The sequence below is a fragment of the Schistocerca serialis genome, chromosome 3, assembly GCF_023864345.2.
Source record: "Schistocerca serialis cubense isolate TAMUIC-IGC-003099 chromosome 3, iqSchSeri2.2, whole genome shotgun sequence".
Lineage (NCBI taxonomy): Eukaryota > Metazoa > Arthropoda > Insecta > Orthoptera > Acrididae > Schistocerca > Schistocerca serialis.
The window spans coordinates 804,739,136-805,027,493 of record NC_064640.1 but is presented as its reverse complement, the minus strand read 5'-3'; the positions used below and the strand labels follow the sequence as shown (position 1 = coordinate 805,027,493).

Here is a 288,358-nt window from a genome sequence, read left to right as displayed (position 1 = left end):
TGTGCAGTAGAAGAGATGTGTTTCTCTGTATCGTAGATGAACAAGTGCTCACAGCTCTTAAAGTGTGCATTTTAGAGGCCATGTTTACTAGCAATTTTTTCTTGTCTTGGCACCTACCGTATAACATTAGCAACAATAATATCGGTACATGTATTCCACTGTCAGAGATATCAGAACCATTTTCGCTTATAAATTTTGACTCGGTCGTTTCCGGACCAGGTTCCTTTCTCAAACTGATGCACACAGCCTTTTCAGTCATCCCTGAAAGTTAGTATCATCACAGAATCACTGTATATACACACTTACTCAGTCCTCATCAATGAAGTGCGCATATGTCTAGACGGCACATCACTAACGGACAACTCACTCTATCTTGATATAATGTGGGAAGTATACCAAAAATGGTTGGACTTTCAGCGTGTATATAGCGATAGCTCGAAAGACGCGGAAAATGTGAGATGTGCCTCTCTCTGCTACAAATATACGTCTCAAAAATGCTGAAAGAAACCTCAATTTTTCCGCCGAAGCTGTAGCTATATTAGGAGCCTTAAAATCTGCCAGTTCCCACCAGGTTTCCAAGATCCTCATTCTGTCCGAGTCTATGTCGCATCTACAATCTCTAAGGCGTAATAAGTGGAATACAAAAGCAGCGATCTCATCTTGACACTCATTTGGCAGTGTGTCACGTGTGAAATTATAGGCAGACGGTAGAATTTCTTTTGGTTAACTTTCACTGCGGGTTCGTTCACAATGAAGAAATCGGCATTCTTACTAAAGAAGCCACAAAATCTGGAACTTTAAACGACCTCAAATTTACACCTTCAGAACTGTACCCTCTGGCCACACAGCGCCTCTCAACAATGGCGACAGGAGTGGAAAACGTCTCAGTTCTTCAGGGGAAGGTATATATCCTGTGTTCAGTCTGTTAGTCCACATAGACTCACATTTCGTGATGTTCGTGCACCCAGATGGCTGATATCCAGTGTCTGCTGCCTGAGAATCAACTACGGAAGTTCTCCGATGCACCTTCTCAGCACTAGAATTACTCCAACTTTGTTCTGCGACTGCACTAAAGACACAGAAGGTGACGCCAATCACACTTTCTTTGCAGGTGCAAAATGTAAGAGGCACAGACAATCGTTTTTGCATCAGTTACGTCGTCTGAAAGCAGAGTTTCCTACGATTGTCACCATTTTACTTATTTTGAGTAATGCGCATATAATACAGAACTAGTCAAATTTTTCCAAGCTTCCAAGATATCTTTGTAGTAATAACGCAGTAATAACTGTCGTTTCATGTTAACACGTACTTTATATATGTAATTATTTTACTTTAAGCACAGAACATTTTTATCTCTACTTTTACTGTCTTGTTGTTTTCTGTCCGAAATCTGTCTTGGCAGAACAAATAACTCTATTAAACTAGTACTGTAAAATTTTACACAGTACGTCAAACACCTTTGTTAAAGGCGCACTTTTATCATTATTTATATTTTTGCCAGAACAGCATCGTCAATCAATATTATTAAATAGTTTTTCCATTTGTTTTCAAGTTCCAAAACCTATCGTTCAATATTACATGTGCATGTGAGTCAATATCAGACTTTTCAGTCCCTTTGATAAACTTGTATCTGTATGTTCTCATATTATACGATGAATTTATGTTTTGTACTGTATATCAATAATTTATCTTCTATTTGTCAAAATGACCATTAGCTACCGAAAACCAAATAAAAAATGGAAGCAGTCGTCCTCTGTGGGCAGGTTACGGTCGTTTGGAAGGACGTCTCCCGATCCCTTGAAAATTCCAGATTTTGTTTCTGGTGGGAAAGAGCTCGAAGTAAGCCAAGAAACAGACAAGGGAATCTACTGGATAACGATCTGCTGCAGATCATCATACAGGACGATGTGTGTCAGAAAGCAAGAAATAAAACCTACTGGAGCAGGATCATTGTAACTACATGTGGTTTCCTGGATCAGAAGGCAGTAAAATATGACTTTTTTAGCGATCGCTGATAAGCTTTCTATAGATAAGGTCATATATTACCATTTTTCAGTCTCCTATTCCCAGTCTAAACAGCTCATAACCGTAAAGCTTGTGAATTCTATAAGAAATGTTGGATGAGTAAAGTATCTGTTAATTAATTGTATCGATAAAAGATTTATTAGCGGCTGAAGGCTGAGATTCGAACTAACAGCATAAGTGGTCGCTCTTGCTTTGTTAAAGAATTATGAATTTGGTGTGACACACATTACAGCTGTCAACAATGATGCGTGAGGAGTTAGTACGACTCGAAGAAGTACATTAATTCAGGAAAAAAAAATGATAAAGACTGTGTCATCACGCTAAGAGAAATGAAGTGTTTATTGCATCAAGTGGCTCACTATTTCGGTGGTTCAAAGCTGCCACTACCAGTTTCACTGCAGTACCGGACGCATAATGTCTCTCCATGTGACACCTTCTCTTCTGCAGTTAGACTGTCTTGCAGGGTAGTGCACGGTAATTGACGTGAGCACAACCAATATGTATGGTGTGTATGGATGAGAAACTGATGGGAAGCGCGTCAGAGAAACGTGTTAAGAAAAGGAGCTGCTTCAGAGTCACTACACAGCATCACCAGCCTGAATCACTCAGTCAGCTTATCTGTTGACCCTTAAAAATTCCTGAAACTACATACGAGTAAACATTTACCCCAAGCAGAGCTTGGCACGTAAGGAGTATAGACGTCGTACCTCAATTTTCTCACGCTAGCTTATGATTCCTGAATCAGTTGTGCTGAATTTTTCTGCCAATGTGCCACCATTAACCCACCTTTCAGCTCACATGAACTTCTGAGCTGTGGCGTTTTTTTGGCATGTGTCGACACACTGCTGTTTGAAGCATCACCGACTCCTAGGTGACGTCACAGGACGCCACGCTTTTGCACCCTTACAAAGGAAAGTCATAGGCACCTTTGAGCCAAATTTCACACGTCGCAGTGGGAGGCGATTGGATTTGGAAAAAACGATCCCTAAATTCTGTTGCAAAGTGTACTACTTGAATCTGTAATAGCCACTGATGATGTCTCCATCATTAGGAAACGAAGTGTTAGGCACAGAAACATACCTTAGATCACGACCGAATTCCCGTGTAACAAAAATCAACAAGAATGAATGTAGCTGTATCTGAAGTTACCATTGATTTTCTTAAGATAAGTGTGTTAACGCCAAAAACGTTTCTATATCATATTTTAAAATACGTAAGAATTACTTTCATTCTTTTCCTTTTAATTTGTCCGTGATACGGCTTCGAGACCAGAAGTACGTTTATGATTCATCGTTAGAGAGACTTTTTTTCCGCAGTAAGCTCCACTGCGGTTACACTTAAGCAGTTTGCGTTGTCAGTAGTTCTAGCCCGAACGTTTTGAGTCTTTTTATCGGGTTATCGTGGAACTTACTGAAATTATTCTCTCCTTCTCTGCGAAGGCAGAGCAATGTTTATGATTACTTACGCTGGTGGTAACGTGGAGAAGGGCGGAACGAAACAGGCGGTTCCGGAGGAAGATGACAACGGAATCCAGGAAGCGAACGGTCTAGAACAAGTCCAGAACTTAGAAAACTCGATGTAAGTGTATATAACAATCCAGAGAGCAATCTACATCACAAAGTAAATCAGGCAAGCTCAAGACTCTGTTATTCAATAGAGCGTAACTAAGGGCTTTAGAGTGGCTGTCCAGAGCCGGACCGCGGTTTTGTGCGTTAAACACTCGTCAAAGGGCAGCGTCACCTGGCGTGCTTGCCACGGCTGTTGCGCCTCGAGCGGGCGCAAGCTGTGGCTGTAGTCGATAGCCCGAGTATCTCCGACGTCTCCCTATTAATACTTAGGCTAGGCGGGGAATACGAATCTCCGTCAGATACTAAACAAATGTTGTTGTTAAAGCACGATACTTTATTGTTCAGTCGGAAAGTTTTGGACCCAAACCTCCAGTTGACAATTCTGATTTCGGTTTTATGTCGTTCCCCTAGATTATTTAAGGCGAGTTTTGGATTGGTATCTGAAATGCACCACTACGGATGACATCCCGGGTCATCATCAAATTGAAAATGGCTCTGAGCACTATGCGACTTAACTTCTGAGGTCATTAGTCGCCTAGAACTTAGTACTAATTAAACCTAACTAACCTAAGGACATCACACACACGCATGCCCGAGTGAGAATTCGAACCTGCGACCGTAGCTGTCGCTCGGTTCCAGAGTGTAGCGCCTAGAACCGCTCGGACACACCGGCCGGCTATCAGGCATGACTTCAGGTCAGCCATTATGACAACAAATCAATTGCGACCTAAGGAATAAAATAATGCTAAATCTAGAGAAAGTAACTCCTCATCTCGAAAGCGGAAAGTGATCCTGTAGTTTATGACTAGTAGTACTACAGGAATTGAGAAGCAATGACAAAAAAATGGTTCGAATGGCTCTGAGCACTATGGGACTTAACTTCTGAGGTCATCAGTCCCCTAGAACTTAGCACTACTTAAACCTAACTAACCTAAGGACATCACACACATCCATGCCCGAGACAGGATTCGAACCTGCGACCGTAGCGGTCGCTCGGTTCCAGACTGTAGAGCCTAGAACCGCACGGCCACTCCGGCCGGCCATCAAATTGACCAACCGGTTTGCCTATAATGATTGGACTTCGACCGGATGTCAAAGTCCAGTCTTCCTTCACCCATATAGCAGAGTATTTATAGCATCCTGGTGAACAGCACACTGGCGATTATAAGCAGGTAGCAGAACTCTGTTGACAACGTTGTTTGTTGCTCTATGAGCGAAGGGAATTTTTTGCCAAGCACAAGACGAGGAATCAGCAATGAATAGCTGGGAAACCACGGAGGGCAGCTTCAGCCGCTTAATTGGAAAGGTTTTCGCTACCCTACGCTCCCACTGACTCTTTGTCTTTGCGAAATATTATAGTGGTGCATGTGAGTGTATCTGCTAAGTGTAGATAGGTGTAATGCTATGTGCGTAGTGTAGTGTTGCATTATTGTTGAATATGATGAGAGAAGGAAGATGGTGGAACTTGGTGTCAGCACATAGCTTACCCCTCACGAAGAACACCTCCAGGGTCAGCCACCTTAGCGCCCCATCCGATGGAAGGATCACAAACAAGAGTCGCATGGCGTCACTTCATGAGACACTGCGGAGAGATTTGAAAATTAATCCAGGACATTGGCGCAAAGACTTGCAATCAGGGACTTTATGCCGCGACTCCTCCTTTCCCCTCTGCCATGAAGGCAAAGGTAAAATTGTCAACAGGTTGCGGAGTACCTGGACGGTCACTCATCCAAGTACTGGTCACACCTGACAGTGCGTGATCTGACGGGAACCGGTGTAATGACCTCGCCATTCCCGTTAACCGTGTATTATTGAACAGCGTTAATTTATCGTATGTAATTAAAGTTGCAAGCATCCCGGCAGTGCAACCTTTGGTAATCCATGCCAGTCGAAACAGACGGTGATTTACCACAACGTTTAACACGATCGCATAAGAAACTGTAACAACCTACTGAAAAGGGCACATGGAGATCATATTGACATGCCAGAGGACAGAAAAGAGAGGAGGACAGCATGCATACCTCTTAAAAGTGGTGCAGGAAATGGAACCAAGTAACATGTAAAAATGTATGGTGAACTGTGAATGGTGAAACAGTTCTTTGCTGATTAAGACGCCGTGTTAGGCATGATAAGCACTCTGTCTTCAGGCACAAGTGGCCCATCGGGGCCATCCGACCGCCATGTCATCCTCAATTGAGGATGCGGATAGGAGGGGTGTGTGGTCAGCACACCGCTCTCCCGGTCGTTGTGATGGTTTTCTGTGACGGGAGCCGCTGGTATTCGGTCGAGTAGCTCCTCAATTGGCATCACGAGGCTGAGTGCACACCGAAAAATATCAACACCGCATGGCCGCCCGGACAGTCACCCATCCAAGTGCTGGCACGCCCAACAGCGCTTGACTTCGGTGATCTGACGGGAACCGGTGTATCCACTGCGGCAAGGTCGTTGCCCAGGCATGACAAGGATCATACGTAAAGCTTACTTTCATCGCTATGACTGTATACGTTTCCCAAACATACGTATACGAGCATCCATATGCATTTCACGGGAAACTTCCAAACGATCAGTGGTTGGTGACTGGTGCTAACATTTCGATTGAACCTTATAATTATTGTTCCAAAATTTCTCGACGTGACAGCGTCAGAGTACGGATACCAGGTAACTGTCGAAGCATTCATCACCCAGCAGGACGATCACGAACATTCGGAGGGATTTCCCAGTGAAACAGAGCAGCCTTTTTTTTCGACGACACATATTTTTTTGTGGATCTACAGTCGCCTCACTTCCCTGACCTGGCACCATTAGACCTTGTACCATGGGGTATACAGGAAAAATGTGCCTTGAGGGAACGTCGATACTTCGAAACATGGATATCGCAAGTTCGACTCCCTCCTCTGGCCTGGGTAGACAAAAGACAAATGCAAAAAAAAAGTGCATGTGAATGTGTCCCGCACAGTTGAACACCTGAGGCTGAGTACTGAGGAGGAGAAGGCTTTGACACGTGGAAAGATGCTATCAATATATCTCATAAGATGCGATGTCGATTTGCTTTAGCTCAGGGGCGTCCAAACCGCGTCCCGCATGCGGCCAAAAGCAAGAATCAATGCGACCCAAGAAGTGAGCATCTATCAAAAGAAAAAAGAAAAATAATTCCATAAAATTCCGTTTATTTAAAGTTACCATACATTGAAAATGATTAGATGGGTAGATCACATAACTAATGAGGAGGTATTGAATAGGACTGGGGAGAAGAGAAGTTTGTGGCACAACTTGACTAGAAGAAGGGATCGGTTGGTAGGACATGTTCTGAGGCATCAAGGGATCACCAATTTAGTATTGGAGGGCAGCGTGGAGGGTAAAAATCGCAGAGGGAGACCAAGAGATGAATACACTAAGTAGATTCAGAAGGATGTAGGCTGCAGTACGTACTAGGAGATGAAGCAACTTGCACAGGATAGAGTAGCACGGAGAGCTGCATCAAACCAGTCTCAGGACTGAAGACCACAACAACAACAATAATATTGAAAATATCCTGTCTGAAACTCCAGCCACACGATAATGTATTCTCTTTCTCTCTCTCACTCTCTCTCACTTCCTCTCCCTCTCTTTTTACACTACTGTATCTCCTTGTTTTTGTATTCGCAAATGTTTGGGACCTCCAAAGAGAAATCATCCTAAGGAAGGGTTCACGTGTGGCTGGGCTGCCCTGGTTAACTAAGGTCAGACCTCCGACAAGAAAGAAAAATGGAAAAGGGAAGCCTGTGAGCGAAAGCTATAAGAGTAGTTAGGAAGCAAGCAGATATGCCGCTGGCGCTTCCGGCTTTCCTACCGTGTTACTATCAGTGAGGATATCTATTGTTGTTTTGAGGTTTACAGCGCAAGACAGCTGGGTCGTTAGCACGCGTCCGAGATGAATCAGCTTTCACAACTAAACGACTGCAGCGCCGAGCGCTGTCTCACCACATCACAGCGCGCCGGCACTGTCGATCTGCCGACGCTGGAAGGGACGCTGACTGTAAAAAAGTGTGTGCTGAATTTGATATTCAATTGATATTTATATGTTCTTCTTTGTACAAGACAGGTTAAAAAATATCTGCAATTTTCTTTATTATTCAATGCAGCTGGGAAAGACCCTATAAGGAACCAGAGTGCACATGTTCACATATGGGTGAATTCCTAAGGGACCAAACTGCTGAGGGCATCGGTCCCTAGACACACACTACCTAAACTAACTTATGCTAAGAGCAACACATACAGACCCATGCCCGAGGGTGGACTAGAACCTCCGGTGGGAGGGACCACGCGATCCGTGACATGGCGCCTGAAACCGCGCGGCCACTCCGCGAGGCGAACCAAAGACCAAAGTCGAAGGTATATACAGGAAGTTGTATTTCAAAGCGCTACGAGATAGTCGCTCGTGAGCTCCTGTATGCTGATGATGCTGCAATTGTTGCGAACTCCGCAGAAGAGCTACAAGATCTAGTATCAAGATTTAGTCACGCATGCCACCTATTCTCGATGAGTGTAAACAGCAGTAAGACCGTAATTATGGTTCAGGGTGCTAACACAAAGCCGAATATCACACTAGATGGCACTACTCTGCAAGTCGTAGATAACTTCTGCTATCTTGTATCTACTATAGAATCAAACATGTCTGTTGACAAGGAAATTGATGCACCCACTGGAAGAGCTGCGACAACTTTTGGCAGACTCTCTACACGTGTTTGGAAAAACAACAAACTCTCTTTGACCACCAAAATTCTTGTACATCAAACTTGCGTCCTCAGCATCCTTTTATATGCATCGGAAACATGGACTACCTATGCCAAACAAGAACGTCGCCTTAACGCTTAATGCCTGAGATCCATCCTCGGAGTAACGTGGAAGGACCGAGTGACCAATGAAGCAGTGCTATCTAAAACTAACTGCAACAGTATTTCAGCTATCTTGAAGCAGAGACGACTCTGCTAGCTGGGACACGTCCACCGTATGGAACCTGACAGATTACCACGTGAGGTTATGCTCGGAGATATCTCTATAGCCAAAAGACCTGTAGGACGTCCTGTATTGAGGTTCAAGGACGCCTGTAAACGAGATATGGAGAGCTTAGGAATCGACACAAACAGATGGTAGGCACGGGCTAGCATGAGACTAGAGTGGCGTGATGATATATCATCTGGAATGTCGAAGCATGATGAAGGCTTGTTAGACAGATTAAGGCAGAAAAAGCTTCGCAATGCTACCGCTGCTCCTGCCTCAGCAGCCAGATGCACTTGTGACAATTGCGGCAAGAGATGCCGTGCTGCCATTGGCTTGACAAGTCATATGAAAAAATGCAACACATAAACACACAGGCACTGCTACAATCATCTACCAAGATGTCGTGGCCAATATATATATTTCAATTACTTCCGCGGTAGCAAAATAACACTTGACGGAGAAAGCAAGGAGAGCACAAAAAGCAGACTAGCACATGAAAGAGAGGGTATTCCTTACGAAAAGCTGTCTATTAGTATCAAACATTTGCTTTGCTTTTGCTTTTGGGCGCTAATGACCATAGAAGTTTTGCGCCCTAAAACCACAAACAAAAAAAAAAAAAAAAAAAAAAACATTTGCTTTAATTTGAGGAAAAAAAATCTGAATATATATGTTTGGAACATCGCATTGTATAGAACTGAATCGTGGATTGTGGAAAAATCGAGAAGGAAGAGATTCGAAGCGTTTCAGATGTGATAATGTAGAAGGATGTTGAAAATTATGTGGAACGATAAGATGAGAAACGAGGAGTTTCTCTGCAGAATCGGCAAAGTTGTGGGAAAACATTGAAAGAAGAAGGGACGGGATGATGAGACGTCTGTTAAGACATCAGGTAATAACATCCGTGGTACTACAGGAAGGTGTAGAGGGTAAAAACTGTAGGGGAAGACAGAGACTGGAATATATCCAACAAATAACAGAGAAAGTTGAGTGCAAGTGCTGCTCTGAGATTAAGACGTTGCCACTGGAGAGAAAATTGTGTCATGCTGCATCAAATAACTCAGAAGATATGGCTAAAAAAATACTGTGAATATCCATCTCTCTAGTTTATTTTTAGAGTAATCTCCGTCACTGTTTAAATATTTACCAAATTTGAAAGTGCAAATACTCAGCATGCCAATAGAGTTGATAAGACTGTCATTCTGTTAATCGACTCAAAAGACCTCAACGTCGACGCGACGTTACAGTCTCTACTTTCTTCTTTCCTTTCTACTTTTGCATTTAATGTTGCATGCGGTATGACATTATTTGGTTGTTTCTGCAGACTAAGAACGCCAGTGGGGCGACAAGAGTTTGGCCTGCTACCGTGTAGCTGACACTGAATTTTGTGTGAGTTTATAAAAGGTGGGGAATTGCTGAAACGTCTTTGAGTAAATTGGCTAATTTCTTTGGAGTGTCGCTAGCTACTGTGTCCAAAATCACCACAGAAGTCTCGAATAACACCGCCATTTAAAGGAGAGGGTTATCGAAATACTTCATCTGTCTTCTTCCGTAGTTCTCGAGGTATGAGGACGTCTTAGAGTGGGTCAAGGGCACAAATATTTTTACTGAAAATGCGATGAAATGACAAAAAATTATGCAATACTATTATATTACAGTGCTAATTTCAATCATGAAGTAACCAAAACCATTAACATTAAGACTTGCGTGTGTGTGTGTGTGTGTGTGTGTGTGTGTGTGTGTGTGTGTGTGTGTGTGTGTGTGTGTGAGGATACTCTTCTACTGAGTAGAAGGAATTGAGAGGGAAAATTCTTCAATTCAGCCTAATACTTTATCACATTAGTCATTAGACATTTAATATGCTCTGTCAGGTTGTTCAATAAATGTACACCCTTGTATACCACTTATTACTTTGCTAATATTAAGACATTGAAGTTCTTGTAGACGGTGTTTCTAGTGTTAAAATTTTATTCATGCACTGGACTACTTTTCGAGAAAAGAAAAATATCGTCAACAACAAACAACACTAATGAATAAATATGCTGTGAAACCGTTGTCAAACTATCTAGTTTTTGTAAGAAGTCTCCGCTGGATGTTTTAGATCTAACTCCAGGTATAACACAACACGCTTCAATATTCTGAAAACATTGTTCATATAAAAAAATATCACCACGAAGAAATTATTCAATTCATCACTCCTGCCTGTCGGACTGCATGGCGGCAACAGTCAGGTTAGTATCCTACCGATGACACTGGCGTCTTCAGTGATGTACGTGTACAAACAAACAAATGATTACAGTTTCAGAATAATGGATGATTTATTCAAGAGAAAGAGCTTCACAAATTGTGCAAGTCAATAACGCGTTGGTCCACCTCCGACCCTTACGCAGACAGTTACTAGGCTTGGTATTGATTGATAGAGTTGTTGGATGTCCTCCCGAGGGATATCGTGCCAAACTCTGTCCAACTGGCACGTTAGATCGTCAGAATCCCGAGATAATTGGAGGGCCCTGCCCATAACACTCCAAACATTCTCAACTGGGGAGAGATCTGGTGACCTTGCTGGCCAAGGTAGGGTTTGGCAAGCACGAAGACAAGCATTAGAAATTCTCTTCATGTGGGACGGGCCTTGTCTTGCTGGAATATAATCCTAGGATGGCTTGCCGTGAAGGGCAAGAAAACGGGGCGTAGAATGTCGTCAACGTACCGCTGTGCTGTAACGGTATTGCGGATGACAACCAAAGGGATCCTGGTCTGAAAAGAAACGGCATCCCAGATCATCACTCCTGCCTGTCGGACTGCATGGCGGCAACAGTCAGGTTAGTATCCTACCGATGACACTGGCGTCTTCAGTGACGTCTTCGGCCTGAAATCTCTTTGAATGGAGTAGAATTGTTTTCAGTGATGAGTTCAGCTTCGAACTGAGCCTCGATGACCAGCGATAACGTCTCTGGAGACACCCAAGACAAGCCGAATAACTGCATGCGTAAAGGCCAGATGTGGACAAACATTTTAATGATTTTCTCAGTTTGTGAAACACTTCCTCTTGAATAAATCATTCAGTTTTTCTGATTGTAATGATTTGTTTATCTATACATGTAAATCACATCTACCAATTTACGTCCCATTTGGATAAATCCTTCTTGGTGCGTTGGCTGTTTGTCTTAGAGTGTATTTCTAGGATGTGGGTTTGGTTTCCAATTAAGATGGTGATCTATCTGTAGTAAGAGTTTTCGACTGTCTACTTCTTGCATTTCATTGTTTGAATAGACTATTTTTAGAGCTTGTGTTGTTTCATGAGTAATTTTGAATTGTATGTACTGATTCGTGTCAAAATTTTATGATAATGTACCTTCAACAATCTGCTGATACTTTCAAATTATTAGTGGCCCTTTCAGCAAGATAACTGGTACTATATGCTTGCATTATCCGCATAAGGATCAAATTTGTGTCGTCTGTCACTGCAAACAGTAGATCATTGATGAGCTGCATACACAACAGTGACCCTATATAGGACCAGGTGACACACCATGTTTTTGCTATATAAAAGCTGATTTCTCTCTTGTAGATAAGATAAAAACCAGAAAACTGCTGTGTCTACTATTCCGTAATGTACTACCTGACAAAAAAAGTGAAACATTCAGAAGGAGAGGAGGAAATAACATAAAACATCACAGGTTTGGAGGGTATGTCAGGTTATTTCAGCGATTACGAAATCGAATCAAATTTACAAAGAACTTGGCAGTGTAAGTCCACTTATCAGCCCCTCTGGTCTGGATGTGTGCAGTGATTCGGTTGGGAAGGGTATCATAAAACCGTTGTATCATCTCCCGAAGCAAAGTGGCCCAGAACTGTTGCAACCGGCCCTTGATATACTGGATACTGTCACGGGGACGGAGTTGACGCCTGAGCTGGTCGCACATGTGGTCTGTAGGGGGAAGAACTGGGGATCTCACTGGCCACGGAAGTACCTCAACATCACACAGACTGTTCATAGAGACAGAGCTACGTGTAGACGAGCGTTATCCTGTTGAAAAATGTCACCGCTATACTGTTGCGTGAGAGGTAACACCCGAGGACACAGGATGCTCGTGATGTACCGTTGTGCTGTCAGAATTCTCTCAGTAACTACCGGCCATGATCTGAAGTCATGCCTGATGGCTCCACGCACCATGACGCTACGAGTAATACCGGAGTGTCTCCCTAAAATCTTCGATAAAGGGAACCTCTCCTCAGGTCGCTGTCATGTTCGCAGACAACGGTAATTCTGGGTAGTACATAACCGTGATTCATCGCTGAACGCATTTCGACTCCATTCATCAACAGTCCAAGTCTCCCGCTCACAGCATCATTCAGGACGCAGCCGTTTGTGTTGTGGAGTTGACGGCAGCCTACGCATGGGACGGTAATTCATAACTCCTTTTGCTTCTAGTCTCCAACCAATGGTGTGGGATGAGACAAAGTGTTGCAGGGAGTACATTAGTTGTCACTGGATGGCAGATGCCGATGTGAAGGGGTCACGATGTGTTTGGTGCACGATATGGGGATTCTTCGTTGTGGGGGGTCAGACATGGTCGACCGGTACCTTGAAGACGAGTATGCCTGTCTTCACGTTAACATGCAGTCTATCGTCGAGACACTGTCATACCCGAATGCCCCACAAATCTCGATACCGTGCGATTCGATCAGCCGCTCAAATGGAGGGCCACAATGAGGCACCTTCCAACCTCAGTTAGGTGCTCAAAATGTTCAAATGTGTGTGAATTCCTAACGGACCAAACTACTGGGGTCATCGGTCCCTAGACTTACACACTACTTAAACTAACTTATGCTAAGAACGACACACACGCCCATGCCCGACGGAGGACTCGAATCTCCGGCAGGAGGGGCCGCACAATCCGTGACATAGCGCCCTAGACGGCGCGACCACTTCCGTGCGACTTTAGGTTCTGCTAACGTTTTCTCACAGCAGTATGCGGCACCTCCGTATCCTGTACACTTATCGCTCAACATCTGATGCTATTCATGCTCCTTATATATGTTCAAACGTGTGTGAAACCTTATGGGACTTACCTGCTAAGGTCATTAGTCCCTAAGCTTACGCACTACATAACCTAAATTATCCTAAGGACAAACACACACACCCATGTCCGAGGGAGGACTCGAACCTCCGCCGGGACCAGCCGCACAGTCCATGACTGCAGCGCCTTATATATTCTGCCAGGCCTGGCAACAGAATTAAACAAGTACGACACTGATGCATTCTTTTGGCCGTTTTACCTATCACAGAGCATTGCAACTCCAATCATTTACATTCACGGCCGTGGTGTGCACAAGCACACAGAAACATTGACGTTCGAGTGTGTCTTCTGGGTGTCTCTCTTCTCTTTTTAGACTAGGGACTGCTACGGCCGCAGGTTCGAATCCTACCTCGGGCATGGATGAGTGTGATGTCCTTAGGTTAGTTAGGTTTAAGTAGTTCTAAGTTCTAGGGGACTGATGACCTAAGATGTTAAGTCCCATAGTGCTCAGAGCCATTTTTTTCTTTTTAGACTGCGTACTTCAATTTTAGCATGAGGGCTCGTGGTTGACGAATTCAAAAGTCTTAATCATGTTACAAATTATTCGCAATAATAATAATTTCTAATTGACTGATTCTCTTAGATGATCTGTAAGAGTAAATATAAGCTGTTCGCCGGCCGTTGTGGCCGAGCGGTTCTAGGCGCTTCAGTCTGGAACCACGAGACGGCTACGGTCACAGGTTCAAATCCTGCCTCGGGCATGGATGTGTGTGGTGTCCTTAGGTTAGTTAGGTTTAAGTAGTTCTAAGTACTATGGGCCTGATGACCTCAGATGTTAAGTCCCATAGTGCTCAGAGCCATTTGAACCAAAACCTGTTCAATTGACAGTATTTTGTGATATCCAACCTGTGTGCAACTGGAAATTTTTTTTCTGTACTAAGTATTTATGAAGTATATTGTTCATCAAAGTGAAAACTGTGTGACACATGTAGGTTATTCAAAAGAAACCTTCCAAGAACTTTTTGAAAAAAGTAATGAACATTACAGGCTGTGCGACGCTACAGAACAGAGAAGACGGAGCTTTAAAGAATATCATACAGGACTTGCATTTATCAAATCAGTGGTCAACTTGTTGAATGCCAAGAGGAAGAAAATATGCAAATCACTGAGTGCTTACCAACGGAATATTGCCTTCCGGTCTGACGGAACGTCCTTTGTTCTAGCTGCGTCAATAGGTTGAGTTTACGTAGGGACATCACTGACTCATAGTTTGTAGCTTTTCAGGTGCGTCACGACATTCCTAATGTCGGGTCGTGGTTAAACGTTATGAGGACTTTTGAGCAAATAGATTAGCCCCATACTTCATAATATGTTCCCTACTAGAGGTGCCTATCTCCAAGAAGATAATGTCCAATTCAAACAGTAGCATGCTCTGCTGAAAATTTACATACATTTAAAAGGAAATAATGTATCTAAGCCTGAGTAATCGTTTAACGTCATTCTGGAGATACTGACGACAGTTTGCAATTGATGGTCATCCCGTGAATGTTTCAACAAGTAATGACGTCACGTTTTCACGAAGCAGGCAAAGCAGTGAAGTAAATACACGTTTTCAGCGCCTATCGACATGTCCTTTACGGGCATATGTTTGGCTTAGCGTATTAGATGTAGAAAAACCAAATTTCCAAGTACTGACCAAATTTCTGTATGCTACGAGTTATCAAAGATTAAAACGTTCTGAAAACTGACATCTGCGGCGTCAGCACAATCAATAACAATGGACAAAAACTGCCTACTGTATTAGATTCTTATTCTGTGTTTAAGTTTGGAGAATTTTTTCTGTAAGTTTTTAACATATTTTTGACGCCTACACCATAGGAACCCGACAATATTTTAAATGTCACTCATGTTCTTGAGGACAATATTATAGAAATGGAAGAGAATGTAGATGAAGATGAAATAGGAGATATGATACTGCGTGAAGAGTTTGACAGAGCACTGAAAGACCTAAGTCGAAACAAGACCCCGGGAGTAGACGACATTCCATTAGAACTACTGACAGCCTTGGGAGAGCCAGCCCTGACAAAACTCTACCATCTGGTGAGTAAGATGTATGAGACAGGCGAAATACCCTCAGACTTCAAGAAGAATATAATAATTCCAATCCCAAAGAAAGCAGGTGTTGACAGATATGAAAATTACAGAACTATCAGTTTAATAAGTCACGGCTGCAAAATACTAACGCGAATTCTTTACAGACGAATGGAAAAACTGGTAGAAGCCGACCTCGGGGAAGATCATTTTGGATTCCGTAGAAATATTGGAACACGTGAGGCAATACTGACCCTACAACTTATCCTAGAAAGTAGATTAAGGATAGAAAAACCTACGTTTCTAGCATTTGTAGACTTAGAGAAAGCTTTTGACAATGTTGAGTGGAATACTCTCTTTCAAACTCTGAAGGTGGCAGGGGTAAAATACAGGGAGCGAAAGGCTATTTACAATTTGAACAGAAACCAGATGGCAGTTATAAGAGTCGAGGGTGTTGCTATTTGAGGAGCAAAATAACTGATAAAATGTAGACTGGCGATGGCAAGGAAAGCGTTTCTGAAGAAGAGAAATTTGTTAACATCGATCATAGATTTAAGTGTGAGGAAGTCGTTTCTAAAAGTATTTGTATGGAGTGTAGCCATGTATGGAAGTGAAACGTGAACGATAAATAGTTTAGACAAGAAGAGAATAGAAGCTTTCGAAATGTGGTGCTACAGAAGAATGTTGAGGATTAGATGGGTAGATCACATAACTACTGAGGAGGTATTGAATAGAATTGGAGAGAAGAGAAATTTGTGGCACAACTTGACTAGAAGAAGGGATCGGTTGGTAGGGCATATTCTGATGCATTAATGGATCACCAATTTAGTATTGAAGGGCAGCGCGAATGGTAAAAATTGTAGAGGGAGACCAAGTGATGAATACACTAAACAGATTCAGAAGGATGTAGGTTGCGGTAGGTACTGGGAGATGAAGAACCTTGCATGGGATAGAGTAGCATGGAGAGCTGCATCAAACCAGTCTCTGGACTGAAGACCACAACAACAACATTTGCTTCAAGAAGTTTTAGAGAATATACTGAGGGAATCATGCTGGCATTTAGTTTCCGTGAATTATACAAACAAGTACCTATGAACAGAAAACATATCTCCTCGTTATAAGCATAGATGTACACTCATGGATAAAAGTATTCATACACCGTTTCTCAAGTAGAATAATTTTATTTATTTAACTAAAGATCGTATCCAGAGATCTTATTTGGTAAATTAACATTATGACGTTTCCTTCCTAATCTGTACATATAAAAGGATTAACTAAATTAGCCATCTATAGAAAGCTGGCTTCACATGCTATGGAAAAATGTATTCATACATACAAAGAAAATTACTAGGTACATAAATATGATGACAATGCTAATACTTTGTAGGCATTCATCTTCTATTTACCACTTATGTTAACCTCTTTGGCATTGAATTAACCAGCTTTTTGGTAATCTCTGGGGTAGCATTTTGCCGTTCTTGTTGTAGACATTGTTTCAGAGCAGTCTTACTTCGTATTTTCGTGTTTACCGGTCATTCTTCCAAGCATAGTCCAAAGATGTTCAACTGGATTAAGATCTGCGCTTTGTGCTGGGAACTTGAGAACATGGGGAGTATGGTACAACAACTACAGACGAAAGATTTCAGCTGTATGCTTAGGGTCATTACCTTTTTGAAGGTAGCAATCTGTCCCTAAGCCCAAGCTATCAACACTTTTTTGTAGATTTTCCTTTAGGGTATTTTAGTATTGAAGTCTGTCCATGGTACCTACAACAGAAACAAGTTGCTCAACACCAGAGTAGCCATGCAGCCACACATCCCCATACTATAACTCTTCCTACACCGTGCTTTACTTCTGTTCGAATACGTTCGGAATCCAGCTCAGTATTTGGTAGTCTCCACATCAAAATTCTGCCAGCATTTACAAATATGTTAAATTTACTTTCATCTGTGAACGGTACCTTGTCCCAAAACTTGGGCTCTTGCCTATATGCTCTCAAACAAATTTAAGTCTCAATTTCTTATTCTTCTAGCTGATGTATGGTTTTCTTCTAGGTACACTAGCTCCCTAACCTGTACTGCTTAAAATATAGCGAACAGCCCTTGGTGTGATTTCTTCCAGAACTCATCATTAACATGCGCAGACAAGGCAGGAGCTGTCAGTCAAGGATCTTTTTTGACCATCCTTATTAACGTATTTTGTCTTCCTTGCGGTCCCATAGTGCTCAGAGCCATTTGAACCATTTCTTCCTTGCGTTAGTTTCTGTACTCGACCTCTCCTTTCACTATTAATGAGAGTATTTCTTTCTGGATGTTATGGACTGCACAGTTACTCAGCTTCTTCCAGTAACATCAGCTTTTTCTGAAAATGATTTTCCCTTTTCATACTGGGAGACAACTATTTGCCTTTCCTCTACGACTGTTTCCTTCGCTTTGCGACACATGTTGATGTTGTACGGCATTTATCGTGTATCATAACCAACATGCACGAGGTGCAGCTTGCCACTGGAGGCATTTCTTGCTGCAAGCGGTTCATTAGTCGTTTCTATGTTTATATGTATAGTAGTGTATGAACACTTTTTTCCTCACTGTGTGAACGCAGCTGGTACAGGATTTTTATTTACTTTTTGCGAAAGGCTAATTTAGTTAATCCTTTCAAATATACAGTTTAGGAAGGAAACACCATATTGTTTACCGGTTTACCAAATAACATCTCTGGTCGTGAGCTTTAGTTCTAATAAATAAAGTTATTGTACATAAAAGCAGTGTATGAATACTTTTTTCCATGGCTGTAAGTACTATAGCTACTTGTTTGTTGTGTAAGGGTGCCACCTCACATTACCCTGGTGAAATATGTTACCCCTTTTGCAAGCAGAAAGATGTTCTGTTACAGCGCCATTTTAAAAATGTCTGCACGACACTATATCCGAGGCCAACAGCTTGTGGGAGGCTACAAACGCGGACAGTTCAGATGGGCGTCACGGATTCTAGGTCAAGGGAAGCAGAGAGGAACGACAGCAAAAACACGGAACCCGTTGCGCAGCAGCGTCTGCAAACAATGGCATTCTCTGCTCAGCGGGATTCTGCAGGGCTATTACTTGTGCAGGTCCGTCATTTCTGTCAGAGTCGGGTCACACGTAAATCTGTCATTGAAGTAGGGAATTCACGGAACTGCCATCGTGATTTAACGATAAGAGAAAACCATAACCACTGTGCTTACGATTATGTTATTCCTCGCTATTACCAAAATCACAGACAACAGCTTTAACAACCAGTGGAGTTTATGAAAGAAAGGCCTTAGTGTAATGAATCGTCTCATTATGTTGACTAGAGTCAACAGCTGGCTTCATCCCTCCACAGCAACATCAAAAATTATTTTTTTGTGTAGCGCCTGAACAAGTGCAGGCAAACGGTGCTTCAGTTACGTACCCGAGCTCTTTATTATTTTACTTGTAAATGTCCACCGGACCGTCGAGGGATCAAGTGGACAGGAGTGTGAGGGACAGTCGACTGTGGCCTAGTTGAAGAAACCATTTGAGAATTCGCCTGAAGTGATTTAGAGACATTGCAGAAAATCTTAATTAAGACGACAGGATGTGAATTTAACACCCGCGTCCCTTACATACGGATCCCTTGTCTCAGATACTTCGATCATAATGCTTAGTCTCTCTGTATCTGTTAATTCCTGTCCTTACCAGATTACCCGCATTAGGGAATGACCCCCGACGTGGAATAACCATAAGGGCCAGGCCCACGAATAATCGTTACTAAATATTAGTGCCTGTGGTTAAAGCATTCTCTCCCAAAACCTTGTAAAATACACTACACTTCAGGAAAAGCACTCATCGTGACATCAGAGAAGTTTAAAAAGTAGGCCTGTGATAAAATATTAAAATCGATTTAGTAGTCACATCCAAACGATACCTCTCATTTCAAAAATTGACATATTTGACACGGAACACGAAAGTTTCTCGCGAAAAAAAAGTGCACTCCGAATCGAGTTCAGTCAGCAGCTGCTTTACTTTGGGCCACAGTGTTCCACGTTTCAATACTAAAGCAAACATTACCTTCCTTTCAAAATCGCACGGTGAAATACAAGAGCGGCAGTGGTGACAATATTAAAATCTACTTAGTTTAGCTATGGTATTTATACTTGAGGAAAGGATGTTAGTTTATTTTACAAACTTAGTAAAGAAGATTTGCGTTCGAAGTCCCATTGATGACGTGTTCGTTAGAGGCGTAGTAGAAACTCGGATTGGGAATGAATTGGAATAGAAATCAGCTGTGTCCCTTCACAGAATAACCATCCCTGCATTTGTGTTAAGCGATTTAAGGAAACCACGGAAACATTAATCTGGATGGCCGGTCGAGGATTTGAAAAGGCACTCCCTAAATTTTTACAAATAAACGAGGAATCATAGTAAAATGTATCCAATTACGCCAAGCGCTTTCGGAGAACATTTTGATCTATGTTTGAAAGAAGCGTCGTTATTACCTTTTTCTTCGACGAGATCGTAGTAATTGAAGTATTTGAAAAGTTCATGAAAAAGTTGTCAACGTGTGCCTTTTGGCCCATCTCAGACACAGGCATCGAAAAAAAAGTTAGAGGGGATGTTTTGAGACACTTATCAGGGGCACTAAAATGAAATCGAGATAGAAAAAAAGAACTCTTCATTATTTCAAGAGTTAATACATTTAATACACTTATCCCTGTGTGAGACGAGACAGTCAGTGCCCCCATGAAAAAATGTTTACGGTTGTCTACGAAACATTTGTTCTGCCCAGGCGTGCTCCTCTTGGTCGAGGATACATTTCTAGCGGTTTTTCCACAATTTTGTTCAATCAAAACATGACAAATAGTTTGCTGACTACAGTTGCACTACTTAAAACATTACTCCTGTATTTCTGTACCTATATTATGGCAAATGAAACGTTGTGCCTCAGTAACAAAAATTTTCTTATTGACACCTGGAACCAGTCAAAAAAATGGTTCAAATGGCTCTGAGCACTATGGGACTCAACTGCTGAGGTCATTAGTCCCCTAGAACTTAGAACTAGTTAAACCTAACTAACCTAAGGACATCACAAACATCCATGCCCGAGGCAGGATTCGAACCTGCGACTGTAGCGGTCTTGCGGTTCCAGACTGCAGCGCCTTTAACCGCAAGGCCACTTCGGCCGGCGGAACCAGTCATTTCCCTGCTATGATTCGTAGAACGTTCTTAATAAATTACTTATTTTCTGATTAGTCTCATAATTTTTTCAGTGTTGAGGTGAGCAGCGTAATTCTTTGGTGTCAGATTACTCGTCAGTTTTTTGGATACCGATACGCGGATTATTCTGAAAGTAAGGAACGACCGGTGGCGAAATGGAAACCACAGTGAAAATTCGATGAAGTTTTGCACCGGTGTGTTGGGCAGTGTCTCTAGTATGCTCGTCGATTGCGTTACGTCGTTATTTTTAGTTCTGAGCATAAAGGGAGCACATAACGATACCTAGAACAATAGTGTCTCCCCCCAAGTACGAGGGCCTGGTGAGAAATTTCGCCTGAAACTATGCAGCCAATATTACGTAACTGTCGTGCGCTTTCTTCTTCAAGACTTTTCTCAGCGGCATTCTGCAGGGGCAATGAAGATGCTCCTGCATAGTTTTCAATTGGAAATGTTTGATTACCCACAATACAGCCCGTAATTGTCTCCCTCTCAGTTTCATCTCTGCTCACATGAACCGCTGGCTATGAAGACAACATTTTGGCACAGACAACGAGCTGTAGGCCAGCGTAGAGCAATGGCGGAAAGCACGGGCGGCTGCCTTCTACAACGAGAGTATTGGAAAGTTGGTACAACGCTACAACAAACGTCTAAGTCGGATCGGCGACTATGGAGATAAATAGCTGGTAGTTGTAGCTAGCTGTTGCAAATAAAACAGTTTTGATTTTCACTGTTGTTCCCATTTCGCGACCTATCGTTCCTTACTTTCCGAATAGCCCTCGTAAATTGTGTATAAAAAGAGATTGTGTTTTGATTCGCCTGGCAAATGTGAGATTTAGCTCTTAGAACATTTAACATTTCCACTCGTCATACGTCGTTGAGATAAGAGATCCGCAATCGTATGTAAGTGCCCTTCAGACGATTTGGCTGGAGTATACTGGAATGGTTGTCTACCAACATCAGTTTTGGCGACGTCAATTTATAGTATACTCTCATTGTGATGCATGGATTTTAACGTGTTTGGGGGCTGTAGACGTTTACCTACAACCAAACAAAAAATAATTACTTTACTTCATTTTTAGAGATGATACACTACTGGCCATTAAAATTGCTACACCACGAAGATGACGTGCTATAGACGCGAAATTTAACCGACGGGAAGAAGATGCTGTGATAAGCAAATGATTAGTTTTTCAGGGCATTCACACAACGTTGGCACCAGTGATGACACCTACAACGTGCTGTCATAAGGAAAGTTTCCAACTGATTTCTCACACACAAACAGCAGTTGACCAGCGTTGCCTGGTGAAACGTTGTTGTGATGCCTCGTGTAAAAAGGAGAAATGCGTACCATCACGTTTCCGACTTTGATAAAGGTCGGATTGTAGCCTATCGCGATTGCGGTTTATCGTATCGTGACATTGCTATTCGCGTTGGTCGAGATCCAATGACTGTTAGCAGAATATAGAATCTGTGGGTTCAGGAGGGTAATACGGAACGCCGTGATGGCTCCCAACGGCCTCGTATCACTAGCAGTCGAGATGACAGGCATCTTATCCGCATGGCTGTAACGGATCGTGCAGCCACGTCTCGATCCCTGAGTCAACAAATGGGGACGTTTGCAAGACAACAACCATCTGCACGAACAGTTCGACAACGTTTGCAGTAGCATGGACTATCAGCTCGGAGACCATGAGTGGGTTACCCTTGTTGCTGCGTCACAGACAGGAGCTCCTGCGATGGTGTACTCAACGACGAACCTGGGTGCACGAATGGCACAACGTCATTTTTTCGGATGAATCCAGGTTCTGTTTACAGCAACATGATGGTCGCATCCGTGTTTGGTGACATCGCGGTGAACGCATATTGGAAGCGTATCACCCAGCATCATGGTACGGAGTGCCATTGGTTACACGTCTCGGTCACCTCTCGCTCGCATTGACGGCACGTTGAACAGTGGACGTTACATTTCAGATGTGTTACGATTCGTGGTTCTACCCTTCATTCGATCCCTGCGAAACCCTACATTTCAGCAGGATAATGCACGACCGCATGTTGCAAGTCCTGTACGGGCCTTTCTGGACACAGAAAATGTTCGACTGCTGCCCTGGCCAGCACATTCTCCAGATCTCTCACCAACTGAAAGTGTCTGGTCAATGGTGGCAGAGCAACTGGCTCGTCTCAATACGCCAGTCATTACTCTTAATGAACTGTGGTATCGTGTTGAAGCAGCATGAGCAGCTGTACCTGTACACGCCATCCAAGCTCTGTTTGACTCAATGCCCAGGCGTATCAAGGCCGTTATTACGGCCAGAGGTGGTTGTTCTGGGTAGTGATTTCTCAGGATCTATGCACCCAAATTGCGTGAAAATGTAATCGTATGTCAGTTCTAGTATAATGTATTTGTCCAATGAATACCCGTTTATCATCTGCATTTTTTCTTGGTGTAGCAATTTTAATGGCCAGCAGTGTAATTAAAGTTTAATGACTGTCATTCGTATTCTTCCTGAAACATATACAGTGGCGAATCGTTATTTATTCAGATTTTTTTGCTGAATAAGATTTTCGCAGAAGAATGTTTTAAGAGGAAATTATTGTTAGGAGCAGCAGGACTATTATTAATGTAGCAGAAATTGCTGTGTGTCTTGTAACTAACGTAAAATAATTCAAATAAAAACTGGAATTAGTGAAAGAAGTGCTCTATGTATCGTTCACAGACCTAAATACCATTTCCACATCTCATTATATTTGGTGTTAAACGAAAGTGACAGCGTTTTCGAAAACGTTATTAGCATAAAGATTGTGAAAACGCTCATACAAAGATCGAAATTTCACATTGGATTTACGGGGGTAGTTCAATAAACAAGCCGAACGTAACCCATCTGCCCTTAGAAGGATACCGTGACAGAAAGGTTTCTAACCACGGAAATGTCTTAATTGTTAAACCCATATAAATTTAAATGACTTATGACATTATTGGCCGCGGTAACTCACGGGGTGGGTTCATCTGCCTGCCAGAATGGGAGTTCTTCCTCCATTCCATGCGGATATGTGAAAGTTCTGTTGTATGTGTATTTGTTGAGTATAGGTAAGTGTAATGGATGCACGTATAGTGTGGTGTTAGATTTCTTTTGTATGATGGTGATGATGATGAGAAAAGGGAGAAGTTGAAGTGGGGAGATATGGAATTCAATTCAAGATATTGGTGAAAAGATTGGTGATCAGGGACCTTACACCACAACCTCTCCTCCCCTTGCCGGCAAAATATTGGCAGTGAAACTTCCATCTTCCACTAGAATTTGGACAGGCTTACCTCCGAGCCCAGTGGCAACGTACAAACATGCGTTCTCATTTAACAATACGTTAAACTTATAGAACACGTCTGCTCGAAATGGAAATGACGTAAAAGGCACCTCATCGAAGGCCCTGGAACGAGCTAGTGACGTCACAGTAGTCGGCTCGAGGCCCATGAGAAAAACAGGCCGCAGCACGTACGTCACGAACGTAGGCCTGATCTCGCTCACTCGCTCAACTCAGCAGACAAACTACGTTTCTGCACTTGTTAATTCGCAACTACGTATGTACGTACAAACGAGAATTGCATCTTCTGCAGGAATACGCTATTATGGAGTCTTATTGTTATTAGTCCTACAATGATCGGAAGTCCCTAGACCTACTTATAACTTGTCACGGCTGTGCTGGGACACAATAAAATTAAAATCATGCCAAAATAATTATCAGTTGCATAATGCATTACTTCGCCCGCCCGGTTAGCCGTGCGGTCTAACGCACGACTTTATGGAGTAGGAAGGAGCGCCTGGTCCCTGGTACGAATCCGTCCGGCCGACTTGTGTAGAGCTCGGGTGAGCCGGCCAGCCTGTGGGTGGTTTTTAGGCGGTTTTCCATCTGCCTCGGCGAATGCGGGCTGGTTCCCCTTGTTCCGCCTCAGCTATACTATGTCGGCGAATGCTGCGCAAACAAGTTCTCCACGTACGCGTTCACCACCATTACTCAACCACGCAAACGTAAAGATTAAACTCGTCTGGTGTGAGGCGTTTCCTTGGAGGGAGGGTGGGGGGTGGGGGGTCCCCACGGGGGCCGAACCGCACAGTAACGCTGAAAGAGTCGTTCAGTGTGGGGCGGCGGAGGGGTGAAGTGGACTGCGGTAGTCATTGTGGGGTTGTGGAACACTGCGACTGCGACAGTGACGGAGCCTCTCCGTCGTTTCTAGGACCCCGGTTAACATACAGTACAATACAATACAATACAAGACATTACTTCTTGTACGAAATGAGGACTGTTAAGCAGACTAGACTAAATGTTATAAACAAGCCATGCTGCCATTTATGCCGAGTATCGATCTTAAATTAAACTTTGTTATACTGCAGTTAATCAGTAAGACTTCATAATATCAGAATCCAGAAGAAGATGCAATATTCCCTAGTATGTACACGCCCAGCTTTGAGTTAACGGGACCAGAAACGTAGTTAGTCTGCTGAGCTGAGTGATCGAGCGAGTTCAGCCCTACCTTCGTGACGTACTCGGCTCTGCCTGTCTTTCTCGTAGGCCTCGAGTCCGCTTGTCCGCCACACTTCACGAACGCACGGCTCCATGCAGGACACACGGGAAATCAGTATGTAATTGAAAAGGTACCCACTAAAGGTCTTAATTTCGTCGTGTGGCATCGAGAGCTCGTACACATATAAACGCACAGTCGAGAATTACTAAACTCGTCTGAAATACGTACTCGCTCCCCGCTGAAGGTGGTTGCTGGTACTCGAAAGACCTACAGTATCACGAGCTGTGTGGCACGCCCCATGGCAAGTCTTTCGCGTGGGCCTCGCACCCCCCTTGTGCATGCGTTGAGCCTGTTCTCCCTTCGTCTTATCAAACAGCTAAATATTTGTGACAACGAAGAATACACATTTACGCTGTCCTCTTAGGTTGCTGCCTAACCACACACCCGGAAATCGCCACATATTCGGAAATAAACAGCCAAATATTTATTTTATTCTTCGTTTTCTAATCAGACGGAAGTATAAATAACATCGGATATTGCAGAACATAGTTATATTACATTCATAAAAAAAGTCCCAGAACGTATTAACTACGCTAAGATGGAAAAAAAATATTAGCACATGGCAGGACGCAAACCTACGAACCGACTTCCATCACTGCTGCAATCCACTACGTTATTCGTTAATCAAGTCATGTGATTTCAGCCTTTTGTCTTGAGTATCATAGTGTCACTTGAACGCTTATATTGTAGATACGTTATTAACTGACACTTAATGATAAAGATGCCATGTTGTCAATAAATCTTCAATGCGCCAATATCTTGAAACCGCACACTGTAAGTTATAACAGAAAACAGCTAAATATGGCAAAATAAATATGAAGTCCGCCACATCGAGTCACTTCCGTTTGGAGCAGATGCGTGTTGTAGGTCTAAAGCCTTCATCTCGGCTACTAGGGCGGGTGAAAGCGCTAATCCTGTGATTAGTGACTACTCATCACACGTGGGCAGAAGAGAGACAGTCTGTTCAAGCCGTTTTCGCTGATAACAGCATCAGAACTTGTTGCAACTTTCATCGTTAGCCGGACGAAAATCTGCAGGACGCTGTTGAGACATATCTGCGTCGATTTCTCTGGTAGTATAATGCATGTTATAATGAACAGTCAGTCATCTAGACCTGTTGCTTTGCCGTTGCCCCTGACAAGAATTATCACAGAACACATTCAGCGAAATTAAGTCTCGCTGTTGGACCCACTGCTTTGATTAGACCTGCACATCAGTCGTCACGTAACATTAGCCTTCAGGTTGGCAGCGCCGAATTCAGAGAATTTCGAGACATATCCACGTAAAAAATTGCTTTGTTGACGAAGGTGCGTCAGATCTCATTTAAAAATCGATCTTTCGAAGGATGAACCAGAGAATGTTATATAAATAACATAGTGATTGCTGTTATATTCACCGCCTACCAAAGTCTTCCAAGTTTTGCTTTTGGAGACCGCCAGAAATAGTAACGATACCCACAAGACACCAGCAGGTTGCTTGCTTTGAGGACATTCATCTTCTTTCAGTTGTCGGCTGTACAGGGTGGCCGTAAACAGTCTGAAAAGCTTGTAAATGTGTTGCAGAGTGAGCTTGAAACGTCCCCTTAGAGAAATTAATGAATTACTGTGCTGGTAAACCCCTTACGTTATCTGATTTTCAAACAGCTGAGCAAAACTGAACGTATTCAGACATTTCTCTCTTTACTTATTCTGATCAACACTAAACTGACACACAAGATTTTTAGCGCAACACAATCTGACTTTCAATAATCCCTACAAAAGAATGGCCCTGACTAACAATAACCTATACCTTTCATGAAGCACTTACCTCACAAAAATCTTCTTTACTCGAACTACTGCAATACAGCGAGCGCCAATACTGCCAGCTAAATAAAAGATTCAAACTACTGAAGGCACTAACTACTGATAGGCATAGTTAGCAAATGAAAGATTTTGATAGAGAACAGACAATGTATTTACCTTAATAATGTTCAAAAGTCATCATATATATATATATATATATATATATATATATATATATATATATATATATATATATATATCAGTTCATGATATCCAATATTACAAATTTACTCTTTATGATGGACAAACGTCCAGATCGTCCGCTCTCAAAATTCTGCCATCTCTCCTCCCACATCCACCACTGCTGGCGGCTCACCTCCAACTACGCAACGCTACGCGCTGTTTGCCTCCAACTGCCCAACACTACAATAGCGAATATTCCAACAATGCCAACCAGCCACAGACTTCACACAGCACAGCCAGTGATTTTCATACAGAGCGCTACGTGACGTTACCAACATAAAAACCTAAACAGCCTACTTACAGGCTGAGCTAAGAAATAACTATTAAGAAAAAATTCGATACGTTGCGCCGTTTTCAAAGTTAATTAGTATTGAAGTCAGCCAATCGGGCCTTTGCAAGTACTAATTCAAGCGGCCCGCCAGATAGAATTAGTGTCCGTTGTTCTCGTGCGTACGAGACTGCTCAGTCTTTGGCTCAGTTTCATCCGTACTACAGCTCCACGTCCAACTTTCGTATCGCTCTCTTGTTTGGTTTTAGGAAACCAAACGAATAACACTTTTGGCGACGCAGTCTCTAGCGGGTCGTTTGAATTTGCGCGCTCAACGGCGTGACTGTCTAACTTCAACGCTAATTGACTTGGAAACGGCGCAACATACCGAATTTTTTTCTGAACAATTATTTCTCAGCATGACCTATCCTGCAACACAATTACAAGCTTTTTCTTCTGACCGCCCTACATTGGCATCTTACAATATATAACAATCTTTTCTGTCTATTGATATTTCAGCCTATATAACCTGCAGCCCTCTCTCAATATAGTATGCCGTGAGCTCCCATCCCAATGCCTTGTTGGTCCATCAGTTCGCATTCTGCCTTGCGACAAAGACTGCACGTTACTACTTGATTATGGCAATGATTGGAATATCTCTGTTACAATGTGTCGTTTATGGATATACACTCTGAGCACTATGGGACTCAACTGCTGAGGTCATTAGTCCCCTAGAACTTAGAACTAGTTAAACCTAACTAACCTAAGGACATCACAAACATCCATGCCCGAGGCAGGATTCGAACCTGCGACCGTAGTGGTCTTGCGGTTCCAGACTGCAGCGCCTTTAACCGCACGGCCACTTCGGCCGGCTATGGATATACATATTGGATATTCTGTCCTGAAGCGAGACAAGCTCCGTTAGTCGTCCTTTTTAGGATATTGAGAGTATGCATGCATTGAATACCTTAATTTAATCGTTTATACTTGAGAACATCACTACTGTCTTCAAATACCAGCCGGTATGGAACCGCGCGACCGCTACGGTCGCAGGTTCGAATCCTGCCTCGGGCATGGATGTGAGTGATGTCCTTAGGTTAGGTAGGTTTAAGTAGTTCTAAGTTCTAGGGGACTGATGACCCTAGAAGTTAAGTCCCAAAGTGCTCAGAGCCATTTGAACCGTTTTTCAAGTACCACCACCAGCTTCACCAGCACCACCACTGCCACGTCAACTGGCAATCAGATGCATTTGATACTTCGAAGATCGTTGAAAAGTGTACTGAAGTCGATGGTTAGGTATTTGTAAATTTAATTTAAATTACTGAAACTGTGATTTCTTCCAAGTACCTGAATGGAGAAAGCTGTGAAACCGTCTCTTATGATACATCTAGTGTAGTTTTTCTGCTACACTGAAATATATTTTCTGTGTAATGAATTTTTTCGGATCTGGAGGCTTGTTTCAGATTCTATGTTGTGCAGTTTTTCTGCGGCAAAACTAGCTTTTTCTTTAATTTCAGTAATGATTTCTAGACCATCAACGAAGACTGAGGACTTCACCATGATTTAACATCCAAATTTTGTACAGTTTGACATTTGATATCTCTTTCTACGTGTACAGCTACATACATATCGCGCAGACCACTGTATAATACAGGTCACATAACACTTCTTAGGACTATCTTATTCCCTGGCTTACCCTATTCGAGAATGGAGCGAAAGAAATGTTTATTTGCCTGTCTGCATGCGTATCTTAACTTACTCTTCAATTTTTACGTGAGACATATTGTAATGGCAGATGAACTTTGCATACACTATCGACAATAAACCCAATAGGGTTTTTCCACCAGTTGCTATTTTAATTCCTTGATAATCTCTCTGTTACACCTACGTATGCGCCACACCGATTTGTTAAGATCCTAGCTGCGTGTCTGAGGACTACTTAATAAGCGCCCGGATATAGAAGCTGTAGACGGAAAAAAGTCGTACTAGTCTCTTGTGTTAAGGTTCTTTGAGGGAAGTACTACACTTTTTAACAGTTGTCGCAAAAAGTAACCATTCTAATCACCTTCCGGTTCTCTGATAGCCCTGTGCCTGTTTAATAAGCTTTGTATGATTTATTTCATACGTAACGTTCAAATAGCTGCAGTTCTGTTTTTACTGAAAGTCGGAAGATGCACATTTGACTCACTGTAGTAGAAATTACTTACGCTAGAGCCTGCTAAAATGTTTTGTCTCCTGAAACAAGAGGTATATACGTATATTGCCGAATGCCTACTTTTTTACTGACGAAAAGGAAAAAAGGAAGGTTAGAGCTTAACGTCACGTCGATGTCGAGGTCATTGGAGCCGAGTCTCTTGTTCGCAATGGCGCAACAAGGGAAATCCAAATTGCAGCTACGCACAAGGTCGCAGTGCACCTGGTCCAATGTTCCCTTTCTTCTTCTTTCATGTGCTATGAATAACGTGTAACTTCATAGTGGATCTCTCTGTGAAGAAAAAGTGTGCTGTTATTTCAGTATTCCGTCTGAGATTTAAGGCAAGACATAAACTTATTGAGTACGAGGATAAAACACACACACACACACACACACACACACACACACACACACACATACATTCACACACACGCACGCACAGAGCGTGTACTAAATTTTGGCACTTGAGTCATTACAATAATTTCGATGAAATTCACGATTCTTTCATTGCTTAAGGATTCAAAATACACAATGTGATCGAAAGTATCCGGACAACTATTAGTCGATATTAATCCACCCTTCGCATTTATGACGACGTGAACTCTGCTGGTGAGGTGTCTGAATGTCCGTGGAGGAATGGCAGCCCATTCTTTCTCAAGAGCTGAACCAGAGAAGGTGGTGATTTATTTGTTGATTTATTTGGTTCAAATGGCTCTGAGCACTATGGGACTTAACATCTGTGGTCATCAGTCCCCTAGAACTTAGAACTACTTAAACCTAACTAACCTAAGGACATCACACACATCCATGCCCGAGGCAGGATTCGAACCTGCGACCGTAGCAGTCGTGCGGTTGCGGACTGAAGCGCCTAGAACCGCTTGGCCACCGCGGCCGGCTGTTGATTTATTTCATTATTTCATTAACAGTACAGAGTAACCCATCGCCTTGAAATGTAAGGTGGGTCGGATGCTTCTGAATTTAATAGCAAATGTTTCTCAGTGTTAGAATCTTATTGGAATACAGTTGTTAATGCTTTTTTTAATAATATAAAGAACGTAATATACAGGGTGTCCCAGCTAGCTTGTCCACCCAAAATATCTCTCGAATAATAACAGCTATTGGAAAACGACTTTCACCGGTATCAATGTAGGGCTGGGGGCCATGAATGTACATATTTGGAAACATTCTAAAACGAAAGCATATGTGCTTTTTAACACAAACTTATGTTTTTTTAAATGGACCTCCTATATTTTTTCTTCAGCAATCCATAGCATGACAAAGCACATACACAATGGCGTTGATTGCATCGCAATATTCCCATTACAGTCCGAGATATTGAGACGCGACGTTGACGCTTGAAACACCCGACATGCGCTGCTAGCGCACGTCCTGAGGCTCAGGCGTGAACCCCATGCTGCCCGTAATCGCGATGTGATTGACATGTGTAATCACACCTCCATACTTATCAAGAGGTCCGAAACGAATAATACGGTCTGCTGCCATCAACTCTCATAAGCACATAATGGTTTCCCTCTGCACGTTTTACGTATCTACGTACACAATATGAACCAGTACCGATCGGTGTACACCCGTCAGGTTGTCTTATTTATCCTGCACACCCAAAATAAGGTTTATCTAATGCGTTGTATGACCCATTGTGCCTGTCACGCAGGGCCTGGCTCCACCTAGTCAAGGGTCCAACGTAGTTCCCACTACTGCCACAGTTACCACTTCGCCTTGTTTATGATTTGCGACCCATGCAAACTCCTGTACTCCACCACCATCCGAGCACCCCATTTGTTGTTGCTTTGGCGTGCAGTACAACGCTTGCCAGTGTAGTCGTGCATCAGAGTAATCTAGTGACGGCAGGCAGGTAGTACACATTGTGAATGAACGTAGTGTTGTGGAACTCATACTGTACAGTATAATGTTCACACATGAAGATATGGTAGAAATGCTGCTGATCTATGGAGAATGTACGTTGGCGGGAAATACGTTATGAGAATGCTTGTTTGTTGATAGTACTGTTAGCGAACATTATGATTATTAAGTTAATATGTCTGTTTTCTACCCTACCCTACCCTACCCTGTTGTAGGTGGACGAAATGCTGTTCAGGCAGAACGACTGTACAGAAGACGATTCCCTGACAAGCCATCGCCTTCGCGCCGGATGTTTGGTCGTCTCACATCTCGTCTACGTGAAACGGTAAGCTTAAATCCAAGACCTCGACATCGTCCTAGAACACGCACGGATGAACGTGCTGAAGTTGCTGTGCTCGCTACCATAGCTGTGAATCCTCAAATCAGCACACGTCAAATTGAACGTGAAGTTGGTGTGTCGAAATCAAGTGCACAGCGTATTCTTAAACGTCATAAATTTCATCCTTACCATGTTCATTTACACCAGGATCTTCATGGAAATGACTTCCGCAATAGGGTAACATTTTGTCGGTGGGGCCAGCAAAAATTTCTGACTAATCCAAACTTTTTGCAGATGTTCTCTTTACCGACGAGGCATCATTCTCCAACAAAGGAATTGTCGATATGAGGAATATGCATTATTGGTCCGCAGACAATCCAAAATGGCTCCGTCAGGTAGAGCATCAACGTCCGTGGAAAGTTAATGTTTGGTGTGGGATTATTGGAGATACCATTATCGGACCTCTCTTTATAAATGGTATCCAAAATGGCAGACAATACTCCAGATTTATACGACACAATCTTCCTGTTCTGTTGGACACCGTACCTCTGAACCGGAGAATGGTCATGTGGTATCAGCATGACGGATGCCCTGCACAAACGCCTTACGAGCACGACGACTTCTGAACCGTAAGTTCCCTGGTAGGTGGATTGGACGAGGTGACCCAGTTAGGTGGCCTGCCCGATCTCCGGACGTTACACCGCTGGATTATTTTCTTTGGGGAGCAGTGAAGGATGCTGTTTACCAACATGAACCAACAACACCAGAGGACATGAAGCAACGCATTATTGATGCTTGTGCAGCCATCAAAGAGGAAACAGTAGCACGAAGTAAGGCATCCTTCATCCGCAGAGTGACCCTATGTATGCAAGCCAATGGGCAACACGTTGAGCATGAGATGTGAACGCTATGTTTAGTATGTAGTGCTGGTATCACAGTGGAAGTTTCTACAAAGGGCCATTTTACCCAGTGATGTTAAGAAACATTTGTTTGCAACAATTTGTCATTTAACGCATTAGATAAACATAACATTGATAATTATGTGATAATAAAACTAATTGGTTAAACATGTTTACATACTCTCTTTCAAATTCTGAAGGTGGCAGGGGTAAAATACAAGGAGCGAAAGGCTATTTACAATTTCTACAGAAACGAGATTGCAGTTATAAGAGTCGAGGGGCATGAAAGGGAAGCAGTGGTTGTGAAGGGAGTGAGACAGGGTTGTATCCTCTCCCCGATGTTATTCAATCTGTATATTGAGCAATCAGTAAAGGAAACAAAAGAAAAATTTGGAGTAGGGATTAAAATCCATGGAGAAGAAATAAAAACGTTGAGGTTCGCCGATGACATTGTAATTCTGTCAGAGACAGCAAAGGACTTGGAAGAGCAGTTGAACGGAATGGACAGTGTCTTTGAAAGGAGGATATAAGATGAACATCAACAAAAGCAAAACGAGGATAATGGAATGAAGTCGAATTAATTCGGGTGAAGGTGTGGGAATTAGATTAGGAACTGAGACACTTAAAGTAGTGAAGGCGTTTTGCTATTTGGGGAGCAAAATAACTGATGATGGTCGAAGTAGAGAGGATATAAAATGTAGACTGGCAATAGCAAGGAAAGCATTTCTGAAGAAGAGAAATTTGTTAACATCGAGTATAGATTTAAGTTCAGGAAGTCTGAAAGTATTTGTATGGAGGGTAGCCATGTATGGAGGTGAAACATGGATGATAAATAGTTTAGACAAGAAGAGAATAGAAGCTTTCGAAATGTGGTGCTACAGAAGAATGCTGATGATTAGATGGGTGGATCACATAACTAATGAGGAGGTATTGAATAGAATTGGAGAGAAGAGAAATTTGTGGCACAACTTGACAAGAAGAAGGGATCGGTTGGTAGGGCATATTCTGAGGCATCAAGGTATCACCAATTTAGTATTGGAGGGCAGCGTGGAGGGTAAAAATCGCAGAGGGAAACCAAGAGATGAATACACTAAACAGATTCAGAAGGGTGTAGGTTGCAGTACGTACTGGGAGATGAAGAACCTTGCACAGGATAGAGTAGCATGGAGAGCTGCATCGAACCTGTCTCTGGACTGAAGACCACAACAACAACAACAACAATTGTTAATATGGTTCCATATAATTTGTTACTACCTAGCTGATGAGAATATAATTTATATAATGCAAATATGAAGGAAAAATAAAAAAAGAAAATGTAACGCAATGAGCGCGGTGAAAATAATTTGTAGTATTTACATGGAAGTGACATGCTGTATTTGGATGTGTAATACAGTCTAAGTAGCATGTTGGGTAATAATAGCCTAATTCTACCTATTTCAGTTGAGACGGCCTCGGTACAACCTCGAGGTATTCTCATCCGAAATGGTTTGTGCTAATATATGTTTACACAGATTATACAGATTAAATGCTGATTGAGCTCTTAATACACGGAATACATGAATTTTAGCTTTACATGAGAAATACATTTATGTTTGTAACTTGTTAGTAGAAATATAGTTCACTGCTACTTGAATGCATTATTCCTTAAATAACTTAATACATTTCTGATATATAAACTTCATTGATTGTAGATGTGAATAGAGAAGAGAATATACTTCCGTCAGCACCTGCCGGCCGGAGTGGCCGAGCGGTTCTAGGCGCTTCAGTCTGGAACCGCGCGACCGCTACGGTCGCAGGTTCGAATCCTGCCTCGCCCATGAATGTGTGTGATGTCCTTAGGTTAGTTAGGTTTAAGTAGTTCTAAGTTCTAGGGGACTGATGACCTCAGAAGTTATGTCCCATAGTGCTCAGAGCCATTTGAACCATTTTGAACCTTCAGCACCTAACGTCTTCTTGAGTTCAAGAAAAGGATCACAGCTTCACCACGAAAGAACCCCTATACCGTAACATCACTTCCTCTGTACATCACTGTTAGCTCTAAGCATGGTGGCGGGTAACATTCTCCAGACGTTCGCCAAACCCAAATCCTTCCATCGGATTGCCACAGAGTACAGGGTTCTTCATCACTCCAAATTACTTGTCATCGACTGTCCACTGTCGTCGCTCTTTAAATTACCTCAAGCGCTGCCAGCCGTGTCTACAGAAATGTGTGGGATGTGAGGAGGTGCTTAACCATTGTACCCCGTTTCTTATTGATTCTCTATGCAGTCGTCGTGCTAGCTGCACTGCTCGTAGCACTTTAAAACTCACGAGAGATTCCTTCCACTTATTTCATTCGACTTTTACAACCATCTTCCACAATCCTTGACGGTCCACGTTCTAAGTCACTGGACACTCCTGACCGACGCATTCTGCTAGTTCTATTTCTTTACTGGCAACACAGTACTCTCCGTCTCCTTTTATGCTGGCGGGTCCGCCTCTAGTGACATCTAGGGACAATATCCACAGTACATAAGAGTGTCCGAAGACTTCTGATTGGATCATGCACATCTGTTATAACGGTAGATACAGATTTCCACGACCATATAATTGCTGGATACCTCACTGTAGATCGTGATTTGTATTCGTTAAAGCTGCATGATCTACAACTGCAAGTCACCGTGTAGTGTGTGGCGGAGGACATATTTAGTACCTGATTTATTATTTTTTTTCTTGTTGCGTACTCGAATGGGAAGGGGGAAGAAAGTCGAAACTCCTAGCATTTCTCTATTACAATGTCACAAATTTCCAACCAACCGGTTGCCAATAGAATCTACAATTCTTTAACTAGTTTTCAACGCCAACTAGGGGCGCCTTCTTCAAAAGAAATTGTTACATTACCTAACAATAGCACAGGAAGGTACATTAACAGCAGGTAGGCATTAGAACAAACACTTAATTTTTACAAATTAAATTGCATAAAAATACTCACATGTGGTTAAAAGGAAATTTCAGCGACATCGCTCTAGTCAAAACATAAAAACCACAATTAAAACATTTTCCACCTGAATACATAACAGGTATAGTCAAAGTTTTAAAACATCTACATCTACATCTACATCTATACTCCGCGAGCCACCTTACGGTGTGTGGCGGAGGGTACTTATTGTACCACTATCTGATCCCCCCTTCCCTGTTCCATTCACGAATTGTGCGTGGAAAGAACGACTGCTTGTAAGTCTCCGTATTTGCTCTAATTTCTCGGATCTTTTCGTTGTGATCATTACGCGAGATATATGTGGGCGGTAGTAATATGTTGCCCATCTCTTCCCGGAATGTGCTCTCTCGTAATTTCGATAATAAACCTCTCCGTATTGCGTAACGCCTTTCTTGAAGTGTCCGCCACTGGAGCTTGTTCAGCATCTCCGTAACGCTCTCGCGCTGACTAAATGTCCCCATGACGAATCGCGCTGCTTTTCGCTGGATCATGTCTATCTCTTCTATTAATCCAACCTGGTAAGGGTCCCATACTGATGAGCAATACTCAAGAATCGGACGAACAAGCGTTTTGTAAGCTACTTCTTTCGTCGATGAGTCACATTTTCTTAGAATTCTTCCTATGAATCTCAACCTGGCGCCTGCTTTTCCCACTATTTGTTTTATGTGATCATTCCACTTCAGATCGCTCCGGATAGTAACTCCTAAGTATTTTACGGTCGTTACCGCTTCCAATGATTTACCACCTATGGCATAATCGTACTGGAATGGATTTCTGCCCCTATGTATGCGCATTATATTACATTTATCTACGTTTAGGGAAAGCTGCCAGCTGTCGCACCATGCATTAATCCTCTGCAGGTCCTCCTGGAGTACGTACGAGTCTTCTGATGTTGCTACTTTCTTGTAGACAACCGTGTCATCTGCAAATAGCCTCACGGAGCTACCGATGTTGTCAACTAAGTCATTTATGTATATTGTAAACAATAAAGGTCCTATCACGCTTCCCTGCGGTACTCCCGAAATTACCTCTACATCTGCAGATTTTGAACCGTTAAGAATGACATGTTGTGTTCTTTATTCTAGGAAATCCTGAATCCAATCACAAACCTGGTCCGATATTCCGTAAGCTCGTATTTTTTTCACTAAACGTAAGTGCGGAACCGTATCAAATGCCTTCCTGAAGTCCAGGAATACGGCATCAATCTGCTCGCCAGTGTCTACGGCACTGTGAATTTCTTGGGCAAATAGGGCGAGCTGAGTTTCACATGATCTCTGTTTGCGGAATCCATGTTGGTTATGATGAAGGAGATTTGTATTATCTAAGAACGTCATAATACGAGAACACAAAACATGTTCCATTATTCTACAACAGATTGACGTAAGCGAAATAGGCCTATAATTATGCGCATCTGATTTATGACCCTTCTTGAAAATGGGAACGACCTGCGCTTTCTTCCAGTCGCTAGGTACTTTACGTTCTTCCAGCGATCTACGATAAATTGCTGATAGAAAGGGGGCAAGTTCTTTAGCATAATCACTGTAGAATCTTAAGGGTATCTCGTCTGGTCCGGATGCTTTTCCGCTACTAAGTGATAGCAGTTGTTTTTCAATTCCGATATCGTTTATTTCAATATTTTCCATTTTGGCGTCCGTGCGACGGCTGAAGTCAGGGACCGTGTTACGATTTTCCGCAGTGAAACAGTTTCGGAACACTGAATTCAGTATTTCTGCCTTTCTTCGGTCGTCCTCTGTTTCGGTGCCATCGTGGTCAACGAGTGACTGAATAGGGGATTTAGATCCGCTTACCGATTTTACATATGACCAAAACTTTTTAGGGTTCTTGTTTAGATTGTTTGCCAATGTTTTATGTTCGAATTCGTTGAATGCTTCTCTCATTGCTCTCTTTACGCTCTTTTTCGCTTCGTTCAGCTTTTCCTTATCAGCTATGATTCGACTACTCTTAAACCTATGATGAAGCTTTCTTTGTTTCCGTAGTACCTTTCGTACATGATTGTTATACCACGGTGGATCTTTCCCCTCGCTTTGGACCTTAGTCGGTACGAACTTATCTAAGGCGTACTGGACGATGTTTCTGAATTTTTTCCATTTTTGTTCCACATCCTCTTCCTCAGAAATGAACGTTTGATGGTGGTCACTCAGATATTCTGCGATTTGTGCCCTATCACTCTTGTTAAGCAAATATATTTTCCTTCCTTTCTTGGCATTTCTTATTACACTTGTAGTCATTGATGCAACCACTGACTTATGATCACTGATACCCTCTTCTACATTCACGGAGTCGAAAAGTTCTGGTCTATTTGTTGCTATGAGGTCTAAAACGTTAGCTTCACGAGTTGGTTCTCTAACTATCTGCTCGAAGTAATTCTCGGACAAGGCAGTCAGGATAATGTCACAAGAGTCTCTGTCCCTGGCTCCAGTTCTGATTGTGTGACTATCCCATTCTATACCTGGTAGATTAAAGTCTCCCCCTATTACAATAGTATGATCACGAAACTTCTTCACGACGTTCTGCAGGTTCTCTCTGAGGCGCTCAACTACTACGGTTGCTGATGCAGGTGGTCTATAGAAGCATCCGACTATCATATCTGACCCACCTTTGATACTTAACTTAACCCAGATTATTTCACATTCGCATTCGCTAATAACTTCACTGGATATTATTGAATTCTTTACTGCTATAAATACTCCTCCACCATTGGCGTTTATCCTATCCTTGCGGTATATATTCCATTCTGTGTCTAGGATTTCGTTACTGTTCACTTCCGGTTTTAACCAACTTTCCGTTCCTAATACTATATGCGCACTATTTCCTTCAATAAGAGATACTAATTCAGGAACCTTGCCCTGGATACTCCTGCAGTTTACCAATATTACGTTAACTTTTCCTGTTTTTGGTCTCTGAGGACGGACATTCTTTATCAACGATGATAATGTCCTCTCTGGTAAGCCGTCAGGTATTTTATCGTTTCGCCCGAGGGGGGGTCCCTCTAACCTAAAAAACCCCCGTGTGCACGCCACACGTACTCTGCTACCCTAGTAGCTGCTTCCGGTGTGTAGTGCACGCCTGACCTATCTAGGGGGGCCCTACAGTTCTCCACCCAATAACGGAGGTCGATGAATTTGCAACCATTATAGTCGCAGAGTCGTCTGAGCCTCTGGTTTAGACCCTCCACACGGCTCCAAACCAGAGGACCGCGATCGACTCTGGGCACTATGCTGCAGATATTAAGCTCAGCTTGCACTCCGCGTGCGATGCTGGTTGTCTTCACCAAATCAGCCAGCCGCCGGAAGGAACCAAGGATGGCCTCAGAACCCAAGCGGCAGGCGTCATTCGTTCCGACATGTGCTACTATCTGCAGCCGGTCACACCCAGTGCGTTCAATAGCTGCCGGAAGGGCCTCCTCCACATTACGGACGAGACCCCCCGGCAAGCACACCGAGTGCACACTGGCATTCTTCCCCGACCTACCCGCTATTTTCCTGAGGGGCTCCATAACCCGCCTAACGTTGGAGCTCCCTATAACTAATAGGCCCGCCCTCTGTGACTGTCGGGACCTTGCCGGAGAATCGGCCACTGGCCCAACAGGCGAGACACCCTGTGGTGGCTCGGAAACGATGTCATCACCACTAGGAAGCACCCCGTACCTGTTGGAAAGGGGTAAGGCAGCTGCCACGCGGCCAGATCCCACCTTCGCCTTTCGGCCAGGCACGCGCGAGCCCACCACTGTCCGCCATTCACCCTGGAGTGATGGCTGACCGGTAAGATGCTCACTGCCGGAAGACGCAGCGACATCAGGGGTTCCATGTGATTCCAAGGCCACCGAAGTAGGCATAGGTCTCACCACAGTTGCCCCAACGCCACTACGAGCCGACGCCTGCGCCTCGAGCTCGATGAGCCTAACAGACAAAGCCTCCACCTGCCCCCGAAGAGTGGCCAATTCTCCTTGCGTCCGCTCACAACAACCACAGCCCCTACACATGACTATGTTTACCCTACTCTATACGGTGACAAATTCCCAAGATAATCTTCTGATGAGCTACTCTGATAATCAAGAAACACTCACTGAAATACGAGACGCGAAAACTACGCTAGGTTTTCCCAGAAAAACTATTTAAAAGCTAAGCGCAGCAAATAAGTACAAAAACGCTTTATACAAACAGTACTCGCTGCTGCTGGTGCTCTCGCTCTGGCTGTCACAAGACAACTGCTGATTCAAGTGACTAGTGGCTAACGGCCGCGAAACAAACAAAAGACGGTTTTAGGGCGCTTTCTGTTCTAAACGATCAAGAAAACACTAAGAAATCTAACACGAAAACTACGTAAAGTTTTATCAAGAACTGTTAGTTACTATGCAGAGCAGATAAACACAAATAGAACCCCTTCCTTAGTGGAAGGTCGTAAACAAAATGCAAAATAAACGCTTTATACAAACAGTACTCGCTGCTGCTGTCGCTCTGGCTGTCACAAGACAACTGCTGATTCAGCACTATATATAAATATGCCACTAAGGGCACTACAGTGGTATAGGACACGAGTGCGTAACAGCGACTGCGCGAGCGGGCCGTAGCAAATGACGACGTGAACATGATACAGCTCTCGCCATCTAGTAGCAGAATTTACGAAGGTTTTACAACATCTATACGAAATTAATATACTAGTGACTGACAAATTAGCAAGATGTAAATCATAAAAGCAAGGGAGAGGAAAACAGTATTTAAGGGCCTAACAGGGAAGGGGATAACCAAAATTAGCTATCAGACATCTTTACGTAACGGCTTTAAGCCACTGAAAAAATTTTCATTACGCGACTGCAGTTGTTCATTTAATATGAGGCTATCGTTCAGAGAAAGATGTTTCAAGTCTGTATCTCTTTCAAAATGTTTAGTCTAAATCCTTTTCTTCTATCAACAGCTTGCATACCAACCTTATACATAATTTAAAATCAGAACCGCCTCCCCTCCAGAACTCAGGAATCTATAAAATCAGTTGTGACACATGTAAAGCCTATTACATAGGCCAAACAGGTCGTGCTTTCTCTGCTAGATACAAGCAGCATCTTTTAGGGAAAAATGGTTCTAACATTCATAACTCAACCTTTGCCGACCACCTGATGATCACAGGGCACAAACCTATGGAAATTCAGGATATCGGAATTTTGCGCTGGGAAAGAAAAGGTTTTAGACTAAACATTTTGGAAGAGTTACAGATCTTCAAACATCTTTCTCTGAACGATGGCCTCATATTAAATGAACAACTGCAGTCGCGTAATGAAAATTTTTTCAGTGGCTTAAAGCCGTTACGTAAAGATGTCTGATAGCTAATGTTAGTTATCCGCTTCCCTGTTAGGCCCTTAAATACTGTTTTCCTCTCCCTTGCTTTTATGATTTACATCTTGCTAATTTGTCAGTCACTATTATATTAATTTCGTATAGATGTTGTAAAACCTTTGTAAATTCTGCTACTAGATGGCGAGAGCTGTATCATGTTCACGTCGTCATTTGCTACAGCCCGCTCGCGCAGTCGCTGTTACTCACTCGTGTCCTATACCACTGTAGTGCCCTTAGTGACATATTTATATATTGTTTTAAAACTTTAACTATACGTGTTATGTGTTCAGGTGTAAAATATTTTAATTGTGGTTTTTATGTTTTGACTAGAGCGATGTCGCTGAAATTTCCTTTTAACCACATGTGAGTGTTTTTATGCAATTTAATTTGTAAAAATTAGGTGTTGTTCTAATGCCCACCTGCTATTAATGTACCTTCCTGTGATATTGTTAGGTAATGTAACAATTTCTTTTGAAGAAGGCGCCCCTAGTTGGCGTCGAAAACTAGTTAAAGAATTTTAGATTCTATTTGCAACCGGTTGGCTGGAAATTTGTGACATTGTAATTAATTACGGTTGCTGATCACAGCCATGTTCTAAATATTATCGTTTATCTATTATTACCGTCTTGGTCATTACACGAGACACGTGTTGGAGGATGCCTAAAACAATGCCAAATATTCAAGGAATAAAGATACATATTTCAATTAAGACTCCACTGTTAATCGTTCATCAACTATGTGAGTAAGAGAGCACTCTTCGTTGCCAGTTAGAGGCGCTTTTTGTTTGTGATGAAGAATTTGGTGATGAGTATCTCCAGATACTAAAAAAAAAAAAAAATAGAAAGACTTGTTTGCAAAAGAACTATAAAATAAATTAGACGTATTAGATCTAGCAGGTATAGTAACCAGTCATAACGAGTTTAATTAGATTTACCGTAGTCGCTAAATGCAGTTAATCTGATTGCGCGCTCTCTTTTCTGGAGATTCATAAAATCAATCACGCTCTACCATCCAGCAACGTTCCGAGTAATATAGGCTATCATACTTTCTTTACAAATGTTACGACAGGAAACCAGTGTTTCCAGCAACGCAGAATTAAGATCCTTTGAACTCACTGTTACCCCTTTCGAGGTGTAACCTCTGTCATACTGATTGCTTTATCAACTGGATCAATATAATGTCGGTGCAGTTTTGAAATCAGTGCACTGTTCTGAAATTATGTAGTAGTTAAATACCTAATTAAGTTGCTGACTGATTTATTGCCATGGCCGCTTCCAGTTAGTGACTAGTCATAATCAGTTTCCATGAAAAATTGTAATTTTGGTAATGTAATGAGCATCTGCGGAACTAGTGTCCCGTTAGGATAACTGTTTACCGGGTAAAACCTGCTAGTGGGTGATGCAGCAGGTGCGCCTGCCGCAGTGGCCGTGCGGTTCTAGGCGCTGCAGTCTGGAGCCCAGCGACCGCTACGGTCGCAGGTTCGAATCCTGCCTTGGGCATGGATGTATGTGATGTCCTTTGGTTAGTTAGGTTTAATTAGTTCTAAGTTCTAGGCGACTGACGACCTCAGAAGTTAAGTCGCATAGTGCTCAGAGCCATTTTTTGCAGCAGGTGCTGCGAGCCTGTAGAGCACACTTCTTTCTCCACAACTAGACGCAAAGGGCCTGATGCAAACAGCTTCTCCAGAGGTAACCACTATCGTCCTACGCATTTTTTTTATATTTTGCCATTTTAGAGATGGAAAGTGATTCCATCCTTCCGTCTGTGGAGCAGCCCTCCCTGCTAATTTTTGGGCGAATTCATCCAAATTAAAATTTGAATGCGATTTGGTAGTTTTTAGAAGCACAGAATACTACTAAAGGGATTATTCTTTCCAGCTGTTAGATATATCTGGACATTACATTACAGTAACAGAAATTTTACAAAGTGAGATACAGAGACACAATTGTGATTCTTACTGTTGTAACCAATCCGAGCGGATCTTAATCCAGCTAGAAAAGACCACTGCTGATAGCGAATATGAAGTGTAATCAACCACCATCTTTGTCAGCTAGCAGATGCAGATAGCGATTTCCACTCTACTTTTGATTCACTTTTAACAGACGGTAGAAATCATGGCTTGAAGAGATGTCGTGTAGTGGTTTTTTTTTTTTTTTTTTTTTTTTTTTTTTTTTTTTTTTTTTTTTTTTTGACAAACGAGATCCTTGCCTGCGTAATGCTAACGCCGCACACGAAATTCAGGATAAGCTGCAAAATCTTGGCTATTCGGATCAACCTACCTTTATTGTCACCTAGGATCCAGTGATCCTGCTCGCATACTGATTATTAGTTACTACATACTTGTAATAGAGGCACTCTTCTGATTGATGCACACTACATGAAGTGGCGCAGTGATCAACGCATAGGACTCATGTTCAGGAAGAGCAGAGTTCAAACACTCGGCCAGCATACAGATATAGGTTATCCATGGTTTCATGAAATCGACGCAGAACTAGCGCCGTTCACGTCCTTCCTTCGACCTTGGCCAACTTTAGAACACATCGGTCGATAATGACTTCGGTATTGACGGAGAGGTAAGATACATAACCTTGCTTTAGTCTGTATTTTGTTCTTTAGCTCGTTTTCAGCTTTCTTAAGCTAATGCAATTACATCTTCGTCACTATAAATGCTCACTATACTATGCATCTGCCTTATGGATGTGTATAATATTAAGTCAGTCACTACTTCATTAAATGCATAACCATTTCTGTCGATTGCTGTTATGGTTATCCTAAAAATGTTCAAATGTGTGTGAAACCTTATGGAACTTAACTGCTAAGGTCATCAGTCCCTAAACTTACACACTACTTAACCTAAATTTTCCTAAGGACAAACACACACACCCATGCCCTAGGGAGGACTCGAATCTCCACCGGGTTATCCTACATTTCAAAAAATGTGCGACTGATTAAAATACAATACTGAGCAACATTTTTATCATACAGATGCAATTACCGAGTTTTAAGGGCTGCAATACTGTCTATAAACATAACTGACTTCAGAAGTAGTTCTGGAATGTGTGAGTAAGTTGTAACTTATCTTCAGATGTGACTTTCGATAGCAAAAAACGCATTAGTTGGGCCTTCACTGCAATGGAACTTCAGTGAAGATAAAGGTGTTTTTACCGCCAATATAAAGGTCAAAAAGGAGACAAAAATTACAGATCGAATTGTTATATTCGAATTGTTATATTCTAAATGCTGTCGATGAAAACCTGTTTACTGCATTTCAAAGCAATGGGGCTGCAACAGCAGTAAAATGCATAAGTGCAAAGGATGTACGCAAGGAACCTTTCCAATTCTAATTTGAATATCTTCTGTTAGTTGCTTTTTTCTTTTTCGTTCTACTAGGAGCCTGTTGAAAATGGAACTTGTTGAAAAGAGCCCGCAGCTTGTGGTCGTGCGGTAGCGTTCTCGCTTCCCGCGCCCGGGTTGCCGGGTTCGATTCCCGGCCGGGTCAGGGATTTTCTCTGCCTCGTGATGACTGGGTGTTGTGTGCTGTCCTTAGGTTAGTTAGGTTTAAGTAGTTCTAAGTTCTAGGGGACTGATGACCATAGATGTTACGTTCCATAGTGATCAGAGCCATTTTTTTTGTTGAAAAGAATCCAAAAACCATGAGGGAGTATACACTGATCAGCCACAACATTATGATCACCGATCTACTATCGATATAGACCCGTCCAGGCGATAGCAGAGTCACAAGCGTGCTGTCCGTGTGTGGAATGGGGAAGGCGCGATCTATCTGAGTATGATCGAGGGCAGATTGTGATGGCCTGGAGCCTCAGAACGAGCATTTCGGAAACTACACGGTTTTTCAGGTGTTCGAGGAGTGCTGTGGTGAGTGTCTGCACGACGTGGTGAAACCAAGGTGAAACCACGTCTAGACGTCGTGGGTTTGGGCGGCCACCTCTCATTACAGACGTCGGATTTCGTAGGCTGGGCGGACTGGTAAAACAATAGATGCGACGAACTGTAGCGGAACTAACATTAGACTTTAATGTTGGGCAGATTACAAGTGTGTCTCAACACAATGCACCGAACACTCATAACGATGGGCCTCTGCAGCCGACGACCCATGCATGTGCCAAAGTTAACTCCACGACATCGAAAACTACGACTAAAATTGACACGTGACCATCGGCACTGGACGGTGGCGCAGTGGCAGAGAGTTGAATCGTCTGATCAGTCCCGATACCTTCTTCACCATGCCGACGGGACGGCGCGAATCCATCATCTTCCGGGGAAACAGCTCCTTGACACCTGCACTGCGGGACGGAGACAAGCTGGCGACGGCATCATTAAACTCTGTGGAATATTCACTTGGGCATTCATGGGTCCAGCGGAGTACGTGCAACGCACCATGACAACCGAAGAGTATCGTGCACTGCATGCAGACCACTTACAGCCCTTCATGAAGATCATGTTTCCCGACGGCAACGGCATTTTTCAACAAGATAATGCGCCATGTCACAAGGCCAGGAGTGCGATGGAGTGGTTCTCGGAACACAGTGGAGAGTTCAAGTTGATGTGCTGGCCCCCAATTCGCCAGTTCTGAACCCGATTGAACACGCCTGGCATGTGACTGAACGTGACGTCAGAGCTCATGGTCTCCTTCCCAGGAATTTAAGGGAACTAGGTGACTTGTGTATGCAGATGTGGTGCTGACTCCCTCCTGTGACCTACCAAGGCCTCACTGCTTCTGCGACACGACGCGTAATCGCTGTTACTGTGCCAATGGTGGACATACCGGCTATTACTTAGGTGGTCATAATGTTCTGGCTGATAGGTGTATCGACAGAGATATAAGCGTTAGAATTCGAAGATATTTGACCAACAATGTGCACAGAGCTTGCAAATCGACTCCACAGGTTATTAGCTTTATTGTAGAAAAATTGTAAAGAAAAAAATAGAAAAGGAAACGTAGGCTGTAGGAGGTACTAAATAGTGTCTGTTACTAAGTACTAGATAAACAAATAGATTTTTATACAAAGTTACCTATGTTAGCGACTAAATCTACAAACTGGTATCAACGAGTTGTAATATGTGGATAAGAGCCCTATTTTGTACGTTGAAAACATTTTAAAACAATGATGAAATGTTTCAATATTTCATTTCAACACACACAGAATCCATTTTGAAGCGGCTAAGGTTATCATGAGTAAAAAAAATAGTGAGGTCTATTAATAGTAGATGTTCATTTATTTTGAAAGACCTAGAGGAAATTTTATATTAGTGATAAAAAAAGCCAGAGGCGATTGAAGATGGGGTTGCAAAACGACAAATACTAAAAATTAATTGCAGCTTTAAATGGCCGAGCTGTTCTAGGCGCTACAGTCTGGAACCGTGCGACCGCTACGGTCGCAGGTTCGAATCCTGCCTCGGGCATGGATGTGTGAGATGTCCTTAGGTTAGTTAGGTTTAAGTAGTTCTAAGTTCTAGGGGACTGATGACCTCAGACGTTAAGTCCCATAGTGCTCAGAGCCATTTGAACCATTTTTTTTCGGCTTTAAATAATAAATAGAGATTAAGACACAAAGGAATTACAGAAATTGGTTGCAAGCGGGCATTGATTGAAACCAATGGGGAAAATTGAAAATTGTGCCAGATCGAGATTCGAACCGTGGTCACCTGCTTACTAAGGCAAATGTTCTGACCATTTCTTTTCTTATTTTGTTCGTTATATTTTGTCCGGGCGGACTTCACGTGTTACTCGTTCAAGTTCGCCGTTAATTCCTCTATTCACCTTTCTGTTACAGAGGGCAGCTAGCCCTCTGACCGAAGACGCTGAGTTACCGTGCTGGCGACCGCTAAGCCATCGGGATACAGTGGTCAGCTACACGAACTATCCTAGCACCCCTCCCGACAGACCCAAATTCTCAACTTATCCACACAAAGCTAATGCAGTGCCCCTTGCCCATTACTCTCATCACTCGCTGCATTTCGCCGACTCCCGTAAGAGAGCGGGCCTCATGTGTAGCTGCAATTAAGAGATCAATGGCTGTACACGCCTTAATAAATCATGTACAATTTAGTAAAACGCCTGTTAAATCGTTTTATGCAGAAGTTTCCTCTTCAGCTACGAGGACGTCGCCGGCCGAAGTGGCCGTGCGGTTTTAGGCGCTGCAGTCTGGAACCGCGAGACCGCTACGGTCGCAGGTTCGAATCCTGCCTCGGGCATGGATGTGTGTGCTGTCCTTAGGTTAGTTAGGTTTAACTAGTTCTAAGTTCTAGGGGACTAATGACCTCAGAAGTTGATTCCCATAGTGCTCAGAGCCATTTGAACCATTTTTACGAGGACGTCATATGTGGGGACAGATAATATTTGCGACTTTGGCGGAATGATTTATTTTCTCCAAATATGCGAATGCACGAAGATTCTTAACTTTCATTTCCTTTCCTTTAGAATTTTGTTTTTAAGATAATAATCGAAACCATTTCATTGTAGGAATACGCAACTCAACTTACTCGACTAGCTGAGGTTCTAAGAAAGCTGTATAAATAAACAAGTAAATTTGGAGGTTGAGTGACGTTAAAAGACAACTCAACAATACTATCTCCACCTATTCCACGCCCATAATAGGTTTTTCCGATCCACAATAATGTAGGTCATGCATTAAACAGTTTCTTTTCCTGATTAATTTTTTTTTGCCGGCTGGAGTGGCCGAGCGGTTCTAGGCACTACAGTCTGGAAACGAGCAACCGCTACGGTCGCAGGTTCGAATCCTGCCTCGGGCATGGATGTGTGTGATGTCCTTAGGTTAGTTAGGTTTAATTAGTTCTAAGTTCTAGGGGACTGATGACCTCAGCTGTTGAGTCCCATAGTGCTCAGAGCCATTTGAACCATTTGAACCTGATTAATTTTTCTTGGGTGGCATTCACTGTTAATGTAACATTCTAAATACATAACTACGAAAGTTGAAATTATTTATTTATAAAATTAAATTTCGGTGTTTAGCCATTTTTGAGTGAAACACAGCGTAACTGCTAAACCCGGTGTACACATACGGAATCACATAATTTCGCTAACATAAAGCCACGTGAATTGTAGTTAAATTATAAAACGCCATACTATTCGTGTTTGGTGCTTTAGTGCATAGCAGAATTTAAAAATATATCAGATATGAATACATATCATCAACAAACATCATCACACTTGAACAGGACTGAAAGCACAAACTGTAATAGCGGATTTTATAAATAAGTTACACTCCTGGAAATTGAAATGAGAACACCGTGAATTCATTGTCCCAGGAAGGGGAAACTTTATTGACACATTGCTGGGGTCAGAAACATCACATGATCACACTGACAGAACCACAGGCACATAGACACAGACAACAGAGCATGCACAATGTCGGCACTAGTACAGTGTATATCCACCTTTCGCAGCAATGCAGGCTGCTATTCTCCCATGGAGACGATCGTAGAGATGCTGGATGTAATCCTGTGGAACGGCTTGCCATGCCATTTCCACCTGGCGCCTCAGTTGGACCAGCGTTCGTGCTGGACGTGCAGACCGCGTGAGACGACGCTTCATCCAGTCCCAAACATGCTCAATGGGGGACAGATCCGGAGATCTTGCTGGCCAGGGTAGTTGACTTACACCTTCTAGAGCACGTTGGGTGGCACGGGATACATGCGGACGTGCATTGTCCTGTTGGAACAGCAAGTTCCCTTGCCGGTCTAGGAATGGTAGAACGATGGGTTCGATGACGGTTTGGATGTACCGTGCACTATTCAGTGTCCCCTCGACGATCACCAGTGGTGTACGGCCAGTGTAGGAGATCGCTCCCCACACCATGATGCCGGGTGTTGGCCCTGTGTGCCTCAGTCGTATGCAGTCCTGATTGTGGCGCTCACCTGCACGGCGCCAAACACGCATACGACCATCATTGGCACCAAGGCAGAAGCGACTCTCATCGCTGAAGACGACACGTCTCCATTTGCCCCTCCATTCACGCCTGTCGCGACACCACTGGAGGCGGGCTGCACGATGTTGGGGCGTGAGCGGAAGACGGCCTAACGGTATGCGGGACCGTAGCCCAGCTTCATGGAGACGGTTGCGAATGGTCCTCGCCGATACCCCAGGAGCAACAGTGTCCCTAATTTGCTGGGAAGTGGCGGTGCGGTCCCCTACGGCACTGCGTAGGATCCTACGGTCTTGGCGTGCATCCGTGCGTCGCTGCGGTCCGGTCCCAGGTCGACGGGCACGTGCACCTTCCGCCGACCACTGGCGACAACATCGATGTACTGTGGAGACCTCACGCCCCACGTGCTGAGCAATTCGGCGGTACGTCCACCCGGCCTCCCGCATGCCCACTATACGCCCTCGCTCAAAGTCCGTCAACTGCACATACGGTTCACGTCCACGCTGTCGCGGCATGCTACCAGTGTTAAAGACTGCGATGGAGCTCCGTATGCCACGGTAAACTGGCTGACACTGACGGCGGCGGTGCACAAATGCTGCGCAGCTAGCGCCATTCGACGGCCAACACCGCGGTTCCTGGTGTGTCCGCTGTGCCGTGCGTGTGATCATTGCTTGTACAGCCCTCTCGCAGTGTCCGGAGCAAGTATGGTGGGTCTGACACACCGGTGTCAATGTGTTCTTTTTTCCATTTCCAGGAGTGTATTTTAACTGTCGAAGGTGACAATGAACCAAAGAACATATGATTCTTCTTGGTCGATTTTTAGTCTAATAACCGGTTACAGAATCACAAGAAGGGACCACCATAACCATTTTCCGGTATTTTCTATTTTTCTTTTTTTTTTTGTTGTTCCGAGAGATGAGGTTGTTTTTTGTGCAGCATATGCAAATATTCTTATTCCCACATATTAAAATGCGGTAAAATATATTAAACCTTTTAGAAGATATTGTTAGTTCTTCAGTTACAGAATTTTATAGTGAGTATATTTTCAAAACTTGTTATACACTGAAGCGCGAAGGAAACTGGTAAAGGCATGCGTCTTCAGATACGGAGATATGTAAACAGGCAGAATACGGCGCTGCGGCCGACAACGCTTATATAAGACAGCAAGTATCTGGCGCAGTTGTTAGATCGCTTACTGCTGCTACAATAGCAGGTTATCAAGATTTAGGTGAGTTTGAACGTGGTGTTATAGTCGGCGCATTAGCCTTGAGACACAGCATCTCCGAGGTAGCGGTGAAGTGGGGATTTTTCCGTACGGCAATTTCACGAGCGTACCGCGAATATCAGGAATCCGATAAAACATCAAATCCCAACACGGCCAGAGAAAGATTCCGCAACAACGGGACCAACGACGACTGAAGAGAATCCTTCAAATTGACAGGAGTGGGACCCTTTCGCAAACTGTTGCAGTTTTTAATGCTGGGCCGTCAACAAGTGTCAGCGTGCGAACCATCCAAGGAAACATCATCGTCATGGGCTTTCGGAGCCGAAGGTTCTCTCGTGTAGCCTTGATGACTGCACGACACAAAGCTTTACGCCTCATCTGGGCCCGTCAACAGCGACATTGGATTGTTGATGACTGGAGACATGTTGCCTGGTTGGACGAGTCTCGTTTCAGATTGTATCGAGCGGATGGACGTGTGCGGGTGTGAAGACAACCTCATGAATCTATGGACCCTGCGTGTCAGCAGGGGAGTGTGCAAGCTGGTGGAGGCTCTGTAGTGGTGTGGGGGCTCTGACAGGTGACACGTACGTGAGCATTCTGTCTTATTCGTCCATTGTGCATTCCGACTGACTTGGGAAATTCCAGCAGGACAATGCGACACCCCACAGGTTCAGAATTGCTACAGAGTGGCTCTTCTGAGTTTAAACACTACCGCTGGCCACCAAACTCCCAAGACATGAACTTTCCCTCCAGCACTACTTCAGACATTAGTCGAGTCCATGCCACGTCGTGTTGCGGCAATTCTGCGTGTTCGCGAGTGCCCTACACGAGATTATGCAGGTGTACCAGTTTCTTAGGCATTCTAATGTATAACGTGTGGACGATTCAGCAGTACTTCATCGGTCGCGCACCATCTTGCGCCTTGAAACTGAAGATATTCGCCCGCATCTCGTGGTCGTGCGGTAGCGTTCTCGCTTCCCACGCTCGGGTTCCCGGGTTCGATTCTCGGCGGGGTCAGGGATTTTCTCTGCCTCGTGATGGCTGGGTGTTGTGTGCTGTCCTTAGGTTAGTTAGGTTTAAGTAGTTCTAAGTTGTAGGGGACTGATGACCATAGATGTTAAGTCCCATAGTGCTCAGAGCCATTTGAACCATTTTGAAGATCTTCTGCCATGGTACATGTGGCATTGGCAAATGAAATGAGTTTCTTTAATGTCTTAACAGTTTCACCTGGCTTTAAGAAAAGGAAATTTGTGTCGGTTTTCAATAGGTTCTGTTTCAAATGGTTTTTGACTTCTAACGCATCCGATCACCATCTAACATTAATAATGCCAAATTCAGTAAGAATCATGGCGCGTAGGTACGGGATAAAGGCTAAAGGTGAACAGGAAGAGTAGACAACGCTTTCCAAATAAAACACTTTCGCGATGATATTGTCTGGAGTTATTAAGTTCAAAATTTGTAATCGCTGTTGAGCTGTAGTGTATTCATAGAAAACTAGCTGTAGACTGTACAGACACCACATATCACTTCGTTACTCATTTCTGAGGCCGGTACGTTCTTTGAAACTGACGATGTGGTCAGTGTAGGAGGTGGGAGCGTGGCTTCCCAGGTTGTCAGCAGGATTTCCTGCTAGAGACGGCGCCGCCGCAGCTGCCGGCGCCTGGCCCGACACGCGCCGGGATGCGACAGCTGTCCGCAAACTTTGATCCCGTCTGTTCTCTGAATACGCTTACCTCACGCTTAACCATCCGTATGGACATTTACACGTCATGTTATTTAGCCGTACTCCATTGCTAGATACTTAAGTCCACATTATATTTACCAGCATACGTAAATGTGTAAAAGTCACACTCTTTTCGTCACCATCTAGGAAATTCTTAAAAGAAGTACTACAAGATGTCGCTAAATTTCTCTCACACTCTTTGATAACTTTTAGTGTTGATTGATTCGATACAATTTTGAATAGAAACTTACGCGCGAAAACGTGCTGTTATCTAGCTATGGATGGCTGCTGTGGCCGAACGGTTCTAGGCGCTTCAGTCCGGAACGGCGCTACTGCTACGGTCGCAGGATCGAATCCTGCTTCGTGCATCGATGTGTGTGATGTCCTTAGGTTAGTTAGGTTTAAGTAGTTCTAAGTTCTAGGGGACTGATGACCTCAGATGTTTAGTCCGATAGTGCTTAGAGCCATTTGAACCATCTAGCTACGTGCGAAACACCTCTAAGCCCTCTGGGTGGAGGGACCGATGACCGTCGCAGTCTGGTCCCTTTAATCCCACAAACCAACCAACCAACCCTCTGGGTGAATTGCGTCTGAGACGTCAAAAGGCGGAGAATCTTTCTGTTTCTGTGCTCACTGACAAGAATGGCTTGAAGTGGCGCCCACATATTTCTACATCAGCACTGTAGTTGTGCGTAAGATTTAGTACACATATTTAATAACATGAGACGGTCTATATATTTTTGTTCTCACTGAAAATAGTGATTGTTGGGTAATAGCCCGTATAGACAACTTGCGCTAATGTTACATTTACTTAATACAATCGATTTCTTGTTATTTCAAATACCATAACAGACACACGTACAAACACAATATGCTTCCAGAGCTTAGAGTGCATAGCGCTACGTTGTATCCAGAGAACTGAGACACCCAGATCAAATCCGCGTGCCAGTACATAGAGCGTAGTTCGATACGGTCCAGCCTCATTAACGTGCCCACCGACTATGTTCGACTTCAGCGTGCAGTAACCACTAACAGACGGTAGCACTAACAGTGAAGGGTATATAAAGCGTGTCGGGGGATGCAGAAATCAGTTCAGTCACTGTCGTTACGTGGAAACGGAGCAAAAAGGGGCATGATGGTTGGCATTCGGGCCAAAGGAGGAAGCATAACCGAAACGGCTAACTTGGTTCAAAATGGTTCAAATGGTTCTGAGCACCATGAGACTTAACATCTGAGGTCATCAATCCCCCAGAAGTTAGAACTACTTAAACCTAACTAACCTAAGGACATCACACACATCCATGCCCGAGGCAGGATTCGAACCTGCGACCGTAGCGGTCGCGCGGTTCCAGACTGAAGCGCCTAGAACTGTTCGGCCACACCGGCCGGCGGCTAACTTGGTAAACTGTTCGCGTGACACCGTAGTTAGAGTATACTGTGCATGCCAAAATGGCGCTATCCAAAACCGGTGCTGAGGCAACTGTGGTGCACCTAGATCACGTGGGTGAACCATGGGTGCGGTGATGTGTATGGGTCAACCCACTTGCAGTTGTTGAGCTACTGGTGACCCAGATGGACTAAAGTGTCTCATCATCGACCGTCCAGCGGACATTGGTGAGTATGGGACTCCGTAGCAGGCGGCTGGTTCATGCACTCATGCTCACTGCTTTTCGTCGGCAACGAAGGCTGGAATTTGCACGCGGATACTGCAACTGGACGTCCACTGAATGGGAGCAGGTGGCCTCTTCAGATGAATCACGTTTTATGCTCCATCGAACCGACGGCCGTTGGTGTGTGCGGCCCTGCAGTCGTCGGAAGGGTCTAGGCCGATGGAGTGAGCGTTACGGTCTTAGGAATGTTTTTGTGGCACTTCCTGGGTGATCTCGCCATTATGGAGGGGACATCGGGTCTACACAAGTATGCATCTATCCCTGGGCACCATGTCCGTCACTATATGCAGTTCGTTTTTTTATCGACAGGATGGCATCTACCAGCAGGAAAATGCAACGTGTCACACAACTCACAGTGTACGTGTGTAATACGAACAGCACCAGGCTAAGTTAACCGTACTCCCTTGGCGACCAAACTCACCGGATTTAAACCCAGCCGGCCGCTGTGGTCGAGCAGTTCTAGGCGATTCAGTCCGGAACCGCGCTGCTGCTACAGTCGCAGGTTCGAATCCTGCCTCGGGCATGGATTTGTGTGATGTCCTTAGGTTAGTTAGGTTTAAGTAGTTCTAAGTTCAAGGGGACTGATGACCTCAGAAGTTAAGTCCCATAGTGCTTAGAGCCATTTTTTGATTTATGACCTCAGATGTTAAGTCCCATAGTGCTTAGAGCCATTTGAACCATTTTGAACCATTTAAACCCAGTCGAGAATCCGTGGGACCACCTTGATCGGGCTCTTCGTGCAATGGGTCCTCAGCCGAAAACGTAGCGCAGCTGACCATGCCACTGGAGTGGGCATGGCTCCACATCCCTGTTGATACCCTTCAGAACCTCAGTGACTCTCTTCCTGCACGTCCGAGCAGTAAAAGATGGTCATTCAGGTTCTTTATAGGTGGTCATATTAATGTGACTGCATCATGTAGTGTACGAGCCTGCCCAAGAGCGCTTCTAACGCGATTATCCATACTCGTGTAGATAGATGCGAGCCTGGGTCTCTAATCTACTTTAAAAACACAAGACTCAAGCAATTCAAATACGGATACATAGCCAGACATTTTAGGCACACCACACATACTTGGTGCAAACGAGTTTCTCTCCTTGCGGCAACACAACTGCGGTGACGGTAAGGGGATCACGTCTCAGAATTAAACTTAAAGAAAAATATATTTGCAAATAATTGACGGACGACTGTACATTATTAACGGATCCTGTGACTGTGGAACAAACGCTGAAGAATAAGAAGGAAGGAAGATTAGGGCTTAACGTCCTGCTGACGACTAGGTCATTTAAGACGGAGGACAATGTCGTTTTGGGGAAAGAACAGGAAGGAAAACGGCTGTATCACATTCAAATGAATTATCTTGGCATTTAGCTTAAGCGATAAGGGGAAGCAACGAAAACCATAAATATGGGTGGTCAGACGATGCTCTGCATGCTGATGTACCCAATCTAGTCCAATATTAACCACTGGGCTACCTTGCTCATTGGGAGAAGAATGATTAGCATCACACATAAAAACAGGAGTACATACGCATTCTACGAGGGACGTTCAGTAAATAATACAACGTATTTTTTCTCAGCCAGTTTCCGTTGAAAAATGCAGAATTTGTTATGCAGCATAGGGGAATGTTTCCGCTTCAGCCTCTATAGTTAGATGGATTTCCGATATGTAGCAGTGCTAATGTAGCCTTCAAAATGGCGCCTGTAACGAAAATGCGTTCCAAGCAGAGAGTTGTAATTGAGTTTCTTTTGGCGGTAAAGCAGAGCATTGCAGATATTCATAGGCTGGTTCAAGTGGCTCTAAGCACTATGGGACTTAACATCTGAGGTCCTCAGTCCCCTAGAATAAGAACTGCTTAACTAACCTAAGGAGAGCACACACATCCATGCCCGAGGCAGGATTCGAACCTGCGACCGTAGCAGCAGCGCGGGTCCAGACTGAAGCGCCTAGAACCGCTCGGCCACAGCGGCCAGCTATTCATAGGCGCTTGGAGAATGTTTACGGGGACCTGACGGTGAACAAAATCACGGTGAGCTGTTGGCCGAGGCGTCTGTCATCCCAATGAAGGATGCACTCCACGTGAAGCAGTACCTGGACGATTGGGAGGTTATTGATACAGTAAGATGTTGGCTCCGATGTCGACCAGTAGAGCGGTACCACGCGCACATACAAGCCCTCCCAGTAGGGTGGCGTTAGGCCATCGCACTGAACGGAGATCATGTTGAAAAATAGGGTTTTGTAGCCAGGGGATTGGGGAATAATACTGTGTATTGGAATTCTGAATGAAGCCAACCTGCTTTCAGAAAAAAGTGTGTTACATTACTTACTGAACGTCTCTCATACAACAATGTATAACACACACTGTGTCGGCAAAATTGAAACCTATACCAGTGCCAGAATTGGGGCTCGAAGTCACGACTTCTATTTTGAGGCAGCGACGGTATCTGGACCAAGAAGGTAACCTGTTAACCCACCTACTGATGCCACAATCCGCGTAGGCTAATCTGCCACTGACTCCATCGTGGTCTTCTAGATGCGACACTTGTTTTGCTCCACGATCAATGCCCGAAAGCAGTCGAATCCGACGCACGTGCCCATACAACTGGACCGTCTCGACCTCAGTTAACACATACAGATATATGCGTATAGCAGTTTGTGGCAATATGAAGTAGGTAGCAGAATTCGGTTCCTACACAGGATACTGAGAGAATGCAATCCATCAACAGAGGAGACTGTTTACAGAACACTCACAAGACCCATTCTAGAATACTGCTCAAGTATGTGGGACGCGCATAAAATAGGACTAAGAAGGAATAGTGAACACGTACAAAGAAGGACAGGGAGAATAGTTACAGGTTTGTTTCATCCATTGGAGAGTGTCATCGGAAATGCTGAAAAACTTGAACTGGCAATCGCTTCAATAAAGAGACCAAATATCCCACGTAAGCGTATTTACAAAATTACAAGAAACACAGTTAAGTGAGGAATCTAGGGATGTTTTACAAACCCCTACGTAGCGTTCCCGCAAGGCCCTGAAAACATGAATGGAAAAATTATAGCGCGCACAGAGGTATTTTAGCTGTCATTCTTCCCGCAGGGATTAGGGAGAAACCCGGTCACATAATACTATGGGAAGTAACCTCTGCCATACACATCAAATTGTTTTGTGCACGATGACTGTAATATAGATTCAGATGTAGATCCACCTCTGACCACACCAGCCGTCCAGGAGATCGTGGAGCTCACACAGAAAATGAAATTGTGTGCCATCAGTCGAAAACCACAGGCCCAGCAGAATGTTTAGTGGTTGATCTCCCAAGAAGCAGAGAAGTCATGTACGCGCCACTTTTGAAGTTATGTGACGTTCAGCCTCATACCACCGGCCGATAACTTATTTTTCTTGAAAGCATTAGGTGTAAGTAGCTTACGGACCCTCTTCATGCCATAAACTGCCTTTGCTCGAGGCGTAGTTGTGTTTCGCTCGAATCGGGGAATGAAATTAAGTGTGCGTGTGGCTAGGGCCTGCCGTCGGGTGCAACAGTCGCCTGGCAATACCTACACTTCGACTTCTCTTATAACATATATCAAGGAAAGGCGAACCTACGTTTATAGCATTTGTAGACTGAGTGAGAAAGGTTTTGATAATATTGACTGGAATACACTCTTTCAAATTCTGAAGGTAGCAAGGCCAAAATACGCGGAGCGAAGGTTATTTACAATTTATACGGAAACGAGACGGCAGTTACAGAGTTGAGGGGGGTAGGACGTCAAACCGGCCGACTTGGAGCAGGAGAGGCACCACGGGACATTCTAATTTCCACTATCTATACTTTTACAAATAAATTCATAACACTTTGTCAGCATGACCAGGAAGGATTCAGAATTCACACTCATAGCAGTGGAAGTTCGAAAACATAACGAAGTAATTTTTTTTACATTTGAAATTTCACCATTTTTTTCACTTACTAGTGGCAGCATTTGTTGCTATAGGTACACTTTTCTTCATAACTAAGAGAGATGGTTCCATGAATTTTGCACAGCATACAAACGATACTTAAAGGTGTATGAAACTCTAGAATTTTCCAAATCTATTAAAAACTGTAGTAAAAATTGAGGTAATTAACTACAAAATTCGTGTTTTATCTGAACATGAAGTTTAAAATACAACAGATCATTCGTTTTTTCATAAATTAAATAAATTATAGAGTTTCATACACCTGTAAGTATGGTATGTATGCTGTGCAAAATTCACCGAAGAATCTCTTTAACTTATGAAGAAAAGTGTACCTATAGCAACAAATGCAGCCATTAGTTAGTGAAAAAATGATGAAATTTCACACGTAAAAAAATTATTTTGTTATGTTTTCGAACTACCACTGCAATGAGTGTGAATCCTGAATCGCCAGCAGGAGTGGCCGTGCGGTTCTAGGAACCGGGCGACCGCTACGGTCGCAGGTTCGAATCCTGTCTCGGGCATGGATGTGTGTGATGTCCTTAGGTTATTTTCTCTACCTCGTGATGACTGGGTGTTGTGTGCTGTCCTTAGGTTAGTTAGGTTTAAGTAGTTCTAAGTTCTAGGGGACTGATGACCTCAGAAGTTAAGTCGCATAGTGCTCAGAGCCATTTGAACCATTTTTGGAATCCTGAATCCTTCCTGGTGGCCATTTTTTTGAATCCTGAATCCTTCCTGGTGATGCTGACAAAGTTTTATGAGTTTATTTGTAAAAGTATAGACAATGGAAATTAAAATGTCCCGTGATGCCTCTCCTGCTCCAAGCCGGCCCGTTTGACGTCCTATCCCCCTTAAAGGGCATGAAAGATAAGTACTTATTGAGAAGGGAGATAGGGTTGTAGCCTATCCCCGACGTTAATCAAACTGTACATTGAGCAAGCGGTAAAGGAAACCAAAGAAACCTTTCTCTTCAAAGTAGACCACAGGCTCATTGATGCTGAGATCTGGTGACTGTGGTGGCCAGGGGAGGTTCATCCTCGTACTCAGACGCCACCACTGGACGATGCGAGCTGCGTGAACAGTCGCCCTGTCGCCTTGGAACACAGCATCACCATTTGGAACCAAACGTTGTATCTTGAGAAGGACCTGATCAGCCAAAATGGCCGCATAATCCTTGGCAGTAATACGACCCTGCAGAGTAGCTATGGGGCCCATGAAATACCACGATATGGCTGCCCAAATCATCATCGAACCCCAGCCATGTTTCACTGTTGGGAAGTGAACTAGGCCAGAAATTGGAAGCCGTGTGAAACAAGACTTATCCAAGTAAATACAAGGGCTATCCACAAAGTACATTACGTTTTCGTTTGTGTCCGTTAGGGGCGGGGGTAGCGCGGCCATCTTGGTCTCATGGCATTCCGCCGCTCAGTCGGCATCCTGCCGTGCTAGTGAGAAGTTCGTGCTGTACTCCGTTGAGTTACTGTGACAGTTTGAAATGTCAGCGTTAATTGAAAATGCCGCGAAGTGTGAAGTGCGTGCTGTAATAAGGTTTCTGACTGCAAAAAACTGTACACCGATAGAAATCTATCGGCAGCTTTGTGAAGTGTATGGGGACAACATAATCACTGATGGTGGAGTGCGTCAATGGGTCATAAAATTTAAAAATGGCCCGAAGAGCGAAGTGGAATACCCAGCATAGTGACTGCCGAACTTGTCGAAAAAGTCGATGCCGCGGTCCGTGAAAAGCGTAATTTCACAATAACGGAACTCTCTATGAGTTTTCCACAAATTTCACGAAGATTGTTGCACGAAATCATTACCGAAAAGCTTGGTTACCACAAGTTTTGTGCAAGATGGATACCAAAAATCTTCACAGAGATTCACAAAAATCAGCGAATGGCTGCAGCGTTAACGTTTTTGGACGCTTACGAGAAAGATGGCGACTCATTACTCGATCGCATCGTTACTGGTGACGAAACATGGGTTAAGCATGTGAACTGCGAGACAAAATTGCAGTCAATGCAGTGGGGGCACACAAATTCCCCCCCAAAACCCAAGAAATGCATGTAGACAATGTCGACAAGGAAGGTGATGGCGACTGTCTTTTGGGACAGAAAAGGTGTGATTTTTGTGGATTTCCTGGAAAGAGGCACTACAATAAACTCTCAAAGGTATTGCCAAACTCTGCACAACCTCAGAAGAGGAATACAAAACAAGCGCAGGGGACAGTTGGGCTCAAAGATCTTGCTGATTCACGACAACGCCCGGCCCCACACAGCAAATGCCACTCGTGAAGTTCTCGAATCTTTTAAGTGGGAGTTGTTTCCTCATCCGCCGTACAGTCCCGACCTGGCACCGAGCGACTTCCACTTATTCCCAGCAATGAAGAAGTGGTTGGCTATGCAGCGTTTTGATGACGACGCACAGCTTCAAGAAGAGGTAACCACGTGGTTGAAGGCGCAGGCGGCCGAATTTTACGACGAAGGAATTTCCAAGCTCGTCCATCGCTACGATAACTGCCTTAATTTAAATGGCAACTATGTAGAAAAGTAGTATTTAAGTGTGGCTTTCATCTGTATTTAATAATAAATTTTGCAGTACTTTATTTATTTTTAATTCCAAAACGTAATGTACTTTGTGGATAGCCCTCGTAACTTTCTTCCATTGCTTAATAGCTCCGGGTTTCAAGTGGCTCTGAGCACTATGGGACTTAACATCTCTGGTCATCAGTCCCCTGGAACTCAGAACTACTTAAACCTAACTAACATAAGCACATCACACACATCCATGCCCGAGGCAAGATTCGAACCTGCGACCGTAACAGTCGCGCGGTTCCGGACTGAAGCGCCAAGAACCGCTCAGCCACCGCGGCTGGTGCTTCGGGTTTATGGCTTCGGTTTACTGTTACGGGCATTTGCATCACTGAGGAGTAGGTTTGGAATTCCAGGTCACCCTGTAATTCCTCGCTTATGGAGTTCCTTTCCTGTTGTTTTGGTGATGAAACCGTTCATCAGTCCAACATTCAGTTGTACAGTAAAGTTTGCAGCTGTCGTCGCCTTATTTTTCGTCACAGTCCTCTTGAATGACAGTCTGTCACGGCCACTTAACATACAATTTCGCCCAGCCTAGTGATATAGGGAAGGATGTTTTTTTGCTTTACCCGTATGAGTAGTAAATCTTCGATACGTTGCGTCTTGAAACACCAAGAGCTTCGGCTCCCTTGGTTGCGGAGGAGGAGGAGGAGATTAGTGTTTAATGTCCCGTCGACAATGAGGTCATTAGAGTCGGAACATAAGCTCGGGCCGGCCGGGGTGGCCGAGCGGCTCTAGGCACTGTAGTCTGGAACCGCACGACCGCTACGGTCGCAGTTTCGAATCCTGCCTCAGGCATGGATGGGTGTGCTGTCCTTAGGTTAGTTAGGTTTCAGTAATTCTAAGTTCTAGGGGACTGATGAACTTAGAAGTTAAGTCCCATAGCGCTCAGAGCCCTTTGAACCATAAGCTCGGTTTCGGGAAGGATAGGTTCACGTCGTCCTCCAGAATGCGAGTCCAGTGTGCTAATCATTGCCCTACCTCGCTTGTTTTGGTTGCGGAAACACGCACCATACGACTATCAGCAATCTGCACACGTTCGAATCCACTTAGCTCCGACACAATGCACTCACAACTACACAGGACTCTGTTCTGACCACGACTGACACTCGCTACGTATTGAGGACATTGCAATGGTGCCGTTCGTTGTCAGCTGCTACAGCGCAACTTGCAGGCGTGACTAGCATCTGCATTTACATTCAAGCATGCAGTTCCCGCGGTGCTTCCATATTTTTGTCCGAACCCTTTATCACGGGATTTTGTTAGTTCGTATCAGAAGATTAGTTTTAATTTCACTAGTTCGTGACTGACTGATAGTTTTTGTATCATGGTAACTTTAAAAGTGTATATAGTTCGTAAATCGGTATAGAATAGCGTTATTGGCTGACGAATTGAAAGAGGATAGTTCTTCACGTAGTGTAGGCACTAACACAGCATCAAAGTTAGTTTAGTTTAGAGTACAAAAAACCGTAGTAGTTTTAACATGTTTAAATGCTTTGCTGTTAAGCCACTACGTTAACGTAGAATAATTACATATGCTGCAAGACATAAAAGAACTAAGCGTTCCATACTAGAGGTTCCATACAGCATGGAGGAGAACAGAATGAATCAACATAGATATCGATTACTTGCAGACAGTTTGCCGTCTTGCACTGTCAGTTTCGAGGTAAAATTCAAGGTTTTCAACCCCTGACGATAATGGCTGCGTAATGTTTCTATAACAAATTTATCCCATCTTCTACGCATTTCTTCTTAAAACATCGCTTTCGTTATGTGAACTACATATTCCTGCTATTTAAATTTTATTTACCTGAGGTTTGTATAGCTGCAATTTGCTTATTACTATGATTGTGTCTCCACATGTCACTTTTTAATTGTGTTACCATTAAACTGCTGTATGCTGCGTAGTGCTTCTATAACAGGTCATACAGACTCTATAATTTGATATCAGTCTGACGACCTTCGACATAGTGGTATCGACCTTTCCATATATCTATCACTTTGTCATAAGTCGTCAAACTGATGTAACATTGTTATGTGGATTGAGGCACTAGTGGTAGTTTGTGGTCGGATACGGTACCTGACGCCATCACACTGCTCTCGGATGGACTCTGAGAACTCCATCTCTCTACGTCTAAGGTAAGTCTACGTCAGGTGTGAGAACTTTTCCTAAATGTTTGCGTAACATGTATCTGAGGCGGGACATGCGTACCTGAACGATATTTACCTAGCAGAAAGTGGGTGTTGTGACGGCTACTGTGGGAGTCAGTTGGTCGGTGGCAGGAACCCAAAGTGATCTGTACATAAGACTTTCATATTAATAGAACACGGTAAGAAACATACAGTAACTTAACTTCTCATTATGAGGTGGCTTGTTGTGCTTCCTGTGCCTCCTACATACAATGACATTTACTCTCTATTACTACTCGCAGAACAGAGCTAAGTATCATCTTCATACACTACTGGCCATTAAAATTGCTGCACCAAGAAGAAATGTAGATGATATACGGGTATTCATTGGACAAATATATTATACTAGAACTGACATGTGATTACATTTTCACGCAATTTGGGTGCATAGATCCTGAGACATCAATACCCAGAACAACCACCTCTGGCCGTAACAACGGCCTTGATACGCCTGGGCATTGAGTCAAACACAGCTTAGATGGAGTGTACAGGTACAGATGCCCATGCAGCTTCAACACGATACCACAGTTCATCGAGAGTAGTGACTGGCGTATTGTGACGAGCCAGTTGCTGGGCCACGATTTACCAGACGTTTTCAATTGGTGAGAGATCTGGAGAATGTGCTGGCCAGGGCAGCAGTCGAACATTTTTTGTATCCAGAAACGCCCGTACAGGACCTGCAACATGCGGTAGTGCATTATCCTGCTTAAATGTAGGGTTTCGCAGGGATCGAATGAAGAGTAGAGCCACGGGTCGTAACACATCTGAAATGTAACGTCCACGGTTCAAAGTGCCGTCAATGCGAACAAGAGGTGGCCGAGACGGGTAACCAATGGCACCCCATACCATCACGCCGGGTGATACGCCAGTATGGCGATGACGAATACACGCTTCCAATGTGCGTTCACCGCGATGTTGCCAAACACGGATGCGACCATCATGATGCTGTAAACAGAACCTGGATTCATCTGAAAAAAAAAGACGTTTTGCCAGTCGTGCACCCAGGTTCGTCGTCGAGTACACCATCACAGGCGCTCCCGTCTGTGATGCAGCGTCAAGGGTAACCGCAGCCATGGTCTCCGAGCTGATAGTCCATGCTGCTGCAAACGTCGTCAAACTGTTCGTGCAGATGGTTGTTGTCTTGCAAACGTCCCCATCTGTTGCCTCAGGGATCGAGACGTGGCTGCACAACCCGTTACAGCCATGCGGATATGCCTGTCATCTCGAGTGCTAGTGATACGAGGGCGTTGGGATTCAGCACGGCGTTCCGTATTACCCTCCTGAACCCACTGATTGCATATTCTGCTAACAGTCGTTGGATCTCGACCAATGCGAGCAGCAATGTCGCGATACGATAAACCGCAATCGCGATAGGCTACAATCCGACCTTTATCTTAGTCGGAAACGTGATGGAGTGCATTTCTCCTCCTTACACGAGGCATCACAACAACGTTTCACCAGGCAACGCCGGTCAACTGCCGTTTGTATATGAGAAATCCTTTAGAAACTTTCCTCATGTCAGCACGTTGCAGGTGTCGCCACCGGCGCCAACCTTGTGTGAATGCTCTGAAAAGCTAATCATTTGCACATCACAGCACCTTCTTCCTGTCAATTAAATTTCGCGTCTGTAGCACTTCATCTCCGTGGTGTAGCAATTTTAATGGCCAGTAGTGTATTACTCAGTACGGATGCTCTCGAAGTTTGCTACCGAACTGGAACCGACCATCGATGGGCGGCTGGTCAAGTCAGCGTTGGCAGGGGCGCTGGACTCTGTCTCCCCAGAGGTGTGGCGCTGCCCAATCTTTCCATTGGCCTTCGGGTCAGCCATTTCGCGACGCTGCTCTGGTCGGTGTACAGTCGATGCTTTAGGACTACGCAGTGGGAAACCGCCTAACAGTCACATCCAATATGGCTGGCTCACCAGCCGCCGTCGTTAATCCGTAAGGCGAACTCGATTTACGACAGGCTCACCTCCCCTTAACCCAGAAGCGGTGCTTTAACGCGCTCGACCATCCGGACGGAGTGGCATGATTTAAGTATCTTGATAGAAACTTATATTGATTTGAAAAACAAAATATCATGGAACAAAGGGTCAATTTCTAAATACTTTAACATGAGGAGACAGCTGGAACAGAGCAGTAAACAGTATTTCTCTTCTCCTATCTTTCTGAAGTGGCGTTAACAATACTTTGTTTCGAAACAGTGCCATGAATTAAAACAAATTATAGGTTCCAGTAAGTTCATGCAAATTAAACATGTAACGCAATGGAATTAGCACATTAATGAAAACACGTTCGTTTGTGAAAACTGTTGTTTTCTTAATATCAGAAACGGAAAGAAATACAAGGGCTAGATTGATTAGTAGAATACTTTATTTAGTTAATTCTTCATTAGCCTAGTTTTAGGTTGGTACATAAGTTCGTAGTAATTTTGTTTTGCATGCTGGAATTCCTGTTGCTATGGGATTATTTATCGATTGGCACTTTTTATTTGTTGCTACTTCAGTTTACATATTATCATTAGGAGACAATCAATGGAGATATGGACGCTAGAAAATGGAGTGCCAATTGGAGATATCGGAACATTTCCGATATTTTCCTGTGTCTGAATTCAATAGAAGAATGACAGCATCATAGGCAGTCAAAAACATTGGCGCCGTATATGGGGATAATGCCATTGGACCGAGTACGACAAGAAAATGGTTATCTCAGTTTATAGAAGAACGTTTTGAGCCGGCCGGATTGGCCGTGCGGTTGTAGGCGCTTCAGTCTGGAACTGCGCGACCGCTACGGTCGCAGGTTCGAATCCTGCCTCGGGCATGGATGTGTTTGATATCCTTAGGTTAGGTAGGTTTAAGTAGTTTTGAGTTCTAGGGGACTGATGACCTCAGAAGTTAAGTCCCATAGTGCTCAGAGCCATTTGAACCATTTTGAACGTTTTGATGTTAGTGACTCTCCACGTTCAGGAAGACCTTCGAGGCTTCATGAAGATCGTTTAAACGCATTAAATCACAATTATACACGTCACTTGTACACTACAACTGGCAAATGTGATGAACTGTGATCATTCCACTGTCGTGCGACATTTACATGCATGGTGAAGGTTCAAAATACGAAAGTATTGGTACCGCATGCTCTTGGCCAAAATCACAAAAATCAGTGGGTGGCCAAATGTGCATCTCTGATTGCTCGTCATCAGTTGACTCGTGAACAACACCGACCATTCCTATCCTGTAGCGTTACTGGTGACGAGAAATGGCGTCTTTATGCTAACATAAGGAAAAGAAAGGAGTGGTTGAGTCGAAACAAAGCAGCAACTCCCTTTACAGAGGCCTGCCCGCATCCACAAAAGATGATATTACGCATCTGGTGGAATACTGATGGTGTGGCGTACAGGAATATATTTGACAGTAAAAGTTGGAGATTTATTGCTCACAAAAAACAGCATAAAATGATTTTAATCTTTACAGCTGCTACTGAACGTGAAATGTGAAGACTCTCCAGAACAAGTTAAATCATTGGCGCCAGACCCATATAGCTGTCCGAGCAATTAAAGCAATAAGATGATTGCTTCACGGTAGTGGCTTTGGCTAACACGGATGATATTTCGTCACAGCTCATGAACAACCTTGCGAAGCACATTGGAATTCTACGAATTCTGTTCGGTATTTACAGTTGATTGATGAAATGGACACAATTTCATCTCGAAAGCAAAAGGAGCCGTGACGTCGACAGTCACTGTAGATGTCTTCAAATTTATCCATTAAATGCATCTATCTGTCCGCAAGGAGAGCGTACTGGATGTTTCATGTAAAAGCGATGTCCCACATATTTCATGAGAAACTCAACACTTCGAAATAAATTTGGACAGGTCATAGAAAGCAAAGGAATGAGTATACTGCTGTGCTATCAATATTCGTAACTCCTTCACATCAAATATGCTGAAGCAAATATGGTTTTCCTTGAAGGAATTATATATTTTGAGTTTCTTGAAGTTTTCGCGATGGATCGAATGTTCCATCACTTTTCGGGAGTGCATCGAAGATATTATTAATCTATGTACCGACATTTTTTGCCGACAACTTTTCAGCCACTCTCAAGGTGAACTGCCTGCAAGATTTTTAACGGAATTTACACCGAATACACACGGAAACCGCAAAGATAATATTGCTGGTGTCAAGAGCATCATTCATAGATAAAAATTTACGCCTCCAAGAGTGAAACAAACTCAGACTCAGGGATACCACAGTGATTACAAAATATTTGGTTAATTATTTTAGATGGCATAGTTTGTAAGGACAGGCAGTGAAAACGTAGACTAATACTTCCTTTGAGAGTACATGCGTGAAATGAGGCGTTTCCTTGTGAATGTGGTAAAAAGTATGTAGGATAAACAGTACGCATTGTAAAAGAACGTTGCATTGAACACCAGAGATACACTCGCCTTCTACAGCTCAATAGATCTGCAATAGGTGAAAACTGTATTTCCACTGGCCGTTCCATGGATAACGGGATAGTTAAGATGCTGGCCACAGTCCCATCCTGCTGGAATTCAGTGGTCAAGGAAGCCGTGGAAATACAATTAGCAGACACTACGCATTTGCTTTCTTTTACTCTTGAAGGCGTAAACATGTATACAGTCAGATGCTTTTGTTACCAACAACTCACGTTGAGAATGGATGAAAAGTTGTCGGTCGAAGGCTTGGACTACGAGTTAGTAATATCCCGGATGCACTCCCGAAAAATGATGGAATACAACAATACACTTTTCCTGAAGGAAATAGAAACCTCTTGGAAAGGGCAATACAGTAACGTAATGGATGGCAATGTTTGGAGTGAAAAATCATTCAGAAAGTGGACTAAAGTTAGAGACCACACGCACAGCTGCTCTGACCTATTTCGCCGCGTGAAGTCAGACGCATTATGGGTCGAGAGTTCCCCAAATATTTTTATGAAAAGTAACATCTCAAAGAATGAAAGGTATTTTATACCTGTACTACTCATTTTAAACGCTACTGCATGTGGATAAGAAATAGCAGGTAGAATGGGTAGGTTATGGCACCAAAGTACATCTCCTTTGACTTCATCGATAACGTCAACATATTTCTTCCCCTTCCTCTAATCTGACAAAGGCCAATTTCCCTATGTATATAATGACGGGAAATTAAACAAATCGCGGAGGATTCCAAATTTGGTGGGATATTGAAAATAGTCCAACTCCTGAGACATGCAGGGCTGGATCGGCCCGCGAGCTCTTGAGTCCCACACTCCCTAGTGTTGCGCCACAATTTGCCGGTGACAGCTCCGTGACAAGAGACGCCACACGCATATTGTCGATTTAACTGCCTAACGTGAAGTGGAATATAGAGGGTCTGATCTCCGCCAGTGGTACACTGTTTGTGATAGCGCTGTAGCCACAGCCCGCATGACCCACGTTTAAGTGATGGGAAACATGTAAAATGCAGGAAACATACTTGTAGTTTAATATATATTGAAAAATGACAGGGATTCAAAATTAAACTAAGTTGGAAACAATCCGCAATCCGCAGATACATTCTGCTGGGAAACTCAACATCAAGAGTTGCAAATTTGTTGTTCTCAGGGGGTAAACTTTTGTGGCGGCTCTGAAAATAAAAAGGTTCAGGAACTATGCTTGTGAAATTCATCACAAACAACTAATGCTCTGTAACATAGCTGTATGCAGCATTTTAACATGTAAAATGGTCACCAGTGTCAGATCACAGTGCACTCTGTCTGCATGGTCCAGAGACTACAGGCGAATAGAGCCTCCATGCGTCTGTGTAACGGAGGATAACACCGTCAGCATAGTGAAGCTATGAACTACGTGATATGGCCCAGAGTAACCACGGATTCTCAGCCAGCTGTTCCACAGTGGCTACACACTCTTTTCATAGGTGACAGTTTTTTCTTCTTTTTTGTCTAAAGTAACACTGATTTCGCTGTAGGTACAGCTTGGACTGATGGAAACTTGATATCGATGTAGACGATATGTTAAGTTCTCACCATCATTCGTGTAAACAGAATAAGATCTACTGTCCAGACTAGCACTGCACCTTAAGTGATTCCTCAGATAAGATGTAAATGTTTTATGTTATTCGTAAGACATCTAATATTTCTAGTGTATTTCTGTGATGACAGATGAGACATCTCAAGATGTGAACAACATATGAAACATGCTCGTAATTGACTGCTGGGATAGTGGGACATCTATTAGCAATAAATCATTTTTTGATGAATTACGTATGATTCCACGATCAAAGGTGCTCGTGCAGGAGTTCTTTTTGCTTGTCATGATAGCAGATATCATAAGATGAGATGTAAAACGACAGTGTGTGTGGTCTTTGGCAAATTCTACATGCCTAGGGTTATAGGACATGGAAGTATTTTTGACTGTAGTGAAATGCTTAAGACAGTCGTTGAACTTCACAGCTATTCGGGATCATAAGTAGTCTGATTTTATGATGGCTACTCTGAAACAAACGAAGTTTGGACTTTGGGTACTACAAATGTTCAAATGTGTGTGAATTCCTAAGGGACCAAACTGCTGAAGTCATCGATCCCTATATTTACACACTACTTAAACTAACTTATGCCAACAACAATACATACACCCATGCTCGAAGGAGGACTCGAACATCCGGCGGGAGGGGTCGCGCAATCCGTGACATGGCGCCTCCAACCACGCGGCCACTCCGCACGGCTTGAGTATTTTTCATATGAAGGGGCAGTATGATGGGCAATTGAAAAGTTTGTACAATGCACAGTAAAGATTGCAAAACACTTCACCCTATACGTCATGTGTATTGAGATACAGAGGTATGTAAACAGGCAGAAGTCAGCGCTGCGGTCAGGAACGCCTATATAAGACAACAAGTGTCTGGCGCAGTTGTTAGATTGGTATGGAGACAACCTCACGAATACATGGACCCTGCATGACGGCAGGGGACTTTTCAAGCTTGCGGCGGCTTTGTAATGGTGTGGGGCGTGCGCAGTTGGAGTGATATGGGACCCCTGATACGTCTAGATACGATTCTGACAGGTGACACGTATGTAAGCATCCTGTCTGGTCACCTGCATCCATTCATGCCCATTGTGCATTCTGGAGTTCCAGCAGGATAATGCCAACCCCACACATCCAGAATTGCAGCAGAGTGGCTCCAGCAACACTCTTCTGACTCTAAACACTCCCGCTGGCCACCAAACTCCCCAGACATGAACATTACTGAGCATATCTGAGATGTCTTGCAACGTGCTGTTCACAAGAGATCTCCACCCCCTTTTGCTCTTACGGATTTAGGGACAGCCCTGCAGGATTCATGATGTCAGTTCCCTCCAGTACTACTTCAGACATTAGCCGAGTACATGCCACGTCGTGTTGTGGCACATCGGTGTGCTCGCGGAGGCCCTATACGATATTAGGCAGATGTACCAGTTGCTTCGGCTCTTTTAACAAAATGCCCTCCAAGACTGTAAACAAAACTACTAATGTTAATGCAGTATGCTGGATAATGATCCTGTAGGAACTGAGATGGTCTGCATCGTCTTAATTCACAATTCAAGATGGCGATCCAAGATGGTGGACCTGGGGATATGGGTGCTGCTTGCAACATTGTCAGTCAAAAACAGGGCTTCCTTTTTGTGTGGCAGTGCAGTTGCTTACCCTCCATCACTCATCCTCATTATGTAGGATTACTAACCATCAAATGGACATGCCATGTGTGTGCTTGGTACACCATAGTGAAAGTTTGATCATAATCTTGAAGCGTCATCAGGGATATACCGCCTCCAGACAAAAAAATAACTCGTACCATCGATTCTGAGTATTAAACCATTCATCTCTCTCAATTTTTATTATTCATTACGTGTGTGCACGTGTATGTGTGTGTTTCTCATGGTTTTCTTTTACTTCACCCTCAGCACAATATCTCTCTGACATATGCGATGAAGTGCATGATATATCTGAGCAGCAACATCAGAAATCAAGCCATGCACACAGACAGACTCCATCATGCAGCTCCTGACATATCTGCACAGGACACAGAATTGGTTGCATAATTCAAGTTTCCAGTACGTTTAACACAAGCACCAATCATCAAGCTACCAGCATTGCATGATGCACCTGATACATCGGAGCAGAAATCATTTCAGCATGCAGAACCCTTCCCATACTTTGCGTTTCCAATATCACCAATGTCTGAACCACTAATTAAGCCACTACCACAGTTTAATGCAGCTATTGAGGTAGCGATATTCGCTGAAATGTACAAGTTGAATGCCAGTGATAGAAAGCACATAGTTATAGGCATCTCCTCAGATCATGAGTTAAACGTAATGACAATTTTTAAAATCCACTATTTAGTGACATAAAAGTAGTGCTTTTAGAGTGGTATCAATTGTCAGAATTCGATACATAACCGCTATGTTCAACTCTTAAACACATACAGTGTAACAAGACTATCACAAAGTATGTGTTGGGGACTATCAAAAAACTGTGGAAATATGAAACAATGAGAATACTACACAGTGTATTCTCTTTCAGGAATCTACATTCAGATAAGTGATGTGTGGCAGTTCAGCCATCCAGAATACAGCCAGTGTATGAGTGTGTCGAATGGTGCCCATATATGTAGGAATTTTTTGAAAATGTATGGCATGTGCTTACATGGCTTACATGTCAGAACACTTCAGAGGAACTCTTTGATACAAATTTAGATGTGCACTGCGGTTCAGTACTCTGCATATACGATGCCTCTGCATCATCACTCCCTGAAGTTGCTAGTGAATTACGCACATATTTATATTTATTTGTGTATCCTACTGTGTTAAACCATATTTTAAGAACTGAAAATAAATGAGTATTTATCTCTTGAAACTGTGTTTAATTTCACCAAAAATCTCAAACATTTTGAATAAAGTATACAGATCATATTACTAAAGTATAAATGACAACTAAAATTCTTTACATGTTCAGTAACCTAGATAAAGTGCCAGTAAAGACATATCTCACAAGGTTGAACTGAGAACATTAACCTATGGGAGTAAGCATGCAGAACAACTGGAGCTCAAGTTTAAGTGAACAGTTGTCCTTTCGTAGTATACATATATATCTAGTAAAATACTCCTTGACATGAGGGGACTACAAATTTACATCGCAGTTACTGCCATGACGAGAAGACTTAGCACATTTTTTTCATGAGATGAAATTTAATAGTTCAGATATTGCAATATCAGATAGTGAGACGGAGACTTTACAGTTTTGCAAAAAGTTACCCTCTTTTACTGTAAAGCTTTAGCAAAATGCTCCATGTCACAGCACAAACTGTAACAAAACACCTCTCACTATACACAAATGCTATACGGTTTTACGCAGAGGACACTCAAAATTGACAACTTCAGACATCCACTCGGTAATAGGTGTAAGAGCATTGGACTACACCTAGAAAGGGACTTTACAGTTCAAGTTGTTGCTATGTTGATGAAACTGAGCACATTTTACATGAGATGAAATTTAACAGTTCAACTGCTGCAATGTCAGAAAGAGACTTCATGGTTCATACAGTTTCATTTATTGTCTCTATGTTACAAAGAAACTTAGCAGTTCATGCATTTTCAGCTGCGATTGGATTTAGTAATTCATTACTAGAAGAGAAAAATGTGTGTGTAATGCAGCTGCTCAAAAATTAAAATATGTACAGGTGAACCATGCAAGATGTCTGTGGGAGGAAGGCAGGATAGCCGCCCCTCTCGAGAATTTCCTCACGATCACACACACGGTCTTTTCACGTCACATCTTATGACACCCACTATCGTTACTAGCAGAAAGACCTCCTTGATGGAGGAATTATGCAAGCATTCACTGGCAAATAATTTATAAGTCCTCTGGGAGCATGTATGCTTACTAATAGAAATCCAACTACCCCAACAGTCAATTACAAGCATATTTAACATATCGCTCACATCTTCAGATACCCCATCTGACACTATTTAGAAATACATCGGAAATGTTGGATGTCTTATGTATAACGTAAAACACAATTTATATAAGGCATTAATTAAAAGTTCAGTGCTAATCGGCACAATAGATCGAATTCTGTTCATACGAATGATGGTTTCGTAGACATCGATATCAAAGTGTCATCACACCAAGGCATACCTACAGGGAAAATCTGTGTTAATTAGAAAATAATACCATCACTCATCGAAATAGTGGGTGGGAATTGTGGTACAGCTGGCTGAAAATCCATGGCTATGAAACTACTAGTTCAGGTAGTTGGGAACCTTTCGCAGTCTATAGCGTGAATCTGTTGCTACCACCTTACTGTACTCGTCATCGGGCCTACTGTTCGAATCTACGGAATCTTCTACTCCTAATAGTGCTACTACCACTAGTACTCAGCCAACTGAGCTACGTCGACCCACATGTCTGTATGAACTATTACCGCACATCTTGCTGTAGAAATGATTTAGATACCCTTGGAAATGCTTGATACATATGTCAGTCGTTTATGTATATTCAGATGTATGATATTCATAGTCCACATAAAAAGGGCTACTCTGCCGTCTCTAGAACTATTTGTAACACTTGTAAGTACAAACCTTCCCTACTGTTTCTGCTAAGCTACAAAGTGAAACCTTAGAAAAACGGCTATATGGACTGGAACTACCTTATGTTAGATATAAACCACCGGAAAGCCATTTTCAATGTAAAATTCATTATTTATGATGCAACGTTGAATACTCAGGTAGGAAGATGTGAAGCACGTCATTTCCCTGTCACACCTTGCATATAAATTGAGTAGTTCAGTTTTATAACTGTAGTGATTGAAGTCAGTGACAGCAAGTGATGATGTTCCGTCCGCTCTATGCATACCTTTCTCTACCATTTGCTTGGCGGTTATTATGCGAGAGAGAGAGAGAGAGAGAGAGAGAGAGAGAGAGAGAGAGAGGGAGGGAGGGAGAGAGAGAGATCGTGGTGATCCAGTGTTCTGTTCTGTTCTCGTTCACGATGTTAGTACGCCATAATACTGAAATTCGGACGTCAAACGCTGATGCCTTGCTTTTGCTTATTTCCAGAACGGAGCTCCCTTTCATTTTATTGGTTAGTGAGATGTGTATTGATAGCAGTAGGTTTTTTTGTAAGTATAACTGGTAACTAACTGTGAAAAGCTGACCGTAGACAATCGTTAAAATCACGGCATGCTCGAAAAACCTATGCAGTTGTGATGAGGTATCATTCTTGAGACTTTCAGAGTTATGAATGGTACATAATAAACGAATATAGTGCTATTTGTCGAGAAAACGCAGTTATTTTCTTCGACAGTGAAATTTATCTTTCTGTGAAGTCAGGCAGGAGACAATACCACAGATCTATTCCGAAGAGATCTATCAGTAAAGTACATATTTTTATCTTGCTTACGATGACACTGAGCTCAATTGCTCACAGGTCCACATGATGTTAAACAACAGGAGACAGCGCCATAAGAAAGCCGCTGGGGATGTTGGATTTCCTATGTACAACGTAAAACACGTATAATTTGTGTGAGTAGTAGCTAAAATCGCCTGAATTCTAGATCGCTTTCTGTTTATGGGAGAGATGACCGGAATTTGAAGTATGGCTAAACATGTGAAATTATCGTATTATTTCAAGTTAAAGACAATACTGATACTTTTGCTAAGCTATAGGCTTTAGGAAAGCGACAACGTATAGTCTACAAGCCTTCGTACGACAAATTGTGGAGTATATCTTATATCACTGCTCGTCGTTACCTTTCCTATTCCACTCGCAAGAGGATGGATGGAAGAACGATTATGAAATTACAATGAAATGAGTATCCCTGGCTGCATACAGGCGTTGATAGAAGTCAACGGGGATAGTTGAAAATGTGTGCCCCGACCGGGACTCGAAGCCGGGATCTCCTGCTTATATGGCAGACGCTCTATCCATCTGAGACAACGAGGACACAGAGGACGGTGCGACTGCAGGGACTTATCTCTGGCACGCCTCCCGTGAGGCCCACATTCCCAACTTATTGTCCCGCACTGTATTCGTAGTGCCCCTTCCCACTGTACTCATTACTCACTGCTTTTTGCCGATTCCCGTAAGAGTTCGGTCACTGTTTGTGCATGAGAGAGAGAGAGAGAGAGAGATGAAGATGGTACCTGTTCTTCATCTATATATATTGAACGATTATGTGCCTTTGTGTATCAAATGTTCTCTGTCAAATAAATTATAATAGTGGTTGACTCTTACTCAGATGTCAATGCAGTGAAGACAAGAGAATGACTATTTATAGTGTACATGGTATGTATAATAGCTGTGCTCCAAGAGTAACTTCCGCAGCTCGTGGTTTAGTGGCTAGCGTTGCTGCCTATGGATCACGGGGCCCCGGGTTCGATTCCCGGCCGAATTGGGGATTTTCTCTGCCCGGAGACTAGGTGTTTGTGTTGTTCTCATCATTTCATCATCATCATTCGTGACAATTGCTAGACTGGACTGAGTTTTAAAAAACTGGACTATGTAAAAATTGGGACTTCGTACGTCCGCTGATGACCGCGCAGTTGAGCGCCCTACAAACCAAACATCATCATTATCCATGAGTAACCACTGAAATAAAATAGACGAGAAATAATGTGCAAACGATATTAGTTCGTTTTTGTGACATGATTTTGTAATCCATGGCAGCCCTGTTAATTAGCATTACTAATCTTCTGGTGCGAAGAAAATTGCGTGGGTCACAGCAGAAAAAAGGAATTGCATTGTGCCAACCAAAGGACTGGCTCCTCCACAGTGATAACGTTATGGGTCAGCTTAGGGTGTAGGGCAGCTTTTGCCCAAACGCAGTACGACAAAAGTTTTGCAGATATCATACTCAACGAATTTAGCCTCCAATGATCCATAGAATGGAAAGTGATATAAAAGGAAACTGAGTTCAGAACTAAAATAGGTGAAATAAAAAGGGCACAAAACGCGTAACAAAGTTTACAGAAAACAGTACTTTGACCTAAGTAACGCTTTCTCGCCCTTGGAAATTGTTCAGCTTACGCAAAATACTGCGTAGTGGAGGCAACTAGTAGGAGATCAAGTCACCACCTCCACGTCGTCAATTTTGTGCCAGCTGTTGTAGGGACTATGTTAAGAACATAAAAAATGCTTTTTCTCGTATTATCACTGCTTAACTTGCTAAGAAATGTCTTGTTGTGGTTTGCATATTGCCATCTGGCAAAACATATTCAGTCTGCGTATCTCGCATTGGACTGAGTGAGCGGGAACAGGGTGTCCTAGATTTTGATTAGATAATGACACCACTTGTGTCGATTTACGTCTAGGGGTCTCTGTGACTGCCATCTTGTACGGGTGGCCATTTCAGTCACTCAGCCAGTGTTACTGTCCGGCGATAAAGTCTAACCACGTGACGTTACACGGGACACAATTGCTCTCAAGAAACATAATACATTTACTTCGACGAAACACCTCCGTATGGTTTAATTCAGACAGTTCTCATGCTGTGGATCACCATCACCTGGAACACTGCACGGACGAAAAGGTCACAAGACATACAGTGTACGGCATTCGCACTTCCTTCGATGCTAAAATACAGGGACAGTCACAACACACGGATGATCAGTGGTAAAACTTTACGATGTTGATAAAATAAAGATCTACTAGTTTTTTGATAGCCTTCATTACTAAGAGATCCTAAAATTGCTGTAATGTAATAAAAAGAACTAAATTTCGAGACTCTAATGGGGAGTGCGTTACACGCTATTCGGCACTTCCCGAGGCCAGTCTCGGTGCTGCCATCCTGATTTGGCTCTTCACGCTTTACCTGAGCCACAAAGGAAGTTACTTTCATGCATAGGCTGTACCTTTGCTTTTAAATAAATACTTCATTTCATTATTTAGCAATTACCTACTTTCATCCATTTGAGAATAATAAAGCTATATCACAATAAATAGTTATGATCCACAGAACACTTTGGATAAAAGCAACTTTCGATGTCGTACCTAATAAGAGTTTAGCACAAATATAGTAGGTACGGGTACAGCTATTCTAGATGGGAAGTCCATATGCAGAATGGAAAAAATGCATCCCTTATTCAGGTTTGCATCAGCATACATAACACATTAAAATCCGTTAATATAACTGCTGGAGCGTAAATATAACAAGTGTAGCCAGTGTGTTTTGTATGCATTGGTCGAATTTGCTTTTTTTCTGGATGCTAGTAAATCGAAATACTCTTGAACCTACGGCATCAAAACAAGAACGAATTATGGTTATAAGATCACATCTGCTTAAATATTTTTGAGAATCAGTTCGTAAGTTCTCATGCACTGAGATACTGAAGCCAATATGGCCTTTTTAAAGGAAAACTGTACTTTTCAGCAGTATTAGAAAACCGTTTAAAAGAGGAATAGAGTAATATTTTGTTTGTAGAAATACGTTTTGCGAAACGGAGCGTGGAATATGGTAAGTACAAGTTAACAATTATTGAACTATGTAAAAAAAACCTTAAATTAGCTACAAACTACGGCGTGCACACACCTTATTCAGCATGTAAACGTCACTACAGATATTCGGATTTAGGTTATGACATGTTCGATCTGCTTGGCATCATTGGAAATGATATGACGCAGGCGAATAACGAAATTCTGCATGACCCACTGAAGTGTCGAAACATCGGTGGTGTCGATGACCTCCTGAATGGCTGTTTTCAGCTCAGAAATGGTTTTGGGTTTATTTCTGTACACCTTGTCCGTAATATAACACCTCAAAAAGGAGTCACATGTGTTCAGATCCGGAGAATATGGCGGCTAATCGAGACCCATGCCAATGGCCTCTGTGTACCTCAGAGCCAGAATGTGGTCCCCAAAGTGCTCCTACAGGACATCAAACACTCTCCTGCTTCGATGAGGTCGAGCTCCGTTTTGCATGAACCACATCTTGTCGAAATCTGGGTCACTTGGATAATGGGGATGAAATCATCTTCTAAAACCTTCATACCGTTCAGTAGTCACGGTGCCATCAAGGAATATCGCACCGATTATTCTGTGACTGGACACTGCACATCACACAGTCACCGATTGACGGTGAAGAGATTTCTCGATCGCGAAATGCGGATTCTCTGTCCCCAAAATGCGCCAATTTTGCTTATTGACGAACCCATCCAAATAAAAGTGGGCTTCGTCGCTAAAACGAACCATACATGCACATACTAATTCCCATCATGCCCTGCGACAAGCCGTGAAGTTCGAATGTCCTAATGCAAACCGTACAGAAGTTATGACGATTTTATTTCGTATGGTTCAACAGTTGTCACCCTGTATGAAGCCGCATATACCACAGAAAGCGCTAATTCCATCCCGTAACATAACATTTATGTGATGTTTTCCCAGTAGTTTTAGCTATCATATTTAACAACTTCCTATCTCCATTCTTGAAACATTTTGTTGTAAATCAGAACTTGAAGGATAAAACAACAGAAACATACGACGCTGTCCTTTAAACATACAGTTTTAAGATACAAACACCAAGAGTAGCTGCATACGTTGTCGAAACAGATGATCTCAGGAAACCGTTTGAAGGGATAATCAATGGAAAAATAAGGAGAACGAAAGATTATTCTTTATGGATGAGCTCACCGGACGCACTGAGCACTGTGGAGCGCTGCAGGTGGCTCAAATAGTTCAAATGGCTCTAAGCACTATGGGACTTAACATCTGAGGTCATCAGTCCCCTACACTTTGAACGACTTAGCTCTGACTAACCTAAGAACATCACACACATCCATGCCCGAGGCAGGATTCGAACCTGCAACCGCAGCAGCATTGCGGTTCCGGGCTGAAGCGCCGAGAACCGCTCGACCACAACGGCCGGCGCTACAGGTGGCAGGAGATCACGTCACCCTACGCTGATGACGTAATACACGATAGTGAAGTGGTATACAGGAGTTTAAAACTCGACGGCAAAAATTCAGGAAGAGCTACGGACACTTGTTCAATAGAAGAGATGTGTTTCACCATAGCGAAGATGGACAAGTGCTCATAGCTCTCAAATTATTCACTTTAGAGGCAATGTTCACTGGACATTCTGTTGTTTTGGTCCACACTACCTCATCCCACAATACAGAAAGCCAAGAGCCTGCGGTAGAAGAGATTTCTTTCACAGTATCGAAGTTGAAGAAGTTGTGACAGCTGTTAAGGTACGCATTTTAGAGCATTTTAAGCTTTCTTTTTTTTTCTTGTTATATAAACAATGCATTCCTGACGTATTGTCGTCGACTTTTGAAACATCCTGTGTGTGTACCAGTCGGTTGTATGGAGTCAAAAAAAATGGCTCTGAGCACTATGGGACTTAACATCTATGGTCATCAGTCCCCTAGAACTTAGAACTACTTAAACCTAGCTAACCTAAGGACATCACACGACACCTAGTCATCACGAGGCAGAGAAAATCCCTGACCCCGCCGGGAATCGAACCCGGGAACCCGGGCGCAGGAAGCGAGAACGCTACCGCACGACCACGAGCTGCCGACTGTATGGAGTCATCATCTTAGTAAGATAGGTAAGGAGGTCGTGAAAGAATGGCAGAATGGAGCTGTCGTGTTTGTACGCGCTCCTGATCACGTGAATGAAGCTTCCCAATTCGTTGGTGTATCAACGCCGACCCTCGAAATTGCCTACGAGGAATCGTGAATCACTCGCAGCCATGTAGAGTCGTGTAAGAACAGTGGCTGTAAAGCGATATTAACCGTCGGGGAGAGGAGCGTCACACGTTGTCAATGGGGATCGGTTTCAAACCCGCCAAGAATCGCTGCTTTCAGTAAATGCAGGTCCATCTCAACCGGTTTCCGAAGGGAAATATGAATGGAAAGCCATTGCTATCGGGGCCATATAACGCTGCACGTTTTCCGTGAGCCAACATAGCTACTGGGTAGTAACTCACCGCAAGCATGTGGTGTTGTCCGATGAGTCGAAATTTTGTCTCTTTTCAAATGATGCCAGGGGTCGAGTTCGTTGACGGACCACTGAGGTGTTTAAACACAGTGTGTGGAGATAGTGGTTCAGGCTGCCGGTGGTTATATGCTGTTTTGGGGGTGTTTTTCATCCCACCAATTGAGCACAATCATTCAAGTTACCTTGCACATGAATCAGTACGTTGTGGATAAATGGTTCAACTGGCTCTAAGTACTATAAGACTTAACATCTGCCGGTCGATGCGGCCGAGCGGTTCTAGCCGCTTCAGTCTGGAACAGCGCGACTGCTACGGTCGCAGGTTCGAATCCTGCCTCGGGCGTCGATGTGTGTGATGTCCTTAGGTTAGTAAGGCTTAAGTAGTTCTAAGTTCTAGGGGACTGATGACATCAGATGTTAAGTCCCATAGTGCTCATTTTTGAACTTAACATCTGAGGTCCTCAGTCCCCTAGACTTAGAACTACCTAAACTTAACTAACCTAAGGACATTACGCACATCCATTCCCGAGGCAGGATTTGAACCTGCGACCGTAGCAGCAGCGCGGTTCCAGACTGAAGCGCTTAGAACCGCTCGTCCACAGAGGCCGACCGCTGTGGATAGTTCCGTCTTCAAAGATGTCAGCAGCCGCGCTCACAGGACAGCACGCATTCGCTCCTGGTCTAACGAACATTGTGACATGCTATCGGACGTCCAGTAACCCACTAAATCATGCGAACTTAATCTCATATAAAATTGGAGGTATTTGAAGTGGCAAGTGAAACCTAACGATCAACATCCAAGCATTTTTGTTGCTCTGTGGGACCTAGTCGTGAATGACTGGCTTTAGCTGAATTTGGCATATCTGAAGAAAATTGTCGACTCCCTTCCTTAGCAAGCTGAGACAGTTATCAAACCTAGAGGTGATGTAACACGGTATTCGCGTGATGTATCCCGGCAGTGACTAATTTTTTGTCCAGTGTGACCAATATTAGGTTGGTGCATAAGTTCATAGCGTATTTGTTTTAATGTTGATATTCCAGTTGCTATGGGTTCATTTATCGATTCTAATTTTTATTTGTAGTTCACTGTTGCTGTTTGAATTTAGGTATTGTCATTTTGTCACTTAGAGATAGCGAGTGGGGCCGTAGACGCCAGGAAAACTAGTGCCAAGAGGAGAAATCGGAGCATTTCCGACATATTCATCTGTTTGAGTTCAATAGAGAGATGGCAGCCAGAAACATTTGCCCCGTGTATAGGAATAACACAATTGGAAAGAGCAAGGAAAGAAAATGATTTTCTCGTTTTAAGGAGGATCGTTTTGACATTAGTGACTCTCCATGTTCAGAAAGACTTTCGGTGTTTGACGATGAGCGTTTAAACTCATTAATCCACAATGATTCATGCCAGTGTACTCGGGAAGTGGCAAATGTGATGAACTATAATCAATTCGCTATCGTGTAACATTTGCACGCAATAGGAAAGCTTCAAAAATAGGGGCCGGCCAGTGTGGCCTAGCGGTTCTAGGCGCTTCGGTCTGGTACCGCGCGACCGCTACGGTCGCAGGTTCGAATTCAGCCTCGAGCATGGATGTGTGTGATGTCCTTAGGCTAGTTAGGTTTAAGTAGTTCTAAGTTCTAGGGGACTGATGACCTCAGATGTTAAGTCCCATTGTGCTCAGAGCCATTTGAATTTCAAAAATAGGGTGTAAGAATTCCGCACGCTCTAAGCCAAAATCACAAAAATCAGGGGGTGGCTTGAGCAACTCCCCGTACAAAGACCTACGCGCATCCACAAAAGAAAATGTTATTCATCTGGCGGAACAACGACGGTGTGGTGTACTACGAATTGCTTCCCTGACGTGTAACCATCACTGTTGATATTCATTGTCAGCAACTGAGACTTCTTGTGGGGCTAGTTCGAGGACAACGGCCATGAAGACTGTGTGAAGTGATGCTACTATAAAGCTAACACCCTCCCGCATTTTTCTAGATTGACGGAAAACACCATACAGGACCTGTGTTGGGAAGTCATTCCGCACCCGCCGTATTCAGCTGATCTTGCGCCGCTCTCTATCGAACAACGTTCAAGGAACTTCCTTCAGATGAAAATGCGCTCCGAACACGGCTCGACGAGTTCTTCGCCTCAAAATCACGTGATTTCTACAGTCACGGAATCGAAAAGTTACCCCAGCGTTGGCAGGCTGTTGGAAATAGTGAAGGAGAATACATTATTGATGACTAAAGTGTGTTTATTGAACTTATGGAAAAACGCAACGAATTAATGCAGCAACCCTATACAGGGTGTTTTCGTAAGAGCGTGCAAAAATTTAACAGGACATAGAGGATGTTCCACTGAACAGTTTGAGGCAGGGAACCTGGGGTCGCAATAGCCAACTTAATGAGGTAGTAGGAATAAAACAAGTTACTGTGTACTTTTTTAAACTGACGGCCACCAACCTCAATGCAAGCATGACGTCGGAGAACAAGATACTGGGCCAGCCGCTGTGGCCGAGCTGTTCTAGGCGCTTCAGTCCGGAACCGCGCTGCTGCTACGGTTGCAGGTTCGAAACCTGCTTCGGGCATGGATGTGTGTGATGTCTTTTTCTTAATTAGGTTTAAGTAGTTCTAAGTCTAGCGGACTGATGACCTCAGATGTTAAGTCTCATAGCGCTTAGCGCCATTTGAACCATTTCAACAAGTTACTGGCACACCGTGACAAATATCCCTGGTGTGCTTCGAATCACATCACAGGCAACTACAAGTCTGACAACTAATTTCATCCCCGTATCACTGGGGTCTCATACACAAGTGACTTTAGATAGCATCATAGGAAATATGCAAGGAGATTCAGGTCAGGTGACCTCTCAGGACATGGAATAGGACCACCCCTTCCCGTCCAGCGATCAGCAAATACAGCGTTGAGATGGTTGCGGACATCCACAATGAAGTGAGGCGGAGCACCGTCATGTTGTATCCACATCCTCTCACTAACAGCGAAGGTACGTTCTCCAACAACTCAGGTAGAACACTTTGCACGAACCCCGAGTACCTATAGATAGTCATTCAGATGGTCAGGTAGAAGACATGACCCAATGAGATTGTCGCCTGCAATGCCGGCCCAGATGTTCACAGCAAAACGTACTTTATAGTGTGACTTTACTACAGCGTGAGGGTTTTCCTCAGACCGCACATGGCTATCCCTGCTGTTCGAAATACCACCAAAATCAAATGAGGCCTCGTCAGTAAACAGCACGATTTGGAGGAAATCAGCATGGATTCGTTGTTGGTGATGTGGGTGTAATTGTTAGTGGAGTACTCGCCACACGGTAGTATGTAGAGCGCCCATTTCACGTGCAATACGACGAGTACTTGTAGTCGGGTCTGCTGCAGCACGTTACAGCACCTCCTCTTAAAAATCTGGTGTGCGAGTGATTCCCGTGTTGCCAGGTCCCTCGTTTCTTCTTTCCAATGAACCAGTGTGCCGCATTCGTCGATCGAGAGAAATAAACACTCGTCGAGACGGATAATGCCTGACAGGAAGTCGTTCCCTGTAGAGCCATTCAGCAGCGGGAGCAGTGCAACTTACTTCCCCATATACAAGGTGCATGTCAGTGAGTTCTGTGAAAATGTACAGGTACTGCTCCATTGTACTGTACAGTGAGTCCAAAAAGTATTCGTCTAGTAGTAATTTAAAAAAAAATTAAGTATATGTCACGCGAAAGGAAGGTAACATAAAATGTGAACAGTCACATGCACGAACCTTAGTAAGTTATTTTTATTGATGGACAAGGAAATAAATACCTCCATAGCGATAACAAATTTGACAAAATGGAGAATTAATTCAAGGGCTACTTCAAAAAGTATTCGTCCACTCATATTTTTTTAAAAATTTACAATCTGAAAATATGGTTTCAATTACAAAAATTAATATTTAGTGGGGTTTCCCTTTGCAGCTATTATTGTTGTAGTCGTCTGGGCATTGACTTGACCGAGTCTGCCGTCAGAGAGTCTGGAATTTTGTCCCATTCGTCTTGAAGTGCTTCTTTTAGGTCTCTCGTGTTAGAAATGTGTCTTCTCCTGATGCTATCTTCCAGTACTTTCCAAAGGTGTTCAATAGGATTAATATCTGGGCTCTGAGGAGGGGTGTTAAGTTGTTTAGGGTATTGTACAGGCGCCATAGCCTTGTATTTAGAGCCGTATGCTTTGCGTCGTTACCTTGTTGAAAAATGTAATTTGGTTGCAGACCTAATTTTTCGGCGCTAGGATTCAAATTTTCCTCTAAAAAGGTTGATATACATATGGTGATCCATTGCACCTTCTATGAAATGTAATTTTCCAACACCTTCACTCGCTCATACAGCCCCACACCGTCAGGGAGTCACCACTTTGTGTTACCGTTGGCACAAGATTGCGTGGCAACATCTCCGCATTCTTCTTACGCCACATCATTCGCCTGCCATCGTTATATTTACTCTCATCAGAAAATACACTCCTGGAAATGGAAAAAAGAACACATTGACACCGGTGTGTCAGACCCACCATACTTGCTCCGGACACTGCGAGAGGGCTGTACAAGCAATGATCACACGCACGGCACAGCGGGCACACCAGGAACCGCGGTGTTGGCCGTCGAATGGCACTAGCTGCGCAGCATTTGTGCACCGCCGCCGTCAGTGTCAGCCAGTTTGCCGTGGCATATGGAGCTTCATCGCAGTCTTTAACACTGGTAGCATGCCGCGACAGCGTGGACGTGAACCCTATGTGCAGTTGACGGACTTTGAGCGAGGGCGTATAGTGGGCATGCGGGAGGCCGGGTGGACGTACCGCCGAATTGCTCAACACGTGGGGCGTGAGGTCTCCACAGTACATCGATGTTGTCGCCAGTGGTCGGCGGAAGGTGCACGTGCCCGTCGACCTGGGACCGGACCGCAGCGACGCACGGATGCACGCCAAGACCGTAGGATCCTACGCAGTGCCGTAGGGGACCGCACCGCCACTTCCCAGCAAATTAGGGACACTGTTGCTCCTGGGGTATCGGCGAGGACCATTCGCAACCGTCTCCATGAAGCTGGGCTACGGTCCCGCACACCGTTAGGCCGTCTTCCGCTCACGCCCCAACTTCGTGCAGCCCGCCTCCAGTGGTGTCGCGACAGGCGTTAATGGAGGGACGAATGGAGACGTGTCGTCTTCAGCGATGAGAGTCGCTTCTGCCTTGGTGCCAATGATGGTCGAATGCGTGTTTGGCGCCGTGCAGGTGAGCGCCACAATCAGGACTGCATACGACCGAGGCACACAGGGCCAACACCCGGCATCATGGTGTGGGGAGCGATCTCCTACACTGGCCGTACACCACTGGTGATCGTCGAGGGGACACTGAATAGTGCACGGTACATCCAAACCGTCATCGAACCCATCGTTCTATCATTCCTAGACCGGCAAGGGAACTTGCTGTTCCAACAGGACAATGCACGTCCGCATGTATCCTGTGCCACCCAACGTGCTCTAGAAGATGTAAGTCAACTACCCTGGCCAGCAAGATCTCCGGATCTGTCCCCCATTGAGCATGTTTGGGACTGGATGAAGCGTCGTCTCACGCGGTCTGCACGTCCAGCACGAACGCTGGTCCAACTGAGGCGCCAGGTGGAAATGGCATGGCAAGCCGTTCCACAGGACTACATCCAGCATCTCTACGATCGTCTCCATGGGAGAACAGCAGCCTGCATTGCTGCGAAAGGTGGATATACACTGTACTAGTGCCGACATTGTGCATGCTCTGTTGCCTGTGTCTATGGGCCTGTGGTTCTGTCAGTGTGATCATGTGATGTATCTGACCCCAGGAATGTGTCAATAAAGTATCCCCTTCCTGGGACAATGAATTCACGGTGTTCTTATTTCAATTTCCAGGAGTGTATTACTCTATTGCAGAAGTCTTCCTTTTTGAATCTATGTTCCGTCGCAAAATGAAGACGTTTTTTCAATTCTTTTCACTGATCCAAAATGTCTTGCATGCTACCCGGCCGTGATACCCATACACTTTGAAGGTATTTCTGATTGTGTTGGCACATGCCTTCTTTCCACTAGATTCTAAATACCCAGCTAACTTAGGAGCACTGATTTTAGGTTTCTTCATCATTTCCATCATGATAAATCTCACGTCTGCATCAGTCAAAGTGTGATGGCGTCCGGTACGTGGCTGGTTTCATAATGATTTTGTTGCTCAAAATCGATCTATTATCAACTGAACCGTCGATCTAAGTCTATCGACTGCTTCAGCAATCTCGTAAGAAGGTTTTCACTCCTTATGTAAGCGCACAATAAGTTTCCTTTCGATCAGCGTCGTCTCACTGCCCTTACGGCCCATGGCGCTAATTACACTGTATTGGTGCGATAGACTGGGGCCGCGCACGGTTGACTCTAGTGTGTGCCGTGGGTCAGCGTTATGGTTTAATCAATGCGAGCAGATTTTCGGCGTGTTCAGATGGTGGAAGATTACTTTATGAACTAGGTTTTGTATTAAATTTTCTATTTTGTTAACCTTGGTGTCGATTTGGATGTATTTCTTTCCTTGCTTTTCAACAAAAATGACTTACCGAGCTACTTTTTACATGACTGGCTCTTTAGATTTTGCATACATTTCTTTTCATGTTATACAGACTTTGTTTTCTAAAAGATATACAGCTAGACGAATACTTTTTGGACTCATTGTACGTACGTCTCCGTATAGCAATGAGTAATAAATGGGTCTGTCGTTGATCGTTCCGTCGTGAGACAATGTAAATACGATGCAACAGAGCCACCTTATGGGCAAGTAAAGTAAACATAACCTGTTTCATGATTTCCTAGCAATCAGGCTCGTCCTCTATGCTTCCTTGCAGGAAATTAAGTATGTACATGTAAATAAAGAGCACAGTACGTGTAAACTTGTACACACGTTAGTTGTAAATGAGCTGGGAAACAGAAATACTATACAAGGTGGTAGACAAGTTTGCTTCTGTACCTCCTTAAGCTGGCTTCTCCGACCCCAGATTTCCTTCCTCAAATTGTTCAGTGGAGCATTCTCTATGTCCTATTACATTTTTGCACTCTCTTAAGGAAACATCCAGCAGAATTTCACTTCGGCTTACTCTCGTTTCGGCAGCAGCTGCAGGCCACGAATAAAATATAAGAGAATCCTGCTGAGACAGGTCAGCGCTTGCTAGTGCGCGGTCAGATTGTGTTGCTTTCATTGTGTGATGCCGAGTGCCAGCGAGTAGTTTTCCAAGCTGCTGCTGTAGTGGCCGGGGGTTCGAGGAAGGCGCACTCTGGGTTCTCCCGCAGCCGTGTCTTACTCACTCGCTAACTGTAAACCTCATTCGGTATTACGTAACTCTGCTGTCTGGGTCGCGTCACCCCTCTGCACTCGAACCGCAACAGGCGCCGGCAGAACAACCATTCTACAAGGATGATGCGTAGCTGAGGCCTGTATGACGCAGACTGACGCCGCGTCCCGTAAAACGACAAGCAGCAAATCTGTATTTCGAAGAGAATGGTAAAGCTGACCTCAGCAAATTCTTACTTCTTACGATACATATCGTATAGTTACAACGCATACAGAAATACTTGTTGGCACATTTTCGTATGTCATTCTTTTATGGAATACTTGCAAACACACTCGGCATTGCCCAGGTAATCATTTTACCAATTTCCCATTAGAAATGAAAACAAATGTGAACTGTTTTCATAATGAAATATTGTCCGCAGCTCGTGGTCTTGCGGTAGCGTTCCTGCGCACGGGGTTCCGGGTTCGATTCCCGGCGGGGTCAGGGATTTTCTCTACGTCGTGATGTTTGTGTGTTCTTCATCATCATTGACTCGCAAGTCGCCGAAGTGGCGTCAACCAAAAAAAAGGACTTGCAATACGGCGGCCAAACTTCCCCGCATGGGGCCTCCCGGCCAATAATGCCATACGGTCATTTCATTTCATAGTGTAACATTGAAAGAATTTCATTTCAGTATATTTGTGAAAACACATTTCAAATTATGAAACGCTCGTACAAAAAAATACGAATGATGTACAAATGTATAAGTACAGCTGCTTCGCGTGTCTACAACGCGATTTTGTAAACATCTCTATGTCTGCATAACTCTATCATTGTTCCTGATTTACATTAACGACATGGGAGACAATCTGAGCAGCCGTCTTAGATTGTTTGCAGATGATGCTGTCATTTACCATCTTGTAAAGTCATCAGATGATCAAAACGACTTGCAAAATGATTTAGATAAGATATCTGTATGGTGCGAAAAGTGGCAATTGACCCTGAATAAGGAAAAGTGTGAAGTTACTCACATGAGTACTAAAAGAAATCAGCTAAATTTCGATTACGCGGTAAGTCACACAAATCTGAAGGCTGTAAATTCAACTAAATACTTAGGGATTACAATCATAAACGCCCTAAATTGGAACGATTACATAGATAAAGTTGTGGGTAGAGCCAACCAAAGACTGCGATTCATTGGCAGAATATATAGAAGTGCAACAGGTCTACTAAAGAGACTGCTTACACCACGCTTGTCCGCCCTATTCTCGAGTATTGCTGTGCGGTGTGGGATCCGCATCAGGTGCGACTGAGGGATGACATCGAAAAAGTACAAAGAAGGGCAGCTCGTTTTGTATTATTGCGAAATAGAGGAGATAGTGTCACAGACATGATACCTGAAATGGAGTGGCAATCATTAAAACAATGGCGTTTTTCGTTGCGACGGGAACTTCTCGTGAAATTTCAATCACCAGATTTCCCCTCCGATTGCGAAAACATTCTGTTGGCACCCATCTACATAGGGAGAAACGATCATCGAGAAATCAGGGCTCGCACAGAAAAATTTAGGTGCTCGTTTTTCCCGCGTGCCGTTCGAGAGTGGAACGGTGGAGAGACTTGAAGGTGGTTCATTGAACACTCTGCCAAGCACTTTATTGTGAATAGCAGAGTAATCACGTAGATCTAGATGTAGATTATAGCTCTATAAGCGGCTCCTTCAAATGGTTCAAATGGCTCTGAGCACTATGAGACTTAACTTCTGAGTTCATCAGTTCCCTAGAACTTAGAACTACTGAAACCTAACTAATCCAAGGACATCACACACATCCATGCCCGAGGCAGGATTCGAACCTGCGACCGTAGCGGTCGCGCGGTTCCAGACTTAAGCGCCTAGAACCGCTCGGCCACAGCGGCTGACGTAAAATCTCAAATCCACAATAGCTGTTCATTTTATTTTCTCTGTATGACGACCGCTGTCATACCCTGGAGGTATATGTACAGGACATGTGGCGCCTAGAACCGCTCGGCCACTCCGGCCGGCAAAAGGCTCCTGGTTTCGCCTACAGCCGTTTGCGCTACGCGGTTGAAAGCTGTCAACATGGCTGCCAGGTGTCAGGGCTTTCCGTAAGTTGACTCGGCTGTAGGACTGTCTTAACAGTCAAGAATAAATGTATTAATACTTCATGCATGATGTAGCATTTTTCATGCAACTCAGTATTTATGACGACACATAGCCTGAACTATGGCAGGCAGGTGGTTTTTACACCGCAGCGGCTCTTGCCTGAAGGCAAGGGAAACGTACCAAGTTTGGTTTGGTTGAAATTGGCTCAGTGGTTTAGGAGGAGATGTGAAACACACGAACACACAAACACACACACACACACGCACATCCATTTTTATAATATGAATGGTTTTTTCGTTTTTCAATAATGTGGATTTTTTTCTCCGAACTGAGACTTCAGCATGAGCTAATGGACATTTCATGTACTGAGTAGTTATGGATTTTTGAGCTTCTTCTTAAATATTATCGTCCCATTCTGGGTTTCCTGAAGGTATGCCACTGTTTGTCACCAGAGTCTGCCAGAATCTGCTGCGTTATGTATTGTTTGCACGTGTTCCTTTTCGTTAGATACTACTGATGTCAAAGTAAAGTCACCTCTAGCTGCAATGACACTTAAAGTAGTTTTTATTTGATGCCACGAAATGTAGAGTCCTTAATCACCGCTCGTAGTAGCCTTTTTTATTTATGAAATGTTATTGTATTGCTCTCTGAGGTTAACCAGTCATTTGTGGCATTGTAGGTCTTCTATGGGCTATATTTAATTCTTAGAGATGTTTTCCATCAATAAAACTAAATGAAATTGCTTGGGGCTTTCCCGACGGACTACTTGTAAAAATTGTACGAGGGCGAGACGTCGGATGTCATTGTGAAATGTGCGACGAACCTGAAGATGCCGGTCAGTTGCGCCGATGAAATATTGTGTTCATTTCACAACATCTATCACAAGTGGCAAAGTACCAGTGGTTACAGATGACAGAGCAGCAGTTTGTAATGGTTGGGAGGGCAGAAACAAATGATGTTCAGAGGCTGAAACCAACATTCACATTGATAAAACAGGCAGCCAGACAGCAAATTATAATGTAAACAGTTCATGCAAATAGCCCCTATTTGAAACAGGATCTATTCAAAAATTGACAGAAACGTTAGGTTCATCCAGCTGTAATTCAGACAGTGCGCAAAATCAGTTATCCTCATAGTATCAGAATATCCGAGGACTAAGAGGTAAGCTTATGAGTTGCTTACTTGTGTCGAAGAATTAGAGTTGTGCAAACCAGTTGATATAATCTCTGAGCTTCATGTGACCACTGGTATAGATATATTGTGTTACAAGATTCAAGTTACCTTTCTACTACTGTAGAGAAAATACGGAGAAAGGAGGAGTTGCCACATTTGTCAGAAACTGTTTTGAATTAACAAATTTTGCTAAGAGCAGCACTTAGAAGCTTGTGCAACAGAAGTGGTATTGCATAATAAGGCCTTTATAATAGCATATATAGAGAACCTTCAGGAAACTTTAACCTATTCATAAAAATCTGCCGTCTGGAGTGGCCGTGCGGTTCTAGGCGCTACAGTCTGGAGCCGAGCGACCGCTACGGTCGCAGGTTCGAATCCTGCCTCGGGCATGGATGTGTGTGATGTCCTTAGGTTAGTTAGGTTTAATTAGTTCTAAGTTCTAGGCGACTGATGACCTCAGACGTTAAGTCGCATAGTGCTCAGAGCCATAAAAATCTCGCAGTAAAAAACAAAGAATTAGTGGTTGCTGGTGATTTTAATGTGGATTTTTTGAAAAGCTCTGTCAGTGATCAATTGTTGCAATCAGTAACACTGTCATTCAATTTAATTCCTACTGGGAGCTTTGCAACTTGGCTATGTAAATGCTCTGAGAGTGCTACTTGATAATTGCAGCATCTTATGTTAAATTTTGAAACTTTTCAGGACAAAAAATTTAATTAATCTGAGTACAGGAGAGTAATAAATCAGTTAAAAGTTGAGAATGTTAGGAGATTGCTCAAAGACGTGAACTGGATAGATGTTTACAGTATTTCTGACTCAAAAGCTTAATACAAACTATTCATTAATAAAGTTCCTTCCGCTTTTGAAAATTGTTTTCCCATAAATGTACTGGTAACTCAAAACAAACAGAAATCTAAAAATAAACCATGGATTACACAAAGACTAAAGATATTATGTGGGACAAAAAGGAGACTGTATCTACTATCTACGAACAGCTCTGATGTTAGCATTGTAATGCATTAAAAAGAATACTGCAAAATATTGAAGCAAGTAATCCATAAATCTAAGCATCTTAAGCATGAGAGAAAGATAATCACATCAGGCAACCAAATAAAAACTATATGGAGTATAGTGAAAACAGAGCCAGATGGGGCAAAACGGAAGAGGAACAGGTAACTATAAAAATAAGACATTAGAAACAAGCACATGTAGTGTGGCTAACCTCCTAAACAAACGCTTTGTTTCTGTTATCGAAAGCTTGGGGTTATCAGGTTCAGTAAACAGTGCAATGGAGTACCTGAGACCAGTCGTTACAAATACCTTCAGTAAAACGGAAATAACACTCACGTCTCCCAAAGAAGTACCATCCATCATAAAATCCTTAAAATCTAAGTATCTAGTTGTTATGGTAACATATCAACGAACTTAATCAAAAAGTGCTCATGCGAGTTGAGTTCTATCTTAAGTTATTTGTGTAATCAATCTCTTATCAGCGGAACATTTCAAGACCGGCTAAAATATGGTGGAGTTAAGCCTCTTTACTAGAAGGGGGATAAAGAGATACCATTAAACTATGGACCAATTTTACTTTTGGCAAATTTTTCATAAATATTTGAAAAGTTTGTGTTCAAGCGTCTTCTTAAACATCTGACTGCAGATAACATATTGTCCAAGCCACAGTTTGGGTTCGTCAAGGGTTCTGATATAGTGAAAGCTATTTACATGTACAGTGAGTATGTACTTATTTCATTACATAACAAAATAGAGGGTAACGAAATTTTTAGTGACCCGCAAGTGAATCACAGCATTCTCTTAAATAAATTAGAACATTATGGTGTTACCGGCAGTGCTGCGAAATGGTTCGAGCCTTACCTGACTAACAGGAAACAAAGGCTGTTGTTGCCGAAATACCTGTGAAGCAGCAGTCAGTCTTCATCTGACTGGGAATTAATAACCCACGATATTCCTCAAGGTTCCATCTTCGGTCCACTGCTTTTTCTTGTGTACATTAATGAGCTCTCGTCTGTTGCATTGCCAGTTGCTAAGTTTGTTTTGTTTGCAGTTGACACAAACATTGCAATAAGTAGCAAGTGAAGTACAGCTTTAAAAATACGATATTTCAGTGCCTGTGCTGCACTGATCACGATGCAAAGTTCTGCAAGCATATCCAAAGGACGCATAGTTGACGACACATGGAAGTTTCTGTCTGGCCGTGTGTCGTGCACGGATAGCCAATTAGTAAGGCAGCAACTCGCTATATGTGGGAAATCCGGGTTAGAGTCCCGTTCGACACAAATGTTCTTTGCCGTCATTCCATTCTTCAACTGGTGGTTGTCCTACTTCGCAATTGCGAATACATTTAATGTAGATTTAGAAATGGCTGCTAATCAGATTTTCACTGACATTAATAAATGGTTTGAAACTAATTCAGTGTCAGTAAACTTTGAAAAACACACTATGCGTTTCAGAACCTGTAAGAGATTTCCTTCCATCATGTGAATAACATTTGAAGGCATCCACATTGAAGAGGTTGTCATTGTTAAATTTCTGGGATTACAATTCGATAATAAATTCGGTTGGGAAGTGCGTACCACAAAACTTCTGAAGCGCCTAAACAAGTCTGTATTTCCACAGACAATGATGTCAGATGTAGGAGATATAAATATAAAAACACTTGCATATTTTACTTGCTTTCATTCTATTATTTCATATGACATCATATACTGGAGTAGCTCGTCAAACCAAGCAAAAGTTTTTAGCGTGCCAAACCATGTAATACGACTCCTTTGTCGTGTAGATTCAAGAACATCATATAAAAACCTGTTCAAGGATCTATGTATTCTAACCACTGCTTCTCAATACATTTATTTCTTAATAAAATTTGTTGCACGCAATATATCTCTATTTCCAACCAATAGCTCAGTAGATAGTATCAATACTAGGAGTAAGAACAATCTACATAAACACCTAAAATCACTAACGTTGGTCCAAAAGGGGTCCAATATTCAGGAACGCACATTTTCAATAAATTGCCAGCAACCATTAAAACTTGGTTTCAGGTAGCACAGTTTAAACAGAGTCTGAAAGACTTTTTGATAGGCAATTTCTTCTACTCTATAAATGAATATCTTAACAGGGATTGTTAGACCAGCTAAAGTAAAAATGTCCCTTAAGATCTCGGTTTTGACAGCAGTTGGCCGCAACTGTCAAGATTTGGTACTTTGTGTAAGATAAATTTATTAAAAGTGCGTAACTATGTTTCATTCTGACAATGTATTAATTCTTTAAATACTAACAGTTCCAGTTTACTGTAATGTATTCACCTATCTTGACAATTTCCTAATAGATGATCTCGGTAGTAAGTATTATTTTCAGTGGTTTATGTTTTCTATATTATACTTTGACTTGTTCCACATTGTCACACCCACGAGAATCATCTCATTTTTCGGTCTATGAAACGAAAACTGAATCGAATACAAAAACTTCCGACGTCTCAGCGGAGAACCATTTCCACGTAAATGGAAGACTGCTCGTGTTTTACCATGTGGGTTTCAGTTATTTTTATTTATGAAGCATATTCAGTGGTCTGTAATAGGGTTTCAGTTATGAGTATAATCAGAATTCAAAAAAAGAAGGCCAATATGTCCTGGCACCATTAGGGATATAAAAGAAGGGAACTAGCTTTTCGACTTATCTGGCAGCTACAAGGACATTTAAATCAAAACAATTTGACATATTCGCTCTTTTTTACTTGTTAGTATTAAAACCATTTACTTGTCAAGTAAAGGAACATAATACATGTCATCCCCCCAGGAACAAATCCATCCTCATAAATTTTATCCCTCCAGAAAACTTCCTAGTTATTACATGTATACTATTCAGCCAATTATATTAAATATTGTTTGCCATTGCTGGAAAATCTTCAGGATTTTGTGCACAGGATTAGGGACATTAGCCTATAAATTTTAAGATACAGGTGAGCCAAAACCTTGCAGCTAAGGGAGCTCAGTGCACTGTGGAAGTAAGGTTAACTCGGAGAAAAACTCGAATATATTAAAATGTTTTGATTTAAATGCCTTTGAAGCTGCCAGGTAAGTCGTAAAGCTAGTTCTCTTTTTTGACATACCCAATTCTGCTCAGGAAATATTAACTTTTTTGTGACATGCTAGAAACATTCTTCATTCTGGTTCCCAACTTTTACTCTGCCATAACTTTGACCGCCATAGCTTGGCAACCTATGTAGATTGTTGTCGATACGGGCAACGACCGATCCGGTGTAGGTTTTTCTCATTATCTTTCGAACCACTTTGCTTATATCGTGGCAACGAATAAAGCTTACACAAAATAACAGGACGACCGATAATTACATGTAGTCATCTGCCTTCTTACAAAACGTGTACTGATTCGCACAGGTTCGAAACATAGAAGTCCCACGCGTAAAAAAATTCACAAAAAAGCGTTTTTTTAGACGCAAAGTCAGAATGAAGCTAGATTTATGATCGTGAGCTTTCGATTTTATCGTAAGAATGCAGATTTTATTTATCTGAATCACTTTAAACGGTTTTCGTGCATTCAGTTCACGTAAGAATAAATTTTACGTACTGCCTTCTGCAGGACTTGAAACCATCGTATCTCGACAGCTGATAAAGATTAAGAGATAAAAAATTTCATTTTGAGTTTATCCATTCATCTACCTCAGTGCAAAGTTTGAACCATCAGACCGATGCACATCAAAATGGTGCCATTAGCTGATCATAAATTTCAGTCCAGTTAACATATTTTGCAAAAGGAGTTAATCGTTTCGCACAGTTCCCCTTGGCGCCTCCATATTCAAAAATATGACTGGGACCATCATTGGAAGCAAAAAGGTCTAGTAACTATGAGCACTTATATATCTTCGGTACTGTGTAACAAATCTCTTCTAATGCAAGCTCCTTGCTTTCTATATTTTACAAGGATTAATATGGACCAAAATAAGACAAAAATGTCCATTAAACATGGGCTGTAACGTGCATACGTTAACAGCTATGAGCACTTATTCATATTCGCTACGGTGAAACACACTTCTTCTACTGCGCAAGTGTCCGTAGCTCTTAAGGTATGTAGTTTAAAGCCCATCTTTAGTAGACAGTTTTTCTTGTTTTAGTACATATTATTTTCTCACAAAATATGGAAAGCAATAGGCTTGCAGTAGAAGAGATCTGTTTCACAGTGTCGAAGCTGAAGAAGTGGACTTTGGAATCCATGTTTACAAGTAGTTTTTGCTTCGAATTATCCTTCCTGTCATTTTCCTGAGTAGTGTACATTCCTCCTGGACGACACTGTATAATGATTACAGATATGTTACTATATTACAGCTTTTCTTGTTATTCTCTTACTGGAAGGCAAGAAACAACTTTTTGGAGCGCATATTTCGTAAGATTAAAATATTGCTTGATTCTACTTATGATTTTATGGCCGTATTTTTCCGTATGTGTTGACCTGGAGTTGTACTCAGTTGGGCTGCGTAGATCAGTTTGTCCGACTGTCGGCGTTTTTTGAAATATGTTCGTAAACGCCGAAAATCGGACATACTGGTGTACGCAGGCTAAACAGCACAACTTCAGGACGACACCTACGGAATAATACGATCACAAAATCGTAAGTACAATCAAATAGCTACTTAACCTTACGAAACTTGCGCTCCTAAAAATGGTCTTACCTTCCAATAACTGAATAACGAAAAAACCTGTAATACAATAACACATTTGTAGGCACTACGTGATTCGGTTATTTTATACATATATACTAAAGATGCTTCATAAATAAATAGAAGCGAAACGCATATGGCACAAAACAAACAGCCTTTCATTCAGTTGCGTACACGGACCACATCTACAAGAACATACAAGCAACTATGGAACGATGGAAAACGTAAAAAAGACGATAGATTTAATTCATTTGTCGATTATTTTATGATTTAGCTATTTTTATAAGCAGAAGGATATAATTCTGAAAATGAGATCATTTAATTTACAATTTACAGTTCATATATTCATTTAGTATGTTACTGCTACAATGATGAAGAGATTACTAAGTGACTGGTTTCGGAATGAGGTCATCTACTGAGATCATCAGCATCGGCCATATAACGTCCGTAGCTGGATAAAGTCATCGTCCAGAGTTTCCCACGCTTTACAGTCTTCAGCTACACTCGTCCGTTTCGCTCACGCATGTTCTGTAATGTCATGTACCCACCTTCAATCAGGGCGTCATCTCGGAGTTTTGTTATCTCTTGAAATTCAGCCTCCATTGCCCATCCACCCTCCATCACCTGCTTACATGTCTTACTCAGCCAAATTCCATTTTCATTACAGTCAAAGATATGCTGTCGCCTGTCGGGTGTTCCCTGACGCATTTGCTTCTTTTCCTTCCTCTTTTAGTGATTCCCAACATGGTTCTCTGCATTCATCTTTGAACAACCCTCAGGTTTTGAGTATTTTCTGAGTTTAAAGCCTACATTTCTCTGACATACACCAAAATTGTTAATATATATATATCGTAAACATATCTGCTCAGATCCAAAGCTAATATAGATAGCTCTCAGAAGACAGCTATGCTGAATACTTTAGTACACAGAGCCAGGACTATTTCCGACAAGGCCCACCTTGGTCCCGAGATTAACCATTTGACGACTGTTTTCAAGAGGAATGGTTATTCTGCCGGTGAAATTAAATGAGTATTGACCAAGAAAGTAAGACACGATGCCGGCCATATACAAGAAGAGGACCAACACATAGCGCGGCTTCCTTTTTGCGGTGCTACAACAAGCAAGATAGGCAGAGTCCTAAAGAGGCAAGGAATAAAACCAGTTTTCTGAACACCCAGGAAAATTAAGGAAATGTTGAGACCAGTCAAAGATAGTCTCGTCTTAAGAGTGCCGGGAATTTGTACTATTCCTTGCGAATGCGGCAAGAATTACGTGGGCCAGTCTGTAAGAACCGTTGCCGATCGCTGCATCAGGTTCAGCGACACCTGAAATACAGGTATTTGGAAAAATCAGCGGTGGCTGAGCATAGCCTGCTTAACAAGCATAAGATTTTATTTGAAGAAACCAGAGTAATAGCCCACGCATCGAATTACTGGGACTCTGTGATCCGGTAAGCAGTCGAAATTAGAATTAGCGATAATTACTTTAACAGAGACAACGGCTATGCACTTAGCAACACTTGGAAGAGTGCACTGGATAAAGAAAAATCGCAGAGAAAAACTTCCCGCACTTTACCTCCTGATTCAAGGGATGGCGCTGCAAGCAACGCGGGATAGAAACTACATCTATGGAAGTAGAGGGCACCACTTCACTACGCGCCATATCGCTGTTGCTATGACGTATTCCAGCCAATCAGAAGCCGTCCTTTGCATATAAAAGTAGTAGCCTCGGTAGTTCACGACAGTCAGTTTTAGCCCCGACGACGACTATGGAGGTAGTGGTCGAAACCTTGGAGTTTTTTCCTGAATTGACGCGGCATGTACACCGAGAGATTTTTATTCAAGAAATACCTCGCGAAAGACTTCATAGCCATAATATAGAAATGGTCCAAAAAGATCAGAGAGTGTCTAAGATCGACAAAGGACACAAAGGAGCCCCTCGTAATGTCTGCAGTTTACCGCTCACTGCGTACATGTGGGGAAGTCTATTCTGGAATGACCGGAGAACCCATCAGTACTAGGATCATCGAACAAAAAAATGGCTCTGAGCACTATGGGACTTAACTTCTAAGTCATCAGTCTTCTAGAACTTAGAACTACTTAAACCTAAGTAACCTAAGGACATCACACACATCCATGCCCGAGGCAGGATTCAAACCTGCGACCGTAGCGGTCGCGCGGATCCAGACTGTAGCGCCTATTACTGCTCGGCCATCCCGGCCGGCGATCGTCGAACAAACCGGTACTGCAGCTTGGGACAGGTGGAGAAATGGACCCCGGCGGAGCACGTGCAGTGAGAGACGGACCACGTAATAAAATTCTCCTACACACAGGTTCTTGCTGTGGAGAAGAGCTACCACGCCCCTTTGTTTAGAAAAGCCATTGAAATTCAGGGACACGGCAGTTTTTTTAACAGGAAAGAATAAAGCCCCAAGATAAATGGATTCTCGATTCCTGTGCTGCAGCGAACGACTTTTGTGGGTAGCGAGGTGAAAATCACAGCGGTAATGAGCAAGGAAAGGCCCTCAGATGTCGGTGCGACAAGCAAATATGTATAATCTCTTATGTGTAAGGGTCGTTTGGGTAAAATGGCTCGCACACTTCGTATTAGGTTTAGGTGCTCCGAGGTGGACGGATGAATTGTGATAGTTCAGACAAATTGCTGACAAATAAATATACACTTAACTGCTCTGAGATACTTAAGTTGTGCAGCGACTCGCTGGATGTTCAAATGGCTCCAAGCATTATGAGACTTAACATCTGAGGTCATCAGTCCCCTAGACTTAGAACTACTTAAACCTAACTAACCTAAGGACATCACACCCATCCATGCCCGAGGCAGGATTCGAACCTGCAACCGTAGCAGCAACGCGGTTCCAGACTGAAGCGCCTAGAACCGGTCGGCCACAACGACCGGCTCGTTGGGTGTGCTTGCGGACAGATATAACTGAGCGTACGTTACTGATTATAATTTCAACAAGACTATGTCCATCCTGGACGCCACGCTGTCACTCACTGTCGTAAACACTTGTCCCTGGGAAGGCTATAATGACTGTACTTGTAGACTAAGTCTCTCAGGCTGATCTCCACTGCGAACTGTAGCTACGAGCTGCAACCCTGGAACTCCGTACTCGAAATGTCGTACGCCAACGCCGAACATGAACGGTCCGTTGCTGCCCGTGGCCACCGCTTATCACAACGCAGAAGTCGATCTCATTGGAGGCGGCGCGGAGGCTGCTGATTGGACTGTGATTGTAGTTGGCGGCGAACTTCAAAGACAGTCGAAAATGGTGTCAGCGTGCCATCTACGGTTGCGTCCATTGGCTAGGACACAACGGACTCAAGTCCGCCAGCAATATAGGGCGAATCTCGGACAATGTCAGTTACTCGCGGTGGTGGAACGCCAGAAAAATCACTGAACAAACCCGGCCGAAGATTCCGAGACGAAAACCAGCAGTCAATACGGAAACAAAGATGATTCGGTTATGTTCTTCCAATATATATTACTTCTTATTATTTCCCAGGTCAGTGATCTGAAAACTTTCCTTCAGACTGCTGAGAATAGCTTTAGAGACATGGAATTTCATTGCGTGATTTATCTTTCAAATCTGAATTTCTCAGTATCCTAATGAAGTGCATGGGAAGCTGTAGCACTGGTCTATATATTTTGCAATGTAGTCACTCAGTTGGGATCCATAACCTGTCTCTCAAGGTCTGCAAATGCACATTTAGCTGAAACCGACTAAAAAAGCTTCCTTAGAACATACATATGAATCCCAAAGCAAGTGGTAATTCATCCTAATTGTCTCGTTCTATTATTTCACTAACGTTTGCAAATGATCCACTTGTAAAGCTTCACCCAGCTAAAATTCAACTCTTTTTCTACCCTAACGATGACTGTCTTGTATATTACAGTTGTCTGTTGCTTATCTGTTTCCTTTCTTCAGAATAAAGCTATTACAGCATTGTTCCAGATTGGGGAGTTGAATTCCCCGCAGTCATTCTGCAAATAATTTTGCAAGTTCTTTTCCTATTACTGTGCCTCCCTTTAAGCACTTCCAGCGAAACAACGTCATATCGGAGCACCTTTCGTTTCCTCATACTTCATATTGATTTATACTCCTCATACGACCACAGTGTCATTATTTTCGATATCAAATGTCCGTGTTTCTGCTTAATCTCTTCTACTATACAAAGTTTTAAAGAAGTATTTTGTGAAAATAGTACTGAACACCTTGAATATTTTTAAAAAGTCACCTAATCTGCTGTAATGCGTGTTTATTCACGGACAACCAGTTTCTGTCAAGCAGCCACCTTCAGGTCGTGGATGGACATTACGTCAGGTTAAAGGGCTGTACCTCAGTGACATTAATAATTACGTATCTGACGCCATGAAACCTTCCTTTAACCTGATGCCATGTTCATCCACTACCGGAAGGTGCTTGCTTGATCGAAACTGGTTGTCCGTGCATAGATGCACATTACAGCAGTCTTTACTGGTTTCCTGACGCCATTATTTAAATTTAGACAAGTATTCGAATGCTACACAGTATTCCCTCTTTCCTTAATTAATGTATCGACATCGATCTTAGCTGATGACATTTCGTGTCTACTAAAATTAAGCTTCTGTATTGCCTCTTCATACTCTTATGTTTTTCAGTTTTTTCACAAATTAATTTTTCGTTGTATCTTGTCACAGTCTCTCAAACTCATTTCCGAATAGTTTTGTTTAATGTAGCGTATATCACGTCATTATTGTAATTTATTTCAATCTTTCTCACCTTCTCTTGAACAGAGAACTCGCTTCATTAGATTTTTTTCTTTGTTGTGTTCGTACTAGTTTGCTGTTTGCATAAATATCTTTGCATAGTAACTGTCCTTCTCTTCAAAATCTGTATAATCTTCCTTTTCTAATTTGTTGAACTTTATGCTTAATTTAATCTGGTATACCTCCATACAGTTCTTACAGCCTGCGTTTCTGAATTACTGCATGGTAAGTATGTTTCTTTCTAACAGTGAATCTATTTCTGTTTTTCATCTTGGGCGTCTACTTAATCATATCTCTCTATAGTAGCTAGTACGAGTGGAAGTGTTATCGGATTAGTCGATGTACGTACGACCATATGTTCACCTTCCAAACGTTTTTCCACTAAATACCAGTTACAGACCGGTTATATTTTGTGAGAGTTTTATGGATTGCGTCGAGAAAGAATGTGTTAAGATACTGCACGCTCACACTGACTTTGGTTCCTCTTTCCGCATTCGTGATTTAGGCTTTTACTGTCTTTCCTTTTTAGTCCAGTCTAGTGATCATATCTGCAGGTGGTCGCTCATGTCGGCACCAATGATGTGTGTCGCTATGGATCCGAGGAAATCCTCTCTGGCTTCCGGCGGCTATCTGATTTGGTGAAGACTGCCAGTCTCGCTAGCGGGATGAAAGCAGAGCTCACCATCTGCAGCATCGTCGACAGGACTGACTGCGGACCTTTGGTACAGAGCCGAGTGGGGGGTCTGAATCAGAGGCTGAGACGGTTCTGCGACCGTGTGGGCTGCAGATTCCTCGACTTGCGCCATAGGGTGGTGGGGTTTCGGGTTCCGCTGGATAGGTCAGGAGTCCACTACACGCAACAAGCGGCTACACGGGTAGCAGGGGTTGTGTGGCGTGGGCTGGGCGGTTTTTTTAGGTTAGATGGCCTTGGGCAAGTACAGAAAGGGCAACAGCCTCAACGGGTGCGGGGCAAAGTCAGGACATGCGGGGACCAAGCAGCAATCGGTATTGTAATTGTAAACTGTCGAAGCTGCGTTGGTAAAGTACCGGAACTTCAAGCGATGATAGAAAGCACCGAAGCTGAAATCGTTATAGGTACAGAAAGCTGGCTGAAGCCAGAGATAAATTCTGCCGAAATTTTTACAAAGGTACAGACGGTGTTTAGAAAGGATAGAGTGCATGCAACCGGTGGTGGAATGTTCGTCGCTGTTAGTAGTAGCTTATCCTGTAGTGAAGTAGAAGTGGATAGTTCCTGTGATTTATTATGGGTGGAGGTTACACTCAACAACCGAGCTAGGTTAATAATTGGCTCCTTTTACCGACCTCCCGACTCAGCAGCATTAGTGGCAGAACAACTGAGAGAAAATTTGGAATACATTTCACATAAATTTTCTCAGCATGTTATAGTCTTAGGTGGAGATTTCAATTTACCAGATATAGACTGGGACACTCAGATGTTTAGGACGGGTGGTAGGGACAGAGCATCGAGTGACATTATACTGAGTGCACTATCCGAAAATTACCTCGAGCAATTAAACAGAGAACCGACTAGTGGAGATAACATCTTGGACCTACTGATAACAAACAGACCCGAACTTTTCGAGTCTGTATGTACAGAACAGGGAATCAGTGATCATAAGGACGTTGCAGCATCCCTGAATATAGAAGTTAGTAGGAATATAAAAAAAGGGAGGAAGGTTTATCTGTTTAGCAAGAGTAATAGAAGGCTGATTTCAGACTACCTAACAGATCAAAACGAAAATTTCTGTTCCGACACTGACAATGTTGAGTGTTTATGGAAAAAGTTCAAGGCAATCGTAAAATGCGTTTTAGACAGGTACGTGCCGAGTAAAACTGTGAGGGACGGGAAAATCCCACCGTGGTACAACAACAAAGTTAGGAAACTACTGCGAAAGCAAAAAGAGCTTCACTCTAAGTTTAATCGCAGCCAAAACCTCTCAGACAAACAGAAGCTAAAGGATGTCAAAGTTAGCGTAAGGAGGGCTATGCGTGAAGCGTTCAGTGAATTCGAAAGTAAAATTCTATGTACCGACTTGACAGAAAATCCTAGGAAGTTCTGGTCTTACGTTAAATCAGTAAGTGGCTCGAAACAGCATATCCAGACACTCCGGGATGATGATGGCATTGAAACAGAGGATGACACGCGTAAAGCTGAAATACTAAACACCTTTTTCCAAAGCTGTTTCACAAAGAAAGACCGCACTGCAGTTCCTTCTCTAAATCCTCGCACAAACGAAAAAATGGCTGACATCGAAATAAGTGTCCAAGGAATAGAAAAGCAACTGTAATCACTCAACAGAGGAAAGTCCACTGGACCTGACGGGATACCAATTCGATTCTACACAGAGTACGCGAAAGAACTTGCCCCCCTTCTAACAGCCGTGTACCGCAAGTCTCTAGAGGAACGGAAGGTTCCAAATGATTGGAAAAGAGCACAGGTAGTCCCAGTCTTCAAGAAGGGTCGTCGAGCAGATGCGCAAAACTATAGACCGATATCTCTGGCGTCGATCGGTTGTAGAATTTTAGAACATGTTTTTTGCTCGAGTATCATGTCGTTTTTGGAAACCCAGAATCTACTATGTAGGAATCAACATGGATTCCGGAAACAGCGATCGTGTGAGACCCAACTCGCTTTATTTGTTCATGAGACCCAGAAAATATTAGATACAGGCTCCCACGTAGATGCTATTTTTCTTGACTTCCGGAAGGCGTTCGATACAGTTCCGCACTGTCGCCTGATAAACAAAGTAAGAGCCTACGGAATATCAGACCAGCTATGTGGCTGTATTGAAGAGTTTTTAGCAAACAGAACACAGCATGTTGGTGTCAATGGAGAGACGTCTACAGATGTTAAAGTAACCTCTGGCGTGCCACAGGGGAGTGTTATGGGACCATTGCTTTTCACAATATACACTACTGGAAATGGAAAAAAGAACACATTGACACCGGTGTGTCAGACCCACCATACTTGCTCCGGACACTGCGAGAGGGCTGTACAAGCAATGATCACACGCACGGCACAGCGGACACACCAGGAACCGCGGTGTTGGCCGTCGAATGGCGCTAGCTGCGCAGCATTTGTGCACCGCCGCCGTCAGTGTCAGCCAGTTTGCCGTGGCATACGGAGCTCCATCGCAGTCTTTAACACTGGTAGCATGTCGCGACAGCGTGGACGTGAACCGTATGTGCAGTTGACGGACTTTGAGCGAGGCCGTGTAGTGGGCATGCGGGAGGCCGGGTGGACGTACCGCCGAATTGCTCAACACGTGGGGCGTAAGGTCTCCACAGTACATCGATGTTGTCGCCAGTGGTCGGCGGTAGGTGCACGTGCCCGTCGACCTGGGACCGGACCGCAGCGACGCACGGATGCACGCCAAGACCGTAGGATCCTACGCAGTGCCGTAGGGGACCGCACCGCCACTTCCCAGCAAATTAGGGACACTGTTGCTCCTGGGGTATCGGCGAGGACCATTCGCAACCGTCTCCATGAAGCTGGGCTACGGTCCCGCACACCGTTAGGCCGTCTTCCGCTCACGCCCCAACATCGTGCAGCCCGCCTCCAGTGGTGTCGCGACAGGCGTGAATGGAGGGACGAATGGAGACGTGTCGTCTTCAGCGATGAGAGTCGCTTCTGCCTTGGTGCCAATGATGGTCGTATGCGTGTTTGGCGTCGTGCAGATGAGCGCCACAATCAGGACTGCATACGACCGAGGCACACAGGGCCAACACCCGGCATCATGGTGTGGGGAGCGATCTCCTACACTGGCCGTACACCACCGATGATCGTCGAGGGGACACTGAATAGTGCACGGTACATCCAAACCGTCATCGAACCCATCGTTCTACCATTCCTAGACCGGCAAGGGAACTTGCTGTTCCAACAGGACAATGCACGTCCGCATGTATCCCGTGCCACCCAACGTGCTCTAGAAGGTGTAAGTCAACTACCCTGGCCAGCAAGATCTCCGGATCTGTCCCCCATTGAGCATGTTTGGGACTGGATGAAGCGTCGTCTCACGCGGTCTGCACGTCCAGCACGAACGCTGGTCCAACTGAGGCGCCAGGTGGAAATGGCATGGCAAGCCGTTCCACAGGACTACATCCAGCATCTCTACGATCGTCTCCATGGGAGAATAGCAGCCTGCATTGTTGCGAAAGGTGGATATACACTGTACTAGTGCCGACATTGTGCATGCTCTGTTGCCTGTGTCTATGTGCCTGTGGTTCTGTCAGTGTGATCATGTGATGTATCTGACCCCAGGAATGTGTCAATAAAGTTTCCCCTTCCTGGGACAATGAATTCACGGTGTTCTTATTTCAATTTCCAGGAGCGTATATAAATGACCTAGTAGATAGTGTCGGAAGTCCCATGCGGCTTTTCGCGGATGATGCTGTAGTATACAGAGAAGTTGCAGCATTAGAAAATTGTAGCGAAATGTAGGAAGATCTGCAGCGGATAGGCACTTGGTGCAGGGAGTGGCAACTGGCCCTTAGCATAGACAAATGTAATGTATTGCGAATACATAGAAAGAAGGATCCTTTGTTGTATGAGTATATGATAGCGGAACAAACACTGGTAGCAGTAACTTCTGTAAAATATCTGGGAGTATGCGTGCGGAACGATTTGAAGTGGAATGATCATATAAAATTAATTGTTGGTAAGGCGGGTACCAGGTTGAGATTCATTGGGAGACTGCTTAGAAAATGTAGTCCATCAACAAAGGAGGTGGCTTACAAAACACTCGTTCGACCTATACTTGAGTATTGCTCATCAGTGTGGGATCCGTACCAGATCCGGTTGACGGAGGAGATAGAGAAGATACAAAGAAGAGCGGCGCGTTTCGTCACAGGGTTATTTGGTAACCGTGATAGCGTTACGGAGATGTTTAACAAACTCAATTGGCAGACTCTGCAAGAGAGGCGCTCTGCATCGCGGTGTAGCTTGCTCGCCAGGTTTCGAGAGGGTGCGTTTCTGGATGAGGTATCGAATATATTGCTTCCCCCTAGTTATTCCTCCCGAGGAGATCACGAATGTAAAATTAGAGAGATTCGAGTGCGCACGGAGGCTTTCAGACAGTCGTTCTTCCCGCGAACCATACGCGACTGGAACAGGAAAGGGAGGTAATGACAGTGGCACGTAAAGTGCACTCCGCCACACACCGTTGGGTGGCTTGCGGAGAATAAATGTAGATGTAGATGTAGATGTAGAAGCATCTCGATGTAAATGGAGCATTTAGCAGTCCTTTATTACTTTTTCTTCGAGTTTTTTGCTGATTCTTAATTTTTAATTAGAGAAACTAACTAGTTATCTTGAAACAAAAGAGCGTATTTTTTACCTTGTATAAATCAAGGTGTTCATGTACGCTTGATGTGATTAAAAGATCTATGGTACCTAATTTAAATACCAAGAACGCTACAGCAAAGTTTGTCATAAGGTCGTATTATCCATTAATGGACTTCGGAGGATTCGGTACTGCGATGCTTAGTTTTTGACATGAATCCAACAGTGAGACGTCCTGAAGACTAACACAATTGTTAACATGCAGAGTCTACCGGGTTTGAGTACCATGTTACTGACAAATTCGTAAACTGAAAATTACTATCTGGAGTCTGAGGGAGCCTGAAGTCATAAAGAACGAGTATGTATTTTGCTGTACTGATCGATATTCTGCTGTTCTTTTTTGTGGCAGATACGTGGGAACCGTAAATGAACTGAAAAAACGATTCTTTATCAAACACATGCACAAAAGAAATTCAAATACTACTCAAATGTTAAAGATACACCCTAGATCGAAATATCTAGATACAGTGATAGTATGAAAAATGGGTAGTGCTCATTGTTTTCTCGTCCGGAAAACGGTGCATGATGGCAGCTTAGAAGACGCTAATAATGCGGAGAGGACTGAACAAAAATATAGGCAGTATACAAATAGAATGGCATTGGATTAAGTAGGATAAACGGCGAAGAATACCAGCGAAGTGTAATTTTACCATACGGAAGAGAGTATATAGGAAGCTGAACACAGGGTAAGTAAGAGCAAAAGTCGCAACGAACTACGTATATGAGATTTTAATCAATATTATGAAAGTATTTGTTATGCTATAAAGATATTAATGTAGTTAAAATTCTAGACTATTTCTGAGCTCGTTTTAGTACTGCAGATATTCGAGCTTGGTTGTTCTGTTGTGTGTCCCAGAGAGGAGATTTGAGACACATGTTTCATAGGTAATCCGGTGATATGCGAAAATGAGATGATGAAGGAACAGTAAAAGCAGTTCGATGAATATGGAAGGAAGGTGCAAAATAAATGAATGAAATTAATCTCGGAACGAAGAACAATCAACGAAAAATTTTAAAAAAGTTAACAGAGGGCTGAATGATTTTCGGAAATGAGACGTCGCAAAAAGAAAGTGGAATTGTGCTATAACGAAACCATTTCATGCGGTACTGATTCATACGGAGCAGGCGTAAGCAATAAGAGCTGAAATTTAAAAAAAAAAAATTACAAACGAGTAAAACGAAAATTGTGATGAGCAATAGGTTCCACAAGTAAGGAAAGAGACTAGAATGACAATCAGGATACTCTGGTTGAAACATATTGAAGTAACGGATTTGATATAATCACTGGCACAAACATCTCCAAAGCAATTCCGAAAAAATATGAGTCCCACAACAAGGTCTCGTTTTTGTGGAACCTGAGAATGCAGATACGATATCCTCAACGACCTTGATCCTCCGAACTCGATATTCCCCTGCTGATGCTAATAACTTGTTCCCACGCGTCTTATGCAACTGGCGTCTTTACTATCTTTACGTCACGAAACAGAATAGTTACTATACGAGACACGCGCAAGTTTATTCTTTCCCTGGTATCCAGTAGCTACAAAACTCTGAATGGCTAACGAGCTAGATATTCATCTTTTACAGAGGTGGAGACTGCCGTACTTAATTCACCGCTCTTTCATATCAAAGCTATCTAAAGAAAAGAAAATGTGGAAATTCCTTCTAGAGCTTTACATGTGACGTATTCCGTATTGCCTCTTCGGTGTTCAGATGTCTTCAGAGTATGGTTAGGTGTAAGATTTGCACCACTATCTAAGTCTAAGAGCGCGAATTGGAGGACGCTATATAAACAGGTAGCAGGTGGACATTTATACCTATGCCTGAAATGCGACATGCGTTCACAGTACCTTAAAGAGTGAAGACGATGTCACTGGTTACTCTCGACGCGCTAAGACGAATGTGGTCGATCAAAAATATCTTATTTTATTGGAGTTAATGGTACTTCAAGTTAATGAATCATTATCTCAGTGTGATGGAAGTACTGTTCTCGTAATTTTTCGCGAAAATAATTATTATTTGAATGACTCCTTCCATCCCCAGAGTTCTGCATTTTCCTCAGTATTCTCTCTTCCAAAACAGCCATTAAATATCAAGAATTATTTTTCATTAATCCCACGAACAAAAATTACAGTATGCAGAAAGAAGTCAAACATATATAGTTCAGTAAACTTGAACGACTTAGACCTGTGACATATTGTAATATACGATTGCTAATACGGATTGTATTACATTTGGAAGCATTCGTTTTAAAAATTTCTGTGAATATTATCTTAGGTGGGCTAGTTCCGTGATTTGGGTTGGACCTACTTGCTGGACTGCAGCCCAGTTACTTCCTACAATTAACAAGTTGCCAGATATTTGTTTACTAAGTACTACAGAATTACTAGGAATGGCTTCGGTTGCAAATCTCGCTTATGGTAAAATGTAACAGACCGACTGGACTGTTTCTTATTATAAATGTGTACTAACTTCGTAAGACTGATGTCGACAGTGCTCTGGTACTATTTATTATGTTGCTTATGGCAAACCTGCATCATTACGTCGTCAGTTCCTTTAACGATGTGTCCGTGCTGAACGTACGCTGAGGTACAAAAGTCATGGGATATCTCCTAATGAGTCGGCCGTTGTGGCCGAGCCGTTCTAAGCGCTTCAGTCCGGAACCGCGCTGCTGCGGTCGCAGGTTCGAATCCTGCCTCGAGCATGGATGTGTGTGATGCCCTTAGGTTAGTTAGGTTTAAGTAGTTCTAAGTCTAGGGGGCTGATGACCTCAGATGTTAAGTCCCATAGTGCTTAGAGCCATTTGAACCCATATTGTTTCGGACCTCCTCTTGGACGACGCAGTGCAGCAACTCGACGTTGCATGGACTCAACAAGTCGTTGGAAGTCGCCTGTAGAAATATTGAGCCATGCTGCTAGCCGTCCATAATTGCGGAAGTGTTACCGGTGCACGATTTTGTGCACAAACACAGCTTTCAATCCCAAAGAAAGCAGGTTTTGACAGATGTGAAAATCACCGAATTATCAGTTTAATAAGTCATGGCTGCAAAATACTAATGCGAATTCTTTACAGACGAATGGAAAAACTGGTAGTAGCCGACCTCGGGGAAGGTCAGTTTGGATTCTTTAGAAATACTGGAACACGTGAGGCAATACTGACCGTATGACTTATCTTAGAAGAAAGATCAAGGAAAGGCAAACCTACGTTTCTAGCATTTCTAGACTTAGAGAAAGCTTTTGACAATGTTGACTGGAATACTCTCTTTCAAATTCTAAAGGTGGCAGGGGTAAAATACACGGAGCGAAAGTCTATTTACAATTTGAACAGAAAGCAGATGGCAGTTATAAGAGTCGAGGGACATGAAAGGGAAGCAGTGGTTGGGAAGGGAGTGAGTCAGGGTTGTAGCCTCTCCCCGATGGTATTCAATCTGTATATTGAGCAAGCAGTAAAGGAAACAAGAGAAAAATTCGGAGTAGGAATTAAAATCCATGGAGAAGAAATAAAAACTTTGAGGTTCGCCGATGACATCGTAATTCTGTCAGAGACAGCAAAGGACTTGGAAGAGCAGTAGGACGGAATGGACAGTGTCTTGAAAGAAGGATATAAGATGAACATCAACAAAAGCAAAACGAGGATAATGGAATCTAGTCGAATTAAGTCGGGTGATGCTGAGGGAATTAGATTAGGAAATGAGACACTCAAAATAGTAAAGGAGTTTTGTTATTTGGGGAGCAAAATAACTGATGATGGTCGAAGTAGAGAGGATATAAAATGTAGACTGGCAATGGCAAGGAAAGCGTTTCTGAAGAAGAGAAATTTGTTAACATCGAGTATAGATTAAAGTGTCAGGAAGTTATTTCTGAAAGTATTTGTGTGGAGTGTAGCCATGTATGGAAGTGAAACATGGACGATAAATAGTTTGGACAAGAAGAGAATAGAAGCTTTCGAAATGTGGTGCTACAGAACAATGCTGCAGAATAGATGGGTAGATCACATAACTAATGAGGAGTTATTGAATAGAATTGGGGAGACGAGAAATTTGTGGCACAACTTAACCAGAAGAAGGGACCGGTTGGTAGGACATGTTCTGAGGCGTCAAGGGATCACAAATTTAGCATTGGAAGGCAGAGTGGACGGTAAAAATCGTAGAGGGAGACCAAGAAATGAATACACTAACCAGATTCAGAAGGATTAGGTTGCAGTAAGTAATGGGAGATGAAGAAGCTTGCACAGGATAGAGTAGCATGGAGAGCTGCATCAAACCAGTCTCAGGACTGAAGACCACAACAACAACAACCTATATATGTTCGATGGAATTCATATCGGCCGATCTGGGTGGTCAAGTCATTCGCTCGAATTTTCCAGAATGTTCTTCAAACCAATCGCGAATATCTGTGGCGCGGTGAGATGATGCGTTGTCACCCATAAAAATTTCATCGTTATTTGGGAGCATGAAGCTCGTGAGTGGCTCCAAGTAACCGAACACAAACATTTCCGCTCAATGATCGGTTAAGCTAGACCAGAGGACCCAGTCCATTCCACGTAAACACGGCCTGCACCATTATGGAGCCACCAGCAGCTTGGGCAGTGCCTTGCTCACAACCTGGGTCCATGGCTTCGTGCGGTCTGCGCCACACTCGAACACTACCATCAGCTCTTATCAACTGAAATCGGGACTCATCTGACCAGGCAACGGTTTTCCAATCGTCTGGGGTTCAACCGATATGGTCACGAGCCCAGGAGAGGCGCGGCAGGCGCTATCGTGCTGTTAGCAAAGGTGTCGATCGTCTGCTGTCATAGCGCATTAACACCAAAATTTCTCCGCATTGCCCTAATGGATGTGTTCGTTGTACGTCCCATACTGATTTCTGCACTTATTTCAAGCAGTGTTGTTTGTCTGTTAGCAATGACAACTCTACGCATACGCCACTGCTTGAAGTCGTTAAGTGAAGGCCGTCGGTCACTGCGCTGTCAGTGGTGGGAGGTAATGGCTGAAATTTGGTATTCCCGACACTCTCTTGACACTTTGGCTCTTGAATCCTCTAATGATTTCCGAAATTGAATGCCCCGTGCATCTAGCTCCAACTAGCATTCTGCGTTAGGGACCGATGACCGTTGCAGTCTGGTCCCTTTAATCCCACAAACCAACCAACCATTCTGCGTTAAAAGTCTGTTAATTTCCGTCGTGCTTCCATAATTACGTTGGAGACGTTTTAACATAAATCATCGGAGCAAAAACGTCAATACCCTTGTATACCTTGTGTACACGATACTACCGCCATTTGTCTCTGTGCGTATAGCTATCCCATGACTTTCGTCACCTCAGTGTATATTTAAGCTGGGATGAAATAAATATCTATCTACACTGACACAAAATAATTGACCCCTTTCTATATTAATGTTGAAGCCTTAAAGTCTTTGGTTCTAGTATTGCAATTATGATGTTTTAAAAATATTTTTAATGACAATGTGCAGCAGTAATAAAAATGCCGCCCGCCCGGTTAGCCGTGTGGTCTAACGCACGGCTTTCCGAGCGGGAAGGAGCGCCTGGTCCCCGGCACGAATCCACCCGGCGGACTAGTGTCAAAGTCCTGGGAGCCGGCCAGTCTGTGGATGGTTTTTAGGCGGTTTTCCATCTGCCACGCCGAATGCAGGCTGGTTCCTCTTATTCCGCTCAGCTACACTATGTCGGCGATTGCTGCGCAAACAAGTTCTCTACGTACGCGTACACCACAATTACTCTACCACGCAAACATAGGGGTTACACTCGTCTGGTGTGAGACGTTCCCTGGGGGGGTCCACCGGGGGCCGAACCGCACAATAACCCTGGGTTCGGTGTGGGGCGACGGAGGGGTTAAGTGGATTGCGATAGTCGTCGTGGGGTTGTGGACCACTGCCACTGCGGCGGGGACGGAGCCTCTCCGTCGTTTCTAGGCCCCTGGTAACATACAATACAATACATACAATAAAAATACCAACAATCCTAATGAGGTTGCTGGAGGTAGTTACAAGACCAATACCAGGTGTAATTCTTATAACAGAGTTCTGTATTCTGAGACTATTATGTTTGGAAATCGAGTTTTACCACACTGAAAATAAAAATTCGTAAAGTGATTCTGAATTGAAATATGCAGAAGAAATGAGCATTTTCATTTATATTTCGCCTATGTACTAACCGTAGCTGAACTAAGAAGCTACAGAAAATCCAGGCTGTCGGTTTTCAGCTCAGATTGTGTTCCGTTTTTGGTTTCAAAAACGGAATGCTCTCTATTGCTTGGATTTCATTGATTGCCTAGACTGAAATTACAGCTTTCGGGCGCTTTATAAGAAGTACTGAACTGTAGGTAACAAGTGCTGCCAAAATTTAACGAAAATCCTTCTCATTTGAACCAATATTTTTGTAATATATCATTAGCTGTCTTTCAGGAAAAGGACTAGAGCTCTTTTATATTCCCATATCTATACAGGGTGGTCATAAACAAACTGAAAAGCTTGCAAGGGTGTTGCAGGGTAGATTGTGCTGAGAAATAATTCTTAAAAAAAAATCGATTCGTCGCTCCGTTTCCGAGTTAAGTAGTATTGATGTTAGCCCATCAGGCCCTTGTGCGCGCAAATTCAAGCGGCCCGTCAGAGATGGTGTCGCCAAACGTGTACTTCGTTAGATTTCCTAAAAGCGAACAAGAGAGCGACACAAAAATTGGACATGGGACTGTAGTTAAGCTCGAAACCGGGTGAAAGGTTGCTCAGTCTCGTGAGCTGTCATCTTCACTATGAGAACAACTGACACTTTGTATCTGGCGGGCCGCTTGAACTTGCGCACAAGGTCTGGTTGGCTAACTCCAATGCTAATTAACTTGTTAATTACGCAAGGTATCGAATTTTTTTGTTAGTAGTTATTTCTCAGCAAAACCTGCCCTACAACGTCCTTACAAATTTTTCATACTGTTTCTGACCACCGTGTATAATCTGGAAACAGAAGGGATTTGTGACTTCACTCATCTTTACGACTCTGATCCTGCAGCTGTGAATACTTATCCACATCCAAATAATGGGATTATGATGGAAGTTTTCAGTTAAAGCTACTGTATTTCCTTTGTTCACTGCGCAGAAATGTTGCTGTGGATTACACCATCTACATTCCTTAAGAATTTATTGTATGATTAAGGTGATACAAATTTACTCTCACTACTTTAGGAACCATAACGGTACCAGGCTACTGCGTCAACGTTTTTCAACAGGACAAATTCTTAAAGGATACAAATAAACCTACATGAAGTGTAACTGTGTTTTTCACATCGTACGAATTGCATTCTGATGTCCGATCTGCAACCAAAAGAATGTCCAGCATGTGCATGTATGAAGTAGAACTATACGAGGAGACAGGTGGTGTATGTACCTGTGACCTCACGTCACAGACTGGAACGTTCTAAATAAAACAGAATGGCGAAACGAGCACAATATCCGAATAAGGGAGTAACCATTGGAGTCTTAATCTTATTCCGCGTATATATGGAGATAGTAACTGTTCTCGAAAGAACAGATACCACTGATGACCCTGCAGTTTCTCTAGAATAAATGATAATTAATTGAAACCCTCAGATGCCGACAAGTGTTGTTGATACCTCGATGAGTACAGCTAAAAATCTGTGTTCCAACCGGGACTCGAACCCAGTATCTCCTGTTTACAAGGCAGACGTCCTGTCCATCTGAGCCACCAAGGACACAGATGAATATCGCGACTGCAGGGACTTATCCCGTACACGCTTCCCGTGAGACCCACAAGGCTACCCAGCCATTGACCTTCGTCTGTGCGAATGCGCACAGGTTGCCCGAATTCTTACGGGAATCGTCACCTTAGAGTGCGCTAGTAATGAGTGGATGGGCAAATATCTATTAGGTACATTACGTATGTAGATTGTGCACAGTTAGGAATGTGGGTTTCACGGGAAGCGTGCAAGGGATAAGTCCCTGCAGTCGCGCTGTTCGTCTGTGTCCTCGTTGGCGCAGACGGACAGAGCGTCTGCCATGTAAGCAGGAGATCCCGGGTTCGAGTCGCGATCGGGGCACACGTTTTAAGGGGTCCACATAGAGGTATATCAACAACACCTACCGGCAGCTGAGGATTTCAATTAATTATCATTTACTCCGCATATGTAGGATGTCCTCAGTTCTAGACAAATATTTCGTCCATGATGCACTATTTAGATGCAAACAACTATAGATGTACTGCTTCAGTTACTTTTCAGTTGTAGGTTGACGGATCTTGTCCGTCCTTTGCACACTTTAAAACAATTGAGGTACCTTCTCAGAATAAAATGGACACAGATATCACTCGATGACATAAATAAACTTATCAACAACATCGAGCGTAGTTGTCTTCACTGTATTGCTGCACGGATAATTAGGTTGCTTATAACAGCTTGATTGCATCCTTACTTATTAATTTTCCTGTTATTCTCTCGAAGGTCGAATTTATAGTTCACCCCGTTCTCTGCAAAATATTATTCAATTTGAAAGAAAGGAAGGTTGAGATTCGTTGTCTCATTGAGGGAGACCGTTATGTGCTACGCGTTAGCTCAGCTCAGTATAGGTGATGAAGATAATCAACCCTAGCCTTGTCGAAGCTGTAGCTCTTATATGCTTCAGGAAAACTCGAAAACCTGTATCATAATGTTCAGGAGATGAGTTAAACAACTCTCCACTGGTATACGACTCTTGAGTCTCAGAAACGTCCGGTGTTATTCAATTTAGCTATATTAATAAATGTACAGTATGTTACTGTGTCCTTTCACTTATATGAAAAGCAGTTGCTCTCTAATTTGTGCCTTATTTATGACGGGCTATGTATGCCATTCATCACTGCTTCTTTTATGTGAGTATTTATGTATGTATGTGTGTATAGGACGCCCAACATCGAGGTCATCAGCAACTGCTGCTTCTGAAACTAGCATTTATAGCTAGGATGGTGTTATTTTGCCACGACGTCAACGAACTGTTACTCAAGAAGAAAATTCTAACAGCATATAAATGTACGTCCGAACAAGTTCAGAAATTCTTCATCGCCTGCATCCCATGGTACATGTTCAGTCTACGTGCAGTAAACGCCTATAAGGAATATAGGCCAAATTCCAAGCTAGAAATGGAGCCTCAGTGACAGTGATAGAACAGAAAAGGGGTTGAAAATTGAACTCGGCAGAGGGTCACCTGTGTTCATCTAGCGTTTTTGTGCGTATTTTTATATGAGCAAACTGACTATGAAACTTACTGCTGTGACATTATTACTATTACATAACTCTGTGCTGCAGTTATATCTGACGTTTTCACTTTTGATAGTAACGCATTTGATGATAATAGAAGAATTCCTAACTTTCTCTCTGGTTCTGGCGCTGGATAAACTGACCAAGTGGTAAGCCTTCTTCCATTCTAAGTCTTGCCTCATTCGTATTGAATTATACCAGTTCTACCAGTTCGGGAGCCCACAAGTGTATTCTGAGGGACTCGTGTAATCACATGGCTTAGGAAACTGGCACCTCAGGTATGTTGCAACTTTCTTCTTTGTCTCTGTTTGGCAGTAAAAAACCCAGTCTGGCTCTGGAACTAGCAGACGAACTACTTCTACTATAACCTCATACTCAATAAATTGTCGTTTATTAAGCTAAAAGGGAAAGATTTTGTTCGTTTTCTTTCTACGATAAGGGCTTGCGGCTACCGGGAAAATTTTTATTTGTGTTTCTATCTCCCATCCAGTATTACAGCATATATAGTAAATAATCTCTCCTGATTGTGATTATATTTTTTCAATATGAGAACAGTCTGTGCTATTCAAATTTGGCAATAATCATCAACGTAGTCAATAAAATTATTCTGTGTTTGGGACCACATTGTCAACTATAAAATTCCGATGTTTAGGAGACTATTGCCATTGGCGGAAACAGGAGTTTTCCATTGGAGTTTCCTTTATTGCTTGGCATTAGAGGAAATCGGCGAATAGGAAAACGAATAGCAAAACTCTGCATGACCCGCTGAAGTGTCGGAACATCGATGCTGTCGATGGTCTCCTGAATGGCTGCTTTCAGCTCAGCAGTGGTTTTGGGGTTAATGCTGCACACGTTGTCTTTAAAATAGCCCCACAAAAAGGAGTCGCATGTGTTCAGATCCGAAGAATATGGCGGCCAATCGCGGCCCATACCAGCGACCTCTGGGTACCCCAGAGCTAGAATGCCGTCCCCAAAGTACTCCTCCAGGACATCAAATACTCTCTTGCTCCGATTTTTTTAAATCTCATTTTCCTCGTTTTCGTTCGTTGTATTTGCTCGGAACGGACGTCGGAAGACACCCGTTTCGGTTCGTCGTTGATCCATTAACTCGTTTTTTTAGTTACAGAGAGCAGCTAACCCTCTGACCGAACACTATGAGTTACCGTGCCGGTGATAGGGTCGAGATCCGTCTTGCATGAACCACATCTTGTCAAAATCAGGGTCACTTTGGATAAAGGGGATGAATCATCTTCCAAAAACTTCACCTACCGTTCAGTAGTCACCATGCCACCAAGGAATATCGCACCGATTTTTCCGTCACTGGACATTGCACACCACCCCGTCACCCGTTGGGGGTGAAGAGAATTCTAGATCGCGAAATGCGCATTCTCAGCCCCCAAATGCCCCAGATTTGCTTATTGACGAACACATCCAAATAAAAGTGGGCTTCGTCGTTAAACAAAACCATAAAAAAATGGTTCAAATGGCTCTGAGCACTATGGGACTTAACTTCTGAGGTCATCAGTCCCCTAGAACTTAGAACTACTTAAAACTAACTAACCTAAGGACATCGCACTCATCCATGCCCGAGGCAGGATTCGAACCTGCGACCGTAGCGGTCACGCGGTTCCAGACTGTAGCGCCTAGAACCGCTCGGCTACTTCGGCCGGCACAAAACCATACATGCACATACTAATTCCTATAATGCTCCGCTGCCAACTGCGCAGTTTGAATGTCCTAACGCAAACCGTTCAGAAGTTATGGCTATTTTATTTCACATAGTTCGATAATTATCACCATGTGCCTGTTTGTGCACAACACCCAGAACGCTGTAGATACCGGCACCTGTGTTGATGCTGTGTTCATTGGCTTCCGGAAAGCGTTCTATACGGTTCCGCACTATCACCTAATGAACGGAACACATGTATACGGAACATAGGATCAGCTTTGTGATTGCACTGAAGAGCTCCTGCAACCAGAACGTAGAATGTCATTCATAATGAACATAATTCCTAGAAGTGACTTCTGGTATAGCCCGAAGAAGTGTTATAGGACCACTGTTGTAGCATAGAACGTCCTAAGCTCTATTCAGATGTTCATGGATGAAGCTGTTGTACACAGAGTGGTCAGAAACAGTCTGACAAGCTTGTAAGGGTGTTGTGGGGTAGGGTATGCTGAGAAATAACTGTCAAGATAAATACGATATGTTGCACCATACCCGACTTAATTAATACTGAATTTAGCTTATCCGGCAGTTCTACGAGTAAATTCAAGCGGCCCGCAAGAGACGGTGTCGCCAACCGTGTGCTTCGTTTGGTTTCCTAAAACTGAAGAAGAGAGCGATACAAAAATTGGACATGCGACGGTAGTAAGGACTGAACCAGAGCCAGAGGTATTTGTGATCTATCGTCTACGCTATGAGAACAACTAACACTAACTGTATCTGGCGGGCCGCTTGAATTTGAGCGTGCAACGGCCTGATTAGCTAACTTCGACGCTAATTAACTCTGAAACAGCGCAACGTACCGGGTTATTTCTCAGCACAAACCTACCGGCAACACCCTTACAATCTTTTGTACTGTTTGTGACCACCTTGTATGGAGAAGTTGCAACGATAGAAAATTGTAGCGGTAAGCAAGAAGACATGCTGGGGATAGAAGCTTGTTGTGGGGATTGGCAGTTGACACTCAACATAAACGAATGTTAAGTACTGTGCGCAAATGGGCAGAGAAGACCAGTAATTGTGTGACTAAACAACTGCTGAACATTCACTGGAAGCAGTTACATCCGTTAAATATCTTTGAGTATGCGTAGGAGCGATTTGAAGTGGAACGACCACATAAAACCAATGGTAAGAAAATCAGATGTCAAACTGAGGTTCACTGGAAGAATTGTCAGGAAGTGCAGTTAACAATGAAGGGGCTATGTTACGAAACACCCGTTCAAGCAATACTTGAATATTGGTCATCAGTATGAGTTCCTTACCAGAGGAGTGATAGATGAAATAGAAAAGATCCAGGTTTGTTTAAAAGGCGCGAAAGCGTAGAAGAAATGATGATTTAACTTCAGAGGCAGACGCTACGAGACAGATTTTGTGCATACGAAATGGTTCACTGTCAAAGTTCCGAGAGGGTTACTTTTAAAAGAATCAACCAATATATTGCTTCCTCCTACGCATAACTCACGAAATGGCTATTAAGGTAAGAGATGTGAGCTTGCAAGGAAGTTAACGAACAATCATTCTTCTTGCGCGCCTTCCTTGACTAGGTCAGGATAGAGGCGTGACTGTGTCACCTAAGTACAGTCCACTGCGCACCATAAAGGGGCATGTGGAATATACGTATAGATGTAGACGTGAATTTTGAAGATTAAATGGGAAGCTACGGAATAATATCTTACTGATGTCCGACTGCGGGACTGGAGCCGCATCGTCTTCCACCGACAACCATAAGTCATATGTGTAACAGTGTATTCTAAACGAAAACACTCGTTCTAGTTATGACAGAATACTTCAGGCTTCGTCTTTTATTTTTTCAAATGCCACCAAACAACGCACGGATAATACGCAAACCCGGTAATCGGGAGTTTGCTGTACTGGACGAAGACGATATGGGCACGCTGCGCTAAAAATGATCCCAAGATACGGCACTATACTCCTAGGCATACACTTCTACTGCAGGAGATTAACTGTGGTGGTTTATCACTGTGTACCTCTGCCATTGTGCGCACACAATGTGCAGATTCTGAAGCTAGCGATCCGTGGCCACGGGCAGGGCCTCTCACCTGGTAAGTGTGTCAGATTGCGGGCTTCGCTAGCGGTCGCCAGCGGCGGGGTTGTTCACCCGCGATGACCTCCAAAACGGCGGCGGCACCGGCTCTGCACACCAGATCGCCGCCATTCTCGCCTCAGCGTGCTGGCCCGGACTTACTTCCATTATGCATTACTGCTCAGGTACCCGGATAACCTGAATTACACTACTGGCCATTAAAATTGCTACACCAAGAAGAAATGCAAATGATAAACGGGTATTCATTGGACAAATATATTATACTAGAACTGACATGTGATTACATTTTCACGCAATTTGGGTGCATAGATCCTGAGAAACAGGTACCCAGAACAACCACCTCTGGTCGTAATAACGGCCTTGATACGCCTGGGCATTGAGTCAAACAGAGCTTGGATGGCGTGTACAGGTACAGCTGCCCAAGCAGCTTCAACACGATACCACAGTTCATCAAGAGTAGTGACTGCCGTATTGTGACGAGCCAGTTGCTCGGCCACCATTGACCAGACGTTTTCAGTTGGTGAGAGATCTGGAGAATGTGCCGGCCAGGGCAGGAGTCGAACATTCTCTGTGTCCAGAATTGCCCGTACAGGACCTGCAACATGCGGTCGTGCATTATCCTGCTGAAATGTAGGGTTTCGAAGGGATCGAATGGAGGGTAGAGCCACGGGTCGTAACACATCTGAAATGTTACGTTCACTGTTCAAAGTGCTGTCAATGCGAACAAGAGGTGACCGAGACGTGTAACCAATAGCACCCCATACCATCACGCCGGGTGATACGCCAGTATGGCGATGACGAATACACGCTTCCAATGTGCGTTCACCGCGATGTCGCCAAACACGGATGCGACCATCATGATGCTGTAAACAGAACCTGGATTCATCCGAAAAAATGACGTTTTGCCATTCGTGCACCCAGGTTCGTCGTTGAGTACACCATCGCAGGTGCTCCTGTCTATGATGCAACGTCAAGGGTAACCGCAGCCATGGTCTCCGAGCTGATAGTCCATGCTGCTGCAAACGTCGTCGAACTGTCCGTGCAGATGGTTGTTGTCTTGCAAACGTTCCCATCTGCTGACTCAGGGATCGAGACGTTGCTGCACGATCCGTTACAGCCATGCGGATAAGATGCCTATCATCTCGACTGCTAGTGATGCGAGGCCGTTGGGATCCAGCACGGCGTTCCGTATTATCCTCCTGAACCCACCGATTCCATATTCTGCTAACAGTCATTGGATCTCGACCAACGCGAGCAGCAATGTCGCGATACGATAAACCGCAATCGCGATAGGCTACACTCCGACCTTTATCAAAGTCGGGAACGTGATGGTACGCGTTTCTCCTCCTTACACGAGGCATCACAACAACGTTTCAGCAGGCAACGCCGGTCAACTGCTGTTTGTGCATGAGAAATCGGTTGGAAACTTTCCTCATGTCAGCACGTTGTAGGTGTCGCCACCGGCGCCAACCTTGTGTGAACGCTCTGAAAAGCTAATCGTTTGCATATCACAGAATCCTCTTCCTGTCGGCTAAATTTCGCGTCTGTAGCACATCTTCGTGGTGTAGCAATTTTAATGGGGAGTAGTGTATATTATACAAAAAAAAAGACACTCCACGAAAGAATTATCCGAATGGAACAGAAATCGGTAGATGTGTCGTACATGTACAGAGATACAAACTATTACAATTTCAGAAAAATAGAATAATTTATTCAAGAGAAAGAGCTTCACAAATTGAGCAAGTCAATAAAGCTTTGGTTCGCTTCTGGCCGTTACGCAAGCAGTTAATAGGCTTGGCACTGGTTGACAGAATTGTTGGATATCCTCCTGAGGGATATTGTGCCAAATACTATCCAGCTGACGCGTTAGATTGTCAGAAGCCCGAGGTGATTGAAGGGCACTACCCATAACACTCCAACCGCTCAGCTGGGGAGAGGTTCAGCGACTCTACTGGCCAGGGCGGGGTTTGGCAAGCGTGAGGACAAGCAGTAGAAACTCTCACTGTATGTGGGTGGGCATTATCTTGCTGAAATATAAGCCCAGGATGGCTCGCCATGAAGGACAGCAAAAGGGGGCGTAGAATATCGTCGAGGTACCGCTGTGCTGTAAGGAAGCAGCGAATGACAACCAAAGTGGTCCTGCTATGAAATGAAACCCAGACCATCATTTTTGGTTGTTCGGCTGTATGGTCGGTGACAGACAAGTTGGTATCTGGGACGTCTCTAGACATGTATTCTCTTGTCACCGGGGAAATGCAAGCGGGACTCATCACTGAAGACCATTCTACTGCAGTCAGTGAGATTCCAGTCCCCGATGACCAGCGAGACATGTCTGGAGACGCCCCAGACAGTGCTGGGAACCAACCAACTAGTCTCCAACCATATGGCCCAACAACAAGGAGTGATGATTTGGGGCGCAATTTCGTTTCGTAGCAGGACCCCTTTCGTCGTCGTCCGCTGCTCCCATAGAGCACAACGGTACGTCGACGAATTCTACTCCCTGTTTTGTTGTCCTTCCTGGCAAGCGATCCTGAGTTTACATTTCAGCAATATAATGCTCGCTCGCATACGGCAAAAGTTTCTGCTGTTGGTTTCGTGCTTGCCAAACCCTACCTTGGTCAGCAAGGTCACAGGATCTCTCCGCAATTGAGAATGTTTGGAACATTATAGGGAGCGCGCTCCAACCAACTCGAGATCTGGCGATCTAACCGCCAATTTCAGGGAATGTGGCACGATATCCCTCAGGGAGGCATCCAACAACTCTATTAATAATCAGTGCCAATGCGAATAATTGCTTCATAAGCACCAGTTGTGGACCAAAGCGTTATTAACTTGCTGAACTTGTAGCGCTCTTTTTCTTCAATAAATCATCCAATTTTTCCGAAATGTAATCATTGTTTTTGTCTGTATATGTACGCCATATTTACCGATTTCCGACCCATTCGGTTAAGTCCTTTGTGGCGCTTCGCTATTTTTTTTATCTTACAGTATATTTACAGAAGGACAAAAAAATGATAACTCGGGGATAACAACTTTGGGTTCTGGGGAAACTTAGCATCACCCAACGCCTTATGTTTAAGATAAACTGAAGTAAGGCAAAGCTACGTTGACTGGGATGCACTCCGTAAAATTTTGAAGATAGTTGGGATACAATATAGGGAGTTTAAGTTTATTTACAACCTTTACGGAAACCAGGCTGCAGTTATAAGAGTTGGAAGACATGAAGAGTAGGAGTTGAGAAGAGAGTGAGGCAGCGTTGTAGCCTCTCGCCGATGTTGTTGAATCTGCACATTCATCAAGCAGTGAGGGAAACAAAGGAGAAATTTGGTAAAGGATTTTAAAATCAGGGAGAAGAAATAAGAAGTTTGAAGTTAGCTGATGACATTGTGAGTCTGTCACGGGCGACAATGGATTTAGAAAATTAGTTGAATGGAATCAATAGCGTCTTGAAAAGTGGTTATAAGATGAACTGTCATTACAGCTGCTGTGAAAGGTCATTATGAAATAAACTTTAATAATTCGACAGCTACATAAATAATTGCTCCAACATAAAATTTAACATCTACTATAGCTCCAACAACATCAAAGGAGCAAACTTATACAATGGTGTGGCAGCAACTGAGACAAAGGTGTCATATGGATGTACGTAGCAAATCATAATTCTATAATAGGTCAATCAATTTTCTTAAAATTTCGAAATATTTTACCAAATTATGTACTTTTCACAGCTAACCTGAAGATGGAAATCACGTTGAAATAAGAGTAAACAATATAATCAAAAACAGCAGCGTCTTAGGTCTCAGAAAATAATATATTAATGTCCTTATATGACGTATACGACGCAGCGGGCTCAGATGAGTACAGATTCTGAGAGTATTAGATTAGGAGATGAGACACTGAAAGTAATGGATCTGTTTTGCCTTATGGGCAGTAAGGTGGCGACGACCGAGGTGGAGAGAAGAAATGCGTTTCTGAGAAAGAGAAATTTGTTAACATCGAATATACATTTAACTGGTAGGAAGTCCTTTATGAAGGTATTTATCTGGAATGTAGCTTTGTACGGAAGTGAAAATTGGACGATAAAAATACCACACAAGAAGAAAATAGATGCTTTTGCAATGTAGTACCACTGGAGAATGCTGAAGATTAGACGGGTAGATCGAATACCTAATGAGGAGGTACTGAACAGCTATGGAGAGAAATAAATTTATAGAACAACTGTGGCATCAGGGAATCATGAGTCTGGCAATGGAAGGCGTGTGTTTAGGGGGTCGGGAGGGGGGTGAGGGTGGGAGGAGGGAGTAAGAATTGTAAAGAGGTTCAAAGGACTGACTATAGTAAACAAGTTCAAGTGGGTGCAGGTTGTACCAGTTAGGCAGAGATGAAGGGGCTTACGCAAGACGGGCTAGCATGAACCGCTGTATCAACAAGTCTTCGGACTGAAAACAACAACAGGGTATTGATTCACAACGAAGCCTAAGCCATAGCAACAGTAATTCCGAAATAGAAAGACATAGATAGAAGTCACGGAAACATTATTACAAATGCTTTGTACAGTGTTCGGAGGCTGTCAATGTAAAGGGTATAAAAGGACTAAACTGTACGTCAAAAATAATGTACCTAATTTCCGTTAAAGACTTGCATGTTTGTACAGAGCCATAAGCTATGCTAGTTACCATTAAACTTAGTAAAAATGTCAAAATACCCCTCTCCCTAAAACCCAGTAAGAAACGTAAGCAGAACTTCTTCAGCGGGCTTGTTCGCCTTATCACAGTTTTCTGTAATATCTTCAAAACGGTCACTCCACAACAACTACAAGTTCCCCTCAAAGTGCATAACGTGGTTCTCGTACTCAGTTTCTGATCCAAAGCCAACTTCCATATTTTATCATTTTTTCTATCAACTCATTGATATTGAAACAGTAGTAATTTTTCTTTCTTCCCCACGTTTGCCATAAAGGCCTCAGCTGAAATGCCATTCAGGTCTCTTTTGAGGGCTTCAAATGTTGCGTCCGGTACTTTTCCTTAGCTGTGAATTGTAAACTTTTCGTCCGACGGCTAGAGTACCGTAAAAACTCTCCTCCTTTACACAGTGTACTTGGTCAACAAATCCAGACTGCCTCCCTTCTCCTACATTCTGCGTCAGGCTTCTAACGGAGTCTACCTATCCGCTTGTCTTATCTTCCAGCTTTTCCTTCCACGTCATCTTGGCAATACTTCAAATCTTCACAAAATTATTAATTCGAACTGGAGTAAACTGTAGGAATTCTCCTTCTGAGTGTTGTTTCCTGTTGCTCTCACGTAGCTCTTTCTACGTTCCTGACGTGCTTAGGTTCTTCTGGTCTTCGCACACAGCTTGATGACCTCTTGAGCGGTTCCAGACTGAAGCGCTTAGATCCGTGTGAGATACCACTTTTGTGAGATTGGGAGGGGGGCGGGGGGGCACATTTCTACCCAACAGAAAGTCGAGCTGCTGATTACATACATATTTTTTGTGAAGAGTTCTTTAAAAGACAATTTTTTGTCTTCTAATTTATATTCATCATGGCAGTAATGTTACGTTAGCATGTATATTACCCCGCTTGAGAGAGATTTGGTGTCGGCAGAGTCATTTGTCTACTAGAACATGGACCACAGATGCTGTCGAACATCAACGCCGAACTGTCCGCTAAGCATGAAGGCTGTTATCACTACAACTGGTGTAAAGTATCAGAATACTGTTCCTTTGTCCGTTTCAGGGTTTATGTAAGATTTCTGGAGAGAGTTAAGTTTGAACCAGCTCATCGACCACGGTGATGTATTGTACTCTGGGCTTACATGTTAAAACACGGAAAGATAGGAGAAGGAGCATGTTTTTATTCTCAGACGTTCGCGTGGTTCTCTCAGCGTAATGTACGAAGTATGACGTAAATTGGTAGTGGGAGAGTTGAATGCACATGAGAAGACAACGGCTGAAAAGGGAGAAACCCTATTTCCTCTTTCTTCTGCTAAAAGTGGAGGAGCTGTGTATGATTAGTTCCGATTTCTGTGTGGGTTTATTTATTTATTTATTTATTTTTGCGTAAAAAGCATAGGTTGGAAATGCTAAGGGATTAGTGGTATTATTAGATCTTTTTTACGACTCAGCGCCACCGCCGACTGGTGTATTAATTGTGACGAATACATCGCCAGCGGTCCAATATCCTGTGTTAAATATTGTTTATTGCCATTTAGTATTATACATTTGTAGTCAGAGATGGTAATCTATTCGCCTTCACAGACAGAATTCAGAGCTTGTGACAGTGTAGTGATTTTAATTAGCACTAGAAAGCGTTGCTCTCGGTGTATCTCGTTAAAGAGGAAGTAGACAAAAATCAGAGTGATTTCTCACAGTATCATTTAGTAATTCACTCGATGATTCCCAGGAAAGAATCACTTCTCACCGGCTATGACTACATTAGAACGACAAGGAGTATCATGTGCCACTTTTTTCAAACCGTACAGGGCTAAGAATGTTACAGAGACAAATGCGATTTATTTAACAATAGTCTTCATTATCACGTAGCGGACTACAAAAACAAAAATAATGCTGTCTAATGTTAGTCATTTGATGATTATTAAACAGTCTTTTAATAATTTCTGTTTTGTTGCGTAGTAAAATGACTTTTTGTTTCCTCCACCTGGCTCAGCTCCTCGAAATTGACAGGAAGCGCCCCTTGGCTCAGACCGTTGGTGCGCTCTTGCTTAGGGCTTTATTTATAGAGCGGTGCAGTAAAGCCACTCAGTTAGAATCCATTAATCAGAACAGCTGATGGTCATTTCACCAACACACTAAAACTTAAGTAAACAGAACAGTTTACGTGGCCCATAAACAAACGGCAACACAATGTTTCCAGTACCTAACGTAAATTCTGTGTTGAGAACACAAATCACGTTCGGTCCGTGAAGGATGTGGCAAGAGCAGAGTAAGGGACAAGGTATTTTCTCCACCTCGGCTGCAAAAGTGGTTCTGCTTCTGGGAGGCTTTAAATGCTCTGACAAAAAAGTTACTCTCGTATTTCTGTACAATTATTAAGATCCATGCATGTAGAAGAAGGTGGATGGCAAGAATGTTAGAATGAAAACTGCTGTAACAAGAATTTCTACCACAAATTACATATTATTAGTATATTTCGTTGCTTTTACACAGTTAGTTTTCTTGTTTTATTTCTTTACTTACATACAGCTAAATGAGCGTAAAAATGTCATGCGTTTAAAGTGATTTATGGATATTATAAAATATTTCGCGCAGTATAGCCTTTCACAGATTTCGAACTTGCCTCCCCCAGACACTAATATCTCATTATCTTCCCGACCATCTACGTACTTGTCGTACCGTGCCACGTGTCTCCACGTGACTTCGGTGTACTGATTCCCACAATGTAGAGTAGCTCCAATCATCCCATTACTAAGTACACTCCCACTGCAGGCTGTTAACGAAGGTACCAGCATATGGAGTAAGTTTGTCTATATGTCAGTGGCCCTAAGACCTCTTAAATAATAGAACCCAGTATGTTGTCCTCGACGGGGATGTTCATCAGAGACAAGGGTATCGTCAGTAGTGCCCAAGGAAGTGTGATAGGATTGCTGTTGTTCTCTATATCCATAAATGATTTGGCGGACAGGGTGGGCAGCAATTAGCTATTGTTTGCTGATGATGCAGTGGTGTACAGATGAATGACTGCATGAAGATACAGGACGACTTAGACGAAATTTGCATTTGGTTTGATGAATGGCAGCTAGCCCTAAATCTGGAAAAATGTAAGTTAATGCGGATGAGTAGGAAGATCAAACCTGTAATGTTCGGACACAATATTAGTAATGTCTTGCTTGACACACTTAAGTCGTTGAAATATGTAGGCGTAACATTGCAAAGCCATATGAGATGGCACGAGCATGTGAGAACTGTGGTAGGAAAGGCGAATGATCGACTTCGGTTTATTGGGTACTGCTCGAGTGTTTGCGATCCGTACCAGGTCGGATTGAAACAAGACATCGAAGCGGTTCAGAGGGGGCCTGCTACTCGTAGATTTCTTAACAGCAGGTTCGAACAACATGTATGGTAGATGTTACGGAGATGCTTCGACAACTCAAGTGGGAATCCCTAGAGAGAAGGCGACGTTCTTTTTGAGAAACACTACTGAGAAAATTTAGAGAACCGTCATTTGAAGCTGACTGCCGAACTATTCTATTGCCGCCAACATACATTGCGCGTAAGGGCTGCGAAGACAAGTTTCGAGAAATTAGGGCTCTTACGGAGCATATAGATGGTCGTTTTTCCCTCGCTCTATTTGCGATTGGAACAGGAAAGGAAATGAGAAGTAGTGGTACAGGGTGCCCGCCGGCCGGTGTGGCCGAGCGGTTCTAGGCGCTTCAGTCTGGAGCCGCGCGACCGCTACGGTCGCAGGTTCGAATCCTGCCACGGGCATGGATGTGTGTGATGTCTTTAGGTTAGTTAGGTTTAAGTAGTTCTAAGTTCTATGGTACTGATGACCTCCCATGTTAAGTCTCATAGTGCTTAGAGCCATTTGAACCATTTTACAGGGTGCCCTCCACCACCCACCGTCCGGTGGCTTGCGGAATATCTGTGTAGATGTTAATGTAGATGTAGTCACCTTGTAATGCATGAAATGAAGCGTTCCATGGGAGAAATCTCTTAACAACAAGAAACCCGAACCATAAGTGCACGTAGATATCAATATTCTGGTGTTGAAATATGCAACATAACTTCGACGAGCATCTCATGTTTTGGTGTAATAAGAGATTATGGAAATGAACGATCCGAACCAGCTGCAATAAGGTAATATTGTAGCTGGTTTGGAGCATTCATTTCCAGAACAGAACCTTAAATTGTGGTGTAATGTTTGTAATCATCAAGAATTTCTGCTGGAGAAGACTGAGAAATTTAGTCAACATCATTACTACTGCAACGAGTAAGCTTATATCAATGAAATGTCTTTTATTTTGTGTTTTTGTACAGATGTGAAAAAAGAAGCGAGATGACCTTGTGCATAAGAAACTAACCTTGAGGTCAAATCTCAGTCCGACTATCGTGACCTAAGGACTCCCGTTTCTCGGATCCATAATCAAGAAGACTGATTTTTGGCAAGGAAGACTACTTTTTAATATCACGGGGGCATTAGAGATTGAGCTAATTATACACTGGGCAACAATGGGATAAAAAATGCGCACGATATTTTTCAAAGGAAACAGCGTGGCATTCGTCTCAAGTGATTTAAGGAAATCTAATTCATAATGTCCGGACAGTGATTTCTTTCCTACTCCTCTAGATCACAGATCATGTATCTTGACAACTCCGCCAAATCACTCAATTTGCAGTCTCTCTCATTTGTGTTTCCCAGGACGTATTAAATCGCTGCATGTATGTGCCAAGAGTCTTTTTCGAAAAACCAAGCCCGATTGTTCCCATTGAATCTGAGAAAGAGTCTTATATTATCACAAGATAGCTATGGTGGGGTCTATCCAAGTCGAAATCAGGGGAATATCCATAATGCATAACCGAGATTTGTATCCATTCTGTTCATTATGTCACTGTGGAGAAGCTTTCTCTTATATTTTTCTTTCCTTCACCTTCCTTTTCCTTTGATTTCCTTTCCTTCCAGTTCTTTTCTGTTCTTTTCTTTTCTCTTCTTGAAGTACGCTATGTATTCAGAAAGTATTTACAGACACACAAATTTAGCGCCTTATGACAAAAAAATTGTCTATTGGAAATGGGACGTTATAAGAAACTTGTACTTCTTTGATCATTTTCGAGAAGAAAACAAATTTATTGCGGAACGTAGCAGATAAACCATTACCACGACTATCATCTTTAAAATGATGAGCCTCTAATTCCATCCCCTCTCTAGACAAGCAGTCTGTTTCAAGTTTGAACAAATTTAATGGCAAAGACAAAGAAATCGGCACATAAACACTTGATAGAAATAGCCAGGTATAAATTATTATGGTATCTACTGCATGAAGCAATTGAAGGAAGATCGTATACTGTAAGTATGAGACTACAATGACTCAGGATCTGTTGACCTATGTCATTAAAGATTTGTGGAATGTAGATTTTTACTGTAGTTAACATTGTGCCCAATTTAAGGAGGAGAGGGGGAAGTGTGGTGGGGGAAGGGGGGAGAGGGGAACTACAGAAGAAACATGTGAAACAAGTTCCACTACTGCAACACCGCATGCTTCAGGAGTTCAAAAGCTGAAGTGAAACGTGTTTTTAATATTTTATGACATACCGCATGCGTTATAACGTTTGACGAAACACATTTTCGATGATGAATTCATACTATCTGATGAAAATATGAAAATAATAGTAATCAATAAATCAGAGTTTGGTTGTTTCTCTGATCTAAAGAACATTATCAATTTAAAATACAGTAAAAGCCCAATAGACAGCTGTCCGATATACCGCTGTTTCGGATATAACGCAGTATAAAGTATGTCTCCAAAACAAAATGTCATTTTTCAATGATTTTTGCACTCTCAGTATATTTCATAAACTAGAAACAAATCTTATTACAGTCTGCATGTAGCCTTTTGGCAGTATAATTTGCTACTATAACCACTAAGCCTTCTAAACAATAACCAAAACAGCTGGACGTAATTAAACTCAACCTTTGGTTTGTCTTAGCAACATATCAGGATTGTTGCTGTACAGTAGATTTGAATACACATCTCACGCTTAACATTGTTATGCGGTCGGAAAGGTGACTATGCAACAGTACTTGGCAGTAATCGAAATGAGCACAATTATCATGTGGATCATTAATTATGCATTCACAGTCTAGATTTCTGTGTGTTTGTTTCGATGTCACAGAAACGGAAAGCGTATTCTGTAAGTAATAAACAATAATTATTTATCGTGTGAAGAATGTTGAAACCAAAGCAAGTTTATTACACGAGTGTGGTGCACATGAAGGAACAATCACGAGATTGGTGAAAGAAGAGAATAAGAAAACTAAGAAGTTTTGTAAACACAGATGAAAGTAATATGAGAATGGACAGTAAAATGACTAAACTAGGAAAAGACAGTGAGCATGACGAGTGCCTTTATAGGTGGTTCTTAATTAAGAGAACTGGACTCGCATTCACGAGGACGGCGGCTCAAACCCGCTTCCGTTCACCCTGATTTGGGTTTTCCGTGGTATCCTTAAATCGCTTCAGGCAAATGCCGGGATGGCTCCTTTGAAAGTGCACAGCCGGTTTCGTTCCCCGTCCTTCCCTAACCCGAGTTTGAACTCTCTCTCTAAAGACCTCGTTGTCGACGGAAGTTAATCAAAAGAAGTGAAGCTGTGCCATTTTCCGGGCCAATTATTAAAGCCCAAGGTGAAAAATTTTGCTTTGATTTATATGGAAACAGAGATCTTATGACTTATAGCTTCCAACGGATGGTTTTCAAGATGGAAATGTCGATGGAACTCGCCAACTCGCCGGACTATCTTTTAAGGAGAGGTAAGGTCTTGCGACAATAAATCTGCTTCACAGTTTCCTGAAATTGTACACAAAGTAATGGTAGATGAAAATTTAAATGATCATCAAGTGCGTAATGGTGATGAACCTGCGCTTTATTATCGATAGCTTCCAACCAGAACCCACAAAAAAATCAGAAAATAAGACGGATTTGAAAACGAATAAATGTAGGATAACCCTCCTCTTTGCCACAAATAAATTAGGCACCCGTAAACTGAAGCCTCTTTGTATGTTGTTGTTGTGGTCTTCAGTCCTGAGACAAGTTTGATGCAGCTCTCCATGCTACTCTATCCTGTGCAAGCTTCTTCATCTCCCAGTACCTACTGCAGCCTACATCTTTCTGAATCTGCTTAGTGTATTCATCTCTTGGTCTCCCTCTACGATTTTTACCCTCCACGCTGCCCTCCAATACTAAACTGGTGATCCCTCGATGTCTCAGAACATGTCCTACCAAGCAATCCCTTCTTCTGGTCAAGTTGTGCCACAAACTCCTCTTCTCTCCAATTCTATTCAATACCTCCTCATTAGTTATGTGATCTATCCATCTAATCTTCAGCATTGTTCTGTAGCATCACATTTCGAAAGCTTCTATTCTCTTCTTGTCCAAACTATTTATTGTCCATGTCTCACTTCCATACATGGCTACACTCCATACAAATACTTTCAGAAACAACTTCCTGACAGTTAAATCTATACTCGATGTTAACAAATTTCTCTTCTCTTCTCCTCTTTGTATAGGTAAAGTAAAAGCCCGAGATGTTTCAAGCATGTATACATGACGTCATTACAGTTCACTTACAGGCATTCAAAGACTGCTTGGATAACATTTGACATTTTCACCAATTGGTTTCGTGAAGAGTCTGTTCCGTCAGTGAGAAAGCATCTACGGTCACTTAAGCTGAGAAACAAGCTCTGTTAATGTTAATGTGTGTGAAATCTTACGGGACTTAACTGTTAAGGTCATCAGTCCCTAAGCTTACACACTACCTAACCTAAATTATCCTAGGGCATGGATGTGTGTGATGTCCTTAGGTTAGTTAGGTTTAAGTAGTTCTAAGCCTAGGGGACTGATGACCTCAGATGTTAAGAGCCATAGTGCTCAGAGCCATTTGAACCATTTTTGGTATCTTACAGTTACACCTTTACTACTAATTACTATGTACATAACTGAGGTAATGTAGTTTGTATGAGATTTGTACATACTATTTTGCTCTCATGCATGTAACGTTTAGATACACACGAATACTTTCTTTATTCATAGTTTAGTAGTTTCTGACAGTGGCTAGCAAAACGGGAAAAATCACGGGCTGAACGTACAACGCTCTTGGAAGCGTTAGAATCCAGTGTTAATTGGAATTTTCGGTTTCAAGGAGATTAGCGTCGAGCAGCAGAATTGTTTTTGAGATGCCACGACAAATGATTATGGGTATACTTTCTACTAGTCAGTATTTGTTACATGATGCGGCTTGCTTCACGCCGGCACTGAATTGAAGTTTCTGGGTTTGCAGTGGTGCTGGATGCGAATTTCGTTCACAAATATAATTTCTTTCTATTGTCGGATAAGTTCACTTCCCTATCACTTGTTTAGTACGTCCGTAACCTTAAACAACGTTTCACAAGGATGCAATGTGTAGCAGCGACTGGAAGGAAGGTAATTTTTACAACACAATTAGTACTGTGACACAGTGGCTTGACATCCCCTGACTCCCGTCAGTACTTCTTGAGGTTATAGATAAAATGGATAACCCACAAGCGATTCATCCCTTGCGGGTCCAAAACTAATCTGCTTTACTTTTTCGCTCCATGTAGAAAACAATATTATTTTCTATACTACACCACGAATTAAAATTGCTACACCACGAAGATGACGTGTTACAGACGCGAAATTTAACCGACATGAAGAAGATGCTGTGATATGCAAATGATTAGCTTTTCAGAGCATTCACACAAGGTTGGCGCCGGTGGCGACACCTACAACGTGCTGACATGAGGAAAGTTTCCAACCGATTTCTCATACACAAACAGCAGTTGACCGGCGTTGCCTGCTGAAACGTTGCTGTGATGCCTCGTGTAAGGAGGAGAAATGCGTGCCATAAGGTTTCCGACTTTGATAAAGGTCCGATTGTAGCCTATCGCGATTGCGGTTTATCGTATCGTGACATTGCTGCTCGCGTTGGTCGAGATCCAATGACTGTTAGCAGAATATGGAATCAGTGGGTACAGGAGGGTAATACGGAACGCCGTTGTGGATCCCAACGGCCTCGTATCACTAGCAGTCGAGATGTCAGGCGTCTTATCCGCATGGCTGTAACGGATCGTGCAGCCACGTCTTGAATCCTGAGTCACCAGATGGGGACGATTGCAAGACAACAACCATCTGCACGGACAGTTTGACGACGTTTGCAGCAGCATGGACTATCAGCTCGGAGACCATGGCTGCGGTTACCCTTGACGCTGCATCACAGACAGGAGCGCCTGCGATGGTTTTCTCAACGACGAACCTGGGTGCACGAATGGCAAAACGTAATTTTTTCGGATGAATCCGGGTTCTGTTTACAGCATCATGATTGTAGCACCCGTGTTTGGCGACATCACGGTGAACGCACATTGGAAGCGTGTATTCATCATCGCCATACTGGCGTATCACCCGGCGTGATGGTATGGGGTGCCATTGGTTACACGTCTCGGTCACCTCTTGTTCGCATTGACAGCACTTTGAACAGTGGACGTTACATTTCAGATGTGTTACGACCCGTGGCTCCACCCTTCATTCGATCCCTGCGAAACCCTACAATTCAGCAGGATAATGCACGACCGCATGTTGCAGGTCCTGTACGGGCCTTTCTGGATACAGAGAATGTTGGACTGCTGCCCTGGCCAGCACATTCTCCAGATCTCTCACCAATTGAAAACGTCTGGTCAATGGTGGCCGAGCAACTGGCTAGTAACAATACACCAGTCACTACTCTTGATGAACTGTGGTATCGTGTTGAAGCTGCTTGGGCAGCTGCACCTGTACACGCCATCCAAGCTCTGTTTGACTCAATGGCCAGGCGTATCAAGGCCGTTATTACGGCCAGAGGTGGTTGTCCTGGGTACTGATTTCTCAGGATCTATGCACCCAAATTGCGTGAAAATGTAATCACATGTCAGTTATAGTATAATATATTTGTCCAATAAATACCCGTTTATCATCTGAATTTCTTCTTGGTGTAGCTATTTTAATGGCCAGTAGTGTAAAATGTTTTCAGCGTGTGGAGAAACGTTATTTATAACACACTACTGCTGCTTTCATACACTTTTTTACATCGATTGCTGTGTCTTACAAAATCAGTTGTGTATTTTAGCGAAGATTCAGCGGGTATCACCAGAATTCTTAACTAAACAGTGATCTTCAGAAGACTACCGCCATTCAATGAGCATTAGTATTTCTATGAAATTGTTTGTTGACTGAATCGTTCAGTGGAGCCAACAGAATGTTTTACAGATACCGTATGTAAATGAGTCACTAAATTTAACCCAAAATCACCCTTAAGAAATGAAGGTAGTTCTAAATGTAATTCTAATTTTGATTGACAGAGTACCGGTATGTCACTAGTTAAAGTATATACGAATGAAATTCATCCAGGTGTTCAGAAAATTCAGCAAGGGTTACAGTGAAATTTTCTACATTGACGTACCATTATTTGGTAAACCACTTACTAATGAACCAAAGTAGTTCATACTTTCCGTATAATTAAAAAAATTATAGATTATAGTTACATTTCATACACAGCAATACATGAGCTAAAGCAAAGCCACATAAAGCGTTCGACCACATTTTGCGAAGCGAAATGCAAGAATTACGGGGGGGCCTTCAAAAAGTAAGATACACATTATTGTGGCAGATTTGTATTGAATGGTGCATTTCGCTTCAGAGTGACGCAGATAAATGAAACTATCTTGCAACAGTCACCATGTTTCTGCAGACAATGGTCAGAATATTCTACCAGTAGTTCAGTTCCTCGACGTTAGAAATCTGCTCGTTTATGACAAAGCCATTCGAGAACCACTGTGTGAATTTTCTCATGTTTTGGAAACCTCTTTGCCCCAGATGTTCTTTCAGCTTTCCAAATCGATTGCCTGGGAAATGTCTTCTATGGTCGATGTCAGTGGCCTACCTTCCCTATCAGCGTCACCTACATCGGTGCGGCTTTGGTGAAACTATTGGCACCGTTTCACTACAGCTGGACGCGACATCGCGTTTGGCCCATATAACGCCAGAATTTAACGGTGAATCTGTGTAGAATTTTGATGCTTTTCCCACAAGAATCCTACGGTCCACCGTACTTAAAGTACGGAGCACATTTCTAGTTGCCGCCCAATTTCTCTCGCACTCTTCGGCGCACCTGCTACCGGTAACAGAGCAGGCATGCGTCTACACCATACCAGGAACATGTAATCTTTTCTGACAACATGCCGCGCTTGTTGCACAATAGTTTTAGTGTGGGATGGCATGGGTAATTTATTTCCCGAAGCCCATACGTATGTGCTATTGGTCAAACAATTTCTGAACATCACAATATAATATCTAGCTGTGATATCGCCAGCAGCGAGGTCGAAGTAAATAGCAACTAGGCCGTCTGCTGTGTTACACGAAGTGTGACACCACGCCTCCCAGTACGGTGTTTCCATGGGCCCATCCAGTCATCTACAGGGCGTGGCAAAGACCCGTTTTAATGCTACAACGGTCGCCGCGCGGTCTTGCCGCATCAGCCTGGAGAATGTCTTCACTTGTGCTGGTAGACTTACTTCAACTACACTGAAGGGAAAACGAATCGCAGCACCAAAAAATAACTAATGTAGACTAAGCCATTACAAATTTTAAATGCTGATACGTTAATACCGGTGTAACTGCCAGAAAGTAGAATGCAAGCATGCAGACGTGCATGCATTGTGTTGTACGGGTGCTGGATGTCAGTTCGTGGGATGCAGTTCCATGCCTGTTGCATTTGGTCGGTCAATACAGGGACGGTTAACGCTTTGTGGATGACGCTGGAGTTGTCGTCCGATGATGTCCCATATGTGCTCCACTGGAGACAGATTTGGTGATTGAGCAGACCAAGGCAACATGTCGACACTCGGTAGAGTATGTTGGGTTACAACAGCGGTATGTGGGCGAGCATTATCCTGATGGAGAACACCCGCTAGAATGCTGTTCATGAATGGCATTGCAACAGTTCGAATGACCAGAATTATGTACAAATTTTCAGTCAGGGTGCGTGGGATAACTACGAGAGTGGTCCTGTTGTCATACGAAATCGCTCCCCAGACCGTCACTCCAGGTGTAGGTCCAGCGTGTCTAGCACGCACACAGGTTGGTTGCAGGCCGTCAACTGGTCTGCTTCTAACAACCACACGGCCATCACTGACACCGATGTAGAACCGGCTTTCATCAGAAAGAACGCAACAGGTCTCCACTCCACCCTCTCACTTGAGACTACTGAAGCCACAAACGGCGGTGGTTTGGGGTCAGTGGAATGCACACCACAGGGCGTCTGGCTCGGAGCTGTCCTTGAATTAACCAATTTGAAATAGTTTTTTGTGTCACTGTGTCGCCAACGACTGCTTGAATTGTTGCTGCAGACGCAGTTATGATGCGCCACACCCATACGCCAAACACGATGGTCTTCCCTCTCGGTAGTGCCATGTGGCAGTCCGGAGCCCGGTCGTCTTGCGACCGTACGTTCTTGTGACCACCGATCTCAGCAGTAATTTACAGTGGCTACATTCATGCCAATTCTCTCGGCAGTATCGCAGAAGGAACATCCAGCTGCCCGTAGCCCTGCCACACGGTCTCGTTCAAACTCAGTGAGCTGTTGATAATGGCGTCTTTGTCGCCTTAAAGGCTTTCTTGCCTAGAATCAGCTCACCACATCCAACCTAAAAGGTAAGTAGCGCTCACAACCGTTACGACGTGTATTTAAAGCAAACCTAATTTGCATCTCCATAGTGGCGCTACCAGCGGCAATCTTATGCGACTGGCGCCAAGTTTGAATAGACATAATCACTCAGATATGGAAAAACGCCAACCAACTTTCGTTTATGTCGCACTACTCCTTGGCTCTGTGATTTTTTTCCATCAGTGTATTTTGGTTGTGGACTTTTGTTTGCTGTGTGATTTGGCTGTGCATGCTACTGCGTTATCAACGATTGTTTAAGAACGGGTTTTGTAAGGCATTCATTGTGATTGTGTTGTACTTTGTACAGTACAATACCTACAGTAGCTAGACAGAAACATACACTGAGAGAAATATATGCTTCAACATAAGTGCAGATGTTAGCCAAGCCTGCAGGTAGCGCTGTTGTATTTGACCACGGGCGACCAGAACAACTGCGCAATGTTCTCAGTGTCAGTCGTTGTCAGAACATTGTCCAATTGTGAGTGCTTGTGAGTGCATTACGTCGGAGCTAATTGCAACTGAACGTGGGAAAATTGTCGGTGTTCGTATGCTGCATGCTTCCGTAAGCAACGGAGAAGTATTCAGAAGCACCGGATCGAAGATTTATACCCATATATAGCTAAAGCGGGAAAATATCATCCACTGAGTCACGAAACTGGATGTTGTGTGATCGTGACAGCTGATCATTGAGGAGGATTGTAACGAAAATAAGGAGATGACAGCTGCAAAAGTAGCTACAGTACTGCATGCCGCACGCGCGGATACTGCTAGTACAAAATCGATACGAAGGGAGTTCCATAAGTAGGGAATTTCAGGGCGAGCAGCGATTCCGAAACGACCTATCAGCGATCCAAGTGCCCATAACAGGAAAATGTGGGGCAGAAGCCATAAAACCGCAACTGTGGAGCGATGGATGACTGTCGTTTGGTCGGATGAGTATTGGTTCACACAGTTTCCAACTACTGGCCGAGTTTACGTCCCAAGAGTGAAACATGGCTAGGGTTCAGTGATGGTTTGATCAGCCATATCGTGGTGCTGCATGTGACCCATTATGAATCTGCAAGGTCACATTACTACCATCTCATTCACACAGCTCGCATCGTCCAGGTCTGATTTTCTGGGCACGAGGATGAATTGTCGCTTCTCCCCTGCCCACTAGAGTCATCAGATCTTTATATTATGGAGCAGATTGTGATCTGCTTTGGAGACAAGCGTCCGTGATCGCTGTCCACATCCGTAATTGTTACCTGAACTTTCCACTGTTTTGCAAGAAGAATGGTAAAAGATCCCTTTGAAAACCATTAAGGACCTGTATTCATCCATTTCGAGATGATGGGATGCTGTTTTGAATGCCAACAGTTTTCCTGGACCGTGTTAGCTATTGCAGTGTGTTGAGTTGTGCTTTTTCCACATATTTGTCCAACCTTAGCATGTATCGTGATAATTTACGACAGTAATGGATTTGACGAATAATGAAACGACAGACGATAAATCACGAAGTAATAATGTGAGGCTGCAAGATATAAGGGGCAATGAAATGAAAACGGGGCAGACGCAAAAAAGTAAACTGATTATTATTTCAAAAGTATTCGCCATATCTATTAATACGTTTAACTCACTGCGAGACAAGCCGTTCAGAGCCTGCTGTCTGATGTTGCCTACAAACCGTGGTTGTATCCAGGCGTGCACCTTTTCGTCCGAAGCTAATCGACGGACACGAATGTCATTTTTCAGGCATCCACAAATACGGAAATTGGATGAGGAGAGATCTGGACTGTTTTGAGGATGTGTAAGGGCTTCCCAGCTAAATTTCTGCAGCATAGTCGAAACAACCTCGGCAACGTATGGGACCAGCCACTGCAGTGCAACGCGGTCGTCGTTACATCTACATCTACATCTACGTGATTACTCTGCTATTCACAAAAAAGTGACCGACAGAGGGTTCAATGGACCACCTTCAAGCCGTCTCTCTACCGTTCCACGCGGGAAAAACCAGCACTTAAATTTTTCTGTGTGAGCCCTGATTTCTCTTATTTTATCGTGATGATCATTTTCCATATGTAGGTGGGTGCCAACAGAATGTTTTCGCAGTCGGAGGAGAAAACTGGTGATTGAAATTTCATGAGAAGATCCCGTAGCAACGAAAAACGTCTTTGTTTCAATGATTGCCACTCCAATTCACGAATCATGTCTGTGACAATATCCCCCCTATTTCGCTATAATACAAAACGAGCTGCCCTTCTTTGTACTTTTTCGATGTCATCCGTCAGTCCCACCTGATGCGGATCCGACACCGCACAGCATTACTCCAGAATAGGGCGGAGAAGCGGGGTGTAAGCAGTCTTTTTAGTAGACCTGTTGCACCTTCTAAGTGTTCTGCCAATAAATCGCAGTCTTTGGTTTGCTCTACCCACAATATTATCTATGTGATCGTTCCCATTTAGGTTATTTGTATTTGTAATCCCTAAGTATTTAGTTGAATTTACGGTCATCAGATTTGTGTGACTTACCGCGTAATCGAAATTTAGCTGATTTCTTTTAGTACTCATGTGAATAACTTCACACTTTTCCTTATTCAGGGTCAATTGCCACTTTTCGCACCATACAGGTATCTTATCTAAATCATTTTTCGTTTTGATGATCTGATGACTTTACAAGACGGTAGATGACAGCATCATCTGCAAACAATCTAAGACGGCTACTCATATTGTCTCCTATGTCCTTAATATAGATCAGGAACAATAGAGGGCCTATAACACTTCCTTGGGGAACGCCTGATATTACTCCTGTTTTACTCGATGACTTTCCGTCTATTACTACGAACTGTGACCTTTCTGACAGGAAATCACGAATCCAGTCGCACAACTGAGGCGATACTCCGTAGGCACGCAGTTTGGTAAGAAGACGCTTGTGAGGAACGGTATCGAATGCCTTCTGGAAATCTTAAAATATGCAATCAGTTTGACATCCCCTGTCGATAGCACTTATTACTTCACGAGTATAAAGAACTAGTTGTGTTTCACAAGAACGATATTTTCTGAAACCATGCTGACTACGTGTCAATAAACCGTTTTCTTCGAGGTACTTCATAATGTTCGAATATAGTATATTGTAAGTAGGCTGTTTATGTTTTCTTATTGGCAACGTTACGTAGCGCTCTGTATGAAAATCACTGGCTGTGCTGTGTGCAGTCTGTGGCTAGTTTGCATTGTTGTCTGCCATTGTAGTGTTGGGCAGCGGCAGCTGGATGTTAACAGCGCGTAGCGTTGCGCAGTTGGAGGTGAGCCGCCAGCAGTGATGGATGTGGGGAGAGAGATGGCGGAGTTTTGAAATTTGTAAGACTCTCATGAACTGCTATATATAATATGACTATTAAGGTAAATACAGTGTTTGTTCTCTATTAAAATCTTTCATTTGCTAACTATGCCTATCAGTAGTTAGTGCCTCCCTTAGTTTGAATCTTTTATTTAGCTGGCAGTAGTGGCGCTCGCTGTATTGCAGTAGTTCGAGTAACGAAGATTTTTGTGAGGTAAGTGATTTGTGAAACGTATAGGTTAATATTAGACAGGGCCATTCTTTTGTAGGGATTATTGAAAGTCAGATTGCGTTCCGCTACAAAATATTGTGTGTCAGTTACAGCACAGTCTTGTATAATTCTTCAAAAAGGGGACGTTTCATATGTCGATCCTTAGCGGAGGGTACCTCACTGGAATCTTCTGATTTTTTTCCTTGTAGTTTGTGTAATTAGCGTAGATTTTGTTTATTGCTAGCGCGTAATTGTAGAGAGAATCTCCTTTGTAGTTGCAGTCTTTCTTGTTGTACAGTAAAACAGTTGTGACATGCATGTAGATTTGCACCAAGTATTTAAGTAGACATTATTTTTATTTCTATGTTAATGTGTTGTCCTATTTTGCTCTTCAAATTGTGCTTTTCTGTGTTATCGTGTGAAATATTGTGACAATAATGGCGTGTGAAAAACGTAACACTAGGCTCCAAAGTAAACTGGGAAATGACAGTGAAGACGAAAGCAGTGTGTTAGCGCCACCATGTAATGAATTAACTAATGTTCAAAGTAGTAATTTGGTAACTGTGCATAGGGAAATGGAGCGGGCGTCAAATAATGGTATAGGCAGTGAAACAGGTAGTGAACAGGCAAGCATTATCGATCGATCGGTAGGCAACAGCTCGCCTCAGGAATCGGGAATGACAGAACACAATATTGCAAATACTGAGGACTCAGGTTTTGGGTTCTCACCGTTTCCTCAAATGAGTCAAGACACATTTTCCGCTTGTCAAAATGTGAATGTTGCCGGTGCAAATTCACTGCCGAAAAGCACTGAGGAACATGTTTCAGACACCAATGCATTGTTATTACAATTAATACAACAAATGGGACAAACACAGCAAAAGCTTCAAAAGTTAGACACGATGGACCAAAATCAGAGACAAACACAGCAACAGCTTCAAAAGTTAGACTCGTTGGAACAAACTCTTGAACAAACACGTGAAGATTTAACTACTGAGTTACATAACATTGAATCGAAATGTCAAAAAGTCTGTAATGACGTAAAAACACAAATTTGTGAGCATTTTCAACCTATTTTTTCGCGGCATGAAAATGCATTACAGAATCACGAAACAGCCATAAAAGAACTGCAAACTATTGTTCATGAAAATCATGAGACCTTGCAAGCTAAATTTGACTCAGTTGCATCTACCGATTCGGTTACGCAACTTGCAAAAACTCAGGAAAACTTAAAGGACACAGTAGATACTCTGAAACTTGGTTCAGAAAAACACACTGAGGAAATAAGTACACTATCGGAGAAAGTAGCCGAACTTTCGGATCAGTTCACTAATTTATCTACGAAGGTAGATGATAATCTGAATGACACAAAACCGGTAGTCTTTAATGACACAGAAGAGTGCGAACAAATTAGGAAATTCAATCAAAATCAAATCAATATACAGTACAAAAGAGAAATCCGGGAAGTACAAGATCAGTTGGCACAAGTAATACAAAAATTACGAATTTCAGAGGACACTCGCGCTGCAACACGGGAAGAGGGACTTAGAAATACGGAAAAGCCGCAAAATAATAACACAGGGCATTTCGGAAGTAATGAAAGAAATTGGCAATGTGCACTGAATTTTGAGATGGAACGGCCGACACGACCTAACAATGACCGATATGCGACTCGCCGACATGATGATTTTGACTATAAGCTGTTCATTACTACACATAAATTCAAAACATTTAAGAATTCTGGCAACGACATTCATCCACAAGCATGGCTCCATCAATTCTCTCATTGTTTTCCTCCCAACTGGTCGTTAGAACACAGATTAGAATTAATGTGTGGCTACTTAGAGAATGAACCAGCTGTAAGAATGCGATCGGTCATTCACGATTGTCACAGTGAAGGAGAATTTTACCATGCCTTCCTCTCAGCATATTGGTCTCAAGCCACACAAGACCGAGTAAAACATGGCATCATAATGATGAAACATTTCGAACAATCTGAATTTTCCAGTCTTGTGAAATATTTTGAAGACATGTTGCACAAGAATCAGTACCTGTCAAACCCATACAGCCCCTCAGAACTCATCCGCATTTGCTTAATCAAATTACCTGAACATTTACGGCATATTATTTTGGCAGGACGTTGCAAAGACGACATTGAAGCTTTTCAGGGGCTCTTACAAGAACTGAAAATTGACACTGACAATCGCGGAACGCGAAAACAGGAGCACAACAATTACAGGTCACATCCGTCACAATTCCGCGATGACAGAAATAATAACTGGACGCGACAAGTCTATTCTCACAACACAAATCGTGACCAAAACAGACACCACCCATATGACAACCGTTGGCAGAATAGTAATAATTACAGGGAAAGATCACCTCTCCGCAGTAATGACTATCACAGAGACAATCAGAGAAACAGACAATATGGGAACCAAAATAAATATTATCAAGGGAGACAGTATAACTTTAGACGCAACGGACCAGCGCGCAGTTACGATTCAGGGAGAAGTTCTTCACCACGTGACCGACAAGAAAGTAACTATGGAATCTACCGTCATGACGATAGACGATATGATCGTAACGACAGACCTGAATTGCGTCAAAACTGGCGGGATTTAAACAGGGCAGGGCCTTCTCGGCAAGGTGAATTTGTAGAAGTTAGGTCTCCTAATCCCAATAACGACGCGCGCCAACAAAGAGAGAGACAGTGACTCGCACCGCAGGCAGCCGCGTGCCCCGGCTGGCTCAGAGAAAAATAAAATAGACGCTAACCTTGAGAAAAATTCCAGTATTCTTTACCGACGTATACCGCATGATAATTGCGTTGAAGTTGAAACTCTGCGTACTAGGAAGAGTAAAGGTTTACATTTCACATGTAAAACCATTTATTGAGAGATAATCTGCTTTTTAACTTTGTCTTTGCCATAAAACTTTGCACTTCACATTTCTAGTATGCTTTGTCAGACTTAAGAAACTGTTAACATGCAACAATGTTTGAAGTTAAATATCCAGTCTAGAACCTAGGGAACATTTTTAGACAGTAATTACGAATGCATTGTTATAGTGAACAGACGACACAGTGTTATTGTGTGTGTACATTCTTGCTTGTTAGTGGCACGATTACGTAAGGACCATAAGGCTCACATACTTAGAACATGTACCGGTACTGCTAATGAGATTTTAATGCAACATTTTGGTTTATTTGAAAATACATTCTGGATTTAAAGTACTTTCTGAGAGATATCAAATGACACAGTGGTTAGTTTATTTGACAGCTACATGATTATATCACGATGCTACTAATGTGTGACACAATTTACATTGTTGCTTTTGTGCTGTATCTGCTTTATATCTGCACAGTTTCTCTGAATTCTTCTGGAAAGTAAAACATGTTTAATAGTGACTTTGTGGTATAGCTACAATAAGACAGCCTTTTTTTTATTAGCACAACAATACGTTACAGTGTAGTACTTTCTTGATCACGGTACTGTACGTAATAACTACGATATCTATACGCAAAGCATTTCACTTTTGTTTATCATGAGGTAAGTACATTGGCTTTTGCAGAACTTAGCTTTCGGATGAAAATAACTATGACACTTCCACAGAGATTATCTTACAGCAAGATGCACATTTAGCGCTACAGTACACGTATTTGAGTGATTCATTTTGTACTTAAATCATTTATTTTTAAAGATATTTGAAGTACAATGATACAAAGGTTTTCCGTAATACATTTCATTCCATTGTTGTAATCTGTAACACCTGAGGGTATAATTACATTAATCCTCAGGGGGGGGGGGGGTACACGCTTACTTTGTGTACCATGTGTTTGGCAAGCACAAGGAGCCTTAGCTAATATGGTATTTGCTTATACAACTTTACACATCGGTACCATATTTCTCTAACACACAAATTACACAGCTATCTGATCATTTAACAGAGATATAAACTTTTTTTACTACATCAGTGACACATGTTTACGCAATTACACAGTTGGATAACTTCACACTTATTAAACTGTATTTTGTCTGTACTTTGTAAACTGTTCATATTTTTTCAGAACCATTGTGATACTATGAGAGCTTTGAATGATGTATTTGGTATGGGATCATGATTTTTGAAGTGCGTTTGAGGCAGATGACACTTTTGACATGAGCACTGAATTTTTTTAGGTTTTGAAACTATTGGAGGAAGGTACGACGATTTTGAGAGTTGACTGAGGTGTTATGATGTTATTATTACGATGACTATGTGTAATATGCTGTTGCGGTATGTTTATGATCAGTAAGCTGATGCTATATGAGTTATTTGATTATGCTACATATCTGTAATGATGAAATATTGAAGAAGTGTCGACGAATAAGGTAAGGAATAATGAGTAGTGGTTAGGGACTCTGGTTTGTGAAAAAGGCTGTTGGAAACCAAGAATCGTACTTTAAGAGTTATGAAATGTGTGTATATGCGTGAATGTATCACAATGGTGGCGAAAATTTTTTGGACGCTGTTATATTTATAGGATTTTGTTTCTATAGATGTGTAACCCAAATTCTTGACCTGTGAAATATTTTTATATGAGACTGTCACTGTGGCGGAAACTGCCATCGTAAATATTTCAGCAAGAAAGGTAAGTGATCTTGGCATAATGTGTTTTGGGCGCCCAGCTGAGAGGTAGACGTCTGACTAAAGAAAGCCATTAGGTGCAAAAAAAAAAAAAAGGGAGGCCATTATCCTCGCTATTGACATTCCTTTGTAGAAAGCATCGCAAATACGACACACTCGAACTTGAAAACATATGATTACACTGTGGAGCTCTTAATTTATGATATTTACTAAAACGCCTAATGAAATGATGAGAAACATTTTTCATCCATTGTCTTTCTAGTTGAGAGATTGCTCATTTTGTTTAATATCTAGTTTCTGGCGGCACTGCAGCACTGGTTAAAATAAAATTTAATATATGTACTAATATAGTTATTTTATGCCTACAGATCCAGTCAATAAGAAATTTGTGATCTACTTCCAAGAAAACGAGGGCACGTAAATAGACATTTCCCTTCATTGGAATTGCATAAATAATTTCTTTACGATTCGGTAACTTATCTGCTAGTGTAAGTTCTCGTGATGCATCACTCTAGTGTTAAGATGTGACATAGGTGTTAGACATGGCCATTTTTACTGTAATATTTTTTCTGCTTGAGCTTTGTCATGTTTAGGTATAAGTTATAGCATTTACTGCTGCTGTTTGCTAGGCATAGTGCTACTAAATTTCACTTTGTATTACTCTGTTAAGCCAGTTTTAATACGGATTTATTTTTCTTGTTTGCTGCGCATTGCCTTATATTAGTTGTAGTATTGCATTTGCTTTGCTAATTTATGCTGCTTGCTTTGCCATTTCTATTTTTTGTCATTGCTGTTTGTGTTAATTGTTTTGTGCTGCTGCATTCCCTCATTCCTTAGTTTAGCATCTGAGCTCAGTGGATTTAAGTTAGCTTAAGAGGGGGTAGGCTATATAAGAGAATGAGTTGCGATGAATTGGAAGAAATGCATTGAGAAGCTATAAGAAAATGGTTTGGCCAAAAAAGTATTTTCGAAAGAGGATGTGAACAAAAAAGTAGGGTTTAGGGACAACAGGTGTAGGTGGGATTTTCTTGGAAATAAATGATGCGGTAAGATAATGGAAAATAAATAATGAGGTAAGAAAGATGTCAACAAAATACAGAAAGCATGCTTGGATAGGATGTTTTGGTGAAAACAAATGTTGAAATAAGACGAAAGATATGGAATGAAGTTTTGGGTTGGACTGCAGTACCAAATGTTACACTGAAAACGAACCCTGTCCTTTCCATTGTGTTATCCCCCTATGTGTTTGTGTACTCTTGTATATTTCTGTTTTCCTGTCTTTATGTGTTTAGCTAATAAGAGTTATGTTGTAGAATTTTTCTAATACTATGTTATTTACTTTGTAAAGATGTTTAGACATTATTTATTCTGTTTTGTTTTAATGCTCACGTGTGAAGTTGATGTTTCGAAAGTTATTCAGACCTTTTATGTATGTACTTATGTCATAATTCCTGTAACACTGATGTATATGTTAGTTCGATTCTTTTGTAAAGCCTGTACCACAAATGTTATCTGTATTGTTATGTTTTTTAATGATGTATTTTGTACCTTTGTTATTGTATTTTTATGTTATAAAATTGTAATTGACACCAGTTCATCAAATTAAGTAACTTGTAAGTTACAATATGTGAGAAGTAGGGACTGTTAGTGTTTACACGTGTGTTAATAATTCAGCAAGGGACTGGATAACAGCATTGCTGGTTCTAAGGACAATTCCAGAAACTTTGTGAGTGCACAAGTGGTGGTTTATGGACTTGCTATATTGTCCGCAAGACTCTTCGATGGTGATTGTGCACCTGAGCATTTGCAACAGATGGCTGCTGGCCGTCTCTACAAGGACTACAGTGGGTCTGCGTCTTTGCTGACTCACCAGTACCATTATTTCTACAAGGACTGCAGTGGGTCTGCGCCTCTGGTGGCCCACCAATACCGTAATCTCTACCAGGACTACAGTAGGTCTGCTCTGTGATGACCTACCAATACTCTTCAAGATTTCGACTGACTCTGCTGTGGGTTTGCTCTGTTGTGGACCAATACCTGTCTGCATGTCAAGAGTCAGCACTGTCTTTCCGTTGGAAGGACAACACTACTTCTTCAAGACTGCATGGAAATCCACTACATCCGTGTGCATTGTCTTTTACTGCTCAGACTTTGAGAAAAGAAATGGCAGTTTTACTATGATGAATGATCAGGACTGTCTTTATGGACTGTGAGAAAATTTTAGCTTTTGACCAACATTGTATCAATAAGTGTGTGCATTTGATATCTTTGTTATTGTAATTATGAAAAATTTTATCAAATCATTATTGGCCACTGCCCAAAACAATTTGTAAAATTTTTTGTGGGGAGCATGGGGACTATGTAAGTAGGCTGTTTATGTTTTCTTATTGGCAACGTTACGTAGCGCTCTGTATGAAAATCACTGGCTGTGCTGTGTGCAGTCTGTGGCTAGTTTGCATTGTTGTCTGCCATTGTAGTGTTGGGCAGCGGCAGCTGGATGTTAACAGCGCATAGTGTTGCGCAGTTGGAGGTGAGCCGCCAGCAGTGATGGATGTGGGGAGAGAGATGGCGGAGTTTTGAAATTTGTAAGACTGTCATGAACTGCTATATATAATATGACTATTAAGGTAAATACAGTGTTTGTTCTCTATTAAAATCTTTCATTTGCTAACTATGCCTATCAGTAGTTAGTGCCTTCCTTTGTGAGGTAAGTGATTTGTGAAACGTATAGGTTAATATTAGACAGGGCCATTCTTTTGTAGGGATTATTGAAAGTCAGATTGCGTTGCGCTAAAAAATATTGTGTGTCAGTTACAGCACAGTCTTGTATAATTCTTCAAAAAGGGGACGTTTCAATATGTTCCAAAAACCTTAAAGGGTTCAGAAAAATATGGTACTTACAGGTGACATCTACGCATAATTATGTGCATAACGTTTTTTTAGAATTCTTTAGTATTGTTTTCTCAAATAATAGTGCATTTATGAATGACTATCGGTACTGGAATCAGCTTTATGCTGCTGTGTAAAATTCGACACCTAGAACAGTTATGAAAAAAATATACACTTGTACAAGAACCGAAATTTTATTAATGGGAAAGATTGGAGATACCAAATATATTATTCACGCTTCGAGATGGAAGAAGCTGCAGTCTGAAGTGGGTCTCGGTGAATGCTGCTATTGTTGTAGTATATAGAAGGTGGAATTATTTTCTGTTCTCTCCCAAGGTAGATAAATATTTGTCACTAAACTTTTAGATTAACTTATGTGGCATGTATCTGCATTCTTTAGTTCACTCAAAAGATTTTCTGCGTGTTTTATGGTGGTGCGATAATCTTTCGTTGTGGACAGCAGCATCATCATGTTGAAGCATGAAAGGTCTTATAAAATGTTGCCGCAGTGAAGGATGGACGCTGTTGTTTAAAAAGAGTCTGTTAAAATCTCCCTTCAATTTTCCATTAACAAAAACTAATGGCCTGGGCACAAACCAGTAAAAATACTCCCAGTTCAAGACACCATACCTGCCGACTTTCACTGTCACCAGAGTCAGTACCGTACCGTTGCACAAAAATGCGTGAGGTCCACACCCACCCATCGGAAGTCCACTTCATATACCGCTACTCTCAACGCAGTAGCTCCTACCTTCACTTCTTTGCTCCCCAAAGAAGGATTTATTTCCATCCCTCTAAGCAACGTCGCGCATATGTACTTGTGATTGGTGGCGTGTGGACAGCAGTTCTATTATAAAAAACAGAGCACCATTGGCTCTCAACGAAAGGCTGTGTCACTGACCTCTAAGCTTGAGCTACAACGGAGATCTTCCGCATTAGTTCAAAAGGGTGTTTGCCAGTTTATTTTTACATGGAGCTATATGGTCCTTTATCTGTTTCAGTTACTTTCTTAGGACCACTAGATCGACAATATGATACAGTATCTTACTTTAGGTTCCATTTCACCATGACATGGCTCTCAGTAGACTTAAGCATTCGCAATTCTTGTGACATAATTCAGACGAATTGAGCGTACTTATGTGTTCATGCAATCACGACGTATTCGAACCCAATATATTCTCTCTGTACGACCATCTTTTCAGAGAGAGTTGCGGGACCCTGCTGTTCGCAACAGCATGTCAAATCAAACGCCTTTCAGCCATCTAGTTTCCAAACTATTATTTTATTTGGCTACCAGTTTCGGCGATTTACTACACCACTTTCTGCGGGTACATGTCACTATGTTTGATTTACAACCAACAGCAAACAATTGATAGAATGTGTAAATATTACTAGATGTCCTGAATCGGCACACGCTGACCTTTCAATGAACTATGAAGAAGGAAGTTGGTCGGCAGATGACGGCTGAAATGATCACTGTATCGAGCAGAAATCTACAGATTCCAGTATTTGAATGCTGGCCTCTATTTTGACCGGAACCGAAGTTGGAATCTTTCTGCACGTCGGTCAGGGGCCTGAAGATGGCGTAGTAAATCGCCGAAACTGGTAGCCAAAGAAAATAACAATTTGGAAATTAGACGGATGAAAGGTGTGTGATTTGACATCAATATATTCTCTCCATCCCGATAGAGTAGCATGCAGAGTTGCATCAAACCAGTCTCAGCACTGAAGACCACAACAACAACAACATATTCTCTCCGTTGAATCGTGTTGTGGGTTTGTGCCTGCGCTTAAATGTGCCAATGATTGTCAACAGGGTGGTTGTCAGCCAATTTACCAACTATCTGCAGTTACAAGTCATTATGGTTGATTTACGTTCAACACCAAACAATTTATAGCATGTGTAAATACTGCTGTATGTGCCAACACCGGTACACGTTGACTTTTTAATGAGCTGTGAAGCAGGATGTATAATTTTTATTTTGAAGAATCATTTTAAAAGTGATATTTGAGCATCTTATAACGTCCAATAGCGGCGTAGACTTCGAAAGAGAGAATCTACAGCACAGCGCTTGTTGCCTTCGTCATATACGAGATAACTAGTAACGAAATTCTTATTAACGAGCATTTAGCGAATAAATCTTTAAAAACGCAATTATGTGAGCTTTATATACTTTTATTTTGCAGTATTTTGAGGAGTTCAGTATTGGAGAAATCAACGACTTACGAGAAAGCAAGAAAGTTTTATATTTTATATGGGTTATCGGGGCAGTTAGATAATTAAACAGTTCTTTATTAACAACAAAATCAAATGGATTATTACGAATCATTGGAGTTCTAATAACTTGCAATTAGTTGGCAACTAAACAGCAGAAATTCGAAGGGCTCTATACTTTGACTCATGACTCAGTCAACGTAAGTACCACGATGTAATGCAATATCAACGTTTCGCTAGCAAACGCATGTAGGAAGTCTGAAGTTCTAACAGGCGATAAATTTTACTGCAAATCACAAAAAAGTGGCTAAAGTGGCTGAGGTGACTGAAAGGAAGACAAAACGCACGTAATCTAAGATTAATAGTATACGTTCAGCTGTGCGAACAAGCAGCAGTTGAGGCACACTGCTGAGCATGGACGTTCGCAGAAATTTATCCATGGAGGAGGGGAGGGATACTCTAAAATCGCAATATTTTATATAAATGAGGTGATCAGTTTCGAGAAGCCATAGTACAATCGGACTGGGATCATCCACATAATTTTGCAATTGGTTAAACGACAGGTTTAGCAGAATCAAAGGAAATCACTTGTAGAAGTGAATGAGGATTCTGCAATGAATAAAACCTTTGTACTCCAGACTCGAGCGGGAGGGAGGGGGGGGGGGAATGACACCTCTTGATTCCCACCCACTCCCGTCATCCTTGCTAACGTCTATATTGCCGAGATCAACAAAACGGCGTAGAAAGATAAGTTAGCTATGCTGTTCTCTGGTGCATCACTTGATACTTTGTGGTTCGGTTGATACCGTATGTTGTATTGCGCGTATCTGTTCTAGTTCAGAAACAATGCTGATTTCATTAAATGAATTCACAGTGGGAAAACCATGAAATGAAATGACACTACCAAGTTACTCGTAATTAGAATGCGACAGTGATCCATATCATGTAAGAGTCTAAACCTGTACATTTCACTAAGACGTAGCGACAGCGTGCGGAACGATATGAAACTTTGAAAATGGGTCAAAAATCAACAGAAAATACAGTCTCAGTAACTAGAGATAGAGAAACTAAACATTTTTATATGCATACTGTGATCGTATTAAAACAAAAAGCTAGTTAGAAACCGATCTTCGAACGGAAAAGAATTTCACACGTTTGAAGTTGTTCCCAGTAACACAAAACTCTTTCAGAAAATCCAGTATTTCGGACGTTTGACACTGTGTAAAGTGAAGAAAACGGCTGTCGAGCACTAAGAAGAAATTCTCTTTCCTGACATCATCGCCGACGCATGATGAAGACACATGGCACCAAGTAAAACGCGTCTTGCACAAAGTGCTAGAATCCATTGTGACCACTCGTAAAATACGTCCTGCCTCACATGAACCGTTAAACGAAAAAAGTCACAGTATCACAAGTGAAAATGCACAAAGGCTTTACCACATAAACATTATGTGAGCCGGCTTGAGTGCCCGAGTGGTTCTAGGCGCTACAGTCTGGAACCGCGCGACCGCTACGGCCGCAGGTTCGAATCCTGCCTCGGGCATGGATGTGTGTGACGTACTTAGGTTAGTTAGGTTTAAGTAGTTCTAAGTTCTAGGGGACTGATGACCTCAGAAGTTAAGTCCCATAGTGCTCAGAGCAATTTGAAATTTGAACCATTATGTGAAATTCGAAAACACTTCTGACCAAGTTCTTACTTGTATATAATACAGCATCCGAGTGTAAATCACATAATTTAAAGGGAACGACGTAGATGAATAAACTGCCTCAGAATGGTTAATCATGGGGGCATACGAGCCAGAGGCAGCAAGTTTGAATCCCGTCGATGGAAGAAATTTTAATCATCAAATTTTAAACGATGATAGTGTGGAAGTCATGGAATACCGTTTCTTACGAACAAATATCATGTCAGTGTCCTTGGAGTAATATCAGACTGGTACAACGATTAAAAAACTAGTCAACCCCCATAAGGCTTCGCTATAATCTGTGTAACACAGCTTCAATACTTGACAGTTACCTCAATTCGTTGAGGAAGAAAGCTCGGAAGTATTTCTAGCTACTCCATGTCCAGATGAAGCCATTAATTGATAATTAGATACTGTAGCGCTACATATTTGCAGAGAGTTGATTGCTAAGTTTCACCCACTGTTCCAAATAGCCCCAGAGATTTTCTATGGGATTAAGATATATAGATTCAGCAGCCAGTTGGTGTACGTCTCAGAATCAACTCAGTAGTAGGACTATGCTGATACTGATGCAGTCTGTATTAGTACCAGATTTCTCCCACCCTTGTCACATCATGTGTTATTGCTAGATTTTCCCTTCCTCACTTCTATGACCGCCAAAGACCAACTGATCAGTCTATGGTGCGAAATTCAAAATACTGTGACAAATTCAAAACAGCCCAATAATGGTACAGCGTTTTCCCGCACCCCAATGGCAAACAGTTCAAAGCTGAGTTGTCACAAGTATAATCAGGCGGGAAATTAAAAAATACAACATTGGCAATTGTCCTGTTGGTGTCAAACTCAAAAATACAAGATTCCGATCTAAGATAGCGGACCAGAGGGTAGCCTATATCATGTCAGAATCGAAAATGTCGTCCCAGATGGCAGACCTAAGGATATTAGTGCCAGTGACTAGTGACAATCAGATTTCTGCAGCTCTATGTTGTCAGAACCTAAGATGGCGAATGTGGGATACAAATGCAGCCTGCATGGTTGTCAAATTTCGTGCTTTATAAGTTTAGAATCCTATCCTAGGTGTAAGATGGAGGGGAATTCAAAACTCATTAGTTTTTATCATTCCTATGATTTGACAGAAGTCATGCCTCAAGGCTAAAAAGAGTACAGCCTGCATAGTTAAACAATTTACCCCCCTCTCCCCCCCCCCCCCCCCCCCACAGTTACCTTAAGTTTGGAACCCAAGACGTGATTTGTTTGCAGTTTAAACATTTACAGAAGGAACAGGATAGCAACAAGTATATCTTTATTTAAACAACTTCATGAACATTTTCACAGGTCACTAGCCTATGTGCCAAGTCCAGGTGCCTGACATCTGCACACTGACTGGGGCCACCACTACTCTCATCAGTCGCCTCATCATGTGATGTGACCCTTCTGCACAACTAGTGCTAAAGCCACACGCTGAACTGATGTTCAGTGTGGGTGATCATATTTCAGTACTGTTAATGAAGTTCTTATAGAAAAGATGCGTGCAATACAGGTTCGTCTGCCTATTTTACATAATAAAAAAAATTAACATTTTCACTGAAGTGCGTATGTGTCTCTTTTTATTTAAAAGACTTGTGGAATGCAGACGTATCTGCACATTGTAAACCATTGTACACTGAAGATCCAAAGAATCTGGTACACATACCTAATATCGTGTTGGGCCCCCACGAGCATGCAGAAGCGCCACAACAGGACGTGGCAAGGACTCAACTGATGTCTGAAGTAGTGCTGGAGGGAACTGACACCATGTATCCTGCAAGGCTGTCCATAAACCCGTAAGAGTACGAGGGGGTTGAGATCTCTTCTAAACAGCACGCTGCATGGCATCCCAGATATGCTCAATAATGTTTATATATGGGGAGTTTGGTGGCCAGTGGAAGTGTTTAAACTCAGAAGAGTGTTCCTGAAGCCATTCTGTAGCAATTCTGGACATATGGGGTGTCGCATTGTCCTGCTGGAATTGTCCAAGCCCGTCAAAATGCACATGGACATGAATGGATGCAGACGACCAGACAGGATGCTTACGAACGTGTTACCTGTCAGAGTCATGTCTATATGTATCAGGGGTCCCATATCACTAGAACTGAGCACGCCCCACACCACTGCAGAGCCTCCACCAGCTTGAATAGTCCCCTGCTGACATGCAGAACCCATGGATTCATGAGGTTGTCTCCATAACCACACACGTCCATCAGCTCAATACAATTTGAAACGAGACTCGTCCGACCACGCACTATGTTTCCACGCGTCAACAGTCCAATTTCAGTGTTGACGGGCCCAGGCGAGGCGTAAAGCTTCGTGTCGTGCAGTCATCAAGGGTACACGAGTGGGCATTCGGCTCCGAAAGTCTACATGGTTGATGTTTCGTTGAATGGTTCGCATGCTGACACTTGTTCATGGCCCAGTACTGAAATCTGCAGCAATTTGCAGAAGGGTTGCACTTCTGTCACGTTGAACGATTCTCTTCTGTCATCGTTGTTCTGGTTCTTGCAGGATCTTTCTACGGCCGCAGCGATGTCGGAGATTTGATGTTTTACCGGTTTCCTGATATTCACAGTACACTCGTGAAATGGTCGTGCGGGAAAATCCCCACTTCATCGCTACCTCGGAGATGCTGTGTCCCATTGCTCGTCCGCCGACTCTAAAACCACGTTCAAACTCACTTACATCTTGATTACCTGCCATTGTAGCAGCAGTAAGCGATCTAGCAACTGCGCCAGACGCTTGTTGTCTTGTATAGGCGTTGCTGACCGCAGCGCCGTATTCTGCCTGTTTACATAACTGTATTTGAGTATGCATGTCCATGCCAGTTTCTTTTGCGTTTCAGTGTATATGGCAGAGTTGACATAGCAAGAAGGAAAATAAGAAGCTAAAGTTTAACAAAGTAGATTTATTTGTAGCAGGTTTCTTCTTCAAATTAGGTTTTGAAGTCAATCAGATATCTTATTTTTAAAAAATGTAAAAAAAGTCCCACAAGTACATACACTTCATATCTCAATACATGTATTACATTTATTTAAGAGTTCAAACACTTACACAGATAACAGAGTACAAAATCTGTTTATACAATATTTACAAAAAATAATTTAACAGTATGCAGAAAATAAAAAGTGCACAAAGTATGTCTCACAGGTTGGAGCAGTTTCACAAACTGACACACTTATACAGGATTAACAAAAATGTGTGGCGCAAATTGCTATACATGAACATGGGTCTTGAACTCTTTGTTTCCATGTTACAACTCATTTTTCGCCAACTCATTAATCAATATTCCCTCCACAGGCATCGATACATGCACCAACCTGCCATCGTAGTGAATCTTGGATGCGCTGATTACTTCTTGGAGTGTTGCATATGGTTTCACAGCCTTCCATAATAAGGGCACGGAGACTCTGAACATCTTTTAGCGGGGTTCCATACACAAGAGCTTCCAAACGCCCCCGCAAATAAAAGTCTGGTGTGCTTAGGTCCGGAGAGCGTCGATGCCAGACAATTTGATCCATCTCTACCTCTCCATCTGTCACTGAATCTGTTGTTTAGAAGCTGACGGACATTAACACTAAAATGGGAAGGTGCTGCATTGTGCATGAAATACATGTTTTGTCACACAGTTAAAGGCGCCTCTGCCAGCAGATCATGTAGAAGATTGTTTTTTGAGCCTGGGTGGAAAAAAGTGAGGCCCTACGAAACAGTCATCAACGATGCATGTCCAAACACTGACAGAAAATCTTTGTTGATGACTTGCTTCAACAGTTGTGTGTGCATTGACATCTGTCCACATATGCCGATTATGAAAATGTACAATCTGATTTCACTGAAACGACGTCTCATCTGTGAACAGCGCTGTTTCACTGACATTAGGGTTGACAGGTTGTTGAATAAACCATTTGCAGATGACTATCCAAGCAGGAAAATCAGTTGCTGATAGAGCCAGCACACGTCCTAAGTAGTATGGATGCAGCTGGTCCTCGTGTAGTTCAAAAATGTTCAAATGTGTGCCAAATCTTATGTGACTCAACTGCTAAGGTCATCAGTCCCTAAGCTTACACATTACTTAACCTAAATTACCCTAAGGACAAACGCACACACCCATGCCCGAGGGAGGACTCGAACCTCCCCCGGGACCAGCCGCACCTCGTGTAGTACTCGCCAGCCAGTCATGTAGTCAACATTCAGTGTTGCAGCTACCTGTCTTGTACTGACACTACAAACATCGTCAACTGCATAAAGAATTTCCGCCCCCTGTTACTGTGTCCTCGTCCTTATAGGCTTCCCCTGTCACGAGTATCAGGCTTAAATAGCCCATGTTCCCTAAGACGACGATCAACGGCTTCAGAGGTTCTCCTGACTGCTTCGTCCTGGAAATATCTCCCAATACAATCGTTGAGCGCGAGCGCTATTGCCGTCAGCTAATCTATACAGGGTGGTCCATTGATAGTGAGCGGGCCAAATATCTCACGAAATAAGCATCAAACGAAAAAACTACAAAGAACGAATTTCGTCTAGCTTGAAGGGGGAAACCAGATGGCGCTATGGTTGGCCCACTAGATGGCGCTGCCGTGGATCAAACGGATATCAACTGCGTTTTTTTAAATAGGAACTCCTATTTTTTATTACATATTCGTGTAGTACGTAAAGAAATATGAATATTTTAGTTGGGCCACTTTTTTCGCTTTGTGATAGATAGCGCTGTAATAGTCACAAACGTATAAGTACGTGGTATCACGTAACATTCCGCCAGTGCGGACGGTATTTGCTTCGTGATACATTACCCGTTTTAAAATGGACCGTTTACCTGTTGTGGCGTAACAAGACAGCTACGCCACACTGAAGCAGCCGAAAGGCACGCGTAATCTAACTTAGGCTAGATAGAGGTCTGAAACAGGATACGTAATAAGTGGTAACAATAAAAGTACGTAGCTGTTTTAATACTTAACTTTTAATCATCCTCGTTGTATACATCGTTCTTGATGAGACATTTCATACGATAACTATCAAACTATGTAAGGCTAATGGCGCCTTGCTAGGTCGTAGCCATTGACTTAGCTGAAGGCTATTCTAACTGTCTCTCGGCAAATGAGAGAAAGGCTTCGTCAGTGTAGTCGCTAGCAAAGTCGTCCGTACAACTGGGGCGAGTGCTATTCCGTATCTCGAGACCGGCCTTGTGGTGGCGCTCGGTCTGCGATCACACAGTGGCGACACGCGGGTCCGACATGTACTAAATGGACCGCGGCCGATTTAAGCTACCACCTAGCAAGTGTGGTGTCTGGCGGTGACACCACATTACCAATTACGGAAAAGGTCGATATCGTGTTGATGTATGGCTATTGTGATCAAAATGCCCAACGGGCGTGTGCTATGTATGCTGCTCGGTATCCTGGACGACATCATCCAAGTGTCCGGACCGGATAGTTACGTTATTTAAGGAAACAGGAAGTGTTCATCCACATGTGAAACGTCAACCACGACCTGCAACAAATGATGATGCCCAAGTAGGTGCTTTAGCTGCTGTCGTGGCTAATCCGCACATCAGTAGCAGACAAATTGCGCGAGAATCGGGAATCTCAAAAACGTCGGTGTTGAGAATGCTACATCAACATCGATTGCACACGTACCATGTTTCTATGCACCAGGAATTGCATGGTGACGACTTTGAACGTGGTGTACAGTTCTGTCACTGGGAACAAGAGAAATTGCGGAACGATGACAAATTTTTTGCACATGTTCTATTTATCGACGAAGCGTCATTCACCAACAGCGGTAACGTAAACCGGCGTAATATGCACTATTGGGCAACGGAAAATCCACGGTGGCTGCGACAAGTGGAACATCAGCGACCTCGGCGGGTTAATGTATGGTGCGGCATTATGGGAGAAACACAAGTTGCATGAATTGTGTGCAAAACTATGGAACAATGATTCCCACACGGTGTTTCAGCTTTATTAGATAATGAATGCCCATAAGTATAGCAATTAACAGCACCCTCATACAGTGACTGATCTGCCTTTGTGGTTAACACAGGAACATTGGTGCGATAAATCACATCAACTTTCCTTGCAAGGTTTTTAGCCTCTGAGATCAATTTTTTTCCTCAATGTATGATTCAAAATGATTGTGACTCGACTTGTATGTACATAAAGCTGACGTAGTGCCACAAAAGATGTGGTGTCACCGCCAGACACCACACTTGCTAGGTGGTAGCCGTTAAATCGGCCGCGGTCCGGTAGTATCGTCGGACCCGCGTGTCGCCACTATCAGTGATTGCAGAACCTAGCGCCGCCACACGGCAAGTCTAGAGAGATGTCCTAGCACTCGCCCCAGTTGTACAGCCGACTTTGCTAGCGATGGTTCACTGACAAATTACTCTCTCATTTGCCGAGACGATAGTTAGCATAGCCTTCAGCTACGTCATTTGCTACGACCTAGCAAGGCACCATTATCAACTGCTATTTATCTTGTGATGCATGTACCGTCAGACCGATGTTCACCAATTATGGATTAAAGTTAAGTATTCTAGAATTTACGTACTATTTTTGCTACTATAAAGACCTTGTCATTTTCCAGACCTCACGCCATCCTGCGTGAGCTTAAACGCGTGCCTTTCGGCTATCTCCTAGTGGCTTGGCTGTCTTGCCAAGTCACAACAAAAGATATGTGCCATTCTGTGAAAATAGTATGTGAGGCTGTGTGGCCACCATCACGGCTCGCCACAGGAGCGAGGAGGCACTAAAAGTCGGCATGTACAGAAAAGAGTACTCGCTTGTGGAGAAAATTCTTAAATTTTGAGAACTTACTAGACTGGATAGGCATCTGTATACGTACCAGGTCCTGTGTAGAGCAATCAACCAGATACTCTGTTAGTTGCTCAGTCACAATATACCTAGCATAAAAAAGCTATTTGTAACTATGTTTACTCAGTTGGGGAGACAGAAGGTAGGACATGTTTTTGATGCAGCAGTAGTGTTGTCTCACCCTGGGAGATTAACAACAAACTTGCATGTGTCACACATCGACCAGAAGATCTGGAGAAGTGAAGGGGTCCATTGACTTAATGCACACATAATATTACCATCATCTGACTAGCATTCCTTCAGGACATATACATGAATAGATACACACTCTAAGACAAAAAAAAAGACGCACCATGAATGAATTATTTGATTGGGATGGAAATCAGTTGATGTGATATATTCAAGGGACAGAGCTTCGCAAACTGAGCACGTCAATAATGCTTTGGTCCATCTCTGGCCCTTATGCAAGCACTAAGTTGGCTTAGCGCTGATTAACAGAGTTGTTGGAAGTCCTCCTGAGGGATGTCATGCCAAATTCTGACCAACTGGAGACTTAGACACTCAAAATTACGAGACGGTTGGATGTCCCTGTCCATAATGCTCCAAATTTTCTCAAACAGAGAGAAAACCAATGGCTTTGCTGGTCAAGGTAGGGTTTGTCAAGCATGAAGGCAAGTTGTAGAGACTCTCGATATGTGCAGGCATGGATTATCTCTCAGAAACGGATATCCAAGATGGCTTACCATCAAGGGCAACGAAATAGTGCGTATAAACTCGTTTATATACTGCTTTGATGTGAGGGTGCCATGGATGACAACAAGAAATGGTACTCCACATGATTACTCCAGGCTATCAGGCGACAGTCAGGTTGGTATCGCACTGCTCTCCCAGGCATCTCCACACACGGTTTCAGCCTGGAATCTCACTGACTGGAGAAGAATTGTCTTCTGTGATGAGTCCAGCTTCGAAATGAGTCCTGATGACCAGCGAAGACATGTCTGGAGACACGCCAGACAGCAGTGTGATACCAATCTGACTGTCGCCTGACAACCATAATTTCATAACAGGTCCCTTTGATCGTTGTTTGCGGCACCTTTACAATACAGCAGTATGTCAACGATATTCGATTCCCCGTTTTGTTGTCATTCGTGACAAGCCCTCATGGGCTTACATTTTAGCAACATAATGCCTATCTACACATGGCAAGAGTTTTTACTGCTTGTATTCATGCTTGCCGAACCTCACATTGTCCAGAAAGGTCGCCGATCTCTCCCAAATTGTAACGTGTGGAGCATTATGGACAGGGCCCTCCAACCAGCTTGGGATTTTGACAATCTAACGCGCCAGTTGGACAGAATTTGGCACGATGACCCTCAGGAGGACATCCAACACCTCTACCAATCAATGTTAAGCCGAAAAACTGCTTGCATAAGGACCAGAGTTGGACCAGCACGTTACTGACTTCCTCAGTTTGTGAACCTTTTCTCTTAAATGTTGTTGTTGTTGTGGTCTTCAGTCCTGAGACTGGTTTAATGCAGCTCTCCATGCTACTCTATCCTGTGCAAGCTTCTTCATCTCCCAGTACTTACTGCAACCTACATCCTTCTGAATCTGCGTAGTGTATTCATCTCTTGGTCTCCCTCTATGATTTTTACCCTCCACGCTGCCCTCCAATGCTAAATTTGTGATCCCTTGATGCCTCAGAACATGCCCAACCAACCCGTCCCTTCTTCTTGTCAAGTTGTGCCACAAACTCCTCTTCTCCCCTATTCTATTCAATACCTCCTCATTAGTTACGTGATCTACCCATCTAATCTTCAACATTCTTCTGTAGCACCACATTTCGAAAGATTCTATTCTCTTCTTGTCTAAACTATTTATCGTCCGTTTCACTTCCATACATGGCTACACTCCATACAAATACTTTCAGAAACGACTTCCTGACACTTGAATCTATACTCGATGTTAACAAATTCCTCTTCTTCAGAAACGCTTTCCTTGCCATTGCCAGTCTACATTTTATATCCTCTCTACTTCGACCATCATCAGTTATTTTGCTCCCCAAATAGCAAAACTCCTTTACTACTTTAAGAGTCTCATTCCCTAATCTAATTCCCTCAGCATCACCCGACTTACTTCGACTACATTCCATGATCCTAGTTTTGCTTTTGTTGATGTTCATCTTATATCCTCCTTTCAAGACACTGTCCATTCCGTTCAACTGCTCTTCCAAGTCCTTTGCTGTCTCTGACAGAATTACAATGTCATCGGCGAACCTCAAAGTTTTTATTTCTTCTCCATGGATTTTAATATCTACTCCGAATTTTTCTTTTGTTTCCTTTACTGCTTGTTCAATATACAGATTGAATAACATTGGGAAGAGGCTACAACCCAGTCTCACTCCCTTCCCAAACACTGCTTCCCTTTCATGTCCCTCGACTCTTATAACTGCCATCTGGTTTCTGTACAAATTGTAAATAGCCTTTCGCTCCCTGTATTTTACCCCTGCCACCTTCAGAATTTGAAAGAGAGTATTCCAGTCAACACTGTCAAAAGCTTTCTCTAAGTCTACAAATGCTAGAAACGTAGGTTTGCTTTTCCTTATCTTTCTACTAAGAAAAGGCGTAAGGTCAGTATTGCCTCACGTGTTCCAACATTTCTACGGAATCCAAACTGCTCTTCCCCGAGGTCGACTCCTACCAGTTTTTCCATTCGTCTGTAAAGAAGGCGCGTTAGTATTTTGCAGCTGTGACTTACTAAACTGGTAGTTCGGTAATTTTCACATCTGTCAACACCTGCTTTCTTTGGGATTGGAATAATTATATTCTCTTAAATAAATCATCCAATTTTTCTGAAACTGCAACCATTTGCTTGTCTGTACATGTACATCACATCTGCTGACTTCCGTCCCATTTATAATCTCTTTGTAGTGCGTCGTTTTTATTGTCTTAGAGTGTATCAGAATTCTGCCTCTCAAATTTACCGACGTCCTGAAGACTCACGGAGAATTCAGTACAATCATGTTTATAATATACATGAATAGCCTTTTGGTATTTACTCATACAGTCAGATTTTCGTTTCAGTTTTCTTTCCCAAGCTGGAAATAACCACACAGAGCAATATTTTCCGTTTTTTGGACATGAATAATGCCGTTTGTGCCAGCTATATCCTTCGGAAGAGGGATATAGGAGGACCTCCAATGTATTGGGTCCAACACATGCATGTGAACGTCCAAACATCGTACTCTTCTAAAACCTTTTTAGAATCGCTTTCTTGGAAATCTGAGAGCCATTCCTGTAATGGGTTCAGAGTATATATCTCAGACCACACAGCAACTGAGCTACCCCATGGTATCACACTATTATCACCCTATTTACGTATAACAATGTTTTTAAAGACACACTCCTTAGGTGGAACAGTGAACCCACAGCATAGGATAGCACTACACTTTACGGCAGGCTGTTACGGTTCGTTTCTGATATTGGAAAGCTCTCTTTCGAAAGTTGGTAAGTACACATTTAGGAAAAGGATTAGATCCCAGTACCCATATTATGGATGCAGGGAAAAGATATCTCATTCCGAAGTGCACCTCAAAACAATGAGTATCACAAAATTTTGTGCTCTACTGCAGCATATGGGTGGTGGGCCTTTGTGCTTAGGGGGAAACTACGTCCACCTTGGGTATCAATGACCGAAGAAAGTTTGGAGATTCTACGCCGGTTATTCAGAATGGCAGCATTATCTCACTCACGATATACTTCCGCAACAGCAGCACGCGAATAGATTGTAAACTCAACTGAATAGGAAATACTGAGTAACACGTAAGTGTACTCAATAACACTGGGTGCCGGAGGAACGTCTCTGTGAAAGGAATGTTTTACTGTAGCTCGCGTCGAAGTACAAAAAGAGCAAAAGAAGCTGTTTACACTAAGTTTAGCTGCTCGTTACGTGATCAGGCGCTCTGAAGGTGGTCTGCTCTGACGGGATTCCGTCGTTATGACGCTGGCTCCGTGTTGTCAGCAAGGCGCGGCTTTCCAGGCACACACAAAGTACGAGTATCTTACTAACGTTGCTACATATATCGATGAGCGAGGACGCATGAAGAGCTGTTTTATATTTGGAATAAAATCCTTCTGGGTATTGTGCGTCATTGTGAAACAATAAAACAAATATGAAGTCTACGTTTCGAATATTTTTTGAGCAGTTCTCTTCAGGACAACTAAACGAAAGAGGAACGTTGCAAAGACGACCGAAACATCAGCTGTGTAGAATAAAACAACTATGACGTGGTCTGTCACACAAGGATTTTATTCAAAAGTGTCACTGCTCTACGCACTTCTGTTTTCTTAAATTTCTCATTCCACATGTTCTGAAATTACGGAGAAATGTTATAACTGGCATTTAGTTCGCAGGTATTGATGCAGCATATTTGCTAAAATGTTTAGAACACGCCTTTAGAATATGAAGAAGGTCCCCATGGTTGTTAAGGTCCCTAAGTTCTGGAGTGTACTGCTAATGAAAAGTCTGTCTCTGGCAGTGGTTCTGGAACGAGCACCTACCCGAAAGTGCAGAGGTAAGGGGGAATTATTCAGGAAATCAATCACTGGTTTGAAAAATGGATGAAAGGCCACTGAAATTGGCTGAGCATAGGATAACTGGAGGTAGAGACAGATCAAACTGGTTTGTGATGAACGACGTCTTTTATTGAGGTTGGCCTACGTACAAAGCGCCTGATGAACAGCCGGCTGCGAAATCGTACACGTTACAGAAACTGAAATATAAGTTGAAACGTCCCCATAGAAAAGTTATGTATCACTGTGCTGGTAAACCTCTTATGTTACTTGACTTACAAACAGCTGAGCTAAACTCAACGTACTCAGACAGTTTTCTCTTTACTTAATCTGATCGACACTAAACTGACACACAATATTTTAGCGCAACGCAATCTGACTTTCAATAATCCCTACAAAAGACTGGCCCTGACTAACAATAACCTTTACCTTTCATGAATCACTTACCTCACAAAAATCTTTGTTATTCGAACTACTGCAATACAGCGACCGACAATACTGCCAGATACATAAAAGATTCTAACTACTGAAGGCACTAACTACTGATAGGCATAGTTAGCGAATGAAAGATTTTGATAGAGAACAAACAATGTATTTACCTTAATAGTGTTCTGAAGTCAATATATATATGTTGTTATGGTCTTCAGTCCTGAGACTGGTTTGATGCAGCTCTCTATGCTGCTCTATCCTGTGCAAGCTGCTTCATCTCCCAGTATGTACTGCAACCTACATTCATCGGAATCTGCTTAGTGTATTCATCTCTTGGTCTCCCTCTACGATTTTTACTCTCCACGCTGCCCTCCAATACTAAATTGGTGATCCCTTGATGCCTCAGAACATGTCCTACCAACCAATCCCTTCTTCTAGGCAAGTTGTGCCACAAACTCCTCTTCTCCGCAATTCTATTCAATACCTCCTCATTAGTTATGTGATCTACCCATCTAATCTTCAGCATTCTTCTGTAGCACCACATTTCGAAAGCTTGTATTCTCTTATTGTCCGAAATATTTATCGTCCATGTTCCACTTCCATACATGGCTACACTCCATACAAATACTCTTAGAAACGATTTCCTGACACTTAAATCTATACTCGATGTTAGTAAAATTTTCTTCTTCAGAAACGCTTTCCTTGCCATTGCCAGTCTACATTTTATATCCTCTCTACTTCGACCATCATCAGTTATTTTGCTCCCCAAATAGCAGAACCCCTTTACTACTATAAGTGATTCATTCCCTAATCTAATTCCCTCAGCACCACCCGAGTTAACTCGACTACATTCCATTATTCTCGTTTTGCTTCTGTTGATGTTCATATTATATCCTCCTTTCAAGACCCTATCCATTCCGTTCATCTGCTCTTCCAAATCCTTTGCTGTCTCTGACAGAATTACAATGTCATCGGTGAACCTCAAAGTTTTTATTTCTTTTCCATGGATTTTAATACCTACTCCAAATTTTTCTCTTGTTTCTTTTATTGCTTGCTCAATATACAGATTGAATAACATCGGTGATAGACTACAACCCTGTGTCACTCCCTTCCCAACCACTGCTTCCCTTTCATGTCCCTCGACTCTTACAACTGCCATCTGGTTTCTGTACAAATTGTAAATAGACTTTCGCTCCGTGTATTTTACCCTGCCACCTTCAGAATTTGAAAGAGAGTATTCCGATCAACATTGTCCAAAGCTTTCTCTAAGTCTACAAATGCTGAAACGTAGGTTTGCCTTTTCTTAATCTAGCTTCTAAGATAAGTCGAAGAGTCAGTATTGCCTCACGTGTTCCAATATTTCTACGGAATCCAAACTGATCTTCCCCAAGGTCGGCTTATACCAGTTTTCCATTCGTCTGTAAAGAATTCGCGTTAGTATTTTGCAGTCGTGACTTATTAAACTGATAGTTAGGTAATTTTCACATCTGTCAACACCTGCTGTCTTTGGGATTGGAATTATTATATTCTTCTTGAAGTCTTAGGGTATTTCACCTGTCTCATCAATTTTGCTCACCAGATGGTAGAGTTTTGTCAGGACTGGCTCTCCCAAGGCTGTCAGAAGTTCTAATGGAATGTTGTCTACTCCCGGGGCCTTGTTTCGGCTTAGGTCTTTCAGTGCTCTGTCAAACTCTTCACGCAGTATCATATCTTCCATTTCATGTTCATCTACATCCTCTTCCATTTCCATAATATTGCTCTCAAGTACCTCGCCCTTGTATACACCCTCTATATACTCCTTCCACCTTTCTGCTTTCCCTTCTTTGCTTAGAACTGGGTTTCCATCTGAGCTCTTGATATTCATACAAGTGGTTCTCTTGTCTCCAAAGGTCTCTTTAATTTTCCTGTAGGCAGTATCTACCTTACCCCTAGTGAGATAAGCCACTACATCCTTACATTTGTCCTCTAGCCATGCCTGCTTAGCCATTTTGCACTTCCTGTCGATCTCATTTTTGAGAGGTTTGTATTCCTTTTTGCCTGCTTCATTTACTGCATTTTTATATTTTCTTCTTTCATCAATTAAATTCAATTTTTCTTCTGCCACCCAAGAATTCCTGCTAGCCCTCGTCTTTTTACCGACTTGATGCTCTGCTGCCTTCACTACTTCGTCCATCAAAGCTACCCATACTTCTACTGTATTTCTTTTCCCCATTCTTGTCAATTGCTCCCTTATGCTCTCCCTAAATCTCTGTACAACCTCCGGTTCTTTCAGTTTATCCAGGTCCCATCTCCTTAAATTCACACCTTTTTGCAGTTTCTTCAGTTTTAATCTACAGTTCATAACCAATAGATTGTGGTCAGAGTCCACATCTGCCCCTGGAAATGTCTTACAATTTAAAACCTGGTTCCTAAATCTCTGCCTTACCATTATATAATCTATCTGAAACCTGTCAGTATCTCCAGGCTTCTTCCATGTATACAACCTTCTTTTATGATTCTCGAACCAAGTGTTAGCTATGATTAAGTTATGCTCTGAGCAAAATTCTACCAGGCGGCTTCCTGTTTCATTCCTTAACCCCATTCCATATTCACCTACTATGTTTCCTTCTCTTCCTTTTCCTACTATCGAAGTCCAGTCACCCATGACTATTAAATTTTCGTCTCCCTTCACTACCTGAATAATTTCTTTTATCTCATCATACATTTCTTCAATTTCTTGGTCATCTGCAGAGCTAGTTGGCATATAAACTTGTACTATTGTAGTAGGCGTGGGATTCGTGCCTATCTTGGCCACAATAATGCGTCCACTACGCTGATTGTAGTAGATTACCCGCACTCCTATTTTTTTTATTCATTATTAAACCTACTCCTGCATTACCCCTATTCGATTTTGTATTTATAACCCTGTATTCACCTGAACAAAAGTCTTGTTCCTCCTGCCACCGAACTTCGCTAATTCCCACTATATCTAACTTTAACCTATCCATTTCCCTTTTTAAATTTTCTACCGTACCTGCCCGATTAAGGGATCTGACATTCCACGCTCCGATCCGTAGAACGCCAGGTTTCTTTCTCCTGATATATATATGTATATACACTCCTGGAAATGGAAAAAAGAACACATTGACACCGGTGTGTCAGACCCACCATACTTGCTCCGGACACTGCGAGAGGGCTGTACAAGCAATGATCACACGCACGGCACAGCGGACACACCAGGAACCGCGGTGTTGGCCGTCGAATGGCGCTAGCTGCGCTGCATTTGTGCGACGCCGCCGTCAGTGTCAGCCAGTTTGCCGTGGCATACGGAGCTCCATCGCAGTCTTTAACACTGGTAGCATGCCGCGACAGCGTGGACGTGAACCGTATGTGCAGTTGACGGACTTTGAGCGAGGGCGTATAGTGGGCATGCGGGAGGCCGGGTGGACGTACCGCCGAATTGCTCAACACGTGGGGCGTGAGGTCTCCACAGTACATCGATGTTGTCGCCAGTGGTCGGCGGAAGGTGCACGTGCCCGTCGACCTGGGACCGGACCGCAGCGACGCACGGATGCACGCCAAGACCGTAGGATCCTACGCAGTGCCGTAGGGGACCGCACCGCCACTTCCCAGCAAATTAGGGACACTGTTGCTCCTGGGGTATCGGCGAGGACCATTCGCAACCGTCTCCATGAAGCTGGGCTACGGTCCCGCACACCGTTAGGCCGTCTTCCGCTCACGCCCCAACATCGTGCAGCCCGCCTCCAGTGGTGTCGCGACAGGCGTGAATGGAGGGACGAATGGAGACGTGTCGTCTTCAGCGATGAGAGTCGCTTCTGCCTTGGTGCCAATGATGGTCGTATGCGTGTTTGGCGCCGTGCAGGTGAGCGCCACAATCAAGACTGTATACGACCGAGGCACACAGGGCCAACACCCGGCATCATGGTGTGGGGAGCGATCTCCTACACTGGCCGTACACCACTGGTGATCGTCGAGGGGACACTGAATAGTGCACAGTACATCCAAACCGTCATCGAACCCACCGTTCTACCATTCCTAGACCGGCAAGGGAACTTGCTGTTCCAACAGGACAATGCACGTCCGCATGTATCCCGTGCCACCCAACGTGCTCTAGAAGGTGTAAGTCAACTACCCTGGCCAGCAAGATCTCCGGATCTGTCCCCCATTGAGCATGTTTGGGACTGGATGAAGCGTCGTCTCACGCGGTCTGCACGTCCAGCACGAACGCTGGTCCAACTGAGGCGCCAGGTGGAAATGGCATGGCAAGCCGTTCCACAGGACTACATCCAGCATCTCTACGATCGCCTCCATGGGAGAATAGCAGCCTGCATTGCTGCGAAAGGTGGATATACACTGTACTAGTGCCGACATTGTGCATGCTCTGTTGCCTGTGTCTATGTGCCTGTGGTTCTGTCAGTGTGATCATGTGATGTATCTGACCCCAGGAATGTGTCAATAAAGTTTCTCCTTCCTGGGACAATGAATTCACGGTGTTCTTATTTCAATTTCCAGGAGTGTATATATCAGTTCATGACATCCAGTCTTACAAATTTCCTTTTTCTGACGGACACACGTCCAGATCGCCCGCTCTCAAAACTCTGACATCTCTCTCCCCACATCCTCCAACTGCACAACGCTACGTGCTTTTCACATCCAAAATCCCAACACTACAATAGCGAATATTCCAACAATGCCAACCAGCCACAGACTGTGCACAGCACAGTGAGTGATTTTCATACAGAGCGCTACGTGGCGTTACCAACATGAAAATCTAAACAGCCTTCTTACAAAGTGTCTTCCAAAACACGGGACGAAGTGCACCTGACGACTATAGGTAGAAACATCCGCTATTTCTACATTGAATATTGTTATTAAACATGCGTTTATATGGTCATACGCATTCAGCGTGCATGCAAGGGCTTCTGTCTACAGGAATGACGCCTGTTACTGCAGGATTCGGTGAGAAACAATAATTGATAGTCACTAAATGACTTTTCGTTCTGTAATATTGATAATTCACGTTATGTTTTAGTGAAGCACTAGTAATACACTATAAATTAATAGAAAAGTAGAAAAAAACAACGGCGTACTACCAAGGAATTATCCAAATGTGACGGAAATCGATAGATGTGATGCGCATGCGCAGACAAATGATTACAATTTCAGATAAATTGGATAATTAATTCAACAGAAAGAGCTTCACAAACTGAGCAAGTCAATAACGCGTCGGTCCCTGACTCTTATGCCACTGGTTATTCTACTTGGCATTGGTTGGTAGAGTTGTTGAAACTCTCCTGAGCGATATCGTGCCAAATTGTGTCCAATTGGAACGTTAGATCATCATAATTCGGAGATGATCGGAGGGCTCTACCCATGATGCTCCAAACTTCTGAACTGGGGAGAGATTCGGCGACCTTGCTTCCCGAGGCATGGTTTCGAAAGCACGGAAACAATCAGTAGAAAGTCTCACCGTGTGCGAGTGGGCATTATCTTGCTAAAATGTAAGCTCAGGATGGCTCTCCATGAAGGGTAACTAAACGGGGCGTAAAACGTCGACGATGTACCGCTGTACTGTAAGGGTGCCGCTGATGACAACCAAAGTGCTCCTGGTATGAAAAGAAATGACACCCCAGACTCCTGGTTGTCAGGCCGAATGGGGAGCCACAGTCAGGTTGGTATCTCACCGCTTTCTACGGCGTCTCCAGAGACGTCCTGGGCCTGGAATCTCATTGATAGAAGTAGAATTGTCTTCATTTATGAGGCCCGCTTCGAACTGGCCCCGACGATTTCCGAAGACGTGTCTGGAGACGCCCCGGACAGCTGAATGTCGTCCGCCATATGGTCCAACAACCAGTAGTGACGGTCTTTCACTCACTTCGTATTGTCCAGGACTGGTTTTGTGAGCACGAGGAAGTATTGCTGCATCTCTCTGGCCACCACAGCCACCAGGTCTCAAATGTTTTTCAGCCTTTGTGGTTCCCTTTCGAGAGAAGGGTGCGAACCGCTATCCGCCTCCACCATTAACTTGCCTCTATTTTACAGGAAGAATGGTATAAAATTCCCTCCAAAACCATACAGGATCTTTATTTGTCCATTTCGATACGACGGGAAATTGTTTTGAATGACAATTGTTCTCGTACACCGTATTAGGCATGCTAATATGTTATGCTTGTTGTGTTTCCATATTTTTGTTGACTCCTGTACGTGCTACCAGCCCAAATCATGACTCAAAACCACCTCCCTGCTTCACCCGCGGGACTGCATACCTGAAATATGCTTTGGTATCAGGCCATTTCCGCACTGTTTTACCGCGATCGTCAGGCGTTAGACAAACCTTGTATTCGTTGGTGAAGAGGACCCGACGCCACCGATCCTGGTTCAGTTTTGGAAATTCCATGAGCCACCTTCTTCAGCCACAGTGGTGCCGTATGGGATAGAGTATTCTTTTGTTCTTCCTAATGGACACCAAGAGGTAAAATTGATGGTGAAAAGACGGGTGAATACTCTTAATGCCGACATAGCTCTACAAGTTACCGACATAAGGGCAACGCGCAGTTATGTTGCATTCTCCTCGGGATCCCTAGGAGCCATAGTTTGTAGGTAGAGGTCATTGGATGGCATCGCTGACTGTGTTAGACCACGACGAGGCAGATCTTCAATGTTTTGTATCGTACGATAGCGGATAAATGTTTAAATGACGTCGCTGAAGTGTACGCCAATTCGATAGACAACGTCCATTCCTGACAACCCTTCTTCCGTTAACGTGACAATTTGCGTTCACCGTGTGTTTGAAATGACCCTTCGAGATATTGTAAAGTATGTGTACCTTTGGAAGTCAAATCTGGAAGCTGGAGAGATCTGGGGAAATTGAATAAGAGTCTCTGACCGTACCTTCCACCAACCTGTCGTCCTCTAAAATTGTGTTCCCAGTGCAGCAGACAGCTCATGTGAATATACGCGTTACTAAGTTTTGATATCTAATGTTAACTCCATATATTTCAGTTAGTTCGTTGATATCATTTGCATACTTCATTTCTTCTGAAAGTTGCCTTATTTTTAATTTTTCGCATCATGAAGTATTTTCGAGATCGTTGATATTTTGAACTCCCTTTATTGGTCGTGTGATCTTCAGCGGAGGCTGCTACGTTGTCAGCTCGAACCTGTGATTGTGCTTGTTGCGGGATGCCAGCCACTTGCCTGGGTTAGTCTCTGTATCTACTGAGCGCAAGATAGGGGACTACCGAATTGAGGACACATAGACGACAGCAGGGAACAGGGTGCAAATATCAGCCTGAGTACAGACATAATATAGAGAAATCTTGATAAGGTCTATATCCACAAGTGAATGAAAAATGGCTAGCAATGATGTGATATCTAGATGTAATCGTTTCGCTTACTGACAGTGGAAGAAATTATTGTCACCAGTAATTGGCTCCCGTAAATTTTTTGATCACCATACTATACCCGTGTTCACATGTTGAATTTGCAAGCTCTGCACACTGTTTCAATAAAAGAGAGCAAATTTGCTCAGCTGATGATCTGTCCGTGGCAAAAGAACCCAGTACGTTCTTCCTCGATGGCGAGTCTTCATTAGCGAGAAAATAATCGTCAGGAATGCTCCAGGGAAGCGTGATAGCTCCGTTATTTTTTCTCTCCACATAAATGATCTGTCTGACAGAGTGAACTGCTGATGGCACTGTAGTTCAGGGGAAACTGTCGTCGTTTAGTGACTGTAGGAAGATATAGAAAGATTTAGAATTTCTCGTTGGTATGATTAATGGGTGCTTGCTCAAGATGTACGAAAATGTAAGCTTATGCAGATGAATGGGTAAAGCAAACCTGTAATGTTCGAATATACTATTACTGGGTGTGCTGCTTGACACTGTCACGCTGTCTGAATATCTAGCCGTAACTTTGTACATCGATATGAAACGGAACGAGCACATAAGATCGGTGAATGCTCGATTCCGTTTTATTTGGGTGACTTCTAGGAAAATTTAGCTTTTCTATAAAGGACGTCGCGGGCAACACACTTGGGCGACCCATTTTTGGGTACTGCTTGAGTGTCCGGGATCGCTACAGGTCGAATTAAAGCAAGAAATCGACAAAGTTCAGAGTTGTGGTATCAGGTTTGTTACCGACGGGTTTGCCCAACACGCGAGTATTACGGAAACGATCCGTGGACTCAATTGAGAATCACTGGAGGCAAGACGATGTTCTTCCAGCGAAACAAAAGGCATTTACCACTAACTACAGAACAATTCTGCTGTCACCAACGCACGAGAACATGTCGCGTAAGTACCGCGAAGACAAGATAGGAGAAATTAGGCTCTTAATGAGGTATATAGACAGTCATTTATTCAAGTGGAACAGGAAGGGAATGGCTAGCAGCGGTACAAGGTACCCTCTGCCATGCTCTGTACGATGGCTGTATGTAGACGTAGGTACACCAGGCTTGGTGATTCCTTTGGTTCTGCTCTATAGGGTTAGTCTATGCACTGGCTTTAGGATTTAGCTTCTTGTTTGCTTTCATTCTGTACTCGTCCACAATAACAAATGCACCTAAATGCTCTAGCACTAATCAAAGTTATTCACACTGCATAAATACACATTTCGTAACAAAATGGAGAAGGCAATGGTAAACAACCTTCACTAAGACATCTGCCTAAGAATTCTTTGTAGTCCACAACGCTACTTACGTGAATATACTCGTTGCTTATAGTTTTGGGTTAACTCCATGTATTTCAGTTAGTTCGCAGATATCATTTGGTCATTTCATTTACCCGCCTGGGTAGCCGAGTTCGCTAATGCGCTGCTTCCTGGACTCGGGTAGGCGCGCCGGCCTCGGATCGAATCCGCCTGGCGGATTAACGACGACGGCCGGTGTGCCGGCCATCCTAGATGTGGTTTTTAGGCGGTTTGCCACATCCTGCTAGGTGAATACCGGGCTGGTCCCCACCTTCCGCCTCAGTTACACGACTCCCAGACATCTGAACACGTTCGCACTGTTCCATGAATTACACTAGTCGCAGACAGCAGGTGTACACTAATTCCATCCCAGGGGGTACAGGGTGGTGGCAGGAAGGGCATCCAGCCACCCCTTTCCACTAACCTTGCCAAATCCGTTCCTAACACTGCCGACCCTGCACCAGTGAAAGAAAGAAAAGAAAGAATCATTTGGACATTTCATTTCTTCTGAAAGTTACCTTATCTTTAATTTTCCGCATCCTGAAGTATTTTCGAGATTGTTGATATTTTGAACTTCCTTTATTGGCATCCACTCTTCAGAACTATGTTTAAGTCTCAGAGTAATAATCACAATGTTCCGGCAAGTTGTTTTCTTTTACACCAGTCCCAGGAGATTCCAAAGGTTTTCTTATAGTTTACATTGTAGCGTGACTGTCTGTTAGATTAGATTACATTGGACATAGCTTTCGTTCCAATAGATCCATAGCGAACAGATCCCTCAAGATGTAGAACTTGTCTACGTCACAGCCTCTTCTCTGCCGGGCCTACAGTTTGCGTAAGGTCGTAATATTATATCTTTATACTTTTGACAAAATTAGCTGCAAATTGTTTGTTTCTTGTTGACTACATAAGTTCACGACCATCTTGTTTCGGCACATGTGCCATTATCAAGTGTTCCTGTTGACATTACATTTATATACAGCTTTATTTTACGTCTGTTACTAGTACCATGAGATGTTATCTTATACTTACGTGTAGATGGAATGACATCTTGGAACGTAATTTCTTTCATGTACTATGTTGTTATCATAGGTCACGTATCTACTTCCTATAGAAGAATAACAGTGAAATTTCGTATTATTTTTTGACAGTTTGAAAATTATATAATGTTCTAATGTCAATGTAATAGGCTACCAAAAGATCAAACCATGAATATTTTGGAAGAACTAGAATTTTGTATGCGAATGACATACTAAACGAATAGACGTACTTAAAATATAAAAATTATCTCGAAAACCTAATTGACATAATAGGAATGGGGATGAACAGAAGACGATAAACAAAACAAAAAAAACAAAAGAACAGAAAACATGAAGGTCGCACAGCTACGTAATACACAATGTCTCTGTAAAAAAATATATTTGACTACCTAATCGTAATTTACTTGTAAACATCAAACATCACTGGAACGACCTGTCATTTTACAATTGCCAAAAACAAAACAAAAAAACGTGACATTTCTATAGAAGGTAAATACGTGACATATGTTAAGAACATAGTACATAAAAAAACTTCCGTTCTAAGATGATTTATAGACTTCACTCCACCTAGATGTAAGTATAATGTAAGATAAAATCTCATATCACTATTATATAAACGTAGAATAAAATTATACATAAACGTAATGTGAACAGGAACATTTGATAATGGCAGATATGACGAAACGAGCTTGTCGTGAACTTTTGCTATCAGCAAAAATTAAACAGTTTGCAGCTTATTTTGTAAAAAGTAAAAAGAAGAAGTCTACGTAAAAATATTTTCAGTTACTCGGCAGGTAGTCGTAGAATTCAATTTTCAGCACCAGTTCGGTAGTTGGACATGCTTTGAGGCTAGCTGCCGAACCAAATACAGGATTGACGTTGTCTCGGTGTATAATAAGAAATAAAAAACTGCTGTAAAAAGAGAATTTATACCATTCTTACACAAACGATGGTGCCTCTGGCAATCAGCGTTGAGAAGTACTGGAGGCTACAGCTGATACCAGTATTAGAGCGGAAATGCAAAATACTGTTAATAAAAAATGAATGTTGTCACAGACGTCTGTGAGGCCATAACTAAAGCGCAGAGTCTCTAAAAAAACACATTTACCACATTTCGGCCTCCGTTCAGCTCGTCTGTCAGTTGAATCTACTTTCGAGTAACCTCGCTTGCCGCATGTGGATCGCCTCAACGGCCGTTTTGTTTACACTTTTTAGATAATCGCCAGCGCGTCTGGCCAGCCTGACTCGCTTACGATTGGCTGAACGCCTGCCCCGGTCGTAAACATCTGACATAATGCCGTGTATCACTTCAAGTGGATGTGGTGCGTACGCTTCTCGAAACGCACGTGCTCTCTCGCACAGTTTGAGAAGTGTAAGCTGTATACAGGGCTGCGATGTCATAACTTCTACAAGAAGAATTCGTCCTGATAAATTTTTCAAGCGTATTACGACAATTGGTAACTATGTGAAGCGTATTACTGTAATATACAGGGTGTTACAAAAAGGTACGGCCAACCTTTCAGGAAACATTCCTCACACACAAAGAAAGAAAATATGTTATGTGGACATGTGTCCGGAAACGGTTACTTTACATGTTAGAGCTCATTTTATTACTTCTCTTCAAATCACATTAATCATGGAATGGAAACACACAGCAACAGAACGTACCAGCGTGACTTCAAACACTTTGTTACAGGAAATGTTCAAAATGTCCTCCGTTAGCGAGGATACGTGCATCCACCCTCCGTCGCATGGAATCCCTGATGCGCTGATGCAGCCCTGGAGAATGGCGTATTGTATCACAGCCGTCCACAATACGAACACGAAGAGTCTCTACATTTGGTACCGGGGTTGCGTAGACAAGAGCTTTCAAATGCCCCATAAATGAAAGTCAAGAGGGTTGAGGTCAGGAGAGCGTGGAGGCCATGGAATTGGTCCGCCTCTACCAATCTATCGGTCACCGAATCTGTTGTTGAGAAGCGTACGAACACGTCGACTAAAATGTGCAGGAGCTCCATCGTGCATGAACCACATGTTGTGTCGTACTTGTAAAGGCACATGTTCTAGCAGCACAGGCAGAGTATCCCGTATGAAATCATGATAACGTGCTCCATTGAGCGTAGGTGGAAGAACATGGGGCCCAATCAAGACATCACCAACAATGCCTGCCCAAACGTTCACAGAAAATCTGTGCTGATGACGTGATTGCACAATTGCGTGCGGATTCTCGTCAGCCCATACATGTTTGCACTGAAATGAGGATTGACACATTGTTGGATGAACCATTCGCAGAAGTGTACCCGTGGAGGCCAATCAGCTGCTGATAGTGCCTGCACACACTGTACATGGTACGGAAACAACTGGTTCTCCCGTAACACTCAATACAGTGACGTGGTCAACGTTACCTTGTACAGCAGTAACTTCTCTGACGCTGACATTAGGATTATCGTCAACTGCACGAAGAATTGCCTCGTTCATTGCAGGTGTCCTCGTCGTTCTAGGTCTTCCCCAATCGCGAGTCATAGGCTGGAATGTTCCGTGCTCCCTAAGACGCCGATCAATTGCTTCGAACGTCTTCCTGTCGGGACACCTTCGTTCTGGAAATCTGTCTCGATACAAACATACCGCGCCACGTCTATTGCTCCGTGCTAATCCATACATCAAATGGGCACCTGCCAACTCCGCATTTGTAAACATTGCATTGACTGCAAAACCACGTTCGTGATGAACACTAACCATTTATAATGGATCAAATCAGAACCTGTTGATGCTACGTACTGATGAGCTTGATGCTAGTACTGTAGAGCAATGAGTCGCATGTCAATACAAGCACCGAAGTCAACATTACCTTCGTTCAATTGGGCCAACTGGTGGTGAATCGAGGAAGTACAATACATACTGACGAAACTAAAATGAGCTCTAACATGGAAATTAAGCGTTTCCGGACACATGTCCACATAACATCTTTTCTTTATTTGTGTGTGAGGAATGTTTCCTGAAAGTTTGGCCGTACCTTTTTGTAACACCCTGTATATCAGCTCGCACTTATATCCTGTCAGCGGCGTAAATACTGCATTACTTACTGCACACGCAGAAGGTTCAGAAGCAGATTCTACGGACTTCGTCACGCCGATTAAATATATAGGATCAACGTCATAGAAAGCGAAGCAAACAACTAACATTAATTTCGAATACTAAAGGGGGATTGGATAGTGAATGGTGAGGTGAGAGAGAGTAGGGGGCGAGGGATAGAAGTCTTTAATTTATTGGGCGAATGCTGAGGAAGGATTCTGAAGCGTACCAAAAGCACCTGTATGACCTATTATTGAACACTATTCCGTTATTTATGACCCTCCTGAGGTCGTCCTGAAGAAATAAATAGAAAAAAAGACATAGAAACGCTAATGCGATTATAACGGGTCTGTATCAAAGTGTCACAATGACTCTCAGAAAACTTTAGTGGGAGCTGTTGGAAGAAATACAGCGAAAAAGACTATCGAGTTACAGATAGACTGCATTATTCTAATATCTGTGTTACATATTGTACGGAAGGGTGAGTAAGTAAGTACTGAGAGATTAGGGCACATTTTGGGGCAGGCAGATTGTAGCTTTTCCAGGACCAGACGCGTTTGGAACAGGATAGAGAGGGAGTATTCAAATGGTTCAAATGGCTCTGAGCACTATGGGACTTAACATCTGTGGTCATCAGTCCCCTAGAACTTAGAACTACTTAAACCTAACTAACCTAAGGACATCACACACATCCATGCCCGAGGCAGGATTCGAACCTGCGACCGTAGCAGTCGCGAGAGGGAGTATTGATGGACTCAAATATAGAATAACATCTTGTGAATTATACACTCAGTAGTAGTTGAATTTGAAGCATTTACCAAGTAACTTGTAGCGTCCCATTTTGACCTTATGGCGTTGTTGTATGGACAGAATGAGACACAGCAAATTTTTGGGAGCTGAAGGAGCTATATCTATGCACGATCAGACATTGCCCTTAACTCACAATATTGGCCGAAGCAAGGTAATTCGCTGGCGTATCAGGTGTGCTCAGTAGTACTAAGCTCGAGTTACTTGAGAAGACACACATGCACACTCATATTCCTAGAATATTTCTTAAGATATTTTAGCACAATCTGGGAGCAATGGGGTGGTATACTGTCTTATGTAAATTCCATGTCTTTGTAGGCGAAAAAATGCATGCTCGTGATCGGACAATGGGGTTCTGTATCACTCGCCCTTGAGATTCATAATAGGGGTCCACAAAATGATAGTTCTCCTGCTTCTAACGTCCAATAACAGTCTCTCCACGCTTATCTCTGTGCCCTTTAATGACAGTTAGAGTGTTGTTAGAAGATATACACTGATCAGCCAGAACATTATGACCACGGACTTACTATCGATATAAACTCGTCCTGGCGATAACAGTGTAACATAGCGAGGAATGACTGCTAGTCAGACACGCGCACGGTGCATGTAGTATCCGTGAGTGTGCTGTCCGTATGTAGAATGAAGGAGGCGTGCGATCTGTCTAAGTATGACCGAGGCCAGATTGTGATGACCTGGAGGCTCGGCACGAGCATTTCCAAACTGCACGACTTTTCAGGCGTTCGAGGAGTGCCGTCCAAACGTCGTGGCGTTGAGGGACCACCCTTCCTTACAGATGTCGGACGTCGTAGGCTGGGCAGACTGGTAAAACAGGATAGGTGGCGAACTGTGGCGGAACAAATATCACACTTTAATGCTGGACAGAGTACACTTGTGTCTGAATACACAGTGCACCGAACACTCCTAATGGCGGGACTCCGCAGCTGACGACCCATGCATGTGCCAATGTTAACATCACGACGTTGGCAACTACTACTGAAATGGGCAGCCGGCCGCGGTGGTCGTGCCGTTTTAGGCGCTGCAGTCCGGAACCGCGGGACTGCTACGGTCGCAGGTTCGAATCCTGCCTCGGGCATGGATGTGTGTGATGTCCTTAGGTTATTTTGGTTTAAGTAGTTCTAAATTCTAGAGGACTGATGACTAAAGATGTTAAGTCCCATAGTGCTCAGAGCCATTTGAACCATTTGAAATGGGCACGCGACCATCGGCACTGGTCGTTGGCACAGTGGCAGAGCTTTGCATCGTCTGAAGAATCCCGATACCTTCTTCATCATGCCATTGGGAGAGCCCAAAACCGTCGCCTTCAAGAGGAATATCTCCTTGACACTTGTACTGCGGGATGGAGACAAGCTGGCGGCGGCTCCGTTATACTCTAGGGAACATTCAAGTCGGCCTCCATGGGTCCAGTGGAGCTCGTGCAAGGCACCATGACAGCCAAGGAGTATCGTACACTGGTTGCGGACCACGTACACCCCTTCATGACGATTACGTTTCCCGACGGCAGTTGCATTTTTAAATTAGATTATTCGCCATGGCCGGCCCCTGTGGCCGAGCAGTTCTAGGCGCTTCAGTCTGGAACCGCGAGACCGCTACGGTCGCAGGTTCGAATCCTGCCTTGGGCGGCCGGCCGGGGTGGCCGTGCGGTTCTAGGCGCTACAGTCTGGAACCGCGAGACCGCTACGGTCACAGGTTCGAATCCTGCCTCGGGCATGGTTGTGTGTGATGTCCTTAGGTTAGTTAGGTTTAAGTAGTTCTAAGTTCTAGGGGACTGATGACCTCAGATGTTAAGTCCCAAAGTGCTCAGAGCCATTTGAACCATTTTTTTGAATTCGCTATGTCATAAGGCCAGGAGTGTGATGGAGCAGTTAGAGGAACACAGTGGTGATTTCCAGATGGCTGCCCTTCCAGGTCGGCGGATGTGAACCCAATCACACACATCTGAGACGTGATCGAATGTGATGTCAAAGCTATCGCCCCCCTCCCCCCCCCCCCCGCCCCCCCTCCTGGAAGTTACAGCAATTAGTTGACTTGTGTGTGCAGATGTGGTGCCAACTCTCTCCAGCGATCTACCAAGGCGTCATTGCTTCCATGCTACGACGCGTCGCCGCTGTTATCCGTGCCAAAGGTGGACATATCGACTTCTAGGTAGGTGGTCATAATATTCTGGCTGATCAGTGTATGTGGGGCAGTGAAATGCAAACCGAACAGACACCACAACGGGACCATGTAATGGTTCCATTCAATATTTAATAACCACACTTATTAAGACAGTTTCCCCACTGCGAGACGAGACGATCAGTTCCTGTTTCGTAGATCGCAGTCGGCCAGTGGTGGATCCACAAGTACATCCACTGTTGGATTTAATCTTCTGACTGTAACCGTCGCCCATACGTCTTTCTTAAGGTTGCCAAAGAAGTGATTATCACACGTTGAACGATCTGGTCTGAACAAAGGATGCAGCAATGTTCAATGATTTGGTTGAGAAACACTGAAACATCCTCCGTACAGCCCGGGTCATTCGCCGTGTTATTCTCCCGTCTTTGGCGACCTGAAGAAAGATATGCGTGGACATCGGTTCCAGTCGTACGAGGAAGAGTGAGAGTGGATGCGGTCGTGGATCCGTCAGCGGACAATCGAGTTCTATGGAACAGGAATTGGTCGTCTCGTCTCCGAATGGGATATGTCTTTATGCGTGTGGTGATCACTCTTGAATGGAACCATCCTATGGTCCCGTTGGGGCGGGTGTTTGGTTTTCACTTGACTGCCCTAATACATGCGTGGGTGGGCGGCTTCTGGAGCCCATAGCTAGGATAGTTTAGCTGTTTTTTACTAGGATGATTTGGTGGAGTGACTGTTTACTGTTACAACACGAAACAATCGACGGGGCACCTGTCATCCACAGCATGTTGTCCACGGGAGCTGATTTTACCGGTGCAGATTTCACCTAATTGATGGTCTCATAATATACCCTTGACACAGTAATATGTGAGAAGCAGCGCACCTGATGACCTTCAAGACGGAGTGTTCCATGTGACTTGTAGCCATGATCAAAGGCACTAAGATGGCATGTATTGTGCAGACTGTGCCCGACGTGTAGCAACCGGTCCGATGACAACCTTTTTAACTAAACCGCTTGCATAGTCGACAGGAACACGTCTCTTCAATGTACGAGGTGCATTCAAGTTCTAAGGCCTCCGATTTTTTTTCTCCGCACTGGAAAGAGATAGAAACATGCGCATTGTTTTAAAATGAGGCCGTGGTCATTGTCAATACGTCCCAGAGATGGCAGCACCGTACGGCAGATGGAATTTTACCGCCAGCGGCGAGAATGAGAACTGTTTTAAATACTTAAAATCGCGACCTTTTCCTTACTTGAATAGCGTGCAATCATTTGTTTTCTGAATTTACGTGCTGTGAAACAAATTGAAATTCATCGACAGTTGAAGGAGACATGTGGTGATGGAGTTATGGATGTGTCGAAAGTGCGTTCGTCGGTGCGACAGTTTAATGAAGGCAGAACATCATGCGACAACAAACTGAAACAACCTCGGGCTCGTACAAGCCGGTCTGACGACATAATCGAGAGAGTGGAGAGAATTGTTTTGGGGGATCGCTGAATGACTGTTGAACAGATCGCCTCCAGAGTTGGCATTTCTGTGGGTTCTGTGCACACAATCCTGCATGACGACCTGAAAATGCGAAAAGTGTCATCCAGGTGGGTGCCACGAATGCTGACGGACGACCACATGGCTGCCTGTGTGACATGTTGCCAAGCAATGTTGGCGCACAACGACAGCATGAATGGGACTTTCTTTCGTGGGTTGTGACAATGGATGAGACGTGGATGCCATTTTTCAATCCACAAACAAAGCGCCAGTCAGCTCAATGAAAGCACACAGATTCACCGCCACCAAAAAAATTTCGGGTAACCGCCAGTGCTGAAAAAATGATGGTGTCCATGTTCTGGGACAGCGAGGGCGTAATCCTTACCCACTGCGTTCCAACGGGCACTACGGTAACAGGTGCAGCCTACGAAAATGTTTTGAAGAACAAATTCCTTCCTGCACTGCAACAAAAACGTCCGGGAAGGGCTGCGCGTGTGCTGTTTCACCAAGACAATGCACCCGCACATCGAGCTAACGTTACGCAACAGTTTCTTCGTGATAACAACTTTGAAGTGATTCCTCATGCTCCCTACTCACCTGACCTGGCTCCTAGTGACTTTTGGCTTTTTCCAACAATGAAAGACACTCTCCGTGGCCGCACATTCACCAGCGATTTTCCAGTGGTCAAAACAGACTCCTAAAGAAGCCTTCGCCGCTGCCATGGAATCATGGCGTCAGCGTTGTGAAAAATGTGTACGTCTGCAGGGCGATTACGTCGAGAAGAAACGCCAGTTTCATCGATTTCGGGTGAGTAGTTAATTAGAAAAAAAATCGGAGGCCTTGGAACTTGAATGCACCTCGTAGCAGAGGGTAGGCCCACATGTTTCCAAGTTGGTTTCTATGGGAAACCCTGATATATCCTCCATACAGTCCCCGTCTTTCTCGATGCGATTTCCATCCTGTTTTGCGTCGTGAAAAAAGATATTCGCGCCTTCGATTTTCTTCGGACGATGAGGTGCCCGTCTGGGTACAATCGTGGTTCCGAAGGCGACCGCAAACGTTTTTCCGCGCAGACACTGACCATCTTGCCTTATAGCGGGATAAATGTATTAACAGTTATAGCGATTACTTTTGAAATAACAAACAGTTTACTACGTTCTTTTCCCATATTTCTCTTTTTCATTTGACCACCCATTACAAACAACATTCTTGTCAGATGACAAATCTTTGCAGTGAAGAGAGAGAGAGCCATTTGACTGGGAAAAATTACTAAGAATTTTTGCAGCACACAAAGGAAGGAGTACGACAGCTTAGCGTCCCTTCGACTTCGAGATCATTAGATGCGTACTAATAACGTAGTTGGACAAAGATGACGGAGTAAATTGGCCTTCTTGAGGGATCCAACTGGTCTTCGCCTGGTGTGATTGAGGGACAAGTAAGTAATTAGGGAAGTCAGTCGTAATACAATCCCACCCATCCCTAATACGAGTTCAGCATCTTAATCAGTGTGCCATTCTATCTTATTGTCCTTCTTATCTCTTGAGGTCGTCACGAGCTTTTCCTTCAATTAACATTCATCGATATCGTAACATTCTACAGCTGTTGGTTTGTTATAAAATGCCAAATGATCTATGACTTCCTGGATTCATGGATTACCTTACCAAATCTTGCGTCTTGTGGATTGTAAATTTCCGAAAATTTCTCCCTCATCTGCCAAAAATCAAAGTTAAAAATATGTTTGTTGATTTCAGCACATGATTTAGCTTCATTCTGTTGCCTTAGCAGACGGAACGCAAAACGAAATTATTGCATAAACGCCTGTCGCACGCTTAACTTATCTCCATAAATAGCTCGTTTGTTGCTAGAAAACTTTTGTAAATAAACAATTACAGCAGTTAAAATATTTGTACGACCCTGCCAGGATTCGAACGTATGATCATGTGATCCGTAGTCTGACGCGTTATCCGTTGCACCACAGGGCCACAGGAGCCAAAGAGCCTTATAAGTCAAATCAAGTTTGCACCTTGCGGATTCGAAACGCTATTTATTGCATCTAATGCTAGGATTTTTACTTCCATTGCTGCAGATAAAAAGTTTTCCGTATTCTCGTGAATGCTGTAATCAGACACGGAAAATGATAAGGATGCAAATTTAGCATTACCATTTGAAGGAAAGAATTCTCTGGGTTAGCGATCGGTTTCTAATGTTGGAAAAGCACGGCAGCAACTTTGTTACGGCAGTTTTCACAAAATACATTATTTGATTACATAAATGCCTTGTGATTTGCATTCAGATTCCAGACAAAAATAAATTACATTAACTTCTATTTTCTTTGAAAGACGTTTTGATATGCTGCGAAGGGCTTTCCAATAGTTAACTGCTTTGAAGCAGTTGCAGTATAAATAAAAATTGAGTTTGTAAAATTTTTTTTTTGTAATACAGTTTTACAGTCATGAATTTCCATGCCTGCTGTCGTGCTGTTGTAATTAAGGTAAGTGGATCAATGCGTTGCTTAAAGCTCTCCTGCCAGATAATTGCAATCATAATGCCTCGAAGGGTTTTCTCACAAGCCTTTAATACTCTACAAATACAATAGTTCATATCAGAGTAAAGCTGCAAACAAGAGGGTAATAGAATGACAGATAGCAGATTCTGTATTTCCATTTTACTTTCAACTAACGATCTACACACAAAGTATGTCTAAAATACAGCACATCGTTCCTGAAAGTGCTGCTATTGTTCCTACCAGTATTTTGTAGAACGGAGTGAGTACGGCGTACTGGATATGTCACCAACATGAAATGGGAAGTCACATATGATTTCAGGATAAAGCTGCCGCGCGGTATTAGCCGAGCGGATGCTGAACAGTTGGTGCAGTGGATAGAATTTATGTCGGCACGGTAGCTCTGCGTGTTCGGTCAGAGAGCTGTGTGCTCTCTGTAATAAAAAAGCAGTCAACGAATCACCGATCAACTTGAACAGATGTCTTGTGACGTCCGCCCAGACCAAAAGCAACGAACTAAAAGCGGTCTAAGGCACTGCAGTCATGAACTGTGCGGCTGGTCCTGGCGGAGTTCCGAGTCCTCCCTCGGGCATGGGTGTGTGTGTTTGTCTTTAGGATAATTTAGGTTAAGTAGTGTGTAAGCTTAGGGACTGAGGACCTTAGCAGTCAAGTCCCATAAGATTTCACACACATTTGAACATTTTGATCAGTATAAAGCTGTTTGTTTACGTTTACATAAAAGTACATATACAACGACCAAATTTCAGTATTACACCCACTTAATCTACTTGTACACATTTACTTCTTAGTAACAGCAATGTTGAATAATTGGTACGTATACAGACACAATTGAAAAGACGGCTGAGGTAGAAAAGTTAATTAACCATCACAAAGTCACGAGACAACGTATGTAGGCGAGAAAATTCTGTTTTGCACATCTGAATGCTCACTCCACAGATATTTATACTGTTATGTTAACAACATGAAGTCAACTTTGGTCGAGAAATTGCAACATTGTCTACACTCCAGAGATCTTCTTTGGGAATGGCTATGTTGAAAACTGAAGTTCAAATGAGAAATATGTTTCATTTTAGATCCCTGGATCTGGGGGTTCTTCACTGTACATGTAACGAACGAATAGTCATTTAACGCACGTAATAGTGGTCTTCTTCCCTTCTGGGGTTTGCAAGTCCCCCATCGGGCGCCTCCCCAGGAGACGGACAGGAGAAACCTCTCCTGAAATGTGATTAGCACACTTAACTCGCATTCGGAAGGACGACGGTTCAGACCCACATCCGGCCATCCAGACTTACGTTTTGCGTGATATCCCTAAATCACTCCAGGCAAATGCCGAGGTAGTTCATCTGGGGCACAGCCGATTTCCTTCCCTATCCTTGATACAATCCGAGTTTGTGGTCCATCTCTAGTGACATCGATTTCGACGGGACGTTAAACCCAATCTTCCTTCCTTCCTCTTCCGATATGGAGGATACCGGGGAAACAAAATTCCCCGGGCGGGCCAAAACTAGCACGAGCTGGAGAGGGTCGGCAAGCTGTGGTAAAGGTAGCTCTCCCAGGGGGAGAGCACCCCAAAATCAAGACTTCTGGTTCTCCAAATAGGGGGTTGTGAAGAGGACTAATAACCCTTTCATGTAAAATGCTGTCTGAGGAGAATACTCAACACATGCCTCGGAAACAGGCCTGAATTTACTGGAACAGAAGTTGGCAAAGTTGCAAGGATTTCTCTTTTGGTTCTTGGAAGATAGCGCCCTGGAAGAGCTCAAATATTATAAATGAATTAGGAAAATAGAAGGTACAACTGGTGGCTCTCCAGGAAGTAAGATGGCAAGGAATAGAGTCACTGCAAACAGGAGACGGGACAATAACGTATGGAAATCGCAGTCAAAGGCATGAGTTTGGAAATGGATTCGACTTTCATAAATCAATAAATGACTCAGTAACGGAATTTGAACATAGTAATAACCGAAGATCATAATCACAATTCAGGCTCAGTGATTAAACATTACATTTCTACATTTACATGCACCTGCAGAAGGTAAGGATAAAGACATGAAGGAAGAATTCTGTACTCAACGGGGACACACGTAGAACTCAATGGGTAGGCTTAACGTAAAAGTAGTGTCAGGAGATTTTAATGCCATAATAGGAAATGAAGAAATTTACAAAACAACAACTGGCAATTTCAGCTTACACGAGGAAATTTCTGATAATGGAGTTAGACTTATACAATGTACAATGACAAATGATCTCGCTTTAAGCAGCACAAAATTTCAACACCAATGTATGCATTTAGGGACATGGATATTACCAGACGCAGAAGCAGTGATCCGATTGGCCACACAGCTATCTGAAAAAGATTCCAAATTAGCATTAACATGTTGGAACCTTTAATGACGCGGATTGTGACACAGAACGTATATTAAACGTACCAAAAATGAAAACTAAACAGAAATAGAGTGGAAAATACTAGATACAGCGAAGGAAATCTGGAGAAAGAAAATTAAAAAAATTACAAAAGAAACGGAAAGTAATCTAACAAAAAATAAGCTGGTCAACAGCAAACAACAAGTTATCGAAAGCATCTGGAGATACTAGGAAAACAGTATTCAAGAAGTAACGTCCAAAATTATAGGAAAAAGAAAACGATCAAACAAAATTTGGTTTAACATAAAGAGACAAAAAAAGTGTCGAAGAGAAGAAAGGAAAGGAAAGCGTGGCTACAAGAAGGAAACAACATGTCACTGAAGGAGAGGTACTACAAAATCCCCTGGGAAACACAACTAACTCTATGACAAGAGTAAAGAGAATACTATAACAACATTATAAGAGAAGCAGGGGATGATTTCAAGAGTCCCAGGACGAGGCAGGTATGTCAAAAGGTACAAAAAAGTTTTATGGTAAATGCACTAAAAGGAAACAGTTTACAAACGATCATCTTGGGAAAATAGTGACCAACACGGGTGACATACAAAACAAATGGAAGACATGCTTAATATACAAGTCACCACCACATCAATAAATGAAATACAGCAAGCTATAAAGAAATTAAAGAATAACATGGCTTATGTTGAAGACGAGATATATGCTAAGCTGTTAAAGAACGAAGGACCACAACTCCAAGTAGAACAACAGTATTCCATAGGAAAAGTTTGTAAACGGGAAAGCATATCTGCAGACATTTGCTCCATAATTAGGAATAATGATCCCCTCGTGTGCGATTAGTAGAGAGGAATTGATTTACTGGATGGCGCTTATAAAATCCTGTCGATGTGACTATTTAACGGACTGAGTCCTATAACTGAAGAACTAATTTGGGACTGCCAATACGGTTTCCGCAGAAATAGATCAACATCAGATCATTTATTAAAGGAGATCTTCAAAACTCCATGAGCTGCACTTAAAATGTGTAATTGTCAAATCGGTATTCGGGTTTGGCAAATAAACCTTTCATGTGCAGGTCATGATGATTTACAAATGTCCTTTAATAAGTATCTTAAAGCTACATAACACCGAGCGAGGTGGCGCAGTGGTTAGCACACTGGACTCGCATTCGGGAGGACAACGGTTCAATCCCGTCTCCAGCCATCCTGATTTAGGTTTTCCGTGATTTCCCTAAATCGTTTCAGGCAAATGCCGGGATGGTTCCTTTGAAAGGGCACGGCCGATTTCCTTCCCAATACTTCCCTAACCCGAGCTTGCGCTCCGTCTCTAATGACCTCGTTGTCGACGGGACGTTAAACACTAACCACCACCACCACCAGCTACATAGCACTAAGTATTCAAGATTTTCGCGTTAGATCATTTATTCACTCTAAGACAACTGAGAAGGCACAGAAATTCAATGTACATGTTCACATATTATTCCTAGATTTCAAAAAGGCCTACGGTAGCATACACCGACAGACACTCCTAAATATACTGAGGGAATATGAAATACTCTCAAAGCTAATCAGATTAGTTAAAACGCGTATAGACAAAACTTCGTGTAGTACAGAAACACCTGCCGGCCGCGGTGGCCGTGTGGTTCTAGGCGCTCCAGTCCGGAGTCGCGCTGCTGCTACGGTCGCAGGTTCAAATCCTGCCTCGGGCATGGGTGTGTTTGATGTCCTTAGGTTAGTTAGGTTTAAGTAGTACTAAGTTCTAGGGGACTGATGACCACAGCAGTTGAGTCCCATAGTGCTCAGACCCATTTGAACCGTTTGAACAGAAACACCTATAGGAGAAAGTGAAAATTTTAAGTTGTTCACTGGACTGATGCTAGTGGATGCCATTTCACCTGTTTTATTTAACATCGTCTTATAGAAGCTCGATCAAGAATTTAGTAAAACCAGTCCACAGGGATCCAAACGCAAGAGGTGAACATTACTAGACTTTCCGACGCAGATGATTTAGCATTAATAAGTAGTTCCGAACCAGAACTAATCACGATGATGTAAATCTATTACAAGAATGCTGAGAAAACAAGATTCATGTTAATGAAGAAAAGACAGAATATCTGGTCATAAGTAAAAAAAGTCCAAAGTTATGAATCTTTGGCTGTAGATGAATGTAATTTCAAGACAGCTGACCACTGGAAATACTTACACAGTCTTTTTAGAAGCAACAGTAGAACGGATATAGAAGTAGACGTTCGTCTAGCAACAGCGAACAAGACACTTTTTAGTATCATCAAATTCTTAAAGAAAATATCACTTAGTTCTAAGTTCAAAATCCGGTTGTATCAATCGACTATTAGACCTGTAACGTTGTGCGGATGTGAAGCATTAATGCTTAGAAAGAAACACGAAGAAAAACTGCTAATATTCGAAAGAGAAATAATAAGGAAAATCTATGGAGCGGTATATGTTGAAAATAACATGGACTACAGGACAAGAAAAAATGAAGAATTTACAAAGCTGTACAAACACCGTAACATCGTCGAAGTGCAAAGCGGAGGTTGAAATGGGCAGGATATAAAGCAAGAATGATGATAAATAGACTACCTAGAATAACATTCTCCAGAACAATAGATGGAACGAGAGGAAGAGTAAGACCCAGAATTAGGTGGCGAGATACAATATCCGGAACGACAAGGCGAGGATGAATATCAACACAAAATGAACAGTGGACTCGACAGAAAGAAATGAAAGAGGGTCGTATGGTCGATAAGGCCCTTGCCACAAGTAAAGTAAGTAAATGGTGGTCCTCTTGCTCGTTAAGTAATGAGGTTTCGGGTCAACATGACTTCTCCGTAGTAGGGTAGATGCGAAGGACACTCCCCTCTCACAGCACTTCAAGCGGATGATCGATTAGGTAGACCACACTGAGCCGTAAACAGCCAACACGTACAAGCAAACAGCCCGCTGTTTTTCAGCTCGTAAGTGGCTTCCGGATGTGTAGGTATAACTTTGAGCCTCCGGTTCGGTGATAGTATGCCTCCGCTGGCCATCTTTCCCTTATTCAGATTCACTGATATGTTCAGTAAAGAGAATCAAGGCGCGACTTAATTGCTTTTAATGTCGTCCCATGAAATTACATTTTACTTGACATAAAAGTTTTATGGGTATAGGACCGTGTCATAGTGCAAGAAAACAATATTAGAGAAACCAATGTTATGGTAGACTCAGAAGAATGCCACTGTAAGCGTTTTACCTTGCGACGCGGTACCATACTCAGAACACTTTAATGTCAACTAAACAATGGCTGTGGAAACCTATGCAGTTATACGTTTTCTTTGTTCTTACTAAAACATGTTGTTACCTCCCGTCTGTAACTGCTTAAAATAATGAGAAAGCAAAGCCCTTAATGTCTGGTAATCATTTTCAAGCTGTTTACTGGGAAACAGAACCATTAACGTCTTGTTCAAACATAAATTACTAAGTATGGCACAGTAACAAAACATTCAGTATACGATAAGTCGAAAATATACTCAAAAAGATTCACCGCAGGAAACAACCAGTGTCACACTAACCTAGATAAGTGAGTTCATTTAATAATTTTTTTCTCTTTCTAATGAAGAAATATGGTTGTCAAAAGATGTTCTCCTTTCAAAATGGTTCAAATGGCTCTGAGCACTATGCGACTTAACTTCGGAGGTCATCAGTCCCCTAGAACTTAGAACTACTTAAACCTAACTAACCTAAGAACATCACACACATCCATGCCGGAGGCAGGATTCGAACCTGCGACCGTAGCGGTCGCGCGGTTCCAGACTGTAGCGCCTAGAATCTCTCGGCCACCTCAGCTGGCTTGTTCTCTTTTACTATAAAGTATGGCCTCCTGAAGTTCATAACACACAGTTGATGCACAACGTCGTAAGCTCAAGACAAAAATTACTTACAGAATTCAAAAAGCAACTACCAAGTCCTATACAAATAGCATTCAATACGGAGCTCTCCTAGTGGGTATGAATCAAAGCAACCAAACAGATCCTCTGACTGCTGATCTAAGAGAAGGATGAAATTCAGTGGCACTTCAGATAATGAAGAGTGTCTTTATGCGGGGGGGGGGGGGGGGGGGGGGGCAGGCAGCCAAATTGCTTAGAACAGAGACTGGCTATGCGACTATGCATTTACGTCCCAGTCCTGTCCATTGTGGCTCATGGAGTGACGGCGTGGGTCTCTATGGATCGTGGTCCATTCGACCTGGTAACAATGAGCTCGGCAGCCTCTTGTCTCACATCGAGAGAAGTAGCTTATGCATCGGTACTGAGATTCTACCGCTGCCATGTTTTCACATCCAAACCAGCACTCATCGGTCATCCACACAACACATTCACGCAACACATCCACACACTTGACATTCTTCGTGGGGGAACTAAGAGTGAGTGCATCTCAGTATTCCATAATGTTTCATGAACATTCGAGCAAAAGAGTCACAAACTTATATTTCGAACTAATGAGTAGGTAAGTGGAATGCAGTGTGGTAAGAGTATGCCGGCCGAAGTGGCCGTGCGGTTAAAGGCGCTGCAGTCTGGAACCGCAAGACCGCTGCGGTCGCAGATTCGAATCCTGCCCCGGGCATGGATGTTTGCGATGTCCTTAGGTTAGTGAGGTTTAACTAGTTCTAAGTTCTAGGGGACTAATGACCTCAGCAGTTGAGTCCCATAGTGCTCAGAGCCATTTGAACCATTTTTTTTGGTAAGAGTATTTTTATGGACATGTAACTTTAGAAGAACGCCAGATGGTGGATTAGGACGAATATAAGAGAGTGGATTCCTTACACAAGTCGGCTACCGTTAAATTACACTTATCCTGAACATTTATACCATTAACAAAGGAATCGTGAACGAAATATTACATTTATTACAACCATTGTGGAAACATCCAGGACATGCCCAAACCACTTCCTTGTTAAAGAAATGCAGCATTTCAGAATGAATTTTTTATTCTGCAGCGCAGAGTGGGCTGATATGAAACTTCCTGGCATATTAAAACTGTGTGCAGGACCAAGACTCGTACCCGGGACCCTTGCCTTTCGCAGGCAACTGCTCTACCAACTGAGGTACCCAAGCATGAATGACAAACTTCCTCAGAGCTTTACTTTCACCAGTTCCTCGTGTCCTATCAGACAAACTTCACAGAAGTACTACAAAACTTGCGGGACTAGCACTTCTGAAAGAAAGGATACTGTACAGTTATGGCTTAGCCACAGCCTGGGGGACGTTTCCAGAATGAAATTTTCAATCTGCAGCGGAACGTGCGCTGATATGAACCTTCCTGACATATTAAAACTGTGTACCGGACAGAGACTCGAACTCGGGACCTTTGCCTTTAGCGAGCAAGTCCACACCGACAGAGTCACTCTGTCTAAATAAATACAGCTTAAGTGGACAAATGCTGCATTTATTTCATAAATTTATAGTTATGACACCCACTATGGACGAGACACGTTCTTTAATCCTCCAACTCCGGGACGCCTATACATATTATTTAGAAATTGTATAATGAGTATTCTAGTCCTAAGTTATTAATTAAATAATTATTTTGTGTTACAGTATGGCAACAGAGAAGTGTTATGCAAAGTATAGCACACATGAACTGAGTTTAACAGCAACAATAAGATAAGGAGATCATGGATTAAATGAATATGTACGCGTATAACATGTGCCTAAACCAAGAATTAAAAGGCATGTTGAAAACATAAACAAAAATGCACACGAGGATACAAAATGTTTTGGCCGTGGTAAAGTGTTTTGCGACGAAGTTAAAAATGAATTGAAAGAGAACATTCTTAGATTTAAAGAGACATGTTCGGTTTAAGACTGTCGGACGTAAGAAAACTTGCTTTCGACATTGTAGAACTAAACAGATTACTCCATAATTTCACTGCAGAAGGAGCTATGAAGTAATGGCAGGTAAAAATTGGGCTGAAGGTGTCCATTCAAGAAATAACGTCGAGTCGCAGGGAAATAATGAAAGTTCGAAGCAAAAATTCAAGTCCTAGCTAAGAAGACTTGAGCTGAAAAAAAAAAAGTAGGAAATGCAAAGGGTGAATTCATCCATACTGCGAATGCGTGGGGAAAGGAGTGATTTCTGTAGTGGCTGCAAAATAGTGATGCAGGAAGTAGACATGGAACATTCTCTTAAACTTAGGCTAGCACACATCTTAAAGTTCTGGGACATAATTTATAACGATGGTGTAATTAATGCGCCCACTGGTAAAAACTAAGAAACTACATTCCTAATTTGTACCACTTGCAGATGTTCAGAAAATTAAGTGTTGTTTGATTGTTTTTCTCAGAATTTACTTTCCTTAAATCAGATACCAATATCAACATCCTCAAATTTAGGATGGCATTGTTTAAATAATTTTAACTAATTTTTCAGGTTATAATGAATAAAATCTGGAAAGTGTTCCAAATTAGGCATCCCTACTCTAAAATCGTAAACTGAAACCTACTCCCTACCACGAAAATAACAGTGTTTTGCAGAACGTAGATATAGATGGCGGTGAAAAAGCAACAGGCAGCTAAATGAAACACATTTGAGAGCATATTCGTCTTCCACTCCTGCATTTCAATAGTCATATCTTGCTCTTAACTCTTCTATCCAAAACATGAAACTCTTAATTCCCACCAAATTTTGCACTGCTTCCGAACTTCCATTATGCAGCAAAACGCTCCCCTTCAGTTGCTTAACATGTGCCTTGACTGCTTTACTCCCCATGACAGTGTTTACCCGCATTACCGATAAAAGCGGCTTATCGTTTTTATCGCAGCTGCTGTATCAGCGTTACGCTAACGAGCAACACACGAATTCAATAACACGTTTAATAAATAAACTGCGAGCTAGGTGAGGAGAAACAAAATTACTATCCATGCAAGAAAATGCCCCATATTCCAAGCTAGCAGCACAATCTCACAATGAGTCAGATGTCTACGAGATAATTAGCAATGGAATAAGCGTTTGGCTGGGATCTGATGCAACTGCGCCGTTTAATGTCCGAGCACTTCATTACTGCGGCGTAACAAATGTTCAGATGTGTGTGAAATCCTACGGGACTTAACTGCTAAGGTCATCAGTCTCTAAGCTTACACACTACTTAACCTAAATTATCCTAAGGACAAACACGCACACTCATGCCCGAAGGAGGACTCGAACCTCCGCGCCGGCCGCGGTGGTCTAGCGGTTCTAGGCACTCAGTCCGGAACCGCGCGACTGCTACGGTCGCAGGTTCGAATCCTGCCTCGGGCATGGATGTGTGTGATGTCCTTAGGTTAGTTAGGTTTAAGTAGTTCTAAGTTCAAGGGGACTGATGACCACAGAAGTTAAGTCCCATAGTACTCAGAGCCATTTGAACCATCCTTAAAATGTCATCGAGGTGTGTTTACCCTTATAAACTCTGAACACTCCCTGTAAATGTGGGAAAACTGCATTCATTCGAGGTAGTAGTTGCCGTTTCAATTTATGTTTTCCATGTCTGTATGACAAATGCCGTCCTGCAACGTGTGATGACGAGAGCACATCTGACGAGCAATTGTACATTACTCTTGTGGTCTGGCATATTGTGACATACTGTACTAAAGAATAACGTAAGTCGCATCGTTGTTTATCGAGGTTTGACATGGGCATTCCAGGCCTGTCCCTCCCTGAAAATTTAATCAAAACCGCGCGACTGCTACGGTCGCAGTTTCGAATACGGCCTCGGGCATGGATTGTGTGTGATGTACTTAGGTTTCCAGAATGAGATTTTCACTCTGCAGCGGAGTGTGCACTAATATGAAACTTCCTGGCAGATTAAAACTATGTGCCCGACCGAGACTCGAACTCGGGACCTTTGCCTTTCTCGGGCAAGTGCTCTACCATCTGAGCCATCGATGCACAACTCACGCCCGGTACTCACAGCTTTACTTCTGCCAGTATCTCGTCTCCTACCTTCCAAACTTTACAGAAGCTCTCCTGCGAACCTTGCAGAACTAGCACTAGAAAGGATATAGCGGAGACATGGCTTAGCCACAGCCTGGGGGATGTTTCCAGAATGAGATTTTCACTCTGCAGCGGAGTGTGCGCTGATATGAAACTTCCTGGAAGATTAAAACTGTGTACCCGACCGAGACTCGAACTCGGGACCTTTGCCTTTCGCGGGCAAGTGCTCTACCATCTGAGCTGTAATTACGTGTACCCGTTCTTCACGCCTTATTCAGGGATGATATTGTAAATAGGCACATGATCGATAACGATAGCAGTAATAACACTTTTCCTGGTAGCTTTTTCCTTTCCAGTTTAATCACTACCATTTTCTTTATTTAAAATGGATGACATAATCTTCTTCTTCTTCTTTCTCGCCTGTTCCCGTTTCTCTATGGGGTCAGCAATGTACTAAGTATTTTGGCCGTGTTATTGATAGTTGGTGGCCGCATACCGTTCCTAACGCCGCCGCTCTTCCCTACAAGAATTTGTGTATCCCATCTGTCTGCGTCTACAGTAAATCTCACGTTAAATTGTGAGAGAATTTTTGTAAATATTTGCGTAGCCAGAATCTGAGGATTGAGGTGGGTACCAGCCCAATATTCACCTATTTGGGTCTGGGAAACCGCCTCAATACCACATCCAGTCTGGCTGACTCTCCAGCCCTCGTTGTTGACCCGCGAGATGGATTCCGTTCAGTGCAGGTTCGCCTCCCCGAATCCCGGAAGCGACGCGTTAACGCGCTTGGCTATCGGGGGTGAGGGGTGGGGGGAGGGTTAAGGGATGACAACGTAAATTTCATAGGAAGTATTGGTACAACTGTGCGACCATTACAACTACGAAACTATAACAAATTTAAAATAGCTGGACGATCGCGGAAAAACAGGTGCTAGATGTTTTTAGAGTCGTTTATTTCATTCCTCATTACGCGTTTCGGGCTCTGTCCTTCTTCAGATGACCTGATAAAAGTACGGTAACAAACACAAAGTACATGGTGTACATAAAACGACAGGTGACTTAAATAACCAATGTGGTTATAAGTTATTTTTATTACAATTATTTTTTGTATTGGAATATATATTTGTTTTTAAAAAATGTTAAATATAACTTTGACGAGTACGTCAAGAATCCATAAAGTTAAGCAAAAGCAGTCGTAACTAGATACGATGAGCTAACACGGACTATAGTTACAGTGGAATGATAGGAACGGCGCCTTTATCTGCTAGGTAAACAATGTATCAACAGATGGCGTGTCTACAGCGGCGCTGCTTTACATCATTCCATCATCATCATTAGTTATATATCATTAGTTACATATCTGTATTTGTCCATGATAAAAGTTAATGTTAATATGGTATATGAAATAGGGTTTATGTAGTTATAAATTTTAAGGGGTATTCATGCCAACCTTAAAATTTATAAATACATATTTTATTTCATATATAATTTTAACACTAACTTTTATTATACACAAATACAGGTACGTAACTAATAACGGTGAAATGATATTGTATCTGTAAAGCAAGGCCGCTGCAGTCACGTCATCTGTTGATACATTGTTTACCTAGAAGGCAAAGGTCCCTTTTCTATCATTCCACTGTTATGTGTTATCCGTGTTCGGTCATCGTATCTAGTTACGGCTGCTTTTGTTTAACTTCATGGTTTTCCTGACGATTTTTAACGTACTCGACATAGTTATATTTATCACTTGTTTAAAATAGTATGTACGTATGTATTCCACTATCAAAAATAATTGTTATGCAGATATGTTGCAACCACATTGCTTATTTAAGACACCTGTGTTTTATGTACACCATATAACTTTATATTTGTTACTGTATTTTTATCAAGTCATCTAAGGGGGGCAGAGTCTGGAACACGTAATGAAGAATAAAATAAACGGGTCTAAATACGTCTAGTACCTGTTTCTCCTTGATCATCCAGTCTTTTTAAATACCTTACAGATTTTGTGGATGACATAATCTGTCAGAGAAAATATTCGTGGCCCAACAGCAACGCAGCCTAAGTGCAAATGATCCATGAAATCTGCGTTTGCGAGAGTCTTCGCAAGTTTTTCACGCTTCGTTGGCCTATTTTTAACTCTCAGGGTATCACGATGCTGCACTAGCGCAAACATATGTATTGGAAAAAAATGTATGAATGAAACATTAATACTCGCTACGTTGCTGTCATTATACGTCGCAGCTATTCTGGTGTGTGACCTAGCAAGGTAATCGTGCACATTGCCTTGAATCGTGACTCAGTCGCACGAATCGCGTGTCTAGAAGCTTACGTCACCCAGAGACAAATACACGAGACCCTAAAGGGTATGCGTTGCCCGCCTTACATATACTGCTGCCTCTAACCGCTATAGCGATAGCATCTGGCGGTGGATGTACAGCACACACGGTATTTCAAACGGGCAGTTGATTGCTTCGTTACGATACGTGCGCCTGATTACGTTAGAGATTAGATTTTTACTGTGAAAGGGCGTCTAAGCAGCTCTCACCATACTGTCCAATCGTGCGAACGACCCTGTTTATTGAATACATAACTCTGAAAGTTGAATGCTTGCAACACAAACAAGAGTCAGCTAATTCAGAGCTAGATAGCTGTGAGGCCTTCCCACGTTGCCACCGCGCGCAACATGCGTGGGCCTATTTCTATTTTTTCAAAACATTTTAGTAGCTCCACTGTAACATTAGGGTCCTTGTCAGGCATTTGGAGGGAATGTTCAGGGTCAGGGGACATTGCCCGGATTTTGTTCCCATTGCAGTCATTAATTTGCTTCCAGTCGTGCTAAGTTCCACTCATTCGTAGTAGCCTTGTTAACTAACGGCTACGGTACCATAAAAGCGCTGGACTTGTAACACCGACTCCTATGTTTGAGATGCGTCGGTGACAGCTTGATTCATATTTAAGAAGAAAGTGTTTCCTACTTGGTCAGGCCGAAATAACGAGGAAAAAAGAAGAGTGGATAAAATTCAGAAAGAAAATTCGCTTCTGTTCGATGGAAAGCAGAAGACCAAAGACCAAAAAGAATGGCACTAACAAATAGCCTTACGGCAGAGGCTGGGGTACTGTGTCTGAAATAATAATAAGTGAAATATCTAACAATACAGCAGTATGTCTCTGAAGTATGTTGTAGTTTGATAAAATAGAATGAGACTCTGGAATCTTTGTCATTGCTTCTCAATTCCTGTAGTACTACTAGTCATAAACTACAGGATCACTTCCCGCTCTCGAGATCAGGAGTTACTTTCCCTAGATTTAGCATTATTTTATCCGTTAGGTCGCATTTAATTTGTTGTCATAATGGCTGCACGACCTAAAATTGTATCTGTTGACTGCTGTTGGTAATTCAGCAACTGAGCAATGCGGGCATAAATCTTCTTCAATGAAATAAGGCTGCATCCCAGAAAAATTCGCTAATTTACTCTCAACTGCCATTCTTTTCCGAATTCAGAAACAAGCCGGTGATTATCATAACAAGTGTGGAAGCTTTCAAGCAAGGAAGTTTTTATTTCATAGGTACAAAGAACGACGTTATATCCCACGTACAACCTTTATTTGACACTTTAGAAGCTTAAATTAAGGTTTAGGTATCAAACTGAGCTCTATTAGGTATTTTAGGCTTCAAACAGGAACAAAAACGTAACTCACCAACAGTTTTACAGGACAGAATCCACATTCTATGCAGACCGAGTTGGGTAGAGCACCATCTATCGCAAGGTAATTAACACAGCCGAATTCACACATAGACATAATGACCGTTGATCTGTTACCTCGGAAATGCTGACTATGGGCTTCACCCGGAGTGTCTAGTTGAACACCAGCTACTTCCAAGGTTCAGCTTCCGAAATAGTACACAAAAACAGCTAAAATACGTAAACACAGACTATGGAGTTTACACGGTTCACAGACAAAATTCCAGATAAGACATTTCGACAACTGGATTATGGTCGTGCTATGCTGTCACGAAGCTCACACAGCACCGTATAAATAATCTCTTTCGTCTTTAAGGATTATGATTCGCTTGCTTCTAAAACAAAGTGATACATGCACAGCCTGTCGTGCCCAATTTTCAGATCAGTCCGAAACACACGTTGATTTTGGAAACCCTCTTCTTACAAGGTTCCATATTCGTACTGCCATCAACCCAGTATCACATGAGTGATGTTTTGTATCACAGTACGGCGTTGCTAGAAATTTTAACCTTTGGAGATGCCCACGATGACAGCTGTAGGCCGGAGTGATACACAATAGTCTGTAGTTGACGTCTAGATTGTTTTATTGCATAAAACGACATATTTTTCTTTACGTTGAGCAATGACCAACGTCTTTTTTTCTTTATTGATAGTTCAAAAACATGTCGCTATTCTGTTCCTGAATTTCTATAAAAATGTTATTGTAATTACAGTAGCGTCATTGAAGTCTGTCTCACGTGCTGTTCATCCAGATAATACCGCTGTCAAGAAACAACTAAAAAACGCTTCAGAAATAAAGAACAATGACTGAAGTTATTTAAGGGGGGGAGGGGGAGGGATTAGTGTTAAACGTCCCGCCGACAACGAGGTCGTTAGAGACGGAACACAAACTCGATTAGGTAAGGATGGGGAAGAAAATCGACCATGCCCTTTCAAACGAACGATTCTGGCATTTGCCTGAAGCGATTCAGGGTTCAAATGGCTCTGAGCACTATGGGACTTAACATCTGAGGTCATCAGTCCCCTATTGTAATTACAGTAGCGTCATTGAAGTCTGTCACACGTGCTGTTCATCTAGATAATACCGCTGTCAAGAAACAACTAAAAAACGCTTCAGACATAAAGAACAATGACTGAAGTTATTTAAGGGGGGGAGGGGGACGGATAGTGTTAAACGTCCCACCGACAACGAGGTCGTTAGAGACAGAACACAAACTCGGTTAGGTAAGGATGGGGAAGAAAATCGACCATGCCCTTTCAAACGAACGATTCTGGCATTTGCCTGAAGCGATTCAGGGTTCAAATGGCTCTGAGCACTATGGGACTTAGCATCTGAGGTCATCAGTCCCCTAGAACTTGTTGTTGTTGTGGTCTTCAGTCCTGAGACCGGTTTGATGCAGCTCTCCATGCTACTCTATCCTGTGCAAGCTTCTTCATCTCCCAGTATCTACTGCAGCCTACATCCTTCTGAATCTGGTTAGTGTATTCGTCTCTTGGTCTCCCTCTACGATGTTTTCCCTCCACGCTGCCCTCCAGTACTAAATTGGTGATCCCTTGATGCCTCAGGACATGTCCTACCAACTGATCCCTTCTTCTAGTCAAGTTGTGCCACAAACTCCTCTTCTCCCCAATTCTATTCAGTACCTCTTCATTAGCTATGTGATCTACCCATCTAATCTTTAGCATTCTTCTGTAGTACCACATTTCGAAAGCTTCTATTCTCTTCTTGTCTAAACTATTTATCGTCCATGTTTCACTCCCATACATGGCTACACTCCATACAAATACTTTCAGAAACGACTTCCTGATGGATGGCGTGTACAGGTACAGCTGCCCATGCAGCTTCAACACGATACCACAGTTCATCAAGAGTAGTGATTGGTGTATAGTGACGAGCCAGTTGCTCGGCCACCATTGACCATTGAGAGATCTAGAGAAGGTGCTGTCCAGAGCAGCAGTCGAACATTTTCTGTATCCAGAAAAGCCCATACAGGACCTGCAACCTGCGGTCGTGCATTATCCTGCTGAAATGTAGGGTTTCGCAGGGATCGAATGAAGGGTAGAGCCACGGGTCGTAACACATCTGAAATGTAACGTCCACTGTTCAAAGTGCCGTCAATGCAAACAAGAGGTGACCGAGACGTGTAACCATCACGCCGGCCGATACGCCAGTATGGCGATGACGAATAGACGTTTCCTATATGCGTTCACCGCGATGTCGCCAAACACGGATGCGACCATCATGATGCTGTAAACAGAACCTGGATTCATCCGAAAAAATGATGTTTTGCCATTTGTGCACCCAGGTTCGTCGTTGAGTAGACCATCGCAGGCGCTCCTGTCTGTGATGCAGCGTCAAGGGTAACCGCAATCATGGTCTCCGAGCTGATAGTCCATGTTGCTGCAAACGTCGTCGAACTGTTCGTGCAGATGGTTGTTGTCTTGCAAACGTCCCGATCTGTTTACTCAGAGATCGAGACGTGGCTGCACGATCCGTTACAACCATGCGGATAAGATGCCTGTCATCTCGACTGCTAGTGATACGAGGCCGTTGGGATACAGTACGGCGTTCCGTAGTACCCTCCTGAACCCACCGATTCCATTTTCTGCTAACAGTTATTGGATCTCGACCAACGGGAGCAACAATGTCGCGATACGATAAATCGCAATCGCGATAGGCTACAATTTGACCTTTATCAAAGTCGGAAACGTGAAGGTGCGCATTTCTCCTCCTTACACGAGGCATCACAACAACGTTTCACCAGGCAACGCCAGTCAACTGCTGTTTGTGTATGAGAAATCGGTTGAAAATTTTCCTCATGTCAACACTGCTTTCTGTACAAATTGTAAATAGACTTTCGCTTCCTGTATTTTACCCCTGACACCTTCAGAATTTGAAAGAGAGTATTCCAGTCAACATTGTCAAAAGCTTTCTCTATGTCTACAAATGCTAGAAATGTAGGTTTGCTTTTCCTTAATCTTTCTCCTAAGAGAAGTCGTGGGGTCAGTATTGCTTCACTTGTTCGAACATTTCTGCGGAATCCAAATTTATCTTCCCCGAGGTCGGCTTCTATCAGTTTTTCCATTCGTCTATAAAGAATTCGCGTTAGTATTTTGCAGCTGTGACTTATTAAACTGATAGTTCGGTAATTTTCACATCTGTCAACACCTGCTGTCTTTGGGATTGGAATTATTATATTCTTCTTGAAGTCTGAGGGAATTTCGCCTGTCTCATACATCTTGCTCACCAGATGGTAGAGTTTTGTCAGGACTGGCTCTCCCAAGGCTGTCGGTAGTTCTAATGGAATGTTGTCTACTCCCGGCGCCTTGTTTCCACTTAGGTCTTTGATTGCTCTGTCAAACTCTTCACGCGGTATCGTATCTCTCATTTCATCTTCATCTACATCCTCTTCCATTTCCTAGAACTTAGAACTACTTAGCCCTAACTAACCTAAGGACATCAAACACATCCATGCCCGAGGCAGGATTCGAACCTGCGGCCGTAGCGATCGCCCGGATCCAGACTGTAGTGCCTAGAACCGCTGGGCCGCTCCGGCCGGCTCAAGCGATTCAGGGAAATCCCGGAAAACCTAATTCAGGATCGCCGGACTTGGGTTTAAATACCGTCGTCCTCCCGAATGCGAGTCCAGTGTGCTAACCATAGCGTCACCTCGTTTGATGTTTGAAGTTATCAATGAGCGGAAATGGCCCGATCCGTGAATAGAAGAACTGCTTTATAAAAGTAGGAAACCTTTAACGAAGTAAATACTGCGGTGAAGCCGATAGAATGCGAGCGACCAGAGGAAAGTGTAAATGCTACCTACGGTCCTTAGACACTGAGCGCAGTTTCCGATTAGTTAGGATTGAGGAAAAAAGTCGTCCGTGTCCTTTTAAAAGGAAGCATCCCGGTATTTACCTTGAGATATTAAGGAGAACGGAAACCTAAATCTGGTGGCCGTACGGGGTGTTGAAACCCACTTTTCGTGTATGAGAATCCAGTGCCTTATCTCCGCACCACCTGCTCCATGCGTCAGCACGCAGTAGAAAGGATCGTCTGACCCCATCACACTCATAAGCGTCATCATAGTCTGTTGGTCGCAGCTGCAGCGAGATTGCTGGTGCCCCAAACGGACGCGATTAGCCAGATTGATGACGCAACGCCCTCCCACTATCCTCTTTAGCGGTCGCCCACAGCTGACGCCTTCGCTCGGGCGGCGGTATTTCTGGCGACGAACGTAATGCAGCGCGACAATTTGCACGGCCCAGGCGCGGCACAAATGAATTCAGCGCTGCAAAAGGCGTCTCGAGAGCTTTGCGCTGTCCGCTTACCGACGCTTGTTATCATTCGTTGCGCCTATGTGCTGGTAATGGGATGACATAACAACCTCAAATTTTGTGCCTAGCCACAATGGACACACTTGTTTCCCTGGTCAAAGAGTTGGTCTACTGATGCAGAAGAGTATACCTTAATCGTGCAATTTCTGCCGTACTACACTACTGGCCATTAAAATTGATACACCAAGAAGAAAATGCAGATGATAAACGAGTAGTCATTGGACGAATATATTATACTAGAACTGAATACATTTTCACGCAATTTGGGTCCATTGATCCTGAGAAATCAATACCCAGAACAACCACCTCTGGCCGTAATAACGGCCTTGATACGACTGGGCATTGAGTCAAACAGAGCCTGGATGGCGTATACAGGTACAGCTGCCCATGCAGCTTCAACACGATACCACAGTTCGTCAAGAGTAGTGACTGGCGTATTGTGACGAGCCAGTTGTTCGGCCACCATTGACCAGACGTTTTCAACTGGTGAGAGGTCTGGAGAATGTGCTACCCAGGGCAGCAGTCGAACATTTTCTGTATCCAGAAAGGCCCGTACAGAACCTGCAACATGGGGTCGTGCATTATCCTGCTGAAATTTAGGGTTTCAAATGGTTCAAATGGCTCTGAGCACTATGGGACTTAACATCTATGGTCATCAGTCCCCTAGAACTTAGAACTACTTAAACCTAACTAACCTAAGGACAGCACACAACACCCAGTCATCACGAGGTAGAGAAAATCCCTGACCCCGCCGGGAATCGAACCCGGGAACCCGGGCGTGGGAAGCGAGAACGCTACCGCACGACCACGAGCTGCGGACAAAGCTAGAGTTTCGCTGGGATCGAATGAAGGGTGGAGCCACGGGTCGTAACAAATCTGAAATGTAACGTCCAATGTTCAAAGTGCCGTCAATGCGAACAAGAGGTGACCGAGACGTGTAACCAATGGCACCCCATACTATCACGCCGGGTGATACAGTATGGCGATGACGAATACACCCTTCCAATGTGCGTTCAGCGCTATGTCACCAAAACGGATGCGACCATCATGATGCTGTAAACAGAACCTGAATTCATCCGAAAAAAATGACATTTTGCCATTTGTGCACGCAGGTTCGTCGTTGAGTACTGCATCGGAGGCGTTCATGTCTATGATGCAGCGTCAAGGGTAACCGCAGCCATTGTCTCCGAGCTAATAGTCCATGCTGCTGCAAACGTCGTCGACCTGTTCGTGCAGATGGTTGTTGTTTTGCAAACGTCCCCATCTGTTGACTCAGGGATCGAGACGTGGCTGCACGATCCGTTACAGCCATGCGGATAAGATGGCTATCTCGACTGCTAGTGATATGAGGCCATTGGGATCCAGCACGGTGTTCCGTATAACTCTCCTGAACCCACCGATTCCATATTGTGCTAACAGTCATTGGATCTCGACCAACGCGAGCAGCAATGTCGCGATACGATAAACCATACTCGCGATAGGTTACAATCCGATCTTTATCAAAGTCGGAAACGTGATGGTACGCATTTCTCCTCCTTACGCGAGGCATCACAACAACGTTTCACCAGGCAACGCCCGTGAACTGTTGTTTGTGTATGAGAAATCGGTTGGAAACTTTCCACATGGCAGCACGTTGTAGGTGTCGCCATCGGCGCCAACCTTGTGTGAATGCTCTGAAAAGCTAATCATTTGCATATGACAGCATCTTCTTCCTAACGGTTAAATTTAGCGTTTGTTGCACGTCATCTTCGTGGTGTAGCAATTTTAATGGCCAGTACTGTACATGTATAAATTTCCTTTTTGTTAGTGTAACTATTATCCGTGGTGGTCTAGCGAGCAAAACAGTGAATTCCGGCCCTTGAGGTGCCAGGTTCAATCCCGGATAGGGGCGGGCATTTTTCATCGTTCCGTTCCCGGCGGGACGGACCCAGATTCAGTCAGCCTGCTATGAAATGAATGCCGGGGATAAAAGGCGGCCGACGGTCTTCTACCACTACCACAGTGAAGTAAGGCTATAATTTACTAGTCACGTCAATAGCTCTGTCAAGGCCTCGACTCATTGACTTCCTGTTATGGAGAAAATTTGCTCTTTCACCCGAATGCACATACACTAAATGAGCATTAATAGGTGGTCTACATTGCGAAATGCATTACCCCTTAATAGGAAGAATGATTTTTATCATTTAACAAGAAATATGTGTCGGACAGACACGGTAACCAAAAATCCAAATAAATATTGTTTTTCTAGCAAAGAAATACACTATCAATAGCAATACTAAGCGCGGGATACTGTATGCCCATCTTTTGAAAATATTGTGTTCTAGCCAGTTACCTAACATATCAAAATTTTGAAAAACCTATTTATTCTTTTTAATTAAGTTCTATCAGATTCCATAAATGTTATAAATTTTTCACTTAATCTTTACCTAAAAATGTAAGTCTTGGCAGTAAATGTCGCTTTCCACAAAGAACATTTTCTCCGCGCGCGATAGCCGCGCGGTCTAGGGCGCCTTGTCACTGCCCGCGTGGCTCCCCCCGTCGAAGGTTCGAGTACTCCCTCGGGAATGCGTATGTGTGTGCTGTCCTTAGCGTAAATTAAATTAAGTTGGATTAAGTAGTGCGTAAGAGAACGAAGGCATTGAAATCGAAGGAAAGAGACTGGCATACTTAGCCTATGCAGACGACATCTGTTTACTCTCTAGGTCGGAAGAGGAGTTGGAGCAAATGACCAAAGCACTAAAGGAGGCTGCCAGTAAATTTGGGCTAAACATAAACGAAGCCAAGACAGAGTACCTCGTTATGATGCGTGGTCATTGTCAGACTGCTGATCATCTACAATCACTGCAGGTTGGGGACCATTCCTACAAGAGAGTGCAAAAATTCAAATACCTAGGGGCACTTTTCACTGAGAACTCGTCATGTGGAGCAGAGATCAATGCCAGAATACAAGCAGGAAACCGATCTTACCACAGCCTAGCACAACTGCTTCGCTCCAGATATCTTCCAGACAGTTCAAGATTCGACTGTACAAAACCCTGATCCAGCCTGTTGTTCTATATGGTATCCGGAAACAGGACTTCCATAAGCTCCTTGTTTTTGAGAGAAAAGTGCTTCAGAAGATCTTCGGTACGGTTCTGGAATGGGGAATGGAGGATCAGATACAACCAAGAGCTTGAGAAACTATATCAGCAGCCCAATATAGCAGGAACTGTCAAAGCCAAACGAATGCAGTGGGCCGGCCATGTTGCCCGGATGGAGGATTACAGATGGCCTCGGAAGCTCCTGGATTTCACACCTACAGGAAAGAGACCGCCAGGGAGACCCAAGGATGGACTCCATGAAGATTTAAACCAAGTGTCAATAGATGTGAACGGATGGCGGATAGCAGCAATGGACAGAATACAGTGGAGGAGGAAACTTGTAGATGTGTGCGGTCCACTGGGCCTGATCACATAGTAGTAAGCTTAGGAACCGATGACCTCAGCAAAAAAATGGTTCAAATGGCTCTGAGCACTATGGGACTTACCTTCTGAGGTCATCAGTCCCCTAGAACTTAGAACTACTTAAACTAACCTAAGGACATCACACACATCCATGCCCGAGGCAGGATTCAAACCTGCGACCGTAGCGGTGGCTCGGTTCCAGACTGTAGCGCCTAGAACCGCTCGGCCACTCCGGCCGGCTGACCTCAGCAGTTTTGTCCCATAAGACCTTACTAAAAATTACCAAATTGAACATTTTCAGCTCTAGGGCGTTAGTTAAACGTCAATATCTGTTTAAAAAAACATGTTGTCAACAACAATTAATGAAATTTGCACTTTTAATTTTTTGTGGTGGTCATTATGGATGCGCAGCTTGGTAGAACACGTTATTGAAAACGTGTTGATATTGGTAACGGTGTGCTAAAAGATATTTCCAGGTTCTGGATCGTAGTTACACATCAGTACCTCTTTAAAAAGCATGTTGTTAATATAAGTCAAAACAATTAACGAATTACAATATTTATAACATTTTTTGGGTGGGCACAAAGTACGTCGCTTTTCCCTTGTAATCCGCGTTATGGAAAATACGTAGGTATTGCGGGGGTTAATACATTACACAATAAGTAAACTTAACAGTAATTCACTAAACATCCCCAACACGTGAGGATTCAACTAAGTATTACTTTCATGAATGCTAGTATAATGGAACTCTACAAAAATACGTGAATTGTGTGAAGAAAAAAAAATTAATGTCAGGGATATGCTACAAATTCACAAACATTGTGTATCACAATTAATTCTATGAATTCATCATCAAAAACCAAAGACCATGCTCGTTTATCTCTAGCTGGCTCTTTTGATTCACAATAAAATTCATTTTCCCTCTGTAAGCAAAAGGGACAGAAATATCATTATTAACTTAATCACCTCCGCGCAGAAAGTCAACACCTGCAGGAAGTTCTATTCGTTGCTTTTACTAGGGAAAACGAAAGATCACAATCGGAATAGTCAGAAAATAAATCCCCTACAATCATTTCCTGTCCATCTACTTCTTCCTGCATTTTAGCAAGTTTCTCCTCAAAATTTGAATCGTCCTCTCTCAATATTTGGATTCGTATTCTTTTTCGTGACGTAGATGAAACCTGCTCCATTTTCCCCTGTGCAATGTATTCAAAAAGGACAGGCCTTGTAACTGACAAATATGTATAAAAGAACAAGCAGTTAGCTGCATCTAAATCTACACTTCACAATTAAAAATGTCGCTTTTGGAAATACGTGTCTAAGAGAAACGCAGCAAAACACGATACTGGACATATATGTTTCACAGACCCCGTGATATTTGAGAAACCAACTTTACTTCACGTGTAGCCGTCAATATCAAAAATGACTCACACCACAGGATTAGAGAGGAAATTCTTGTGGATATGGTTAGAACAACAGATCACAAGGCGGTTTTATTTCTGAGTTAGCCATTCCAGTATTCGCCTGCAGTGGTACAGGATAACGGCTCGAGAAACAAACCAGGACGATCACCTCGCCCTATGACTATGAGAGTAAGCATATCTGATGTGGTGTCACCGCCAGACACCACACTTGCTAGGTGGTAGCCTTTAAATCGGCCGCGGTCCATTAGTATACGCCGGACCCGCGTGTCGCCACTGTCAGTGATAGCAGACCGAGCGCCACCACACGGCAGGTCTAGAGAGACTTACTAGCACTCGCCCCAGTTGTACAGCCGACTTTGCAAGGAACGGTTCACTGACAAATACGCTCTCATTTGCCGAGACGATAGTTAGCATAGCCTTCAGCTACATTTGCTACGACCTAGCAAGGCGCCGTATTCAATTGATATTGAGATTCTATTAATGTATCATCAAGAGCGATGTTGTACAAATGTGGATTACAGTTAAGTATTCCAGAAGTTACGTACTTTTCTTTATAGCATTCATTACGTATCTTGTTTCAGACCTCACGCCAGCCTGCGTGAGTTTAAGCGCGTGCCTTTCGGCTTCCTCTCATTGTGTCTAGGCTGTCTTGTCTAGACACAACATCTGAAACTACAAAAATGGTTCAAATGGCTCTAAGCACTATAGGACTTAACATCTGAGGTCATCAATCCCCTAGAACTTAGAACTACTTAAACCTAACTAACCTAAGGACATCACACACATCCATGCCTGAGGCAGGATTCGAACCTGCGACCGTAGCGGTCGCGCGGTTCCTGACTGAAGCGCCTAGAACCGCTCGGCCACACCGGCCGGCCTGAAACTACAGAAAAACTTAATTCCCCAACAGCAGTTTTTCACCATGAGACCTGAAGCTGCTTTGATATAAACGCTCTTTTGTTCGCCCTTAACAACATTAAGAAATGAATATACAGAGCTCTTCAGAGTTAGGGAGCTTCTACATTTAAATACTTCTTTACCAGTGTGGTTCTTAAAGATGGTGAGTTTAGTTCTATACAATACACATAAAATACGAAGTCAGATCTGTTGATGAAACTCATCAAGATCTCGTGTGACTTAGACAATGTTCCAAGTAACACGGCATTACACGCTAGTGTACGGTGTTGATCAATTAATTAATTAGTCACAGTAATGTTATTTAGAAGAAAATAGGGTTATAAATATTTATAATTTTATTGTCTTGTAAATCGCGTTACTGTATGTAATTAATTAATTAATTAATGCTTGAAAAATCGTTCGATGCTACGCTTTTTGAATGAAAGTCTGCTTGTATTCGCTCGCATTTTTTGGCTTATAAAAATCTGTCAGTACAAGTTCTACTCTACAGAGCACAATATACAGGGTGTTTCCGTAAGAGCGTGCAAAAATTTAACAGGATATAGAGGATGCACCGCTGAACAATTTGAGATAGGGAACCAGGGGTCAGAGAAGCCAGCTTGAGGAGATAATAGATACAAAATTGCATTACTGTGTACTTTTTTATTTACATTAGTGACAGTTAACTGCAAATACCATCACTGACACAATGAACGTGCCATTTGTACTGTATCTTACAAAATGTGCTGAAACTGACGGCCATCAACCTCAATGCAATCCTGACATCGACGAACAAGATTCTGACCCACCCTGCCAAAAATCCGTGGCGTGTTTCGTATCACATCACAGGCAGCTACAATTCTGGCAACTAACTCCATCTCAGTATCCACTGGGGTCTCATACACACGTGACTTGAGATATCCTCACAGGAAATAATCAAGGGGATTCAGGTCAGGTGATCTCGCAGGCCATGGAATGGGACCTCCCTTCTAATCCAACGACCAGAAAATACAGCATTGAGATGATTGCGGACATCCACACTGAAGTGAGGCGGTGCACCGTCACGTTGTATCCAGACCCTCTCACGAACAGCCAATAGTACGTTATCCAACAACTCAGATAGAATTCTTTGCACGAACGTGAAGTACAGATGGCCATTCAGACGGCCAGGTAGACTCCCTAGTAATCAGGCTCGTCCTCCTTGCTTCGTTGCAGGAAATAAAGAATGTACATGTAAATAGACACCACAGTACGTGTAAACTTGTACGTATGTTAGTTATAAATAAGCTGGCAAACAGTAATGCTAGACATAGCGATAGACAAGCTTACTTCCATATCTCATTAACTTGGCTACTCCGAGTCCAGGTTCCCTGCCTCAAATTGTTCAGTGGAGCATTCTCTATGTCCTGTTACACTTTTGCACGCTGTTACAGAAACACCCAGTATGCCCAGCACCCCGGGTAGAAAACTTCTGTTCGAACAGTGTGAACTACACTACTGGCCATTAAAATTGCTACACCACGAAGATGACGTGCTAAAGACGCGAAATTTAACCGACTGGAAGAAGATGCTGTGATATGCAAATGAGTAGCTTTTCAGAGCATTCACACAAGGTTGGCGCCAGTGGTGACACCTACAACGTACTGACACGAGGAATGTTTCCAACCGATTTCTCATGCACAAACAGCAGTTGACCGGTGTTGCCTGCTGAAACGTTGTTGTGATGCCTCGTGTAAGGAGGAGAAATGCGTACCATCCCGTTTCCGACTTTGATAAAGATCGGTTTGTAGCCTATCGCGATTGCGGTTTATCGCATCGCGACATTGCTGCTCGCGTTGGTCGACATCCAATGACTGTTAGCAGAATATTGGAATCGGTGGGTTCAGGAGAGTAATACGGAACGCCGTGCTAGATCCCAATGGCCTCCTATCAGTAGCAGTCGAGAAGACAAGCATCTTATCTACAGGGATGTAACGGTACGTGCAGCCACGTCTCGACCCCTGAGTCAACAGCTTGGGATGTTTGCAAGACAACAACCATCTGAACGAACAGTTCGACCATGTTTGCAGCAGCATGGACTATCAGCTCGGAGACCATGGCTGCGGTTACCCTTGACGCTACATCACAGACAGTAGTGCCTGGGATGGTGTACTCAACGACGAACCTGTGTGCACGAATGGCAAAACGTCATTTTTTCGGATGAATCAAGGTTCTGTTTACAGCATCATGATGGTCGCATACGTTTTGGCGTCATCGCGGTGAACGCACATTGGAAGCGTGTATTCTTCATCGCCATACTGGCGTATCACTCGGCGTGATGGTATGGGGTGCCATTGGGTACACGTCTCGGTCACCTCTTGTTCGCATTGACGGCACTTTGAACAGTGGACGTTACATTTCAGATGTGTTACGACCCGTGGCTCTACCCTTCATTCGATCCCTGCGAAACCCCACATTTCAGCAGGATAATGCACGACCGCATGTTGCAGGTCCTGTACGGTTCTTTCTGGATACAGAAAATGTTCGACTGGTGCCGTTATTACGGCCAGAGGTGGTTGTTCTGGGTACTGATTTCTCAGGATCTATGCACCCAAACTGCGTGAAAATGTAATCACATGTCAGTTTTAGTGTAATATATTTGTCCAATGAATACCCGTTTATCATCTGCATTTCTTCTTGGTGTGGTGATTGTAATGGCCAGTAGTGTATATTCGTAACCCACTGTGGCTGTTATCTGCTCAGTCTAAAGCTTGACAGATAGCAATATACACTCCTGGAAATTGAAATAAGAACACCGTGAATTCATTGTCCCAGGAAGGGGAAACTTTATTGACACATTCCTGGGGTCAGATACATCACATGATCACACTGACAGAACCACAGGCACATAGACACAGGCAACAGAGCATGTACAATGTCGGCACTAGTACAGTGTATATCCACCTTTCGCAGCAATGCAGGCTGCTATTCTCCCATGGAGACGATCGTAGAGATGCTGGATGTAGTCCTGTGGAACGGCTTGCCATGCCATTTCCACCTGGCGCCTCAGTTGGACCAGCGTTCGTGCTGGACGTGCAGACCGCGTGAGACGACGCTTCATCCAGTCCCAAACATGCTCAATGGGGGACAGATCCGGAGATCTTGCTGGCCAGGGTAGTTGACTTACACCTTCTAGAGCACGTTGGGTGGCACGGGATACATGCGGACGTGCATTGTCCTGTTGGAACAGCAAGTTCCCTTGCCGGTCTCGGAATGGTAGAACGATGGGTTCGATGACGGTTTGGATGTACCGTGCACTATTCAGTGTCCCCTCGACGATCACCAGTGGTGTACGGCCAGTGTAGGAGATCGCTCCCCACACCATGATGCCGGGTGTTGGCCCTGTGTGCCTCGGTCGTATGCAGTCCTGATTGTGGCGCTCACCTGCACGGCGCCAAACACGCATACGACCATCATTGGCACCAAGGCAGAAGCGACTCTCATCGCTGAAGACGACACGTCTCCATTCGTCCCTCCATTCACGCCTGTCTCGACGCCACTGGAGGCGGGCTGCACGATGTTGGGGCGTGAGCGGAAGACGGCCTAACGGTGTGTGGGACCGTAGCCCAGCTTCATGGAGACGGTTGCGAATGGTCCTCGCCGATACCCCAGGAGCAACAGTGTCCCTAATTTGCTGGGAAGTGGCGGTGCGGTCCCCTACGGCACTGCGTAGGATCCTACGGTCTTGGCGTGCATTCGTGCGTCGCTGCGGTCCGGTCCCAGGTCGACGGGCACGTGCACCTTCCGCCGACCACTGGCGACAACATCGATGTACTGTGGAGACCTCACGCCCCACGTGTTGAGCAATTCGGCGGTACGTCCACCCGGCCTCCCGCATGCCCACTATACGCCCTCGCTCAAAGTCCGTCAACTGCACATACGGTTCACGTCCACGCTGTCGCGGCATGCTACCAGTGTTAAAGACTGCGATGGAGCTCCGTATGCCACGGCAAACTGGCTGACACTGACGGCGGCGGTGCACAAATGCTGCGCAACTAGCGCCATTCGACGGCCAACACCGCGGTTCCTGGTGTGTCCGCTGTGCCGTGCGTGTGATCATTGCTTGTACAGCCCTCTCGCAGTGTCTGGAGCAAGTATGGTGGGTCTGACACACCGGTGTCAATGTGTTCTTTTTTCCATTTCCAGGAGTGTATATACACTACGAGCCCGGATGAATAAACTGAAAAACATCGGAGAGTTGTTAACAAGGAGGCCTGGAACGTAATGTTCAACCTTCGAAACCACAGGATTCCTTTGCCAAGGAGAAGCAGGACGAAAAGCTTCTCAATAATGATTTTATTTATTCTTCTATTTAAATTACAGAATTTTTATCTCATTACAGAGTTATAGTATTTTCTACCAGTTTTACAGAAACCATAAAATTCTGTCTTCTAGGCGGTGCCCTTAGTAATGCTACATTGATCTGTGTACGAAGTATATCTGGATGGAGATGTCCTCTCCCTCGCTCCCAGAACGTACACTATTCTAAGTACTGCTTATAGGGGTAAGTGACAGCAAACGCTCACATGAAATTAGTACGGATCTGACAGAAGGCTAGTGAGGGTATATATACACATTTAACTAGCATAATAGGGGAGCGGGACGTCGCACTGAAAAATACATTTCGACGGTGCACGTTTGCAACAATTGTTGTGGCCAGACCTTGAAACATTTTTTGCAAATGTTAAATCTTTAAATTTCTCTAAACAGTTGCTAGTATAAGAGCATAATGTTTATGCAGCCTCTTTAAAAAATAAATGAAAAAATGGAAGAGCAATATCTGCCACCCAATCTTGTGAAGCTTACGATGGGTCTAAAGACCCTCAACAATATCTGAATATCAACCGTTCATTCTTTATTTTAGCACCGTGACATATAAATTAAGTGTAGCGCGTTCTCTACATTGCCACTGAGAGATTATATATAGTTGCCTGAACACTCTCACCTTCAGTTTTTCAGAAGAATTTTGGGAAGTTTGGCTCACGAAGCATCAACTATGGACGACGTGATTACTAGGTTGCATTCCCGAGAGCTCTATAAATAATTGATGCGCGGGAGAAACTTAGATTGCATCTGAATCTAGTATGTTCCATGTCACCTACCGAAAGCCCAGAAACTTTACATCAAAACAGCAGGAAATGAATCTTCTCGCAGCGCTATGGATACTTCCATTCTTTTGTGATTAATCCACCCTCTGCTGCGCCTTAAGTATAGAAAACTTCATGTCTACGCAGATGTACTCGGAAATAAGTGGAAAATTTTATCGTGGTAGTGATGGACGGACTAGGAATGTAAATAGGTCGTTGCTCTGTTTTAAAGAAAATACCAGTGTTCATCTAAAGTTGTTAATGAAACCCTGGAAAATCAAAATGAGGACTGATGAGAATAGCCCGTACCTTGATGACAAAGAACACGAAGGAAGCTTAATACGTCATTGACGTCCATTTTAGAACACGAAGGAAGCTTAATACGTCATTGCCGTCCATTTTATTAGATAAGCAGCAAACTTTTTTATACGGTATCATATTGCAAATAAACCCCTACGATTTAGCTAAGTAACAGAAAATTTAAAGCGCAATGACCGGAAATTATTTTAAACCTATATCTCCTTCATCTGCTCCGAACAGGTCAGCATCTCTTGATCTTCTCCGGTCAGCATTGCTGACACTCGACCACACCCGCATCCCCCCCCCCCCCCCCCCGGCCCCGGTTCAATTCCAATTCCCGCGTGTGTAGGGCATTTTCTCCGTCTGAGACTGATAGCGTGTGTTGTCGTCATCTTCATCGACACGCAAGTCACCGACATGGAGACTAATAAGAAGATTTCAACCATGCGGCCGAAATCCTCAGGAGAGATATTCGGCAAAGAATACCATAGGCACATTTCATTTCATTTTGCTCCCACACAACTTCTCCGCCTTAAGCACTGTGCCACATGCTCTCATGGTGAACATTTAGTCGATTACACTACTGGCCGTTAAAGTTGCTACACCACGAAGATGACATGCTACAGACGCGAAATTTAACCGACAGGAAGAAGATGCTATGACATTCAAATGCTTTTCAGAGCATTCACACAAGGTTGGCGCCGGTGGCGACACCTACAACGTGCTGACATGAGCAACGTTTCCAACCGATTTCTCACACACAAACAGCAGTTGATCGGCGTTTCCTGGTGAAACGTTGTTGTGATGCCTCTTATAAGGAGGAGAAATGCGTACCATCACGTTTCCGACTTTGATAAAGGTCGAATTGTAGCCTATCGCGATTGCGGTTTATAGTGTCGCGACATTGCTGTTCGCGTTGGTCGAGATCCAATGACTGTTAGCAGAATATGGAATCGGTGGGTTCAGGAGGGTAATACGGAACGCCGTGCTGGATCCCAATGGCCTCGTATCAGTAGCAGTCGAGAAGACAGGCATCTTATCTACATGGATGTAACGGTACGTGCAGCCACGTCTCGATCCCTGAGTCAACACATGGGGACCTTTGCAAGACAACAATCATCTGCACGAATAGTTCGACGACGTTTGCAGCAGTATGGACTATCAGCTCGAAGACCATGGCTGCCGTTACCCTTGACTCTGCATCACATACAGGAGCGCCGGGGATGGTCTACTCAACGACGAACCTGGATGCACGAATGTCAAAACGTCATTTTTTCGGCGGAATCCATGTTCTGTGTACAGCATTATGATGGTCGCATCCGTGTTTGGCGACATCGTGGTGAAACGCACATTGGAAGCATTTATTCTTCATCGACATACTGGCGTGTCACCTGGCGTGATGGTATGGGGTGCCATTGGTTACAGGTCTCGGTCACCTCTTGTTCGCATTGACGGCACTTTGAACAGTGGACGTTACATTTCAGATGTGTTACGACCCGTGGCTCTACCCTTCATTCGATCCCTGCGAAACCCCACATTTCAGCAGGATAATGCACGACGGCATGTTGCAGGTCCTGTACGGGCCTTTCTGGATACAGAAAATGTTCGACTGCTGCCCTGGACAGCACATTCTCCAGATCTCTCACCAATTGAAAACCTCTGGCCAATGGTGGCCGAGCAACAGGCTCGTCACAATACGCCAGTCACTACTCATGAAGAACTGTGGTATCGTGTTGAAGCTGCATGGGCAGCTGTACCTGTACACGCCATCCAAGCTCTGTTTGACTCAATGCCCAGGCGTATCAAGGCCGTCATTACGGCCATAGGTAGTTATTATGGGTACTGATTTCTCAGGATCTATGCACCCAAATTGCGTGAAAATGTAATCACATGTCAGTTCTAGTGTAATATATTTGTCCAATGCATACCCGTTTACCATCTTCATTTCTTCTTGGTGTAGCAGTTTTAATGTCCAGTAGTGTATTTTGTAAAATGGATAGAAATGCACCACGCGCCATGTCGGTACACAAAATGCTGTGGTAGTTATAGCTTGTTATGAAAAATTTCGCCTCTCATAACCGAATGTGCACTTACCGTCAGACTGTACCACGAAGTACTCTATGAATGTTCAACAGCTCTCTCTGGTGGTATTTTGCATATCTTGTTCAGAATGTCAGATTTCGGTAGCCCGTTTGGTCAGAAAGATATATATACGGCATTACAGACTCGTAAGGCATACCACGTTGGTTATAGTGTTACTTTCCAGCTCAGGACAGACGTTCATCATGTTCAATTTATGTTGGTGGAGTTCATCTCTTTCAGCCAATGAAATTGCACCCAACACTCCCAAAACCATAGATTGACTGAAGCTGATTGACATCTGAGAAAGATGAGTATCACAGTTATACATATAATAGAATTCCATATATCCATACACCGAAGCCTGAAGGCTATGTTGACGAATTTAGTTCCATGTTATGTACATCATATTCACGATCAACGTTATGATGTGGAACATATCAGTTTAAAAAAAAATTGTAAATTTGTGGCGCCGGCCAAAGTGGCCGAGCGGTTCTAGTTCTAAGTTCTATGGGAGTGATGACCTCAGATGTTAAGTCCCATAGAGCTCAGAGCCATTTGAACCATTTTTTTAAAAATTTGTGGTAAGATCTTATGGGACCGAACTGCTTAGGTCATCGGTCCCTAAGCTTACACACTAATTAATCTAACTTAAACTAACTTACGCTATGGACAACACACACACCCATGCTCGAGGGAGGACTCGAACCACCGACGGGGGGAGCCACGCGGACTGTGACAAGACGACTTAGACCGCGTGGCTACCCAGCGCGGCTGTCTGTTAACAGGTTGAACGGAAAATTAATATACATGTACGAAGTTTTCAAGTACTCATATGGAGAAAGTAGTTGGACGTTAGTGTTTTAGCTAGTATACCGTATGGTTTTTCCAATTTACGTTTTCATCACCATGCAGATTCAGTAACTTTGAACATTCTACGTTTTTTTTAAATTTTTTGTTTGTAAACTATACACGCAGGACATGGGATATTTTTTGACAGTACAAAACTGACTGAGCTGTGTCTTTTTTCAAAGTTTATAGCTAGTTCATTTGTGTAACACAATCAATAGCTAAACAGAAGTATCATTTACTATTTTCCCTGTGGATTCTTCTTTGATGTTCATGTCAATAATGCCTGCATCATCTATAAAAGGAATAACTTTACCCCCTGGTAGAAATAAAATGTAGATCATTAACAAAGAGCAGGAACAGTAATCGGTTCGTCACCGAACCTTCCGGAACGCCTATTGTGATTTCTCCCACTGAAGATTATACGGTGTTTCTGTTTTATTACTCAAACATCCTAGTGTAGCTTCCAGTATAGTACTTCTTAAAAAAGAACTAAGCCAGAAATGTGCTAAACTATGAATCCCATAAAAACTTAATTTTTCTAATCAAATTTATGACTGATACAGTCAAATGCCTTTGATAAGTCAAAGAAAAATGGTTCAGATGGCTTTGAGCACTATGGGACTTAACTTCTGAGGTCATCAGTTCCCTAGAACTACTTAAACCAAACTAACCTAAGGACATCACACACATCCATGCCCGAGGCAGGATTCGAACCTGCGAGCGTAGCGGTCGCGCTGTTCCAGTAGCGCCTAGAACCGCTCGGCCATCCCGGCCGGCTAAGTCAAAGAAGTTTCCAACTGGCGACATTTTGTCAATGAAATATTTTATTATATGCTCAGTAAATATATTAATAGCTGTCTCAATAGAGGAATCCTTATGAGATCAAACTGTGATTGAATAAGTACAGCATTTCTGATGAGCTGAAGGACAAACTTCGAATACATTTCCTTTTCAAAAATTTTGGAAAATTGTGTAAGACGCGAGTCTGCCTAATAATTACTAACATCTGTGGAGACTCCTTTCTTATAAAGAGACATAAAATGGCATACATTAATCTGTCTGTTTTTACCGGCCATCCGATTCTGCTGTGACAGTGCTAGAGTCATTCAAAGAAAGTCTACGGCGAATAGCGCATAAATGCCCAGATCATGCAAATACTAGTTCGAGACGACTCTACGCTACCGAGTATACACTGGGATGTCTATGGATTCATTGCCATTGGTACAGACAGTCATGCGAAATACTTTTTAACACGTTTTCTGAAAACTGTCTTGAGCAGGTAACTCGGCGTCCCACACGCAATCTTAGATCTTGTAGCTACAAATAGACCGGACCTTATCGACAATGTCAGTACAGAAGTCGGGATTAGCGATCAAGATGTCACCATAGCAACTATGTTTACGAAAGTTAATAAATTAGTCATCAAAGCTAGAAGAATGTTTTTGCTACATAGAGCAGATAATCAGTTATTAGCATCTGATTTAGATAGTGCATTGGCATCACTTAGTTCCAGTAAGATGGATGTAGAGTAATTATTTGCAAAAATTAGGCAGACTGCAAATCGTGGTCTGGAGAGTTAAGTGCCAAGTAAGTGGACAAAGGACGGAAAAGATCCACCATGGTTTAATAACGAAGTTCGGAGGATGCTAAGGAAGCAGAGGCTGTTGCCTTCTCGGTGCAAAAGGAAACGCTCTAATGACGACAAGCGAAGATTAGTAAGAGATTCGTGCGTCTGTGGACAGATCCACGCGCGAAGCATATAACAACTACCACAGTCACACCTTAGCAAAAGATCTGGCCGAGAAACCGAGAAAATTGCGGTCTTGGGTAAAATCGCTAAGCGGGTCTAAGGTTTCCATTCAGTCCCTTGTTGACCAGTTTGGTGTGGCAGTTGAATATAGCAAAACGAAAGCCGAAATTTTAAATTTCACGTTCAAGAAATCGTTCACATAGGAGAATCGTACAAACGTACCGTCATTTGACCATCGGACAGACTCCCGTATGGACAGCATAGTAATAAGCATTCCTGGCGTAGAGGAACAATTGAAAATTTGAAAGCAAATACATCACCAGTTCCTGATGGAATCATAGTAATATCTTTCAAGGAGAACTTTACGGCATTGTACCCTTACCTAGCTTGCATTTATTGTGAATCTCTCGTCAAGCACAAAGTCCCAAGCGACTAGAAAAAAGCGCAGGTGAACCCAGTATATAAGAAAGGTAAAAGCACAGACCCGCAGAATTACAGACCACTATCTCTATCTTCCGTTGGCTACAGAATCTTCGAACATATCCTCACTTCGAATATAATGAACTTTCTTGAGGCTGAGAAGCTTATGTACACGAATCAGTATGATTTTCAAAAGCGTCGCTCGTGCGAAACTCAGATTCCCCTTTTCTCACTTGATATGCTGCGATCTATGGATGAAGGGCAGCAGGCAGATTCCATATTTCTAGATTTCCGGAAAGCATCTGATACTGTGCCCCATTGTAGGCTGTTCACAAAGGTACGAGCATATGGAATAAGTTCACAGATATGTGAGTGGCTCGAAGGCTTCCTAAATAATAGAACCCTGTATGTTGTCCTCGACAGCGAGTGGTCGTCAGAGACAAGGGTATCGTCAGCAGTGTCCCAGGGAACTGTGATAGGACCGCTGTTGTTGTTGGTTTTTCTTTTTTTTTTTGAGTGATATGAAGAAGGGTCTTCTACTGCAACGAATGCTGTTTTGTTTCAGGGTCGTAGCCATAGCTTGTACTTTTGTACTACTTTTGTAGTGACAACCTTTGCAAGGAACTTTGGTAGTCTTGAAGCATCAAAATCCTCCTATCCCTCTGGGCTACCGCAAACAAACTTGTAGGCAGGTTTTATTCAAAGCAACTACAGAATACATCACTAAGTTTAGAATCGATTCTGCCTGATTATTACAACTACCCGAATATGCATAACGTCCAGAAACATTGTAAATCTAAGTAAAATATGGAGTGGTTTATGTAGTTGTGTTTTATATGGTTATATTCGTAACTGTATAATGAAGATACAGTTGTAACTGTCAAAGACGAAAGTTCTTGTGTAAGGATAGTTTAGCCATATATCTAGGATTGTAAAATATCTAAGGAGGCCGGACTCTCAGATTTCGGCAGATTTTTGTTAAGAAACAATCATGTGAGGTAGAGCCAATGCTTCACAAATGAGCCGCAGACAGAAAGGAATCTGAAAAATCGCGTTATACTATTGGAAAAGTTAATAGACTATGAGTTACAGTAAAAGGTAAATGCCAATGTGTCAGTTGCTGTAGACACGCTGGTAAAATATAATTGTAGTCCGCCAAATGGCACAGTTTTTTTGCTTTATGGGACAATACAATCAACAGATGTAAGTCACCTCATTTTAGAAAAGCCACATTGAACAATGATCCACCAAGTGACTCATTTATTTTTCCTTTGAACAATGTAATTGATTTCCAGACATCGGTGTTATAGGCCATTCACGTCATCATATGCACAGTAATTGTTTTTTAACGGCGTTACCCTACGTAAAAATGAACTAGAGCGCAATGCCTATTCATTCAAGTAACTACTTGTCAGTAAAATTTAGAGCAGTGAAAGAAATATTGCAGCGGGCTCACCCCAACTTGTGGACGACTGTGTCAGCACTACCAATACAGACGTCTAATTGCACAGCGAGGTGTTTGACTGTGATCTGTCGATCACCTTGAATGAGAGTGTCTGCACGTTCCAACATTACAGGAGTCACAGCAGTGTGCCGCGGGCCGGCACGCCTGGAGATCGAAGAGGTCTGCGCGACTTTATTGCGATGATGACAGACGCCTCACCCAACGACTCACCGTGCTTTTGTTCACTGCCCGGTCTCTATAGAAAGTCTACAAGCGGCTATGAATATCTGCGATGCTCTGTTTTTCCGTCAAAAGAAACTCAATTACAGCTCTGCTTGGAACGCACCTTTGTTACAGAAGCCATTTTGAAGGCTACTTATGGTGTTAGCACCTAACGGAACTTGGTAAAACTAAAGGGGCTGAAGCGAGAATATTCCACTATGTCCTTCAACAAATTCCACATTTTTTTCAACCTGAACTGGCTGAGAAAAAAAGTGTTGTATTAATTACCAAACGCCCCTCGTACTGTAAGATCCAAGTGAAGTAACCTGGAAGCATGCGATCAAGGGTCACTGCCTTTCGACGTTACGGTATGACGTATGACAACCCAGGACTACAACTATTGGAGTCTGAAATAATACTGATTTTCTGGCAACAAACTGGTTGACTGTTAAGTCTGATTTGACAGAATACTATGATAAAGTATTTCCGGTCGTCTTTCGTCATCAAATTCGTATGATCCTGAGAAGTTCGATGAATAATTTCACGATATTCGTCAGAGTGAACAAGAAAAGTTCAACTTATGTCCTGATTTGACACGACACGAAAATACAATTTTTACAGGAGTAGACTATCGGATGAAACTTAATTAGCTATATAAAGTACAAACTCTACGAATCCTTCACTTTAATCAATCGGTCGTGAATATGTTTTGTGCAGTTCTGACAGCTTGTAGAGTAATTCATATTACTCTAGAAATTCTAGTTTTCTTGGTCATCAATAAAGGTATCAATAACTGCAAATGACGGAAATATATTTACTCACCAATATGTCCTAAGCATTGTAAGGAACTACGTGTAATAATGTTAAATCTGTCGACGTATGGGAGATGCAGAAATGTGCACTTAATTATATTTCTATTTTTGAATTCTCGAGACGTATTGCTTTCATCTAGTTTTATGTAAGGTTGCATAGTACTTAGTAATTAGCATTCTGAAAACCACCATTATCAGTATACCCATTATATTTATTCTGACTGAGGTGGTACAATGTTTAACAGTTCTACAAATCAACATGGGCAGTTGAACTCAGTTTCCTTGTGCTTTTGCCGGCCGGAGTGGCCGCGCGGTTAAAGGCGCTTCAGTCTGGAACCGCACGACCGCTACGGCCGCAGGTTCGAATCCTGCCTCGTGCATCGATGTGTGTGATGTCCTTAGATTAGTTAGGTTTAAGTAGTTCTAAGTCCTAGGGGACTTATGACCACAGCAGTTGAGTCTCATAGTGCTCAGAGCCATTTGAACCATTTGAACCTTGTGCTTTTCCTAAATCTCTCCAGGCGACTTTCCGTATTGTTCCTTCATAATTATCTAAAGCAAGTAATTTTTTATCATTAATCAGATGGATCTAGTACTACATAATCAATGCTTTCCATAAATTTCATTCGACCTGTATACGAACTGTAACATACTGCTGTGCTATTGAAGTATTTCTTCGAATTTGTGTTGATGTAAGTGAACAAGAAAATGAAGATAAGTGAAAATGGAACCTGCAACTGGCACATTGTCTACAATTTTTTCTTCAGATATAGAAATGATTTAGTGATGCATGCACTGTATAGAAGCTTTCCAAAATGCTACGAAGCACATGCTGTGTACGTGTATATATATGTTGGAAACTGCCACACATGCTCTCACACTGACTCACGCATAAAAACAGTGTTATAGTGTACGTATAAAATTATCTTTAAAAACAGATTGAAATTACTAGAGCTGAAATAATAGCACAGAAAAATTTAATTGGCTGAATTTTGCTTTTAAAAATTTTGTCGAGCTATCCTTTCCGAGTAGATACATAGCATCTTCGGAGCAAAATAGGAAGGGGTTGAGCATCTTGTAAAATCTAAAAATTAGAATCACATTTCTCAGAGTATTAGTGAAAGCAGAGGTCAAATAATGTAGTAACTTGAGGGTACCTTCTATATGAAACACAGTCTCCTATAGAGTGACATTTTGTAACTAGTATGTTAAAATAACCGCAGACTCGTCGGTCTTCTAGTAAGGGAGGAAACCCATGAGTTATTTGGCAACATCCTATTCCTACACTGACGGAAAAAAAATCGCAACTCCAATGAGTTGTGCGGCATTAACGAAAGTTGGTAGGGGCGTTTCTACATCTGAAAGATGAAGCCTCTTCAGATTTCACGCCACTCATATAACAGTGGCGCTAGTAGCACCACTATGAGGATGCAAATCAGGTTTGCCTTAAATACACGCTGTAACGGTCGTGGGCGTTAGCTACCTTTGGGTTTAGACGCGATGAGTTGATGTTAGTCAAGAACGCCTTTAAGGCGACAAACACGCCATTATCAATACGTCACTGAGTTTGAACGATGTTGTGTATTAGGGCTACAGGAAACTGGAGGATCCTTTGGCGGTACTGCAGAAAGACCTGGCAGGGCTGTTGCCCCTGTACTTGATTGCTGGCAGCGGTGGACACGAAAATGTTCGGTTGCAAGATGACCGAGACGGCCGCGTGTCATCACCGAGGAGGAAGATCATCGTGTTCGGTGTATGGTTCTGGTGCATCGCACTGCATCTGCAGCAGAAATCTGAGCAGCAGTTGACAACACAGTGACACAACGAACTGTTACAAATCGTTTACTTTAAGACCAGATCCGAGCCAGACGTTCTGTGGAGTGCATTCCACTGACCCCAAACCATCGACAATTGCGACTTCAGTGGTGTCAATCGAGAGCTCATTGGAAGGCAGAGTGGAGGTCTGTTGTGTTTTCTGATGAAAGCTGGTTTTACCTCGGTGCTAGCGATGGCCTTGTGGTTATTAGAGGCATGTCAGTTGACGGCCTGCAAGCAATTTTTTGAAGTGAGAACATAGTACAGACTTCTGAATGATTCATCCTATGTATTACTTTCAGGTATCTTTCTGGTGATAGACACACTGGACCTACACCAGGAGTTAGAGCCTGGGGTACAATTTTGTATGATAGCAGGAGGACTCTTGTGGTTATCCCACGCACCATGACTGTTTATTTGAACATCAATCAGCTGATCGACCTGTTGGGCTGCCATTCATGAACAGCATTCCAAGGGGTGTTTCCCAACAGGATAAGGCTCGCCCACATACTGCTGTTGTAACCTAGCATGCTATACAGAGTGTCAACATGTTGCATTGGCCTGCTCGATCTCCAGGTCTGTCTCCAATGGAAGACATATGGGATATCATCGGGCAACTCCAGCGTCATCCACAAACAGCATTAACGGTCCTTATATTGACCGACCAAGTGCAACAGGAATGGAACTTCATTCCATAAACTGACATCCACCACCTGTACAACACAATGCACACACCTTTGATTGCTTACAGTAAATATTCTGGCGGTTACACCGGTTATTAATGCACCAGTATTTCACATACGCAATGGCTTATCTCGTGCTTACATTAACCTGTGATCTTGCAATGCTAATCACTTAAATATGTTACCTAAACAAACGTATTCCCCAAATTTCATTACTTTGCCTTCATTATTTTTCCGTGTTGCGATTTTTTTCTATCAGTGTAGTTACATTCATTTTATCGGATGTAGGCAGTTGGAAGGAGGAACACCATAACTGCTCGGTTGAAGTTATTTTCTGCAGCCTTTTGTCCTTCACTCCGAATCACACATCCCCATTGATCGATGTTCTTGCATTAAAAGCAATCTTTCTGAGTGGAGAGAGGACACGGTGAGTTACAACATTGCAGACTTGCTTAGGCAAGCAGATACAAGTTCACTTTTTTAAAGTCCCGGGCGTTCTGACATCCATCAGGAGGACTTTTCCTACCCTAACTTCAGAAGATGGATGCTCACCATGATAGCACCATCAAGATACCTGAAAGTATACAAAGGATGGGTCATTGACAAGACTGTACTATGTTCTCACTTCAAAAACTACTACAGGCGCAGTCAAGTAGAATAATTCTCAGTTTCATTGTGAGCTACTGGAAACCATCACATCTTCAGTTTTTTCACTCTGGTAAAACTGCAGTTATGAAACTTTTTAATATTTTACATTTGAATCATATCTCTTTTGATAAAGTGCCATAGCATCCTCTCAATATGGTGACCTCGGAGGACGATAAATGATGTCTGAAATCCACAGAAAGGTCTAAATTTCGCAGCTGTTTTGTAGCTGTTATGGATATTGACATGTTGCACTATTATTTCCGTAAGTGCAGCTCTAAGATAGGATAAAACTTGGCCCAAAAATTGTGACAGTACCCAAGCTAAACCTAACCCTCTTGAAACAACTGTAGAGGATAAATGAGGGTCGAAGTAGATACTGCAACGTTGACGTACTAATATACAGAAATACTACTGAAAGGATCAAACTACAAATGAATGTGCTTACTAGAAGATTAGAGCAGAAATAAAGAGGACAGAATGGGTAAGCTTATCGTCGAAAGTACGATCGTGTTGGGTATCAATTGAAATCCGTGGCTTGAATGAGGATCTCTTGATATCAATGAATACCAGTTGCGGTCGGCTAACTCACTCAAATATCTGGGTATAACAGTTTGTAGGGATATCAGATGGAACGATCACATACGATCAGTCAGACTGGAGGCTGTGATTCATTAGTATGATACAAGGAAAATGCAATATCAGTCTACAAAGAGATATCTACAAAATACTAGTGCCACCCATTCTAAAATAGTTCCCAAGTTTGTGGGACATGTAACAAATAGGAGACTAATAGCAGGTACTGAAATAATACAAAAACTGGACGGCATGAATGGCCACAAGTTTCTTCGACCCACGGGAGGGGTCGCGAAGGCGATGAAAAAACTAAACTGGCAGACGGTTAAAGATAGACGCAAACTATTCCTTGTAAGTTTCAAACCGTTTCAAGAACCAGATTTGGGTAAGGAATACAAGAATATACTACAACCATCTTCCTCTTGCTCCCATAAGATTAACGAAGACAAGATTATACTAACTACAGCGCGCACAGGGCGTTCAGGCAAGTTTTCTTCCTGCGCTCTATACGTGAATGGAATGGGAAGAAACCGTAATACCTGGTAAAGTGGGACGTAACCTCTGTCATGCACTTCATAGTGATTTGCAGAGTATAGTTATAGATGCAGACTTAGTCAGCCAAAAGAGCAGAAGTACAGCACAGATGTTTAAGTACGACGCTACTTCCGTAATTTAAGTAATGCTGTCCTCAATCTGGAAGGCTGGTTTCGACACGACGGTGCCTGCAGGTGTGGTGATGTGGGAGGTCGTTTGCCCTTGTCTTTAGCTGATCTTTGAACTCATTCATCCAGCCTGTTGCAGGGAGACAAAAAAAATTCTAAGGCAGTCTGGGTATCGAAACGCAGACTTTTGTGCATGCACTCCGACACTCATCAGGGATCTTTCGTATATTCACTTATTACCCCTCTGTGACAACAGAATATTATTTAAATAGGAAAATAAAATCTGAAAAATACACACACGTACATAAGTTAAGGTACCATTGAGAAAAACAAAAAATCTTAGTCATGCCATTCAGTATGATATCAACGATGAGACAACACGAAACGATACGATGTACGGTGCACACCATTTCAACACTGCTTAGAATACCTGAAACACTATATGTGAGTAGTGGTCATAAGTTCTGTGATTTTATTGCATGTTGTATTAGGAAGAGAGGCTGTCACAGATCACATTCCGATGACATTACGTATGAACAGATGAGTGGCAGATTAGGAGCAGGAACAGTTAACACCAGATAGTGAGTTTCGTGTTGCCTATAGTGACATTTCGCAACTACGGGGGAGATTTCAGGGAGGAGATAGTATTAAATTGCAGAATGGACAAGTAGATCACGTTGTAAGGTTCAGTGAAAGGATCCTACCATATCTAAAGTGTCCGAAGACACCAAACCTGCGCCAGCCGGTGTGGTCGAGCGGTTCTAGGCGTTACAGTTTGGAACCGCGCGACCACTACGGTGGTAGGTTTGAATCCTGCGTGTGTGATGTCCTTAGGTTAGTTAGGTTTAAGTAGTTCTAAGTTCTACAGGACTGATGACCTCAGATGTCGAGTCCCATAGTGCTCAGAGTCATTTGAACCATTTGAACCAAACCTGCACAGTACCTGCACTCGTCAGAGAATTTGCAACAGCCTCTGGATCTCACATTTCTCGCTAGACTAGATGGGGTAGACAAAAATATGGAAATACCAAAACACAACACATTAACTTGCCTAACACAGTCCAGGGAAATCGCTGGCATTCAAAAACAGTACCCAGTCGTCTCGGAATTGATAATTACCGGTCGTGTAAGGTTTTCAGGGGAATCTTATACCATTAATCCTGGAAGAATTGTGATAAGATTAGGTAACGATGATGGAGGTGGGTAGTTATTACGCACCCTTCTCTCCAAAGTAGACCACTAAGGCTCGATAATACTGATGTCGGATGACTGATGGCCACGGGAAATGGGTAGGCGACTCCTATGTACAAGAAGGGCAAAAGAACGGAACGGCAAAATTACAGATGAATATCTCTTACATCGGTTTGCTGCAGAATCTTTGAACATATTCTCAGTTGGAATATAATAATTTTGTTGAGACCGAGAAGCTGATTTCCACAAATTTGCATGGGTCGAAAAAGCCTCGCTCGTGCGAAACTCAGCTTGCCATTTCCTCAAACGACATGCAGCGAACTATGGATGATAGACAGTAGTCAGATTCCATATTTCTAGATTTCCTGAACGCGTTTAATACGGTGCTTCATTGTAGGCTGTTAAAGAAGGTACAACCATATGGAATAGGTTCACAGAAACGTGAGTAGCTCAAAGACTACACAAGTGTCAGCAGTATCCCTGGGAGGTGTGACAGGACCGGTGTTATTCTTTATATAGATAAAAGATTCGGCGGAGAAGGTGGGCAGAAATCTGGTGTTGTTTGCTGATGCTCCTGTGATGTACGGTAAGACGTCGAAGTTGAGTGACTGTAGGAAGATACAAGATGACTTAGGAAAAATTTCTAGTTGGTGTTATGAATGACAGCTAGCTCTAAGTGCAGAAAAATGTAAATTAATGGGAGTCACTAAAGAGATCAAACCTGTAATGTTCGGATACAGCATTAGTAGTGTCCTGCTTCACACAGTACCCCTGTTTAAATATGTGAGCGTGACGTAGAAAAGCGATATGAACTGGAACGACCGAGTGAGGATTCTAGCAGGAGAGCCTGATTGGGAGAATTCTAGGAAAATGTGGTTCATTTGTAAAGGAGACTGCATATAGGACGCTAGTGATACCGATTATTGAGTACTTCCGAGGTTTTGGAATCCGTAACAGGTCAGATTGAAGGAAGGCACCGAAGCAGTGCAGAGGCGAGCTACTACACTACTGGCCATTAAAATTGCTACACAAAGAAGAAATACAGTTGATAAACGGGTATTCATTGGACAAATATATTATACTAGAACTGACATGTGATTATATTTTCACGCAATTTGGGTGCATAGATCCTGAGAAATCAGTACCCAGAACAACCACCTCTGGCCGTATTAACGGCCGTGATACGCCTGGGCATTGAGTAAAACAGAGCTTGGATGGCGTGTACAGGTACAGCTGCCCATGCAGCTGCAACACGATACCACAGTTCATCAAGAGCGGTGACTGGCGTATTGTGACGAGCCAGTTGCTCGGCCACCATTGACCAGACGTTTTCAATTCGTGAGAGATCTGAAGAATGTGGTGGCCAGGGCAGCGGTCGAAGATTTTCTGTATTCAGAAAGACCTGTACAGGACCTGCAACATGCGGTCGTGTATTATCCTACTGAAATGTAGGGTTTCGCAGGGATCGAATGAAGGGTAGAGCCACGGGACGTAACACATCTGAAATGTAACGTCCACTGTTCAAAGTGCCGTCAATGCGAACAAGAGTTGACCGAGACGTGTAACCAATGGCACCCCATACCATCACGCCGGGTGATACGCCAATATAGCGATGACGATACACGCTTCCAATGAGCGTTCACCTCGATGTCGCCAAACACGGATGTGATCATCACGATGCTGTAAACAGAACCTGGATTCATCCGAAAAAATGACGTTTTGCCATTCGTGCACCCAGGTTCGTCGTTGAGTACACCATTGCAGGCGATCCTGTCTGTGATGCAGCGTCTAGGGTAACCGCAGCCATGGTCTCCGAGCTGTTAGTCCATGCTGCTGCAAACGTCGTCGAACTGTTAGTGCAGATGGTTGTTGACTCTGGGATCGAGACGTGGCTGCACGATCCGTTAGAGCCATGCAGATAAGATGCATGTCATCTCGACTACTAGTGATACAATGCCGTTGGGATCCAGCATGGCGTTCCGTATTAGCCTCCTGAACTCACCGATTCCATATTCTGCTAACAGTTATTGGATCTCGACCAACCTTTATCAAAGTCGGAAACGTGATGGTACGCATTTCTCCTCCTTACACGAGGCATCACAACAACGTTTCACCAGGCAACGACGGTCAACTGCTGTTTGTGTATGAGAAATCGGTTGGAAACTTTCGTCATGTCAGCACGTTGTAGGTGTCGCCACCGGCACCAACCTTGTTTGAATGCTCTGAAAAGCTAATCATTTGCATATCACAGCATCTTCTCCCTGTCGGTTGAATTTCGCCTCTGTAGCACTCATCTTCGTGGTGTAGCAATTTTAATGGCCAGTAGTGTAGATTTGCTACCGGTAGGTTCGATCATCATCAAGTGTTACGGATATGCTTTAGGAACTCAAGCGAGAATTCCTGGAGTGAAGAAGACATTCATTTCGAAGAACACTACTGAGTAAGTTTAGAGAACCGGAATTTGAGGCTGACTGTAGGAAGATCCTACTGCCACCAGTATACATTCCGCGTAGGGGCCACGAAGATAAGATACGAGAATTTCCGGCTCTTACGGAGGCATATAGACAGTTGTTTTCCCCACGCCATATCTGCGTGTGGACAGGAAAGGGAAAGACTAGGTTTGCACGAGGACCAACACTATGCACCCGTTTCGAATTCACTGAGCTTCGACACAAAATTCACTCACAAGTACACAGAATACTGTTATGACGACGACTGAAACTTCCAATGTGTTGAGGACAGGTGCCATTCGTGGTTAAATACAACAGCACAATCTGCAGGATTGGCTAGCATCTGCGTTTATGTCCAAGTATGCATTTCCCGCGGTGTTTTCATATATTTGGTCAACCCCTGGAAGTATCATCGTTTCGAAATGGCGTTTCGTTAGACACCATACCCTCACATAAAGGTAACGGGTGTCACAAGGTAAATGGTATCTTGCCGACCACGAGGTGACCTAGTAACATTGGATTGGTGTTCAGATCACGAATTACTCGCATTGACGTCTATTCATCTGGCGCAGCCCTGTGACATTTATCATCCGAGATAGCATCATTTTAGCAGCATATTCGCCACTACGCTTGATTCTTGAGGCTATTATGGCAATTGTGGTCTTCGGGATGACATCATGCAACGAAATGTGTGCCTTTTCGATGGTGCATTTTGACAGTATTATACATATCCGACGGGTGACGATGTTCGGCCTTCAAGGTACCTGCAACGTCAGGAAAGTGCGAGTGTCCCGTTCGTTCCTCAGACGTAAGTCAGTTTACGCGTGCTCTAAAATTCCCATCATGAGCTTAATGTTCTCTAGATAACTTCTATCTTGAAATAGGAGGCACTAAGGCAAGCCATATTTTACTGCCTGAAATAAAAAATGGAGAGATGTTGTGCATCGTGAATTGCAGAATGGGTGCAGCAGTATCCACAGTGACGTTCTAAATGTCAGTGGTAATAGAACATCACACACGGAATGTACCGTTTGCGGTGAATGGACGAATTTCCAGATTATCATCGTTTTTGTTATCTGGTGCTTTACCTTGTTGATAGCTGAAAGAACTTTCTATTTTGGGATGAAAGACATTCAATTTAACGTAATTTATTCATTTACTAGAATGATGGGTAACATCAGTACGTCGGTTACCGCAAGACTCAAATGCATGAAATAGTTTACATACAATTCCTGATGTAGAACTCTTACAAAAGAAACATTTTGCTATCACAAGATAATCAAATAACCGGTTATGTCGAACATTTTAAATTTATAGAGCTGAATATAGACGGAATACTTCTTTGTGTCACATTTAGGACTGTATGAAGAAAAAGAATATGTCGACCTTCACTGAAGATTATCCACTTCTATTATTCTCACTCTAATATGTAACATATGCCTGGCTAATTCTATGCATTTTGAAGGGCTACTTCTACACCAAAAAAGAAAAAAAAAAAGAAAAAACGAACATCAGAACTGCTTACAATGCAATTCGCGAACTTCGTGTTGAGCGTAGTTTAAAAAAAAAGTTGTTTCTTCTTGAATAATACTGGAAAGGTTTATACAGTTCTGTAGATTCCATTTTCATCAGGATTATATCAGACATGAAAAATGTGAGTGATGAACCCCATTGTTTAAAATTAAATGTTGCAATATTTTCCGCCTTCTTATTTTGTGGAGTAGTGCTTATAGTAGTGCTCAGGAGAATCGTACAAACATAGAGTCGTTTCACCATCAAACAGACTCCCCTGTGGACGACATAGTAATAAGGATCTGTGGCGTAGAGGAACAAGTGAAGGAGTTCTAAACAAAAAAGTCACAAAGTCCGGAGGAATCTTATGTCTACGAATCACCATGGTTTTAGAAAGCATCACTCATGGGAAATTGAGCTTGCACTTTCCTCACATCATATACTGCGAACTATGGACGAAGGGCAATAGGCAGATACCATATTTCTAGATTTCTGGAAAGCGGTTGACTCGGTGCCCCATTGCAGGGTGTTAAAGAAGGTACGAGCATATGGAATAGGTTCACAGATATGCAAGTGTCTCGAAGACTTCTTTAATAATAGAACCCAATATGTTGTCTTCGACGCCGCATGTTCATCAGAGACAAGGGTATCTTCAGGAGTGTCCCAGGCAAGTGTGATAGGACCCCTGTTATTCTCTACATACTTAAATGATTTGTTGGACAAGATGGACAGCGATCTGCTGTTATTTGCTGATGATGCTGTGGAGTGCGGTAAGATGGTGTCGTTGAATGACTAAAGGAGGATATAAGATGACTTAGATACAATTTCTAGATGTTGTGATGAATGGCAGCTAGCTTTAAATGTAGTAAAATGTAAGTTAACACAGATGAATAGGAAAAACAAACCTGTAACATTCTGATGCAGTATTACTAGTGTCCTGCTTGACATCGTCAAGTCGTTTAAATATCTGGGCGTAACTTTGCAAAGCGATATTAAATGGAACGAGCATGTGAAGACTGTGGTAGGGTAGGTGAATGATCGACCACAGCTTATTGTTAGAACTTTAGGAAATACAGGGTTATTACAAATGATTGAAGCGATTTCACAGCTCTACAATAACTTTATTATTTGAGATATTTTCACAATGCTTTGCACACACATGCAAAAACTCAAAAAGGTTTTTTAGGCATTCACAAATGTTCGATATGTGCCCCTTTAGTGATTCGGCAGACATCAAGCCGATAATCTAGTTCCTCCCACACTCGGCGCAGCAGTCCCCATCAATGAGTTCGAAAGCATCGTTGATGCGAGCTCGCAGTTCTGGCACGTTTCTTGGTAGAGGAGGTTTAAACACTTCACCATTAAGAAAAAATGTTGCTTCATCACTGAAAACAAGTTTCGCACTGAACGCATCCTCTTCCATGAGCTGTTGCAACCGCGCCGAAAATTCAAAGCGTTTGACTTTGTCATCGGGTGTCAGGGCTTGTACCAATTGTAAACGGTAAGGCTTCTGCTTTAGCCTTTTCCGTAAGATTTTCCAAACCGTCGGCTGTGGTACGTTTAGCTCCCTGCTTGCTTTATTCGTCGACTTCCGCGGGCTACGCGTGAAACTTGCCCGCACGCGTTCAACCGTTTCTTCGCTCACTGCAGGCTGACCCGTTGATTTCCCCTTACAGAGGCATCCAGAAGCTTTAAACTGCGCATACCATCGCCGAATGGAGTTAGCAGTTGGTGGATCTTTGTTGACCTTCATCCTGAAGTGTCGTTGCACTGTTATGACTGACTGATGTGAGTGCATTTCAAGCACGACATACGCTTTCTCGGCTCCTGTCGCCATTTTGTCTCACTGCACTCTCGAGCGCTCTGGCAGCAGAAACCTGAAGTGCGGCTTCAGCCGAACAAAACTTTATGAGTTTTTCTACGTATCTGTCGTGTGTCGTGACCATATGTCAATTAATGGAGCTACAGTGAATTTATGAAATCGCTTCAATCATTTGTAATAGCCCTGTAGTGGTTCAGATGTAAAGGAGACCACATATAGGACGCTGGTGCGATCTACTCTTAAGTACTGATTGAAAGAAAATATTAAATCAGTTCAGAGGCGGGCTACTAGATTTATTATTAGTAGGTCTGAACAACACGCAAGCGTTACGGAGATGCTTTGGGAACTCAAACGGGAATCCCAGCAGGAAAGGATGCATTCTTTTCGAGGAACACTTCTGAGAAAACTTAGAGAACAGGCATTTGAAGCTGACTGCAGAACGATTCTGTTACTTCCAACACACATTGTACGTATAGGACCACGAATGTAAGATACGAGAAATTAGGGCTTACACGGAGGCATGTAGATAGTCGTTTTTCCTCGTTCTGTTTGCGAGTGGAACACGAAAGGAACCCTCCACCTCGCGCCGTAAGGCGGATTTTGGAGTATCGAGTAGATGTAGACAATGGAGGCAGTTAAAATCACTTTCCGGTCTTCACAAAGAGGCAAATAAATGTTTCTGAAAGAACGTATTAAATTTGAGTCATAGTTGTAAAAATTTTCTTTAGTACGACCAGAAATGTGTCCTAAAACATGGCAATTCCGTCATTTGAATATATGCCTACGATAGCTGATAACGGTCACACGCAAAGAGTTGGTCTTTGGGTACACAGGGTTCATCGGAGTGAGAACTGTTTGGGTGCGATGGAGGAATTGTAGTGACCTTCCTGAAGGGCGACCATTACGCTTCGCCTTCAGCCATCAAAGAGGTCGTTAGAGACGAGCGCCTCTCGTCTATTTCGCGATGAATGCAAATTGAATTGGCCATGGCCTTTGTGACTAAATAAAAGTCGGGCTTTCAGAAACGATTCGGAGAAGTAACAAAACACGCGAATTGCCGCGTCCGATTAGAGAATAAAGTACGAAACCATTTGACTGTGTGCGCTATGAAATAGGTCTTGATTCGATAGGATTCGCTTCTGAGACCTTCATACGACCTGAACTTTATCATTTATTTCCCCGAATTATTTACAAATCCTTTGCAATTTATCCTAAACAACGTTTCTTGCCGTTTTCTTCGATAATCTCGAGTTTGAATTTGATACCACATTATTTTAATTCTGCTGCACTGACGAAAAGCTTATGCCGTTTCTGTCTTACATTTCAACATGATGATTTCGTTCGTTCCACCTTTGTCTCGTTTCAGTTTTGAATTCCAGTCTTCTAATTAAGATCTTTAACAACTGCGTAAACTAAAGTAAGTATTGTTGTTGACGGTAGCTTCTATCGAAAATTAATTATCTATTTATTTTATTCTATGAAAAGAAAGCACGCCCATCATAAGAGGAAGTTACTTATACGGAACATTTCTTCTAGATGTAGAGTTGTGAAGTTATGCCGACTTTTTATAATGTTCATCGTCTCGGAAGGGCTACGATCAGTGAATTAATGACCGAAAAAATATCAGAGGTTCCCTGTGGGGAAGGGCGCAGTTACAAAAAGAAATGTTCTATGAAAACATAGTATCTGAAGGAGAAATAGCGAGAATTTTCTACATAAAACCAGGGAACTAACAACCAAAACGGAACGTTAGCAAATGAAAAAAAAGGAGTATAATAAATCATTAACATAAAAATCATTACAGACGGAGTACAAACTTAACCTGCACAAGGACACAAAAGGAAATAGCGCTTGTTTAATGTTCAATTCCACCGTTGAGTCTAGTGATTCGCACAAACAGTAGAAATCCTAAATTATAGTAACCCAACAGGAAGCGAAGCTCCCCTTTTCTCGAATGCGAGTTTAAGGCCTCAACAACTGCTTCACTTTGTCAGGTACTACGCTTGAGGAGCTGTCGATGGGTAACATTCCTATGTTATAGTATATCTGAAGTAATAGAAGTATAGTAGAAGCCAAGTAGATACGAGTGAAAAGTAGAATATGGATTGGAATGTACACTGCCGAGCGTTAACATTAGAACACCTTCAAGACGGCAGGCACGAATGTCAAACAGACATGAAATGTACTACATGCTTGGGTCTGCAAATGATAAATGTATCAGTGCAACCGTACAAAGATGGTAGGAGTAACGCAATCTGCATTCTGTATACACTGATCGGCCAGAACATTATGATCCCCCCACCTAATAGCCGGCATGTCCACCTTTGGCATGGATAACAGTGGCGATGCGTCGTGGAATGGAACCAATTCGGTAGGTGGCTGGAGGGAACTGACACCACGTCTGCACACACAATTCGATTTCCACCTTGGGATCCTCCGACAATCACACTTCAGGGATGGCATGTACTCGTACCAGCTGGAAATAAATGTTAAAAAGTATGTTCAACTAAAAGGTGACTATGTCGAAAAATACGTTTTCCCAACAAAGCTATTCTCTCGTATTTGAAAGGGAAAGTCAAGCTTAAATAGGTGTGAACGTAAGTGGTTGACCTGGCCAGATCTCTAACCGCAGTCCAAATGAGCAACTCAGAGAAAACACACAGTGCATAATTATTCATTGTACATACATCCACGACTCAGCTACAAACTTTCTCGCTACATTACAGAATGAAAAAAAAAAAAAAAATACTTTCCTGCGTGCGGCTTGTAGTTAATGTAAATATATCTTCTGTGACAGAAGTGTTTCCATCAAGCGAGGCACATAAAGGCGTGCATAAGACAGCAGAATACGCGCTAGTACCGGTTCCCGTTCCGAGTCAGTGGGCAGCAGGCGTGAAGGCACGTGAACGCCTGCCCCACCACAGACGCCGTCCTGGAATCTCCAGCGACGTTCGACTGCCGCTCATACTACACTGTCATGATTCGTTCGTCGCTTAGCGTTGTCCGCTTACCCTAAGCAAATGCAGGTGACAAAAGTCATGGGATAGCGATATGCACATCTACAGATGGCGGTAGTATCGCGTTCACTCGATATAAAATGGCAGTGGATTGACGGAGCTGTCATTTGTACTCAGGTGAGTCATGTGAAAAGTTTTTTGTGGTGTCACCGCCAGACACCACACTTGCTAGGTGGTAGCCTTTAAACCGGCCGCGGTCCGTTAGTATACGTCGGACCCGCGTGTCGCCACTATCAGTGATTGCAGACCGAGCGCCGCCACACGGCAGGTCTAGAGAGACTTCCTAGCACTCGCCCCAGTTGTACAGCCGACTTTGCTAGCGATGGTTCACTGACAAATTACGCTCTCGTTTGCCGAGACGATAGTTAGCATAGCCTTCAGCTACGTCATTTGCTACGACCTAGCAAGGCGCCATTACCAGTCACTATTGATGCTGTAAAACATGTACCGTCACGAGCGATGTTCACCAATTATGGATTAAAGTTAAGTATTCCAGCAGCTACGTACTTTTTTTGCTAGTATAATTACTTTACCTGTTCCAGCCCTCACGGCAGCCTGCGCGAGCTTAAACGCGTGCCTTTCGGCTTCCTCATAGTGGCTTGGCTGTCTTGCCAAGCCACACCATTTTTCAACGTGTAAAGGTTTTTTCAAATTACCGCTACCAGTCACAGACTTTGTTAACTAATGTATTATTTGTTGAACTGTGTAAGCATTCACTTGAGCACGAACAACTGCTACAATTTCGCACTGCATTGATAATGACCTGACACAGGTCGAAATCTAATCTGCGTTGTGACTATAAATGTCATATTAAAGCAACCTAATTTTGCGACTGATTGCTGCTCTATGTAACCCACTATTATTTATTTATTTTGCTACATGGTTCAAATGGCTTTGAGCACTATGGGACTTAACATCTGAGGTCATCAGTCCCCTAGAACTTAGAACTACTTAAACCTAACTAACCTAAGGACATCACACACATCCAGGCAGGATTCGAACCTGCGACCGTAGCGGTCGCGCTGTTCCAGGCTGAAGCGCCGAGAACCACTCGGCCACACTTGCCGGCTTTGCTACATGTTTCAAGGGAATACCTCATCTTCAGGCTAAATGGCGTTACAAAAACAATTTCACGATAAGATTATACCGATGTTACATAGTCTTTTCATAACTGCTGTGGTTATCTTCGTTCTTCTGGCGTGGCAGTCTCGTTGTGATGAGCTGAGGTGTTTCCATTTCCGTGGCTCTCTTGGCTTTCGTGGTCACTGTTTACAAATTTTCACTAAAGTAACAGTAACTTGGAAACACGATCACAAAAACAAAACAAAAAAGACTACAGATTTGTTTTTGTGGACGTGTTTCCAAGTTACTGTTACTTTAGTGAAAATTTGTGAACAGTGACCAAGAAAGCCAAGAGAGCCACGGAAGTGGAAACATCTCAGCTCATCACAACGAGACCGCCGCGCCAGAAGAACGAAGATAACCACAGCAGTTATGAAAAGACTATGTAACATCAGTATAATCTTATCGTGAAATTGTTTCTGTAATGCCATTTACCCTGAAGATGAGGTATTTCCGCGAAACATGTAGCAAAATAAATAAATAATACAATAGTTAAAAACGTTTGCGACTGGTAGCGGTAATTTAAAAAAAAACCTTTACACATTTCTTGAGACAGTCACTGTCGAAAAATAGTCAAAATGACTTCAAACTGTTTTCCAACTTGATTATGGCCGCACGACGGGAACCAACAGACTTTGAACGCGGAATGGTAGTTGGAGCTAAACGCATGGGACATTCCATTTCGAAAATCGCTAGAGATTTCAATATTCCGCGACCGAGTGTCAAGAGCGTGGCGAGAATACCACATTTCCGGCATTACCTCTTACCACGGACAACGCAGAGACCGACATCTTTCACTTAACGACCGAGAGCAGCGGTGTTTGTGTAGAGTTGTCTCTCAAGCAACACTGCGTGGAATAAACACAGATATCAAAGAGGGACGCACGACGAACGTATCCGTTAGGACAGTGTGGCGAAATCTTGAGCTGATGTGCTACGGCAACAGACGACCGACGCGAGTGCCTTTGATAACAGCACAACATCGCCTGCAACACCTCTCCTGGACTCGTGACCATATCGGTAGGACCCTAGACGACTGGAAAACTGTGTCTTGATCAGATGAGTCCCGATATCAAATCAAACGGCTATGAGAACTATGGGATTTAACATCGGAGGTCAGCAGTCCCCTAGAACTTAGAACTGATTGAACCTAACTAACCTAAGGACATCACTCACATGCATGCCCGAGGCAGGATTCGAACCTGCGACAGTAGCAGTCGTGCGGTTCAGGACTGAAGCGCCTAGAACCGCTCGGTCACCGCGGCCGGCCCATTCCCAAGTTGTCAACAAGCCACAGTGTAAGCTTGTGGTGGCTCCATAATGGTATGGGTAGTATTTACGTGGGATGCACCTGGACCTCATGAAGCTCGGCCACTTGGAGACCATTTGCAGCCATTCATGGACGTCATATTCCCAAACAACGATGGAATTTTAATGAATGACAACGCGTCATGTCACTCGGCCACAGTTTTTCACGACAGGTTTGAAGAACATTCTTGGACAAATCTAGCTAATGATATGGCCGCCCACATCGACCTACATGAGTCCCATCGAAGGGTTATGGCCTTATGGGACATAATGGAGAGGTCAGTTCGCGCACAAAATCCTGCACTTTCGCAATTATGGACGGCTATCGAGGCAGCACGGCTCAATATTTCTGCAGGGGACTTCCAACGACTTGTTGAGTCCATGCCGTGCCGAGTTGTTGCACTGCGCCGGCAAAAGAAGCTCCTACACGATATTGGTAAGTATCTCACAACATTTGTCGCTTCATTGCATGTTTCGACTGTTCTTAAATTCTGAGAGCCCAGTGGCCTTTCAGTTGTTATGACGTAAATGACAGACTCGTTGGCTGTTCGGGTAGTAGCGCCGCTAGCGTGTGTCGAAAATGAATATTACCCTGCTGGTCATTTAAAGTGCACCGCCATGAGGGAGAAATGCTAAAAACTTCAAACCATCAGTCTGGCATTAATGGTACTGCACGCTTGGATATGCAACTGATTTGCTTTCGGGCGCAACCGCAAGACGTAAGTAGTAGGCAGAAGTAACGCCATATACGTTCTGCACATAAGGAAAGATTATTGAGCATTTATCTCATTCAGCAACTGCAGAACAAGGAGAAACGTCTACCAATACGCGTCAGAATTCTACAGTGGCAGGGTTGCGGCCTGTAGAGACTATGGTTTGTCATTCCATTATACACTCCTGGAAATTGAAATAAGAACACCGTGAATTCATTGTCCCAGGAAGGGGAAACTTTATTGACACATTCCTGGGGTCAGATACATCACTTGATCACACTGACAGAACCACAGGCACATAGACACAGGCAACAGAGCATGCACAATGTCGGCACTAGTACAGTGTATATCCACCTTTCGCAGCAATGCAGGCTGCTATTCTCCCATGGAGACGATCGTAGAGATGCTGGATGTAGTCCTGTGGAACGGCTTGCCATGCCATTTCCACCTGGCGCCTCAGTTGGACCAGCGTTCGTGCTGGACGTGCAGACCGCGTGAGACGACGCTTCATCCAGTCCCAAACATGCTCAATGGGGGACAGATCCGGAGATCTTGCTGGCCAGGGTAGTTGACTTACACCTTCTAGAGCACGTTGGGTGGCACGGGATACATGCGGACGTGCATTGTCCTGTCGGAACAGCAAGTTCCCTTGCCGGTCAAGGAATGGTAGAACGATGGGTTCGATGACGGTTTGGATGTACCGTGCACTATTCAGTGTCCCCTCGACGATCACCAGTGGTGTACGGCCAGTGTAGGAGATCGCTCCCCACACCATGATGCCGGGTGTTGGCCCTGTGTGCCTCGGTCGTATGCAGTCCTGATTGTGGCGCTCACCTGCACGGCGCCAAACACGCATACGACCATCATTGGCACCAAGGCAGAAGCGACTCTCATCGCTGAAGACGACACGTCTCCATTCGTCCCTCCATTCACGCCTGTCGCGACACCACTGGAGGCGGGCTGCACGATGTTGGGGCGTGAGCGGAAGACGGCCTAACGGTGTGCGGGACCGTAGCCCAGCTTCATGGAGACGGTTGCCAATGGTCCTCGCCGATACCCCAGGAGCAACAGCGTCCCTAATTCGCTGGGAAGTGGCGGTGCGGTCCCCTACGGCACTGCGTAGGATCCTACGGTCTTGGCGTGCATCCGTGCGTCGCTGCGGTCCGGTCCCAGGTCGACGGGCACGTGCACCTTCCGCCGACCACTGGCGACAACATCGATGTACTGTGGAGACCTCACGCCCCACGTGTTGAGCAATACGCCGGTACGTCCACCCGGCCTCCCGCATGCCCACTATACGCCCTCGCTCAAAGTCCGTCAACTGCACATACGGTTCACGTCCACGCTGTCGCGGCATGCTACCAGTGTTAAAGACTGCGATGGAGCTCCGTATGCCACGGCAAACTGGCTGACACTGACGGCGGCGGTGCACAAATGCTGCGCAGCTAGCGCCATTCGACGGCCAACACCGCGGTTCCTGGTGTGTCCGCTGTACCGTGCGTGTGATCATTGCTTGTACAGCCCTCTCGCAGTGTCCGGAGCAAGTATGGTGGGTCTGACACACCGGTGTCAATGTGTTCTTTTTTCCATTTCCAGGAGTGTATTATTGATCGCGATGGTCGGAGTTCCACGACTGTCATGTAAATATGGAATTAACTGGTGCAGAAGAGCCTTACTTAAAGCGCCATCTATGTTCTCAACGGCCTCATGCGATTAGCGTTCGGGCGGATGCCCATATCGTTTGTTCGGCCTTGCGGCGTCTTGCAACCACGCCACATACATTATGTCAGAAGAGGAGTTTTTTCCGCTAGATAAGTATCCACACAAATATTGCGATGCCGAGTGGAGCGCAATAGACAGTTAACACGGTGACTATCGTTGTGATTGCTTTTGAGGCGGCAGCATCCAGAAGCATGGCGATAGTGGTGCACCCAATAACAACACAGGACACAGCTTACTGCGAAGTGAAGTGAAAATGACGTGTCTTCCATAAAGCTCGATGCGAACGCGAAACACGATAGCAGTCGACAAATGAAGGACTTTGGAGACGTCATATTGGATTTCGTTATATGTCGTTGTTTTCATGTCATAACTTGCGTCTTATGACAGTATGCTGTTTCAGGATAATGACGCAGTGAAGACTTATCACAATCACATCACTGTTAGCACGATTTGTTACAATTAAATGTCGGTTAGTGACGCATCAGCGGTAAAAGCATTCAGGAGCCTCTACGATGAAAGTTGTATGTGATCAGTGGCGGTTAGTAGTTAGAGACTTCGCTTGATCGAGTGACAAGAACTGGGTTCGGTTCCTGCAATACTGAACTAACTTTTTTTACCCTTTCGAGTTTGTAAAACATTCTGGGACTTTCTTATTAATATAAAAAAAGTACATTCTGTAATATTCGATCTCATTTGTATATAACATCGCTCTGTCTTAGTAGTGAGTTTGTTCGATTTTGTGACCTCAATCTGATTAAAAAACGGATGTTTAAATTGCTGCAAGGAAACGAACAGCGACAACATTAGTATTCTTGAATGTTACAAATATTTAGCTGTCTTTTCAGAGTATGTCGCGATTCCCAAATCTGTAGTTAGGCAGGAATCTTAGAGTACAGCTTAAATGGCTGCTAGTGAAACGAGCAACAGTGACATTTATATTCTAGCTTATCACAAATATTTGGTGTTCACTTCCGAATATGTCACGATTTCCGAGGGTTCACTCATGCAACTTATCTTCGTGAAACTCTATGCAACCACTAAACAGTCGACAAGTGAGCGTGACAAGTACACTCCATTTCGACGTCATTTTCCAGTAAGCTTCAAGCGTAATTAGCCTCTCCCTTCTCGACTCAGCAGTACCAACAGGTTATCTTTTCAAATGGCTGCCAGTTCCGTGTACAGCATCACTACGGTCGTATCCTTCTGTGGAGACTCCGAGGAGAACGAAAGATGCCAGACTATTCGTCTTCGACACATTGGAGCAGTATTTATCGTGATGATATGAGATGCCGTTGGGATCAGAACAGATTTCGGGATAGCACTCTCTCCAGATCTCTCACCGCCTGGAAACCTCTGCTCATGGTTTGTCCACAGAGTCCCACGCTACCACTACATCTGCATCTACATCTAAATGTACAGGGTGAAGAAAAATTCGTGCACTCGGACTTCGCAGCGCGATTCTTCACATACCTGCAATAAAAAAATGTCTGTCACAAAATTTCGTACTGCTCATATTCCGGGGAGTAAATGGTGGTTGAAGATTGGCAGTCTGGCAGCACTGTAATCACATGTACGGTAAATACCTCTGTCAGCAAAGAGAGCATTGCTTTGCAGCTGATGCAATGGATAGCTTTTTTTTTTAGGACAACATGCAGGAGGTCGAAGGTTCAATTCTGTGACGAAGCATATTAGTTTTTATATGCTAAAAGTAGTCTGGGTGGTACGGTATCTGGAGTCTTAATCGTCATACAGAGATTTCAGTGCGTCTTCTACAAATCATTTGCAGTTACGTACTACGAACACAGAAATGGAAGCACAGTCGTTTTCATTGGTCAGCTTTTAAGTAACCCTTTTGCAAGTCGTGGACGCGAATTGTTCCACACCACTGCATCTACTAGATTCCAAACTTGTTTTTCATGTACCCTCCCCCAATGGTCCAATGGATTAATATGGACTATTATTCTTACCACTTTCAGATCCATTACATTTCGGTAGGAACAATGATTTGCAAATAATTTCGATGGCACCATTGCGGGGAGGATACACAGAACAACGGTTTGGAGCCTAGTAGATGCAGTGGCACGAAACAGTTCGTGTCCACAACGTGCAAAAGTTTTCTTTAAAAGCTGACCAATGAAAACGACTGTACTTCCATTTTTGTGTTCGTAGTACGTAACTGCAATTGTTTTGTAGGAGCCCCATTGTAATCGCTGAATGACGATTGAGACGCCAGATACCGCACCACGCACACTACTTTTAGCAAACAAAAATAAATAAGCCTGGACCCAGAATCGAACCCTCGACCTCCTGCATGCTATCCCAAAAAGCTAACCGCTGCACCACCTGTACATCAGCGCTGATGTTGCTGACAGATCTAGTTACCATACATGTGATTACAGTGTTGCCAGATTGCCAATCTTTAACGCCAATTTACTGACCGAAATATGCGAAGGGCAGTCTAAATTTTTGTATTGCCAGTATGTGAGGAATCGAGCAGTGAATTTTTCTTCACCCTGTATTCTCCGCACGTCGCATGGCCTGACTGAGTCTAGCCTGAAACGTACTGCCCCTGGCTCTGCAAAGCAAACAAATGAGTATCTACTGCGCTACGGATTGAATGAAGTTATACTTAGAGTTACAAAACACGAGATTAAATGGAGGAAACATTCACGAAATTTAAGAAATTTGCTAGTAAGAAAACACAAAGGTAAATGCCTATCTCACCAGTCTCCAGGTGCGTACCAAGCAACAGTTGGAGTCTGACTACAATTTGAGAGCTCTGGCAGAAAGCTGAAGCAGCACATCTGTCATCCAAGCTCAGTTCAACTCGATGTTCATCCGGGCAGCTCTGAATAGTAAATTTCGCATCCTGTATACCTCCAAATCACATACAAATTTATGTTCCACCTAGTCTATTCTGTATGTGCAATATGTAGAATTTCATTATTTACTATCCTTTGACGCTGCAATTTTTATGGCCAGCAGTCTAAATTGATCATATCATTCTGTTTCAAAGACTCACCAGGGTAGCCGAGAGCGCTAATGAGCTGCTTCCTGGACCCGGGTAGGCACGCCGGCCCCGGATCGAATCCGCCCAGAGGATTAACGACGATGGCCGGTACGCCGGCCAGCCTCTATGTGGTTTTTAGGCAGGTTTCCACATCCTGCTTGGTGAATACCCGGTCACCACGTTCCGCCTCACTTACACGACTACCAGATATTTGAAAACGTTCGCACTATTTCATGGCTTACCTTAGACGCAGACAGCTGGGGTACACTAATTCCGTCCCGGGGAAGGGGGGGGGAGGGTTGGGGGAGGGGGTTGGTGGGTATTGGGGGGGAAGGGGGGTTGGGGTGGCGACAGGAAAGGCATCTGGCCACCCTCTGCAACTAACACTGCCAAGTCCGTAATAACATGGCTGACCCCGCGTTGAAGTGGGACAAAGGCCGACAGGAAAGAAAGAAAGATAGATTCTGTTTCAAAGTCTTAACGGATGACTTTGCACTATACTTATAGAAGAGCCGATATAACTGGGTTTGTGTCTCAAATAACGACATAAGGTAGTGCTGATGGTGATTTTCCTTTAGGATAGAGATGTAAGGCCGGCCGGTGTGCCCGAGCGGTTCTAGGCGCTTCAGTCTGGAACCGCGCGACCGCTACGATCACAGGTTAGAGTCCTGCCTCGGGCATGGATGTGTGTGATGTCCTTAGGTTAGTTAGGTTTAAGTAGTTCTAAGTTCTAGGGGACTGATGACCTCAGATGTTAAGTCCCATAGTGCTTTAAAAAATAAAAATATAAAGAGACGTAAAGTTGGACAGAATGGCTTCTACAATCCTTCTGGAAAGCAGGAACTATGTGAGAGCGTATGGCTTCACCCTCGCTTTTATTTAAACCCATAACATCAAAACCACAGAAGCGGACAGAAAAAGTACTCACTGTAATCATTCGCTTTGTACAGGAGACCTTTCAAAGCACCAGCTGCAGGATATACGAAGGCACTGGGAACTATTCGGTGAAAACTTTAGCCAGGGTTCTTCGTATTGCTCTCAAGTCTAGATATGTACGGGAGTTATTGTTGTTATAACAGAACTCTTAATTTTCCTGTAAAACTCTTTGGACATGAAGATGAGCAACTTACCATCGAAAACAAGTGAAAGCGTGAATCTATAGTAGATCTGTAATAGTTTCTAGACTTCGATAAAAATGCTGACACTAGCGAGTATGAGTTTCCGTGGTTCCTTTTCATAAGGCAACTGGGAATAACAGGTTCGCGGCGTGTAAAACGAGTTCTAGTCTGCCGTTGGCGATAGCTTGAGAGTCAGTTCTTGTGTTAATAATACATTTATGCAACCATCTATTGAATTTTGCATGCCCTTCAAAGTTGCAAAGGACTTTTACTGACGTTCTTGAATAACGTGACATTTTGTCTTTCAGGAATTTCTGAAAGAATGATGAACTCTCTAAGCGATGGACGAAACAGTATATGTGGTCAGAAAACAAATGATGAATTTTAAAAGAATACTGTGTGCGTTCTATTCATAAAAATGGCAGTGCTTGTAACTATATATGGGAGACGTGCAACTGATTGCAGCGTACTTATTTAGCTGAGTATAACCAATACTTTCTATATAGAAGATAATGGCTGAAACACATAGATCAGGAAGTCACAGATAAGCATTAGTTACGTAGTGTATCTTAGAGCCATGACGTCGTTTCTAAGATACTGTTTCCGAACAAACCCAAGATATCCTAAAGGTGAAGCCAAACATGATGATAACAGCGGTCGTATCGACATACATTCATTATTAGTAAATCGACTAACAATGCACATCACCAGTTTGAGGTCGCTTTTGAAAAAAGTCTAAAAGATGTAATAGATCTTAAAATTCTGAGCTATCAATGGTCAAAAGCATACATCTTTCCGTGAGCATAAAGTGGAAATTCCTAAAAGCAGGAAACGGTATTACTGTGATGGAATGAAGACGTATTATGTAGTTTAGTGATACGGATTGGCTGGAACAGAGGAGGAGAACAGTGGAAAACAGCCATACATTACGACAGAATGACACCGAATAACCGTGAAAGGGAAAACAAAACACCTTAAATGAACAAGAAAATATTGCTCGAAGGAAATCACCCTTCTGAGCATTATCGCTTTGGCTATAATCAAATACACATACTAATTGAACTTAGTTTTGTATTCGAAATACGATAACGGATGCAATAACTATTCACAGCATGATTCATGATCAAAATTCAACAAAATTCAGCATTTTTCAGACAATGTTGGCGTATGCGTCGTATGACTCGAGACCAATGCCCGAAAAAGAAACATTTTTAATGTAAACCACGTTTGTATTTCTCCGAATCTTCGGAATGAACGATGTAGTTGCGCGAAGACTGCATTCGTTAGATGTTCTTTGTGCTTTGTGTATATTTGCTTCGAATGTTTATATGATAAGCACTAGTCCTTTTGTTCTTCGAAGGAAACTGAAGGCATGTAACAGAGTGGGTGAAGGAAACATTGTAAATCGACTAGACTTAAATTTTTAATTATTTGCTAATCTAAATCGCTTGAGAAATTTATTAGCCTACCTTGTTATTATTTGTTTTCGATTTGCTTACCTTATTAACCCTCCTATATTTACCAATTTCGATACGATAAAAATACAAATAAAAATAATTGCAGAATGCAAGTGGGAATTGAACACAGGTTCTCCGCTCAGCAACAAGATATCTTGTTTTTGTAGAATAGCTTTTATCTTATGGGTACACAATGGGTAGTAGAATAAGTTTCTTGCCGGCCGGAGTGGCCGTGCGGCTCTAGGCACTACAGTCTGGAGCCGAGCGACCGCTACGATCGCAGGTTCGAATCCTGCCTCGGGCATGGATGTGTGTGATGTCCTTAGGTTAGTTAGGTTTAAGTAGTTCTAAGTTCTAGGGGACTGATGACCCCAGATGTTAAGTCTCATAGTGCTCAGAGCCAATAAGTTTCTTTCCTCGATTTCTGAGAAAATATGCGTTTGCGGACCCCATAAATGTAGATGAAAAATGCTCAATTTTCAGTTATCTATCGACCCCGTCAATTCTGAGTCGGTTGCGAATCCTGAACTTTAGGCACAGTTTTCTCAAAAAACGGGGGTTTCTGAGCCAAAATATCTTACAAGGAACTCCTTGAGTGCAATGTCGGAAAAGGCCAATGATGTTTATGGCATTCGATGCCCTACGTGTTGTCTACCATGCAACCAAAAGATTGGCTGCTTTTCTCTGCCTCGTGGTGACTGGGTGTTGTGTGATGTCCTTAGGTTAGTTAGGTTTAAGTAGTTCTAAGTTCTAGGGGACTGATGACCATAGATGTTAAGTCCCATAGTGCTCAGAGCCATTTGAACCATTTTTGATTGGCTGCTAATGGCAACAGCGGGCGGGACTGGAGATAACGTGAGCACAACATCAGGCTACGGAGCGTAGCTGAACTGCTTAGTCGATCAGTAACTCACATCGGTGCTACAGTGCTAGTGGTGTTGATACAAAACAGAGTAATTGCAACGATAAACAATACAACCATGTCATTATACCTACAACAACAGTTGCCGTATTTGACATTTCGTCAGAAGGGAACTCAAGGAATTTCGCAGAGTGAGAAAGACTTGGCAGATGAAATATTGATGTTTCTGCAAGGTGATTCAGTGGAATATGAGCTGTCGTATACGCTCTACTGTGCACATGCGGAGTACAGTGATGACGACACGTAATTAACAAGTGGAAGTTATACTGAAACAGGTGCCGATCCATGTAGTTCATTATCCTTGTCGGACAGGGAGCGACAAATCCCGTCTCCACTGAAACGTTGTGAAGGACAATCCTTGTCCAAGGAGTGGGTACTAAACATAATTACGTACATGGACGATCATTCGCAGGATAGTACAGAAACAATCATGAACAGATTTCGAATCAGTCCGCAGTAATATGACCGTGTAGTGCATAAGAAAATCTTTGGACATTCGAGAGAGGACAAGGCGCACTTATTACACAAGCTGATATATGCGCATGTCAAAGATGCTCGATACAATGTACAAGATGTGCATGATATTGACCTACTACGTTATGCACAGCAAAGTGCGTCCGATATAGATTACAGTGATTTCAGGGAATGGTTGTATAACTTCAAACAGTGGCACAGGATTGGAAGACGTAAGATAACAAAATTTCAAACAAAGCGTCAACATGACGATACGCACCAAATTTCGGAATCTGGTCGAAGATTTGTAGATGAGATAAACAAACTTATCCCATCGCTCAGTAAGCAAATTGTTTTCAACTCCGACCAGTCGGGATTTTAAGAGCAAATGCATACGAAAGGAACCCTGGAAATTAGAGAGACCAGGAGAGCTGTATGAAGATCAGCTAACACCATTGCTTTAATGTATACGCATACAACTATGCCTATTGTTAATCTGGATGGTTAATTGGCTGCAAAAGTTACATTTATTGTGGTGCGAGAGGTTGGAGGTGCTCTGCCCCCTACAGTACTTTCTCGTGTGCGTGATCTTTCAAGGGCAGCAGGAAATTATTACTTCGTAGCAAGCAAGAGTGGAAAAATGGGCGTAAGAGCACTACAACTACTGTATGAGCACTGCTTTTGGCCAATAAATGGTCATAATAACTTGCTTTGGCTTGATTCCTGGCCTGCTTATAAAAATCACACTCCTTTAGAGCAAACTATCCGTCCTGAAACGTGTGTGACATTTCCATTCATACCGTGTGGAACCACTGGACAAATTCAGACTCTGGATGTTTGTTTTTTCCGTGCCTATAAAACATATTATCACACTATCTGCAGCTACGTCTTAACGGGCAGCCGGTACCACGATAAACTCCACGACACACTGTTTCGCATTCGTTTGCATGCCATCACGTTCTATCAGTTCTCATTACCGCGTTACACCAATCTGATTTTATTTGCATTCTTTGAGAGTAGCTATCTAGCAGACTTTCCTGCACGTCTTGTAACTCCCAAGGAGTTAGCCCTCGATCTTGATGGTGCGAAACTTTGTGATCACTGTGGCGCGCCATTTTTTATTCCGTGCTCATGGTGCACGTTAATGGTTTGTTTTGAACGTTTCTTGAATGTCGACGATGTCCATTTTGTGAAACGCAATACATACCTCTGCACCTCCCGGACGATCATTCTCTGTCGCCATGATGCACATGGGGGATCATTAACAAAATGGTACAGATGGCTCTGAGCACTGTGGGACTTAACTGCTGTAGTCATCAGTCCCCTAGAACTTTGTTTTTTAAATCTTTATTTCCAAAAGCTTATTAATTATACAATGTAGCCCACTACTTTATGTGATTAGTGGGCCGTAATACTTCTACATTTATACATTTTATTGCAGCTATTCTACGTATGATTTAGTAACTAGTTAGTAAGAGCACTATATGGGAACTACAATGGGCAAAGTAATATGTTATTAAGTGCTAAGTGGTAACCTAACTAACTATGGACTAGTCACTAAAGTCTGCAGCGTTACAAATGTGTCAGCTGAAAATATAAACCTACTATAAGGCCTTGCTCATTGAACTAACCCCAATGTGCGTGCCCCTGACACTGGGCAGGCCATGGTGTTAGTCGCTGCAGGTTCCTATGAATAAAATCTATAAACTAGGTCCTACAACTAAACTTATCCTAAGGTCAAGATTGGGTGCGTTGGCTAAATCGGTGTATAACTGCACCCCACTCCCCCTAGTCCCGAAGCGCGGCGGATTCTAGACTCAAGAAGTCGGCCTTTCCGCACTCAGGCGGTTTGGGAATGGGGTACTAGACTTCATCGGTGTTTAAAGGGTCTTTGTAAGGTGCTAGTTTGGTTCTCGCAGGTAGTCCCTTAAGACTTTCTGTGATACCGCGTTAGCCAGTTCGTTGATAATCTGGAAGATGTCGCGTTGTCTCAACAGTCTGAATGTGTCATTGTGGGGTAGTCGGTCTCGTAACACAGAGGCCTCATCATTGGAAAGGGGGCACTCGTAGACTACATGGTCAGGAGTACCCTCCGGAACACCACAGTCACACGTGGGTGTCGCCTTTTTCCCGAACCGACATAAGTATGTCGGATAGGGTCCATGTCCAGTGAGAAAGTGAATCAGTCCCCTGGTTGGTTCGAAATATGTCATTCCCATTCTTTCCCTGACATCTGGTAATAAGTCAAACGTTCTGCGCCCTGTTTCTTCGCTTTCCCATGAATGTTGCCACAGCTGATCCCCTCTTAACCTGATCTCAACTTTATTTTCAATCCTACTTCCTAGAATTTCCTCTATTTTATCCAAGTTCCCCTTTTTTACCCAGTATCAAGCGGCCTGCTCTCGAATTTTAATATCTAAGGGGCAGAGTCCCATTATGACTAATAGGGCTCCTCCCGGTGTGGTCCTGTAAGCCCCCATTGATCTCATGATCATGTTCCTCTGCACTCTTTTCACTGTCATGGCGGGCACCACCCTCGTGAGCCTGTGTGCCCAGACTCCAGAACCGGAACCCACTATGGAGGTGAGTATGCTATTATGATATAGTTTGATGAGATGTGGTGGAAGGTGGAAACGTTTATGTCCAATGGAGATGAGGTTGTTGAGTACTTGTAAGGCTCTTTGTGTTACGGTTTCAATGTGTCTGCCAAATGACCATCTCTCATCAATGTTGATGCCCAGATATCGAGTCTCACGTCGTCTGAGAACTGGTGAGCCCTCTATCCTGACTGTTGGATTTCTGACTAGTTGTCCCTTTAGAAGGAGGTATGTGGACTTAGTTGGTGAAATTGTCATCTTAGTATTCCGGCACCAAAGTTGTAGTGTTCCTATTGCTTGTTCTATTTTGGGCTCTATGTCTTCTCGGCTTCGGCTGCCAACCAGTAGGAGGAGGTCATCGGCGTAGGCTATCACCTCTAGCACTTCATGACTTTGCTGTAATTTGTCTAGTAGAGGTTCCATGTGGATGTCCCAGAACAGGGGACCTAGTACGGAGCCCTGGGGACATCCCTTAGTGATTATTTTTCTTACCCTTGTGCTAGGGGATGATAGCCAGACCTTTCGATCCTCACAATAGCTCCTCAGACACCCATATAGCGGCCCTGGACACTCCTTCTCCCGTAAACAGGCGAAGAGTGAAGGCCACCACAGGTTGTCGAAGGCGCCACTTATGTCCACCATGATGCCGACAACGTACTTGTACGGGGTAGAGCCACAGACCTCAGCCGCCAGGGCGATTGCATCAGATGCTGAACGCCCAGGCCTGAAGCCGAACTGCCTGCTGCTCATCCCGCACAGCACTCGGTGCGCAGCCAGTCTGTCAGCTAGCAGTCTCTCCAGAACCTTCACAAGCAGATCAAGCAGGCAGATTGGCCGGTAGGATTTTGTTTCTGCTGGGTCTTTGTCAGCTCCTTTCTTGATGATCACTACATTCGCCCTCTTCCAAATTCGAGGGAACTTTTGCTGCCTAAGACATTCGTTATAAAGATGATTTAGAGGGGCGACTATCTGGGGAGCCAGAAATTGCACCACCTCCGCTACAGTGCCATCTGGCCCGGGAGCTTTCCCTATCTTCAGGGATTTTATATGGGCAGCTACCTCTCCCCTAGAACTTACAATTACTTAACCCTAACTAACGTAAGGACATCACACACATCCATGCCCGAGGCAGGATTCGAACCTGCGACCGTAGGGGACTCGCGGCTCCAGATTTTTGCGCCTAGAGCCGCTCGGCCACCCCGGCTGGGGGATCATTAACAGCTTGTATTTTTCCTGCCATAATTGTTAACACTTTAAATGTGCCTTACTGTAGACTGAACTTGCGACCTCGCTCTCAAGGGGTTCCTTGTTAGACTCTTGGTGGTTATACACAAGTGACCTGCCGAATATGAGCCGAATCACATGGCCGTGTCTGAGTACTTCTCCTTGCTAGAACCAGTCAGTTTCCTGGTATGGCACCTGCAACGTTCGTAGTAAATTATTTATTCTCTAATTTGTTTCATTATTTTCTGCAGTGATGAGTGAGCAACATAAATCAGAATACCTTTTCAGGTTTTTGGATACAAATAAGTTATGAACAAAAAGAGATTTTCTTTTGATTATTCCAATTTTGAGATTTGCCACTGACAACGTTGGGCATTCCCACTCTTCAGTCGTCTCGGTTTCAAATCACATGTTCCCAATCTTACAGCAGTTCTCTGGCGCCAAGCTACAGTACGTCAAAGCTGAATATCCCATAACTGTAATTTAGGACGATGTCTAACTTGCTGAATTACTGGTAATGAAATCTCTCTAAGCGATATGGAATTTAATAATTTGTTTGCGTCGGGAGAGCATAAATATACTATTATGACTCCTTTTGACCGTCTTTTAATGACCCTGCAAATCTTTGTAACCCATTATGAATGTAGAAATTTAGTAAATCTCTTCTTCCGTTTAAAAGCAATCAATTCATTATTTAACACAAGGTGTAGTCTGTTACTAATATTATCTCCTGTGGGCTTAGACGGCTTCTCTGGTGGACTAACCACACCAGCCCTGTTGAGTGTTTGGTTGTGATTACTGCCCAGCGGGCCAAAAGATTTTCTGGCTTTTCGTTGAAAATTCCATACAATTCCTATAGCAATGAACGTTGGTCCAGACAGAACCCCGCCTAATGTGGACTAGCTTAACACAACTGTGCCTCAGAGACTGCTTGCTGACGACTGTTTGACCTCAGTAGAAGTCCACAGAATCGGCACGTGTGCCACATAGAGGTTGTGTCATTTTCTAAATGTTTCTATCAAATTGGGACATACAGCTTTCCTCAGTGGGATCCGTGAAACATGACTATTGTTTACGATTATGCAACACTGGTGCCGGCCGCGGTGGCCGTGCGGTTCTAGGCACTTCAGTCCGGAACCGCGTGACTGCTACGGTCACAGGTTCGAATCCTGCCTCGGGCATGGATGTGTGTGATGTCCTTAGGTTAGTTAGGTTTAAGTAGTTCTAAGTTCTAGGGGACTGATGACCTCAGATGTTGTGTCCCATAGTGCTCAGAGCAATTTGAACCATTTGCAACACTGGTGACGCTGACCAGCCCCCAGCTCGATAAAGGCGGGTGCGTGAAACTAATAAGTAGCTAAATTGGCCAAGTTCACTGAGTTGCTCAGATTTTGTATGATCATGATCAGGGGGTCACGTGTAGCTTTGACCTTTTACCTTACTGCACGCGGCGAGCGTCTCCTCACCCCCCCCCCCCCTCCCCTTCCACAACCACCCGTCCCCCACCCGAATATAATCGTGTTCACATCTGAGTTTGGCACTACTCCTGTTGCAACCACCAGAAGGCTGAAATCGTAAATTATTAAGCAAACAATAGTTCGTAAATAATCTTGGGACAGCCCAACTGACAATCTTATTTTTCATCATAATGAAATTATAGGAACAATAACGGAGCATTAACTCATTTACATCAATTTTGCATTAGTTCGCATTGCATTCACTGGCTTTAAATCATCTGCATCCGTACTGTGCGGTGTGTGGCCGAGGGTAATGAATGAAATTAGTCTCAGTTATTTATGGTTGGTCTCTTTTATCAAAATGTTAAGCGATGTAATGCTAAAGGAGGTATGAAATTGTTACCGGCTGTGATCAAACATATGTGTGCTCTGTAAGGAGGTTTGGCGTATATAATCCCGGCGACGTCAGAGACAGATCATAAACTCTAATTGAAGGAGAACGACGAATAAAATCGACTACGGCCACTATTTAAAAGAATTGTCTCGAAATTTGCCTTTAGTAAATAGAGAAACCAAAATAAGTATGGTCGAATGCGAATTCTAATCCTGCTCCTTCAAAAATACTAGTCTAGTGCTTTAACCTCTACATCAGCTTAATTGGTTATAGGAGAAACTCAAGTTCTTTTCGTTATAAGGCTCCTATGGAAGGAATATTTTGCCCTTTGTGAAAATCAATGGGTACGGTATGAAGACGTAAATCTTTATAAAAAAGTATCACATACATGGTCTGCACCGTACCCATAAATAACTGCTAAATTACGAATCATTTAAACGAGCTGCTGTCTCCATAACAGCTATATAATAAAAGGCAATATCAGTGCAATTTATGGGTCTCGTTACTTGTCAGTTTTGTTGTGGTGATGTCATTAGAAACCACACACATTAATGATTAATTGTGATTTATTTATGAATAAGACTGCCAGTTCCTGGTTGTAGCTCCAATCGTCGCCATACGTCTTGAATTCCCCCTTTAATGCACTCCTGTAAATGCAAAGTACCCGAAGTAATGTCGAATACGTCTCTTTTTATAGGTAAAAGTGACAGTAAACGGTCTGTTTCACTTTCTATAATTCTAGTTTAATTGGTAACGTAATTGTAATCTTCTGAGGCAAGTGGGTTATTGAAGTTGATGGAAAGTGTTCAAGATTGAGGAGGTATGATACTGTCGTGTCTTAGCACGACTGCCACGCTCAAGGAGGAACTAGAGTCTTGTTATAACTGACATAATGTTTTGAGAAAAAATACTTTTAATTAAGTTTAGCAATTAGATTTTACACAAAAACACATACTGGTGTACAGAAATTTTCAGATCTACTTTAGATTCATTTGTGTGACTGTTGTTTAGGATATTTCACATTAACTTTCGCATCATGAAATACGGGCTACGATATTTTCTAGTTGGTATTACTTTACTAAGCCATTACCCTGATTTACATGTGGTTGAGCACTTTGAAGTGACATATAGCTTCAGTTTGTTCTTAAACGGCTTAAATTCGAGCCCCCACTAATAACTTAGATACCCAAATCCACAACTTTTTAGAAATCTGTGCCGCAATCGGTAAAAACGGAACCATTATAGGATAACTTAGTTGTCCGTACGGCTGTCTGTCTGCTCGACTGTTAAGACCGCTTTCTCTCAGGAACGTGTAGCGATATCAAGCTGAAATGTATGTCACAGTGTAAGGTCTACTGTCTCCTGGCGGTGCAGAAACTTTAAACTTCTAAGGCAATGCAATAAAAATATACGGTAATTTTTTGGCACTTTCAAACTCACTTATAAAAACCTGTAGGATACTTACCGTTGACCTAGAATCCTGAAGTTTGAGAAGAAGCAAGGTTTCATACTACAAGTAAAAATACTGACAACTGTCAATTTGTTATTACAACAGATAAATTTTCTTTTTCTGCCATTACGAACTCGTAAAGCATTCGTAACTCGTCAAAAATCGCAGGAACTACTAAAGGGATTTTGATTCGGTTTTCAGTAATAGGTGGAGGGATTCACGAGAAAGGTTAGTGTATATAATTTGGAAATATTTCGTGCTGATTGGCTGAGGCACAATGAAATGAAGTTCCCTGCGGCTGTGAAAACGATATCTTTGTCATCTAGAGGGATGGGCGTCACACTGGCAGTAGCATCGTAGATCATTCTGCATACAAACATTCCCTGCCTATGGCACGTAAAGTATCTGTAATGTTTCAAAGTAATACTGGTAATTGATGCTGGATTCTGCTTCCATTGTTTGAGATCAGGTTTCAATATCCCACAAAAAAAAAGACTGACACATTCCACAGAACAATTCGAAATTTGCGTAACAACAATAGTCCTATGGCTAGCTGTACCATTTACTTCTCTGTAGACTTCTGTCAAACCTTGCCAGTAATCGCAAAAGGGACGAGAGCAGACAAAGTCAGTGCACCCGTAATTACCAGTTGGCATGGCATGTTAATATAACCCAGAATTAATAAAGTAAATGAAAAATTACAACAGCAAATCCGACATTACTCAAGAAATTTAAGGTTAAAATTAAGATATTCTCCAAAGTTTTGGAATCCCCGAGGGTGGTGTCTAAATAGCAATTTTCGAAAGCAAGGTTGGTACCTCGCAACGCAGCTGCAAGAACAGATCCGCATCGACGAATGAGCTGCATCGGCGTAGCTACGGCCGGAAACGTTCCGCTACTCCGCCACAACGGGTCTTCTACTTACGGTACTTACGGCCCAATACAGTATCCCTAAGCCATACGGTGATCATCGACTAAGACGACGTCATCGTCTTCTATTAGGCACCTTGTGCGATCAATATATTAGGCAGAGCATTACGTGAAAGTTATTGTTAAATGTACTCTGAGTGAGAGAACTGTATTTTGTCTGTATTAAATGATACGTTAATGTTCAGAGACAGTTGTAACCACTCATGACATTCCTGTGGAAATGGATAGTAGTAAGTTAAGTAATTCTTGAAATCTATGTTGTATTAAAGTGAGCTAATAGTCTTTATGTTACAGTGCCCACTCGGTCTCTTCTCAGAGCAAACCGAAGAACCCACCATTGTACCTACGAATGTACTGATATCTTGCCAGTATCGATATTGATAAAAGGTAAAAATTGTCGAAATTCTTGATTCCTGGGATGGTTGAACCATCTATACTGATGAGCCACAACATTATGACCACCTGCTTAATAGCTTGTTTGTCTGTCTTTGAAACGAAATAGATCTGCGTATTGTGGATCCGATAATTTGTAGGTTTGTGAAGCTACGTGGCATTAGATATCTACCTACAGGTCTTGTAATTCGCGAAAATAACGGACCGCAGATTTAAGCACGTGGAAATGGAACCCAATAGCAACCCAAAAAAAATGACTCTGAGCACTATGAGACTTAACATCTGAGGTCATCAGTCACCTAGAACTAAGAACTACTTAAACCTAACTAACCTAAGGACATCACACACATCCATGCCCGAGGCAGGATTCGAACCTGCAACCGTAGCGGTCACGCGGTTCCAGACTGAAGCGCCTAGAACCGCTCGGCCACAATCGGCCGGCAATAGCAACCCAGATGCTTCCAAAGGACTTAAATCAGGCGAATTTGGTCGCGCAGAGACATCAACGTGACTTCACTATAACGTTCCTCAAACCAATGTAGCACGGGTCTAGCTCCCAGACACGGACAATTACGCTGCTGAAAGATGACATCGCCGTCCGGGAAGATATAAAGCGTGAAGGAATGCCAGTAGTTCGCAGCTGTCAGCGTGTCTTCGGTACTACCATAAGTCCCATGCAAGCGCCCACTGGACGTTTCGAACCGCCGTTCATCTCGATGACGGCGTTTTTGGAGACGATCAGCGACCTAGTGTAGCAAAAATATTATTCACCCGAAGAGCCGACACATTTCCACTGATAGACGGTCGAATCTTGATGGTCCAGAGTCCACTGAAATCGTAATTGACGATGACATGTGAACACGTAGGGGTGGTCTGTTGCGGAGCTCCGCGTTCGACAGTGTACGATGAATGGTGTGCTCCGAAAAAGTTGTGCGTCTACCAGCATTTAGCTCTTTCGCCAGAGATGCCACAGATCCCCCGTCATCTATCCTACTTTATATAGCAGACAAGCCTCCAAACCGCACGTTACTCGAAGAGTTGTAGACGTCCGACCATTTAGCGCCTACGGGCAGTTTCGCTGTCCTTCTGCCTCTTTCCGTAGATGCTCAAAAATGTGAACATTCGACCAGCTTCGCTGTTTTCGAGATACTCGTCCACAGGCTCTGGGTAATAATGATCTGCCCTTAGTCAGTCACTTATCTCAGTGGAGTGCCGCATTTGCAGCCCATATACACTCCTGGAAATTGAAATAAGAACACCGTGAATTCATTGTCCCAGGAAGGGGAAACTTTATTGACACATTCCTGGGGTCAGATACATCACATGATCACAGTGACAGAACCACAGGCACATAGACACAGGCAACAGAGCATGCACAATGTCGGCACTAGTACAGTGTATATCCACCTTTCGCAGCAATGCAGGCTGCTATTCTCCCATGGAGACGATCGTAGAGATGCTGGATGTAGTTCTGTGAAACGGCTTGCCATGCCATTTCCACCTGGCGCATCAGTTGGACCAGCGTTCGTACTGGACGTGCAGACCGCGTGAGACGACGGTTGATCCAGTCCCAAACATGCTCAATGGGGGACAGATCCGGAGATCTTGCTGGCCAGGGTAGTTGACTTACACCTTCTAGAGCACGTTGGGTGGCACGGGATACATGCGGACGTGCATTGTCCTGTTGGAACAGCAAGTTCCCTTGCCGGTCTAGGAATGGTAGAACGATGGGTTCGATGACGGTTTGGATGTACCGTGCACTATTCAGTGTCCCCTCGACGATCACCAGTGGTGTACGGCCAGTGTAGGAGATCGCTCCCCACACCATGATGCCGGGTGTTGGCCCTGTGTGCCTCGGTCGTATGCAGTCCTTATTGTGGCGCTCACCTGCACGGCGCCAAACACGCATACGACCATCATTGGCACCAAGGCAGAAGCGACTCTCATCGCTGAAGACGACACGTCTCCATTCGTCCCTCCATTCACGCCTGTCGCGACACCACTGGAGGCGGGCTGCACGATGTTGGGGCGTGAGCGGAAGACGGCCTAACGGTGTGCGGGACCGTAGCCCAACTTCATGGAGACGGTTGCGAATGGTCCTCGCCGATACTCCAGGAGCAACAGTGTCCCTAATTTGCTGGGAAGTGGCAGTGCGGTCCCCTACGGCACTGCGTAGGATCCTACGGTCTTGGCGTGCATCCGTGCGTCGCTGCGGTCCGGTCCCAGGTCGACGGGCACGTGCACCTTCCGCCGACCACTGCCGACAACATCGATGTACTGTGGAGACCTCACGCCCCACGTGTTGAGCAATTCGGCGGTACGTCCACCCGGCCTCCCGCATGCCCACTATACGCCCTCGCTCAAAGTCCGTCAACTGCACATACGGTTCACGTCCACGCTGTCGCGGCATGCTACCAGTGTTAAAGACTGCGATGGAGCTCCGTATGCCACGGCAAACTGGCTGACACTGACGGCGGCGGTGCACAAATGCTGCGCAGCTAGCGCCATTCGACGGCCAACACCGCGGTTCCTGGTGTGTCAGCTGTGCCGTGCGTGTGATCATTGTTTGTACAGCCCTCTCGCAGTGTTCGGAGCAAGTATGGTGGGTCTGACACACCGGTGTCAATGTGTTCTTTTTTCCATTTCCAGGAGTGTATTAGCTAGGGTGTTCCCCCGCCAGTGTCTGCTCCGCTTACGTATTGCTGTTACCTCGTCACATGCCTGCGACGCCACCATGGAGTATCAAACGTCACGGGGGACAGTGGTCACAATGTTTTGGCTGATCAGTATAATACATACGTAGTTAAATTTGTATGGAACCCTCGGACAGTGAGCCCTACTGGAACTTGTCCGTTTTTTTTATCTTGAAGTCATTTGTGGTCCAGGGTTACAAGTCTAGAGCGTCATATACTGAGTGAGATATTTTTTAACTTTATAAGTAAGCAAAAAGCAAAAAATTTGAATAATTTTTGTTATTGTAGTAAAAAAAAAGTAATTAGATCGATGCACTAAGTGTTTCCGCAACACAGCGCCCTCTAGAAAACATACGTACTTCTTTAGCTGTCAAAGGGTCTAATTGATACACCCGTCGATATCATGTCAAGGTCCTCACCACTGCTGCCTAAGTGCCCGCTTTCAGTTAAGCTGCTACTTTTATTCTAGCGGCTAGTCCTGTGATTGCAGTGGCATCAGACATGCCCCACATCAGGTTTACGCCGTGTCTTACGAAAATTAAGTTTGATGTGCATTAAGTTATGTTGGTGGCTCATTTAGCTCGCCTCCGTAGCTCAGTGTTGAGCATGTCTGGCAACTATGCGAAGAACCTTAACTCGATTCTTGGAACTATCCAGGACTCTTCCTTGGTGGTGGTGGGGAATTGGAAAGGGGCGCACTCAGCCTCGTGATGTAACCGAGGAGTGAGCTGAGCTTGATGTAGCCGCTCCAAGGTCAAGAAAGCCGACAACGGCTGGGAGATCTGTGTGCTGACCCCACGCCTCTCCATATCGCATCCAGTGGCGTCATTGACACATAGACGGAGGATGACTCGTTGGTCAGTTGGTCCCGATTTGCCCATCAGGGTTAAAACGCGGAGCTTTGCTTGTTAGCTTTGATGGCTTATTATACTAGTAATTCAGTGCATCCAAATTACGCTGGAAGTCACTCAGGAGCTGCCGGCTTTGATCGCATCAAACCGTGTGTACAGGATGGCCCATTGATAGTGACCGGGCGAAATATCTCACGAAATAAGCATCAAACGAAAAATCTACAAAGAACGAAACTCGTCTAGCTTGAAGGGGGAAACCAGATAGCGCTGTGGCTGGCCCGCTAGATGGCGCTGCCATAGGTCAAACAGATATCAACTGCGTTTTTTAAAATAGGAACCCCCATTTCTTATTACATATTCGTGTAGTACGTAAAGAAATATCAATGACTTAGTTGGACCACTTTTTTCGCTTTGTGATAGATGGCGCTGTAACAGTCACAAACGTATAAGTACGAGGTATCACGTAACTTTCCGCCAGTGTGGACGGTATTTGCTTCGTGATACATTACCCGTGTTAAAATGGACCGTTTACCAATTGCGGAAAAGGTCGATATTGTGTTGATGTATGGCTATTGTGATCAAAATGCCCAACGGGCGTGTGCTATGTATGCTGCGGTATCCTGGAGGACATCATCCAAGTGTCCGGACCGTTCGCCGGATAGTTACGTTATTTGAGGAAACAGGAAGTGTTCAGCCACATGTGAAACGTCAACCACCACCTGCAACTGATGATGATGCCCATGTAGGTGTTTTAGCTGCTGTCGCGGCTAATCCGCACATCAGTAGCAGACAAATTGCGCGATAATCGGGAATCTCAAAAACGTCGTTGTTGAGAATGCTACATCAACATCGATTGCATCCGTACCATATTTTTATGCACCAGGAATAGCATGGCGACGATTCTGAACGTCGTGTACAGTTCTGCCACTGGGCACAAGAGAAATTACCGGACGATGGCAGATTTTTTGCACGCGTTCTATTTAACGACGAAGCGTCATTCACCAACAGCGGTAACGTAAACCGGCATAATATGCACTATTGGGCAACGGAAAATCCACGATGGCTGCGACAAGTGGAACATCAGCGACCTTGGCGGGTTAATGTATGGTGCGGCATTATGGGAGGAAGGATAATTGGCCCCCATTTTATCGATGGCAATCTAAATGGTGCAATGAATGCTGATTTCCTACGTAATGTTCTACCGATGCAACTACAAGATGTTTCACTATATGACAGAATGGCGATGTACTTCCAACATATTTGGATGTCCAGCATATATCTCGCCTGCGATTGAAGCGGTACTGAATAGCATATTTCATGACAGGCGTATTGGTCGTTGAAGCACCATACCGTGGCCCGCACGTTAATCGGATCTGACGTCCCCGGATTTTTTTTTTGTGGGAAAAGTTGAAGGCTATTTGCCATCGTGATCCACCGACAACGCCTGACAACATGCGTCTGCGCATTGTTAACGCATGTGTGAACGTTACGGAAGGCGAACTACTCGCTGTTGAGAGGAATATCGTTACACGTATTGCCAAATGCATTGAGGTTGACAGACATCATTTTGAGCATTTATTGCATTAATGTGGTATTTACAGGTAATCACACTGTAACAGTATGCGTTCTTAGAAATGATAAGTTCACAAACGCATATGTATCACATCGGAGCAACCGAAATAAAATGTTCAAACGTACCTATGTTCTGTATTTTAATTTAAAAAAACCTACCTGTTACGAACTGTTCGTCTAAAATTGTGAGCCACATGTTTGTGACTATTACAGCGCCATTTATCACAAAGCGAAAAAAGTTGTCCAACATTGACATTTCTTTACTTACTACACGAATATGTAATAAAAATGGGGGTTCCTATTTAAAAAACGCAGTTGATGTCCGTTTGACCTACGGCAGCGCCATCTAGCGGGCCAACCATAGCGCCAGCTGGTTTCCCCCTTCAAGCTAGACAAGTTTCGTACTTTGTAGTTTTTTCGTTTGACGCTTACTTCGTGAGATATTTGGCCCGGTCACTATCAATGGTCCACCCTATATATTGTATTGACTGAATAGGGTTGAAATGTAGTAGAAGACCTAAGAACACAAAAAAATTATATTATTAGAAATATTTCAAAATAAAATTGAAAAAGAATATTATCATGATGTATACCAAGAGAATCCGTTTTGTCAGAGAATTACGAAACTGAAATTGAATTTAGCCTGGAAAAAGTATTAGGAAAGTTCTCGGTATATCTTTATCGGTGTTTTAGTCAAATAACAGTAATCAAAACATCGTATTTTTAACAAAATTAATGCTAAAAATCGAGTTATTTTGACTTCCTGCGTTGACAAAAGTACATGAATCACTTCGAAAGGCTTTTATAAAAAAGTTTCACAATTAAATTCAACAATCTTTTCACATGAAGCTTTGCAGGATTAGTTTATACAAGATAGCCCCAACAAAACCTATTATGCACTGTGCATAAGACTTGGTCTGACTTCCAATACACTTTATTAAAGCTGGTGGAAATTTCTAAAACAGGACGCAAATACGAAAACTTTCGATACACGAAGAAAGTTGATGAAATAAAAGTAAGTAAATGGAAAGGGACGAATAATGTCAACCAATTTTATAATACACTACTGCCCATTAAAATTGCTACACCACGAAGATGACGTGCTACAGACGCGATATTTAACCGACACAAAGAAGATGCTGTGATATGTAAATGATTAGCTTTTCAGAGCATTCACACAAGGTTGGCGCCGGTGGCGACACCTACAACGTGCTGACATGATGAAAGTTTCCAACCGATTTCTCATACACAAACAGCAGTTGACCGGCGTTGCCTGGTGAAACGTTGTTGTGATGCCTCGTGTAAGAAGGAGAAATGCTTACCATCACGTTTCCGACTTTGATAACGGTCGGATTGTAGCCCATCGTGATTGCGGTTTATCGTATCGCGACATTGCTGCTCGCGTTGGTCGAGATCCAATGACTGTTAGCAGAGTATGGAATCGGTGGGTTCAGGATGGTAATACGGAACGCCGTGCTGGATCCCAACGGCCTCGTATCACTAGCAGTAGAGATGACAGGCATCTTATCCGCATGGCTGTAACGCATCGTGCAGCCACATTTCGATCCCTGAGTCAACAGCTGGGGACGTTTGCAAGACAACAACCATCTGCACGAACAGTTTGACGACGTTTGCAGCAGCGTGGACTGTCAGCTCGGAGACAATGGCTGCGGTTACCCTTGACCCTGCATCAAAGACAGGAGCGCCTGCGATGGTGTACTCAACGACGAACCTGGCTGCACGAATGGCGAAACGTCATTTTTTCGGATGAATCCAGGTTCTGTTTACAGCATCATGATGGTCGCATCCGTGTTTGGCGACATCGTGGTGAACGCACGTTGGAAGGGTGTGTTCGTCATCGCCATACTGGCGTATCACCCGGCGTGATGGTATGGGGTGCCATTGGGTACACGTCTCGGTCACCTCTTGTTCGCATTGACGGCACTTTGAACAGTGGACGTTACTTTTCAGATGTATTACCACCCGTGGCTCTACCCTTCATTCGATCTCTGCGAAACCGTACATTTGAGCAGGATAATGCACGACCGCCTGTTGCAGATCCGTACGGGCCTTTCTGGATACAGAAAATGTTCGACTGCTGCCCTGGCCAGCACATTCCCTAGACCTCTCACCAACTGAAAACGTCTGGCCAATGGTGGTCGAGCACCTGGCTCGTCACAATACCCCAGTAACTACTCTTGATGAACTGTGGTATTGTGTTGAAGCTGCATGGGCAGCTGTACCTGTACACGCCATCCAAGCTCTGTTTGACTTAATGCCCAGGCGTATCAAGGCCGTCGTTACGGCCAGAGGTGGTTGTTCTGAGTACTTATTTCTCAGGACCTATGCACCCAAACTGCGTGAAACTGTAATCACATGCCAGTTCTGGTATAATATATTTGTCCAATGAATACCCGTTTATCACCTGCATTTCTTCTTGGTGTAGCAATTTTAATGGCCAGTAGTGTATTATATTACGTTACGTCAGAATCAGCGTTTATTGCGCAGAATTTAGGTCATGACGAACATTACAGTCTTCATCTGAAGCAACCCACTTCGAACAGATTGAGTAGTCGCAATTGACCTTGATTTATGAAACAACGGCGAGTTGAATAGAGTCATCACACAAAAGCAATTACATATATCAAATTTTTGAAGTAACATGATCTTATTTCCCTTTATCTGATTAATATGACAAACAAATGCAGTAAGAAAAGGGAAAAACTAAAATTTCAGTAATCAAATTTGGCTTGTCCTCCACATTCGTGTATACGAATGGAAGCGAGTGTTATTTGCGGTAGAAATACTGCGTCACTGTTTGTCGAAGTTCACTCCCAGCCACTTATTCATGCTAACAGACCCGCGCGTGACGTACGCATTTTCAGGATTATGTTTCCGTCCTTGCAATGGTTGAGTTAAAACGCACCAACTGAGCCTCCGTCAACTAGCCCTTCCTTGGTGTATGAAGTGAGTTTTCATAGCTCGTGCTTCTAGTGGTGATATTAGTTTCAACTTTATTTACTGCTAGAAGCAGAGCATGAAATAACTTTCACTTTTTGAGGACCAGTAGGAATCATACGAAACAAGGAAAACTGAAATTCTCTTTCTCATAAAAAGCTCGCAAAATGTGAACCATAATGTTACTCAAGATTCGGCTGTAATTGTTGACATGCTATTGAGGCTATTCACAAAATATATCGAAGAGAAAGGAGATCGACACAGGAGAATAGTGGTAGCTTCTTGCCGTAATCCTTCCTTTCACCCTTTGGGTACCAGTGGTTTCTGTCTCAAACCACCATTCCATAAATTTTTTATTTGAAGTACCTGTGCCTTTCGCATGAAACGACCAATGATATAGCAAGACAAACACATCAAGTTGTACACTGTGGCACTTCAACGAATATAGTGACTGCTGCAGTCATTTACAGTGTTCAAAGCAACAGTTGGCGCTATGATTACGCTACCTGATGGTAGGAAATTGTGATCCTTTTTTGGTTTTCTTTGTGTTGATCATGTTGACGAGATCATCGACAGTGAAAGTAAGTCTACCTAAAGTTATTTTAACGTAAATTTGAGTTTCTACGACTCATTTTGTGAGTGATTTCAAAATCATTCTCTCAGTATGCGCTTTAGATGTAAATGTATTCAATTTTAGGTCCATTTTTGGTTGTTATTTAGGAATAAAATTTGTTTTAGGCACTATGAACTCATAGGAGTTTCGAGTTGTGGAATTGTGTCTAGGAAAATTGCGAAATTGCTTTCAAATGAATCACATGAAGTAATGGGTGGCTCAAAGATGCATGTCCCAGTGGTCCCAAAGTGAAATCACCTCCTTAAAACAGTTAACTGTTTATTTTTTGCCAATTTCTTCTTGTATTCGTTGCTTACTGTGATAAAAGAGGCTAATTTTTGGAAAATTTTAAAATTATATTCCAAAGTGAAACCACTTCCTTAAAACAAGTGATTGTTTACTTTTTTCGTAATTCTTCTTGTATTCGTTGCTTACTATGATAATATACCTTAATTTTGTGAAAATTTTTAAAATAACCTTTTTTTCGTATTGTTGGTACTCAAAGGATTAATAGTTCAACTACTCCGTTGTGATGTAGGTAGGACTCTCATTTTCTTCGGGTAACATGGTCATGATAGGCAAGGTGTGGATATCTTTTGGGGTAACATGAAGATTTTTATAAATCTAAAGGAAAAGTTTCCCTTATGCTGAGTAGGCCTACAGTTGGCTGCGCCCAGACTGGTTTGCAAGACAGCAGCTAGTCTAACTGGCCGAGAGATGATGCGTTAGAAAGCTAAGTTATTCATTTCGAAACTAATTTATGCATAGGAGTTAGGAAGGGACACGTCCTAGCCAGCTGGAAGCCGGTGCCTGGGAGGGCTTGTGGCTTGGAGCCAATGACCTTCGGCGGCGAACAGCAGACAAGACGTGATTCCTGTCTTGCGATCCGTACCGGCTGCACATATTGAGTACATAGAGTGCATGTTGTCAGCAGCAGCCAGCCTCTACTGAAACGACGATATCACCTGGCACGTACGCCACAAGAATTATACTTGAAGAATACGAGAGAATATTTTAATGAAAAATTATGAATACATGTTAGACTGGCAGAGATACCTGCACAACATGGTTCTGTACTGCTTTAATCAAATATCCTCTTCATGTTTATGTAATATGATCTCGGAAAGCTCTGTAACATATCACTATACTCGACCGAGGTAACGTTAACTGTCATATCTTCTTCCTCCGAAGGGTACCTACGGACATAACGTACCAAATCCGGTTATAGACCATTAGCCACTTACACGCTGTTCATGTGGCTCACGCAAGTCTGGTACCACACTCTGAAGCATCGTTCTAAGTTTGTTTGTATTATCAGACACATAAAAATGCGTGTTGTCTGTAACAAAGATAACAGCGCGCACCTGCTGAAGAAAAACAGGGTGCGTTGTTTAGTATCTCTCAATTAGTCCTTAGATAATATTTAGCTATACATACGATGGTCCCAGCATCATATTATGTTGATTGTAAATCCCAGTTGCAGTTGTGTGTTTCCTTACATAGCACCTTCCATGGTCGACTGACATTTAAAATTTTCACGCGTTCTAACAATTAGAGGACGTCCAAATTGTCATTGTTCTTCTAAGAAATCACATTATTTGAAATTCAGAGAAAAATCGTTACTCAGACTGTAGATGATTTTCAAGTTTGGGAAACCAACTAAGTGGCCGACTGGCTCAGTTGTAGGTAAAACTAATTAAACGCTCCGCTGTGTTGGTAGGCCGGATGAACATCGAAGTTTGTCCGCGAAAGGTATTACTTAAAATGTAGTTGAACGACGAATATAAGAATGCTATTCAAGGATGTGGAACCCACATTAAGTTGGGACGGGGACATTAAGTTATCCAAACGAAGGCGATGCCAGTGGTCAAAGTCTTGTTTGCCTCGCAGACGAAAAATTTAATGCGACAGACACTCGAAGAGATACTTCTGATACATCTAGAAGATACCAATAACTACTTAGAATCTACGAATACCCTTCAGCTCCTTCTGTACTGCTATGACACCAATCGATAAGACAAAAATAGTCTCTTGGCAGCGCACCCAGATACTTGTTAACCATCTTGAATATCTTTCCTTCATTTGACCATGGTTTATCAGATCGAGACTGGAAAGTTGTGATATACAAACAAATTTTAATATTTAAACAAGGAGAAACTTTGGTTTTAACGTTAATCGAAATTCACATAAACTGTTATTCTTCTGACGTTCCATGTATGAATGGAGCCAGAGAAAACCCTTAGGGAAGCAGTTTATAGTACTTCAGAGAGTCTAGGTATAGCTGTAGAAATGCTGTTTGTACCATGATCACACATTCATTGTTCTCGAGACGTGTTTTGGCACGAAAACGAAAGTGCACGAGTTTTCAATCTTCTTCCCCTTCGCAGCATAGCCTGAGCAGTGAGCCCTCCAAACTTTACTTCTGAAGCATCCCACAAAAGGTTACCGTCTGTATAGTCCACAAGGAATCTCGGCTTTTCCACTGCGGTCTGCCCAAACCTCAGAGCTGACCACAACGTTTTGTGTTACACTGGCAACAGCTTCCCTTTGTCACCGGGGCCAATCAGGAGAAGGCCAACTGAAATGCCTCAGCTGAATCCTCGTCGCGAACTGTTGTCACTATCATTAACGGACAAAACAACCTAGATTAAAAGAAAACCTTGATGATTCATAACTGTTATGTTGAGTTAGCACGAGAGACATGGTCGACAGCCTCCAATGGGAGACGATGTAAGAAGCGAGCTGTGTTCTGCGGAATTCTGTATCATTCTCAAAATGCCGAGAGCCCAAGCTCCATTACTAGTCAGGAAACATATTAGCACTTTCACCATACGTCTCAAGTAAAGACACGACGATAAAATTAGCGAAATTTTCGTGTACCAACAATCCTCATTGCACACTAGCAGTTAATGGTACAGCTAGAGGGGAAATGATTCTGGCAAACTATTGACCTTCCCCGAAACAAAGTACGATCGCTTCCAGATTACATATATGTAAGCAGTTGTAACTTTACCCAGTCAGCTCATCGAGATTCGCCGTTCTTTATTAAACCATTTCAGTCGGTTGGATGACCTCTTTTTGTTACATCGATGTGTCGATAAAGTATTTGTTCTTTGAGACTTCAACCCCTGCAGAGGCTTGTTCAATTAATGTAGGGTTTTTGCAATAAAATGCCGGTAAATATACTGGTGACAAACAATAGAAATCAGTTCAGCATAGCCTTCGACATACATCCAACCAGCTAAAATACGAAACTACTTCTTTGGACACAGCATAGTAGTCAGTGGTTTAGACACAGATTCTGTGTTCGCAAAATTTTTGCTTTACGCCCAGCGAATACAAGACAGATAGAAACAGGGAATACACAGTCACGCAGAAATAAGGATGTTTCAAAAAAATTCTTCTGATTTCGCAAGATTATGTCATCTATATGAGCGAATTTAGAAATTTGGTGCGAATTTTAACTCATGCAGCAAAACAAGTTTATTTCTCCAAGTTTTTCATATGGTTGCCAATAGGTTTCTGCGCGGTGCAACTGACCAACTCGCTCGTTAATTACTCAACATGAGTCGAGTGGAGAAGCCTATAACACAGCAACGAAAATCGCATTTTTCAACAGGACGAGGCACCACCACACTGACATCTGCAGTACTCTTGACACTGAGCTGCCTGAACGATGGGTCGGATTGCGAATCACATTGGCCGTGAAGGCTTGTTTCGCATGCACTGAGCTGCATCATGTTCATGGGCTTTTGTCAGATTTTATTTATATGTCAAGTGATAAGTATACGTAAACATAAAGCTATTTCTTATGTAGTAATCTCCCTCTTTCCCTGTTTTCTTTGAATGTGTTTTTCAGTTTTATTAGGTCTCTCCACATTCGTTCCTTTTAATGTGTGTCAGGGCGCTGATGACCTCGATGTTGAGCGCCCATAAACCCCAACACACACACACACACACACGATGGGTCGGACGTAAGGAGTGTACGGATCCCTCATGGCACCATTACCCTCCAAGGAAGCCTGACCTCGCAGAAAGTGACCTTTTTTGTGGAGGTCTGAAAAAGACTCCATCTATTTGGCCATTCCTCCAACAGCTTTGAGTAACAGCGACGCTACTTATTAACAACTGCGAATGCTATAAATCGAGACATGATTGCAAACGTATGACAGGAGTTTAATATCGTCTGAATGTTTGATGTGCGTCCGTTAGAGGGCACGATGAACATTTGTCAAAGGTAAATTTTCATCCTAGACGTGATTGGAATAAGTAGCCCAAGGTTGTATGTGTATGCATCCATACATATTATAAAAATGGACGCATGTAGGTACGTATGTATGTTCAACATCTCCAAAACCACTGGACTGATTGACTGATTTCAACCAAAATATGGTAAACATATCACTTATTGTCTGGAAGGAATCGCTGTGGGAGTACGAACCGTCTAATTGTCAAAGGGGTGGGGATGGGGGTGAAAAAGCATTGCAGCCAAGACCCTCAAATACCCATACTTTATTCGTCCAGAATTTGAGAATGAGAGCATTTAGAGACCTTCAACAAACTTTACACATTATTTAAAACTATTATGAAACTATTTCTCCCTGAGAATCCCCAAAAAATGATGAAAGAAAAGAAAAGAAGCTCTTTCATTACTACATTTCCAACGTTCGTGCGATAAAACTTCCACATGAAGGATAACATTTTAATTTATTACTTCTTTAATACGAACTGTATTCGCAACATGTTTCGCTGAAAGTAGCCACAAATGTCACGGAATGTAACCAGAAGAATATATCATTGTACGATACATAGTTCAGGAGATATGATTTCATAAACACTGAGACGCTTGAAAAACGGCCGCTTCATGCATGACGTTTTAATTTATTACTTCTTAACTACCAACTCTATTCCCAATACATTCCGCAGGCAGTAGTCACTTATATCATTGGATGTACCTGCAAAATTAAACTGAGGTGACAAAATGCATGGGATAGCGATATGTGCATATACAGATGGCGGTAGTATCGTGTACACAAGGTATAAAAGGGCGGTGCATTGCCGGAACTGTCATTTCTACTCAGGCGATTCACGTGAGCAGGTTTCCGACGTAATTAAGACTGCACGACAGGAACTAACAGCTTTTAAACGCGGATTGGTTGTTGGAGCTAGACGCATGGGACGTTCCATTTCAGAAATCGTTAGGTAGTTCAATAGTCCGAGATTCACAGTGTCCAGAGTGTGCCGAGAATACCACATTTAAGACATTACCTCTCACCACGGACAACTCTGTGGCCGGCGGCCTTGACTTAACGACCGAGAGTACCGGCGTTTGCATAGAGTGGTCATCCCTAATACACAAGCAACACTGCGCGAAAAAACCGCAGAAAGAATGTGGGACGTACGACAAACGTATCCGTTAGGATAGTGCAGCGAAGTTTGGCGTTAATAGGCTATGGTAGCAAACGACCGACGCGAGTGCCTTTGCTAACAGCAACATATCATCTGCAGCACCTCTCCTGGACGTGTGACTATATCGGTTCGATCCTAGACGACTGGAAAACTGTGGCATGGTCAGATGAGTCCCGATTTCAGTTGGTAAGAGCGGATGGTACGGTTCGAGTGTGGTGCAGATCCCACGAAGTCATGGTTGTCAACAAGCCACTGTGCAAGCTGATGGTGGCTCCATAATTTTGTGGGTTGTGTTAACATGGAAGGGACTGTGCCTTCTGAGCCAATTGAACCGATCGTTGAGTGGAAATGGCTACGTTCGGCTACTTGGAGACCATTTTCAGACACTCATCGACGTCCTGTTCCCAAACAACGACGGAATTTTTGTGGATGACAATGCCCCATGTCACTGGGTCACAACTGTTCGCGATTGGTTTGAAGAACATTCTGGACATTTCGAGTGAATGATTTGGCCAACCAGGTAGCCCCACGTGGGACATAATCGAGAGACAAGTTCGTGCACAAAATCCTGCACCAACAGCACTTTCGCAATTATGGACGGATATAGAGGCAGCGTGGCTCAATATTTCTGCAGAGGACTTCCTACGACTTGTTGAGTCCATGGCACGTTGGGAAAAAGGAGGTAAGACACAATATTAGGAAGTATCTCGCTTTTGTCACCGTAGTCGCAAACGCTTCAGTTGGAACCATCATGATCACCACTGTGGAGATGGTCGTCCTTTGGTAGTTATAATAATGACCAGTCAGCTAGCAGGGTTTTCTAAGCCAATCCTATTAGTGTCGACGAGCATCAGGTAAGTCCCACCACAGCTTTACCATACTGCATAACTAGAGGTGCATTTTAAGATAAGATATTGTTTGCCCGCGTCTATACTTCTACGGTCGGCACCGAGACCTAATCCTTTTCCGAAATGTGTGCCTTCAGAATTTGGAAAGGGAGCTTTCGAAAGTCGTAAATGATCTGCAATATCCTGCAGCTAAGTGCAGTGCTGTACACTGTGAACTCAAACATCCACCAAAACGTGATGGCGATGTTGACAACAAATCCATAAAAGGCGTGATATTGTGGGACACTTCATTTTCTGAGTGGTCTGAGGAATACACCTTGAATGTCATACAGCCCCTGTTCTCTGAAATGTACGGAAGAGGATACGGTAAAGCTCTAAGTAGACATTCGCTCACATGTTCAAAAAATGGTTCTGAGCACTATGGGACTTAACATCTGTGGTCATCAGTCCCCTAGAACTTAGAACTACTTAAACCTAACTAACCTAAGGACATCACACACATCCATGCCCGAGGCAGGATTCGAACCTGCGACCGTAGCGGTCACGCGGTTCCAGACTGAAGCGCCTAGAACCGCACGGCCACACCGACCGGCCGCTCACATGTGATTGTTCCATTAAATAGGGGCTTCTCCTTTATCCCTCTTCCATAGAATATATCTGGAGAACAGGGTATAATTAATGAACAAAATAACAAAACATTTTCTTTGTGTAGTCACTTCTTAACTGTGAAAGAAACTACAAAAAAGATAGGCGCGTATGACTCAATATCACATGCAAGATATTCATAGGTACTATAACTTTGGTGATATTGATTTTTCCATGAAACTTCAGGACGTCTCTAAATTGCAGTGGCATAATCCTGATCTATCTATTCATGTTTGCAGGAAAGCAAACCTGATGAATATTAACTTATTGGAACCCTTCAGTTTTCCAGTTTCGCTGGTCAGTACCAGAAACATACAGATTTCTTATTATTCTCTCAGTAGGATAAACGACACTAATGCTGGATCAAGATCATAGCCCAGTTAATTGTCCCCAGTGTCAAAACATAATAGAACACAACGTATTTGCCCTAGGTGCCTCAACCTATTTCATATGGGCGAGTGATTAACATATCTTCTGAATTGCTCTACAGGACCAGGTACGTTTAGAGATGCTACATAGGCGAACAAGTTCTTAAAATTCAAGAAATTTCATCAGCTGGAGTTTTTAGACTTCGTTGTATATGCTGATTGCTGACACCGAGTGCCTTCTTGCTTCTGTGGCGCAATGTAATGGAGACCCCTCTGTCTCAAATACCACATTCACAGAACGACGTGTACCATACGTGGCAGCATATCATGTCGTGCATTCATATGATCTGAGTCTTAATTAATTATTTTTAATATTAATTACTTTGGATCTTCTGCGAGGAGGCTACTTTCTCAGCCTGAACAACTAGCAAAGAAAGCTGATGTGGTTTATGCCACCAACATTCGTATGATCAACTCACAGGAAAAAAGATCTTTATACAAGAATGCAGTTAACTGCTACAGTTGTGGACTGCCACTAGATGATAAAGATGAAATTTTATATAGGGGTTATTGTCATCTATTAGGAAGTTCTGTGGTGCAGGACACAGTGCATGCAACCTGAACTACGAACTACCTGGACATATATCCATTTTCTTTCACAGCTGGACTGGGTTTGATACTTATCTCTTTGATGAGCACTTGCCTTATTTTAACATGTCCAATGATCAGGTTAATGTCCCACTTGAGAACGCAGAGAAATGTGTCCAAAATTAAAGCATCAAACTACTATTTCTCCGTCTTTTGTCTAATTCATGGTATAGTCATACAAACTGTCAACAGATGTCCGTACGATCGTGTTCTGCACGGAAGATGGCATTCCGGTCAACGGACAACCACGCCAGCGATGGCGTCAGGGCACCTATCAAACAGGGTGATGTATGCCGGGTAGTTCCACATCCACAGTCGCTGTGTGTACCGTCACAGCCGGGGCGGTATGGCACAGAGAAGACGCCTATCTGAATCTCTGCGATGGAGGGCCATAAGAAGAATGGAAGCAGGACAGTCGCAAACTGATGTGGCCCGGTGGCTTAATGTGAATCGCTCTGTTGTTTCTCGGATGTGGCGACAATTTATAGAGACGAAAACAGTATCTCGAAGACAGGGCAGGGCCGATAATGTGTGATTTTAGAAAGAGGGGAGTGTCATTTGGCTGTAAGGCCACAATGGTACCGTCTTACTACTGCACGGCAACTGGCATTTGACCTCGCAGCACCCACTGGACATGATGTATCGAGACAAACGGGAACAGAAGGCTTCTGCAGAGTGGCCTTTATTGTCCAGACCTGCTGTACGTGTACCTCTGATGCGTCTTCACTGAAGACCCAGAAAATATTAGATACAGGCTCCCAGGTAGATGCTATTTTTCTTGACTTCCGGAAGGCGTTCGATACAGTTCCGCACTGTCGCCTGATAAACAAAGTAAGAGCCTACGGAATATCAGACCAGCTGTGTGGCTCGATTGAAGAGTTTTTAGCAAACAGAACACAGCATGTTGTTATCAATGGAGAGACGTCTACAGACGTTAAAGTAACCTCTGGCGTGCCACAGGGGAGTGTTATGGGACCATTGCTTTTCACAATATATATAAATGACCTAGTAGATAGTGTCGGAAGTTCCATGCGGCTTTTCGCGGATGATGCTGTAGTATACAGAGAAGTTGCTGCATTAGAAAATTGTAGCGAAATACAGGAAGATCTGCAGCGGATAGGCACTTGGTGCAGGGAGTGGCAACTGACCCTTAACATAGACAAATGTAATGTATTGCGAATACATAGAAAGAAGGGTCCTTTATTGTATGATTATATGATAGCGGGACAAACACTGGTAGCAGTTACTTCTGTAAAATATCTGGGAGTGTGCGTACGGAACGATTTGAAGTGGAATGATCATATAAAATTAATTGTTGGTAAGGCGGGTACCAGGTTGAGATTCATTGGGAGAGTGCTTAGAAAATGTAGTCCATCAACAAAGGAGGTGGCTTACAAAACACTCGTTCGACCTATACTTGAGTATTGCTCATCAGTGTGGGATCCGTACCAGGTCGGGTTGACGGAGGAGATAGAGAAGATCCAAAGAAGAGCGGCGCGTTTCGTCACCGGGTTATTTGGTAACCGTGATAGCGTTACGGAGATGTTTAATAAACTCAAGTGGCAGACTCTGCAAGAGAGGCGCTCTGCATCGCGGTGTAGCTTGCTCGCCAGGTTACGAGAGGGTGCGTTTCTGGATGAGGTATCGAATATATTGCTTCCCCCTACTTATACCTCCCGAGTAGATCACGAATGTAAAATTAGAGAGATTAGAGCGCGCACGGAGGCTTTCAGACAGTCGTTCTTCCCGCGAACCATACGCGACTGGAACAGGAAAGGGAGGTAATGACAGTGGCACGTAAAGTGCCCTCCGCCACACACCGGTGGGTGGCTTGCGGAGTATCATTGTAGATGTAGATGTAGATGAAGAGAGCGTCTAGAGTGGTCTCCATACCACGTGGACGTCGAACAGTGGGCCAATGTTCTTCTCACAGATGAGTCCCTATTTGGCACGGAGAGTGATTCTCCAAGCATTCACGTCTGGGAGTAATGTGTAACACGATTTCCGCACCCAAGCATTGAGGATAGAGAACGACATTGATTAGGATCCCTAATGGCGTGGACAGGGATTATGTGGACCACTCGAACATCTGTTCATGAAACAGTAAAGATGAATCAGCAAGGTTTAACTGCTGTCAGGTATCGATACGAGCATGTGGTGAGTGGTTGGCAGGAATTCACCACCTCTAATTGAGGGGGCTATTCAAGACATTATATGGACAGAGATGTACCACCATATCTGTAGCCTCTTTTATCTCCAGTTATAGGACTAGGACACCAGCACCTATGACCAGGGTGGTATGCCGTATATGTCGTCATTCTGTAAAATGAAAAAAAAAATCATTACACACACACACACACACACACACACACACACACACACACACACACACTTTCGAGAGATTCCAGAAAGTAAACATATATATTGGTTCCTGTAATCTACTGCACCACACTATGTCTTTCGCGGGATGCAGTGTTTAAAGGCACAGAAATCGACAACGAACTCTTAACCAATGTTGACGTGCTGCTGTTTCTAAAGAGCGCCATTTGTGGGGGACTTTGCCATTGTGCCCACAGACATACCAAAGCAAATAACCTGCAAGTGGGTAAAATGTTCAACAAAACACCTGGCAATTCAAGTTATATCCTGTACTTGCATGCAAAAAATTTATGTGCATATAAAATGGAACAGCTTCTGCCTGTTGGAGGGTTTAGATCGCTGTCTCATGATGGAATCGTCGGATCACGTAATTTCTCAGATGTGGTAACAGATTCTGAAATCTTAGAGATGGACTTAGCATATCCTGTTAGTCTGCATGACATGCACAGCGATATGACGCTATGTCCAGAGCACTGAATTCTATGAAAATAGTTCCCTTCCCAGGCTGATGATGATGATATTGAGGGGACAAAAAAGAAACATACTGCAGTACAGAAACCTCCGGCAATGACTCACTTAGTGAGATGTAACTGATTAGAGCCACCTGCACTAATAAATTAGACCAGTCATGCTGGCTGAAGAAATATATTGATGTTAACATCTATAAGAGGGCTTCTGTGACATGTAATTATGAGAAAGATTATTACAAACATATGAATAACGCAGTTTCTCGAAAAAGAGTGAAGAATGTTGGAAACCGTAACAATATTTATTTGGTCAGTTCGTGGAAGGGGCGTTGTGGCGAAGGACAGTTGATCGCCAAACCAAATTTGAAACAGGCTACAAAGAATTCACGTTTTTGATAGATTTCACGAAGTCTGCTCATATCAGTATGTGTATATTGAACCCAACCGAACTCCTCATGTACCAGTTTCGTTATGCGTTTGCAAAAACTCATTTAGCAGACCAAAAGTTATTTCACATGGCTACAGAGAGCTACATTTATTGGGTGAAGGACTGTGATTGATATAAAGTAGTAATGGGTCGGCAATTGAGGAGTTTGCAGACCTTAGATCGAAAATGTACAGATAAGGAAGAGGTGGATGAAGGTTGTGAGGCGTATGGCCTCAATGGGTCCTACAGTTAACGATTACATAGAATGCATATGTTGTGGTGAAGATGATGCTGTTCCACATATGGTACACCAAGTTAATATTCAGCCATGAAGCTATGTGGTGCATACTTTATTGTAGCTGAAGATCAGCCTGTCAGATTACGACGATGGAATCGGATCCCTGTCATACTCGCAGTTTCGCTTGGGTGATGGAGATGTGCATGTGGAATAATGTGACCTATTTATCTCTTTACCTCTCTCTCTCTCTCTCTCTCTCTCTTTCTCTCTCTCTCTCTCTCTCTCTCTCTCTCTCTCTCTCTCTCTCTCTCTCTCACACACACACACACACACACACACACACAGAAAGAGAGAGAGAGAGAGAGAGAGAGGCTGAGACAGAGACAGATCCGTTTACAATATGGTAAATGGATCACACTGTTCCACATACATCTCTATCACCGCAGTGAATAGTGTATGGTAGGGTTCTGATTCCATCCTCGCAAATGACCAGAAAAATGTGTGTGTTAGAACCGCATATCATGTATGCATCTAAGTTGATTGGACACTACGTCTGTATGAATTGTACGTTCAAGAGCGTCCTGAAAAGCAATGCCTCCGATTCTATTACGAAAACGCTTAAAGCTTTTCAAATAAAAGACACATTGTTAACATGCAACACCTTTATTCTTCATGTCTACATATTTGCAGTCCTCTGACGCTAGAGGTCTCCGGATTGTATTTTATTTGTATTTTATTTACACGTCAAGTTCCGTAGGTCCAAACTGAGGAGCAAATCTCGTAGGTCACCGAACGTGTCAGTACACGAAGGTACAACATAACAGTAATAACGGATAAAAATAGAATGTTTATGAACCCAAAAAAAGTTAAGCCATGAGTTTAAGTAAACGCAATCAACAATATAAGAATCATTTTAAATTTTCAAGGAGCTCCTCGACAGAATAGAAGGAGTAAACCATGAGGAAACTCTTCAGTTTCGATACTAGTACAATTATCGCAGTTTTCTGATTACTCACTGTCCCACCTAAAACTCTGGCAACAGCCTTACAAGTATTTACACTGTGATATTAACGAAAGAATATCGTTCGACCGCTGCGCAGTGTCCTGTGGAATCCGGCTGTGTTCGTTTCTAATCAAAGCTTTAGCAGATCTGCTCAGGCGGTAACTGCCTGTACTGAGAAGGGACAGCGGGTATTTTTTCTAGTCTAGTCTTCGCCAGCTGTACACGTTCGCGAGGAAAGTAATCAGCCAGTGTAACTAACGATGCTGTAAACATCGCGTGCGAGAAGGCGGAGGCAGGCTGGATACAATCTAAGGTGACAGCCTGGCACAAAGAGAATGGGAGTCAGGTTACTGCACTGGTGCCAGAGAATACTATGCTGAATACACAGCCGATTTAAACCTTCCATGATATGCTAAATTGCCGATTTTCTGATGATAGGTGAACGACAGTCGTATTATGAGGAAAATAAGTGTATGGATTGTACACAACTGGCCATTAAAATTGCTACACCACAAAGATTACGTGCTACAGACGCGAAATTTAACCCACAGGAAGAAGATGTTGTGATATGCAAATCATTAGCTTTTCAGAGCATTCACACAAGTTTGGCGCCGGTGGCGACTCCTACAAAGTGCTGACATAAGGAAAGTTTCCAACCGATTTCTCATACACAAACAGCAGTTGACCCACGTTGCCTGGTGAAACGTTGTGATGCCTCGTGATCGTGTAAGGAGCAGAAATGCGTACCATCACGTTTCCGACTTTGATAGAGGTCGGATTGTAGCCTATCGCGATTGCGGTTTATCGTATCACGACATTGCTGCTCACGTTGGTCGAGATCCAATGACTGTCAGCATAACGGCCTCGTATCACTAGCAGTCGAGATGATAGGCATCTTATCCACATGGCTGTAACGGATCGTGTAGCCACGCCTCGAGCCCTGAGTCAACAGATGGGGACGTTTGCAAGACAACAACCATCTGCACGAACAGTTCGACGACGTTTGCAGCCGCATGGACTATCAGCTCGGAGACCATGGCTGCGGTTACCCTTGACGCTGCATCACAGACAGTAGCGCCTGCGATGGTGTACTCAACGATGATCATGGGTGTACGAATGGCAAAACGTCATTTTTTCGGATGAATCTAGGTTCTGTGTACAGCATCATGATGGTCGCATCCGTGTTCGGCGACATCGCAGTGAACGCACATTGGAAGCGTGTAGTCGTCATCGCCATACTGGCGTATCACCCGGCGTGATGGTATGGGGTGCTATTGGTTACACGTCTCGGTCACCTCTTGTTCGCACTGACGGCACTTTGAACAGTTGACGTTACATTTAAGATGTGTTCCGACCCGTGGCTCTACCCTTCATTCGATCCCTGCGAAACCGTACATTTCAGCAGGATAATGCACGACCACATGTTGCAGGTCCTGTACGTGCCTTTCTGGATACAGAAAATGTTCGATGGCTGCCCTGGCCAGCACATTCTCCAGATCTCTCACCAACTGAAAACATCTGGTCAACGGTGGCCGAGCAACTGGCTCATCATAACACGCCAGCCACTACTCTTGATGAACTGTGGTATCGTGTTGAAGCTGCATGGGCATCTGTACCTGTACACGCCATCTGTTTGATTCAATGCCCAGGCGTATCAAGGCCGTTATTAGGGCCAGAGGTGGTTGTTCTGGGTACTGATTTCTCACGATCTATGCACCCAAATTGCGTGAAAATGCTATCACATGTCAGTTCTAGTGTAATATATTTGTGCAGGCCGCGGTGGTCTAGCGGTTCTAGGTGCTCAGTCCGGAACCGCGCGACAGCTACGGTCGCAGGTTCGAATCCTGCCTCGGGCATGGATGTGTGTGATGTCCTTAGGTTAGTTAGGTTTAAGTAGTTCTAAGTTCTAGGGGACTGATGACCACAGATGTTAAGTCCCATAGTGCTCAGAGCCATTTGAACCATTTAATATATTTGTCCAATGAGTACCCATTTATTGTCTGCATTTCTTCTGGGTGTAGCAATTTTAATGGACAGTAGTGTATTAGGAACAAAGTGGAAGCAGTCAGTAATGGTGTGAATTTTATAATCACTGAAAAAAGCGACACTTTAGATAACCCACTGACAATTTTGAAAGACGTACACTGTGTTAATTGTTTTTGGAGATCGTTCAAGCAATATAAACTATGCTAAGACTGTCGAGGAAAATGATAAAAATTGTATCACGATGTAGTAGGCTACTTACTTTCGAAAAGTTTAACTAATTTAAAAGCGGAATTACATTTGACTTTAAAATATTCTCTTCTCTTGTTCTCCACTGTTAAAAGTGGACTACTGAACGTTAGCAGGTCGACTATCTATTGAAGATAATGAGCGTTCAGCGCCAAACAACTGAACGAACGACGAGATTGTCCGGGAAGTTCATAATGCCTCAGATGGTGATGGACAACTGAAGTTACGTGAGATGACACCCCCCACTCTGACCCCCACCCTCCCGTCCGGCTGTCTTTTGTCTAAAGAACACGTCGTCGTCTTCATTTCCGGCTTCGATATACCTTTCCCTTTCCTTACACAGGCCGCTTCTAGAACACATTAATCGAAATTTTGACTGCGCCACAGCCATTTGCGCAACAGGTGCTGGTCCTGTTAACTATACACTAGTACCATTTTAGAATGAACAATGCTCAAGAGTGTTTCGACTTATTCTACTGCGTACCGCTGACGTTTCATAATAGCGAATAAAATACGAATTCGTTATTATACGCAACATGAGAAACAGAAAGTGACGTAGTGAAAGACCTACAGAGAGGATGGAACTGGCGCAATAATAATAGGAATAGACATCGCTATTATTTTCTGGAATTCTCATGCTGTAGTTTTCAAATACCGTCTCCACAAGGGCAGAACCTTCACCAAAGACTATTACACTTCACTTCTGGGCAGCAAACGGATGTTGTTCGGGGTGAGCACCCACAGCTTGCAAAGAAGAAAGACAAACTACATCACGTGTCGTCTCGTGGACAGTCGTAATATTTATTCCCTGTTTTTGAACTCGAGTTGCATAAAAAATTAGATCCGTACTCGGCGATACCTTGAAGAAATGTGTCTGCTGTATTTCTGATAACTAAACAGAAATGAAAATTTGGATAGCTTAATCGGGACATAATCCTGGAAAATTCTCATAACGACTCAAGAGATTTCTTTCTGCGATACGTCGCTCAGAATTCATACAAGAGCCTATAACAATAGAAACAATGGTAAATAAGATAAGAAAAACGCGTTTTTGACAAGAGACAATAAATAAATGAATAAACATCATCGATGACACAAATATGCTGCAAAAACGAAAAAGTAGATGATACCTTATACAAAATAGGAGGACTGCTTGATTGGTTGCTACAGAGAGAAAAAACTTTTCCTCTACTTATTATCATTACTGATACCATGCTACGTATTGAACGTCATGCATTGTGCAATCACCTTATTCAGTCTATCGAATAAGACTGAGGTTAAGCATCTTTTTACCGGTATAGCCACAAACTCGTCTACGACATCGCATTAGATACGAAATTCAAAACTATGTTTTAGGTTCCCGTACTTGAATTCTGATGTTCCTTTCTTGGACACAGCGCTCAAAGGTTCCACCTTTTTCATACGTCTGACGTATGCAACTGTTTTTCATTCTTACTGCCAATACATGCCCCATTACGGTGATTGAATAGCCACAGTTATAACTCGTGATTACATCAGACAGTGCCGACCACATCACGTCTCTCTAGTGACATCATGTTGATGTCATAGCAACGGTGACGGGAAAGTGCACAATACTGTGTCAACTGGAGCGGTAACTGCTAGAAATATTCGTATGAGACTAATACTGACACAATCACAGTGAATAGCAGTGCGATCCATACACTGAAATTTAGCTGCAAGTCACAAGGCCTATTGAAGGAAGGAGTGAGGGAGGGAAGGAGAGACAGAGAGAGAGAGAAAGAGAGGGAGGGGGAGAGGGAGAGGGAAGGGGAGAGAACGCCGAACGTTGCAGTACAGGTGCTCTCAAATGAATATGTAAAATATTTCATTCCAAAGTATTTCATTCCACAGAATGAATACAAAAAACTGTCATACTTATTTGGGGCATTCCATTTGAAAAATATATACCCTGAAGAGCCAAAGAAACTGGTACACCTGCCTAATATCGTGTAGGGCCATCGCGAACACGCAGAAGTGCCGCAATATGACGTGGTATGGACTCGGCTAATGTCTGAAGTAGTGCTGGAGGGAACTGACACCACGAATCCTGCAGGACTGACAATAAGTCTGTAAGAGTACGAGGCGGTGGAAATCTCTTCTGAACAGCACGTTGCAAGGAATCCCAGATATGCTCAATAATATTCATGCCAGGGGAGTTTGGTGCCCAGCGGAAGTGTGTAAGCTCAGAAGAATGTTCCTAGAGGCACTCTGTGGCAATTCTGGTTCAAATAGTTCAAATGGCTCTGAGCACTATGGGACTTAACATCTGAGGTCATCAGTCCCCTAGAACTTAGAACTACATAATCCTAACTAACCTAAGGACATCACACACATCCATGCCCGAGGCAGGATTCGAACCTGCGACCGTAGCGGTCACGCGATTCCAGACTGAACCGCCTAGAACAGCACGGCCACACCTGCCGGCGGCAATTCTGGAAGAGTGGGGTGTCGCATTGTCCTGCTGGAATTGCCCAAGTCCGTCGAAATGCACAATGGACATGAATGGATGTAGGTGATCAGACAGGATGCTTACGTACGTGGCACCTGTCAGAGTTGTATCTAGACGTATCAGGGGTCCTATATCACTCCAACTGCCCTCGCCCAACACCATTACAGAGCCTCCACCAGCTTGAACAGTCCCCTGCTCACATGCAGGGTCCATGGATTCATGAGGTTGTCTTCATACCCGTACACGTCCATCCACTCGATACGATTTGAAACGAGACTCGTCCGACCAGGCAACATGTTTCCAGTCATCAACCGTACAATGTCGATGTTGACGGGCCCAGACGAGGCGTAAAACTTCGTGTAGAGCAGTCATCAAGGGTACACGAGTAGGCCTTCGGCTCCGAAAGCCCATATCGATGATGTTTCGTTGAATGGTTGACACTTATTGGTGGCCCAGTATTGAAATCTGCAGCAATCTTCGAAAAGTTGCACTTCTGTCACGTTGAACGATTCTCTTCAATTGTCGTTGGTCCCGTCCTTGCAGGATCTTCTTTCGGCCACAGCGATGTCAGAGATTTGACATTTTAACGAATTCCTTATATTCACAGTACATTCGTGAAGTGGTGGTGGTGGTTAGTGTTTAACGTCCCGTCGACAACGAGGTCATTTGAGACGGAGCTCATGCTTGGGTTAGGGAAGGATTGGGAAGGAAATCGGCCGTGCCCTTTCAAAGGAACCATCCCGGCATTTGCCTGAAGCGATTTAGGGAAATCACGGAAAACCTAAATCAGGATGGCTGGAGACGGGATTGAACCGTCGTCCTCCCGAATGCGAGTCCAGTGTGCTAACCACTGCGCCACCTCGCTCGGTCATTCGTGAAGTGGTCGTAGGGAAAATCCCCAGTTCAACGCTATCTCGGAGATGCTGCGCCCCATCGATCGTGCCATTGTAGTAGCAGTAACCGATCTAGCAACTGTGCCTGACACTTATTGTCTTATATAGGCGTTGCCGACCGCAGCACCTTATTCTGCCTTTTTACATATGTCTGTGTTTGAATACGAATGCCTATACCAGTTTCTTTGGCACTTCAGCGAACTTTTTTGCACAAGATGCTTAACATTTCAAAACCGAAAAGTCAAATCGTGTTCTTAAAAGTATTGTGTCACGGTTTGAACTCATATACAGGATGGTCAGAAAATGTTCTGAAACGCTTGTAGGGATGTTGCAGGGCAAATTGCACTGAAACATAAGCGTTAAGAAAAAAATTCGATACGTTGCCCGTTTACGAGTAATTTAGCATTGAATTTAGGCAATCAGGTCGTCGCGCTAGCAAATTCAAGTTTCAGCTAGCCAAACAAAGCACTCGTTGGGCAACGCCACCCTCGCAGGCCGCTTGAACGTGAGCGTGCGACGCCGAATCGACTAATTTCAATGCTTAATAACTTGGAAACGGCGCAAAATATCGAATTTTTTCTTAATATTTATGTATCAGTACAACCAATCCTGCAACATACCTACAAGCGTTTCAGACATTCTCTGACCACCCTGTAGAACTCAGTAAGAAATCACATTTAAATATAAAGAAAGCACGGTTGATTCTTTATGTAGTTATGAATGCCTATTTTACCATCTTCACTTCTCATCACAGCGGATAAGTCACAACAGTAGACCACGTCCAGCTTCTGGTAGCTTTTCACAAAGTAGTAGGCAGAAACTGCCACAATGACAGTGAGCAGTTTCTAGCACAATTATACTGCAGCTATGTTGACAAGTGGCATCGTGCTTTCACTAGCGTCTTTATGGACAAATTAACTGTGTACGCTGAGCAGGAGGTTTTAGGGTATTTACCCGATGCTACGGCCAGATTTCTTTGACGGCAAATCTTTCTCCGTTGGATTTTGTCTCTTCACGTCAATACCGCAAAGAGGGTTTAAGCACTGCAGCAGAAAATATGCAGTCAAATTCCCCTTCATATATTCAGAACCAGCAATTGCTTTTCTGGAGTCCTTGTTACAAAGGACGAAAGCCATTTCAAAAGTCTTGCACACTGTGCATGCGCAACCGTTACGGTGTCTTGATCAATTTGAAATTCATGTCAGTTGTGAGCGAGACTTTATGTGTGATGGTCGTATATGTTTGTTGGCTAACATGTCTGCTTCGTAAGTAATTCAGTTTTAAAATGGAAACTGAAACCAAATCAATTCGGATTACACATAGTGACCAGCGTTCTTACATCAAAATCGAATCTCTACGTTGAAAGAGCCCAACTGAAATTTACAGCACCTTGAGAGAGGCGTGTGGGCATGGTGTAATGAATCACAGCACAGTATCGAGGTGGTCTGCTTGTTTCCACGAAGGTCAGGTAAACACTGAGGACAACCGAAGAAGTGAAAGGCTTTCAACTGCAACAGACTATTGCATGTTATTGTTAATTACATTCTGAGAGAGGATCGAAAAACAAACATCTGAGGAAATTGCATTTGAGGCCAGAATATCTGTCACGTCAGTACGCACAATCATAACTGAAAAGTTAAAGATGAGAAAGATTGCTGCCACATGGGTTCCGCATGGTCTGAGTGAAGAGCAGAAAGCAGGTCGGAACAGAATCGCAGAGGATTTGCTCCAACGTCATCGAACAGAAGGAGAACCGTTTCTGAAAAGAATTATTATACTTGATGGAACCTGGAGACAAGGTTTGAACCAAAACCGAAAGTTCCGCCACCAGCAATCAAAAGTGAAAATGACATGAATGGTGTCATAGCAACAAATAGAGTATTCCACAGGGGATGTCTGTAACAGGTGCGTACTACAAGTTGTTTCTGCGTAATGTTTTGTGCCAGAAATTCGTTAAAGAAGGCCTGACATGGCTGCAGCTTTTACACTCATTTTGCAGGATAATGTAAAACCGCATATTTCCCAACCAGTGAGAGAAACGCTCGACAAATATGAATGGAAAGACTTCCTCACCCACCATACAGTCCTGGTATGAGCCAACCGGACTTTGATTTGTTTCCCAAATTCAAGGAACAACTCCGTGTAGAACGTTTTGATGCAACTGATGAAGCTTGCAGTGATGTAATCCGAGTAATCGGACATCTCAACAGTGAAGGTGCCGCCGGCTGGGGTGGCCGAGCGGTTCTAGGCGCTTCAGTCTGGAACCGCGCGACCGCTACGGTCGCAGGTTCGAATCCTGCCTCGGGCATGGATGTGTGTGATGTCCTTAGGTTAGTTAGTTTTAAGTAGTTCTAAGTTCTAGGGGACTGATGACCTCAGAAGTTGAGTCCCATACCGCTCAGAGCCATTTGAACCATTTTTGAATCCTGCCTCGGGCATGGATGTGTGTGATGTCCTTAGGTTAGTTAGATTTAAGTAGTTCTAAGTTCTAGGGGACTGATGACCTCAGAAGTTAAGTCCCATAGTGTTCAGAGCCATTTGAACCAAGTGAAGGTGCCTTTTCCTGAACATAGAAGCTGCCAACAGGTTGGGAAGCCGTCATAAAGGTATTTCGTAAAATAAGTTATTTTCTTCCACTCTATCTGACAAAAACGACTTTGACAATGGGCACATCATTATGGCCCGACGCCTGGGAGCGAGCATTTCGGAAACGGCGAAGCTAGACGGCTGTTTGCGTGCTACCCTAGTGGGCACCTATGGAAAGAGGTTGGAGAACAGTGAAACCACGACTAGTTGGACTTCCACGTGTCATCACCGTTCCTGTGTGAAACAGGACAGTCTGCAGCTCGTGGTCTCGCGGTCGCGTTCTCGCTTCCCGAGCACGGATTACCGGGTTCGATTTTCGGTGGGGTCAGGGACTTTCACCTGCCTCGAGATGACTGGGTGTTTGTGTTGTCCTCATTATCTCATGATCATCCATGGAAGTGGCGAGTTTGCACTGAGCAAAGGTTGGGAATTTTTACGGGCGCTGTTAACCGCGCAGTTGAGCGCCCCACAAACCAAACATCTTCATCATCATCATCATCATTTGAAACAGGACAGGCGGTGATTTGTGGCAGATCTGACGACAGAGTACAATGCTGGTGCAGGTGCAGTGTCCCGTTCAACGCACACGGCTCAGTACCCCACAAGCCGTCCATTAAGGCCTACGTTTGGAGCGGGCACATCATCACCGAGAGTGGAGCATGGATCAACGTAAACATGTCACCTGATCGGATTAATCCCGTTTCTTATTACGACAAATCGATAGTCATGTACGGATACACTCATTTACACTAACGGCTGCTCGAAGCACAAATCGCACAATGGACGCAGGCTTTGGGAGACATTCACGTAGTATTCTATGGGGCCTACGGTAGCACTATGACAGCTGTAGACTACGTGAACGTTACTGCGGACGACCTGTATCTCTTCATGCATGAAGTCTTCCTCGACGGCGATGGTGTCTTCCAGCAGGACAACTTTTTATATAACAAAGCCAGAATCGAGCTATCGTGGTTTGGGAAGCGTGATAGAGAAATCATGTCGATGTCTTGGCTACCAAATTCGCCTGATTTGAAGCCGATGGAAAAAAATAAGGGACACTATCTGGCGCCAGCTCTATGTCACAAACCACCGAAAAGTACTTTAAGGGAATTGTGTGACATGACTGTAGACATACATTGCCACGAACTTCAGTAAACCTCCCATGAACTTGTCAAATCCATGGCACATAAAATTGCTGCTGCATTGTTTTCAAACTTGGGCTAACATGTTCTTAAGTAGGTTGTCATAATATTTGGGTTCATCAGAGCAGTTTTACAACCCATTCACTAATAAGTCTTCTACCCAGCCGTACGAATTTTCTTTAACTTACGTAGTTGTGGTCATGACTTGTAGGATATCATGTGTAAGTATACAGCATGTTCCAGTACTTTGCTGCCGATACACGCTGGCGATAAATAGTGGTAGTTCTGTTCATTTTGCAGCACTTTTTGTAGTTCGGTGCAACCGTAGCCTCACTTCCCTGTATCATTTCGCCCTTCTCAAGAAGTCTCAATTAGATATAGTTAAAATTGAATCTAATTCGGCTCTTATGTACAGAACCTGTCGATAAATTGCCTCTTTTCGTATTTCCGTACCACCGCTAGCTCTCCAAGTTGCTGAATTCGTAAATGTGTTGAACTGTGATTTGGTCTGTTCAATACGTACTTTTGCACCTGACGAAAATACAATCGTCAGTACAACAGTGATTTCTTTACTCGCTCCGAAAGGAGAAAGTGTGGAAACTAGAACGTTTAAAATATTAATTCAGCTTATTACGAGCATAGTCCAGAAAGTAATGCTTCGCATTTTTTTCTCAGCCGAAAACAATGCTACGAATGCGAAACGCTACGAATGTATTATTTGAAGTCTGATAAGTTAGCACGCCAATATTTCGTCACTTCCGACAGATAGCGAAGCTGCAGGACAGTTTCAAAAAGGCGTCAGCAAGTGATGTACGATACAAGCGACGTGCCGTCGTATTATCCCTCTTCAGAGAAAGAAACTGTGGGGAATATTCACAAACGATTGTGCAAAGTCTATGGAGCATCTACTGTCGACAGAAGTACAGTTAGCTGCTGGGCACGGATGGTGAGATCATCAGAAGGCAGTTCGGCGGAGCTCCACGATTTGCAGCGGTTGGGGTAACCGTCCACGGCTGTCACACTGAGAGCCCTGACCTAGCCCCCTATGACTTTCACTTGCTTGGAACTCTAAAGGGTGCCATTCGTGGGAGACATTTTTAAAACGGTGGGGAGGCGAAGTACTGGCTCCACCACCAGGACAAGGATTGGTAACGGCAGGGCATACACGCCCTTGCCTCGCGCTGGAGGAAGGCCATAGAACGGGATGGAGATTATGCGGAAAAATAGTGTGTGTAGGTGAAACACCATTCTTTCGTATGAGTGATTCTCATTATGTTCAATAAAGAATTGTTGAAGAAAAAAAATGCGGTGCATTACTTTCTGGGCAACACCTTCACAGGATAGCTGTGAAGATTTAATTAACTTAGTATAATCCATTTCTACAGGGATGTTCTGAATATTTACGACTGTTTCTTAATATTAGAGTGTCACTGGATACAGACAGATTTACAAGACTCTTCACTTGAAGTAGACAGACATGATGTTCACAGTTAAAGTTCAGCATAAGACATAATATAAACTGGTGCCATATCTAAACGGATGCTGTCGTCTTAATCGTTGATCACGAACTGGGCTGAGCGTACCTCTGCCCGGTTGCATATCGTTGCCTCGGTGCAGTGGTGCTGCGAAGCTGAGAGATGGTGTGGCAATTGCGCCTCCCATTCGTCGTTGAAGTATGCAGCGTGACCTCGTTATCGTCTGTGGTATTGACGAGAGATTCCAACTTTTTAGGAATCGATCTCCCAGGCACCGCTGCGTTTATCGGAAAGTGGTGAAAATCTTCTGCGCGAACTTTTTGCTTGGTGACAAAAAGAAAGTCGAATAATATGGCTAAAATTATCTGAAACATGGCGACACAACTCACATTGTTAGCATTACCAGCAATAACACACTCTAAGACAGAAAAACGACGCACCACGAAGGGATTATTCGAATGGTACGGAAATCGGTAGATCTGATGTACATGTAGAGACACACAAATGATAGCAGTTTCAGAAAAACTGAATGTCTTTTGCAAGAGAAAGAGCTTCACAAATTGAGCAAGTTAGCATCATGTTTGTCCACCTCTGGTCCTTATGCAAGCTGTTATTCGGCTTGGCACTGAGTGACAGTCTTGTTGGATATCCTCCTGAGGGATATCGCACCAAATTCTATCCAATTGGTACCCTACATCACCAAAATCCAGAGCTAGTTGGAGGACCTTGCCCGTTATGCTCCAAAAGTTCTCAATTTCTGGCCAAGTTAGAGCTTGGCAAACACGAAGACAACCAGTAGAAATTGTCGCCCTGTGCGGGTGGACATTAACTTGCTGAAATATACGCCCAGGATGGCTTGCTATGAAGAGCAACAAAACGGGACGTAAAATAGCGCTGTGGTGTTAAGGGCGCGGTGGATGACAACCAAAGGAGTCCAGCTATGAAATAAAATTGCATCCCAGACCATCATTCCTGGTTGTCGGTCCGTGTGGCAGGCGACAGTGAGGTTGGTATCCAACCACTGTCCAGGACGACTCCAGAACATGTCTTTGCTGGTCATCGGGGCACAATTTGAAGCGAGGCTCACCACTAAAGACAATTCTACTCCAGTGAATGAGATTCCAGGGCGAAGATGCGTCTGGAGACGCCATGGATAGCGGTGGAATACCAACCTGACTCTCGCCCGCCATACGGCTCAACGACCAGGAGTGACGGTTTGGGATGCCATGTCTTTTCATAACAAGACCGCTTTGGTTATCATCCGCGGCACCCTTAACAGCAAAGCGTTACTTCGGCGATTTGCTAAGACCCGTTTTGTTGTCTTTCATGGCAAGCCATCCTGAGCGCACAATTCAGCAAGTTAATGCCCGCCCGCACTCGACGAAAGCTGAAAGTTTCTACTGCTTGTTTTCGTGTTTGCCACACCTTACCTTGGTCAAGAAGGTCGCCGAATCTCTCTCAGATTGAGAACGTTTGGAGCATTATGGGAAGGGCCCTCAAACCAGCTCAGGATTTGGACGATCTAACGCGCCAATTGGACAGAATTTGG

General features: G+C 43.2%; 1 pseudogene; it reads right to left on the bottom strand.

Annotated features, from left to right (window-relative positions):
- Nucleotides 1-5,926: 5,926 nt before the first annotated feature.
- On the bottom strand, nt 5,927-6,043 carry LOC126471695 (5S ribosomal RNA; annotated as a pseudogene).
- Nucleotides 6,044-288,358: the final 282,315 nt, after the last annotated feature.